The 222,232-nt window shown below is 40.9% G+C and overlaps 11 protein-coding genes across 21 annotated transcripts; 5 read left to right on the forward strand and 6 right to left on the reverse strand.

The window, feature by feature from the left end:
• The first annotated feature begins 267 nt into the window (after positions 1-267).
• Positions 268-16,530, forward strand: hsf2 (heat shock transcription factor 2). Its single transcript, XM_049590243.1, has 12 exons — positions 268-455; positions 932-1,040; positions 5,443-5,570; positions 6,233-6,357; positions 6,542-6,617; positions 7,560-7,621; positions 7,955-8,033; positions 8,903-9,036; positions 10,104-10,412; positions 11,735-11,831; positions 12,457-12,523; positions 12,765-16,530. The coding sequence occupies exons 1-12, from the start codon at positions 363-365 to the stop codon at positions 13,112-13,114; spliced, it is 1,629 nt and encodes a 542-aa protein (XP_049446200.1). The 5' UTR covers positions 268-362; the 3' UTR covers positions 13,115-16,530.
• A 3,023-nt stretch (positions 16,531-19,553) lies between these two features.
• Positions 19,554-29,391, reverse strand: serinc1 (serine incorporator 1). Its single transcript, XM_049590074.1, has 10 exons — positions 29,254-29,391; positions 28,267-28,428; positions 25,939-26,132; positions 25,650-25,729; positions 24,635-24,772; positions 24,070-24,239; positions 22,744-22,834; positions 22,426-22,567; positions 22,055-22,279; positions 19,554-20,689 (listed from the first exon to the last, which is right to left on the reverse strand). The coding sequence occupies exons 1-10, from the start codon at positions 29,290-29,292 to the stop codon at positions 20,551-20,553; spliced, it is 1,380 nt and encodes a 459-aa protein (XP_049446031.1). The 5' UTR covers positions 29,293-29,391; the 3' UTR covers positions 19,554-20,550.
• Positions 29,392-31,835: 2,444 nt separating this feature from the next.
• Positions 31,836-48,530, reverse strand: slc35f1 (solute carrier family 35 member F1). Its single transcript, XM_049590834.1, has 8 exons — positions 48,139-48,530; positions 45,680-45,855; positions 41,798-41,925; positions 39,246-39,405; positions 38,853-39,009; positions 38,422-38,474; positions 36,470-36,624; positions 31,836-36,115 (listed from the first exon to the last, which is right to left on the reverse strand). The coding sequence occupies exons 1-8, from the start codon at positions 48,231-48,233 to the stop codon at positions 35,882-35,884; spliced, it is 1,158 nt and encodes a 385-aa protein (XP_049446791.1). The 5' UTR covers positions 48,234-48,530; the 3' UTR covers positions 31,836-35,881.
• A 5,674-nt stretch (positions 48,531-54,204) lies between these two features.
• Positions 54,205-64,883, reverse strand: nus1 (NUS1 dehydrodolichyl diphosphate synthase subunit). The gene is made up of 5 exons (XM_049590565.1): positions 64,308-64,883; positions 62,217-62,348; positions 57,856-58,008; positions 55,282-55,381; positions 54,205-55,013 (listed from the first exon to the last, which is right to left on the reverse strand). The coding sequence occupies exons 1-5, from the start codon at positions 64,705-64,707 to the stop codon at positions 54,923-54,925; spliced, it is 876 nt and encodes a 291-aa protein (XP_049446522.1). The 5' UTR covers positions 64,708-64,883; the 3' UTR covers positions 54,205-54,922.
• A 5,145-nt stretch (positions 64,884-70,028) lies between these two features.
• Positions 70,029-70,981, reverse strand: LOC125897017 (cystatin-B-like). Its single transcript, XM_049590036.1, has 3 exons — positions 70,819-70,981; positions 70,612-70,716; positions 70,029-70,373 (listed from the first exon to the last, which is right to left on the reverse strand). The coding sequence occupies exons 1-3, from the start codon at positions 70,900-70,902 to the stop codon at positions 70,236-70,238; spliced, it is 327 nt and encodes a 108-aa protein (XP_049445993.1). The 5' UTR covers positions 70,903-70,981; the 3' UTR covers positions 70,029-70,235.
• A 15,329-nt stretch (positions 70,982-86,310) lies between these two features.
• On the forward strand, positions 86,311-87,478 carry LOC125896971 (cystatin-B-like). Its single transcript, XM_049589974.1, has 3 exons — positions 86,311-86,713; positions 86,816-86,920; positions 87,134-87,478. The coding sequence occupies exons 1-3, from the start codon at positions 86,621-86,623 to the stop codon at positions 87,269-87,271; spliced, it is 336 nt and encodes a 111-aa protein (XP_049445931.1). The 5' UTR covers positions 86,311-86,620; the 3' UTR covers positions 87,272-87,478.
• A 10,315-nt stretch (positions 87,479-97,793) lies between these two features.
• katna1 (katanin p60 (ATPase containing) subunit A 1) lies at positions 97,794-107,965 on the forward strand. Of its 5 annotated transcripts, XM_049589440.1 has the most exons (12): positions 97,830-97,892; positions 97,974-98,038; positions 100,728-100,893; positions 100,984-101,123; positions 101,548-101,743; positions 101,964-102,079; positions 102,183-102,288; positions 102,377-102,535; positions 103,256-103,382; positions 103,638-103,772; positions 105,152-105,278; positions 105,667-107,965. In XM_049589440.1, the coding sequence occupies exons 3-12, from the start codon at positions 100,732-100,734 to the stop codon at positions 105,863-105,865; spliced, it is 1,467 nt and encodes a 488-aa protein (XP_049445397.1). In that variant the 5' UTR covers positions 97,830-97,892; positions 97,974-98,038; positions 100,728-100,731; the 3' UTR covers positions 105,866-107,965. The 5 variants fall into 5 exon arrangements, with proteins under 5 accessions (XP_049445398.1, XP_049445399.1, XP_049445397.1 ...); XM_049589441.1 differs by lacking the exon at positions 97,974-98,038 and having other exon boundaries at positions 97,794-97,892; XM_049589442.1 differs by lacking the exon at positions 97,974-98,038 and having other exon boundaries at positions 97,796-97,896.
• A 1,314-nt stretch (positions 107,966-109,279) lies between these two features.
• ginm1 (glycoprotein integral membrane 1) lies at positions 109,280-117,362 on the reverse strand. 2 transcript variants are annotated; one of them, XM_049589446.1, is made up of 8 exons: positions 117,207-117,362; positions 116,975-117,046; positions 116,188-116,287; positions 114,966-115,117; positions 114,631-114,790; positions 114,302-114,531; positions 111,764-111,927; positions 109,280-111,678 (listed from the first exon to the last, which is right to left on the reverse strand). In XM_049589446.1, the coding sequence occupies exons 1-8, from the start codon at positions 117,294-117,296 to the stop codon at positions 111,564-111,566; spliced, it is 1,083 nt and encodes a 360-aa protein (XP_049445403.1). In that variant the 5' UTR covers positions 117,297-117,362; the 3' UTR covers positions 109,280-111,563. The 2 variants fall into 2 exon arrangements, with proteins under 2 accessions (XP_049445403.1, XP_049445402.1); XM_049589445.1 differs by having other exon boundaries at positions 114,966-115,120.
• Positions 117,363-117,396: 34 nt separating this feature from the next.
• Positions 117,397-132,078, forward strand: ppil4 (peptidylprolyl isomerase (cyclophilin)-like 4). The gene is made up of 13 exons (XM_049589447.1): positions 117,397-117,486; positions 117,824-117,891; positions 119,298-119,362; positions 119,456-119,573; positions 119,813-119,955; positions 120,064-120,160; positions 120,311-120,427; positions 120,522-120,646; positions 121,524-121,590; positions 123,918-124,029; positions 124,200-124,296; positions 124,463-124,595; positions 131,621-132,078. The coding sequence occupies exons 1-13, from the start codon at positions 117,417-117,419 to the stop codon at positions 131,828-131,830; spliced, it is 1,422 nt and encodes a 473-aa protein (XP_049445404.1). The 5' UTR covers positions 117,397-117,416; the 3' UTR covers positions 131,831-132,078.
• Positions 132,079-135,226: 3,148 nt separating this feature from the next.
• LOC125897232 (probable ribonuclease ZC3H12D) lies at positions 135,227-153,463 on the forward strand. Of its 2 annotated transcripts, none has more exons than XM_049590397.1 (6): positions 135,227-135,327; positions 143,629-144,088; positions 147,349-147,488; positions 150,544-150,778; positions 150,949-151,055; positions 152,113-153,463. In XM_049590397.1, the coding sequence occupies exons 2-6, from the start codon at positions 143,799-143,801 to the stop codon at positions 153,012-153,014; spliced, it is 1,674 nt and encodes a 557-aa protein (XP_049446354.1). In that variant the 5' UTR covers positions 135,227-135,327; positions 143,629-143,798; the 3' UTR covers positions 153,015-153,463. The 2 variants fall into 2 exon arrangements, with proteins under 2 accessions (XP_049446354.1, XP_049446353.1); XM_049590396.1 differs by lacking the exon at positions 135,227-135,327 and adding an exon at positions 142,359-142,572.
• A 3,757-nt stretch (positions 153,464-157,220) lies between these two features.
• On the reverse strand, positions 157,221-206,701 carry tab2 (TGF-beta activated kinase 1 (MAP3K7) binding protein 2). 5 transcript variants are annotated; one of them, XM_049590023.1, is made up of 8 exons: positions 206,341-206,701; positions 171,284-171,471; positions 168,273-169,965; positions 164,540-164,700; positions 162,739-162,832; positions 161,866-161,961; positions 160,756-160,836; positions 157,221-159,444 (listed from the first exon to the last, which is right to left on the reverse strand). In XM_049590023.1, the coding sequence occupies exons 2-8, from the start codon at positions 171,383-171,385 to the stop codon at positions 159,305-159,307; spliced, it is 2,367 nt and encodes a 788-aa protein (XP_049445980.1). In that variant the 5' UTR covers positions 171,386-171,471; positions 206,341-206,701; the 3' UTR covers positions 157,221-159,304. The 5 variants fall into 5 exon arrangements, with proteins under 5 accessions (XP_049445980.1, XP_049445981.1, XP_049445979.1 ...); XM_049590024.1 differs by having other exon boundaries at positions 161,881-161,961; positions 171,284-171,474; XM_049590022.1 differs by having other exon boundaries at positions 171,284-171,474.
• Positions 206,702-222,232: the final 15,531 nt, after the last annotated feature.

A 222,232-nucleotide genomic window follows, 5' to 3' on the forward strand; every position in this document is an offset into this window, starting at 1 on the left:
ATGTCACACATGCAACATGTAGACAAATTGCTTTCCATACATGGCAACAACAAATACACAGGGGCCCACTCAAAATATTTGTGTCAGTTTATTAAGAGTCCATGTCTGTATGTTTCTGCACACTGGTTCATCTCCAGTCTTTAGATTAAGCAAATGTCTGACCTCTTTATTTTGAATAAAGTGTGCCAACTATCTTTTTGTTTGCATGGAGCTCCACGTGAGGAGTCTTACGTAAAAACAATCGTCGACCAATCCGCTGGCGTTCACCGGAACCGGAAGTAGTAAGCCTTTGGTGTTTTTCCTGAGAGCAACAGACTTGGCCAGCTGTTCAGTCAAGGTGTTGTTTTCTTTGAATTCGCGAGATGAAACACAACTCCAACGTCCCGGCTTTCCTCACCAAGCTGTGGACGCTTGTCGAGGATGCAGACACCAATGAATTCATCTGCTGGAGTCAGGTAACGCTACAGCTGGAAACCGTTAGCTAGCGTGGCAGTTATTAAAGCTAACGTTAACGCTGAGCAGAAAAACAGCTAGCCTGTGAGATTAGCCTTGAGTTAACCTAGCATGTACAGCACCTCGCCACGCCACGCCAATAACAATGAACACGCAGGGTTCAACAACCTCCCATTTTACGCTAGCTAGTTACGCTAGCTAGTTATTCCCCTTCATTGTGTAACGTTACCTGCTGGCTAGCTAGTATAACGTAACTAAGCCAAATCCAGTCTCTGCGTCATGCCAGCATCAGTTCCTCTCTAAATTTTTGGCACCGAGTCATCATAAAGCTACGTGTGTGTGTGTGTGTGTGTGTGTGTGTGTGTGTGTGTGTGTGTGTGTGTGCATGCGTGCACAGTTTAGAAGCGTGAAGTGAAATGAGACTAAAATAGATCAGTGGTCCTCTGACTGTCATGGTACTGCTGCTTATTGTCCTCAGGAGGGCAACAGTTTCCTGGTGTTGGATGAGCAGCACTTTGCCAAGGAGATCCTGCCCAAGTTCTTCAAGCACAACAACATGGCAAGTTTCATCAGGCAGCTCAACATGTGTAAGTCTGCATCCATCGCTTTGTCCCACTTTGTGTTAGTGGTTTGTGCAGTGATTTTACAGTGGCTCAGGGTGTCTGCTGGATAGGGCTGTTTGATTCTGGCTTTGCTGGGTTAGTCTGCAGCCACACTCATAACCAGAATGGCTGCTACATAGTGACACATTACCCAGAAAACCAATACTGTCAGATCTGGTGTTAATGCAACGATGATAAGCGGTTAACCAGCCCAGCAGGTGATTGTCCTAGCACTGACCTACTTCTACATCTAGCCAAACAGCAGTGAAGGATCCAGGTAGGGCTGTGACTACCGATTATTTTCACTATCAAAGAATGTGCAAATAATTTAATTGACTGATCAATTAATTTTGTCTATCAAATGTGAGAAATGGGTCTTATAATTGCTTATGGTATGAGCAAACGTTTGACATTTTTACGTGAAAAGAACAACACAAATTTAATTGCTATCAAAATAGTTGCCAATTATTTTCACTGCAGCTGTAGAATCAGAGTTTATTTAGTGTAAATCAGAGCTGGATAGATGCACGGGCAAATGCCATGGTAACCATGGTAACCACAAGGCACAGTGTAAACATTTAATTATCTCTTGGACGGAGTTACTTTCTAATCATCGGCAGGCTTCACAGTTGAGAGGTCCAGTGCTGACTCTCTGGTTTGGCTTTAAATATGTGATTAAGGGTGATTTTAAAGTGACTGAATAATGACAGCCAGAGGTAGAGCTTTGCAGTATGTATGACCTGACACAGATATATATCACAGTGTAGGAAAAATGTTCAATGTTACCTATAATTAAAGCAGTGTTCAAATCCATTAACTGTGCTCCACAGTTTATGCATTACATGAGACCAGATTTACATGATTTACATGATTCACAGCAGAGGGCAATATGGATGAAATCCTTTATCACAGTATCCACCTTATTCCTGAGGGCACTACTGTATTAATGATTATGGGCGCAACTTACAGTGAGATAATGGAAGTAGCAGTAAGCTAGTTAGTCCCATAGACTGATTGCAGTTTGTCCCGGTGGCTACTCTTGGTGGCTAACCGCCAACGCTGGTTCTTTTCAAAAGTTATTTGCCTTCAGCTTCGCAAATACTGATTTTATTTTTTACAAATATTTAACTAATGTTAACCTAGCATTTTCTAAAATGTCTTTGCGGAGCTCTGGTACCTGTTGTACTGTCGGTGTCTGTAACAACTAACAACCAGTCTAAGCTAAAGTTTTGTCTTCAGCAACTGTGTGTTGAACATTTAACCAGAACAAAAAGGGATTGTTCCTTTTGCTAAAGGTACCATTGATATGAGAACTAAAAGAGTTTCACGAGACATCGAAAAAATATTAAATCAGAATTATTAGAACATCACATTTATTCACTTTACATGGAGCTTAATGCTGAATTATATTAAATATTTGCCGAATGTGTTAGTATCTCTTAATAAGTCATCCGAAATCTTGAAGGAGCGGATGTTTACCTTAACCTAGCTCGGGCCATGTTAAATTTAACAATATTTTAATGGAGCAAGGCAAGCTAATTGCTAGCGTGCTTGGTTGAAAATGGAAAAACAAACAGTGCTTTGAGATGGCTGTCAGAGATGGCAGTTATGATCACATAATCCAGTTTGAGCTGTAACAGTTGGTGTGTTCCACCTTTTATTTCCCAATTGCTCTTGGAAAGAAGAACAGAGTACTGTAAACAAACTGTTACCACTGGAAATTTCCAGTTTCGGTTCAACGCCAGAAGTCGCACACATAATTTGCGCAAGGGATCATGGGGGCTAGGAGTAAGGTGGATATGTGATTTTATTTTGCTATATTTATAGATATCATGATGTAAAGTTTCTTCAAAATTATTTGAGAAACAACTACGGAGGGATGTTGAAGAATGTTTCAAGATATTCCAGTGAATTAAGCACCTGACAAATGAAATCACTTCATCACACAAATGCACAAACCCAATATTGACATAAAGCATACCTGTTTAGCAGTTTGAATAACTGTACAAAAAAGTCAAATACAATGAGAAATGCTTAAGTGATAGTTACCATGGTGTAAACAATATGTCAAAGCGACTAATTTACAGTATATGGTCTCATGGTACACACCATCATATTGCTTGAACAGAAAGTACGCTGTTCCATGTAATTCAGTCCAATGCAAATCATTTGCAGTTGTTGTTGACACTGTATTCGAGAGGTTCTAAGACACTTTGATAGTGTCATATTGCACGATACCAAACATTGTTTCTATTATTTCATTCTTGACAATCCCTCTGGGAGACCAATTACAAGATTAAAGATAATACAAAAATACAGTGGCATGAGTGGCATGCAGAAGTTTGGGCACCCATGCTCACAATTTTGTTTACTGTTAATAGTTAAGTAAGAAGAAGATGAACTGATCTCTAAAAGGCATGAAGTTAAAGAGGACACATTTCTTCAAATTTTTTAAGCAGATTACTTTTTAACTAAGTCTTTTACAGTTTCAAAATAACAAAAAAGGAAAAGGGCCTGAAGCAAAAGTTTGGGCACCCTACATGCATACTTAGCAGTGCTCCCTGTGGCAAGTGTCACGGCTTTTAAATGATTTTTGTAGCCAGCTAAGAGTCTTTCATTTTTTGTTTGGAGGATTTTCACCCACTCTTCGTTTATAAAAGGCTTCTAGCTCTGTGGGATTCTTGGGCCATCTTGCATGCACTGCTTTTTGAGGTCTGTCCACAGATTTTAAATGATATTTAGGTCGGGGGACTGTGAGAGCCTCGGCAAAACCCTCAGCTGGCTCCTCTAGAGGTAGTCCACTGTGGAATTTTAGGTGTGTGTAGGATCATTGTCCTGTTGTAGAAGCCATCCTCTCTTCAACTTCAGCTTTTTTACAGATGATGTGATGTTTGCTTCCAGAATTTGCTGAAATTGAATCCATTCTTCCCTCTACCTGTGAAATGTTCCCTGTGCCACTGGCTGCAACACAAGCCCAAAGCATGATCCTTCCACGCCCATGCTCAACAGTTGGACAGGAAATTCGGCACAAAGCATCAGGCTTGTTTAGATATTTCTTTGTAAACTGCTGTCGCTGATTTTTGTGGTGAGGACACAGGAAAGGTTTTCTTCTGATGACTCTTACATGAAGGTCAAATATTTATATAAGTGTCGCTGCACAGTAGAACAGTGCACCACTCTTCCAGAGTCTGATAAATCTTCCTGCAGGTCTTTTGCAGTCACAGGGGTTTTGATTTGCCTGTCAATCCTCCGACCTCCAGGAAAGTTTTCTTGGTCTTCCAGACCTCAACTTGACCTCCACAGTCCCTGTTAACTGTCATTTTTTAATATTACATTAGAAAAACTGAGGAATTGGTTACCTGAAAGCACTTTGCTGTATTCGTATAGCCTTCTCCTGCTTTGTGGTAGGGCTGCAACTAACAATTATTTTCACTGTCGACTAATCTGTCGATTATTTCTTCGATTAGTCGACTTATCATTTTATAGAAAAATGTGTTGAAATGTTGAAAAATGTCGGTCTGTCTCTCCCAAACCCCAAAATTATGTCATCTAATGTCTTGTTTCATACTCACGCCAAAGGGTTTTAGTTCACCGTCATGGGAGAGTGTGTAAAGCTGCCAATATCTGAACGTAAGAAGCTGCAATAAGAGTATTTTGGGGACTTTTATAATACTTTTCTATGAAAAAAGATTCAAACCGATTAGTCAACTACTAAAATAGTCACTGATTATTTTAATAGTCGATTAGTTGACTAATTGTTGCAGACATGTTCTGTGGGCATCAGTTATTTTAGTTTTCAGAGTGCTAGGCAGCTTTTTAGAGGAGTCCGTGACTGTTGATTGTTGGGACAAGGTTTCAGGAGTCAAGACTGTTTATAAAGCTTTGAAATTTGCAACACCTGGCCTTTCCTAAAAATGACTGTGAGCAATCCATAGCCTTAACAGTCATTGTCTGAGAGTCTTGGGGTGCCCAAACTTTTGCATGGTGCTCCTTTCCTTTTGTTCACTCTGAAATTGTACAAAACAAAAGTAACACACTGATCTTGTTTCAAGTGTTGAAAAGCATCTTTCATCTCTAACTTCATGTATTTTGCAGATCAGTCCGTCTCCTACTCACTTAACTATTCACAGTAAAATTGATATTGACCAGGGATGCCCAAACCTTTGCATGCCACTGTATCAGTGGACATTACACATCATCACCTTCTCAGTTTCATACCACTATAAGCTCTATGCTACCACTGTAGCAAAGATAGCTCTACATTAGGATATCTTGTGCTGACTAGATACTGAGTACCCTTTAATACATATGTGTGTATGTATGTTATTGTTTTTGTGTAATGTTTTCAAATGTGTGTGTGTGTGTGTGTGTGTGTGTGTGTCTGCAGATGGATTCCGTAAAGTGATGCACATTGACACAGGCATTGTGAAACAGGAGAGAGACGGTCCAGTGGAGTTTCAGCACCCCTACTTCAAACATGGACAGGACAACCTGCTGGAGAACATCAAACGGAAGGTAAGGTGGAGCCATTTCTCCGTTCAGTTGTCAACAGAATTAATCATTTAAAATGTAGCCAAAGACTCAGTGAATCCTGACATTACCAAAAAAAATGCCATACCTGGACTTTATGACTCAAAAACACTCAAAACCCAACAACACCAAATTACATCCATCAGATCAAAACAGTGGTGCAAAACACCAGAAGCAAAATCCAGGAGCTGGCTTATCATTAAAACAAAATTATGACTGGTGCTTTAACTGCATATTAAGCACATGAAGCTAAATTGCCTCTTACCTCACCATATTACCAGTTGCTGATGAGCAATGCAGAATACAAAAGGCGGAGAACACACTCAACATCAAACACACAAGGCCTACATTATATCACTTTCAAAATTTCAGAGAGATCAATATGGGTAAAACAGCATCAGTGTCAGTTTTAAACTGAATATTCTCTGATTTAGATTAGCTGAAAACACAGAATCTGTCAGCACATTAGCATAATGTCATTCGCTACCTAGCCTGCTTGTAACCAGTACCAAAAATGTTATCCCCACTTCACCTGTCTCCCTTCTGCTCCACTGCGTGTGTGTATGTATTGAGGCCTAATCTGTCATCCAAAAAATAATCGTTACGCGCAGAAACCTTGCACACTGATCCCAATGCATTTTATTCAGGTTTCTAACACTCGGCCAGAGGAAAACAAGATTCGACAAGAAGACCTGACCAAGATCTTGGCGAGTGTTCAGAGTGTTCACAGCAAACAGGAGAACATGGACGTCAGGCTGGCAACACTCAAGAGGTTAGTGTAAAGCTCTGTGCAGGGCATCACACCAATGCACCACCACCACAACTACTCCAGCATTGGCGTTGAGTGAACACTTTCCTGATGACACATCAGAAACTAATTCCTGCATTAACACTGAAGATTGTCATTTAACAAAAATGAGAATGAAGCTCAAAGTTGCCTTTGTTTTGTTGTTCAGGGAGAATGAAGCTCTGTGGAGGGAGATCTCAGATCTGAGACAGAAACATGCCCACCAACAACAGCTCATCAAAAAGGTGAGCACTTCCTGGACCTATCAGTTTATACTATCAGGACGTTATCACATGCATGACACCATTTTTTCTGAAAGAAAGTTGCAGTTTGTTGGGGTAGTTGAATCACTTCACAGTTCATTGAACAGAAGAATGTTTGTTATCTAAACAGTGACAGATTAGCAGGGCTCCAATCAGCCAAGAAGAATCTTGGTTTCTGTCTTCTCTTTAACCAGTCTATCAGTCAATGAGGAAAAACATCTACACTCTATCTCTAGAACTAAATCTGCCACAGTGCACTCTACCTGGTGGTGTTATGTGTCCACCAAAGCGTTGTTTTTCTTCCCCACTGATGCCATTGTTGCAATGGGACATCCGAATTTACACTATGCTACAATCACAGCACCATGACGAGACACTGAGCATCTATTCTGTGCTGAGCGCTACACTTATGGCATTTTTTTCTGGTCTGTGTGACCAGCAGTGCTCATTTGTCCTCTCTCCATACATGCTTCAGCCTTACTTTCATCCAGATCAAGTACTCAAACAGATGCAACCAAAAAAACACTGCACCAACAAACACCCTAAATTGCTACCTGTTGGGTGTTTTCAGAAGAGTGCATAGCATTTTCAACCAGTAAAAATGCTTTGGTGGACACACGACCTTGTGTAAGAAACATGAGCATATCGACCAGCCAATACACCAACTGACCACGAGGTGTCAGCCCCATTTTTTTAGAGTATTTATACACTATGCATGTCTCCTGCTTTAGTCATCATGAGCATTTTCAGCTACTTTTGTGAATAGTGCATCCCACCCAGTAGAACCATCTTTGATTATGTGATGTGATTATATTTTTTTAAAGGCTAATGTAACCACAGTCAGCAGGTGTTAAGTTCATCGTTGGCATCTGAGCTGCTAACCTTTTTGCGTTTTCTGCTAAATCATGACTCTTCTCTTTTCAGCTGGTACACTTCATCGTCACATTGGTACAGAACAATCGCATCCTGAATTTAAAACGCAAAAGGTGAGTTTATGCTGTGTTACTGCTCCTTTAAATGACTGACCCTCCAAATTTACAGTCCCTGCACCTGTTAGAGCAGCATCGATGGTCAGTACTGATAATTAATGGGTGAGTGTTCCCAGTAAGCCAGTACCAAAGTAGTCACCTTATGAAATACAGAGAGCCGTCAAAGTTATGGTATGGCAGCATAACATTGCCACATTTTATATATTATCTAACATTGTGGTGCGAATTTGGTAGCTCACATGATCACAATTCAGTTTCAGCACTATCATAATGTAAATTCTATTCTGTATGAACTATTGATTTGTTGATGTGTTCTCGTTCTTTTAACAGGCCAGTTCTCATGAACAGCAATGGAAAGAAGCCCAAATACATTCATCAGATGTATGATGACAAAGTGTGTGTGGAACAGGTCAGTGAATCGCAGTGCCTTGTAGGCTTGGGTGGTATCTATTTTTTCATACCCTCTGAAATTTTACCAGGGTGTACGGTATATGACGGTATTTGTGTGACGCTACCTTCTACAAACTGTGTTTTTCAGTCTAATAAATAAACAATAAATTCACAAAATGTCAAGAAAGGAAATATTCTTGTATCTATTTTCCTTACTAAACAGAGAAATACAACCGCGCACCGAACTCAGACTACCTGAACTGCCTTGTTAACCCATCCTAAAACACACGTCATTTAAACTCAGTAGAAACAAAGCTCAGCAAAACTGTCTTAGTTAGTCTTGGTAGTTGTTTGGTTAGTTAGTCCACAATAATCACCACCTCTGGTTTGGCTGAAATAAAACCTTAATTCGACAAGTTAGATGTGAAAATATTTTGTTTTACCCTGCAGTCTCTCGCTGCTGTTTACAGTCCTGTAACGTTATCCCCATTCCTCATATCTATCAGCTTAGTTGCCTGTTCCACCAGTAGAGACTGACCTGTGACGGCGCGTGATGTGGACTGTATGCAATGCATCGTCAGTCCAGCCTCTCTATATGAGTTAAATAAGAAGAGAAGCGTCTGTATTTTTGACAGTATTAAAAATCATGGCATCAGGATTTCTAAATAGCCTGATATCGCCTACAGTAATACCACCCAAGCCTAGTACCTAGTGACATCTAGACATGGTATTCAGTAAGTATTACCTTTGCTGGACACTTGTCAATCAGTATATTCTTTTTTTTTTTTGCTGTTGAATGGATGATATTGAATAGGTGATGTGTTGTATGAGAATAGTTCTGAGGAAAAACATTTTTAAGTCCAGCTTTTGACTGTGCGTCCTGTTTAGTCGTCTGTCAGCAGTCTGAGTGGTGTTAAGAGCTCGGAGATGTCAGATGACGTCATAATCTGTGACGTGACTGACAATGATGCCGAGGTGGGAGCTGAGATCACAGAGGAGTCACCCAGAGCCTACGAGCAAGGGTAAGACTATTTATCTTTGACTCCTTGATTAGGTGACATTCACTGTTATGCCTTCAGACTGCCACATGTTCTACATGAGGCGAACATTTGTAAAGCCCAGTTCAGACCAAAGATTCGTAACGAGACTACACTCTTGTAGAACATTGCAGACAAAAGTTGCAGCCGTGCGAATTGGCTAATCTGAGCTTGACTCACCTGCAACTCTGTTGGTCAAATCGTTGGTGGCTGGTTTTAGAATATAAAGCACTTCACCTGTTACAACATCAAATCAGCTTGTAGCGAGGTCCGCTGGTCAAGTCAAATGATGGCAGACGGCGTGCTGGCTTGATGTGGCAGTTCCTTCGTTCCCACCGAGCTCTCTGTTTTTGTCCTCGTGGTGTGCCAGTGTCAGACGGTGCTTACAGATAGTTGTTGCATAGTGATGATACACCGTCTCATCTAGTTGCATTGGTGTGAACCGGCAGCTTTTAGAACGTTACAGAATGACGCATTGCAGGTAGTTGTATGTTCGAGCTTGTCTCGTTATGAATCTTTAGTCTGAACTTAAGACAGATGGAAAGTTTCTGTTTTGCAATGATGCTCTCCTGAGTCAACTATTCATGTTTTGATGCCTAGTAAAATAGCAAGTTGTTGTGAGAAAGATTCCCATCCCCTCGAGCAAAATACAGCTCATGATTATGTCTAACTTGTCAATTCAGTTTAGCTCCCAGTAACAAGGCTTTCGATATGTACAGTTACTGTTACAGTTAGGGAAAAACTTGCACACCTAGTATTTCTTAAGCAGGTGTGTAAGAGAGGAGCTCCATATATTCCATCTGTTATATTGATTCAACACATTTATTGAATCAGTACATCAGACTAAAATTTTGACCTCCACAAAACTCATCAGATTATGAATTCATGGCAAAAGATGTAGAACTTCTAAAGGTGTGTTTGATGCAGTGCATCCATAAATGCAAAAGCAGTGAGAGGGGATCTCATTACTACAAAACTTCTGAATAAGTTGACATCAAATAGTCAGCAGTATCTCTCTTAATGTAATGCTGTTTGAAACCGTCCTCCCTCAGTGATGTAGAAATCGTGGAAGTAGAGTTGGACAGCTGTGCGGTGCTGCCTGCTGAGACGGAGGTGAGCACCACCCGCACAGATGACATCAAACAGACAGAGGATGGTGTGTCAGCAGTAGCAGCAGCAGCAGCAGCTGCAGCAGCAGACGACAGCCAGAGGAGCAGCGCTTCAGACGGCAGTGGACCAACCAGCAGCGCCGTGCAGCTCAATAAACTCTCAGGCCTGAATTTCGAGGACCCCGTCAAGATGATGGACTCCATACTCAACGAGAACGGAGCAATATCACAGAACATCAACTTGCTGGGCAAGTAAGTGCCAACCTAAGTATAATTCTTTTATTCTTTTTCTAATCATTCTTTTGCCTTTTCTTATAAACTAGTCCATACCCATTGGTAGCTTTGTCACCTTCTACCTATGCCAATCCTCAATGCCTATGTGCAGTTTCACATAGATTGACCACGTCAGTGAGCAGAAAAACGTGGGACAGACAGAATGACACACTGACAGTTTCCGTGATTATGTACAGCATACCATACCATGACTTAGTCATACCAAAAATTAGAAAGAAAAAAAAAACAAAACATTGGGCCACAGGGGGAGCCACAGCGATCGGTCGCATTTTAGACATTTTTAAATTTTTAGAGTTAAATTTCTCCAGTCACCTTGAGGCGTCCTGTTCTTCATATCTACCAAGTTTAGTAAAAATCCATATGGCGGTTAGGCCTAGATAAGAAATTAGCTCTCTAGCGCCCTCGTTTTGTTTGATGGGGTCAATAATGGAGGGGTCCCCTCAGATTATGTGTGGTCATATGCCTACAAAGTTGCGTAGTGATTGGTGAAACCCTGGAGATTTTATACACCTTTATGTGATGAGCCACACAATATTCATTGCCTTATAGAAGCTCAGTTTTAGTAAGTTTTCCAACTTTTGCCAAGAGGGAACTTTAGATATTGGTCCCTAGATTATGTTCACCGAGTTTCATGCAGATCGGTCAAACTTCCTAGGAAGAGATCAATTTTAAGTGTTTTTCAAAAAATTCAAAATGGCGGAAAATCTATATAACCGGAAGTTATGGGTTCTGAGGCAAATTTGTTCCTCATGAGGAGAGGCATCTCTGTGCAAAGTGTCATGTCTCTACGACATACAGGGCATGAGATATGCCCATTCAAAGTTTGCAATTTCAATCGGTTGCTATAGCGCCCCCCTTTGGCCAATTGATGTAATATTGCTTCATTTGCATCCTCCCATGACCCTCTACCACTGTGCCAAATTTCACATGGATTGACCAAGTTAGTGAGGAGAAAAACGTGGAACAGACAGAGTTTCCATCATTATTTAGTAAGATTATAATTTTGTACAAAAACAAAGAAATTAAATTTTAAAGAAGTGATAAAAGTTCATGAGAAAGCCAAACCTTATTTAAGCTGATATAGCCTTCATTCATCCTCCTAAAACCATCATGCCTGGTGACATGAGAGGGATTCTGACCCATAGTATTTGGTTTTTCTTAACTTCTATTTTACAGTTGTTTATGCTGTGGTTGTTGCAAAATACATAATGATATGAACCATAGTAGTAAGACTGCCTCACACCGTGTGTGTGTGTGTGTGTGTGTGTGTGTGTTGTCAGGATGGAGCTGATGGACTATCTGGACAGTATTGACTGCAGTCTGGAGGACTTCCAGGCCCTGGTTTTTGGAAAACAGTTTGGCATTGACGCACTAGAGGTAAAACAACATCACTTACACACTAAACCAAAGAACACTCACCTGATCAACAACATGACATTTCTAATGGTTTTTATTTCAGCACTGTGGATACACTGACAAACATACCACTCACAACAGGGTACACAGATGTCACAGTTCAGTCTGAGTGCAAAAAAAAAAAAGTCCATAATGATCTGTTTATTCTAATTTATTCTGAGCAGACAGTAGTCCAAGTGTCAAAGACAGAAAAAAATCCTCTTTCTGGGCACTGAGGGAGCATTGTGCTTACTGGCAACTCTGATAAACTGTTTTCATTATAGAAATAAGTATCACTTCAACACATTTGTATCACACTGTACAGACACTGAACAGACACTTCCCTACAAGGCAACATGGCAGAACTGGTTATAAAACCACATAAGTAAGGGATTTACTTACGACCAGTATGGACAGAAGGATTGATTTTGGTGATCAGTTACTCTTTTAATGTACATATGACCATGTGTGTAAGAAAGATAAATCCATCCTTTAATCCACCTCTGTATTTTTAATATTGTGTGTTATGTTTTGTTGTGCTTGAAGCTATTTTTTAACTCATTTCCTCTGTGTGTGTGTATGTGTGTGTGTGTGTGTGTGTGTTCAGGAAAGTATTTCCTCCAAAGAGAACCCCACACAGTTAAACAGAGGCAAGACAGAGGAAGCCAACACAGGTGAGTAGAGCATGCTCACACAGGTCAGATTCACCAAAGTCACACAATAACACAAACAAACTAGCTGATGGAAGCAGCCGTAGACCAGCAGCTCCCGGATCCAGCCAGGTAAAATGACTGGTTTTGTCAGTGGAGTCTGGCTATGAAAGGATTCAACAAAATATCAAAGGAAGTGAATACATTCATGAAGGTGTGTTAGATTGGATACAGTCCAGGCTGACGCACTGTGTCTTGTGTTCAGACAAGCAGTTGATCCAGTACACCTCCTGCCCCCTGCTGGCTTTCCTCGATGGCTGTATTTCTCATCCAGAGCTGGAGCTGGCCGCCGGCGGCAGCAGCAGCAGCAGCAGCGCCGCCTCCTCCTATAACACCCACCTCCAGCCCTCTTCCAGCTGCAGTGATTCTGTGGAGGACGAGCCACCCTCAGAGCTGCTTGAAAACAGCCTGGAGTCGAAGCAGCTGGCCCGCAGCTCCCTGATCCGCCTGGAGCCTCTGACGGAGGCGGAGGCCAGTGCCGACACACTCTTCTACCTGTGTGAACTGAGTCCTCCCGCAGTGGAGGCCGACTCCACCCTGCTGGACAAAGTGTGAGCAGGAAGGGAACTGGTGTGGCAGTGATGCTGGTTCACCTCCATCCTCCAGACAATACTGACATTGTGTGTTAATGTGCGCGCACCTCTGTGACCTGAGGTGTGTGTGTTTGTTTAGACGCAGAAAGAGAAGTGACGAAAAGCACCAGGCTGGTGGAAGAACAGCTGCAGTTTGTACCATGTACACATTTATACATTTTACGACTTTTGCATTGAAGAGAACATTTGAGTCACAGAAAGAAGCCACATTTTCATCAAATATAACAATAATAGTTTATCAGCCTCTGGCAGGTTATTAACCCTCTGAACCTAACAGATGCAATCTGTGTGGAAAAAATGGTTACTCTGTCAAAAGAGAACACACACATTGTACACATGCTGTATACAGTATCTCTATGTGTACATTAAAGGGACAGTTCACCCAAAAATCAAAAATACAATTTTTTTCCTCTTACCCATAGTGCTATTTATTAGTCTAAATTGTTTTGGTGTGAGTTGCAGAGTGTTGGAGATATCAGCCATGGAGATGTCTGCCTGCTCTCCAATATAATGGAACTAGATGGCACTTAGCTTGTGGTGCTCAAAGCACCAAAAAAATAAAATTAAAAACTCAACAGCAATGTCTCTTTCCAGAAATCATGACCTGGTTACTCAAGATAATCCACAGACCTTGTTGTGAGCAGCTTCATGTAGGAGCTATTTTCATTTTGCCAATCTACACCCATTAAGGAAGAACAAGGAAGAGTGCATCTACTCATGAACGAGAGGCTCGTGAACATGACAGAACATGAAAACACTAACGGCATCCTCCACGGCTGAGCTGTAACGTTAGCTAGCAGTAGATGCTTGCTTCCTTCTGCACGGTGATATGACTGGCGAAGTGTTTGTGATTTCAGGGTGAACTGTCCCTTTAAGAATAAACATCCGTAAACCCCTAAGAAATCATAGAATAAGATGATCCGCATATCTTCAGATAACTTTTTTTCTTTTGTATCAACAATGATAATCAAGTGATCGTTGCCATGGCAATATCTGTACTTGTTGGCAACATTATACTTCCTGCTTACATCACCCAAAGCATGATGGGAAGTGTACCAAAACACAAAACCCCAACAAATAGCTTTGTGTTTTTTTGCGATACCAATACATTTTTGGCATAACTACAGCTTGAAGTATCTCATCATCACAGTTCTCGCATCTATCCCTGGAAAATTGTCACTCTCTTTTACCCATTCATAGTAGTAGAACGACTTATTATGACAAAAAATTCATGACATGGAAAGTGAGCAGAGGCAGATGAGAGCTCAGAAGTGTAAACAAGCTTTTCTGGCATGTGTCTGATAGTGAAACCTGTTTTTTTGATTATAAGAGGTCTTTATTTCCACGACTTGAATGTTTTCTTCAATGCAATTCTCTAAAATGTATAGATGACACAGTATGCACAAACTGTGGCTCATATAAGCACCAGTCAATAGGCCCTGGATTCCCAGCACAGCTTAATCTTCTCCGGTCTCATCTTCTCTTCAGTCAGCGAGGAGGCATCCTCACCAACCCGTATTAACACACCGAACCTTCGTACGTACTTGTGAAAATGTATTTATTCTGATTTTTTTGTTGGGTTGTTTTTTTTGTTTGTTTGTTTTATCTTTTGCTACATTTCTATCCACAGAGCTGAGACTCTTCATTAAGCAACATTCCTCAGATAGTGTTGTGTTCAACCGGGGCTTCTCTTTGAGTTCAGACCAGAGAAATTGACTTTTGGTCCATTAGGTTAATGAAAGTGCCATTCCGGAGAACTGGGACAAAATCTAAACTAAAGATTGTTCACTTACCTGTCAAACATCAGATTATTGAAAGCTATTTGCACATCCCTCAGTGGTCTGACAGAGTGGAATCAGACAGACATTATGAAGTAGATGATTGATGGTTGCACTTCCTCAGAACAACAACAACAACATACAGTACTTAAAGGAGCAGTGTGGAGGATTTGGATCACCTGGAAGTAAGACTTGTGTTTTTGTTATCGTAGAATGAGCTGTTCATATCTCCACAGGGAGCAGGTTCTCATCCATGGAGTTTGCCATGTTGCACACATTTGGTTGGGATACCTACCGCGTCCTTAACCACCTGGAAAATGCTAGGTTGGGCGCTGGGTGCTAGTCTTGCCTACTGTGCCACCTTCTAAGGGTGCAGAGGCAGGTTGTGTCTGAGGTTTCTAAGCAGCCATAACCAGCACTGTATTATAGCCTACTTGCCTGTAATCCCAAGTGCAGAGCTGATCTTCTTCCTGGTGTTCGAGTGTGTACTGGGCCTAAAATTATGTCTTTGGACAGATGTAAAGCCTTGAGTATCCCTGCACGACAATGATCTCCCTCATATTCACCACAGACTTATGTTTACAGAAGAAAAGGAAAATATCTGTTGGCTATGATTGGTTGTCCCTCATCACGTGACATGAGGTGCGCATTGCTGCATTCCAAAAGTTAATAAGTATAAGTGTTATTGAATGGATCAAATCCCTATGGGTGAGACAAGTCATTTTGCGGCAGTTGTAAGTATCAAAAATTGTATCCACTTTTTTCACAATGTAAGTCTATGGCAAAAAGGCTTCTTGGGCCCCAGTGCATCACATTATGGACTCGGAAGTTGTAATTACACTATTTGGCAACTACAAACATTGGCTTCAAAGCCCAGCACACTTCCTGGGGGCCTGCCGGACAAACCAAGAGCAGTCTTACTGCTAGATGCCACTAAATCCAGTGTACTGCTCCTTTAAGGCATATTGTTGTAAATTTGAAAGCTAAACCTTTCAGCATTTCTTAGATATGGAAAATATCTCAACTTGTGTGTGTGTGGCTGTATTAATGTCCAGCAGGTGATGCTTCCGTCCAGCAAAGACTGCACTAAGAAAATATGTGCGTCAAGTTATCCCACGTTCTCAGTTTAAATCACCTTTATCAACATACTTGAAAAGTAACAAGACATGTCCCAGTTTTCAAGAATGAAAAAGTTCATGTTTTAAAGGAACACATTTTGTTACAGCACCCAGTTGTTCCGTCAGTTTCCTCCAAGCTTCCTGTTCAGTAAGTGAAAACTACCGAGAACTGAGAGATGTTTAGTGCGTGAGCTGAACTCAGAGCCCTGTTCTCACAGCTGTAAATGATTTCACTCTCATGGTATTGACTCGCCTCAGTATGTTCATGTTGTGACAAAGGGAACGTCCTCTCCTGTGTCTCTTCACTGATATAGAAGTGCCTGCATCCTTTCTCCATTTCTTCTGGTAGAGCCACTCTTACTACGCCTGATTCGGTTTATAGTTTACTGTGCATGGCCACAGACGTCACATGACTTCTCTGTGACCTGCCTGCATCCCACGAGCTGTCTGTCATTGTTGCAAAGCTTTACAGTTACAATAAAGCAAATGCTACAGTTTATGTTTGTTATTGCATTTATTTCATGCCATGTTCAGGGGCCGCACAGAATGCTCACTATGATCTACGTAAAACTGATGCAGTCTAAGAGAACAGCTCTGCAATCATTCGTCCTTTATAAATGTCCATTTGACTGCAGTGCTGTTTTATCATCTTGTCTGTGATTGGCCTTTTTTAGTTAGGACTTCTCAGATTAGGATGGATTTTCAAAATAAAAATCCACAGACCATGGACAAAAAAACTCATGAGGGGCTGTGTTGAATGCTGGATTTTCAAAACAAATGTCTCCAGGCACTAACAGGTCCTTACTGTGACATCCAAGAGTAGGCTGTATTTTCAAAATAAAGGACCCAAAAGGTAACGGATGATTAATTCCTCTTGCATACATTTTTTGGTCAGCTGCTACTTCTGCATACTTTCAGTTACAGAAACCATTCAAATGTCAAAATGTTCCACTCTTTAATTACATTTATGCATATATTCAACTTTTTAAATATGTTTTAAAAAAGGGGGAAAAAAGCTACAATAGAAGTAGAAGTTCTTTTCAAACCCTCTCAACCACAGGTAGGAAACATGCTGAGGGTGCTGCAACAAACCCCACCCCAAGGACCAGAGTCAGACAGCCTCTCTTGTGTTAAGTTTATTGGCTAAATCATGCAAATTATGCATGTATAAATTAAAAACTGCATCAAAAAAGTTTACTTGAAGTCCAGTGTGTAGGATTCAGGGGGATATATTAGTAGAAATGGTATATAGATTTCCTAACCATGTTTTCATTAGTTTACAATCATCTGATATTAACAATTGTGTTTTTTCTACCAAGAGTAGTGTCACTGATTCAGTATCTTCCTGATAGTGATGGGATTTCTTGTTCACTTGTGAGAGCCGGTTCTTTGGCTCTCGTTCACTTGACTTTGAAGAGCCGGTTCAAATATACGGTTCGTTCATTCGGGGGGGGATTTTTGAGACAGACGAGGCCACAGTGACTTTGACCTTTGATCACCAAAATCTAATAAGCTGATTGTTGAGTCCAAGTGGACATTGCCAAATTTGAAGAAATTTTCTCAAGGTCTTCTTGAGATATCACGTTAATGTGAATGGGACGGATTGACAGACTGACAGCCTAAAAACATAATGCATCTGGCCGAGGCTGTTGCCGGCGTGGAGGCACAATAAAATGACATACAGCACAGGCCAAAAGTTTGGACACACCTTCTCATTCAATGCGTTTTCTTTATTTTCATGACTATTTACATTGTAGATTCTCACTGAAGGCATCAAAACTATGAATGAACACATGTGGAGTTATGTACTTAACAAAAAAAGGTGAAATAACTGAAAACATGTTTTATATTCTAGTTTCTTCAAAATAGCCACCCTTTGCTCTGATTACTGCTTTGCACACTCTTGGCATTCTCTCCATGAGCTTCAAGAGGTAGTCACCTGAAATGGTTTCCACTTCACAGGTGTGCCTTATCAGGGTTAATTAGTGGAATTTCTTGCTTTATCAATGGGGTTGGGACCATCAGTTGTGTTGTGCAGAAGTCAGGTTAATACACAGCCGACAGCCCTATTGGACAACTGTTAAAATTCATATTATGGCAAGAACCAATCAGCTAACTAAAGAAAAACCAGTGGCCATCATTACTTTAAGAAATGAAGGTCAGTCAGTCCGGAAAATTGCAAAAACTTTAAATGTGTCCCCAAGTGGAGTCGCAAAAACCATCAAGCGCTACAACGAAACTGGCACACATGAGGACCGACCCAGGAAAGGAAGACCAAGAGTCACCTCTGCTTCTGAGGATAAGTTCATCCGAGTCACCAGCCTCAGAAATCGCAAGTTAACAGCAGCTCAGATCAGAGACCAGATGAATGCCACACAGAGTTCTAGCAGCAGACCCATCTCTAGAACAACTGTTAAGAGGAGACTGCGCGAATAAGGCCTTCATGGTCAAATAGCTGCTAGGAAACCACTGCTAAGGAGAGGCAACAAGCAGAAGAGATTTGTTTGGGCCAAGAAACACAAGGAATGGACATTAGACCAGTGGAAATCTGTGCTTTGGTCTGATGAGTCCAAATTTGAGATCTTTGGTTCCAACCGCCGTGTCTTTGTGAGACGCAGAAAAGGTGAGCGGATGGATTCCACATGCCTGGTTCCCACTGTGAAGCATGGAGGAGGAGGTGTGATGGTGTGGGGGTGTTTTGCTGGTGACACTGTTGGGGATTTATTCAAAATTGAAGGCACACTGAACCAGCATGGCTACCACAGCATCCTGCAGCGACATGCCATCCCATCCGGTTTGCGTTTAGTTGGACCATCATTTATTTTTCAACAGGACAATGACCCCAAACACACCTCCAGGCTGTGTAAGGGCTATTTGACCAAGAAGGAGAGTGATGGAGTGCTGCGGCAGATGACCTGGCCTCCACAGTCACCGGACCTGAACCCAATGGAGATGGTTTGGGGTGAGCTGGACCGCAGAGTGAAGGCAAAGGGGCCAACAAGTGCTAAACACCTCTGGGAACTCCTTCAAGACTGTTGGAAAACCATTTCAGGTGACTACCTCTTGAAGCTCATGGAGAGAATGCCAAGAGTGTGCAAAGCAGTAATCAGAGCAAAGGGTGGCTATTTTTAAGAAACTAGAATATAAAACATGTTTTCAGTTATTTCACCTTTTTTTGTTAAGTACATAACTCCACATGTGTTCATTCATAGTTTTGATGCCTTCAGTGAGAATCTACAATGTAAATAGTCATGAAAATAAAGAAAACACATTGAATGAGAAGGTGTGTCCAAACTTTTGGCCTGTACTGTATGTAGTGGACACATTTTCTTATTCTTAACTGATGAAGGTAAGGTTTCTCCTCTCAGCAGCCCAAGGTAAATCGTCTTTTTGTCCGTACTGTTGCTGGTCTTCCTGTCCAAACATGCAGCTGTGAAACTGCAGGCCTCACGGTGATGGTGCTGTGCAGCCACCAGAGGCAAGAAACAAAACAAACTCTGCTTTTTTTGTTCCTCAGTTTTATTAAACGAGTTACAATATACTCTTACATGTCAAGAGAAAAACCATATTAGGATAAAAGCACAGGTGAGACGATCATACAAATGTACACACACACAATGTGTCAGCTAAGTGTGTGAGAAAACTACATGCTAATGCCTAATACTACCAAATAAGTTATCTAGAAGGTTTCAAACAATCAATTTTACATTTAAAGTCAAAATTCAAATCAGAAAACAACAAAAACAGGAATGCCTTTGTTGTGTATGTGCAAACTGCAGAGGACACACACAGCTGGTAGAGCTTCAACACATGATAGCAGGTGACTAGAATACCACACACACAACGCTACACAGCACTGCTCATGCCTGGCGATGGTAGTGAACTACAAAAAGCCGCTCTCCTGCTCTCGTCTCAGTGCCACAGCTGGAGTCCTGCTCATACACAACTGAATCCATCTGACGACAGCAAAATCTAAGCAGTTCATTCACGTGTAACAGCGTTTCCATATGTAATACTGCAGTCAGAGTTCCAACTGTTGCTGATCAAAGCCATCATCATCCTCACAAAAGCTTTAGATACAGCTACTGTTTATGTCACATCAAGTTTTAAAGGAAAAGCATGCAGCTCTGTCTTTATAGAAAGAAAACTAAACCATCCACTAGGAATACACAGGAGTTATTTACAATGGAGAAACCACTGCAACAGGCTGCTGAGGATTCACAATGACGTTACACCAGAGGAGGCCGGGCTGCAGTCAGAGCTGGGACAGGATCTGTTCGCCCTCTATCCACCAGCCCTGCAGTGAGGAAGCTGCCACAGACTGTACAGACAGCCACCAAACTACACAGTCCTCAAACAGCCAGTCTGAGTGCAGCCCCGCCCCCTCCGATGGTAACTGATGCGGGGTTAGCTACCTACTGTTACTGACTTTGCTGAAACAAAACACAGGTGAAGCAGAGCGTGGATGGATGCGTGTATGAGCGTTGGGGACAGTGTGTGTTTCAGTCAAAGTCTCTGTTGACCAGGACCAGCGGGGCCACCAGCGTCCACACATAGAGGGCGATGCAGATCCAGCTGGAGGAGATCTTCACCCACACCGACGGCCATTTGCTGGTCATGGCCTCGTAGTTGGCGTCGGGGCTGCAGAGAGAGGAGACGACAGAGAAACACATCAGCTGAATAAGTTATGCTCTGCTGCCAGTCTGGGTCCATAAAAAAACTATAAAAAATAAAAGCTAGCTGAAGCAGAAATATCACCTACTCCAGTGACAGCTTATCTCACATGATCCACCTACTTATAAGAACATACATTTCAATTTTAAAGCGTTAAACTGACATAGACCAATCCTGTTACTTTCAGTAAATGTGTTAAACCACAGGATGGCAGCAAAGACATTAGCCTGGACTCAACTTAAATACATATGTATAGCAGTGTTCAGGGGACATGTGCCTTTTTTTCCCCTCACTAACCTTCCCAACCATAAACCTATTTTTGTCTGTTTTAGTGGGGACAGGGGGTCTTTAGGGGGAGATAACTGGTCAACAATGGATGCCAAATAGAAGTGGCATACATTATCTGAGAGCTGGGAACCTGAACACAAGTTTGAGATGCAGTTTTATTTTCTAGTCATAAATATGTAAAAAACATTGTGTTTCAGTCAGGCACGTATTCAAACTTTTTAAGTGTAGAGAGCTGTCATGATGTCCTTCCCTTCCTATGCTCAGTTATGTCCTGAAAGTTGTTGCAATTTTTGTGTTGACACAATTTGTTACACAGATTTGGTGCAAAATTTAGCCATTTTTGACCACTTGAGGACTGACAAAAATGGTCGCAAAATCCCTCCAAATAACCACATTAAGACACCAAGACTTTGAGAAACACCTTAGGAAAATGATACGCCCCCTTATTGTCTATATACCTATGAGAGCCATCCGTCTTCTGAATGCCTTTCTGCATCTCCAACACTGTTTAGAGACCCAAGTGTGCAGAAATATTGAAATAAAATAGCAAAAATAACACATTTGTACTGCATGCAGTTGCATGGTTTTTACCCCAAACTGCATGGAATTAGCATTACATTGGACACGTCTGTAAAGGGGAGACTCTTGGGTATCCATAGAACCTAGTTTTATTAGGTATCTTGATGAGAAGTCAAGGGACCCTTTGAAAATGGCTATGCCAATTTTTCCTTCACCAAAATTTAGCTTTGGAGCATTATTCTCAACAAGCTAGCATGACATGGTTGGTATCAGTTGATTCCTTATTTCTCACATGATGCCAGTGTTTTCACTCTTGCTTTAAATCCCAGCCCACTACCCTCTGAGAGACAGTAATGTCTGCCAAGGATGCTGTCATCCTCGCCAAGTAGAAGAGGGTGGATATATCTTCTTCCTCTGTGCCATAGAGCTCCAGTGTTGTCCATTCAACCCACATCAGTGAGCTACACTGTTGCACTGGGTGACATGTTCCTTTATCTGACTGTGTGGCAGCACAGTGAAGCCTACCTGTACCAGTTGGTGAGCGTCATCATGATGTAGAGTGATGCCAGGAACAGCATGAAGTGGAAGAAAGAGTAGGAGTAGGTGACGCCGTCCCTCTCATTGTCCACAGCTCTGTTGACTCCGCTGCCCTCCTCGAAGCTGTCAGTCTGAGGCCCATCCTCAATCAGAGCCGACTCGTCGCTGGTCAGAGTCAGCTTGTTCACCTGGGCGTTGGACGAGTTACGAATACTGTTGGACGAACAGAGAAGAGGAGAGAACATGGTGTTGTCAAACAACAACTCAGAGAGACAGAGAACCTGCAGACTGGTAATGAAACAGTTTACTGATCTGTGAGTTTCTCCACAAGTTGATAGATGGTTAAAAGGCTTCCTTACCTGGAGTAGAGGACACACATGAGGAAAAGGATCAATCCCACAATCCCCTGGGCATCCCACCACTGAACCACATGGTCCTGACCTGCAGGGCTGGTGCTGTTCAGCCCAATAATACCCAGAAGGCTCGGGTTGCATTTCCTGTCTGTGAGCCACAAAAAAGATTTCAATTAGAGAAACCTAGAGGTGTTTGCTTAACCAAAAAAACTCACAGTGCAAACAGAGCAAGATGAAGGCTGCATAGGTAGTTACAATATCACTGATGTATTTGGGAAACAGGAATGTATATGCTCTTTATAAACAGTACGGATGTTATCCTACCAGGCTCATTGGTCATGGCAGACCAGGTCAGGTACATGGTGTACAGGGTAACCAGGGAGGACTGCAGCAGGCCAGACCTGGGCTGGGACTCCTTCACACAGACAACAGCAGGCATTAGCAGGAAAATCAATCAAAGACCAGCACTCAGCTCATATGCGCTGAGCATTATAGAGGAAATGGCACATGACCCGCTAACAGCAGTTAGTCTATCAGCTCATTCTAGATGGTATCAGTCTTTCTCTATAGCTTCTTCTATATCATCCATGTCTTTCCCTAAACCCTCTCTGTGACAGCTGTGTAGCATTTTACAGCCTCAGATCTATTCAGAGACATTAAAAAGTGAAATTGTGAGAGCGTCTTGGGTTTGTGTTAAAGGGTAACTTCGGTATTTTTGGACCTGGGCGCTAGTTTCCCCATGTTTTTGTGTCGAAGTGACCAACAGAGAAAACATTTTTTTGAAATTTGTATTGTAATGCTGAGCAAGAGCAAAACAGATAGCAAATTAACTCCTCAGCACTTGTGCAAACTCAAAGTGCATACTGACAGGCTCAGATTATTATTCAAAGTGTCTGACAACATTATGGACAGGATCCCAACAGAGAAAGACCTTTTTGTTAAAGAGTAGGATCCTCCTTGTTTAACTAGAAACAGCCCCGAAATCACTATTGCCAAACCCGCCAGACTCCATTTAAATTAACAGTAATTTTACTATTGTAAAACACATTATATTCTTCGTCGACAGAAGCAAAATAAAACTCACAAAAGCCATGTTGCTTTATCTTTCCACTGTTCCAACAATCACCAACTCTGGTTTGATTGAAATAAAACCTTAATTCACCCAGTCAGACGTGGCAATATGCTGGCTCTATACACACTAAAATGACTGTTTGTTTAAATTAAGACTTGTGGGTTTGGCGATAGCGATTTTAGGGCTGTTTCTGGTTAAACAAAAAGGATCTTACTTTTCAACAAAAAAATGTCTATCTCTGTAGGGATCCTTTCTATAATGTTATCAGACACTTCTAATAATAATCTGAGCCTGTCAGCCTGTACATTAAGGGTGAATGTGCCTCAAGTTGTTACACTGCAGCCTGTTTCGCAGCTGCCGGTTGCAGCATTCTCCTGTAATAGTGGACCAATTAAAAAAATGTTGTTCCCATCAGTCACTTAGACACAAACACATAGGAAAATATGGTCCGGGTTTTTTACTGTACCCTGTAAGTACATTCCATAAATATGAATAAACTGGAAATCCTCTACTAAAAGCATTAGAAACATGGGGAGGGAACTCCAGGCTCATGAATGTAAAAGAGAAACTGTGCAAACCTGGATCTGAGGCAGGATTGACAGGACGGAGGCAGCGACGCAGAGGAGCATGTTAATGCTGATGAAGACCTTGTTTTCAGTGCAGCTATCAGAGTGGGTGTAGTAGACGTAGAACATGACCAGAGACACCAGAGAGAATAAATAGTTCACTGTGGTGACGGACAGCAGAGCTGTGAACACATAACACAAATGCATTACATATAGTATGTGCCTGGCAAAATAAGAAGATAGACTTACTTACTTTACTAGACTTAAACAGGGAAATCCTTTACCTGAAAGCTACAAGACATTCTGTTCAAATCTTTAATGTGTAATTAATATATTACCATTGCCATCTTAAATCTTATTATCGTGGGTTTAAATGAAAAGTCTCTTCCTGACAACAATAAATACATGTTGTAAAGAAACACCCGCTACTACAGACTCATATTTGCATGATGTCATACTTAAAGCCCTTTGTTGTCTTTATTAGAGCTGTCACCCAAACCCCAAAACACTTTCTGAGGTTGTTCTTGACCATGTTTTTATTCATGTGTTTAGCCTCATAACTACACTGTCACCATACCTGCATACCAGCAGCGAGAGTTGCCCTCCTCCATCTTCTCCACCCAGGACTCATTCCAGGAATGGGCAAAGTCAATGAGTAAAACCAGTTGGATGAGGATGAAGCAGAAGGCTCCAGCCATGCCGACATAGAACCACACTGTGGATCACACAGAGCCAGGGTACATTACTACAGTATCTGCAGGCTCTTATACGGCCAGAATCTACAACATTTAATGACATTCTTACCACCTTAAAATTAATTAAAAACCAAAATGAAGACACAGATCGATCTAAACCTGTTCTCTGGCAACTATGTTGGCCAGCAAAAGCTTACTCTGGGTTGCTAGGACAGGATTACAAAATGGAGAGTCTATTTGCACCTGGGTCAAAATAGTCACACTGTAGCTAATCTACTATTTAAAACCACCCTTATAATGCGTTATTATGGATCCCACTGTGTTCTGTGTTGGCTACTACTTGTCACGTTGACGCACCAAGGTTGGAGGCAGTTAGAGGTCATGGTTAGGGCTGGTGCAAGCTTATCTCTGATATTCTCTGAGATTAAGGTGGTACATTTGTGGGGAAAAAACTGCAACGTACTGCCAGAAAGTCAGGTGGGGTAGTATACACCGGGACACACTCCACAAAGGGATTGAGACATGGAGGATGAACGGGTTAAGCACAGGACTTTTAACCTTGAGACTGGAATATAAGTCTCGCGTAAGTCAACGTGGCTTGTTATTTCTAGACTTAGCTGACTTATTACTTTCAGATTTTAGAATGTATAAAGCTGCTGAATGTTGCAAGGACGCCCAGGAAAATACACCCGGGTGTAAAGAGTATCTTGGCGTAATGTACAGACCATGTGTTGTCTTCTTTACAATGGTAATGAGGGCACAAGAAATCAGTTATGACGTCACATCATACGCAGGCTAACGGCTGTAAGACCTGGCATTCACTGTCACAGAGGTACAGACACTTGCAAGCTACGCTGCATTTCATTTGAGGGGAAAGAGACAGTAATGGACACTTACCAACAGTGAAGGGACCTTCAGCAATGAAAAATGATCCAATAGTGATGGCAACAGCTGCAGCAAACTTAAAGAACCAAAACCTGTAAGTAAGAGTTCTGATATCAGTCACTGCTGGCAAAAACTGCAGGATTCAATGCTGAAATGTTTCAGTCATCACAAAATCAACTGCTAACAATTTCTATAATGGCTTAATCCTGTGGGCTATAATGCAGGTGATAAGTCCAGTGCAGTTTATGGCCTAGTAGACAGACTAGATTGTGGATGGATGGCTGGATGGATGCTGACTCACCCGTTGTGCAGAGCAGCTCGGGGGTCCTGGCTACTCTTGACTTTGATCATAAGCAGAGAGAAGAGCAAGAAGAACATGGCCATGCCGAAGCAAACGCGGTACACAGCCTTGTAGCCGACCAGCACGTCACAGTTCACATGACCCTCCACGCCAGGAATAGACGAACCCATCCCTCCTTCACAGAAGCCTGGAATCTACAGCAGCACACAGAACAGAAGCAATGATGCAAGATCACAGACTTCAGATCAGAAAGCTGGCATACAACACAGGGTGTCCTACACCCACTGAGAGAGCTGCTGCGCTTTTCCTCCAAATTTAATGATCACTTTTGGGAAATCTTCTCAAGGCCTCCAGGATCAAACAGAAAGACCAAGGAAATGAGTTTAATCCTTCACGTCGCTAAAACTCAAAGTGAGAATCAGTGTCTCCAGACTGCATGAGCCTTCACACCTGATGCTCTGATCAGGCAATATTTAAATTGTTCATGTTAAGTTCTAGCCACTTCCAAGGTCCTCTGACCAGAGAGAGTGTCTCTTTGATGTGAACAATGGAGCTTTGTACATATCTTATGTGTATATATGGCGCATTCTCTGGAGACTTTATTCTGCACTTCAGGTTACAGATTATTTATATACCCTGTCACATAGTTACAGTGTTCCCTAACATGCTGAGTGAGTTATCATCTTATTGTCTGCATCTATCTAATATGTATGTATTTATTATTTATTCAATCCAAGGGAACTGATTAGGACCAGGTGACCCTGCCTAGTAGATATCTGAAGGTGTGTCTGTAGATTCTTAGTCTGGCTTGACACTTGAAACATCACCTTGGTGATGATTACATACATGTTAATGGGAGCATTATCTTTGCAAACTCTTTTTTCCATTTTTCAGAGTCAGTATCTCATCCATGAGTTTGAAATGTTTCAATGAAACACTCTACTTGATCTCTAAAACAATATTGAAACATAAAGGTAAATGTAAAACATGCATGTGTGAAACATCTGCAACACCTTACACAGCAGATTGTTTTAGTGAATAATGCCACCGCTACTGTCAAATCACACTGCGAGTACAACAGGCATTCTGACATCACAGAGGTCTTAGAATTAGCGTTACTGCTGCAATTATGGAATTATAACATTAACATTATGACAGGTTGAATTTTAAGAGCCCCCGCAGGCAAATCTGATCATTGCAGCAGGAAAAAGTACAACAGTCTATGCAACTGGCAACTGTGACTTGTGTTTATTAATCTGTTATAACAGTTAAATGTAATTTAGATTTAAGATCTAATGCTCCATGAGTGAGCCTCTTTAGATTAAACATGATAAACAAGGGTATTTCAGAATATTCTTTAAACACGTGAACGGAGGTGGCAACTGACCAAATAACACCAGAATATTTCAAAAGCAGTTTTGATTCATTACTGTATGAGTCAGCTTGGTTTTTAGCAATTTCTTGGTTAAGTTAATGAACAAACAAAATTAATTTTGTTGTTATATAAGTTTTTGTCAAAGAACCTTGAGACAAAGCTGAAGAATGTGCAGGCAGGAACAGTTGTGTCCTGTATCAGGAACTCCAGCACGACAGTGGGGGTGTGGATGAATGGTTATTGAAAGGAGCTCTAAAAAGAACCATGTTTGTGTTTATTATAGTGTCCCTTTAAGATGGAAGTGGAGCGTGAATGTGTGTGTGTATACTGTATTTCTATTATGTTAGGTTTTGGTTTCTCAGACAAAGATACATGAACAAAGGTTCATAAACGAACAAGTGTTAAAACTGTCTCCTCCATTTGCTTCGGCTTTCTCACTACAAACGCTCCTTCACAACAGAAGTAACTTCTAACCACAGTTAGCAATAAAAAATATCAATAATAGGATATGGTTCCAGCTAGTGTCTACCAGTATCAGGCACTGAAATTAAATGCTTTTTAAGACCTTTTCATCATGCAGCACCAAATATAAGACTAATCTTTTTCTTTTTTAAGCACGTTAAGTTAAGTATAAAGGTAACCAGTAAATATGTGGTCCATGCAAATGTAGATTTTACATAGGAATAAGGCATCCCTATTGAAGTAAGCAGATTACTGTACATTTTGTCAACAGATGGGTTAAGTGGTAGGTTTAAAGATTTCTAACATCAGAGGTGTGGACTATCACACAGAATAGCTTCACTCATAATGAGATAAGATGTTAAAAGATGGACAAATTAAATTAGATCAAATATTTGTGGCAACTGGGACCTCACAAATTCAAAGGCAGACTCTGTAATAATCAATAACCCACAGTTTGGTATATTCGACTTTATGTGAGAAACCTTGCATACCTTTTTAAGCTGCCCCTCCATGCCGGGCATCAACATGATACAAGCAACACCCACTCCCAGCAGCAGGAAGAAGGCATAGATGAGGCGAGTCACTGTGGAGTTATTCCCGCTGGGGCAGCATCGGCACAACAGGCAGGGGGCGCTGCCGCACAGGCACGGGATCTGCACACAAATCAGTACTACAGTTAATCACTTGATCATAACACACAGACAGTCAGACAGATAGAGAGACAGATAGACTGGCAGGCAGCCAGACAGACACACAGAGAAGCAGGCAGATATGTAGATCTAGGCATTAGACAGGAAGGTAAACCGCTTCCTCTTCGCAGGCAGGCCCGTGTATGGTGACCCTCTCTGGGGGTAAATGTGTTGATGTCTGCCTCCACATGTCGCAATGAGCCCACCATGCTGACTGCAGCTGATTCCTGACCTGTTTACATGCTGCAGTGTCGCAACAGCTAACAGCTAACGTTACACCCCGGCTGCTTTGTTGACATCATCCACAGCTGCGTGTTGACAATGTTCACACGCAGAAAACCACCAAATACACGTCAAAAATGCCACAAGTAACATTTCACATACAATTCACATCTTTAGTTAGCGACAGCAGGACGGTTAAACGAGCGGAAGCGTCGAGGCTCGACATGTTTGTGGGTTTTTTTTAGGTTAGCTGGTTTCCAGACAAAGGCAGACGTCATGTAGCCCTGCCGTTAGCTTCCATGCTTACAAGAGCCAGTAACTCATCCACATTACTCACTATAGACATTGTATTGGATTATATAAGAGCAGTTAGTGAACGCTAACTAGCTTTATTGTGTTTATTTATGTCCGCCTGCGTCACAGTTAATTAACCCGACGGCCTCCTGCCGTGTGTGTTATTGCGCAGTCATGACAGCGCTTGTTGTGTCGAAAAATAAAAACAGCGATAACGACACATTTAACGTCACTGCTTTCAGTGTGAGTGAAGAAAAGACGTGTGTAACTCACCCAGCTCGCCATGGAGCACAGTCCCAACACGGCTCCCATGATGGCTGATGTTTGTTCTTTTCTGGTCTCTCGTTAGATGGCTGGTGCTTTCCTAGAAGATGGATGATGCGCTGCCCGACTTCTTCTTCTACTAATACAAGGTCCAGTAGCTTAAATGCACAGGAGCAGTTTGCTGCCCTCTATAGGACGACTGCAGCGCTCTCAGCTCAGGCTTTATTCACGTACACACAATGTTGATGTTAATGTGACTTCTTCAGACTATTCAGGAAACCCTAACTCTTATCTCTGTTATATAAAGACACATACTTAAAAACTGTCTTGTACTGCAGCTTGCAAACATTTAGTAAACATTCCTGATGAAAATTAAACAAAAGTAGTGTATTGGATTCTTTAAGAAATACATTAGTTAAGGATTTTAAATTAGACATATTTACAACTGCAGAGAAATTGTTTTTGACAAACAATCTAATTTAAAGTGTGTAGGATTAGGGCCCCTTTATACTCCCTGTACATATGAAAATAGATAGGCTAGGTCCATTTCAGACCTTGTAAACATCGTGACCCTTATTCCTCCAAGCTTCCTTTATGATGGCATACGGCCATTAAATGGCAGTAGAGGGCAGACTCAAGTTTCAGACAGCAACAAGTGAGGTTACACTGAAGAAGGCTGTAGTAATATAGGCCTACCTTTTAAGGGAGACGGTGTTGTGGATGGCAGTGGACTGTGAGGCCATTAAATTTATCACGTCATGTGACACAGAGAATTCTTCTGTATGACTAATTCACTCCATTCCACCATTTTTTAAATGTCTTTGTCATCTCCTATGGTCATATCTTGCTTGAACTACTATGTTACACTGCCCCCACTGCTCTGTTTCATCCATATCTGTAAGCTTTCAGAAAACGTGGACAGATACAGACAAAATGAATGCAGAGAACGGACAGAGGGTTTCATCCTTGCCTATATATGTATTTAACGTTGAGCATTAATGAGCCCATGGGGGTACATACTGGCATAAATGAAATACAATATTCTTTACTATGTTTTTATTACTGTTTAATTACCTGAAACTAAGAATGGTTGTGTTTTTGTTAACTTAGAATGAGCTGTTTATATCTATATCTACAAATGGAGCAGGTCACAAATTTGCGTTCTTAAAATAGCAAAGGCATGACCCACCCCACTCTGCCTTATTGTATCTCTGATTGGCTTACGCTAACATTCTTACCCTAACCCCAACCATTCCCATTCCTCTTGCCTGAACCTAACCAACCCAACCAATGAAGGCAACAAATACTAGCCAATCAGCGGGAGAGTAGTGTGGTTCATGCCTTTACCATCCCAGGAAATTTGTGACTGATTCCTCTTCTAAGGAATATGCCATGTATGCCACAGGAGTTTCAGTTGGTTGTAATCTGCAACCTTACCACTAGATGTCACTAAATCCTACACACTAGACCTTAAAAGGTCTAGTGTGTAGGAGCTTTCAAAGCATCTCCCAATCCTCTTTAATAATTGGAGATAGCTCAGGTGTCAGAACTTGACCAAAATATGGACCTTCAGTCACATGATAACAGATGTTTATATATGTGAGGAGATGGTAATACCTGTCTCTGTTCAAACATGGTCCGTGGTATCAGATGTGAATGTCCTCAATCTTTCTCTGGTCATTTGCTGACTCCTGCTGAACAACCTTTTTGACCTCTTTTCCGTGGATGCTGTTTGTGGTTTTGATCTGGTGTTCACAAACAGCCAGTGTCAGCTGTTTCACTGATGTAGTGCTCCCCACAGTCATCACGTTGTCATGACACTGCTTCTGGTGGTCTCTGTTGAGTTAGCAGTGTTCGTTCAAGTTGAGGTTGGTTCTTACCTGCTGTTTAATGCCTCCTCAGTGGGGATGCTGGTCAACAGGGAACTGTAGTGTTGTCACTGGAATTTCTAACTTTGATACAATACCTTGAAAAATACTGATATACATTACCATTTATGACATCACAGCCTGTTGACATTGAAGGCTGTTTCGTCTTTTGGTCATATGTGAATAATATCACGTGTCTCATCTAGTGTGATGTTGATATATGTATATGTTTGATTACTGGCACTGCTGTACTGGGCTTACCCACCATGCTGGACTGAAAGCAAATTCCACCGAACTCAGTCATGTGGTCATTAATAAAGGATGGATGACAGTGATTGATTAATGTCCTTGATCTTCTGGACCATGTTCCCATGAGATGATCATGAGATGCATTTAAAAGCTCTAAAATTTAGCAACTAAATTGTTGAGCGTAGATTATTTTGTTACATATTGTTCCCACAGGTCAAGAATGAACGTACCAGTACATGCTAATTTATATTAAGCTTTAAAAATTATGTCCAAAGATTGTCTCAAGGCTGTGGTGGATGCTGATGTCCCCAGGGCTACAGTAGCTGCCAGATAATGTCGATGAGAAAGTTGATCTTTATTTAAAGTGTTCTTCCTGTGAGGCTTGTCAGATTCAAGTGTTCAATTCCACTGATAATCTGAACTAATGTACATTCTAAAATTTGCCACTGTGGTCACAGGCTTTGTGGTCTGGGTGTTCTGACAAAGATGCTTTATTTTACTATAGGAACATCATTGTAAGCACATTGTTGACAGTAACTCCAATGCACTACATCAAACAGGATACAAAAGCCAATTAAAAGAGGAGAATAATGAAAGTCCTTTGTAAATAATCCAGACAGGAGATTATATACAGTCGTAAAGTGAACAAGGACCCGCACCAAACCAACTGTACAACTTTTTCTTCAGTCCAGTCAGTAACCCTGTGATGTCTCTCCTGTAAATCAACAGGAAAATATATTGCTTCTAACATTACATTTCAACAGAAGTAGGACAGAAATAAAAAGAACAGAAAAACAATACATTAAACCAAATAATGCTCTTCAGTCTGGAGCACACTGTTCCTCTCATTAAACAACAGTCTTGTGTGTCCCGTCTATCTCATCAGTGTATTCTCAGACTGGCCTTCCACAGTGAAATGGATAAACAACAAGAAAATAACTAAATCTCTTCTTCCGCCTTCAGCTGGAAAACAGCAGTTTTTGGTAATGTGATTCACAGACAGCAACATATTAAAACTCTGTTCTGTCATTTCCTGGTAACTGACTGCATTTCATTTTAGTTGTTGTGTTTTTATTGTCAATAGTGCAAAACAATAATTGGATCAACAGTCATAGATACTGCCTGATAACCAAGACTAATGGTTATTCCTTGTCATGGTTAGCTCTACTTTAGTCTATTTTTGTACGTCTTCTGTGGCTCTGGAGGAGCTTTGTCAAGTCTGAGAAAATAACGTCATTGTCATCAGGGTCATTTTGGTTCAGGCTTCAACAGACCAAAGTTGCCAAGTGGGAGGGGGCGCTGGTAACAATATCCTCGGTGTTACTTAAAACCAAACACAGGACTTTTTCATGTAATGTAGCAATCCCATAAGTTTATATGTTATGGTCACCAGTTTGAAACACAATTTTCCCATGTTTCTGTGTCTAAGTGACTAATAACAACAACAATTTTTGAAATTGGTCCAGTGTTGAGTGAGGAACAGGCTATAATGTAACTACTCGGGCATGTTCGCACCAACCATGTACATCCACTAAAAGTGCCTGTTTTTGCCACTGACAGGCTCAGGCCTAGTCCACACGAGCACGGGTGTTTTTAAAACCGAACTTTTCTGGCCTCCAGTTTTTAAAAAATCTGTGTCCATACAAGCGGTGTAATAAAAATATCTCCGTCCACATGACACCACATATTCCACTATCAAGCAATATAATACACATGCCAAAGCAGTAGGTGGCGATATAACTCCTAACTGGCCATTGTAGCCAATCAGAAGGCAGTAAAACGTCATTACCGGAAAAACAACAACAGGCGTACTATTATGCAGCAGGAGCAGTCTCCGTAATAGCACACTCCTGCGCCTCTGTTGCTGGATGTGGTTTAGCAGCGTTAGTTGTATGATACAGCCACAAAGTGCTGATATGCTGCTAAATAGCAGGACTCAACCCTGGACTCCGGTTACAAATAACTCCAGTTACAGGGGCCCAAACTGCAGTTACGTGTGGATGAAAGGCCAAACCGTGAGCAAAGAGTCATGGTTTTATAAATACCCGCGTTGGTGTGGACAGCCCCTGATTGTTATTTTAAGTGTCTGACAATATAATGGATAGGATCCCTGCAAAGATCAACCTTTTTGTTGAAGAGTAAGATCCTTCTTGTTTTAACTAGAACCAGCCCATTAATTACCATCCCCAATTCCACCAGACTCCATTTAAATAAACAGTAATTTTAGCGTGTATAGAGATGGCATATTTTCACACCTGACTGGGTTAATCAAGGGTTTATGTCGACCCAACTAGAGTTGAAACTCGCCGGAGCAGTGGAAAGATCAACTAAGATGGTTTCTGTGAATTTTATTTTGTTTCTGTTGACTCTAAATGAAGTGTGGTTTCCAATAATAAAATTAGTGCCTACTTGAAAGAGGTCTGGTGGGTTTGGCGATGGCGATTTTGAGTCTGTTTCTGGTTAAACAAAAAGGATCTTACTCTTCAACAAAGAGGTCTATCCTTTCTATAATGATGTCAGACACTTAGAATAACAACCTGAGCCTGTCAGTGGCGAAAACAAGCACTTTTAGTGGACGTACATTGACGGTGTGGACATGCCCCAAGTAGTTACATTGCAGCCTGTTTTGCTGATGCTGGCTGCAGCAGTCCCACTTAATACTGTACTAGTTTAAAAAATGTTGTTCCCAGTAGAAACTCAGACACAAAAAAAAAGAAAAGAAGGTCCAGGTTGGACAATACAGAAGCATCCGTTAATAACGCAATTTCCCATTTTAGCATCAAAGACAGGTTTAAATAACTATGAGTCTCGGCCACCGTAAGAATGAGGAAAAGGCAGTCAGAGGCCTGAAACACAGCGGTGCCACAGCTGCACACCACTATCCAACCAGAATTTTAAAATGAAATTGATTTAAACTGTAGTTTGTGATTTCAGCTTTCTCAACATTGTCATCTTTAGCTTCCACCTGCCATAAGGGGCACTTATAACAGAATTTTAAGCTCAGTGCTTTGATGTTTCTAGCCAAAATGCACCTTGAGAGTCGTAGTTAACGTCCTGCTAAAAGTTTTTATGTGCTCAGGCTTGTGCCTTCAACTTATTTATCAAATAAGCAAATGTTTTTGAACACAGTTATTAATCTTTTTTTTTTACTGATAATTTTACACTCTCTTTAGGAAAAATAAATAGGACCTTAACCTCTGGAGCCAGGGGTGCCCAAAGTAGTTCCTCCTAGTTCTCAGCTCTATGAAGGACACTATCAAGTTACATTATGGAAAGTGTAGATCCAGTGTTTGAATAAGGGACTAAAAGTCTGTATGTCTTGCCTCTGCTTCTTCAATTTATTTTTCACTTCATGAAGATGTTCTACCAGACTACTAGAGTACCTTTCTTTATATCACACTGGTAACTAATGAATATACTATAGTAGGAGTTATCTTTGTTGGGTACCAGGGGGGACTACAGGGAGTAATCTACACACAATGTCAGTACAGCATGGATTATCTGCTCCTGGTCCAACAAGGATCGAGTATAACTGTCAGTAAATCCTCCCGTAAAGCCTTTTGTTTCACAGGAAGAACTAATAGAGGGTTGTAGCCAGGAATCCAAAAATGCTGAGGTCATAAATTGTAATTCACCTAAATGATAGCCCCCACCCCACCACCTGACCAGACCCCAAAATAAAGGCTCTCATTTGTACTATTCCCATTTCTCAAGAATAAGGTCTAAATGCTGTATTAAAGCCTCTTCACCCCGTCAGGATGCTTTTTTGGTTTAAAAATAGTCAAACTTAGAAATCTTACGTGTAAATACATTTGTTCCAGCCTATAAAACATCAGAGGACAAACCTTCCATAGCTTCAGTTGGCAGCTACAGCCCTGACGCATTTACACACCAGCGAGGGTTTGTGTGATACAAAGTTGGTAAATAAATTCATCGAACTGTAGGGAGACTTTAATTCCCCTCATGTCCCACTGCTTTGAAAGTATTAACTGGCTCCAGTCTGTGTATTACTTACTGAGCTCCTCATAGCATTTGCGCGGGTAGATTTAGAAACACTGTAGATTCCAATCAAATAATAAGAAATAAAATCATACTTTAGCATATACACAGGTATAGAGCACAAACATTCTTGACAGATATAAAAAGAAAGCAGGAGATTAAATACAGTAAAATTACAATATCATCTATTTACATGAATGATCATTTTCAGTCACTACTGTCTACTCACAGTCCTTGATCACAGTGAACTCAACAGTTTCACTCTGCTAGTTGTTTTAATGACATTCTGCTCATTCATTTTTCAGGTACAAATTATGGATACATGAATTTTTCTTAACGTGGTCAGGGTGGAGAGACTGTGTCTCCCAAAACAGGCCATAAAACGAAAACCTGGACGTACCTGGGTGATCACCCAGCTGCCCTGCTGCCCTGCTTCTCTGTATACAACTGTGGGCAGAACCTGGAGGCTACAGCTGACTCACTGATCCAACAGGTTGACAGACTAAACTCCCTCCCAGAGCTTAGGCTACACGCACAGGAAGCTCGTCTGCCGCCTCAGGACCCAGGCTGGTGTAGGTGACGGACGGCTCCAGGACTCCAGTACCGAGCTGGGGCTGGTCAGTGACCGGCTGGCCGCCTGTGTTCCTGAACTGCTTGTAGACTCGCGGATCCTGGGCCACATAGGTAGACGAGGTGGCGTAAAGGACCAGGCCCAAGATGATGATGAAGAATGACAATATATAGAGGCCCGAAAACTGCAGAACACAAAGACAGACAGACTTAAATGGACAGTTCACCTACAAACTCCGTGTTTCGTTGAGAAAACATTGAAGAAAACGAAGCTTTCTTCAGGAATTCAATGTAACACAGGGTGAGTAATTAATATACACATGATACTTTTGTGATTGTTTAGCACTGTCAGACTCAAAATGGACAGTTAAAAAAAGGACCAAAACCACAGATACTGTTGTTCTGTTCTACACATTCCTCTTCCCTGTCAAAACCATCTACAGTAGATTACCCACAATAAAAATCAAGCAACCCTAAATGTCTGGATATCTTTTGACCTAGAATCATTAAATAAGTGCCTCCTGGCAGTTTGATATTACCTTGTAGTGAAAGAGGAAGAGGCCACAGAAGAAGCTGTACAGATCAGCAGTGAGCAGGGAGAGATTGACTGAGGTGGCGCTCGTTCTCTTCATCACCACCGGCATGAAGCTGTACAGGCCAAACATGAAGGCACTGAAACCAATGTACAAAAGACCTGCCAACACACAGAGGGCACAAATGATTTTACATTACATGTACACTGCTTTTTAAAACAATGTTTGAATTACCAGTCAAAGCAACTACAAGGAACTTTCATTTTGTGCTGATTTTGGCGGCACCACCCATGAGCACCACTGCCGTGTGTTGTTAAGATTTTGATATGGCTAGCATGTGCATTTGTTTTGCAAGCCAGTGAAGAAAAGAAGCAACTTATTTTTAATACTGTTTTTTCAAGCATAGCTGTTTGAAGGATGATAGTAATGTGGTAATATATGTATTTTTGGCTATGTAAGTAAATTTTGTTTTAGTACAGTTCAGACACCTACCTTGCATGTGAGTCTACAACTAAGATTTGGTTGCTGGGTTAAAAGGAATTTTGTTGAAGAGCCAACATTAGACATAGTAGGTTGACTTGTTTTTTCACCTATGCTCCATCTCTGTCCCTTTTATGTTCTTTGGTCAGTTTCTTTTCTTTTTCTCCTGAATCCTGATACTGCACCTGTATCACCCGTAACCACAATTTTGAGCCTGACTGAGTGCTCAGGGAAGGGGGCAAGAGCAGTGATTGACACTGCATTAGAGACTCCTCCTGACTCTGATTGGTTGTTTTCGTTCAGGCGCGATGGATTCATGCAAATGCCATTAGGAGCACTAGGACAAGCAGATTTAAGTATAAGTATTAAGTATAATTATATAGAATTAGCCAATATTCTCACTGCTTAGGTCGCTTGCTTATGTACGTTGTATAAAGGCATCAGTTGAGACTGTTTCTGTCACAATGTGCACTTCCAACCTGCCATACATGCCACTCTCTTCACCCAGTAAATTTCCACTCACCCTGCCTGCCAGCCTATCACCTGTCCACACATCTCCGGCTGCAGCTGGTCCACCACACTCTCCTCATCAAGCCAACTGCTCTCACCTGTGCCTCATTGCTCCCTGCCACTATAAATACTCCAACTCCATAGACTCTTGTTGCTAGATTGTTCTTTGTCATTCTACCCAAGACTTTCAAGTATGTGTTCCCAGATTGCTTTTTTTCCTCGTTGCCAACCTTGCCTGTCCCCGACTCTCCTGCTTCGCCTGCTCCCTGGTAAACCACTCAGCCTTCTGTCCCCAACCAAGAGCTCTGCTTCTACATTCCTGGTTTCTGTTCGCTGTTTGGGGTGACCGTCACTCAGCTCTCCATAGTGAGTTTACCTGTTTATCCGTCTGTGGATTACTGTGCTGTGAATTGCTCCGCTGTGTGGCTGCACCGTCCGCTTTTGTGTGTGTGCCACAGATTCCACTCGTCATCATCGCTGGCAAGACCTTCTCTGTCTGCGATTGGCTTCAAACAGGTGTGCCAGCTTCTCTTGTCAGTACTCCTTTTTTAAAGATTTCCTGCTCATCTGACAGTGCCTTCTGCCACCTCCCACACAGTATCGTTGCACACAGTGGAATTGTTTGTTGTGTGTGCACGTCTGGCAGACACTGGCTACTTACCTGTTTTCAGCTTCAGAGTTCTGCGCCAAGAGCCCCAGACTGAACCTGCTTCTCTGAAATCTCTGAACCTGGACATTGACTCTCCCAGTATTTTCACCAGTTTGCTCTCTCTCTGTATTTATCAAAGTGCCGCATTTAAGTTCATTATAAACTGCTCTGCCTGTCATTGGTGCTGCTTTTGGGTGTAAATCACATGCGTTACAGTTTCATAACCAGTTAAAACCCCTTGTAGCTGCTTTAATTACATTTTTGCGGTAATATTACTTACATGTATGAACCCAAATTGTATGTGTTTGTGTGTTCTCACCTATCTGCCAGTCCCAGGGTACCTTCAGCAGCTCCTTGTGTTCCATGATGGCCCTGCAACAGAGCACAAATGCAGATTAAAAGAGTCTCGTTCCACATTCCTTGCACACACAGAGTAGGAACCACATGGTATCCACTGGGAAAATTGTCCCACTGAGCTGTAAACCTATTTCGAACCTTAACAAATATGGAATCCTTTTGTTGAATGCCAGAGTCAAATTTAGAAAGTGTTCAGAGAACTTTCTGACTGAAGTCAACTCATATTTGGCAACAGCATCTGCACCTCTCACATGTTAAGATTAAGATTGGATATTTGTACAGAAGCAAGGGTTCTCCACAAACATGCAAGTAAAGTACAAACACCACATCTTTATACCACTGCCCAGCCTCTTACGAGGTACATCTATATCTCTCCCCACCACACAAACTCACAGCTGGATGCCACTGAAGAAGGATCCGAAGAGTCCCATCATGCCTAGGAACTCCACACGGCTCAGATTCTTCACGATGAACTCCTCACAGACATTGGAGATCCCGTACAGTGTTGCTCCTCCCAGAACCAAAAGGTCCCCAAACAGCTTCTGTTCTCCTGACAAATGAGGGAGAACGAAGAGAGAAGACTGCTTTGAGCAAATGAGCAAGAGATGGGCTGCAAGTCAAACGAACTGATACCATCCAAGTGTCCCTGCACCCTGAGCTTGAACATGTCTATACATCAGTGAGCCACATTAAGGTCAGGAATACTTCATTTGTGGTTCAGAGTCAAACCAAAAACGACCTGTATCTGTGGGCCAAGATGAGCTGACCACAATCAGATGTACTCACCAAGGCCTTGCTGCCGACCAAGCAGGATGTCAGCTCCCACCATACAGCCGACACCCAGCAGACACAGCCCTGCCCCGACAAAGTGGACAGCCTTGTACCTCACCAAAAGAAAGAACCAGGACAGCAGCAGGACCACTGGGATGACAAAACAGTCCAACAGCTGAGAGGAAGGACAGAGACACACACAGACATGATGAGTTCTTCAGTCAGTTGTTTCTTCATGCTGGGTGGGTTCATTACTTATACATTCACGGCAGCAGTGCACTGGAAAATCACCTTGACTGCACAAGAGTGGACTAGAACCACAGACTCTTAACCACAGCATCCCTTCCACCAAGGTGGACTTTGTTGTTTGAGCCCAACTTCTCTCTGGCATAAGCTCCTTTCATAGCGGCTAACTGTCCGTAGAATTCACAGCAAGGGTGTGTTGATGACGTTTCTACCAAGAGGCTTTCGCAAAACCATTCATCCGAGGGTGAAGAAGAAGGGTCATTTAAAGAAAGACAGCAACAAAAATGTCTGTCTGGAGAGATGACTAGATTTGGGAGCTTTGTTGGTAAGGGCCAAAGCCAAAATCATGAGACAAATTTGAGGAACAGCAAAAGACTCTGTTGTTAATTGACCAAATTACAAAACTGCTACTGTTCGTCTAAACCAAAGGGACAATTTCCAGTAGTTAAGACATGGACAATGTCCCGTTGCAAGTGTGAAGGAGAAACTTCAGACAATGTCTAGACCTGATTCTCCAGTCATATGAGGAAAGAGCTCAAAACTAGAGGACAGTACTGATACAAAAAGACTCAAAACCAATCTGGATCCTGATCACAGAGGGTTGTCTGATTTATTAATGGTGTGGACTGGGGTTTTAGGTGGTGTCTGTGTTTGGGCCAAAATATCCAGCTGGGAAGAAAACACATGAAACACTTCCGGAAACACATGAATTTCATATCTGCTGTAGCTCAATGAGCCATCTGGTTGAGCTGGGAGAAACACTGCTAAACTGTGGACTGTGCTGACTGCTGTTAAGCAGGTACTAAAAAGAATGCTGAAGGGGTGGAAGAAGCCTGATACACAAGTTTCATATGGGCAGCAAGGGGAGTGCTCCACACAGTAAGGACTGATGAAGATCTGACTTTATCATTTGGACAGCCTTAAATAATTAAGGGTCTGTTGATTTGGTGTTCTTTTTTAAGAAGAGTGAATTTCTAGTGGTTGATGTTCTTTGGAACTTGCTCAACAGGCCCTTTAAAATCACTCAACTGAGTAAGTGAGCCACTGTTTGCACAGCGACACTTTTTTTGTGATAATGTGTTAGGTAGAGCTATACACACTCTAGGATAATATGTGTGTGTCTCTGTAGATACACAAACTGTGTGCAACAGTATCATCTTACTGTGTTTCTGAGCCAGACACTCATGTTAAAAGCCACTCCAGGGGCTCTGTGCCCAGCCCATCTGTCCTGCAGAGATGCTGCCAGATCAACTCTATGGTTCTGGCTATTTTCAGTGCCATTGATTTCTGGCAGTTTTGATCCAGGAATGTAAGCTGATTCCTTCATTTCACATAGATAAGTGCCTCACTGCCTACATACAGCCCTAATGTAATGTCAAGTATTGAATTTACAATGAGGATTTATTGCATTACTTACAGGAAATTAATGTGATTCTGGGAGAAGAAATACATGTATTGTGTGGTAATAGATACGATGTAATGTGAGCCAGTTAGAGAGGCATTTTAGTCATTTAGTAGTGTACCTCATCAAGGTAAAAGGACTCACAGGAGGCCTACCTGTTTCACAGAGTTGATGTGAGTATGATGTATCCTGACCTTTGCGCCTCGTTTCCACTTATGTTTGGGACTGGTGTCCATATATCTGTAAATATACGGATGATGCCTCTAGTGTCCAGCGCAAAAAAATGCATTTCTTTCTGGATGGATAGAAATCTGATAGAAACTACCTGTAGCCAATATGGGAGAGGGTAATTTTGTTGGGTTTTCGCCATTTAGTAGTTTGGAATATTTGCTTAAAACATTACCGGGACAGAAATAGGACCTGCCAGGTACTTGCTAGCTAAGCTAGCACACTATCATATGGTCTCTCTAAAATCCACCACAAAAGTTCAATTTTTTTAACATATTCGAAGCAAATTCCAGACCAAAATATTATGGAGAGGAGGCACATCGAATATCATGAAGATTCCCATAGGAATGAATGGACTTCCAGTTGTCTTGTCACCGTACATATATAGTATGTAAGTGGAAACGAGGCGTTACTCCCTGGTATAGGCCAGGCTTCAAAATCAATTGAGCCTACATTTCCCACAATGCAGCTCAAATGCATCTTTGTTTTAGACCCTCCCCCTGGTAAAAGCCCAGGTCCTTGAAACTCCACCCCATAGTTTGTAAGGAACACATCATTAGGGCCACAGAAGGCATTACACAACAGGACGAGTAGTTCTCAGCATCATTCTGATGTGTGTAAATTGCAGTATTCTTTCATGTTATGTCTGGAAAGTGAGGGTAAACAAAGTTTTACACACACACAAACTTACCTGTACACTGGAGAGTGTAGTGTACTGGTAAGCTTTAAGCACCAGGTAGTTGGCCTCGATGTCTATCAAACCCAGAATCATGTATTTCCACCAGCGCTGCTTCAGAATTGCAAGCAGGTTCCCTTCCCCTAGTAAGACAGAGAAAGACAGATGAGGTACATAATGGAAACAGTAAAGCATACCAGTGGAAGTTATGCATCAACAGAACACAGAGGACAGACATTATATACAGCTGATTCAGATTTGCCTTTCCAGTATATAAAGTCCTTTACTGCTCCCTAGTTTGGACCTTGAACTACCTGCATCAGCAGTCATCTCATCTACAGCTGCCTCATCAACATAAACAAACAAACAAAGACAGCCAACCACTGCAGCAAATGGAGAAGACGACCCAGCCCATTACAGCATACTACCCGAGGAAGACCACGTGGCTTTAAACATAACATTTAACTGCCATGACAGTTTTTAGCTTCAAACCATCAGACTCCCAAACACTGACTCTTGTTTGAGTGTATAAAGATGAGTGTAAGAAGATTAAAGTGTTATATCTTCACTCAGACACCAGTGATCATCGGAAGGCTGTTATCCAATGGTTCGGCTGAAGGCATATGAGAATGTCTTTATTTTTTTTTCTTCTCTTGTGTATTATGTGTATTATTATTTTATTACTTGTGCAAATAAATGTCTTACCTTAGTGGCATAATTGACTCATGTTGTCTCATTCCTGCTGTGGGAGTGTTAGGAGTAAGTTGCGAGTTTGACTAGGAAACAAATCTTTACCTTTATCTGTTTAGAGAACAGAATAGAGAACACAGGCTGGACAAAATGCAGTGGTTGTGATTGTGAATTTCACATCCTCATAGAGAACTCTAAGAGAGGTAATGGCCTGCAAAGACTCAATTAGAACTATAATGGACAACTGGCCAATTTTTAGGTACCAACCCCTTTTTAGGGCCAGTATCCCACACACCAGGATGTGGCCCACTCAGTTATACAATGCAATATTAAATGCACATTAACTGATGTGTTATCCAAAGCATGTTTAACATGCTAATTTCGAAACAGGAACCATAGAAACTGAGCCAAGAAGGTTTTGTCTGGTTGACTGAATTCTGGGCTCGCCTGGAACTCCACTGAATCCCTGAGTTGCACCGAATGTGCTGATGGCCGGCATCCAGCGACTTTAAAAGAAACTCTAACTCCACCACATCTGACAAAAGCTGCCACCATCACTCCAGCCAAGTGGGAATGAGCAAAGGTCCCGCTGACTGCTGAGAGGCAGAGATGAATTGATCAGCTCGAGCTGAGTCACCATGTTGGACTGAGCAGACCTGAGAAAGCCTGAGAACTCCAGGAAGCCCTAGAAAAGAATGAGCTGTCAGTTCCCTCCAGAGAATCCTCTCCCCTGGCAGCTGGAACGGGCAGGTCAAACTTTACATTTTCCTGTTACAGTAGGGTTATTGGTAGGCTTGGGCAGAATCTGTTTTTCTATATCTTCATTCCCTTCATTCACATTTCATCAGGATATATGATGGTATTTGTGTTAAAAAAAAATGTATGCTAGAAGTCACTGTGCCTCCCACACACTTCACTCACACAGGACAGAAACAAAATAAAACTCATCAAAAATGTCTTTCCATTCTTTCAACCATGGCAGACTCTAGTAAATCCCTAAACCCTTAATTCACGGTTAGATGTGAAAATATGTTTGTTTTTCCCCTGTTGTCTCTCTCTGCTGTTGCTGGCAGGCTTTTTACCAGCCCTGTAACATTATCCCCACCACTCACAGTCGCCATCTTTTTCAGCTCAGCTGCCTGTTCCACCAGCAGAGACTGACCTCTGGTGGCACAGACCGTGCACTACAACACATCGCCTCAAAGCTACATGTCCGCATCTGTTTAATAGAAAGAGAAGCAGCTGTATTTTTGACGGTATTGAAAATAATACTGAATACTGTCATAGGCGGCAGTAGCTCAGTCCATAGGGACTTGGGTTGGGAACCAGAGGGTCGCCTGTTCAAGTCCCCATCCGAATCAAATATGGCGCAACTGGTGCCCCTGAGCAAGGCACCGAAACCCCCAACCGCTTGGGGCGCCTGACCAAGGCAGCCCCCCTCACTCTGACATCTCTCCACTTTGTGCATGTATAGGTCCTGTTTGTGCATGTGTGTGTCTTTCGGACCTGTGTTAATGACAAAATAGTGAAAAAACTGAATTTCCCCTCAGGGGGATTAATAAAGTAAATAAATTTTTTTTTTAAAAAAATACCGTGATATAGCCTAGTTGATGTTGGCACAATCTGATGTACACTGTAATGCCAAGAGACAATGTTATGTGTTATACGCCTTACATATATAAGCATATTCTCACAAAACAACAATGCAACAATAGTTCTAATGTCATGAACGTCATTCACACAATGACATTTGTGACAGTTGCATCTGTGTCGATCACTCCCTACATGGCAAAAGGCCATGTGAGATCCTGTAAGTGACTTCATAATCAATACTGTACAAATGGGAGCTAGAGGGAAATCTAATTTGTCCATGTTTTCTGGTTTGCATTGCTTCATTTGAAATAGACGGGATATTCTGTGTGTGGAATTGGAGCAGCTAATAATACATACAAACTGTGCTGAACTTGGTTGAACCGGTCAATAAAATATTTGATAATGACCTGTAACCGTAACCCTGATTGTACCAATGTGCCAGTTATTTTGGGAACACACAGAGAGCACATGAAAAACAAGATGATGTGTACAACAGGCGTACACATTCAAAAGTGTTTCAGCTGATGGTCAATGCTAGCGTGAATATGATCTATGCCCAAAAAAAGGATCCTACTCAAGTTAGACCACATTCTGGGTACACAGTAGTGCGTGCTATATTGTTTGCTTTTCTTCTCATGTTGTGTGCATGTGTGCGCACATTGGCCAATTTGATCATGGAATTCACACAATAAACATTTCTGCCATTTTGAGTATTTTTCAAAGTGTATGTCTACCTCTCTGTCTGTTTGTGGACATATTTTGTCAATGTAATAACATCACAACTGTTTACACACTTTACGGGTATGTAGTTGAGATCAAAATGACGACCAAGTTTAAAAATGGGTGGTCCAAGCAAGGAAACCAGAGATAGGAAGGTAGGAAATGGGGAAGGGGCTTTACGTCCCTGGTCAACATTAGCCTTACATTAGCCTGACTGCAGATGGCTGTATCGCAGCTGGAGCGATCCCATCTCAAGATGGTGTCTAGTTTGCAATTTAAAACTGAAAGAAAGGAAGGCTTTATGTGTAGCCAGTCATTTGGCTCCAAAGAACTGCTTTTAATAAAAATCTGTATCAGTGTCGGTGATTGTGGCCTGGGTATTATATGGTACTGAGTAGAAAACACATATGTGGTGTCACCCACTCCTAGTTTCAGTTTACTTAATCTTGAAACCCAATCAGATATCATTATAACCACGATAAGACTGCAGGGGCAACAGCCAGTATGTCCAGAGATATGATGAAAATCCGCACCGGTCATTTCAGCTTATCTCTTTAAGATCATATGTGCACAGGAATGCAGATACATGAGAAAAACAGCTAATGAAAGCTTGCATCATTTTCAGATGATAGCCGATGGGTTCCAAGATTGCACTCTGGCCAATGCATTCTGCCTCTTTTGCTCTCCATGCTGCTGCTTACACGTGATTGGTCAGTACTATTCAGCAAACAGGAATCAAAATCTTGTCTTGTTGTCTGCAGATTCTGCATTCATATGCAGATATCTATAGAGAGCATACTTACAGCATTTACATCAGGGTCTCACACACACACACACACACACACACACACACACACACACACACAGAGCTCTCAGTTTCTGTCTGTACTGTACCTTGCCTGACTGCCAGTGTGGTGGTGTAGACCAGAAACAGCAGGATGTAGTTGAGAAAGCTCTGGAACACAGGCGTGTTAGCGTGGAAGTCATCAGCCAGGTACTTGCTGGTCAGACTGATGGCACAGATCAACAAGGACAGGACCTGACCCAGGGCCAGGGTCACCAACAGGTCCCTGCAGAGGACAGGATACACAGACAAAGGGTCATCAGTGTTTCAATGAGGACAATTTTTACATCATGATACAATATGATAGTCTCAGTATAAGCCCCAGTGTGACATCAGCAGTCACATATATTTCAGTCAGTAATATGGTAAGTGCTTTGTGTTTGACACTAACACATCACGAAATCATACAGTACTTGGTCACTACAAAAAGATCATTTGTTTATCAATTACTTTACCGTGTTACTTTTTGTGAAGAAGAGTTTTTCTCACATGCCTTCATTGAACGAAGAATCCAAAAACTGAGAAAAAATCTTCGTCAAAGAGGTCTGCATTAAATAACAGCAAAACTATATCAAAACATCCATTTACAAACTTTCACACAACTCATGCAGTATAATCCAAGTCTCATGTATCCATTCGTATGGTCAGTACTTCCAAAACACATGCATTTGTTGCTAAAACATTAAGTTTTATAACACTTCTGCATATGACTAGCGCACCTGGACAAGCATGTGTTCAACTCTGCCCATGCATTCCATTGAGCAGAGTTTCCAACACATACCCAGGATCGCTACTCATCTGTACGTGAGAAAAAATGTTTTAAATATCATGGTTTTATTCCTGCTGTGATTATACTGCACCAAGTATGTGAATTTGTAAACGGATGTTATGTTGCGGACCCCTATGACTTCAGTTCATCACGAATTTTCTCACTTGTTGGATTCGTCGTTTACCATGGAGGCATGTGAGAAAAACAAAGTTTTCTTCACAAATTCAACGCAACACGGGGTGAGTTATCAAGACACAAATGATTACTTTGAGGGTGGAGTATTCCTTTAACATATTACCACCTCTTAAGTTGATATGATTCTGTTAAAACAGTTGCGATGTCCTATTTATTTGAGCTCCTGTTGCCTTCCTGTCATCTTGGCTGCTCACTGTAAACTCTGGAGACTGTTGTGCTTGAAAATCCAAGGAGAGTCAAAGTCACTTAAGATCCCGTTTTTCCCCATTCTGATGTTTGGCCTGAATACCAACTGAACCTCTTGACTATGTGCTACATGATTATATATTTGCATTTACAAGATGTAACAATGAGTGTAAAGGGAAACCTATATCTGCCAATATATCATTTGCAGAGATATCAATATCTGTATCAGCCTCTAAAGCATTATCTGTTAGACTCCATATCCATGAGTTTATGTTTGCAGTGGTTAAAATTAAAGCTGATTTATTTTGAGCCTGACTACTGAAATTAAGAATGAGGCGGGTCATTTTGGCCTTAACAGCAGCTCAAAGTGAGCTGCAGCTTTTTCTTGCCAGTGAGTTATAAGTGGAACTCTTGGTTTGGACAAATCTGACCAACATGAGTTTATGTGCAACTTCTTTCCTGTCTGGATAACTGTGACCGAGAGGCCAACCCAATATGGTGGGAATATCTACCAACTGTATTATTTGTGGTGTATGTACAGTTTTGTATTTTATTCAGTTTGCTTTTCTGACATGTCGCCTTTCTTTGCTTGTTTGGGAGCTTGCTTTGTTCTGTCCGCCTACTTTTAATAAAGGATTTATTACAATAAGATTCCTCTGTGTCCGTGGCAGCAACAAGACAAGAGCATCACCTTACACACATACACACACACACCAAACACAGTGACATGGGCCTGATACGCTGGTCTCAAATTCAGCTTTGCAGCCAGGCTCCACAATCACAAGCGAAACCAGGGAAAAAAGTACAGCAGATGGCAGGTAAGGGTAGGGGACAAGGCTTGTATGTGTGTGTTTGTGTGTGTGAGAGAGTGTGCATGAGAATACATGGGGAGTTTGCAAGAGACAGTGAGAGTGAAGCATGTAGGCAGACATGAATGAGACAAGAGCAGGACAGCAGCCATTGTGCAGCACAACCTCAGCACAGGCTGATAGACCCAGCATGGCAGCCAGCAGGCACCGAACCAGCACACCGTGTCCAGGCTGCGCTCCAGTACCACAGGGTGCAGGAATGCCCCCAGTCAAACGCTTGAGCACACACACACACCCCCCCCCCCCACACACACACACACACATGCACGATGTGATGCTCATGCAAAGGGCAGATGCAGGATGGTTGTAATGTTGACATCTGTTGCACAACATGCTTCCTGCAGCAGCAGCAGCAGCAGACTGGATATGACGGCTTGATGTTACAGGTTGTGTCTGAAACAAAAGGTGTCCGCAGTGATGAGACGCTGCTGCCGCCGTGACTGAGCGTGGAGTGAATGCAAAGGGATGCTCTCCGTCATCATCACCTTACCTGGTTAAGACCCTCCTGATCCGCTGGTAAAGGCTCGGCGCCGGGGTGCCCGTACCTCTGGGAACGCTCTCCACAGTGGAGACGACAGACATCATCCTTCCACAGACTGAGCGGAGATCAGCGCATTCTGCTCCGGGGAGAACCGGAGGAGGAGGAGGAGGAGGAGGAGGGGACGGGGAGCAGGCTCACCTCAGCGGCGGAGGAGAAGCAGCAGCGGAGCCTCCTGGTCTCCGTGTGGCAGGCAGCAGTGCAGCTCAGGGGGGGCACACAGCAGCGTGTAGTAATGATGTTATTCAGGTGGCACTAACCTGCTGCAGGGATGTCCTTCCCTGGTGAGAAACTACGGGATTCAGAGCCAGCTCCTGCATTTATCACGGAGAAGCTGATTTCACCACAAGGTGGCGTCCTTTCACCCAGACACCCTCATGGGATGAAGACGTAATACATCAGGATGTATGAGCATGTCTAACTCAGGGCACAGTCCTGTGAAGTTGGCCCTTGCATGCCTGCAACGACAGGCTTTAAAAGTCCAAAATAACTACTCTCAAATTATGTTACCGCTTGTGATTTAAAACTGGAATCATTTTGTGGGTTAGTGAAACAGGGACAAAGCTGGCATTTTATAATTACATGAGGCCAAATTCCTCCCATGCCATTCCTGCTCCATTTCCTCTGTGTCCATCAACAGCTCAGTCAGACATCTAGTTGTTCAGTCTGAATACTGTTTAGAGCGCTGATTTCAACCTTTTCTTGAAGAAGCACCACCACCCCCGGTTAGATGAACTCAAGTTCACCTTTACTGTTGGTGAGGGGGTGGGGGGACTTCAGTCGACATCTTCCGTTTCTTTCCTTTCTCACATCTTCATCTCCACCTACCTACACTCGCATTTCAGCCCTGTGTCCATCAAACACTTTCAGTATGGTACCTTTGGAACCAAAAGTAACCCTTCAGACATGGTACCTAGACCCTAGCGTTTCCACCGCAAACAGCACTCTTTCATGTGGTTGGGGTTGCTGTCACTCACTGCTTTGTCCGTACTCACTGTATGCCCTCCACGTCGACATTTTCAGAACATAATAGAACAGGTTGGAGTGAGTTTCTCTCAATGGTGCATTTAAATATGGCGAATTTATGCATTTAGTTCTTCTCAGGCAAGCTCAGGGTTTAGTGTTCCGGAGCCCACAGGAACAATGCTCCGCAACACTTTTTTTTTCTCCAAGTGAGGATTAGAATATATGCAGTTCACATAATCCCGTCAAAATTGAAATATAGTTGAGGTGTTGGTGGCTTAGTGGATAGAGCAAGCATCCTATGTACAAGGCTGTTGCCACAGCAGCCCAGGTTTGATTTCAGCCTGTGGCCCTTTGCTGCATGTCACTCCTTTCTTTAAATATCTTTAAAAAGAAAAAAAAAGAAATTGAAATATAGTTTTAAACACTTGAAGATCCACTCATTACTAAAAGCCTGTGTCATCCAAGAGAGACCATAATTTTCAAAGTTGTCACAGTAAAATTTAAGGTGTGCTGATGGATTCACATCGTCAACTCATGCATTGAGTGACAGTACAAGTAAACGTTCCACCTTAAAAGTCGCCTTTCACAGTGGAAATTCCACGTACCCCCTGGTTACTGCAGAAGTACACCCTGGGGTGCAAGAAGCCTACCCCTGGTTGGGAATCACTGGTTTAGCAGCTTAATTTCATTATCATTTTAGGGTGCTTTCACAACTGTAGTTGGGTTCATTTGGTCAACACCAGAGGGAAAAATATGATAAATTGTTGCATTCTAGTTAGTTTTGGTTCGGTTCCTGTTCACACTGACATTTTGCAAACAAACCAAGAGGAGTAAACATGAAGTCCTACTGACTGACAGGTAACTCACTGATTGGACAGTTTTGGTGTCTGTCATCCTGTATCATCAGGACCCACGTGGGGAAATCAAATTCTAGTGACTCACAGAAGTTTATGCAGCAGCACTTTAGTGCTTCTAAAGTGTTTATATTTATGACATCATCGAGAAATAACTGATTGTATGCATCATAAGTGAGCTATTATTAGACTGCAATCATTATAACTCATGAATAATGACTAAAGTAGAGACAGGATGAAAAGAAGGTGTCTTGTACAATAACAATTCTGAGCTTCAATGCTGTGGCATCACTGTCACATACATTTTAATGGACTTAATGAACCGAAAAAGTGCACGCAGTCGGATACATTGATGGCAGCTTTAACAGCTTTTTAATCAGGGAGAATACCCTCACTGACATGCAAATGTGTTTCCATGGTTACATGTATGCATTAGCATAAATAGGTTATGGAATATAAGAGGCCTTTATCAGGATCAGTTATGAGACACACACATTTTCACGATCAGCAGATAGCTGTTGAAATTATGTTAAAGTCACATATCTGCTGTCATAAAATCCTGTGGTTGGTTTGGGGTTTTTTTTGACACCACAAATGAACCGCACCAGAGTCCATTTGGAAGCAGGCCAAGACCCACCTTTTCGAGGGATCTCGGTTTGGTTGTCTGGTCCACACCAGGGTTCAATTAACAGCTTTCACACCAGCCAAAGCTAACCGTACTAACCACACAAACAGACCTGTTTTTTTTTTTTAAGCCAAACCAAACTGCTTAGGTGTGAAAGCACCCTCAGCGTGAAGAGACTCAAAACCTGTTCAGAATGAGTATGTAGTATATAGATTTGGGACACAGCTAAGGATTACCCCCGATACTAAATGCTAGCAATAAATATCATGGTAAGCTCGTAATTAGGTTTTTTTTTTTCTTTTTGTTTTTTGTTTTTACCACGTGTACTTTCTGAACTTCTGAACACTAGAAAAAAAAACCTACAGTAGCCCAGAACAGTCAGTCAACTGCCAAGAAACTTTTTTTAATGTAACAGATTACAGTCAAGATCTATCATGAGCCACTTCATGGAGGGAAGAGGGATGTTTCTGGGATACTGCTGTCTGTTGATATAGAAAGGTAACATGAAGAGGATTGTGTTGAGGAATGAATGAGATAATGTAGGAAATTAAAGGAGCGGTTAGAAAACGGAAACAAATTTGAATGTAGCCATGCACCAGACACAGTGTACATGATTACAGGCTATGGTAGGATGTCTGTATATAGCTGCAGAGGACTTTGAAACACAGTGGCATGAAGTGATGGGCTAAGGCATTGCGATAATGAGTTATAGTTTATGTTGTACTGACTTTACCACACCTGATGGTCAGAGGACTGGGATGAAATTAACTCAAAGAAAAAAAATCACTGTATGAATGTCAAAAACTGTAAATGTGACACCCACTCTATCTCAGTGTGCTGTCACGACATAGTGGTTTTTAAACTTTTTATCAACTAGTAAGATGAATTTCATTGATTATCACTGTCTCGAACATGACATGTTAATAATTACTTTCTGTTGTTCATTCATTTTCCGTAACCACTTATCCCGTTGAGGGTCGCAGGGGTGCTGGAGCCTGTCCCAGCTGACTTTGAGTGAGAAGCAGGGTACACCCTGGACAGGTCACCAGACTATCACAGGGCTGACACATAGAGACAGACAACCATTCACGCTCACAATCACACCTACGGACAATTTAGAGTCACCAATTAACCTGCATGTCTTTGGACCAGTTTGAACCAGAGGGACATTTTATTGTTCCATCTTATTATTAATTTGATTGTTCGCACAGCAAACATTTTGATTTGTCCTAGCAGGGAAAGCACAGGTGAAACAATTCATGTTTTTAAATAATAATATTGTCAAGCCAGGCGGCACGGTGGTGTGGTGGTTAGCACTCTCGCCTCACAGCAAGAGGGTTGCTGGTTCGATCCCAGGTGTGGGAGCCCTTCTGTGCGGAGTTTGCATGTTCTCCCCGTGTCAGCGTGGGTTCTCTCCGGGCACTCCGGCTTCCTCCCACAGTCCAAAGACATGCAGGGACTAGGTTAATTGGTAACTCTAAATTGTCCGTAGGTGTGAATGTGAGTGTGAATGGTTGTTTGTCTCTATGTGTCAGCCCTGCGATAGTCTGGCGACCTGTCCAGGGTGTACCCTGCCTCTCGCCCGATGTCAGCTGGGATAGGCTCCAGCCCCCCCGTGACCCTCAAGAGGATGAAGCAGTTAGAAGATGAATGAATGAATATTGTCAAGCCAGATGAGGTAAGAAACGTTAGCAGAAGGGCAAGTAAGTCAACATAGAAGTAATGGACAGTTTGGGTGATCATTTTATATTTATATTTGCCTCCAAATAAGTTTGTCTAACCTTGAGGTTTGTTTCCAGCCTCTGATCATCTGACTGCTTGTGTTTCTTATTTTTAGTGATATTACCATGTTCCCATATGAACAAAGTTATTATTAGTGATAGAAATGTTGTCAAATCTATGGGATTAAGACTCAAGTTGAGTGTGAAAGTCCGTCCAAATAGTATTTTGGCAAAATGATCTAAACACAAGGTCCATTTACTTGCTTTTTGTAGAGTTTCATCAATATTTGACATCATCTCATGTCTGCATCAGCGAAAGGAGATAGCTAAGGTGTCATTATGAGACCCAAATATGGACCCTGGTTATGTGTTAAGTTACAACTCTGTTAAGGAAACTATGTCAGTCAAGATTAGTTAAAGGTCCGCAGGGTAGGATTAGAGGGGCTATATGGCAGAAATGGAATATAGTAGGCTATATAAGTATTTTTTTTTCTTTAATCACCTAAAAATAGAAGTCGGGTCCTCAGGTCCTAACCCAGAATGGACAAATCAAACACTGGCTCTAAATAGGGCCATTCATGTTTTCATGTCAGCCACCGTAGTTAGCAGCCCCTCCACAAAATCTTTAACGCGAAACTGCTTTATTTAGTGTCTTTATTGGTTCATATCACAGTCTGTTTGTTTTGGAGAGGAGGAGACCTCTGTGGATAATTCCACTCCAAGTAAAAGTTAGAGAAAAAAGGTACACACACATAAGCAGGTGCTGTGCTAGCAGTCTGTCCTCAACAAGCCAAACAGCATTGGAGAAACACTGATTTATAACATGAAACTGCTTTATTCATTGTATTGTGTTTACCTGTTTCAATCACCAGATCTGTTTCTTCTGGAGAGGAGGAGACCTCTGTGGGCAATTCGGCTCACAGTGAAAACCTTCTGAAGAAAGAACACAGACAGGAGAAGTTTCAGCTGGTTGCAATCTGCAATCCTCACCACTGGAAACCACTAAATCCCCCCAAATTTTACACACCAGACCTTCAATATTTGGAGCTGTTAAAGGTCCACCTTGTAAGATTTAGTGGCATCTAGTGGTGAGGTTGCAGACTGCAACCAACTGAAACTTTTGGTGTGTGCTAAGCATGTAGGGGATCTTTGCTGGCCAAGGTGAAATCACAAATTACCCTGTTTAAAGCCAGTGTTTGGCTTGTCCGCACTGGGCTACCATAGAAATAACATAGCGGACTCCTTGGAAGACAACTTTTGAGGGCAATTTGAAATAGTGGTCAAGCGTGTAATTACTTCTCTCTATAGATTTAAAGTGTGAAAGAGACATCTGTAAATCAGTGGATACATTTTTTTGAGCATCAAAACCACCATGAAATGAGTCATTTCACTAACTCAATTAAATTCATTCTGTCTGATAAGACTTGGAAAGTCTAGAAGAGCCGCACTATTAAGTCATCTTATCCCTTTCAAGTTACCAGAGGGCTAAACCAGAAGATAGCTGCTCTGGCACCGCGAGTTTCTAATGTGTTTGCTCTATGGGCCCCACAATGCGAAAGAGCAGCTTAACATAATGCCATGGAGATCGAGCTTGTTTGAGGCCCCACCTCAAACACCGTATCCAGTTCTCTTTATATTCTTCTATGGAGAGGACCTGCTTTGTATGTTGATATAAATGGCTCATTGTACAATTATTATTTTCAGGTGACAAGAGTGAAAATACAGTTATAAATATTACCATTTCTGCCAGTAGATGCCAGTAAATCCTACACATTAGAACTTTAAGATTATTTTGTTATGGGGTTGTCCTTTAAAAGAGACGTGAAATGAACTTTTCATCAGGAGACACAGATAGACAGACAGTGCATTTCTTTATTTCAGAGCTTGGTCAGTCCAACAGGAGCCTTAAACAAACTTCTGTTTGTGTCTGAAGCAACACTACACATGAACACATGACTGCAAGCTGGAGGCCACAGGGACAAACACAGAGCCACATGAATTTCTCATATTTACATATTATTAACCACTCTGTCCCTAAGCTCAACTTCCGCTGGTCGGCTCACGTGTTGTTGGGAGTTGAGCTTCTCCCAGAAATGCAGCTGTATTTCCCAGGGTGCCTCACGAGGACAGGCACAAAGCCCTGTTTCTTCTTTGTTATCTGCTGAGTGAAGGCGAGTCATTTTCTTCAGCAGAAAACAGCAGCTGGAGACTGAATGACAAACAGTGAGCCAGAGGGTTTGAGAGGACAGAACAGGGTTGTCTTCTCATGTCAATGTGTGTCTCTGATGTGCTATTTTCTCTCGGCTCTGAGAGCATGTTCCAGAAGTCCTGGAATGTGAGTTTATTATAAGACAAGAGCTGGTGGCAGGAAGTGAGCTGGCTGGCTTTGTCTCCTGGTTCTCTCGCCTTTCAGCTGTCTTAGTCTGTTAGAGATCCAGGAGATGGACAGAGTTGGGGAGAGAAGAGGGACACAGCGAAGCATGGAGGGGTCACCACCTGTCCAAACTCTCCTCTGACTCTGTGAACCCCACTCTTCTTCCTGTCTGAAGAGCCTGACACTGGCCTGCGTATCACTGACCAAGCCGCTGCTGACAGGCACCGTACCGCTGCAGGACACCCAACAGGTCCTCGTAGGAGACGTTTCTGTGGGAGGGCAGGGAGCTGAGGACACAGAGCAGGGCACACACTTTAACACAGGAAATATCTGTACACAAGTGAAGGTACCCAGAGAGAAAAACACAACAGCACTGAAAGTTCAACAGTGCCATCTACTGCTCATGTTCAAGGTTTTATTTTGGCTTTTTTATAATATCAAATACTGTGTATGCAAAATCAAGTAAGCCCAATTGAGAATTCTTAGTGTGTCCATCATTGATGTATTCAAGTGGCACATCCAAACATGCAGACCCAAAGACAGACAGTAGCTTACATGAATTCAGTGAGTCTGATGTGCCAGGGGAGGAAGCCCAGTGTGCTGTCCACTGGACCAAACTTCACCACCAGCTCAGGGTCTGGGATGTTCTTAGACTCTGAAACAAGCACAAAGACAGGCAGCATGTCATCAACACAACTGATTTATCCATATGGACTCTTTAAAGGAGCACTTCACCTCCCAGATGATCCTTTGTATACTAGTTGCTCCCCCCGTGTTCCGTTGACTTTGTGAAGAAAATGTTGTTTTTCTCATATGCCTCCATGGTGAATGAAGAATCCAGAAAGGGACATATTCTCGATGAAGTGAAGTCATAAGGGTCCACGTTTAACAACAGCAAAACTACATCAAAACATCTGTTTACAATCTCTCACACAACTTGTGCAGTGTAATCCAAGTCTCATTTATCCAGTTATATGCTCAGTACTTCACAGACAGCCCTTTCTGACAGGGAATTGAACTAGAGGTGAAACTTATTTATGCTCTCTTCAAAGCCAGATTCCATTGACAAAAAAAGTAATTCTACCTCGTTGAACACAGGAGCTGCTGGTTTACCACTGCCTCGATCAGTGCTTTGTTTGTGTTATCAAAAGATTTTGGTGTTTTAGAGGGTATGTTTAGATTCACCAAAGTCATACAGAAACGCATACAAATGATTGAGGCAGCAGGAGACCAGCAGCTCTCATATTCAGTAAGGTAAAATGACTTTTTGTAAATGGAGTCTGGCTTTGAAGAGAGCATGGAAAACTTTGTCTTTTAGTTTAGTTCAATGTCAGAAAGGGCTGTCTGTTTGGAAAGTACTGAGCATACTAATGCATGAATGAGACTTGGATTATACTGCACGGGTTTTGTGAGAGTCTATAAACAGATATTTTGATATAGTTTTCGTGCTGTTAAACATGGACCCCTATGACTCCAATTCAACAAGAATTTTCTCAGTTTTTGGATTCTTCGTTCACCAGAGGCATGTGAGAAAAACAAAGTTTTCTTCATAAATTTAATGCAACACAGGGTGAGCAATTGGCAAATGACAAATAGTTGTTGAGTGACTTCAAACACAGCAAAAAAATCACATAGGAAAACTCTATTTAAACAGACCTAATCATAAACTGGTGATGAGTGTAAAGCACAGAGGCTGCTATTCAGTAATATGTGTGCAGATACAAATGACACAGACACAGCAGGGTTCAGGAAATGTTCACCTGAGCCAGCCTTGGTTGTACATTTGCATATATTTGTGAATTTGTTCCTTCCTTTGGTCAGCTAGTTGTACTTTCTGACAGTTCATCCTTTTATCAGTTCATGTTTGTCAGACTTTGAAATATTGGCACGTGTTCATGTTTCTGTGTGTGTCTGCATGCGTGTGTGATAAAAACTCTGAAATCCAGTTCCCTCTCTCATTTCAACTGTTTATGAAAGCCCTCTTGCCATAATTGACGCAACTGTGAAATACCTTTTTAATATTCTATAATTGGGGGAAGGAGGCGGCATGCAATCGATCAATTTTAAGAGTGAAATGACGTACTTAACGAGTCATTTGTTTTATGATAATGCGCATAGAGAAAGAGTGGGTTAACAGAGCAAGACGATAACCACCTTCGTGATAACATTATCTCTGATAGAGCCTGGCTCTGTCAAACTTGCTTCGTGGTGCTCCCCTCAGATCTCTTAGAGCTATTTGTTTTTTAAACAATTGTGACTAAGACACATACTGAGTTAGACATCTCAGTGTGAAAATCTCCCTGTGAGTAATCTGTGGTGTAATTAAATGACCTCAGACCTTGTTTGTCAGATAAATACGGATATGTGTAATATATCAACATGGATGATTTATGCCCACTAAATTAAAGAAACATAAATAATCACTATCAGGAAAACAATACTATTAAACACATGTCCTCTTCTGTATGCTGCAAATAAAACCTAGAATATCAGTCACTTCCTGTTAACGAACCCAGCTGTGTGCAGGCTGGTGTGTCACTCAGGCTATACACGTGTGTACGTGATCTAAAGTGTATTTCAATGTTCATGTTTATGTGCTTCCGTTGCTGCCAAAACGCAGGTGACCTACACTCATTACCGCTCCTGAACACATCCTGCGTAGGCACAGGCGTAGCTGCTGATGCGGCTCTGCTAACGTGCTGCTCGCGCTACGCCTCCTGTGTAGATCCGGTGTAAAAATAAAGCATAATGTCGCAGCTGTGACTGGGGCAGCTGATTTGCTCTGTTCCCTGTTGGTTCACTAAACCAGGTGGGAAGCTACAGTGCAGCTTTGTGTTCCCCCCTGCGGTGTTATCAAGATGTTCACCAGCATACGATCATGGGGATGTAATTAGTTTTGTGTGTAGGTTGTGGCAGTAAGGCCTGCTTAATGCTGCACTGTTTTGATATCAAAGATTTATTAGAAAATATAAAGCTGAGACATGTTTGACACACTGCATCCAAAACACAAGAGACATTCAATGTGAGAGACACAAGCCCACCAGACAAATGAAAGTATATAAAGAAAAAAAGTGTGTTTTGATATGATTAAAGGCTTGGGGACTTTCATACACAGTCATGACGTGGTACCTCTGAGCAGTATGTCCAGCATGGAGACGCTGATGTCTTTGGAGCTCCTCTCTTTGTTCTCCACAGAGCGACAGAGCTGCTGCGCTGCCTGGACGATGCTCTGCTTCCCGTCCTCTGGAGACAACACCTTCACTGTGGGTCTACAGGACACCACTGACAGACACACAAACGCCAAACATGATTAGCTTCCACTGCCCATTATTAGCATTTGAGCATAATGAAAAATTCCTGGTCCTGCATCTTTAAAGCGAGACTGACGGTCACTGATCCCGCAGTTCAGTCTCTGCCTGTGGGTCACAGCCAGTGTTGGGGAAGCTACGTTGAAAGCATAGCCCTGCAAGCTACAACTTACTTCACACCGGAAGAAGCTGAACTATAGCAAAATTAACCTCGGGAGAAATGTAGTTTGGTTGACTAAGCTTACTACTTTTATTTGCATTTTAAATAAAAGATCATATTGACAATATACTTGTGATATGAACTTAAAACATAAAGTACAGTACAAAAAGTTAAATGCCAACAAAAAATGCTACTCAATGCAAGTACCTACTTGTTCACCAGTCAAACATAAACCAAAAAAATAAAATATCCCATAATTCATGTGACAGTGTAGGAATGTCAGCTTTGGTTTTGGAAGAGGGATCCCTCCTCAGTTGCTCTTCATGAGGTTTCGACCATTTTTTACCCCATTAAAGGGTTTTTTTTCTTTTCCTTATCCGCTGTGAGGGTCCAAGGACAGAGGGATGTCATATGCTGTAAAGCCCTCTGAGGCAAACTGTGATTTGTGATACTGGGCTTAATAAATAAAACTGATGGAGAATTAATGGCAAAAAACCTTTAAAAACAAGCGAGATATATTCCAGTCTCTTTTGATTTTTGTAAGAATCTGTGTCAAACAGAAGAAAGGGTAGAAATATTTTAGTAATTTGGTCCTTCCGAAAAATTGCAAAGAACTAGATTTGGTTATTGAAGCTCTGAAACCAGTACAAGAAATTATAAAAAACTGTTTCACATCTAAAAAGGTGGTAAATCTCCAGGATTGGATGGCCAACCAGAACAATGTGAATTTTATCATGAGACGGTAGTGGAAAAGGATTTAAAACCAAGTGAGGAGGCACTGATAATAAAAAACACAAGGACCCTGGATCCAGGTAATTATACAACTAGAGGTTAAAGCATGGATACTCAATTTGCCATGGCCGGCAGACACTTTTGCAAAATTTCAGGAGGCCAGGGGCCAATTAATAATCAAATATAAATGAATTGCCTGTTTTCAACCTTTTAAGGTTTGCTGTCCTCAGTCATCTTTGCCAAACGGCCACTCCAGTTGCAGCAGGCCCACACAGATCAGGTGTACGCAGGGGGGGTTGAGGATTTGAGAACACTATATTTCAATACTTTTCATGCACTCTGGCACCTTCTATAAATCTAAAGTACAAAAAATCCCACTGTGAATCAGTTTTCATTGCGAGTTAGAAAATGATCGGTGGACCACACAGCACCCACAACACGATTCAGCCCGCAGTTCGTAAAATGAATATGAGTGGGTTAAAGTAATGCGGATGAGAAAATTATATCTCAAACTCTGGCAACAATATCAGAAAGGTTTACACCACATATAATACATGTTTACCAGGCAGGATTTGTAAAAGAGAGGAGCTACTCTGATAATATTAGACGAACTCTCCACTTACTGTGGATGAGTAGAGATTCTAAACACTGTCAATGTTCTCAGGGTGAAAGTTTCTGGTGGAATATGCCCTCCACAGATTCAGCTTCAGGGCCAGGATTTTTTAATTGGATCTGTATATTATATAACAGCCCAAAGGCTTCAATACAGAGAAACTGAATTACTTCAGAATTTTTCTTACCCATTTTGCTATCTAGATCGACCAAACAAGGGAGCCCATTATCTCCTCTATTACGTTTTATAGCATCAGAGCTGTAAGCAATAGCCATTAGGGCAGACAGAGAAATTTAAGGAGTGATGAGTGGGGAGGTTCAACATAAGTTTGGCATTTTAGTGTGAAATAGAAACCTGTGGATGGGGGGTTCTGTGAGCTAGCTGGCAGGTTCAGTTTCTGTCTTTTGTGTCCTGGAAGAATATCCCACAAAACTAGTCCAAGACCTGTCCTGGTATTCATCCAACAGAACGACAGTGGACAGGATGAATTGTGAAATAACTGAGTCTGTAGTTTGTGAACACAACCCGCCATGTTTTCTATCACGTTCTCCTCATTTTACAGTCTTCACTTGGAGGAGAACGATCTGACGCGTCATGGCGCGAAGTGACGTGGCACGACATGACGTGGCGTGATGTGACAGTAGAGGCATTATGTCAAATCAGTTTATTGCACTTGCACTTTGCTCTGTAAAATGTTGTGGCAATAATATATGTCTGTGTGTAATGAAAATGACCCAGTACCTGCTTGTGCAACGGCAGACACTTTAGCTTCATATGCTCACAAAACCTTTAGAAGGAATGAGGCAATGAAAGCTTGTGAAACAGAATCCAGCCCTGGAGTGAAGTGGGACTCAGCTTTCTATAATAGCATTCTGCCAGTTAGCTACTAAGATTACCATTGTCTCATATATTTTGTTTTATGTACAGTGAGTAAGCAAAGGACAAGGAGGTGAAGCTTTGAACGCTGTGTCTTCATTGGTAAGATAAATCTGATGTTGGTGACATCCTGTTTGAACAGAATTAACATGGAGCTTTTTCTATAATGTAGATGTACAATAAAGTGACGAGGATGGATAGGATCAGGAATGAGTACATCAGAGGGACAGCTCATGTTAGATGTTTTGGAGATAAAGTCAGAGAGGCCAGACTGAGGTGGTTTGGACATGTTCAGAGGAGGGATAGTGAATATATCAGTAAAATGATGCTGAGGTTGGAACTGCCAGGCAAGAGGGCTAGAGGAATGCAGAGGATAGGGTTAGATGGAGGCAGATGATTCACTGTGGCGACCCCTAAAGGGAGCAGCCGAAAGAAGAAGAAGATGTACAATAGAGTTGGGTTGATTTTTGGTTTTGCTGGTCCATTCCAGTAAACGAGCTTAACCCAGTTTGATATTGTGCAGACCAACTTAATTTTAATTTTTTTCTTCTTTTTTTTTTTAATTTTATATACTTTATTAATCCCCCTGAGGGGAAATTCAATTTTTCACTCTTGCTCTCATTAACACACAGGTCCAAAAGACACACACATGCACAAACAGGACCTATACATGTACAAAGTGGAGAGATGTCAGAGTGAGGGGGCTGCCCTTGGTCAGGCGCCCCGAGCAGTTGGGGGGTTTGGTGCCTTGCTGAAGGGCACGTCGGCAGTGCCCAGAAGGTGAACTGGCACCTCTCCAGCCACCAGTCCACGCTCCATATTTGGTCCGGATGAGGACTCGACAGGCGACCCTCCGGTTCCCAACCCAAGTCCCTATGGACTGAGCCACTGCATTTGTCACTATGACACACGTTCTGACAAATTAAAAAGTAGCCTACATCAGCAACCTGTGCTGACAGCATCACAGCACTAAATCCAAATTGCATTAATAATAAGCAACATGACAACGTGATTAAGATAATATCATGATTGTTTACAGACTAACAGAGCCACTAGTGTCTGACAGTCTGAGCACAATTTACTGAGCCGAGGTCGGCAACATGAAGCAGATTAAAGTTCAGTAAAAGTGGGAGGGGGAAGAGTGGCACACTTTGTGTTTGTTTAATGGAAAGCTCATGTGTTTTTGAGGTGATGTGAGGAGACAGATTCAGTCTCATAGAAAACTAAAACAAAGCAGTATGGTGACATTTTGGATTTAAAGAAGACAAAAGTGTTGAGCCACTCATTAGCACTCTGTCAGCATCTAGTGTATGTTAGCTTGTAGTTCCACTATGCCAGCTATCCCTTTTACATAGCCCTCAATTCGACTTTGTTACTTCCCCTGCTGCTGGCTGAATGACGAACGACTCTTCCACGCCCCTTCAGTCCCTTGAACCTTCAGTCCCTACTTGCAACTACATTTTTGCTTTTTGTTGCCAAGTTATTTTAAATACAAGGATGCATGGCTCAACGTCATGATCATCTTTCATCTATCTGCTCCACTGTTATTTACCCTGTTGGCAGGCATTGGTAAAAAGCTGATTAGAAACCATCTTAAGTGTATACATGGCAGTGAACTGGGGTTCTCAAGGAAAAATCTAGGTTTCCTTAATCCCCCACCCAGATTAAAGAAACCAGGTGTCTCCTTTACATGACCTTTAAAAATCAGTTTAGTGGTGAAAGCTGACTGTAACCTGATTATACTCAAGTGAATGTAAACACACTGACTGAAACAGTAGAGCCAGTGGTGTTAAGTACTTACCGTGGTGCTGGTACTTGTCACTGCCGTTGCTGAGGAACTCCACGTTGTATTTGGATCCGTCTACGCCCAGCAGGTCCTGCTGTTGCCTTACTATCTCTTCCAGAAGACGGGAGTTGTTCTTCCGAAAAATACCTGAGTGAGAAGGCAGGAGAGGATGATAAATACATCGTTCAATCCAGAATAAAATGAAAAAGACATTTTTTATTTATTTTGCTGAGATGCTGGAGGTGAAAGCAGCAGAGGATGAAACACTGCAGCTCTGACCAGCTGTGGTTAGACACATAGGCACAGTTCCCACAAAAGTATGGAAGTGCTAAATTAAATGATCGGGTGTCCTGTTTATCCACAATCAGAAAGAACAGCTCTAACATGCACCACCGCCTCAAAGTCTAAAGTACTTGTCCATATCACGTATTTCAAGATGATTCCCCTCAGACAGATGCATCAGTTTTAAAAGAGAAGACAGGAATAGGGCAATATTACAGGAGAGAGACTTTCATTTCATTCATAGGGGTGAGCATGCAGAAAAGAGAATATATTATGAAAAACAGGCTTGGGTGGCATCAAGGTATTACAGTATACCATGGTATTTAGTAATCTCTAAGGTATAGTTTTCAATACCACCAAAAATGCAGATGCTTCTCACTCTATTAAACTGATATGGAGATGGATTCTGTATCTGGGTATTGTAGTGCATGGCACGCACCATTTAAGGTCAGCGTCTACTGGTAAAACAGATAACTGAGCTGAGAAATATGGTGACTGCAAATGGTGGGGATAACATTAGAGGACTAGTAAAAAAGAAAAATGCCGTATAGGTCTCATAGCTAATTAATTAAACATGACTATAAATGGAATAATGAAAATAATGCCACATTTAATTTTATCTTGAGTTGACTTCTTCCAAATATAAAAGCAGTTTACCAGCCACATGATTTTTATTTAACTGCCAGTCTGCCACGACAACTTGCACATCATCTCGCTTTGGGCCACCAATATGTCATATCTGCCGTGGCAACAAGTGTCATCCAGTGAGAATCTATGAGGGAAGGATGCTTATTTCCTATGCCTGTATGATCCTGTGGGCCATAAGTATTTGAACCCAGCAAGACTTGTCTAAGTTGGCTAAATGCATATTAGACACACAGTACTGTAGGCTATGTCATACATGTTACAACGACTTCTATCACCAGCAGCTCAGCTTTATAATATCATCATATTCCATATACCCTGAAGAAATGTCAGGAAGGTATGACAAATATAGACACTACCCAAGCCTTGTAGATATTTAAAGTATAAAGTGATAAAGCAGGGGTTTACATGTCCAATTTGCATTTCTGTTTTAGCCCAGCTAATGGATATCACAGCTTGTGTTCTAAACTGGGATCGTGTCCCGGCACCATCTGAACTATGAGTCTCTGGAAGAGGCTGGCACAAGTCAGACTGTGTGTCTCAGGAAAATAATTTAGATCCAAATAATATCAGATTTCAAAAGGCTAGGCCCAGTAATGAAGTCACATTTCTGTTTCTCACAAAATGAGCAGTGTCTGCTTAACTTTACAGCCGAGGAACATAACGTGGAACAAACTAATATAACCCTGTGCAGTCACATGACGTTACTGAAATAAGACGGGGGAGGGGAGGATCATTTCTTACTGTATACAGCTGTTAAACATTATGAAAGTCACACAAAGTTATCATATCAAACTAATCAAAAACAATGGGGCGGATGAAAACCTTGAGATAAGAAAATAAGTGTAGTTTAAACAGGATATTATAGGAATTTTCTCTGTGCACCTGAGCCATCTGGATTATATTACAGTTTTGCACACTGTTGCATTTTAAGACACTTTCATAGTGCTGAATTTACTTTAATACACATCAATAAGACATTAGGACAGTCTGTCCCTGCCAGCTGCTGCATGCTGTACAAATCTGGAGGATGAACTTTGAATGTGAGGAATGGAGAGTACGACAATAATGTAACTTAGCAGCAATTTTATAGAAAGGTTAATTAAAATGGGAGCCTTTGTTCGGCCAGCAGAGACACCGAAAAGAGGCGGAGGGAAAAGGTGAAGTGTAAACGTTTACCGTGGTTATCATAGACGCTGACATATGATATACCGACAGCCATACACCACACCACCAGGTTTGCTATGTCCGTATAGCTCGGCTCTTCTTCCGCTACCAACAGGCCGATGTGAACCGGCAGCTTCTCCAGAGACCTGCCGTCAGACAGCCACCGGGAGCGGCGACTAGCAGTGCGGTTTCCAGTTACCGGGTTAGCATTAGCATCGGGGTTCTGATTCAACTTCTTCTGGTGGTCCGGGAACCCAGCCAAGGCTACCGGCAGCAGCAGAGCGGCCATCGCCCTCTCCCACAGCCGACCCTTCCAGCTCCGAAGCCGGACACGGAGCCAGGAGACGAGCGCTCTGTTGATGTGGACCAGAACTAGCAGGAACCGCCATAACAAGCCGTACAGCAGCGCCATTGGTGTCCTTATTCCTTGTCGGTAGGGTCTTAAAGGGCAGTAGTCAGAATGAACAGTGCAGGCGCTTTACTCCTCGGTATTATCTGCCTGCTAAACCTGTTTCATCGTTGCCTGAAGCCCAGTCAGCCAGCCGCCATCTTCCTTTTTCGTTGGCAACCCCTGACCTGTGAACCCTGACCCAGAGCGATAGATGAGATGTTCTTATCCATAGACATATAGACACATAGACATATATACATAGACGCCGCATTGACTGCCTGAGCGCGTCCTCGCCGGCCGCCATCTTGGATGGGTCTCGCTTCGCCTCCACAATGCATTCACTTCTATTGAGGAAGGAGCTGTATGCACAAGTAAAATACAATAACTCACTGAATTTTTAACTGATTTTCACGCGGTTTGGTTTGTTACAAACGGCACACATGTAGTTATGATACAGGATGCTTTCGTACATTAAAAATGCGGGATTTCATGCTTTAATACTTTCTGCAGATAGCAACAGCATGTTATTTAGGTCACAACACAGTTCTTTTATTCACCTCAACCCCAGAGTGGGATATATATATATATATATATATATATATATATATATATATATATATATATATATATATATATATATATATATATATATACACAGTATTTATGTACTGTATAAACATACTGAATAAACACCATATACATAATACAAAACACAGTATAGCATATTATGTATAGCACACCTTTGTGCACATATTCACTTTTCCACCAGCTGTGCTGCAAATATCCCCTGCTGCTCATCCTTCCGTATCTTTTTTCAAATTATCTTGACCACAGTCCCATTTTCATAGTTATAATACCAATACCAAAATTAATTTCAGTGTTTATGTAAATACCGAAAATGTTTTTTACTACTTTTGTAGGATCACAGCAGTCAGTGTAATAAGAATAAGAACTTTATTAATCCCCGATAAGAAAATTTCAAAGAAGTCTGTAAGATCATCTATTTAACAAAGAATTGTTAAGTCTGATGGCTGTGGGTATAAAAGAGAGTGTGTGTGAGAAATAAACTCAATCAACAGTCAAGCTTTTTCTTTATTAAAATATATTAATAAATTTATTAATATGCTATACTATGTTTTGTATTGTGTATATTGTGTTTATACAGTATATATATATATGTGTGTGTGTATATATCTATATCTATATATATGTATATGTATATGTATATATATCCATCCCACTCTGGGGTTGAGGTGAATAAAAGAACTGTGTTGTGACCTAAATAACATGCTGTTGCTATCTGCAGAGAGTATTAAAGCATGAAATCCCGCATTTTTAATGTACGAAAGCATCCTGTATCATAACTACATGTGTGCCTTTTGTAACAAACCAAACCGCGTGAAGATCAGTTGAAAATTCAGTGAGTTATTGTATTTTACTTGCGCATACAGCTCCTTCCTCAATAGAAGTGAATGCACTGTGGAGGCGAAGCGAGACCCATCCAAGATGGCGGCCGGCGAGGACGCGCTCAGGCAGTCAATGCAGCGTCTATGTACATATGTCTATGTTCTTATCTATCGCTCTGCCCTGACCGTCATACACGGAGCCCGCTGATTGGACGAAGGAAGAGTGACGTGCTACTACAGCCGACTGAACAAGACGTCAAACCAGGCCATTAAACCAAACACGTACTGTCCCTATGGGTTCCCTTCAGTTTTTAAAGAACTGTCACCCTACAAAAATTATCATTATTAGCTCTAAGCATATTTTTTATATATTTATATAATATTTATATTATGAATAAACACACATCAGAAACATCTTAAACTTAAAAAAAAAGTATTCTTTTAACATTTTACATCGTAGTTACCCAGCTAAGGAAGTGTTGTAGAGATTTAAGCTAAATATAGATTATACATATGCTTTCTGTAATTCAAATAGACAATATTTCATTTGTTCTTTCACTGTGAGCATTCAAGTTTATCTTGTACAGATATGCAGACTTTATAAATAGGAAAATGGACACTAATATACAGTTCATGTACCGTAAAACTTCATTTATTAGCCCAGGGTATTGTTTGCTTAAATCACTGAAATCAACAGGCCTATATTTGGGACAGGCCTTTAAATTCTTTCACATAATACTGTTGCTCAGCAAAGATGGACAATACAAACGAATCATTTATTTAAACCAGTATGAATATTACAAATGTAAAAACTAGGCTTCAGATAACATATTAATATGAATCACATATAAATCATTTGATCTAGCTCAGACAGACAGCGGATCAGAGAGAGAGTGAGTTATTGTACTCAAGGATTACAGCGCCTGGCATACTGACACAACACCATTTTATCCTGTTAAAACAAAACTCACAATTTGGATTAATTTTCATGAAAAACCCTTTTGATTGTTTTGATCTGAGGACCCTTACGGACTAAAGTAATATGAATAACTTATGGGGTAATTGAGGAATGGACGCATAATCAGAGGTAGCCAAAACATACATTTATACATCTGAAGAACTTTCATAAAATAATGAACTTCTTGGCAACCAGACTAGGGGTCTGTTTGAGACAGGCGTTTGTTTGTCAAAATGTGTAGCCACACCAGGCTAGTAAAAGGGACTAAGCTTTTAACTGAAGTTTTATGGTATTTGATGTGATGTTTTATTTTGTGTTCTATGGGATGGATAGCAATATCACCTACAGTACATTATTCAGCTTCTGATCATTCTTGGTGCATTTCATATCCACAAACTGAATAAGTCCTGTTTTAATGGGTTTATTGTTGAACTCAAACAGCATGGTGCCTGGCTAGAGGATGTTAAGAACAAAAAAGCTACAGAGACTTTAAGTATTTTAAAGGAGGTACATTTTCTTAGAACTCTGAAAGGACTTAATAGGAATAAATTTTTACTACCTCTGTCATGATGTTGTTTTCTTGTATGACAATTGTTGTAGCCTATACCTTTTTGTTATAAATAAAGTGTTTTAAAATTTAAAAAAAAAACATACTGTGTTACATTTTATGTGGTCATTAAAGTGGAAAACCATCTCAGTTAAGAATTTCAATACTTTATTTCCATGGCCAAGGAAAGTTTAATCAATTTATATTTGTGAACATGAGCTACTCTCTCTCAAAGGCAGAAACCAGAGAAGCAGACTAAGTCTCAAACCTTTGTGGAGAATCTCAATCTTAAGACCTATTTCTGTTCAAATGCTGATCTAATGACGTTCAAATTCTGTGAAGCTTTACTTTACTCTGTATCCATCAATTTCAGATTATTTGATCTGGAACAAGTTGAGAGAAACTATTTTGTGAGGGAGAAAGACAGTGCAGCCGTTCACTCATTCACTTCAAAGAGCCTGTCAGGCTTGTTGTTTATAAAGGGTGTTGCTATGGCTACACCAAACTTTATACCTGCGGAGTCTATTCTGAGTTACAATATCCAGATCACGTGATGTGATAAATCAGCATTGCGATTCGTCGTTGAACCCACTAACACACCCCCCCCCCCCCCCCCCCCCCCACACACACACAGCAAAAAAAAAAACAAAACAAAACAAAAAAAAAACGAAGAATGAACCACATCTTTGAACCGGCTCTTCAAAGTGAACAAGAGCCAAAGAACTGGCTCTCACAAGTGAACGAGAAATCCCATCACTAGTAATTTTTTCCCTGGTGGCAAAGGAGTGTGTGGCGAATCTACTTTTTAGATTGTGCCCCAAAGACGTTGAATCAACTAAGGTTCTCTGTCAGGAGCCAGGAATAGCTCAACGCTAAATGAGTCATTGGTTTTACCATGGGTGAAAGTTCTGTGCATGAACAGACTTTCTTCTTATAGTCACAGCAAGCTAAGGACTGACAAGCAGCTGCAGATGATGGAGAGATGAACAGTGCACACACTACACTGCACGAACTGTGTCTGAAAGTTGTGTGTGTGAGAGAGAAAACCCATTTCATATTCCAATACTGATGTTCATCACTTTAATGTGTCTGCTGGTAAAGGTGGAGCTCACTGTAATGACTTTATATAGTGCTGAGTAGTTTAATCTATAATAATACATCATCATTTATTAGTTGATTATATGTTGTATTAATAATCTGATTCTTCAAAGCAACTAAAGCTGTCAAATAAATGCAGTGGAGTAAAAAGTGCAATACTTGCCTCTGAAAGAGGAGTAGAAGTACCTCAAGATTGTACTTAAGCACAGTATTTGAGTAACTGTACTAAGTTACATTCCTCCATTTTTAACATAAATGAAACTCTTGTCAATTAATGTGTGACAACAGCAGTTGCAATTCTGTTTCTACCTAAAACTCATAAACTCATACTAATTACTAACAGCTACTAATGTTTTTACATCATAATTAATCTGGAAAGTAGCCTCAATGAAATTTTTAAGGTACGCATTTCAATGTTTTTCATGATTTAGAGCTTGTATATATAAAAAGAAAAATCCAGGGGAGGATCCCTCTGACAGAGGTCTGGGCTAGGCCTTGGATGTCTTCAAACCCCCCAAAAATGCCCCTTTAGCTTTAGATTAAAAAAAATAAAACTGTGCATATTATAGCTTACAGTTGTAAAAAAAAAAAAAAACCAAAAAAAAAAACCAGTCATATTAACCGATATTAACAGTAGTCTTTGGTGACCAACCAACATCTCTTACTGTCCTCCATTCAAAGCAGTCTAGAACCTGCATACAGTGTTCCTGCTAAGATTCATAGAAGGCTTCTTGAAACGCAGACAGGTAGAGCTGAATGAATGTCACGTTTTCACCACAAGAGGACAATGAAGCCTGTCTGCTGGCCTCCTCCCCAACCGGAGCAGAGGAGTGGATACACTCAGACACACCATTCAAAGACTCGTCTCTTGGTGACAGCAAAAGCCACTACATGTTTGAGTCAGGGGGGCATGTGTACCTCCCGTAATACTTTTATAAATAGCTTGAGTCTTCGTGGAAAGAATATAAGGATTTTGAGTACCTGCATTTTTCACCTTGATGTTTTGATGTTAAATAATAGTGAGGTGCTGACAAATAGTTTTGGGATGCATTTGTGAGGATGATCTATCATGCTGTCCTTTAGACTCTTAATGTTTGCTTTTGCCTTATTCAGTAAAGTTAGACAGGACTTGGTGTCAGTGTGTGATGTCACCATATTTCATACATACTTATGAGATTATATAGTCCTCCTCCAGAGCAACCATCAAGTAAACTAAAGGGATTTATTCACCTTTTTTAAAAAATATTTCTTCGAGCCAAGGCGACATATATTTTAGATATCAGACTTAACAAAAGAAAAGCAAACACTGTAAATGAACCACAAGAAGCATGTATAGATTTTCAATGATCTGATCTTTATTATGTCTTCAGAAGGTATTGCATTCAACTTGCTGCTTCCCAACACCAAATGTCTTTATCTCTATGTGTTAATGCATTTAAAGTCAGCGTCAGATCATTTCAGAATAAAGAAGTAGAGCATTTTAATATGAGACTGCAGCCTGTGAGACTGTCACTGTTGAAACAGGTTGTGGGATCAGTCTCTAAAAAGGTTCCAGGAGGTCCTCTTTGGTTTTGTTCTGCTGTACACCTTGCAGTGATGGAGGTACTCTCTCCGGATGTTGAATCCCAGTCACACGAGCGACATACAGATGAATGTAGTCGGTTTCTCCAACGTGAACCTGCAAAAAAAAAAAAAAAAAAAAAAAAACATAAGAAAATTGGACATCCAAAAGTATATATTCATCTGGATCTTTTGATGCTGAACAGTGAAGATCTTCACCATCAGGGATGTTTATAACTGGTGTTTACTGTCCTGCCATGAATTCTAAATGTCATAGGTCCAACTGGATGTCACAGTTAATTCAACACGTATGTTAAACAAAGACACACATCTGAGGCAGTCACAATATTATTTACCTTGATGACGAAGTGTTCTCCTCCACACAGACACTGATTCCTGTATTTCACTGCTTTGTAAACTGCAAAGTTTTGGCCTGTTGTTTTCTCCACCTCTCCCTTCACCTGTGTATTAATGGAATTAAATATGAGGTCAATCCAGACTGAAATGCAAACCAGAGAGTTGTGTGAGGAGGTTATGAAGAATGAAGAGAGACTGAAGCTCACCTTATCACAAAATTCCTGAGTTCCCTCATCGGCATCCTTTGTCTCGCTCCATGCAAATAAGTCCCCTGGCCCACCTGAAGACATGTTGGTGATTGTCTCACGGTCCGTTGAAGTGAACCAAGAAGTCAACTGTCTGCTTACTCATTACAGTTTCACCTGTTATCACATATGCTTGTATTTATAAAGAGTAACCGCCCCTGAAGAAAACCTGACAGGTAGCTTCACTACATGTTGGGTGGAGTTGAATATGTAACCACAGCCCTCACATGAATTTCTCTCTCATGAATTTCTTTCCAAATTCTAGTTGAGGATTTTTTTTTTTTTTTTTTAAAAGGCTGTTTCAAATCTTATGATTCAGATTTTTATTGTGTCGTCCAGATCTGAAATTCAAATATTATATTATTTTGATGAGTAATATGCTTCGGTTTGCCTTTGTTCCTTTTCCTGTCTTTCTTTCTTTCTTTCTTTCTTTGTTTTTTGGAACCTTGATTCCCATTTTTTGGGCGGGAAAGACATGACTGAGTATTGGTCCTCAAGCAGCATGAGGAGTCATTCACTCAGCTCTAGTTTTGTTTAGAGACGAATCAAACTAAACCATTTTGCACTTTAAGGGGTGACAGTGGTCTGAAAGAGCCTCCAGTATTTTTTTCACAAAGTTTAGTCTTTCAGCCAATTTATGCTGCTGATTTTAGATTAGTTAACAGACAGAAACAAACTTTTCAAGGCCCCCCTCCAGTTGGGGCCCGGGGTAATCAGTCCCACGTTTCCCCCCTGCTTTCCTTGGAACTGAAATAATGTTGTGATTTGGCAGATTGCTGTGTGGATTACTGCCGTGCATGCAGCATCTTGTTTCTTGGTGTTAACTTTTAATTATAGAGGCCAATAACATGGTGCTGTGTGTGGTGATCCTGATTTGCCTGTTTTATAAATATTCTGCCAACTTTGTTCAGCTTTGGCTGCAGCAGCAGCAGCAGCAGCACCAGAGGCAGACACACCTGTTCCCTGATATCTGGAGAGTCTCGACTATATTGTTAGATTATTATACTAATGTTATTATGAAAAAAATATCATAAACTCACTGTTGAGTAGCCTCAAAAACCCACAGGTAAACACACAAACCAGTAATTATATAAGGTTATGGAGTTATGATATGAATATTTTAAAGTAAGCTTATGAATTACATGCTATATATATAAATCTTTATTTCAGACCCGTAGGTCCATAAAAAGAAAAACAACATACAATATTAAAAGACAGCAGTTATACATATACCAGATGCCCACTCAATCACACCCAACCCTCCCCTCACACACACACACACACACACACACACACACACACACACACACACACACACACCCACACACAAGGCAGCTGTCAAACGCCATTACTAATATAGAGGCTATTACGCCAGTGCTCTCCGAGCCTAGATGTGTACCGATAACTGCTTCTCATAGGGCTGGTTAGAGCCTCTATGATACTCTCTCAGACACATCAAGGCGAGACGTAAAATTGTACATTAATTGTCTTAAAAGAGCCTCAGACACAAACAGTACACTGGCACTATGTCTTCTGGGAATGTGAAGCAACAGCCTCATAGCATCATTGTATGCCACTCTGAGCTTCTGCATACTCCTCACACTGTATGAATGCCAGAGATGAGCTGTATACAGAGGTGTGACATAGGCTCTGAACAGTGAACACTTAACATCAACAGAACACATTTTAAATTTCTGCAGCAGCATATTGGCCTGTGCATAAATTTTACAACATTGTCTGTAAATATCTCTGTTGTCTGTCAGATCATCAGTGAGGACATACCCAAGGTACTTAATTTCCCTGCATATCACGAGAGGATTATCACACAGATGAAAAGTAGGAAAAGATATTTCCTGTCTCCTTTACTTCTTACGATCATGTTACTTTTTTTGCATTATATTTGATGTCAAAATCCATATTGTGTGCAAATTTTCAATTATTGTTGCAGTCCAGCACTGTACGGACTATTACCATGTCATCCGCATACATGAGATGATTGACAACAGTGTCACCCACAAGACAGCCAGTGTTACACCCATTCAGCTTTTGACAGGTCATCCATATAAACATTAAACAAGATAGGGGATAAAATTCCACCCTGGCGCACCTCACTGCTGACATGGAATGGAGCAGAGATGTTGTTATCCCATTTCACCTGGAACGTCTGGCGGGCATACCAGAAGGCCAGTATTCTGACTAAGTATTTAGGAATACCTCTATCAGTCAATTTCATAAATAATTTAGCATGGTTAACTCTATCAAATGCTTTAGATGCATCAATGAAGCATAAGAATACTGAAGAATTCTGGTGTCTGTATTTGGCAACCATTTCCCTTAAAGCATAAATACATAAATCAGTGCTATGTTTTCTTTTAAATCCGAACTGATTATCCGTAGTGATCACATACATTTCTAGCCTAGTAAATAGGATTCTTTCCAAGACTCTAGACATAAATAAAGACATATAATGTGGTATTCTAATATGTAGAGAATTTTCAGCTTTGTGCACTTTTTTAAATCAAATTTAGCCTGATATATTTGGATGAAAAGTTGTGTGGATTTGAATAATGTTTAACAGCACAGCATGAGTTTGTAAGGACAAGCCCACTGGCAGGTCTGTGGTTGAAGAGGTTCATAATAGTGAGTTGTACAGCTTCAGAAAGGCAGTGTAATCTAAAGGTCATAATCAGTCAAGAACCTGGAGTGATGGCAACAGCAGCCTTTTAGCTGGCACAAAATTTGTGTTCTTGTGCAACCTTTTTCTTCACACATCCTGCCAACTGAAACCATACGCCCAGGCCTGCAGCTGTATCCCACATCAGCTTACACATTTCTCTGTGCTAAGTTCACTTTTTAAAAACCGGTCAGACACTTCTCTTTACTGACATTCATCTCAGCACAGCAATTAATCTAACGTCCAAAATGCACTGAGATCAAGTCAGGTTTCAGAGCACTGACAACATTTGTCTCCTAACACTAACACTTAATCACTCATTACACAACTATAAAAACACTAACAACCTGTAGCATTACAATATCTGTCACCAGTGACTTGCGACAATATTGTAGGGTTGACCACAGTGGGGTGGTGGTTAGCACTGTCGCCTCACAGCAAGAGGGTTCCAGGTTTGATCCCAGGTGTGGGAGCCCTTCTGTGCGGAGTTTGCGTGTTCTCCCCGTGTCAGTGTGGGTTGTCTCCAGGTACTCTGGCTTCCTCCCACAGTCCAAAGACATGCAGATTGGGGACTAGGTTAATTGATAACTCTAAATTGTCCATAGGTGTGAATAGTTGTTTGTCTCTATGTGTCAGCCCTGTGATAGTCTGGTGACCTGTACAGGGTGTACCCTGCCTCTCGCCCAGTGTCAGCTGGGATAGGCTCCAGCCCCCCCATGACCCTCAAGAGGATAAGCAGTTAGAAAATGGATGGATTATCAAACAAAATCTAATATTTAAATCAAATTAATATTTGTTTTCAATCAATCACTACACAATAGACAACAAAATACAGCTATCAGTATGAACCCGTCTACCTTGCAGTAATTTGTGCTATATGCCGGTGCTTTTTTTTTGATACTTAATTATACATAATTATAGTGAATACCAAAGACAAGGGAAGCGAGCATGTCATAACATGAACTGTGTTCTTTCGTTGTGACTCTGTGCCGGCGATAGCCATCGCCGAAGGCATTATGTGTTTGGGTGGGCCGTCCGTACGTTCCATTGTTGTGACCACAATATCTTAAGAATGCCTATTGGGAATTTCTTCAGATCTGAAGTGATGAAATTTTATATCCAAAAGGTCAAAGGTTAACTTCACTGTGACATCATAATGTTTTGTGTGCAGGTTTTCCTATGTCTTTCAACTGTTGTTGACATGTAAAGGCCCTGACACACCAAGCCAACAGTCGGCCATTGGTCAACGTTAGGCCGTCGGTGAGCATCTGCCAGCCTGGTTGCTGCGGTGTGTCCCGCAATGTTGTCCCTCGTCGGCCCCAGTCACCTTTCTTTTTGGCTGATTCAGCATGTTGAATCAGTGACGGCGGAGCCCGTAGGTGAATGACATCACTCTTCCTTGATTTTGAGATGCACCAGCAGTTTCATTAAGCATGTCTCAGCAATTGAGAAACTGTAAAAATGTCATAATTCTGGAGGGACTATTTATTTTCTTTGTCTATTTGTACTTCTGAGCACGAGATGGAGTATGAGTGTTATGTGTTAGGGTGTTATTTCAACACCCTTACAGTCATGTAGACAAGGGCGTCAGTTCATCTGAACATCGGTGGGAACTCATATTAAGTGGGGATTTCTGGGTGTCCTCCCCCTGGAAATTTTGAGCATCAATCCCTTACTTTCCTGCATTCTGGCAAATTGTTCTGCGTCAGTTTATGGTGGAAATGTCTTGATGGTGCTCTGACACACAGACACACTCTGAGTACAATTTCTGCATCAAAGTCCTTCAGTTAAATATGAAATCCAGTCTTTTGGAGGGAAGTTTGATTCATTTACATTAAATTCAGCCTCCTACAAACATGTTTCTTTTCTACATGGCTTATTGCAGGGTTGTTTTTTTCTTGTTACATTCCCATTAGAACCCTTTAATTTAACATGTGATCCAATTAACATTTGCTTTACTTCCTGCAGCTTCAGAATATCCTTTTTGTAAATTCAATCTACTGCCTGACAATTGTAAACGATTAGGCTTTATACAAGAAAAAACACAATAATTCTTATAATTTTCTTTTAAATATGCTTTGAATATTCTTAACGAATCCCAGAGAGAAGACACGTGCAGCAGCTGCAGCTCAGCATTCTTCCCCTCCTCCTTCTGTGCTCTTTGGGAATGGCAGTGGCAGGAGCTCCTGCAGACTTGTAGAATTAAAAGTCAGATGCAACATGCTTTTAGTTGGGAATTGATGAAATGGGCCCAACTTAAAAAAAAACTAAAATCAGAAAAAGAAAAAAACAGAACAAACAAACAAAAAAAATGTCTAGCAAAAGGGCACTTATCTGGCCAAAGGCCAAAGGCATCAAAATAATCCCGATCTTTGATTTTTGGCATGCCTCTATATGAATTTTGGTTCATGATATATAAAAAATAAGAGATACTTCAAAGAAATTAGTGATAGATATTGTAATGCTACAGGTGTTTTTGAGTGATTAAGTGTTATGGAGACAAATGTCAGTGTTCTGATACCTGAGTTGATCCTGACGATGAATGTCGGTGAAGAGAACTGTCAGACCAGTTTTGAAAAAGTGAACTCAGCACAGAGAAATGTGAGTTATGAACAAAGAAATAAGTGTTGCTGTCCTTTCTGTGGAATCTGATGTGGGATATAGCTGCAGGCCTGGGCGTAGGAGGGCCTGAAATTTAAAAAAAAAAAAAAAAATATATATATATATATATATATATATATATATACTTACTCCTCTCTCTGCTCTCTATCTACCTCTCCCTCTCTCCTCCTCTCCAACCTCCTCATGAATATTTCACTATTTCTTGAACTCTGCAGACAAAACAATTAATTGAGTTGAATGATTAATTACAAGCAACAAACAACTTGTCATAAGTAGAAAATCTGTCAATGGAACAAGTGAAAATATGCACCAAAAAAGTGAGAATTCATGTGCACCAAGTCAAAATTGTCTCATTTTAAGTATAATGAGATATTTTTGACAAGAGTTCAAACAAATGCTCTGGTAAGATTTTGAGGTTGTGCAGTGTAACATGCAGTGTAACATTTTTATTTTAATTTATCATTGTTGCAGGCCTAAAGTGATTCTTACATGTGCACTTTTTTTAAAACAAAAATGTAAACATTAGATACATAGATACAGTACTATATACAGATACTTTCAGCTAGTTTAGCTCAGTTTATTTCATTCATTGATCAAAGAAAAGAACAATCCAAAATAAACAGAAAAGTTTACACACCTTGAATGAAAGGGAGCAGAAAGAAGAATCTTATTTAATCTGCCCCTTTATCACAAGAAATCAATTTACAAGTAGCAGAATATAAAAAACAGACAAATTGACAAACAAAATATACAAAATAAATAAAACAGCTGCCAGCCAACACAGCCACTCACATTCCTTTTTGGTTCCCGAGTAACATTTTAGTTCATAAAAATCAAATAAGAACACATTTATTATATTTCTTTAACATACTGGCTTTAAAGTTTCTATGTTCAAATTGTTCCATTGTGATGGTAAAGATTTCTTACCGTTGCACTACAGTGATAGTATTCTGTGGTTTTTGTGCAGTTTGGCAAATCGATCCACAAAGTCTTCCATATTTTAATCCTTTGCCCTCTTTGACTCAATACTGAGTACACCCAGATTGCTAGCCTCTCGTCACTCATTGTGGACCTGAGGCATGTTTTCACCTGCTTCAGTGTAGAAAAACTCCACTCACATGAGGCAGACCTCACTGGGATTGCAACTGAATTAAATTTGGAAGAATGATTTTGTACATGCATGGAGGTAATATCAATATCAATATCAATATCAATATCATTCCCCATTTTATTTATATCAACATTTAATATTAGGAGTATTACATATGAAACTAATTTACCAGATGATTGAAACCCACACAGTTAAAAGTTACCGTTGTAACAGTTACAGCCTTTAAGTCCAGTTAAGTCAAACCATACTAAATCATAACCTGTACAACAGCTAGGCCTATTTTATCTAAGATGTCAGACACTGTCACATTTCTCAATGACACATGAAATATTCTGATATTATTTATAAAATAAAGAAATACAAAAGAAATAAAAAAGTTTTACATTTATTGCATTGTAGCATAGGAATCAGGAGATAAACACACAGTATACGCTAACATACTGTGTACACATACAAAGACACAGCTTCCTCTGTGTGTGTGTGTGTGTGTGTGTGTGTGTGTGTGTGTGTGTGTGTGTGTGTGTGTGTGTGTGTGTGTGTGTGTGCCACCAACAGAGAGGTCCACCTGACCAGTCTCACATGCTTCTGATTACAAATATCGACCAATAGAAATGAGTCTCAAAATTGTGAATATTGTTTTGGGTCAGGCTTTTAACATTGGGGGTACCTAGCAGATTTGGTCCCTCCCACTGTTGACTCCATGGCTATGGCCTTGCTGCATTATAATGGTGGCTATGGTTTGATTTATAGTGTTTTATTCTGAGATTTATTTATTTCATTTTTTTTATAATTTATTTTTATTTATTTATTTATTTATTTTATTTAATTACACAGAAATAGCAGAATGAGAGAAACGGCTTATAAAAACAGTGAAAGTAGCTGATAAATAAAATAAATAAATGAACAAATATGAAAAATCAATAAAAATGTCCATCTTTATGTCTCAGTGACACAAAGGCGCGTGCGTCACCAAATGTCATGGCAACAGAACGACGACCTGGCCGAGGTCAGGTATATAAGGCCTCCACACCCTTCAGATCTCTCCATTTGCACTTGGATTTGGACCTGAGCCAAACTGTGGAAAGTTTTGAAGCAGAAAGCAGAAAGTTGTTGGAAAACACTTAACAAACTTTTGGATCGCTGACTGACTGATTGATTGATTGATTGATTGATTGATTGATCAACTTTGTGGGTAACCGAAGAGCCCGAAAATGGCTGCCATCAGACCACGGACCGAGGAGGAGCACCTGCGTGAGCCGGACCCCAACCGCGCAGGTAAGACAGCTTTTACATTGATTTGAACATTTTCCTGTTGATCCCGCCTCTGAAATCGTTCAAATCGTTATCAGTGTAGAAACCGTGTAACTTTTAGAGATGAAATGTGGACGGTTCACACCGTGTTATTAAGCCTGTTAGAAAACTCCACATTTGATTCAAACAGACACTAATTGATGATGTCTAGGTGGGTGTCTAGACTACAGGTGAATGCTAACGTGTGTCTCTGGCTTGGCATTTCAATGTAAGATGTCATATATTATGTGAATGTTAGCTTACACTGGAGCTCAGTCAAGCAGTGAGACAATGGATTAATGTTAGCTAGCTGTAGAGATAACGCTACGTTCTGACATCACTAAGTTATAGACAGTGGTGGAAGAAGTGACAGGGAGGAAAGCCCAGGAGAGGCAACCCAAACCTCTGTGGGCACTTTGTTAAAGTAAGAGTGATTTGGCGAGGCAACTTTATTTATATAGTATATTTAAAAAACAAGGTGACTCATAGTGCTTTACTTACAAATATCAACATACAGTATCAATTTGGTAAAAATGTAGAAGCAACACAAAGGCAATATAAAAATGTTAATACAGTAGAAAGAGTTAAAAGTTAAAATAGAAAAATAAAAATAATGTAATAATTGTATAATTCGCACTCTGTGTTTGGTTGGTGCAGAATAACCACCTTTACTCAGAGCTCCTGCTCATCAATGGGTTAACTGACCCACTGACACGTTAATCACATTGTTACTGCAGCTTTATGATATGTGATATTATGCTACATTAATGTCTCACCCCTCATCTGTCCAAACTCAGTGGCTGAACTGCACAGTGTCTGATGTTACTGTTAAAAGGCGCAGCCCCTTGTGTGTTGATGCTTTGTTACATGTGTAGTGCACGTGTAGTTATATGGATATGCTGTAGTTTATTTCCCAGTTCAAATTTTGATGATTGCTGATTTAATCCAAAATATTTAATGAGAGATTGAATGAAAAATCCTTATCATTTGAATATCTATCCTCCTCAGGTGGTGCTTTCTACATCGTCGAGCGCCCAGCAGAGGATGGCCTTCCTGAAGTCGTCAGGATCCTCGACGATGATGAAGACCTCCCCATCTACATCTCCTCTGGTGAGGAAGAGGTAAGTGAGGACGAGGTAAGTATCGAGGAGGATGACGAGGTTGAGGTAGGTGAAGGTGAGCTTGTCTACATCTCTGGTGAGGAAGAGTTAAGTGAGGATGAGGTAAGTGTCGAGGAGAATGGAGAGGTTCAGGTAGGTGAAGGTGAGCTCATTCCCCCTCTCGACTCTGACGACGAGGATGAAGAGGACGCACAAGAAGAAGAGCTGAGCATGTTTGACTTCAGACGTTTCTCCCGTCCCGTCGTGATCCCACCTGGAGGTTTTTGGCCCGGATGGCGTCCTTTCGGTGTTCCTCCCCCGGAGCCTCGTGTGCAGCCAGTGGAGCGTCCCGCAGGTCTCCCCCCAGTCTCTCCCAGCTCTGGAGACTCTGCTCCCCCAGCCTCTGCCCTCAGCTCACCCACCCGGAGAAGCAAGGAGGACAGCGACACACTGCAGGTAAGGCACGAAGGGGACGCAGAAGAAGAGGATGATGAGGACACTCAGGACTACACTCATTTCTTCCTTCGTGTCCAGTGGATCCCACCTGCAGTCTCTTCCAGCTCTGAAGCCTCTGCTCCCCCAGCCTCCACCCCCAGCTCATCCACCAAGAGAAGCAGGGAGGACAGCGACACACCTGAGGTAAGTGTGAAGAGGCAGAGGACGACTGGTGAGGACGGTGACTAAGACCCAAGATCCTCCACTGCAGGCCTCAGCTCCCCCACCTCAGAAGACACTGCCTGACTCTCTTTGAGTCCCTGAGGTGGCCGGACAGTGACTTTGATGATGACGACTGACGGCACTGATGGGAATCCTTTGTGTCTGGCAGGACTGAAAAAGCCCCAGGCAGCCTTTGCGTCTGGTGAGGCCAACACAGCCCTCGGAAGCGTCTTGCACCAGGGCTTTTTATTTACATTGTACTTTTTCATATAGTTGATGACGCTGGATGCATGCACCAGTGATTTGGAAACCTTTGCGTCTGGCGAGGCTGACAGAGCCCTCGGTAGCGTCTTGCACCAGGGCTTTTTATTTACATTTTACTTTTTCATATAGTTGATGATGCTGGATGCATGCACCAGTGATTTGGAAACCTCTGCGTCTGGCGAGGCCAACACAGCCCTCGGTAGCGTCTTGCACCAGGGCTTTTTATTTACATTTTACTTTATCATATAGTTGATGACGCTGGATGCATGCACCAATGATTTGGAAACCTCTGCGTCTGGCGAGGCCAACACAGCCCTCGGTAGCGTCTTGCACCAGGGCTTTTTATTTACATTTTACTTTTTCATTTTAATCGAGAATGCATTTACGAGTGATTTGGAAACCTCTGGGTCTGGCGAGGCTGACAAAACCCTCTGTAGCATGAGGTTGTCTGCCGGATCCTCTGTTGTTGGGTGTGACTCTCCTCCAAGTGCATGACCCCATCGTGACATAGAGAGCGCCAAAGTGGTCGGTTAGCTGCAGCAGACTCTAGGTCGCTGGGTGTGATGTTGCACCTCTTGAATGTCCCCTTCAGCTGGTCTTTAAACCGCTGCTTTTGTCCAAGGGGCTTTCTGCTGGCTGACAGGAGCTGTCCATAAAGCACCTGACGGGGCAAACGACATCCAGGCATCTGGATGATATGACCGACCCACCGGAGTTGCCTCTGTGCCAAAATCGCCTCGATGCTTATGGACTCGGGGCGATGTTGACGATGACCAAAAGCAGAGGATGCCAGGTTGATGCGGGCCTGGATATCATTATCAATCTGGCATGTGGATGTCAGTATGCTGCCGAGGTAGCAAAACTGGTTAACCACCTTGAGGGGTACACCGTTGATGGTGAACACTGGATGGAGGATGGGGATGGAGACCTCTCCTGAAAGAGGACTTCTGTTTTTTGTGTGTTGGTGACAAGACCTAGTGAGTGGTAAACAGATGACATAACGTCCAGTGCATGCTGCATTGCAGCTGGGCTTGCAACTCCGACTCCAAACACAAATAAACACACACACACACACACGACCGACACAGGAGCACGCTAGTTTTTTTCAACTTTTTCATTTTAATCGAGGATGCAATTACCAGGGATTTGGAATCCTCTGCATCTGGCAAGGCTAACAAAGCCCTCGATAGCATCTTGCACCAAGGCTTTTTATTTATATTTTACATTTTCATATGCACACACCAGTGGTAAGGTAACAGTTGATACACGTTATATCGTTCTGCATTTTTCTTCATAAAGTATAGGTGACCATACCATTCAAAGGTAAGTCAGTACAGCAACAAGTCTCCTACAAGTATTTATCTCTCTGACAGTATAATAATATCAGATTGTCTTTTCAGCTGTAGGTAGCTGTAACAAACAGAGGGATGGTAATAATTACTAACATACAGAAAAGTCTCCAAGTCTCTTTTGCTCAGGTATTGTCAGGTGTAACAGACCCCCCCACACACACACACACAGGAAGCAGCGACGTGGAAGACCAAGACAGGACCAGATGAGAGGGACAGATGACCACAGGACCAGATGAGAAGGACAGATGACCACAGGACCAGATGAGAAGGACAGATGACCACAGGACCAGATGAGAGGGACAGATGACCACAGGCCCATTCACTGGGCTCAGTAAGTAATCCCCTCACTCAGACTACAAAGTACCAGTATTGACATGAAGTGTTGCTCAGATAAAGATAACTTTACATATGTGAATTATTTTCATGAGAGGAGCCTTCTTGAACATTGTTCATTGTTTATAATATCGTTCCATGTATAGCTGAGTTCAAAAGTCTTAAGTCATTACTGTTTGTGTTTCACAGGACAGGACTCCTGGGGCAGCTGAGAGTGGACGTCAACCATCCTAGAAAGCTCCAACACCACAGCAGACCACTGAACCACTCTCAGCACCTCAGTGAGTCCAGGACCCCCCTGCCCCCCCACCCCAACCCATGACACCACCCTTTTCACCCACCAGACAAGACAATGAGGAGCACCCTGTCCCGACCAGCTCAGAGGACGCTGTTAGTGTCTTCTGTGCTTCTCTTGACACTCCTCACACACACACACACACACACACACACACACACACACACACACAGGAGGTTAGGTTAATTGGTGACTTTTAATTGCTCGGAGGTGTGAATGTGTTTCTAAACTCACAAAAGAGAAAAAAAATTTGGATTTCGTTAATCTAGTAATGTCAGCTATTACCACCCAACTGAGTTGTGTTAGATAGAATTAATAATGCTATGAAGATGGCAGTAACTGATTCATGTGCAACCAACGTGACTTTAATAGCAATTTGAACATTATATGGTCAAATGATATTTACTCAATGTCAGTTTACAGCTAACTTAATTGACAAACATAACTAAAACAAAATGTAGTTTGTTTTGACAAACATATTTTAATTAATGCCAACATTAAGATATTTCATTATACTGACTTAACTCTGTTTGACAGCCATTACTCATCTGTATTTATCAGGTCTAACTAAACTAGTTTTCTTTGTTAAAATGGTCGTAACTTTAAGCAGACTTACTAAACCTGGTTATGTCAACAATTTTCACACAAGGTGGTTAAATAAATTCAAATCACACTACTTTAGTTCTGTGACAAAGTCCATTTATTAAAGATGAAACATAATATAGGACCATAGATAACAATTATTTTAAACCAAAGTTTCAATAGGAGATAAAGACACAGGCTTTAACTGCTGATGGTATTTTCTGTTGGCAACTGTTGATGTGAAAAAACTCTGGAAAAAAGTTAAATTAGCCAGAGATTAATATGAAATTCAGTTTGCACCATCTAGGGTCACGTCTCAGTCAGTGCATTAAATTTAGAAATGATTGCTTAAAGAGGGCTTATTACAACAAATCTAAATTTCAAGACATTTCACACCCCAAACATCAACATATGATAATAAATCACTGCTACTTTATTCATTTCCAAACTAAAATTCCCAACCTCCTTTGACAAATCTAAAATATCCAATATATTCAACTCAAGTAAAATTAATTTTTTAAATGCCACTTGTGGCTTAAATTGATTTTTAAAATTCTGAAACATGGACTTTTGAAACTGACTTTGTGAACACTGAAAAAAAAAACTAAAATTCAGCTTTTGCAAATTACAAAATGTAATATTTTAATTTCAAAAAATGTCTTCAGAACTAAAAAAAAAAAATCAACAAATCAACAAAATAAAATACTTAAAATTATTTCTATAAATTTAGTTTTGTTTAAATTAGATTTTTCAATAATAAAAGGCTGTTAAACTTATACCACTTTTGTCTCTGTGTTGCTTCCATAATGCAATGTTGTTTCAGTGTGTTTTGAGTGTAAAGCAAACATTTTCAGAGTCTCCAGTTAGTAACATAATGAGCCTTTGCACAGCCAGCAGATGGCAGCATCTCACATCATAACACATTCATGGCACCATCATACAAGAAATGTTTGGCCTCGTTCTGAGGTTCATGTTTTATCAGTGCCGGTTTCAAAGGCAAACCAAACCTCTGCCTGTTTGTCACCATGAGGTTTCATGTGTTAGTGAGACCGAGTGAATAAGTCAGCTTTCACTTCCATCGCCCCGATGTGTTTGGACCAGGCCAGACAGCAGAGGTCACTTTTTATATAAGGGAAGCCATATGGAGCACATCTGGAATTGATTATCTGCTCAATCATAACAAAACAACCCACAGCATTTTTTGTGAGGAGAGGGATGGAAAGACATCATGTTGGTTTGGCTCACTAACTCGGTGTACTCCTGACTCCAGAGTTAGGAGCTGATGAAAGTCACAGAGTCAACAAAAGGCCAGTGATGCTCCTCAGTTACACTGCAGCAGGACCCCTCCACCCAGAGAACTGACCTGTGACACTAATCTGGGTTAGACAGACATTATTTTTCCTTTAAAATAAGAAAGAAAATGAATTTGTTTGATAAATACAGTACTGATTGGCTCTTTGCCTGGGAGTGTTTTTTTATACTGCCTGTCATCTTCATCCAACCTTATTTACTGCGTGGAGCCTGTGGATTTAACAACTCTTCAGTAAGACACCTCCGAGACACGTTGATGCATGTGAGGCTCAAAGGGCGTGGAGGAGTCGAGTGTCTAGACTGTGTTGACTTGTGGAGTTACAGCAGATGTGTATCAGCATCATCATTGAATAAATAAAACCTTCCACTCTTCAGAAATCCATCACTGCTCGTACAGGCTGAGTGAATTACTCCATCTGAAAACAGGTTTTTTTGTAACGCAGCACTGATTCTGACGGTAAATTGTTTAAGCATTTACCAAAACTAAGGTCAGGAGCATGTGTGTAGATGATAAAACACCTCAGAGCCAGTATGGCTGCTGAATGACTGATTAGCAGTGCTTGATAGCCGCGTTAGCTCACAATATACCTTTCAAAATAATACTATGGAGCCCAAGAGACATCAAAACGTTACAAGGAATGGCTGGTGTCATTCTATATTTTTACTACTGTCACAAATTCACATGTGCAAATAAACCCAAACTAACAGTGACTGTATCTACTAACACAGTGGTTCCGAACTGGTCCAGATTTCTCTTTAGTCATTTGTTCAAGGTCCACACAATTAAATATATTCAGTGTCTTACTTGCATTTGGCCATTTCCTTGGCCTAGTTTGCTGTCTCTGTTAAGTAGCTGTCCATTAGTCACTAACTCTCCAGCAGGAAACCGCACTTCAAAATAAAACCTCTGTGCCAAAAATTCACTGTACTTCAGAATAAAGTGTGTTTTTTACAAACTTGACACATTTGCGAGTCACTTGTGGTCCATTCAGAACAAACCCGAGGCCCACTTTTGGACTTCGACCTACCAGTTGGGAAACACTGTCTGTACTTATAAGTATTAGCTGCAAGCATAGCTGCCAACTGTCACATATTCACCGTGAGAGTCACGCAATCGGTTGATTTCACAAGGTCGCACGCCACGCCTCCAATTTCTCACTCGACAAAAAAAGTGCTGGTAGTCGTTCCACTTGACATGCTGCTGTTTTGTGCTATGACCTATTTAAGTACTGGGATTTGTTATTTACTTGACAACGCCTGATCTATTATTAAAAATAGATGTTGCCTTGGGCGGCACGGTGGTGTGGTGGTTAGCACTCTCGCCTCACAGCAAGAGGGTTGCCGGTTCGATCCCAGGCGTGGGAGCCCTTCTGTGCGGAGTTTGCATGTTCTCCCCGTGTCAGCGTGGGTTCTCTCTGGGCACTCCGGCTTCCTCCCACAGTCCAAAGACATGCAGATTGGGGACTAGGTTAATTGATAACTCTAAATTGTCCGTAGGTGTGAATGTGAGCGTGAATAGTTGTTTGTCTCTATGTGTCAGCCCTGTGATAGTCTGGCCTTGGCCGAAACAAAGGGTCACAAATAAATTTAAGGTTTTCAGGAAGTTTGTTTATTCAAATAAAATAAACTTCCTAAAAAGGAAGACGAAAGCTGCTGAAGTCGACACTTTTGAGAAAAACAACCCGCCCAACCAGTTTTAGCCGGTTTGACGGGGCTTTCCAGGGGTCTTTCAGGGTTCATGTGACTCAGAAGTGATGTTGTGACATGTATTAATTAGAAAAAATAAGAGTAGTTCTACACATATGATTGGTTAAAAGAAAGTGAGCAAGAGAAAGAGAGAGAGACCGAATATTAAGGTCAGTGCCCGAGCCTTTTGGATTCAGTTCTTGGTCCGGACCACCAACTCAGATAGGTTTATTTGGATGCCATTTCTGAACAAATAATAAACCGTCTTGCATTGGACTTCTGATCAGCCTCCTGGTTGGTTTTATTGGAAGCAAGTTTTACTGAATATAGATCAACACCACAGACTTTTTTTTGGTTCAAGGGCAACAAATTAAGCCGGTTACTCTTTATAAATACAAGCATATGTGATAACAGGTGAAACTGTAACGAGTAAGCAGACAGTTGACTTCTCGGTCCACTTCAACGGACCGTGAGACAATCACCAACATGTCGTCAGGAGGTGGTACACCAGAGGTGGACATATTTGCATGGAGCGAGACAAAGGATGCCGATGAGGGAACTCAGGAATTTTGTGATAAGGTGAGCTTCAGTCTCTCTTCATTCTTCATAACCTCCTCACACAACTCTCTGGTTTGCATTTCAGTCTGGATTGACCTCATATTTAATTCCATTAATACACAGGTGAAGGGAGAGGTGGAGAAAACAACAGGCCAAAACTTTGCAGATTACAAAGCAGTGAAATACAGGAATAAGAATCTGTGTGGAGGAGAACACTTCGTCATCAAGGTAAATAATATTGTGACTGCCTCAGATGTGTGTCTTTGTATAATATACATGTTGAATAATTGTGACATCCAGTTTGACCTATGACACTAAAAAACAGTAAACAGCAGTTATAAACATCCTTGATGGTGAAGATATTCACTGTTCAGCATCAAAAGATCCAGATGAATATATACTTTTGGATGTCCAATTTTCTTATGTTGTTTTTTTTTGCAGGTTCAAGTTGGAGAAACCGACTACATTCATCTGTATGTCACTCGTGTGACTGGGATTCAACATCCGGAGAGAGTACCTCCATCACTGCAAGGTGTACAGCAGAACAAAACCAAAGAGGACCTCCTGGAACCTTTTTAGAGACTGATCCCACAACCTGTTTCAACAGTGACAGTCTCACAGGCTGCAGTCTCATATTAAAATGCTCTACTTCTTTATTCTGAAATGATCTGACGCTGACTTTAAATGCATTAACACATAGAGATAAAGACATTTGGTGTTGGGAAGCAGCAAGTTGAATGCAATACCTTCTGAAGACATAATAAAGATGAGATCATTGAAAATGTATACATGCTTCTTGTGGTTCATTTACAGTGTTTGCTTTTCTTTTGTTAAGTCTGATATCTAAAATATATGTCGTCTTGGCTAGAAGAAGAGAAAAACAAAGAGGACTAACAACATTAAGAGTCTACACGATATGGACAGTGGTATAAATATCAGTACACCATATGCCTTTTTTAATTATCTCGTGTTTCACCTGTGTCTTCTTCCACTCACCTGTGTGTAGTCAGTGACTGACGAGTGTATTTAAAGCCCAGTGTTTCGACCGTTCAGTTGCTATGTTGTCATTGTCGGCTTTCCAGCCTTTTCCTTGTGTCTGATTCCGTTTTTGACTCTGCTTGGATTTATGGACTTTTTTGTGTGATTTCCCTGAATGGACTTTTCTGCCATCAGTGACTACCTTCACGTACCTCCTTAGTAAATCGCCGTCTCTTGTATTTGTGTACTTATTTGCATGCCTAGTTATTTAAGCTTTTTAAGTTTAATTTTGAAATCTTTAATCTGACTCTTTCTCCTTGACTGCTGTAACACTGGAATTTCTCAATTATGGGATCCATAAAGGTGTATCTTATCTTATCTTAAAGATTTGGATTTGATAAACTGTTCTTGGAGTTTGGCGTTTTCCTATGCAACTGAGTCCCAGTTTTGTACTTGATCATTTCACCTAAAACTATAAAAATACACTGTAGATCAGATATTATGACATCTACTGATAAAGCAGTGGTATTTGACGAAATGCGAGTGAGAACGGGCTGGTAGAAATGCAACTATCTGTGGTGGGTTTGAAGTAAAATATGAAGCTCTGCCTTTAAATATTGTCCAATAAATCCTCGACATAATTTCCTCTGACTTTTATACATGTGAACATATCAACTGTCACTGTAACATTCGTCATGTCTCCAGATTTCCATGTTGAAAAAGTTCAAGCACCTCAACTTAATCCAGCACAATATAGTTCTTTTGCTGCTTCAACACGAGCCATGGAAGGGCACTAGTTTTTGAGATGTTAGACATCAGCATGTATGACTACATGTGGAAGACCAACAGTGCCTCGATGTGTTTGAGTAACGTCAGCGCCATCACCTCATCATCAGGTATGAACACAGCCCCGTCCAATGTACAGCACAGCCCTGAACACTTCAGACTGTGGTACGTTCTCTGAACTGTATCTCTGACCTTGTGCTTGCAGCTGGCCAAAGCGCTCAAGGCACTGAAAGGCATTGGTGTGATCCCCACAGATTTGAAACCAGACAACATCATGCTGGTGGATCACCAGACACGACCCTTCAGAGTCAAGCTCATAGACTTTGGCTTGGCCATACCAAGGTCTAAAGCCAAGCAGGGCAAGCTTCTGCGAAACTGTTTCTTCAGGTAAGGTCTGTAGGATCACTGATTATTATTATCATACTGGAGTGAGTTTATAGTTAACCAGTTTCACTAAAATAAAGTAGATTCATGTCCATACTTGCTGTTGCTGTTCATCTAGTTTAGTTTAGATGTTCCCTCTATGTGCTTTAAATCCTTAAAATATGACATTGTGATGCTTTTCTTCCACATTCAGAGCTCCAGAAATTATTTTGGGCCTTCCATTCTCTGAGGCCATTGATATGTGGTCTTTGCGTGTTCTGATGGCTGCCTTCGTCCACGGACAATTCCTGTTTCCAGGAGGAACAGAGTATGAATTCTGTGTGCTATCTACTGTAAGGTTCAGTAGATTAAATTCTGGTGCATGTTCTCTTCCTGAAGGACCAGCTGGAAGTCTTTAATGGCTAATTTAGCTAGCAACTTAGAGCGCACACAAGGATAGCTTCTCTTCATAAGACGTCATACATAGGCACGTTGTCCAGATGGAAGGCAGGCCACTGGAGGTAAAATAATCAATCAAACTGGGAAATAACAAAAGACACTTTAAATCCCCAAAATGAATGCAAAGGAGATGAGTAAAAAAAAAGGAAGAAAGAAAAACATTGAGAAACAGCAGCACATGTGAATCAAAAACCTCCGTCTTTAGTCATAAGGAGCAAAAGCGTTGTGTTAAAAACGCCTCAATAGGCTCCTGTTACTTTGCAAAAGTGGCCCCCAGGCAATGCAAGTTGAGTATCCCTGGACTAATATCTGATCTATAGTGTATTTTTATATTTATACTGCTGTTTATACTGTGTGTAATATCTGATCTATAGTTTATTAATATTCATACCACTGTACATACTGGATAAAGTATCTGATCTATAACATAATGAGGTTAACCCTTAAGGCACAATGCTTGAGTAAATGTACTCAGTTACTTTCCACTGAAGTAGTTTTTGTGAAGCTAGAAAAGGTCAGACATCAGTTTGAAAAAATGCAGAACACTCAGATATTATGTACAGTACAGGCCAAAAGTTTGGACACACCTTCTCATTCAATGCGTTTTCTTTATTTTCATGACTATTTACATTGTAGATTCTCACTGAAGGCATCACAACTATGAATGAACACATGTGGAGTTATGTACATAACAAAAAAAGGTGAAATAACTGAAAACATGTTTTATATTCTAGTTTCTTCAAAATAGCCACCCTTTGCTCTGATTACTGCTTTGCACACTCTTGGCATTCTCTCCATGAGCTTCAAGAGGTAGTCACCTGAAATGGTTTCCACTTCACAGGTGTGCCTTATCAGGGTTAATTAGTGGAATTTCTTGCTTTATCAATGGGGTTGGGACCATCAGTTGTGTTGAGATGAAGTCAGACATCAGCATGTATGACTACATGTGGAATTGGACAACAGTGTTAAAATTCATATTTGAGTAACGTCAGCATCAGCTAACATCATCAGGTATGAACACAGTGGCCATCATGTACAAGAAATGAAGGTCACTTCAGTCTGGAAAATTGCAAAACTTTAAATGTGTCCCCAAGTGGAGTCAGCTGGCCATCAAGCGCTACAGGCACTGAAACTGGCACATGAGGATCCCCAGGAAAGGAAGACCAGAGTCACCTCTGCTTCTGAGGATAAGTTCATCCAGAGTCACCAGCCTCAGAGTCAAGCTCATAACAGCAGCTCAGATCAGAGACCAGATGAATGCCACACAGAGTTCTAGCAGCAGACCCATCTCTAGAACAACTGTTAGGTAAGGTCGTGAATCAGGCCTTCATGGTCAAATAGCTGCTAGGAAACCACTGCTAAGGAGAGGCAACAAGCAGAAGAGATTTGTTTGGGCCAAGAAACACAAGGAATGGACATTAGACCAGTGGAAATCTGTGCTTTGGTCTGATGAGTCCAAATTTGAGATCTTTGGTTCCAACCGTGATGCTTTTCTTCCACATTCAGAGGTGAACGGATGGATTCCACATGCCTGGTTCCCACTGTGAAGCATGGAGGAGGAGGTGTGATGGTGTGGAGGTGTTTTGCTGGTGACACTGTTGGGGATTTATTCAAAATTGAAGGCACACTGAACCAGCATGGCTAACCAGAGTAGCATTCCTGCAGCGACATGCCATCCCATCCGGTTTGTGTTAAATTTGGACGATCATTTATTTTTCAACAGGACAATGACCCCAAACACACCTTAGGCTGTGTAAGGATAGCTTTGACCAAGAAGGAGAGTGATGGAGTGCTGCGGCAGATGACCTGGCCTCCACAGTCACCGGACCTGAACCCAATCGAGATGGTTTGGGGTGAGCTGGACCGCAGAGTGAAGGCAAAGGGGCCAACAAGTGCTAAACACCTCTGGGAACTCCTTCAAGACTGTTGGAAAACCATTTCAGGTGACTACCTCTTGAAGCTCATGGAGAGAATGCCAAGAGTGTGCAAAGCAGTAATCAGAGCAAAGGGTGGCTATTTTGAAGATACTAGAATATAAAACATGTTTTCAGTTATTTCACCTTTTTTTGTTAAGTACATAACTCCACATGTGTTCATTCATAGTTTTGATGCCTTCAGTGAGAATCTACAATGTAAATAGTCATGAAAATAAAGAAAACGCATTGAATGAGAAGGTGTGTCCAAACTTTTGGCCTGTACTGTATGTGTTATCACCATCTGGAGGCTTTTCTACAAACTGCACAAAGTCTTGAGTATATGAAAATCTAATTCTTGACCTTTTGACTAAATGATGCACACTGCAACAAACACTTCACAACAATACAATTATATTTTGTACTGTGGAAGTAGCAGTATAAGAAGTAATAATACTATTTATTTTATATTCCATTAAATTACTTATAAAGGTAATATGTTCCTATATGACACTATATTATCATTGTGCTTTAATGTAATTATATCATATGTATCATTTTATTTCATACAGTTGTATTAATACTGTGTTGTGCAGTGGTGGGATGTAACTAAGTACAATTACTAAAGTATTGCACTTAACATCCTCATATGAGAACATTACAGTTTGAGTTTGCTGTACCTCATTGTTTATTCTGACATTTCCACATTTGATTTTTTTTATAGTTTATTCAATAGTTTTTGAGAAACATAAACATATGTATCAAACAAAAACAAGCATACAAACAAAAGTAAGTATACAAAGACTATGTAGACCTGTACAACACACAGGTGCAGGCTTGTTCATGTAGGTTAATACACTGCTCAAAAAACATTAAGGGAACACTTAATGGTCACAGTATAACACCAAGTCAGTTAAACTACAGGGATATCAATCTGTCCATTTAGGAAACAAGTGATTGTGAGTCAGTTTCACCTGCTTTGGTGCTAATGAAAGTGACAACAGGTGCAATGGAGAGACAAAAGCAAGACAACCTCCAAAAAGGGAATAGTTTTACATGTGGTGTCCACAGACAGTTGCTCTCTCCTTATCCTTCCTGACTGATTCTTCTCTAGTTTTGTGTTCTGCTAGTGTCCTTGTCACTACTGGGAGCATGAGGTGGCACCTGCAGCCCAATCAGGTTGCACAGGTAGTCCAGCTCCTTCAGGATGGCACATCCATACATGCAGCTGCAAGAAGGTTTGCTGTGTCTCCTAGCACAGTCTCAAGAGCATGAAGGAGATAGCAGGAGAGTGGCCGTTACATAAGGAGAGCTGGACAGGGCTGTTGAAGGGCATCAACCCAGCAGCAGGACCACTATCTGCTTCTTTGTGCAAGGAGGAACTGGAGGAGCACTGCCAGAGCTCTACAAAATGACCTCCAGCAGGCTATGCTTCTGACCAAACTGTCAGAAACAGACTCCATGAGGGTGGCATGAGGGCCCGACGTCCTGTAGTGGGACCTGTGCTCACAGCCCAGCACCGTGAAGGTTGATTGGCATTCACCAGAGAGCACCAGAACTAGCAGGCCCGGCATTGGCACCCCATTCTCTTCATAAATGAGAGCAGGTTCGTTTGCGCACTTAGTACAGTTTGTCTGGGCTAGTGTGAAAGCTGTCAATCGACCCCTAGTGTGGACCAAACAATTGAACTGAGACCTTAAAAGGTGTCACACTCTGGTGCTGTTCTTTTGTGGTGCAAAATAAAACAACCAACCACAGGATTTTATGATAGCAGAAATGTGATTTTAGCAAGTTTCAACAGCTACCATAATAAATCCATCTGCTGATTGTGAAAACGTGTGTCTCATAATTGATCCTGATAAAGGCCTCATATATCCCTAAACTATTTATGCCAATGCATACATGTAACCATGGAAACACGTCAGTGGGGGTATTTTCCCTGATTAAAAAGCTGTTAAATCTGCCATCAGTGTATGTGACTCTGTATTCTGCCTGGTCCATTAAAAAGTGTGTGACAGTGATGTCACAGCATAAAGCTCCAAATCATTGCTGTACAAGGCGCCTTCTTTTCATCCTGTCCCTATGTTTGTCAGGTTTCATAATATTGATTGATTTGCAGTCTAATACAATCCAGCAGTGTATTGTCTGTTAAGTTGATATTGTAGTGAGGAAATGAGGGGGAGAGTCTATGCCTCCCTGTGGTACTTGTGGGAAGGTGTTCCCTTCTGTTCATATGGTATTTATCAGACATATAGTTAGTCTTTATTGCCTTTTATGCAAAAGGTCTCTTATTGTAGTGCCATATTGTTGCAGTTCTTGAAGGAAACATTCAAAGTCCAGTTTGGAGTCCACCCACCTCTTCTTGTGACTGTGGAATTTTCCATTACTAAAATCATCCGTACAAAAAAAATGTATTTATCCACCTCATTACTTTCAAAACACAGAAAAGTATCTTTATCTTGTAACTGAATTGTTTACCCATCTTTTTTTAAAAAAAAAAAATAAAGTTGAACATGCACCCAGCCTAGTGTATGTGCAGCTGGATTCTCTTGCGTCTTTTCCTAACTCCTTACGAATTCTCCTTCACATCTTTCCTTGACCTCATGTCCTTTTCCATCAACGTCAAGGAAAAGTGGTTAGGAAAGGAGGCAGTTTTTTCCCTTTTCCTAGGGACCCTGTCTTTCTCTGTCTGTTTCTCTCTCCGTGTTAAAGGTTTGTAACACATCTGCTGTTTAGTTTTTTGCGCATCAACAGGGAACCTCCAGCTCAACAGCTAACAAGTAGCTGTCGTACCATTTCTAGTACCACTGGCAGTACCACGGTAACAGTAAAGTGGCGGTGGGCAATGCAACTGCTTTTTTTTTTTATCCTTTTTGCTTTTCTTTTTTTTTTCTTTTTTTTTGAAGGGTGAAGAGCTGTTCTTGCCTATTTACTCAATACGTGTTTGTGTGAATACTTTTCTTTTGAATCTGAAATTAATAAAATATCTGTCTTAAATGTCACCAGAGTTTTTGGTGTTTTTTATGTATCCTAGGATATGTTAGCAAATAATATAACATAAATTCCTTTCTTTTGCAGTGTCTTGTTTTGTGTGATAAGTTACAACCTCGTCTACATTTCAATGATTCCTCGCCAATAGACAGATACACAAAATAATGTAGTAGTGTTTCCCCTTGCATATTCAGCAGTCATGACACAGAATTGTGATTTAATTTTATTTTTTATTATTTTTATTTTTCTATTATTATAGGGACGCTGAGGAAAGAAAGTCAGATTAGTGTACAGCACAATGCACACCATAAAACAATATACAATGATCAATATACACAATCAATGCAATAATAAATCTCCATTATGCAGCAAAGCATTTGCATACTCCCATCTCAGCCATTAAAGAGTCTGTGACTCGAGTTTTATAATCATTAATTGAAATGAAGCTCTGAAGCTTCAGAGTTTTTTTAAGTCCGTTCCAGGCTGAGGGAGCAGAGTACATGAATGCCCTCTTCCCAAGCTCAATGCGAGCTCTGAGAACTGAGGCAGACAGACAGTCCTTGGATCGTAGGCTGTAAGATGGATTGTGTGTGAAAGTGAGGTATGTACAGAGGTATGAAGGTAGTAGTCCAATGATTGCTTTATAGATGAAGATGTACCAGTGGAGAAGCCTACGAGCAGACAAGGACCGCCAACCTACCTTAGCATACAGAGTACAGTGATGGGTGTGTGATTTACAGCAATTAATAGATCTCAATACACCATGATAAGCAGCATCCAGCATGAGCAGTGAAGTGGAACAGGCATTCATATACAATACATCAGCATAGTCTAGCAACGGCAGAAAAGTTGCAGCAACAAGCTTCTTTTTAGAGATAAAAGAAAAACATGATTTATTTCGAAAATATAAGCCCAGCCTTACCTTTAGTTTCTTGACCAAATTTTCAATGTGTGGTTTAAAAGACAAGCTATCATCTAAAATGAAGCCTGGTATTTAAAATTAGTAACGATCTCAATAGGGACACCTTGGTATGTGTGTACAGCAGAAAGACAACAGGCTTTTTCTTTTGATTTAGTAAAGATCATCATTTTTGTTTTATCTGCATTAAGCACAAGTCTTAATTGCAGGAGTTGGGCTTCAATTTCTTTAAAAGCAGCTTTCAAGTACTCCAAGGCCTTTTGCAAGGTCCCTGCACAACAATAGATGACAGTGTCATCGGCATAAAAATGGAAATTTGCATTTTGGACACTTTTACCCAAATCGTTTATATAGATAGTAAACAACAGTGGGCCTAAAATGGAGCCTTGTGGCACCCCCTTGTGGACAGCCGAGATATCAGAGGAACAACCATCAACTTTAACACATTGAGACCTGTCTGAAAGGTAATTAGAGGACCAGGCCACAGCTGAATCCGACAGCCCTATACTAACCAACCTATGCCTCATAACATCATGGTCCACAGTATCAAAGGCCTTAGAAAAAATCAATAAAAAGAGAAGCACAGTGTTGTTGTTTTTTATCTAGGGCCACAATAATATCATTTACAACTTTTGTAGCTGCTGTGACTGTACTGTGGGATTTTCTAAAACCAGATTGATAACATGATAAAATAAAATTACTATGTAAGAAGTCCTTCAATTGATCAATAACCAGGCTTTCCAGAACCTTGGCGAGGGGTGACAGGTTTGAAATTGGCCTGTATGTATTGAGGCTTGAAGGCTCACCAGGGGGAAGAACATGAGCCATTTTCTAAATTTTAGGGATTTCATTACAGATTAGTGTTAAATTATAAATATATATGTCAGTGGTTCTGCAATGAAGAGTCAGCAGCAAGTTTTAAATAGTATACATCGAGATTATCTGGACCTGCTGTTTTTTTAGGATCTAACTTCATAAGGGCTTGATGTATTTCAGTAACAGTGAAGGGCCTAAAAACAAATTTACTATATGGAGGAGGCTCAGCAATGGGGGCAAGTGAGTCTGAGTAGCAGTACACTTAAATACTTTGTCAAAAAGAAAGCCAGAAGAAACAAAATGTTTATTAAAGCAGTTGAGTATCTCAGCTTTGTCACAGACAGTGGATGAATGTGATACAATGCAAGGTGGGAGACCAGAGGAGTTATCTGGGGATAAGGATTTGATCGTCTGCCAAAACTTCTGTGGGTTATTTAAAGTTTCTGTTGTAAGGGCAAGGTAAAAACTAGATTTCGCCTTCTTCACTAAGGCAGTACATGTATTCCTTAAACATCTAAAAGTGGCCCAGAGTGCATCAGAATTGGACTTCCTTGCTTTCACCCAGCAAAGATTTCTTTCGTGAATCAAACTAGATAACTCTTCAGAGAACCAGGGGTTATCCCACCCTTTGACTCTATACTTCCTGAAAAGAGCATGTTTATCTATGATTGGCATGAACAAATCAACAAAGACCAAGCCACTTCAACGTCAGGTACTAAGGAGACCCTACTCCAATCAATAAGGTACAAATCTTGCTTAAATCCCTGTTCACTTAAGTACTTTTTGTCACGTTTTGTAATATAGCAAGGCTTAACCTTAGGAATTTTAGTGTCCCTGACACCTGCAACAACGCAGCGGTCACTCACATCATGGGGATAAGCTCCGCTGCTGTGCCGGAGCGCAGACGCAACCAACACACATCTGGTGGAAATTGGGTTCTGCCACACATGTATAAATCCTGCTTAAGAGCAGGTCACATTTTGGGTTTACTGCACCTTATACTTCATTCTGCTTAACTTAGACCTGTTGTCCTCGTCCGTGGACACTTTTCTGTGCTATATAGTGGTAGTAAGACCCCAATACACTAATCCATGTAAAAACAAAATGGTAACCATCAGAATTGTAGCTTGTGGTCGCAAGCTACAAACCTGATCACATTTTTACCGTTTGAACTTGGTTATTTACAATTAATAGTTTGTAGTTTGATATGCCAACAAATTTACCAATTTTAGCAACAGTAACAAGCTAAGACGTTGTTGATTAGGAAGTACTCCTTAGAAGACATTGGGATTTTATTGTCGGCACATTTGAAGACATTGGGACTTTATTATCGTTTTGTTTGTGGACATTAGGACTTTATTATTGTTGACAATGTTTAGGTTTTTTTAATGCTTAATAGGTCCTACTAATCCAAACTAACAGCTCTGAGAAATTAAAAATACATACCAAACAAAAATTTGGGTCTCAGGAGGGTAGTGCAGTACAAAGTTCTGTTTCTATTACTTGAAATACTTTATCTTTGTGTCAATAACATTTAATCTTGCATATTTACTTGTATTTCTACTAAAATGTCAACCTTTCATGTATTTTAAATAAAAGAGCTTTTGAAGAAATCTGTCTTTAAAATTAGGTTTCTGTGCAACTGTGTTGATGTATGGTGGTCCTAGGGTCCTACCTTTTCCTAGGATGGCAAAGGCATGACCCGCCCTCCTCTTCTTCTGATTGGGTACTACTTGTTGCCTTCGTTGAGCTGATTGGTTAGATTTAGGCATGTGGGGTGAGATTGGTTAGGTTTGGGGCGAGAATACCAAAGTGAGCCAATCAGAAGCAAAGTAAGGCAAAGTAGGGCGGGTCATACCTTCGCCATCCTAGGAAAGAAAAAAAACAAAACTTGGGTGCGGAACTGTGCTGTGGATGTATAAAGAGAGGGAACGTGGCTCACTTCCGTGACATCAGCTGAACTAAACGTCCACAGGTTGGTGAGTTGCGTTCACGGACTTGATTGTTGTGTTTCAGTTGGTTGTTCTCTTTAACGAGCCTCTTTGAACTGCCACAGCGGAACTCGTCATAACAGCCACTGCGAGGACTCTGCGTGTGTTCATCTGAAAAGTACAAGAACAGGTATAAACCCAGCAGAAACTAGTGTTCTGGAAGAATCTGACTAGTGTTAATCCTCGTAGATTTATATGAACATGCCGAGTTGTGTAAAGATAACTTTTAGCTGTGCTTTTACACTTTATTGTCTGAACGAGTGAGGGGCAACCAACCAACCGGGCTTGAAATTCAAAGTGAAGGATGTGGGTAATTAGTCAACACATGATGTGCCGTGTTTAGAAAAGTAAATAGTTGTACGTTATTTCACCTGACAGCTGTTTTATTCCTCCAACACAAACAGAGAGGCTGTTCTTCACGTATCTGAGACGCTGGTATCTTGTTCGTTAGACCGCTGTGTCGCACTTTGCCACAAACAGTTGAGTTTAAACTGGGTGAGGCTCCGGCTAATTCATGGAGCACAAATTTAAACTGAGGAACAGTAGACAGCCAGTTAGTTTGTCTTTTACTGAATTTGCATCATGCATTAAAAATGTACGTGTATAGCTTGTAGATATTGTATCAAGGTCACGTTAAAGACCGTCTAAAAACCACTGTTGCACAGTTTGAGAGATGTTCATTATCTGATTTTAATTAGAATTTTACCATGTCATGGTTAAGTATGAAACGATATATACTGCCATTTTCACAAAGGTTTTTTAAACTATGATTGTCACTACCATTAGCACCTTTAAGATAAGGCTGGATCATTCCCGGCTTCATTTGGATTTTTATAGTCATATCTCACATTTTTTGTTGGAAGAAACATGTCTCACTTCTTTTCTTTTTTATCTTAATACGATACCTATACGCAAGCTATCTGCTGATACTGAGTACTGAGCTGATACCTGTTGTATGGTCATGGGTGTATTATGAGACAGTGGGCCCCTGGGCACAGACATTCAAAAGGCCCCACCACCTCTCCTTCATGATGCCGGACACACAGACTTTGTGATGTTTTTGCCTCTGTTTTGTTGTTTTGTGTCTCTTTGTAGTTGTTGTGCATCTTTTTTTTGTTTTGTGTATCCATGTGGTTGTTTTAAGTCTCTTTGTTGTCTTTTTGTGTCTCTTTTGCCCTCTTTACACAGAGCTCGTGCTGTAGCAGCGCTACAAAGTCTCTTCTCTATGCCGTCTTGACATTTTTATACAGAACCAAACAACGGGGTGATTTTAGGCAGCATGCTGGCATCACAGAATCAAAAGAGGCATGACAGGCGTGACATGTAAAACAATAGTCAGTATGTTTACATGCACAGCTTAATCGAGCTATGCTCAAAATTCAATTTTGGTGTCTAATCGGACTTCTGTCCTTGTCCCAGTTTTCAGGCAACTGAGAAAATCGAATTACTCACAGGAACGTGTCCTCCTCCTCAACACTAGGTGGCGATATGCATCTTTTCAGCGGGCTAATACGGCCCCCTTTCCAGTTGATCTATTACGTCACTTAATAATAAACAACTGGAGTCAGGCGGCAGACCGGCATTTTTGAACAACAGCAAGATGGATAATCGTACAGCTTTGTTCATCTCGTATGTAATGTACGCGTTACTGATTGTGCAGATAAGGTGCACGCTATCCCTCGTGGTCATGGTGATTTCGAAAGGCAGACAAGAGCGCTGTATGCTGTTGGAGGGTTACAACAATAGCATGTCTTGTCTGTTCTGGGGTCATACGCCAGCGCAGGGGTGTGGAGCATACGCACATGCATTTTCTAGTTTAACTCCGATTAAGGCGTATACATGCCGGAGAAAATCAAATTCCAATCGCATTATCTGGGTGTCTTAATCAGAGTTGGAGAATTCCGATATTAGTCGGAATAATGTGTTTACATGCACTTAAGTTGTCGGTTATAGTCGGATTAAGGCAATAATTCGTTATTTTCAAGTGTCATGTAAACGTACTGAGTGTCGGCCTCTAGTGTGGCATATAACAAATGGGTCGGCAGAGCTTTCTAAACAATTATAACTGCATTAACATAAAGATAATAATTATTTACTGTCCCTGTTATATGACAGTTGCTGTCACCCATTTCTCAGAGGGTAAGGAGCTTGGACCTCATTGTTTTACAATTTGCAGACATATTCGGCCGCTGTACTTCTTTGAGTTAGCTGCTAACTACCATCAGCTGCTTTTTAAATCTTCCGGTCTTGGGTCACACACATAATACTTGAGCAAAACTTCACATCCGTTTCTTCCATAGTCCCATCCTAAAGGCTGTCCCTTTGACACAGACATCGTTTCGCCTACTATCACTGCTGCAAGCTTGGGAGAGACAGCCCCCCCCCCAATTCTATGATTGGACCTTTTTGTACAGAATGGCGTAGCATAACGGTGTGATATTGTCACCTTGACAAGGCAGTATAAAAGGGGTTTTAAGTTAACTTGTTTCATTTTTGGTTGTACTGTATCTCCTTGTGGTCATCTTGTGTCTCTTTGAAGTCATGTTGTGTCTCTTTGTGGTTGTTTTCTCCCTTTTCTAAGAGTTATTTTGCATGTCTTTTGCCTCTCCTTTGCCTCTCTTTCTGGTGTTTTTTGTGTCTCAGTTGCAGTCTGTTCCTGGTACTTGTTAACTTGAGTGACATTTTTGCAAGTAAAGGCCTTTGCTGTCCTTATAAAACATCCTCTGCTTTCCGATGTAACAAAAAAAAAATCTAATGTTTGCCGATATCATGCCAATGTTGAGGTGTTGGTGAGCCGGGTGCTGTCTGTATTTCCACAGCACCATGAGTCTACGAGAGATCAGCGAGAACGTGAAGCTAGCCCGCGAATACGCCCTGCTGGGAAACTACAGCTCGGCCAGTGTTCTCTATCATGGATTACTAGACCAAATCAAGAAGTATGTGTACACCGTGCGGGACAGCAGTTTTCAGCAGAGATGGCAGCAGGTAAACATGGCACTAAAACCCCATCAGACAAAACTTAACAGATTGAATCAAAAGAGTCTTTTCTGATGGTTATCTGTGTTTGCTTCTCAGTTGTGGCAAGAAATCAGTGAAGAGAATCGACAGGTTCAGGACATAATGTCGACTCTGGAGAACTTTCAGCTGGACACGACGCCTGCAAAACCCAGTAACCACGACGACTGTGAAATAAGGCCTGTGCCTGTAGAGCCGAGGTATTGTACTTAGTTATTTACATACTATCTTGTACCTTGTACATACCAAGTTTTCAAATTTTCTCATTCTTTGCTTAAGTAAATTTTCTGCTGCTGTGTGAACACTGTTATGATTGGAGGTTGTATGAGCTATTTGTATGTGAACAAAAGCCCTGATGTTGTCATATGATTGAGATTAGTAAATCTGAGTCCCCGATATAAGCCTGTTTTGTTCCTGCTCTGCCCTAGAGAAAGGTGCGATGAACCTCACACTGCCTCTTTGTTTGTTCATAGGATTTTTTCTCCACTTTAAAGTCTGGTTGCATGAATACACTTATTAAGAATTAATTAATGATTCATTTGATAGACACTGGATATGCATACACACTGAATCATCTTTTTTCATAGCCTTTTTTTCATCCCTCTTCCTCGTCTCTTTTCACAGGCATTCTCCCTGCCCTGTCAGGCGGCCAGCTAACCCCTATAAAGAAAGCAAACCTCCCAACAACAGGCTGAGCGTGGCTGTGAGGGCCCAGCAGAGGCACTTGCCTCGCGGGGCCAATGGAGACAGAAGCAAACCACCTAAAGGCAAAGAAAAGAGGGAGTCGAGAGAGGCTGCTGGCAAAGCTAAAGATGATAAGGTGAACAACACACCATAGTCTCCTTCATGATATTTTATAACACACTGTATATTCAGAGAAAACTATTTGCATTGTTGATTAAACAGTATCCACATGCTACTTGTTTGTCTACGGCCACGTCTAACCTGTACGTCCAGTTTTTTGTCTGGAAGAAACCAGACCACATGGGTGACATTCATGGAACAGGGATGAGCAATAATGTCTTTTGTCTGCCCGCCAGAATAAATCAGATGTCCAAGACAAAGAGTTGAAAAAGTTTGACGGGACAGGATATGATAAAGACCTCGTGGAAGCTCTGGAGAGAGATATTATATCTCAGAATCCAAATGTTAAATGGTACGTTTTCATCACTTTTTGTTCATGACAAGCCCATTTCCAAATACGGTGGCTCATGGGATGAGGTCTACCAGGTGTCATCTCTGTCTGATCTGTTTCTTAGGGACAACATCGCAGACTTGGAAGATGCAAAAAAACTCCTGAAAGAAGCAGTTGTGTTGCCGATGTGGATGCCAGCATTTTTCAAAGGCATAAGAAGACCATGGAAGGTGCTGATTCAAAGAGATTTTAGTTTTATTTGTTTTGTCATAGACATCGCTTGTATCAATGCATAGAAACTTTTTTTTTTAACTGTAGGGAGTGCTGATGGTTGGACCTCCAGGCACGGGGAAAACACTTTTGGCCAAAGCAGTTGCCACTGAGTGCAGAACCACATTCTTCAACGTCTCCTCGTCTACGCTCACCTCCAAGTACAGAGGGGAGTCTGAGAAGCTAGTTCGCCTTCTCTTTGAAATGGTAAGACTTTAGATGTGTTTGGTACAGGTGGATTCTCAAATGTTTTGCGGCATATTTAGTTTTCAGGTTATCATTAAGGTTTCTGCGCATGATTAACAGAATCTAAAAAAGCAATCAAAAACACCTTATCACAGATAATTTTGATATCAACAGTGAATCAAATGATTCTGAAAAGTGAGGGAGCCACTTGTGTTGGAAAACCCTCGTTTTTGCAGCTCTGCTTTTAGCTCATTGTTTTGGTTTTCTTGCTCACATAAATGGTTCAGGCTTTCAACTCTAATCAACTGTGCATGTATATAAACCATAGTGTTTCCACCAAACAGTCTGAGAGACATGAACTTTACACTACCTGCTTAGCACGACGTGGCAAAGAGCTGAAGTAAACAGATGGCTGGCAAAGAAAGTATCTAGAAAGCTGATTACTCAAGGTATTTTAAGGATTTTGTTGACAAAACCATGGCTGAAAGGAGAGTAAACTTACTGTTAGGCAGCAAATTTGATGTTTCAGCCATAATGTAGTAAGCTGATGATTTGCCAGTTCTGTGAGTCTTTCCGCTAAATACACCTTTAAATTTTATGTGGATTTCTAGATCATGATTAGTGTACAACAAGTTGTGTGGAACTAGTCTGGAGTGGGAATCTGCTCTCACATTCAGTGTAACTTTTTTGATATACTTATCATATATTTGTATATTGATAATATATTGTGGTCTTGGTCAGGCACGCTTTTATGCGCCAACGACGATCTTCATTGATGAAATAGACTCCATGTGCAGCCGCAGAGGGACTTCAGAGGAACATGAGGCCAGCCGGAGAGTCAAGGCAGAGCTACTGGTGCAGATGGATGGTAAAATACCTGAGATGTTTCTGCACTCTGACAGTAACACCATGAATATTGTATTCACTACTTATCTCATATCCCCTATTAGAGAAAGGTTTTGTTTGTTTTTTAACAAGTGTAAAATTGTTAAAACTAGGTAACATAACTATTCTGCAGTATTTCCTATTTCCCAGCATTCTAGATATACTTTATTTAACCTGCAGGAGGAAAAACGCATTCATTTTTCTGAGGCATTTTTCCATTATTGTGACTTTGGTGTAGGAGTCGGTGGAGCATCAGAAAACGATGATCCTTCTAAGATGGTGATGGTGCTGGCGGCCACCAACTTCCCATGGGACATCGATGAGGCTCTGAGAAGACGGCTGGAGAAGAGGATCTACATCCCTCTGCCTTCAAGTAAACTCACTTATTTGCTACTTGACAGTCTAGTCTCCATAATGTCATTCAGTGAAAGTGATTGAGCGATCAGAGTCCAGCAGGATGATGTGACCTTTGAGCTTTTACTGTTCAACAACTAGAAAACAGACGGTTCAAATAGAAAGACTTCATAATGTCTAAATTAACTACAGCCTAATTAACTGCATGATGTGGGCTCATACTGGACAAAGCCGCTTTGGAGGCCCTGGGGCAGAAATGAGCCCCACTGACCCCCTGCATTCTTTGCATTCTGTATCCTGTCACCTTCGAGTACAGTGCACACAGCCGACACGCATGCTGCTTCATTATATTTAGTTTTGAGCAGCAGTAATCTCACGCTGGAATACTGCCTGCTTCTTTGTTTGTATGTCAGTTTCTGGTCATTTAATAAAACACCAATCAATTTAGAAAAGTGCAACAATGAGCACAATATCAGCATAAATATATAATACGTCACTAGATTTGGCACAGGAGATGGCCTCAAGATCAGACTGTAGTGCAGGACCACATGCCCTCGTCATTGCAGCTAATATGAGTCAGTGGTGCATATCCTCAGACAAATTCACTGTTGCTGTTTTTACCACAAACTAAATGACAGGCAGTGAACTTGTGTCTTTCAGATGAAGAGTTGTCATGATCCTGGAATGTCGAACTTCAGTACAATACCTTTGAAAAGTATTGATATTTGATATGGATACCACAGGGAGAAATTGACATTGAAGGCATCCATTTTAAATTTTTTCTTAAAAGATAAATATAACAAGGCTGTAACATGACAACAGCGACTTCTCTTTTCTTTTCTTGGTTAGCAGCAGAATAACTTTCGCAAAAAAAAAATTAACAATGATTAAATCTTACATTATTGAAAACAATATTCTCCTTGCTGTAGTGTACATGTTCAGAAGCCTGTGATATTAAATCGTCATACATTTTAAAGGCAATAAAATGCAAGTAAAAGACAAAAGACAACTGTGCTGCAAAAGCCTGTATGCAAAGGTACCTATGAGATTAATGACGAGAAGACGGCGCTGTGAGTAAGTGAGAGAAGGCGGGGCTATGGAGGCACCACAGCGGGATGTGTGTGTGAGTGTTATCTCGCTGTTGGAGAGGAGAGAGAGGGAGAAAGTAGCATTTATAAAGAGGAAAATGAATATTGAAACTGTTTCAACACAGAATCAATTAAACTGATATTTTTGACAATACTATTCTCGTACTCCAGAGCAGTTGTCTGTTTCCTGATTGGTAAACCAGCCAATCTTCAGTGGGGCAGTTTACACATGATATGGCGTACACTATAGGCTGTGGGCAGAAAGGGAGTTGCTTGCCTGCTCTACTTACTGTTGCATGTATGTGTGCAGCCAAAGGACGAGTAGAGCTGCTCAGGATTAATCTGAAGGAGCTGGAGCTGGCCAGCGATGTGGACTTGAACAAGATCGCAGAGCAGTTGGAAGGTTACTCAGGAGCAGACATTACCATCGTTTGCAGGTGAGCCATCTCTGCTGTTCTCCATCCTTTAATCTTAAATTAATCCTTACAGTAGTTTCTATTTTACACATAAAACACATTTGCACCAAAAATGATCATCGCTACAGTGTTTGTCATTGCTACAATAGATGAAACCTTTGTTGCATGCCATGGCCCTTTCTCTCCCCATGGTTCTTCTTTGTCCTATTTACTGTCAAAGAAAGGCCAAGTGTCATTAAATAAAATAAAACACAGTACGATACTGAATCTTCATTTTGCTGCTGTCCAGAAGAGCAGAACAAAAGCAAGGGCTGAAAGGAGTAAAGGAATTTAAGTAATTTGTGTGATAGAAAGCCTCTTGACATCTCTGCTGCAAGTGTCAAAATGTAATCATTGTGTCGTGCTGCAGGGACGCCTCTCTGATGGCCATGAGGCGCAGAATCGAGGGCCTCACGCCAGAAGAGATCCGTAACATTTCCCGTGACGAGATGCACATGCCCACCACCATGGAGGACTTTGAGTCAGCTCTGAAGAAAGTGTCCAAATCTGTGTCTGCAGCCGACCTAGAGAAGTACGAGAAGTGGATCGAAGAGTTTGGGTCCTGCTGAAAAACACCAGCATCCACGTCACTTGTATGTGAACTATTGTGAGACTGAGTCATAGGGTTATGGTGAGTGTTAGTACTGACTGTGTGTCAACTTATGTCTGTGTGTTCTTTGAATCATTCAGGTGATAATGAAGAGTAGGTTTATACTTAAGGTAAATACGTGCACTTGAAAAATGGCACCTCTTCCTATTGTACATTATGTTAATGTTATGCAGAAGTCTTAATGGAAAGAGGTGACCCGGGAGTCAACTTGATGCGTGCTATTTCTGTCAAATATTGACATATGTTATTGTTTTAATGATCCTGAAATCATCAAGATGTAAGCCCAATCCAACTATAGCTGTGGGGAAAAACTGACAAATCTGAGGACACAAAGTTTCCTGCAACGCTCGGACAGTAGAGTTTATTTCCAGAGATGTTTCACTGCTATTTTGTACCGTTGTATCTGACAATGAGAAACAGAGCTAACTGCCACTCAAATGTTGCTCTTGTTTTTTCCTTTTTTATGCACTTGATTTTATTTGGAGTTGTGTGGTTCTTCCACATTTTTGGAAATGTAAATTCTTAAGCACATAACACTAACAAGATATTTCTATAAATAAAGCTAACAGTGATTATGGATATTAACATTGTTTTTCGTCAAAGTTTATTTACTAAGCAATTCGTCTGCTGGTGGGAAAAAACTACTACACCCAGAGGACATGCTGAAAAGTTCACTCTCAATCATAAGTGGCTGAACTTCTGTTGAACCAGGCGAGGAGGTAGATTTCTAACTTTTGAGTGTGCATGGGTGGACAGAAACAGGAAAGCAGTAAGAGGAGGTGGCATAGAGGGGCTCACACACTGCATCACAGGATACACCAACTTCATCCTGAGCCTGGAAAAGATCCCTGTACTGGTGAAGACTTAGCGCCTGGACCTGGTAGCCAAGAAGAGGTACTGCAAAGGAAATGACTACAGACCCATGGTCCTGGCATCCAGTATGATGCAGGCCCTTGAAAGACTCATACTCTTTCCCACCTCAGGACCCTGCAGCTTGCTTACTGGGAGAACATTAGAGTGACCAGCACTCTCCAGGTTTATTCCCACCCAGATGAGGCTGGGAGCACAGTGAGGATGTTCTTTGATTTCTTCAATCCTTTAAACACCATACAGCCTCTGCTGTTGGGAGAAAAGCTCAAGAGTGATGCAGGTGAACACTCCTCTTGTGTCCTGGATTACAGATATCTGGACTGGCAAGCTACAGGCATGACTGTGAAGCTAAAGTCAGAGGTGTTTAGGGTAAACAGAAAGTGGAAGAGGACAGTCACCTCCACTGAGTCTATATTCATGTTGTGCCACCTGCAGACATGCGGATGTTCTCTGATGGCTCTGCCACTGTCAGATCTACAAGTGGACAACAGGAGGAGGAATACAGGCCTGTTGGACATTAGCAAGACAAATGAGTTTCATTTGGACTTTTGCCGGACAAGACGGATAATTTCCAAATCCTAAACTTTGGCTTTCAAGTATTAAACAAGCCAAAATGTGCCCTTCACCAAATGTAATACCATTTTATTTTTTATATAAAATGTATAAAAAAAAATCATAAATGCTTTTCAAAATTTGTATTTATTTCTTAAAACAAGTGTGTTGGAAGTTGTTGCTTCTCCATCTGCAAGCTCATTTTGCATACTGCTTTCTGTTTGGTTTTCTTGTGGGTTTTTTTGACCATCCAAAGTTTTTGTGCGCAGAAGAAATGATCTTTGGTACAATTTTTTCCAACCGGTGCTCAGTGATGTTAATTCCTCATGTGTCTTTCCTGCAAGTTGATTGGCTGCTGTCAGGCTGGTTCAAACCAAGTGGATGTGGGGAATTAAGTGTCTGCTTGCCAGGAATAGATAGTGTTTTTCTGATTAATAAATGAATTGATTTATGGCGCACTGTAAATATGCTTTTTAATCTTTGATCTTGGGGGAAGGTAGGTGTGGGGAAAACCAAGTTAAGTCATGAGTCATTGGTGTTAAAGTCCAAGTTTGGTTAGTCTTTTTTGGCTTTTCGAGTCTACAGTCATCAAATTTGTGACTTGAGTCCACACCTCTAAAACTACTGTATGCTGATGATGTGATGTTGTGCATTGTGTGTGTGTGTGGTTGCTCCAGGTTAGAGGTTGCTCTTGTAGAGGCTGTGACCAGATATCTGCTCTCTCAGCCTGCACGACCACAGTTATCACACAAGTCAAAGGTGTGATGGTCTAGAAAGCATTTAATCAGCAGACCCAAATACACAGTCCAGCTGTAATTCGTACAGTTTATGCACACAAATGTCTCAAAATAGTAACACATGGGTCTACCACCATTTAAACAAAGAGCAAATCAAAATATATTTCTGTTGTTGTTTTATTCTTCAGCAACACATCTGAAAATTCATGCCTGGCATATTGTCTGCCTTACAGGCTAATGTAGTGTCATCTACAGCACTTTGTCGTGTTGACTTCATTTGGAATTTGAGGCTGAATCCGGTACAGGTTGAGCTGTTTAAAGTCATCATGCTGCTCCCTAGTTTTAAAGTTTAACTTGCTGACAGAGCAGCAAACTGCATTCACTAGCTAGACTACACATGCACCTTTTGCTAACGCAATACGTCATGCATCCTGCAGATAAACTGAACCCTGGGGAAACGAAATCACGACCTCAGCTGTTCTAAGGTGCACAAGCTGATGTTGTGAGGGTGTTTGTTTTTGAAAGAAACACAAATAACAAAAACCATGTTGAAACACTTGGACTTGAGTTTTGGGTTAATAAAACCAACTTTTTGGATCTTTTTTTTAACCTTGTGCCCACCTGTTTGGTCCCTCACACAGTCTAGTGAAACATTGTGAGTGACACCTGCAAGATTTATAATCTGAATCACTTTAAAAAAATAAAAAAAAAAGAAGACAAAACATCCATGCAGGTTGAAGTCCAGTTTTCACTCCAATATTCAAAACTAAGTGCAGATTCTTTCCTTTAGCGATAATTTACATGTTGATTTTTGTGGTCATTACTTGTGCACACACTGTACTTTACATCAGCAGTAGTTTGTCTTCTAGAGTGCATAGACAATCCGAACGACCTCACTTACATTCTACATGATTAGTAACAGGAAACCACACGCATTATCAGTCAAAGAAATTAAATACATAATCCCCCCTTTACTGATTGGGTCCCAAAGACAGTCACAGAGGCACTGTGAAGAAAGACAATCAATATACGAGCCTTAATAGTGGGCAGCAGGCCTTAGAGGGAGATGTTTCATCAATAACGACATTCAGAGTTTGGAAAAGTGTGCGAGGAAAACCATTTTCACTGAATGTGCGGACACAAGATCTGCTTCTTTTTCCTTTTAGATTAAATATGACTTCATTTATATTTGAATCTGGAACAACGGACTCAAATGTAACAGCTTTTTCGTCTTCACTTAAAGGATGACGCATAGGAGACATTGCCTGCCTCATGTTAAATATGTTGTATAAACTCGTCATAGTGCATTTGCTGCCTTAGTTTTCTTCACATTTTTTGTCAGCAGTGGGGGTTAACTTCGGAGGAAAAAACTGTGAGAAGAAAGGGTGACCTGTGCGCGACTGCTACGTAGAGAAAGTCTCTTCAGTGAACATAAAGACTGTTAATCATTGAATGCAGCCCCTAAAGTGTTCAGTTTGTTCATATTCATCTGGTAAACCTACAGTGCTTCTACATGCTCTTCTTCTGTGTCCTCAAAACCTGCCATTTTTTAGGACTATGAGGATGTCTCGTCTACACTTTGTATTTGAGTTGGTTCAAAGTATCTGAGTCACTGATCCAGAGAAAGTCGTTAACGTAATCCTTACGTCCTATCGATCAATAAGCCAATAAGCATATGTCCCGAATTTCTGAACTATTCCTTTGAATTCTAAGCCTTCATTGATATTACGTGATCTCCATAGAAATGGCTGATACAAGGATTTTGTGGTGAGATTGTTTTGTCAAGTGGTATTTCCAAAGTCAAGAATGCAATAAAAAACACTTACAGATCTTATAAATAGGGATAGGACGATACTGGATTTTATCGCAGATTGTGATTTAAAAGAAAAAAAACCCCACTGAATTTATGGTGCTGAATTTCCATTATTGGGATGATCGTGAATATCATGTCCAACAATAAAAGAGACTCCGCAAAAACTGGCATACGCACTGAGTATCAATTGATATTGTGCATTTTTAAGAACACTGGAATCGTTCTTTTTTTCATCTGAAAAGCGACTGAATAAATTAACTGAAAAATGCGCTACTGTGGCTCTGATGTGGCCGCCTGCCTCTGTCTGCAGTCACCACTCGCTCAATGTCCAGCCCACAGCACTAGTGATAGCTGAGTAGTACTGCACCACAGTTGGCAAGGACAGACACTGTAGCTGCTCTGTTGCCCTGCAGAAAAGTTTCTAAAAGTGCAGTCGGCCCATTGGAGTATTACACATACTAACACCAGGGAAGACAAGACTGCAATGCAAGCAAAGAAACTGAACATAGATTGCTTTAAGGCATTTAAACAAAGCTTTGTGTTGAAGTTGTGGAGTTCGTATTATGTTAACTATTGAGATTAAGATTTCATTTTTACTTCAAATATATATCAGTTCCAAATAGCTGTTGGCCGTGTCCTTGATTACTAATAATCGGTATCAGAATCAGCTCTGAAGAAACCCTATCAGTCGATCCCTAATACACACAAACCTCAAAAAACCCAAGTGAACTTAATCAAGCATTGGTGCATTTCAAATTGAAAGATGTGATGCCATTTTAAAAGTTGAAAACCCTGGCTTTTAAAGATTGTTCTTCACAAAAAAGGTTGATCATTAAAAAAAGATGCATCTGTGATGAAATAAATACATATATATATATATATATATATTTCAAAATGTAAGGTAAAGAGATTCAAGAGAGTATGTTTTAAGTGCAATTTTCAGAGTTTTAAACATATTTTGATGATTATCGGGATAATAATGTAAATCACAATTATTTTGGTTCGGAAAATCGTGCCATGACATTGTTCTATCGCCCCATGCCTACTTATAGATCTATATGACACTTGCTTCTTGCTTTACATTTTAAAACAATATTGACGACAAATCTGAAAGAACAACCCGTGTTGCTACGGCAGGTTTTGGAAGAGGGTGAAGCAGAAGTACTCAATCAGGTCATTTCTTCTAAGAAGTAACTTGTTACATTGCTAGTTACTTTAAAAGACAAGTAACAAAGTACAGTCATGTGTGACTTGGTTCAAGTGGCTTTCCATAAACTCTATCTGACCAATCACAGGAGCAAAGAGTTTTCTGTGCAACACTGAGCTGACAGCACGGACGCAGGCTGACACACTGCTAGATTACCAACACTCGATCCGGCAGCTCTCAGCGCCTTCACAGCTGAGACTCAGCACGATGAATCACTCACTCTCTTTTCCATTTTGATCACGTGATTGAATTTGAAGTGGACTGGCAACAAATTGAGTTTTGTCAGTCAAATGGCTTTAAACCATCTCCTGCTCCACGGCCATTGTGCTTAAAGGGCAAACTGAAGTTTAAAAAAAAACTGCTTTACAAATCGGAATATAAACTAGCGACAAAACCAGGCCATGCTGAAAGTGTAACAGTAACCAAAGAACAAATAAGAACAAACTGAAAATAAAGGAGCCGGCCAAGTCATCCTCACTCAAGGCTTCTTCTCTGCTGCTTCTTCTTCTTCTGCCTCTATTTCTACGTTCTCCAGCAGAGTGTGCTTCTCATCCTCCGGCATGAGAGTGACAGGGTTTAGGTGAAAAATGTGCCTGTGACAAAAGAGATTTAAAGTTTAGCATTCTGTACATCTTCTGAATATTCCAGCAGATTATTTGTTCACTGAAACAGACTCACTTGTGTTCACAAGTTGGGAAGAACATGTCCAAGATCCTGACAATGACTGCTGATCCGACGACGCCGATCACCACCACCCACATGATCAGGAAGAACAGAGGCAGCGACTCAGAGCTGAAGCGCCTCAGACGCTCTCTGACTTCCTCCACCCACTGACACATGGCCTGAGGAGAGGGTGGACATGGAGACATGAGCACTTCCTGCTGGTACAAGGCCTTTCTGGTACTAAATATTAGGAGGGGTTTTTTTTTAGTGAACAAACCAGAATGACTCAGTTTATGGGGAGATCATCTGATGTGATCTGTACTCTCAGTGGTCTTCTATGTGTTACGTCAGCTAGTTAGAGATGACAGATGTCAGTTGCACCAGTTGCAAGTGCTTTGCATTAAAAACAATTTACACAATGAAATCAATAAAAAGAGATGACAACAACACGCAGCACAGAGCTGACCAGATAAAAATACAGCAGCAGCAAATAAATAAGGACAGACATTAACTAGAGACCATCTTGTGATTAGATCACTCCAGCCGCAATAAAGCAATCTGTGACTGCAAAGCTGAAAGCGAAAGCCAGCTAGGGCGGTAACTGTGGGGATGGGGGCAGTGGCCCCTTCTCTACTTCCTACCCCTCTAGAGAGAATGATCATGGATAATACAGTTGGGCTAATTTAATTATTTAAATTTAAAAACAAGGATGAGGGGAGAGTGTCAGAGTTTTCAGATGAAAGCTTAATTTTTTACAACAACTTAGAGATGTCCTCTAAGGAAAAAGGAGACAAGGAGCCCAGAAATAGGGGCAGGAAAAGTGTGCCATAATAAAAACTTAAAAAATAAAATGCTAGAATGAGTACACCTACAAATTCACCTCTAAAAAATAAGCTGGCTGGTTTCCAGTGATGTACTGTGTTTTTAAATACTAAAAATGTTCATATACAAGCGACCATGAATCAAGGTTTCCTCCCCCTATTGTAAGTGTGTATAAACAGGAAATCTCGCGATACATATAGCAGGTGTGACCAGCACCAACTTAAAGAAGCAATTATATATTAAAGGTCCAGTGTTTAGGATTTGTTGGCATCTAGTGGTGAGTGTGCACAACTGAAATTTGGGAAAACATGGGAAAGTCATGGAATTCTAAAATCTCGTTATTTAGGCCCGGAAAAGTCATGGAATTGATAAAATCCTTGAAAGTCAAGGAAATAATTGTTCCAGCAATCTTCCATGGATAACCTTTCACGTAATGTAACGCACTGAAGAATTTATTTGCTGTAGCTGTTGGCGAGACATATCTCTTATATTTGTTAATTTGTTACTCTTTGTTTACATGCACATCTGTCTCTTCATTTTCTCCCCTGACAGTCTCTTCCTCCATATGTGCCAACTAGCTGGTATTATGTTCTTATTTGAATTTGATATGTTTGGAAAAAGTGATTTTGTGACAGTATGATTTAAAATGTAGAGTCATGAATCCCGAAGTTTCTTTACTTATGCCCAACTAATCCTATTAAATTGTGCCACATTTTTTAGATGGAACAATTGATGCCCAGGGTGTCAATTGGAGAACAGATGCGCACTCTGGTTTCATGTTAACTGCTCTGAAAGCAGAACATGGTAATTTAAAGGTACGGTGCATTGTCGGCTGTTGCTCCCCCTCTCTAGGAGTTCTACTGCTCTATGTCCACGGACCACCTACAATAATATAACTAACATTTGGAGTAAAGTGTACTACACAGTTCTGTTTGTGTTATACGTTGTGAATGGTCATGGAAATTACAGGTTCTTGAAAAGTTGTGGAAACATTTTACATTTTTGTCCATGTAAATTTGTGGGAGCCCTGATTGTGCCAAGCGTGTAGGAGAACAACGGCAGCCAAAGCAAAAACGGCAATTGCCCTATCTAGAGCCCATGTTTGATTTGTCTGTTCTGGGCTACTGTAGAAATAACATGGCAGACTCCGTGGAAGAGGACCTGCTCCATTTGTAGATAAAAACAGCTCATTTTAAGGTGACAAAAACACAATGATTATTATTTTCAGGTGAATATAAAACTAATGAAAACACAGTTATGACCATTATATAAAATTTCTTCAAAAAGATGACCCTAAATCCTACACACTGGACCTTTAATGCAATTATATTTTATCTGTAAATTCTGGCCAACTGTTGAAGTTTTGATAAAGCTCCCAGTAGCCTCCAGAAGTTTTATGGGCACTGACGTGAGCTCTGACAAACTCAGACAGTGCGCCTTTAATGTAGGCATAAACAATGTTTTTTAACCTACTTGGCTCCTAAATTTGCAGAGTTTTACAATGAATCTCATGAGTATGCATACTAGCCAGTAATAGAGGACAAATATTGGATGTTGACAGTTTCAACAAAACCATGTGGCGCACCAACATCTCTGGAATGCAGAAACTCTCATCCTCTATCTCCTCCATAACAAACCACCCCAACCTCCAATGCTTTCCTTTTAAGTGGCTTGATATCTCTTAAGTAGTGCATACTGTATGTAATCATCCAGGTCTAGCATCAGACTTACAGAGTAAGATGATATGATTTCTTTAGGTGGAGTCTCCATCTGAATCTGATCCGGCTGGCTCGGCTCTCTGTCATCAAACTCATCATCGTATCTGACATCATACAGCAGGTCTGGGTCCATGCGGAGCGGAGTCTCTGGGAGCTTTCCTGGGGCTGCAGTCTCCTCCTGGGTGGTCTCTGTGTGCTTCAGGGGGTACTGGCTGGTGGTCTGGGTGATCAGCTGTTCTTCATCTGATTTTAACATGTGAGAGAAAGTTGAGGATACACACTGAACTGGACTGCTATACACTATCTGCACAATAAATCAGTAGAAGTGTCATTTTTTCATACCTTTTCTGGGATTTGGTGGATCTGTGACGACCACATCGTTCTCCCTGGGAACCCTGAAGATCTCACTGTGTCCGATGGGGTAGATGTTGGTAAACTGAGCCAGCTTCTGGAAATCTGGGCTCATCAGTATTTTCACCTCACACATGTCAGGCTGCTGGACCTGAATGATACAAACCCAAACGGTGTGAAATCATGTCAGATCATGTTTTACATAGTATATTACTGTATTTGATCAGTTCTGAAAAGATTTTAAATTATGGTTAAGGTTGTAAGTTTTGAGGTAGAAGGACAAACACAATTCTGTGGTTGAATTCTGTCACAGTCGAGATATCTACCTCTTTGCCCTCCATCTCTATGACTTCACTGAACACCTGCAGAGCCACCACCTCCTCTGAGTCACTGTAGAGACGATTCTGGCTCACCATCACCCGGGTGACAGTGGAAACCAAGTCCCCAGATTCAAAGTCACTGCTCCCATTGACACTGTCTACTGGAAAAAATATAAATCATTGTTAATGCTTGACATATCAAGGATGTGACTTCAGTTCCTACACCATTAGCTAATAAACCCATCAGTTACACAGCAGTAACTCTGTCAATGACAATTTAAATATGAATTAAATATCAAGTCATTTATCAAGTAAAACTCAAAACATTTACTGTTTTTGTCAATTTCATATCATTGTATATTAAATAGTTTGACACTTTGAAGACATTCCTTCAGACTTGATTGCTCGTAATGTGTCATTATTAGTGACATTAGTTGCCACCCTCATGAGGACAGCAGGGACTATCACAGTGCTACAGATGTAACTTAAGAATCTTGCATGATAAAGATGTTTGGGCCAAAATAAATAAATAAATAAATAAATAAAGGAGAAAAAGGAACAAAGTATACATAAAAGAAAAACTATATATTGGAGAGCTGAGAGGTATTTATTAGGGCCACATAAACCCAATAGTGATTAAGGTATTGAGTGTCTTTGCAATTAACATACATTTTAAAGCAATCCCAGTTGAATGGCATGATATAGCGAAAAGAAAGCACAATTTAGTGACAAAAAAAATTCATTTCTTACAGGCGATCCTGTGCTTAAACTCAAATCTGTGATTTCAATGAACTGTAAAATGATGTTCCAGATGACACAAAAAGCAGCCAGGGGAATGTTCTGAGTATATGGGTACATTTTCTGTGTCAGAACTGAGAAAACTACAATAGAATAAAGCTCATTTGGGTATAAAAAAGAAAACAAACAAAATCAAACTCCTATTCATTGTCTATGGAGCAGCCCCAGACTTTGTGCTTGATGACATCACAGGTTTCAGACTCCCTTCTCTGGTTTCTGGCTTTGAGAGAGAGGAGCTCATGTTCACAAACACTGATTGAACTTTCCTCTGCCACATAAATAATATATTTGCATTCTTAATTTAAGTTTCCCTTTAAGGATTAGAGGAGTGCCAGACCCCCCCGGCCTCTTCGACGGCCAACGTCTGGCCCATGTATTTGAAACACAAGAACAGTGCGCAGAACGTTGAAGTAATGTGAGGAAAACTCACAGAGAAGTGCTTGACAGTTGAACCTGGTGACCCCTGACAGCTCCACTGGGATGTCATTGACCAGCACCTGCTCTTCACCCACTGATATGTTTAGATTGATCTGAAGGGGGGTAAAAAAAAAACAATGTTATGGCTTGGCTGATTGGTCGACCCACATCTGTACCTTCATTAAGCAGACTGGCTCAACACCAGGTCATAAGGGTCCTTAAGGGATTCCCATAAAAATAGGGAATATTTTTATATAACTTTGTAAATCACTGTAGAGGTGAGCCCAGAGTGAAAGTCATGATAGTCACTGTTCTGATCATGAGTTTCACTTCCTCCACAGATATCTCCTAGGGGTGGAGGAAAAATCAATACAGCAGAGTATTGTGATATTTTTATGTGGCAATGCCATATTGTCACATGGTGTCAAGTATTGATTTTTTTTATTATAGAAATTACTAATATAACAAAAACAAATTAAACTTTAGGTAGCCCTCTAGAATAACATAATCACTTGCTTCTTTGGATACATTTTGCTGCTGCAAAAAAAAATGGCTGAAGTGAAATGAACAGACTAACAAACTGTATCTTATTAGATAAAACAGATGTTGACAAAGTTTTCCCCTGGGCACATAATTTACAATTGAAAATAATAATAATAATAATAATAATAATAATAATAATAAATTGGCATATATTTTATCACAATACCCAGCATATTGCAACATATTAAAAATTACAATATTTCCTTGACTGGAAAATAGGTTGAGAACCACACAGTACATTAGCTCATACTGTTTACCTGCAAGTTGTTAGAATCCTGCAACTGTGTGTCCGCCACTGTCCCTGCTGTCACGTTTATCAGGATGTTTTCCTATGGAGACCAATTATTAAAAAGAAAAGAAAACACAGGTTTACAACACAATGTCTGCCAGTCATGGTCTTCCTGTCATAGCCCACGATCAGTAAGCTAACGCTATGCTAACACCATCATCATGAGGTTAGCCCAATATTTACGGTTGCTGACATCTTACCGTATTCAGTTGCCTGGGTGACGACTCTGAGCACGTTACCGAGGCAAAGAGAAGACATATAATACTAACTACTACACCTGCCGTTTCCATTTTGTGTGGACTGTACTTCACAGCAGCAGGAGAGCTAACACGAAAACATTGAGCAAGACATGTGAAGTGCGCATGCGCGTGGAATTTCCCAAACCTCTTCTCGCGAGATCGACCATCGGCATGGCGGTGCTCCTTGAAACGACGTTGGGCGATGTTGTAATTGATTTGTTTACAGAAGAAAGGCCTAAAAGTAAGAAAATGAAGCCGTTTTCACATGACGGCAGCACATTTTATAAACTGGTTGCTAGTTGAGTAAGCCATTGACGAGCTGTAGCACGGAATAAGTGGGTGCTAGCTAAGGCTGTTAGCTTGCTTGCATTTTATTCATAGCCTATGTTTATCTTACAGTTACAAACAGTTAAGTAAGCAGTAACTACACGACTGGAATAAACTATTACATAATTAATTTCGCCTCGATTCGAGCACTCTAAATAGACGCTAGGTGTAGTAAATATGTTGGGGTGTGTGTGTGTGTTGGTAGTGTTCAAGGACTGTCTGTTTTACCTCTGCGCTCTTTTCTTTTGCAGCTTGCCTAAACTTTCTGAAACTATGCAAGATAAAGTACTACAACTACTGCCTCATCCACAATGTTCAGGTAAAACTAAATGGTCCCTTGAAAACTTATGTTACACAGGTGTGAATCAGTCTCAGTTGAACCAAACTGCCTGAAGAGGGCGACATAGTCCCTCACTAGATTTGAAAAGTTTATAATTCAGGCCAGGTTCATATATGGACTAAATGTAGCAGACTCTCTGAGGTCATGGTCGTGGATGGATTACTAAATAGGCCCACCGGGCACAGGCCCAGGAGCCCAAGGTGTCAAGGGCCCCCTCTGCCCTTCATCTGCAAAATGTCACTTGAAATAACACATACCGACCAGGAAGAGACTCAAAATGACAACGAGATGCAAAAGAACTGCAAAGAGACACAGTAATTACAAAAAGGGGTGAAACACCCACACTTTATTGTGCCCTTAAGTGTTTGTAATTTTAGATCTTTTTGAAGATTGTTCCATGTCCAAGGTGCAGAGTAGGAGAATGCAGTTTTCCCAGATCTGTTAAAATCTGAGGTACATTAAAAAGCAACCACTTGGAGGAGCATAGCCCCAAAAGCCACAGTTTTACATGTAGATATATTTGCAACACTTAAATTTCTGTCAGAGTATTTACAGGTAAAATAAGATACAAAAAAAGATAAATAAATAAACTAGGCTAGAGAACCCCAGGTGGAAAACTAGTCTGTGCCTGCAGTGCAATTTGTTCGTCTATTATTGCAGCTCTTGTGAAAAAAACAAAACAATTTTGAAGTCATTAGGTTCTTGACTGGAAAGGACTGAACATTTTTGTTGCCTTGGGTTCCTGTAACAAGTTAATATGGCAGTGCTCTGGTTCCATATACTAATAAAGTAAAAAAAAACATTTGCAGCTGATATTATAATGAAAATGGGAGTCTTGCTAACTAAACAATCACAATAATCAGCATTCAAGTTTACACATAAATTCAAGCGAAGCAAAGATTCATGTCTGCAAGGACAGTTAGACTTGGCCTGTGTGAAGGCTGCATAGACTTTAGTAGATTCCTCTCTTCTTATTTTTTTTTGTATGTTATATACATTTTTTGTTAGAAGCAATCGCATGGCTTTTTCCATCATATTAGGGCTTACAGCTAAGATTCCTTCGATTGTTTATAACCTCTCCTCATAATCATAGTGTAACAAAATTCCTAAATTAAGATATTGTTGTTCACACTCTAAATTGATACCAAAATTTATCCCAGCGATTGATCTCAAAACATATGAAAATGTCTTTCTTTCTTTCTTTTTTTTATGAACAGTCAAATACATTTAGTGAACAGAGCAGCAGACTTTATTGTCTCAAAAGCAGTGTAAAGCATGTCTTCTGGTAATGATCAGACTGTGGTGACAATGCTGTGCTTCCCTAATTTCTCCATCCTGCTGGACACTGTGTGAGCTGCTTAACAGTGTCTTTGTCTCCTCCCCAGAGAGACTTCATTGTGCAGACTGGAGATCCCACCGGGACAGGACGTGGCGGAGAATCTATCTATAGGTCAGTCATCTTCTCCACTGCTGCCGACTTTTTTTGACATCGCAAGTTGAACACTGTGACAATTATTTTTTTCTTGTATGTGCTTGTGATTAGCAAACTGTATGGGGACCAGGCCCGCTTTTTTGATGCAGAGAAAATGCCACGCATCAAACACAAGAAGAAGGGGATGGTGTCCATGGTGAACAATGGAAACGACCAGCATGGTTCTCAGGTGAATAAGATGTATAGTCATACTGTTGTTTGCCCTGCAAGTTGCAGAAAGCTTCCAGAGAGAGAGAGAGGGAGAGAGAACAGAAAAATGAATTATAATGCTTTCACCTAATCAAAAAAGTTAAAAAAAAAAAAAATAACATGGTAAGGGTAATGCCTTTTAATGTTCTTTAACATAAATCATCTCTTAATCTCAATGTATAGATGTTGATGTTTATAATCTGTTATTCTTGTCTTCAGTTCCTTATTACCATGGGTGAGAACTTGGACTACCTGAATGGAGTTCACACTGTGTTTGGGGAAGTGACAGAAGGCATGGACGTCTTGGCCAAAATCAACGAGACCTTTGTGGACAAGGACTTTGTCCCATTCCAAGATATCAGGTGAACTGAGACAAACTGTCTGTGTAGAAGTATCCTATGTGTTCTATGTATCACTTCTCAGGGCGTTAAGTTCTACAGTCATGAGATGAGATTGTCATTTTGCTGCAGGATAAACCACACAGTCATCCTGGAAGACCCTTTTGATGACCCTCCTGATTTGCCAGTGCCAGATCGATCACCTGAGCCCACCAAGGAGCAGCTAGATGTGAGTGCAGTGCCACTGAAAGCTCTGAGAGTTCATTTATCTGCTCATACAAAAATATAAAGCCAGAACTGTCACTACACATAACATGAAAAAATGTATACAGCATGCACTGCCTAAATAACTATGGCTGTTTCTGCCACGGGTGTACAGAGCGGCCGAATCGGAGCAGACGAAGTGATCGACGATGCGGAAGGAAAAGGAGCCGAGGAGCTGGAGGAGAGGTTGAAAGAGAAAGAAGCCAAGACTCAGGCTATCCTGCTGGAGATGGTGAGAAGAGGACATCTGCTCTCAGCCTTCAGCTGAAGATAATACAGATGCAGTCTCAGATATTTATACACTCATGTGTCATACGTTCCTCCAGGTGGGTGACCTCCCTGATGCAGATATAAAGCCTCCAGAAAACGTGCTGTTTGTGTGTAAACTGAACCCAGTGACCACAGACGAGGACCTGGAAATTATCTTTTCTCGCTTTGGGACCATAAAAAGGTGACGCTAACCTCCAAGTTCTTCATAATGCTAGTTTGTAGTCAAAATGTTTTGTAACGGTACACAAACGTCACGGTTCGGTTTATACCCCGGTGTAGGAGTCATGGTTTGGTGCACGTTCAGTACAGAGGTAAAAACAAAGATGTCAACGACAGACACAGTCTTCCTGCTAGGGACCGAGGTAGTATTTTGCTCACTGGAAACTGTTTTCATTTATAAAAATAAGGAACATTTCTGTATTACACTGTAGTAACACTGAACAAACACCTTCCCAGAAGGCAAGAGCAGGCTATAAAACATCTCTTATGTTATGAAATTGAAAATACAAAGAACATAGAATATCAAAAATTAAACCTTGTGAATTGAGAGGAGTGTTTCACTTACTTCCACCTTGGCTGTGTCTAAAAATTCAAAGCTCCCAAACATTTATAATCCTGGTAATCAGCACATCTGTGTGATGTTCTCGAATGTGGGTTAGCATGCGTTTCTATTCACTGACCCTACAATGAAACAGCGATTCATCATCGTCATCTATTACAAAACTCTCTCTCTCCGTTGTTGTTGTAGGTGACCACTGTTTCATTTGTGCTCGCCATAGTGTGACTGACTCACCCACAAATCAGCTTGTTGTGCTAACCTCAGTACATGTTGCTAATGTGGTATGGCCACAAGTTTCTAGGCGGAACACCCACTTTCGAACCTTGGTTCCACATTTCGTGTATCAGTCTACATACTGTGTATTCTGCATGAGGCTAAGTGCGCCAGGCCATGACTGTTCGATACACATACACTAACTGTTACATCCCTAATGTGTACCAACATTTTGCTTTATGTCCATGTTCTAAAACATTTCTCATGTTACTCTTGTTGTGTGTAGCTGTGAGATCATCAGAGACTGGAAGAGTGGAGACTCCCTCTGCTACGCTTTTATTGAGTTTGAAAAGGTAAGCATCTTATTTGTCCGCTTAATGTACAGTGAGTAAACTGTGAGTGTGCACTTGTATACAGAGTAATCAGGAATGTGTTTACAGTGAGAGTGAGATGAGAAGATCAATATTAATCACATTGTGAGACATTGTCACAGACCTGGAGTCAGACTTTGGTTAGCTTAGCTTAGCATAAGGACTGCGAACAGCCTGTCTAAATAAAAAAAAAGCTTGGCAACATGTGTCTCATTGGTTTTAACTGTACACAAACAAAAATGTAAAAGCAACAATTTGATTTTATGAGTTTTGTTGTCACAGGTTGCCAGGTTTGGTGCCATTGTATAGATGTTTTATAAGAAGTACAAAGAACGTTAACGGTAAAACATGAGCAGTATCCCAGTTCAGGGAAGGCCCCTCTTTAAAGTCACTTGTTTAATGGTGCGTAAAAGTGGTCTTCCTCACACATCACAAATATGACACAGCAATTTGTTTGGGATTTTGCGTTCATGTACTCATCAGCCTTTAGTAAACAGAGTTATTAGTGAAAGTGTCAGAAGGAAACCCCCCTGCAGGATGTGAGTAATGGAAGTCAGGCATGACCTCCATTGTTTGCCCTTGTTATGACGCATTAATTATCACATGGGCTGCCTGAGTCATCGTGATAGAGAAGTGTTATTATAGAGATATTAAAGTTTTATAAATAGGCCATATATATTACCGTCAGCATGGTGCATCACTGGCTGGCTGTCCACTGTGGAAGTAAAATCTTAGAACTTGTGAACTTGGTCAGGCAGTTTTTGTTACTGTCTCTCAGTCCTCCAACCACTGGCTGTAAATTAAAGGAGAAAACCTCTGAGCAATATTATCATGACTGATAATGCTGGACACGGTGAAGTGGAATTAACATTTACACCATTAGAGGGCGCTGGGCGGTTTGTTTTAGATAGAATGTGTTTTCACTCAGGCTTCTACTAAGTGACATCCAGTAATACAATGAAGTAAGTTTATGAGATAGAATGAATTGTTTGTGTAAATGAGCCAAAGATGCCATTATGAATGTGAAAATTGAATGCCAGCCAAAGGTAACTCCACACGAGGAACAAAGAGGCAGCTCTTCCCATCAGTGTTTCCTGAGCATCTGGTTGACTGGCAGTGGTTTGGCTCATCATCAAACATGTCTTCATGGTCATTGAAGACTTGTTTGTTGTTAGATATCTGATTGCAGATACAAAGTAAAATTTCTGGAAATAGCTTATCTTGTCATTTTTTTTTATCTTCCAGTAAATGAGGTGTGGTAAAAAGCAGTTAGTGTGCTTTTATTTAGAATTGTTCTTTGTTTTTCTGGGTCATGAATGTCAAGTATGGGGAGACGGTATGTTTGTCGCATGTTTTTGTTGTTGATGTGTTCTGACGTCCTGCTGCACACTTTTGTTTGTACTTAAACATAATGGATAGAATAGAAACTAGAGCTGAAATGAGATGATTGGTTAGACCCCAGTTCCAACAGAGTTAGGACTCTGTGTAAAATGTAAATGAAAACACAATGCAGTGATTTGCAAATCTTTCTAACATATATTCAGCTGTACACAGTACAGAATGCAGAGCTTGATGTTGTCAATGCAAAAACTGTGGCATGTGACTGAACACATGTGCTGCCTCTACACCTGCACGTCACAGTCTGCAAAACAGCTCTGCCCCAAGTTCCTTAGAACTTTATAAAATCAGGACATGCGTCAGTATCTTTGAATTGCATATGTGCATAGCTTCACAAATAACCAAATATTGAGCTTATATGAACATTTATGAGTAATGCAGTGTGAGGTTATCAGAAAAGCAAACAGACTACCTTCTCTGCGTAATGAAACTTTTATGGCTTCATTCATCATCGTTTCCATGGACACAGTGAATGAGCAAGGCTGCACAGACGCTGTGAAACTTTTTTCAACTCATTTTTTTTTTGTTCTTAAGTATAAAAGACACTAAGAAATATGAGGTGAATAATATTATAATACTATTTATTCAGTAAGTGTTCGCTGATTTGTATGAGCTACAGCATCAGGATGTGACAGGATTTTAAAATCATTTATTTACGTGTTTAGGCCTAAACATCTAGCTATTTGTACTTCGATGTAAAATAAGGTCCGAAAAATCTATCGAGAAGTCTGGAAAAGTGTAGAAATTTTGAAATGGAAAATATGTAGAATCCCTGTCCTTCTACCTTTTTCAAGTAACTTTTTGTTCATAAGTTGTGCTGTTTGTTTATGATGCTACATGATCTGTTTCTACAGACATTTACTTCTTCAACAGTTGCTCTCTTACCTCTTTGCATGCTCCCTATCTCACAGCAAGAAGACTGTGAAAAGGCCTACTTCAAAATGGACAACGTGCTCATTGATGATCGACGTATTCACGTAGACTTCAGCCAGTCAGTCGCTAAGATCAAATGGAAAGGCAAAGGTACTCACACTGAAGCCTCTGTGGTCACATGTTTAAAATATTTCTCTTTTTTATTCTGAAGGATGAACAGATTCCCTTAATCTAAACCTACCAGTGTTCTAGTCCTTGTCACCTTGAGTTCAGTCCGACACTGTGTTTCCTAAGAGGTCATGTCCTTGTCTGTCTCCTAGGTGGGAAGTATACTAAAGATGACTTCAAAGCCTACGAGAAGGATGTGGAGAACCGAACCAAACTGGCTCTCAAGGATCAAGTGAAGCCTAAACAAGAGTATCCTTGTGTGTTCATATGCTGGCATTTCATTTTCTAGTTACTCCACTTCATGTCATAACATATCAGTCTGTAGAGCCTCTGTTGTGATGGCCGTTTGATTTGGCAAGATCTCTCAGCACTGACTTTCTCAACTTCCTGGTGATTTCCATAACTTTCCCAAAAGTTCCAAGTATGACCTGCTAATTGAGGATGAAGAGGAGGCGACGAGCCATCGGCACTCTGAGAAGAAACACAAGGAGAAGAGGCACCACCATCATTCAGATGACGAGGACAGCAGGAAGTCCAAAAAGCACAAGGTATCTTTGAGGCAACAGTATGGTAATATTGTGTCTTACTCTCCCTGTTATAATGTTATGAGGGTAGAGCACATTGCACTGCAGTTTCTGCTTTTGTACTCTCTTTACACTACAGGGAATCTGATTTAGATTTTTTTTTTTATTATTTATTTATTTTTTTTTTTTCTAAAATTTTAAATAGGAATACATGTCATGTACTAGGGTTGGGAACGATTAACCGATACGACCGGATATCTGGTTTGACAAGCAAAAGATACGGCTACGTCGGTAGCAGCCTCCTCAATCGATACGAATCAGCCATGAATCCTTAGATGAATCGATTGTAGAGTCACGGATTCGGGTATCGCGAGACTAGCAATCGGTTGACTGGCTTTAACAGTTTGCATCTCGAAAACAACGCGAGAGCCGGCTGCTCCGTAGCAGGCATTACTGACAACGATAATGGATGTAAACATCAGCGCCAGCTTGACCGGTGGAGATGAGGAACAGAAGCTAATGCTGGTTGGATAAACCAGGGAGCAGCCAAGCCGCAGCAGAAACTGAAGGCGAATCCTGCCGGTTGTGGGTTTGATCGCGGGGTCACAGACACAGACAGAAATACGTATTGCTGTCAAATATGGCGGCGCATGATAGCGGCTTACCGGCCGGCGACCGAGAAGCCCGGTCCAAGAAGTCTTCGTCGGTGTCATGACTGCCCAGAAATACCAGCCAAGCCCTGGCAGCACTCAGGTATGTGACGTGTCAGAGGAGAAACGAGCCGTTCACATTTCCACAAACCTCACCGCACTTTAGGGACTGTTCTTTACTTGTCAGGGGAGGAGGGTGGCTGGTTGATTTTTATTTTATTTATTTATTTTATTTTGATCCTCCCTATGTAAATCACTTGTTGATGCTGTTTTTGAAGTATGAATAAGTCAATAAGAAATTTATTCCATTGAAATATCATTGGTGTATTATAGAAAAGTGATTTATTTTTTTATAAATGACAAACACAGAGTGTAGCAAACACAGAGAAATAGTCTGATATGCTGTCAGTGATAAGCTGCTAGTCATCACAGTCTATGATATCAACTATTAACAGGAGATGTCAGATTCTGCCCCTACATTGCATGTTATTATTTTTATTCTGCTTTATGTTTATATTGTACAGCGTTATGATAAACTTTATTCCAGACTCAAGTCCATATAAGATACATAAAAAAAAACACAGACAACACCAAAAAAACAACACAACAAGCATGTTTAAAACACTTAAATTTTACTTAAAGTTCACTTCACTTAAAGTTTAAAACTTCTTCTCATTTTTATATTGATCCAACAAAATGATGTTCATTCAGCAAGTCTTTTTTGGTCCATGTCTAAAAATAAATACATTTGACATGTGATTTTGTTGTTGTTTGTCTTTTTATTTTATTTTTGCCAGCGCCATACAGCAACAATGCTTGGGGATGTGGTCTTTTACAAATTTGAAAATACTGTAAGACTGTCACTTTTATAGATTTGGCTTCTTTATTTTATAATGTATGATTAATGTCTACATCAATAAATGTTAACCATAGAATCGTATTGAATCAAATCGTATCGTTCCTACACTGTATCGAATCGTATGGAATCGTTCTGTATTAAAAAGATATAGTTTTGAATCGTATCGTAACCCATGTATCTAGATACGTATCAAATCGTCTATCACAGAGAGATTCCCAACCCTATCATGTACCATGCAGATCATCAGAAGTTACACAAACAGCTGATTCTGACTTACCTCACAGTTTCTCAGAGCATAGTAGCTGGTAGCTACCACCGTGGTCGGGGCATTCTGATTGTATGCATTACATACAGTATATGCATTGTTAATGTAGGACAGGCCTCATTAAGCTCCTCTTTGCCTCAGCAGTCTGTAAAAAGTTCGGCCTGATTTGAAGTGGGTTATCTGCACAATAGCAGAAAACAATTGCTACATTATTTGCCATTTTGTTAGGATTTCTCAAGTGTTCATCGTTCAGGAGGTTGGGAGCTGAATTATCCGTAGAGGTCTCTTCTTCTCCAAAACAAATAGACCAGGTGATTAAAACCATTAGATCCACTGAGTAGATCCACTGAGTAAAGCAGTTTCATGTTAAGGCCTAGACTCACCAAACCGACTCTAGAAAACTAGTGGTGATGCTGCGTCGCCTGATGTCGCCATGCCTTGGCCAAAAAAATTGCACATGAACACACTGCAGAGACTACAGCCAATGGTCAACTGGCAAGTATATTCTACGCCTGTGTGAGAGGACATAACTCCACACCAGCAGACAACATTCATTTATATTCCTCATCCAAAAAGGGAATCCACAAGACCGTCTTGACGCTAGTTAGCCAGGTAGCATATTAACAACACAATCCAGTGTTGAAAGAGCAAAGCATATTTACCGTGTGCCAGTGAACAGTAGCACAAACCATCAGGAAATGTTTCTGCTAAAGAGCTCAGTGGCAAGAGAAACATAATCTTACCTCAGTAACAAGTTTGTCTTGGCTTACTCCCTCTCACCTTCAGCTGTTTGTTTACTTTGCTCACTTCCGTTTCTCCTCTTGTGCGGTGAGCTGAACTGCCAATATAAAAATATTAGATTTTTAATAGTAATGTGATGGTGGCAATGGTGTATGGTGACATCACATATGTACTCTCTATTGAGTCTTGGCTTGAATGTGTGTTCAATATTTATTTATCTATTTTTTGTCCCTTTGAATGGGTTCCTTGGGATTTTTATGTTTATAATTCCGGTCAAATGTTTCCATCTTTCCGTGTGTTTAACATTACACAAAGGCCCACAGGTCTGTCATCTCTTCAGCATAATTAGCAAACTAATAAAGCTGTCCATAACACATCAAGGCAACGCCTAGGGAGGAGCAGTATTCTATTTTTAGGGCTTTCCCTGTCTGTGATGAAACAAGTGAGCATTTGAATGAGGAAATAAAGATATTAAAGTAATCTCCAACACGTTTTTATATTTATTTAGTCACTGATTCATGACTTAAAGTTTTCTAAACCGACATACTATGAATAGTTCAGGCTTGTAAACAACCTGACAGTTAATTGTCACTGTAACAGTAACCTGGACGTTCACACACAGACAAACACAAATAGAGCCTTGTTCCCAGAAGCAGGTTTACTCATCATTCATCTGTATTATTACTGAGTAACTCCTTCACACCTGGTGAGTGACTGACAAAGAAAGTTGTTCCTGATAACTCAGTAAAGCTGATTGTTGAACAGGCCCAAACATGCATGCACAAACACACACACACACACACACACACACACACACACAGTGGCCACCTGGCTGTCTCAAGTTCATCTACCCAGACAAGTAGTGCAAATGGCTATTGAGTAAATGAATATTTAAAGGTCAGATTTTTGTTTTGTTTTTGTATTGCATTTTACGTTTTATCAGACATGTCACAGCAGAGATGCAGACAGGACGTGGATGACCAGTGGAAAAATATATGGAGTGAAACAAAGTTGAATGGATATGATTTATATGGGGGAAAATAAACAAGAGTCTGCTGATGTTTACTTCACTGAAATTCAACATGGATCCTTTTTGAGTAGCTGCTTCCCCAATTATTGTTAATGATTGATCATATTTGTGGGATGGATGAACTTTATTCAGCTTCTGAAGGGAGGTATGACAAAAGTTTGAGAACCACTGCATAAAAACTATTTTTTGGTGTGTGGTGGAAATTGTGATATTGTGACAGCAAAAAAATATAAATTCACATCACAGATTGTGTGACAACTGAGACTGCTTCCTTCTGTCTGCAATTTTTCCCAGCAATTCTACCAACAACAACAACAACAACAAAAAAAATCAAGAACACTCCTGTTAACTATAAAAAGTCTCAACATGGAGTTTTTCTGTGTGGGGCCGAGGTGTAAACACCAGACACCACTGCTGACCACAGATATTTGTTATAATGCTGCTGGCTCCCGTCCTCTGTTATTCCTGTCAGTGGTGTGTTCGCTGACAGTTATTACTGTACTTGAGCCTGTTTATAGTTCGTTACCTGGCTGGCGTCCATGTGGCTTTAGTCTTATCCCTCTATCCATTTACTTTGACCTTTGATATTTTGAGTTTCCCTGTTGTCATTAAAAACATATCCGCCAGCCTGTAGTGCCCTGCCCTTCAAACAACAATCTGTTCCATAAGTGATTAATAAAGGTTTGCAAGCAAACGTGCAGCATGCACGTAAAAGCACACGTGTCTTCAGTGGCACATGTGCTACATGACTGCCTGCAGGGAGGAATTAACTGTTTAAATATTCGGATAGATAAAAAGAAAAGTGTCTTGTAGTTTTGATTTTAACAAAAAAGTGTGTCTTAGCTCAAGATAGCAGAAGAAAATTCCAAGACATGCTAAATTAAAGTAACAAAAAATAAACAATAGAATGTGGATATATTGTTGTTTTAACTTATATTAACTTATATTTTTTATTAAAAATAATACAAAGAGTCGTAAGCTGTAACCAGCACCTCAACTACTGCATCACATAGAATTTAGTGCAGTGAACACAGGTTTGTCAGTGCCATATTATGTATGTTTCCTCATTCATGTCACCTTAACATTTTTTTTATTTGTGTAATTGTACTTTATCTCTGTTACTCTTTGTCATGTGAAACAGTAGTGTAAGCCCCAGTTTTGAAAGATACAGAGAAATTAAGTTTTAAATTCTGTTGACACCTAAACTGGTTGGAGCAGCTTTAAACAAACTCCAGTGTGTTTGCTAATTTCCTGTGTTTAACATCAGAACGAGTTATTTATTTATGCTGATTCAGGGTTTCTACTGTCGAGCGCAGGTCTTAACAAAGCTTAAACAAAGACTGTATGCTTAAACACTTCTATGTCTGATTTCTAGCATGTACTCAGCATATCAGTAATAGTGCCAGCTGAAGAAGTATTTCACTGCTGTAAAGATAGTCTTTTTTATAAAACTGGGCTGTCTATGCAGCAGAAATACAGAAATACTTTTGAAATGAGTGCTACATGACCAGCGAAAAAGGGCTGAGACACTTGAGCTGTGTTCAGAGGGCTTTGAGGTTTCCGAGGACCTGACGTGAAAAGCCCGGAAAAGCCCCTACTTCCGGAAAAAGTGCGTTCATCACCTCACATTGGACCTTGGACACTCTCCTGTGTTGTGTTCAATGAGAACGCATAAATCTGTAGCCCAATGGCGCTGGGCTGATGTTGTTAGCCTTTTTGGCTAAAGGAAGAGGTCAAAGACGTTTTGCTAATGTATGGTGTTGGCAGTGTTACTAATTCTACGTATGATTATACACGGATTGTTCAAATTACATGTAGCAGTGGAGAATTTGCTTAAAGAAGTCTTTGAGATGCATTTTTTTTATCTAAGAAAAATTATGTAACTCACCGGTAGTAAAGTGGGCCACCATTGCTGTAACGTCATGCCACATCAACTTGGGGTCCTCGGGTTGCTACACTTCCGCACGACGTTCCAAGCGAAGAATTCCGCTCCAACCACGTGTTCAGAGCACTTTTCCCCGAAGTTAATGTTTAGGACCTCAGAACCTCCGACCTTATGAACGCCACTATGGATTTGCTCAAAGGGTAAAAAAAACCCTACAACCAATAAATGCTCTTACTGGTGAATGATGTAATGCGAGCTTGGCCATTTTGGCACAGGAAACGCGATGGACAGCTGGTAAAAAACAATCTTGTACTACAGCTAAACAGTACACTAAATGTTTCTGAAAACATTTGAGGTGAGAAATAGGCAACGCAGCAACAGAATCTGGGCTCATATTTTATCAACAGTGCTAGTCTTAATGTTTGATTTAGAAGTACAATTTGTAGTTTTGGCAAAAGCCCGAGAGCTAGTGAAAGTTTGAGCAGGGAGATTTGGGTGCGGTAAGATGGAGGGAAGTTTACCACAGTTCATTTACACATACTACCCACATTGTTATGATACAAAGCTGGTTGAAAATTAAGTATCCCTTGTAGTACCGTATTGGATCCAAAAGCTTAACTTACTAAGTATATTTAATCTGCTTTTCATGACAACCATGTCCTCGGTCATATTGTTGTACAGGACATGTCTGTTGAGGTCTTGGCTGATGTTCATATATCCAACTATTGTGACCATCAGAGAAGAGATACTCTTAGAGATACCATGAGATATTATGGGATAACGTTTTGTCAGGTGTAGGTGTCAGGTCTTTATTTGAATCAGGCCCATATATTTAGTAAGAGGCTGAGCAGGCAGAAAATCACACAAAATGGAGCATCCAAATCAGTAGCAGCCAGTAAATACTGCATAACACACAGAGGAAACAGTGCTGGATTGTTCACAAGTGAATGATGGTGTTGCGTAGATCTTTTTGGTTGCATCTAGTCGTGCACTGTGAGGTTTCCACTTAAGAGGCATTGTTTCCAGGAAGTAACAGTTTTTTTCCAGGAAGCACAGCTCCCCATTTCATGCCCAGTGCTTCTACTTGAGGGAGGCTGTGTGGTAAGTGTGGGCAGCTGAGGTTTACCAACAACTGCATAGAGAGAGAGTCACTGACAGTTTGTACCTGCTCACTTTACACAAAACATCACATCATTCTGAGTTCGTATCTCAGTGTCCCAGAGTCATGAAAACTTGATTTGTAGTCATTTTTGAAAAAGTATCTCATTGCTATGATTTTATAAACTGTAACAGAAAGGTTCTTCTATGTTATACCATTAAAAATTATGAGAAAATTTGAAAGAAGACGGACATAATTTAGGGGAAATACACCTTTTTAAAGTGTAGCATAAATGAGCTTCCGTACAAGGTAGGTATTAAGATTATGTTAATTTAGTTTTCAGCTCTGTCCACAGTGCATGCTTTGTTTTTAATAAGGCAGTGTTTTATAAATAATGGGTTAAAGTGCAACTTTTTTCTGCTTTGGTCCAAGGTACAGTCTTGAACACAAGCTTACCTGCATGTCCGTACACATTTGTCTTCACTGTCTCACACTTTCCCGTCTTCTCTGACATTTCCAGGACAGCGACGACAGCCGACGAGACAGAAAGACGGGACGCCAGCGCTCCCGATCCCGCTCACGTTCCCGCTCCAGAGACAGGGACCACAAACACAGCAAGTCCCAGCTCAAACATGGGAAAGAGGGTCGCGATAAAGGCCACAGCCACAAGGACCGAAGCCACAGCAGCTCTAAGAAGTCCAGTGATAAAGAGAGGAGTAGGTACAGGTGAGGGAGCTCACCTTACCTCTCTGGAGTATCTTTCTGTGGCAGGAGGGTGGAGCCACAGAGAGGTCGACTGTATTCAGCATGAGTTATATGGCATCTCAATATCAGCCGTCCTAACTACTGGCTTTCCATTATATTGCTTGACCTTGACTTTTGGAAAACAAATTGGATGATGATCAGCTCTTTGTCACATTGTCTCAGAGAACAAACATTGTTTGAGAAATTGCTTTTTTATATGTATATTAAAAAAATCCCCAAAATGTGATGGTTGTCTTTTGATTTTTAGCAAATATAACTTTATATTTCTGCTCCACTACATTTCAGAGGGAAATATTGTTCTTGTTACTGAACTCTATTTGATTGATAAATGTAGTGACTAATTACTTTACAGAGTCAGATTAATAATACATAATTTTATTTGTTGATAAAATTTTGTATTGTAGGTTACGATGCACAGCAGTACATACGGTAGTTCAAATCAGCTCCCTGTTTACCAGCTGCATCATTAAAGTGAAACATCTATCCATGATTATAGCCCTATAGTCATAAAATGAATGAAGTCCCTCCAAAAGCAGCAGCTTTTCCCAAAAAAATTACAATGTTTTTTTAGCCATTTTTTGGTTTGTTTTTGCAATGAAATCAAGGGAGCAAGTGAAATGAGAGTTCCTGTGGATCCTTAAAAAGTCTCAAAAGGCATTGAACTCTTTAATCTGAAAATAAGGCCTTAATTGGTATTAAAATCTGCTCAATCTGTCTTTCAAAAGTCTTTAAAATGACATGAAAGTAGGATTTTACAATTTTTTTTTTTTCTGACATTACATTGGTACGTCCCCAAAAAATTAATAAGATGTTTTGTTGATTTATGATTTATTAATGTCACACAGATGAAAATAACAGAACCCACAACATTCATTGACCCCAGGAAGAATAGTGGCTGCTTTGCAAAAGCTAATGGGGATCTTAATAAACTAAACTAAACTCATAATTCATTTCTGGCCAGGATGCTTAGAGCAGAAGATTCGCTATCTGCTATCTAGCTGTCTCTGTAGCATGACAGCTTGATAGTTAAGTGTAAATCCAATAAAAATTGGCTATTTGACCAAGTTTTTGAAGCATGGCTGACACTAGTACAAAGCAATGCATGAGGCTCAGTGCATCTTAGCAAAAAGTTTTTCAAACTTGATAGGATGGTGATAAAGGCAGTGGAATATCTCAGTTAGAAACAGGAAATCATCAAGAAAACGTGCCAAGAGTCCATTTCTCAGTTCTGTTCTACCCTCGTTTCTTTCATGCCTAGAAAGTGTTACGTTTCTGTCAACACATGAAGTAGATTTACCGGACTAAAAAGATCATTTTTACCATTACGACAAACAGTTGGGAAAAATTGTGCCTAACCAATAGTACTAGATTTTCTTTTAAATTTCAATGGCATTAACTGGCCTTTGGCTGAAGGAATGCTGTAAAATTGCAAAACGAGGTGCATTTTTTTACTTTTCATTTTTAAGTGACACATTAAAAATCTGACACACCTTGTTCCAGTGAGAATAATGCAATACCCTCTGTCATGGTGATTTGTCTCTGTTGTCCACGCATTTTAGCCATTCTCTGGGTGTGTTTTGCGGTCAGAAAGTGCTTGTTAATATTGTTTGTGTTCCACCACGATGTAGCACACGAGGTTACACCCGCTTGGGTGAAGAACATGAGGGAATTGCCTTGCACTGTGACTAGTGGTAACTTTTGTTGTTAAACTAAGACATTCATGTCGCACATGTCTGCATCTTCACAACCAGACACAAAGAAATGAGTGGTGACATTATGCAGGGGACTGCAGTGATTGGTGAAACTCACAGGAAGCTATGATGATTGGTCAAATTTGCTGAAAAGTTGCGATTAGTTAACAAAATTGCAAGGTCACGCAGAATTCATGGGGATTGGTTGGATTTGCGTTAATTGCTTGCAACATCCTGAAGAGGCAGATAATGAATACTTCTACGTTGACTGCTTTAAGTTTATTTTGATGCTCAAACTTCTGTACTTAGTAAAATTTAGAATACAGGACTTCAAACTGTAGCTGGGTATTTCTACACTGGGGTACTCCTCCCACCACTGTTCCACTCACTCATTTGTGTTCCACAACAGACTTCCCTCTCTGATATTTACTTCCTCTTCCCCCGTACACACGGCCCAATATAGAACAAGGGTGGTGATGATTTATGCCTTACCTTTGACTTAAGTTTATAACAGATGGGGGTTTTTTTACATTCATAAAATTTGGGCAATGGAAAATGGCTGGGTGGAGTGTGTCTCCATAGCACTGAGGGAATTCACTGGGGTCTCCCTCCTCCCACCTCACAGAGCCAGGGTGAAACATCTTTCCCCTCTCTTTACACAATCTTGAAACTAGGACGTCTCTGGCTGCAGGCTGAAGGGCAATGGTTAAAAGGACTGTTCTGGTGTGAGATGAGGAGATAAAATACACCAGAGTGTCATCTTGATCTAAACGTCTTACAGATAAAAGTCTTGGTGAGATGCTTTCTGAAAACAAAAACTGTCTTTTCATATGTTCCAAAGAAATAAACAGATACAGGAAACGTGTCAAACGTGAGGCACAAGACATTAAGAACACATCCATGACGAGGAGATGACTATACACTAAGTGTATCGGGCGATATGTGACTGCAGATGCAAGTTTTGACATGAATCCTCTCTGTGATCATTAGCAACCACAAGCGCAGTTTCGTAGTCCCTTGTTTGAATACGTCATTCTTAAGAAAGATTCACCACGCAATGTTTTGAATTTCCCGAAAATACACAGTTGTTTCGTAGGTTGAGACTGTGTGGTGATCAGAGATGGAAAATAAGTATTTCACATCGAAGCTGAAAACACTCTGAAAGGTGAAAGCACCAAGCAGCGTGGAAAATAAGGGTTTGCACAGCCTCACTCCCCCGGGTGGAACCTCTGCTAGAGACTTCCCCATACGCCCACGCTGTGTGCACACCTCATTGTCACCTTTAACCTTCTGCAAAATCACAGAGCATGTGATCTGTGGTGTTAGTCACTTCTTTCCTGTGACATTAGACCTGGAAATTCAAAACCAAACATGAAATAAGCCGATAATAATATCAGCAGTTTGCTTGTGTTTTTGGCCGAGAGAGCAGAACTGGGTTTACAGTCTCATGCTGATCCAAGCCTCCTCCTTGCCTTTAGATTTTCTCATGTCAGTTTCAGCATTGTTCTCTGCTGCTTCTGTCACTTACTCATGCTGTCAGTATGTTAACTTAAGGAATGCAAGAATGTCAAATGAGCTGTTGTTAAAGCTGAATGGTGGGTTGTCCTGTAGAAGCTGTTGTACACTCCTGTCAGTCCAAATTCCTCCATAGACAGGGTCATGCATGCATACCTTGTTATGGATGTCCACTTATGCAAACACACACACACACACACACAGTGTAGGTGTACTGTGTAGCAGTCATGTCTTCTCTCGCTCTGCCTACTGGAAGGTCAGTATTACTTCTTTCTTTTTACACCACCAACTGTTTGCTAAAAAAAAAAGGTAGAAAACTAGAAAATTGCTGCTGAGGTGTAAATAGATTCATAAAATGTTAAAGATATGTTTGTGAAATTCTTAAAACTTACAGCTGAGGCTGACACACTCAAAGGAGTTGAGGCGTTGAGGCACTTAAAGGGTTTAAAGTGTCCACTGAAATGTAAACAATGAAAGCACTTGACATGTCAGCTACATTGTACGCACTGAAAGAGGCTGAAGGCTTCAGTTCAAATAAAGGTGCTCGAACCATTTGAAATCAGTTGAAGTGTGACTGGTGAAAGCATTTGAAGTCTCAGTATCAAGTGCAAGGACTGTAGACAGGTGAAGTGTCAGTAAGCACAATAAATGGTAAATGCAGTTCAAGAGTGAGCACCAAAGGTTTTGAATGTAATTGTACTGAGAAAACCAATCAATCAAATCAAAACCTCTGATTTAACAAGATGTTAGGACGCTGTGTAAAACCTAAAAAAAACAGAATGCAATGATTTGTAAATTATTTTTGATCTTCATTCAATTGAATACAGTACACAGACAAGATGTTTGATGTTCAAACTGACAAACTTTATTTCATAAATATACACAGTTTCTGAATTTGATGCCTACAACATGTTTCGAAAATTTACGACAGGGGCCTTTTTACCACTTTGTTACACCACCCTTTCTTTTAATAACACTCAGTAAGTGATTGGGAGCTGAGGACACTCATTGTTAACGTCTTAAAAGTGAAATTGTTTCCCATTCTTGCTTTATATACGACTTCAGTTGCTCAACAGTCCGAGGTCTCCGTTGTCTTATTGTGTGCATCATAATGCGCCACACATGTTCAATTGGAGTCAGGCCTGGACTGCAGGCAGGAGTCTAGTACCTGGACTTTTTTACTACAAAGCCACGCTGTTGTAACACGTGCAGAATGTGTCTCAGTGTCTCGCTAGAATAAGCAGGGACACACCTGAGAAAGACGTCGCCTGGATGGCAGCACATGTTGCTCCAAAACCTGTATGTGCCTTTCAGTATTCATGGTGTCTTCACAGGTGTGAGGGTTATCCATGATGCCATGGGCACTAACACACCCCCATACCATCACAGATGCTGGCTATGACCTTTGAGCTGGGAACAATCTGGATGGTCCTTTTCCTCTTTAGACCAGAGGACACAACGTCCATGTTTGCCAAAAACAATTTGAAATGTGGACTCGTCAGACCACCGCACACTTTCCCACTTTGTGTGTGGACTGGATGTTGCTGATATATGGCTTTCACTTTGCGTGGTAGAGTCTGAACTTGCATTTGTAGATGCAGTGACAACATGTGTATACTGACAATGGTTTTCCAAAGTGTTCCTGAGTCCATGTAGTGATACCCTTTATATAATCATGTTGGTTTTTAATGCAGTGCTGCCTGAGCAGTCAAAGGTCACAGGTGTTCAATATTGAATTTCAGCCCTGCTCCTTATGCGCAGGGATTTCTCTGGATTCTCTGAATCTTTTGACAATATTATGGATTGTAGAGGGTGAAATCTAAAACTTCTTTGCACTTGAGAAATGTTTTTAACCTGCTGTAGTATTTGCCCGCACAATTGTTCACTAAGTGGGGAACTTTGTGCCACACTTTCTTGTGAATGACTGAACCTTCCAAGGATGTCCCTTCACACTCAGTCATGGTATTTTAATCTGTTACCATTTAACCTGTTTATCTGCGGAAAGTTCCAAACCACAATGTGTTGGCAAACATATAAAGCATAGTGACAAACCAGTTGCACCTAAGCACTAAGTGGTTCTGAGGAGCAGTGAGTGACACAGTCCTACCAGTGCACAATGTTTCACTTTTGCTTTGCTACACAAGTCAAGCTGTTGCTATAACTCATGAAGGTACTCTTATGAATGTTGTACATGATGTAGTCATGCTTTGCTAGCTGTCTTATTTATTTTACTTGAATAGATGTGACCAGCTTTTAATTACTTTTCATAACATATAGAAGCAACAGTATTCTCAGTAGCAGTAGTACTCAATCTTTTTCATGTCAAGGACCACTAAACTGATCCACATTAAGCTACATACAGGCATGTGATGAGATTCCGCTTCACGGACCTCCATCTGAAAAGATTTTGGTTGTTAGATATGATTAAGACCAGGAATAGTCATTGCTATGGCTGAGGAGATAACATTGGAGGAAGTGAAATGTATGATCAGAATAATCACTCTTGTGACTCTTACTCACACTGAGTTTAGTGAATTAGTGAAAAGAAACTATTCCCCATGGGGACACCACAGGTCCCACCTGATCAAGCCCAGATTCACCATGTCATTAACATGTGCCTGTTATCCAACCTATGCAAAAGCTACAGAAACAATCCTCTATCACCAAGTTCTGCTTTAGACATGGCTCTTAACAAGCAAAAGCACCATATATATGGACAAAAAAAATTTGCTGAAATTTGCACATTTGTCTGGGGCAAAAAACATGTGATCTTTGTTCCAGTTTTGTATCCTATAGGCCCCTTTTAACAAAAACTGTACAGTAAAGGAACCGTGAGTCGTAACCTTTTGACCTCCATACTGGTCAGTAATGAGAAAGTAGCCAACAAAGCCTACAAGAGGCAACAGTACACTATAAAGATACTCTGTTACAAGTACAACCATTCAGTATTTTACTAGAGTAAAATGTTTTCAAATGAAAGTTCATCAGGCAGCACAGTCCCTCCAGAGAGATTATTACTTGATTTATTTCCTAATGCAGTGGAGTATTTAGAGTACAAATAGGCTTCTCCACTCACTCAAACTGTAAGCCTACTTAAAGTCCAGATGAAACAGCATAGAGTGGTGCAGGAATAAGTCCTAAAACCAGGAAATGAGTTAGCGTTTTAGCAATCCCAGTTCCCTCATCTCAGAGTGTCAGTGGATTTTTTTAATGGGTTTTTGTTTTGTAAGATGACTGAAATAAGGTCTGTGGTTGACACACTTAACTGAGTGGTAGTGTCGTCATGATGGCAACGTTAGATCATGCAATCGTGTAGTCCATTTGTAGCTGAATGGTAGCATTTTACTTCTGGTTACTGCCTTACAGCTTAAAAAACAAATCATAAAAGTGGTGTTCATTTATAAAGATTATCTTGCTGAATACCATTAAACATGTAAGCATCATAAACTTTTGTTTGTCACACAGCTCATTTTCTGCAATAATCCAAAATTGAATGGAAAGATTCCATTGGCTTTTTGGAGCGTAGCGTCAGGACGACGCTAACTTCTGCATCAGCCTACAAAAGATGTCATCCCTGCAGCACTCTGTTACGAGAGTATCTAGCTTCAGTATTTTGATGTATTTCTGAGTGAAACAGGATTAGCAGGCGGGATCCCCATGTGGAATATAATGTTGGAGGTAATTTGATTTAATTGTTGGAAACAGAGGCCTGGGACATAGCATACTGTTGCTGGTTACCTAGCTAGCTAGCTAACAGCAGATTGATTTATGGGTGAATGCCCTGGTATTTTTAGTTGAAATTGGTTGGTAAATATGTATGTAAGCACGCAATATTTTTTGTTTTACAGGAAGAAAATATGACTGGGTTTTGATATAAGAATACAAAGAAGTGGGTTTTACGTTATTTTTTGTCATATATCGTTAAATATGTGCACGACATGACCAGGGATGTGATCTAAAAGGGTTAACAATGCATTTTCAATTTTATCTTGACATTAAGAATAGTATTTTAGTAAATGTACTCAGTCATTACTCAACCCTGGCAATGTTTAGCATATGTATTAGAGTCTCAGCTGTTATGTTGGGTTGTAGTCGTCTTTTGGGTAACACCTAAATGCATTAAATTCCTGTAATGGAATGTGTGAGCCGATGGCGCTGAAGCTTTACGACATATTGAAGGCGTTCCTGATGATAGATGGGTGGTTGAGTGACGGCTAAAGGCTGGGAGAGAGGAGCTGCAGGCAGAGAAGTGTTGCAACTTATGTCTAAAATGAATCATCTGACTGGAGACGATATCACTGCACAGTCCTGACTAATGCTGGCAAAGTGTATTTAACTTTGTTTATTTATCTTGTACTGATAGGTGTGCTATTATTTTCCATGTCATTTTTTTTTATTAAATGAAAATGAATTTCCTCATTGTATTAGCTGATTTCCACATCAGCATATTGCAGCCACCACGACTAACCAAAACTAAGAGTCCATGCTAACGGCTCTTTGAGGCTCTGCTTACTGTGAGCACAGTGTTGTTTTCAACATCAGCATGCTTACATGCTCATAATGACAATGCTAACATTCTCATGGTTAGCTGGTACAGGCCTCGTGTACACCAGGTTCACCATCTTAGTTTAGCCTGTTAGCAGCATGCTCTTGTTAGCACCACTTGCTAACTCAGCACTAAACACACACTGAGTGTTCCAAATACTACCATACTATATAATATGCCAGAAAAAAGTATGTCCCAATACAAATGTCAAATGCAGAATGCCAAAAATACCAGGATGTTCTGCTACATCCAATCTGATTTTAAAGTATGCTAGTCTGACCCACAACCCACAACCTTCAATAGGGGAAGGTTCATCACATTGACTGAGCCACAAACAGATGACAGCAATGTCGCAATGATGGATAAAAGTGCATTCAAGTAACTGATGACAATAATGTCCAATAATTCTAGTAGGAATATTAATGGTTTAAGTGAACAAAATCAAATGAATATTACAAGCAACAAAAGGACATACAGCTATAAAAATAACAATGACAGAACTGCAGATGTAATTTCACTGTCGCAAATATAATATGTTAGAATCTATAATCTGTACAGTTATAACTTAGTTAACATTAAAGTTAAACTACATACATCACAAAGTGACAACAGCAGATCTCCCGGTTGATCTTTGTTTCTACTGAGCTCGTTAAGTGGCGTTTGTTTTATCCCAAAGGTAATGGATGTAAAACCAAGAGGGTCAAAGTTCAGGGCATAATGTCATGACACAGTTGTATGTCCCAATTGTGTGTATACTGCGTGCAACAGTATGTACTTTTTAAGGGCAGCTGCAGTACATACTAAAAGTTAGAATAAAAAGTATGTGATTCGGAAAGCACCCAAAGTACAGCTAATGCTAATGGGAATGTCACCAAACTCATCAGTATCATGAATGTTTGCACAAATTGTTGTTCTGATTCAACAAGCAGTCAACATGTTGAGATATTTAACTTTATAGTGAAAACTTTGACCAGCTGGTGCCGGAAGAAGAAAGGTCAGAGGATCGCCAAATATTAGAAGTCATCCTCTTGGGACCATGAATATCTGTACAAAATTTCAATCCATCCAGCTAAAAACAGTAGTAGCGTGGCTACAAAAGAACTAGTTTTTCACTGTGGTAAGAAACTTTTATCATTATAACTTCATACACAAGCTATTTCTGTGTTATGTTTTTACTTTTCTCATTATTGTTACATACCAAATTATGTTAACACATAACCAGCCATGGTCCAGTTCATTGTATTACTAATGTAGGCTACAGTCTTACCATTGACTGGAGTATTTTTTTTTTTTATCTTTTCTTTTTACAATGGAAGGACAGCTATGGAAGTTTGTTGTTCAGACAACATACCAACTTATAAACTAAAGGTTTCTTGTAATGGGATAAGTCTGTGTATCATTATAACAACAAACATTTCTGATGTATTTTTACAATGCTGGTATGCCGGTATTACTTTGTAATGAGACAGACTGCTTTTTGATTTAAATATACAACATGTTGCTAAAAAGTTCTATTAAAACAGAACAATTCTCTGTGTTGTGGGCTAATATTGTGGAAAATATACAGATATATTTTGCCATTGCAGCAATATGTTGCACACCACAATATTTCCTTGCTCTCTCACATCAGACTTTCCCTGGCCCTTCCTGAAACAGTGTTCTATACCTGTCTTTAATCGCTAACTCACAACGTTCCTGTCCTGAAGTATACATGAAAAATTCCAATCAGCAATTTCATCACAGATTCCTGTTCTGCCCCTCCTCGATTCTCACACACACACACACACACACACACACACACACACACACACACTGAAAGCCCATTGGTTAGTTTTTTGCATGTCCAACATCCTGGTTAGATAAAGATACTGATATTTCATTGTGAATTTTACATTTCCTGTTCCTACTGTTGTTCATGCTTCCCTTGTCCTGCCTCTGTCTCTGTAGACACACCAGCTTTATTCAACAACATCAAAGAAAAACTGCATGCTGGGAGAGCTAGTAAATGGGTGTGTATGGAGATCCACATTGTGTGTGTGTGTGTGTTGGATCATTGCAGTTCTCAGAATAAAGGTCAGTTCAGGTTAACTGTGTCCCGAGCGTGTGTCAGTTTATGGTTTCAAATTACCCTCAATAATAATGACAATAACATAAAAATAATCAAACTATGATGAAAATTCCATCCTCTAAAAACAAACATGGTGCTCAGCTATTTTTAGCCGTCTGTGTGACAGCCCTGTTCACTCAGCTGTTTGGAGCCTCAGTCAAAGTTGTCTTTGTTCAGCTGACTGAGAGTAGACGGTATGTATTTATCTGTGTGAGTGTCGATTGATCAGGTTTCACACTCTATTGTTGTTGCTAAGATTCCGTGAAGATTAAACTGTGACACTTTGCGTCACTTTGTGGTTTTGTGGACGTCAATCTGAACGTGAGTATCTTGTGTTTTGTTGTGTTTTATGTTTACTATCTGCAGCTGAAGATCATTTCATGACACACAGACAGACAGAGAGTGGTGTCAATCTTCTCATCTAACTCTGTGCCAGAATGCATGGACTAAAATAAAATTAATATACAGAGCATGAATGACTAATAAAACCTCAGATGCCTCAGTCTAACCCCGACATTCCTCCTGGTGCTGCTCTGTCACAGACATTCAGTCAGCATATATTTCACCACACTACAGGAAGAGCTGAGAAAGAAAAAGGGTGAAATAAATCCCTCAGGCTCCTAGATCAGCCCTGACTCCAGATGAGGAAGTAGCGATCACACATATACAGAGTCACAGAGGCTGGTCACAGAGGCTCTCCTTTTCTCAGCAGCAAGCAGCTACTTCCTCCTCTGAGTAATAAGAGCAGCTTCACACAGAGCGACTGACTGACTGACTGAGAGAAGCTCACACACAGAGGCACAGCGGGACAGACACACTCATGCTCCGATCCGGCACTTGTTAAATGTGTAAGTACAGAATCAGACAACTTGGGTCATGTGACAATGTAGCTCTGCTGTTGGTGTTTTAATGTGAATTTCTCAGGCAGAGCCGTCTGTCTGGTCTTGTTTAGACTTGTTGGATTGGGAAAGACAAGTGTACCACAGTGAGATTGTGTGCTGACTTGTGTTGCAAAGAGCAAAGGTTGCTAGAGTTTGTGAGACAATGGAGCAGAGATAATCATTTCATTTTCAGGGTAGAAAATGAGTCTGAGGACCTTGTTGATGAACTGAACTCAGCAGCAAAGGATGTGGTTTGGTGCAGGTTGTAGCAAGCCTTTGCAAAGCCAAGCCCCGTGCACAGGGAGGGACGCCTGAGAATAAAAACACCTCTTTTCCCTCATACTTCAAATGTCAAGTTGACATGCAATGCAGTAAAAGCTAATTGAACCATCTTGCATAGCAAGGGATCAAAAAGACTTGGGAATGAAAAATGCTTCAAAGCATGATGGATATGTTTCGTCTACAGTGATAGACCCGGCACGCCTTCTCGGTCACCGTTACAGTGCTTTTGTGTTTTCAGTGTTTCAAGTGTTGTAGTGTGTGAGAAGTTTGTTAAAGTTTTGTGCTGAGAATAGCTCTGCTGTGGGAGGAAAAGTGAAAGAAGTGGGGTTGAGTCAGCCTCCCTTACATCAGTGCGATCTCTCTTTTGGCCATGAAGTTCAGGGGGTTTCCAGAAAAAGCAATAAAACATGTGTGGAATGGGGTGAGGCTTGTTGCATTGATACCCACACTCACACTTCAGTTCCATTCATGTTTGTTTTGGTAACTGACCTCAATGAAACTGGAGATAAAATTAGAGCAGTGATCAGTGTGGACCTCTCTTGGTGTGTGTGTGTGTGTGTGTGTGTGTGTGTGTATGACAGGGGCTTTCTTAACCAGCATGACGTCAGCTGGTGTTTGCGCTTGCGTTGGCAGTCATGAGCTTGTGGTTACCAGAGCAGGTTCTATCAGTGGGGCGCCAAACCTCAATCGATTTGTCCAAAAACCCCTGTGTGACCGCAGCTCTGCTTCCTGTGTTTACAGCCACAGAGGTTGACTCTGCCTCCATCCTCTTTCGACACCTGTCAGCCGTTTGAAAACACAACCCGTCGCCGTGGAGACGTGCCCACAATAAGGAGGCGAGGAGGATTCCCCAAGCCAGACAAGACCTGAGAAGTCAAGAGGAGAGGAAACATTCTGAATCAGCCTCCACGATGGACCAGCAGCAGCACGCCAAGGTAGAGCGATTTCTCAAGTTGGGGTACTCTCACAGTGACATACTGAGGGTGCTGGAGAGCCTCCGCCATGACGCACAGACCAATGATATCCTGGAGGAGCTGATAAAGACTTGCCACACTCGCAGCAACAAAAGTCTCCCAAATAGCCCCACGTTGGTGTCCAGAGGCTGCAGCCCTGGTCCCACTCAGCCCAGACCTGGAGGAGACAGAGAAAAAGTTGCTGACTTCAGACCAGTGGTTATTGATGGAAGCAACGTGGCCATGAGGTGAGTCAACTTAGTACATCTATCATTGCTTTTCTTATGTCTTTTGTATGTTTATGAGCAGCTGCAGTGATGGAGGAAGAAGGAAGTGCAGAAAAATTATCAGCAAAATGTACCTAAAGAATCGAAAGTATTTGTTGGGGAGTGTCATATTATTTCATCATTATCTGATGATTAAACTGAGGCCTTAATACATTAGCAGGATTTTAATTCTAGTCACGTTGGAGCTGATTGAATTGTTCTATATGCTGTTGGATCATTTAATCTTGCTTGGGGCACCAGGGGAAGGTTGCCTAGGACACCAAATGTGCTCGCTCTGCCGCTGCAAGTATAAAGTTATATAGAAGTACTTAAGTGAAGTGCAAGTATCTCAAAGTTGCACTTAAGTATAGTGCTTCACTAAATGTACATAGTTTTTTTTTTAAACTACTTTCCAGCTGCTATTTATTCTCTGGCCAAGCCAAACATTACCAAATATTTCACATTTCTTTCTCTTTACTTCCTGGAAAAAATACTTTCCTCAGGTGTGAGACTTTAGAATAACAGAGATGATCATACATGTGTATAACTGAATTTAAGATAATGGAAAAATAACATTAAGACTGCAGTATTTTCGTGTCTATTTGTGTCAAATTGTGTTTCACTTCACAGATTTGATTTCACCACACTTCCTCTTTAAAGATGTGGGAAGTAAAAACAAGAGGCGTGCCTATATATTTCTCTTTGCTTCCACTCACTTCAAGATTATTTAACGCCTGAAGGGCAAAGTGACATGTCACCATCAGGTTCGAGCTCTCTAGATGATTCTCCTATTCGGCATGACTTGCAGTATGTGCAACATAATACTGAAATGACATTCCTGCATCACGTAATCACACGTTAGCTACCATTATGTACCTGACCTAAATTAGAAACAAGGAAGTTCTGAGTCAAAATTTGCTCCAACAAAAATCAGGGCAAGTGGGAGGAGGACCTGATATGAATTCAGAATAGAAAACAAAAGAGCAGTGTGTTCACAGCACATATTCCTGTAAGGACATGAAGTGAGGGGAAAGAGGACGAGGGCTGAGGTACTTCCGTCACACTTTTTATTCTCAGGAGATGCAGTTGAACTTTAGCCCGGCCTCAGGCATGAAATCTCAGAGGGGAGACTTTTCTTTCTGTTTCCCTGTTGGTGTCAGAGTTATCCTGATCTGATTCAGTATTGCACTTTGAGTAATTTGGAGGACTTGTGAGAGACAGATTATAAAAAGCAGCAGATGAAATAATGCTGAGTGTTAGTCCCAGGTAGAGCTCAACCTCCAAAAACATTGGTTCCTACATTTCCCATAATGCAACTCAATTAGGAATGTCAGTTTCTGTTAATTTTGCTTTTGATAGCCCAACACCAAAGCACTATCCATTTAGAGATGGTGATGTTTTAATATTTTGTGATGGAAATGTCTTGCCTTTTATTTTCTGTTAGCTTTGCTTACAAACAAAGGGCTAAGTGTGTTAACATGTGGAAAAAGTGCCCACTGCCCACCCTCCGATCTCCACTGGTTCGCTAACATTAGCTTTGCCCTCCCTACCCAGTAAAAGCTCACATTTTTCTCAGCACCCCTAGTGTATAACAATTTCTTAAATAAATTTGTAGTATCCAAACCCAAACCAATTTACTCAATCTCACATATAATATCTGACTTACATTCATAAGGTGGCCAAAAACATGACTGAATGAATGCTAATGTTGCTCTGTGCTACTGGATGTGTAAATAGGCAAAAATATGCTAACATATTAGCTACAACAACTTTATAAGGTGTTTAAATGTAAGTGTTTACAGCTGGTTGTGTTGACCCCAAGTGGCTAAAAAAAAAAGTAAGAAAAATCAATTATTGCTACTTTAAACCAGCCAACAGTATATGACCACCTTAAAATACTTTGCAGAGGCACCAGTCTTCAGAATGAGTCGTTTTACTTTTGATTTCTCACATTTTATTAGTTATTTTATTAGTTAGACAGTTAGTTCCTCATGACTGCTTGTTTCCATTATGGCTCTGCTCTTAACATGTGTCTGGTGCTTTCATAAGCTAATATGGGCAATGTTTAACTTAACTTATGGGCCCATTCGAGCAATAAAATATACACCAAGTCTGCAAATAAAGCAGTTCGCTGAATGTGCAGCTCTCTGAAAGCACTGATTATATTTGGTAAAGAGCTACTGTAAGAATAAAGTATCAAGGAAATATCATTCAAAGTCAACTTGATGCACCAATGAAGTTCCGCAAGATACACGTATTCGGAATCTATTAACTACCTCATGCCAAGCCTCGTCTTTCTTACCTGTTGTATGCAAAGTGTCTCGCTACTTCCTGCTGAGAGTGAGAGGGGAAACCCCAGTGTGCATGCACGCACACACATACACTTTCTACCTTCTCCCGCAGGCAAAACGATCCAGTTTATTTCTGCAGTAGCTCTTGAGTGCATCCTGGTAATGCAAGTGTTAGAGCAGGTTTGAATTTCAGAGAACAGATGTTTGTCAGATGTACTAACAGATCTGATAACAGGTCAGACATTGCGGCAAGTTATGATCATGATTTCCACATTTCTCTTTCAATAACTTTTTCAAGGTAGCTAGTTCAGGGAAATGTCATGCTTCAGGGTTAACATGAACATAGAGGCCTTGTTTCTTCACTCAAGATCTTATCACGTCAAAGAAAATGTGTAAACTGCTATAAAATATCAGCCATGACTCTTCCCTCGGGATGTAACGTTTTAAAAAATACTTTTAAAGCCATCCATCATTTTTCCCAAAAAATAAGCCCTTATTCTGTTTTTCTCAAATGTACAAAGCTCTAAGGACTTCTCGGGCACTGGTGTATTCCTATCATGTTCACTGATCAGAAGCTTTGATAAGTTATTATCAGGGTTTAGATTTGATAACTCCACCAAATGCTGCCAGACATGGTTTTCCTTGCTGTGTTAGAAAACTTTAGTTTCTCAATATAAAAATCGTAAGGCACAATCATTTACAGTAAAATTTAATTTTAGGATTAAGGAGAGATTCACGCTTTGCTACAGAGTGCACGTGAACAGTCTCAGTTCTGCGTTAAGTTACTCATCTCTATGCTTTTGCAATTGTGTTTTAGAGAACTCTGAGCCTTGCAACACCATTTACTTCCTGAAAAAGGGAGAAGAGATACGTGTGTGTGCATAACGTGCAGAGGAACACAAAAGAAGAAGTCGGGTTTTTTTGTTGACTCCAGCTTCTGTGTCTTTGTAGCCATGGCGACAAGAAGGTGTTTTCGTGCCAGGGCCTTCAGCTGGCAGTGGACTGGTTCAGGGACAAAGGGATGCGAGACATCACCGTGTTTGTTCCCCTGTGGAGGAAGGAGCAGCCGCGACCTGAGGCACCCATCACCGGTAAGGTCACCTGACTGAGCTGAGGTGGCACTGTCTGCTCATTCTGACACCCTGTGAGGTCAGTTTAAGGGAAGTGCCACCGCTCACATGCTATTTGTGTTCTTTAGGACAGTTAAATCAGAGTTTGTGTGCACATTTTCTCCTTTCTGGGCTCAAGTCTGACCTCACCCAACTGTGATGTCATATTAGCATCACAGTTAACATAGCTGCAGGTCGTTTATAGACAATGAATAAAATGTTGCGGTGACTGTGGTGACAAGACTCTTGTAGAGGAAGTTGTGCCACACAACAAACACAATAACCTTCTTATTAAAGCACTGTTAATCAGGACCAACCAGAATTTAAACTTCTTCCATGGATGCACCCACACTTAAATTTTGTGTCAACAGTGTGAGCATTGTAGCAGAGCAGGATTTGACACAACCCAACTGGGCAGAATAAATGTTGGCATTTACGTTACTGCAAACCACCATTTTACATATTGTGGATATGTTGAAGTTTTCTGTTTCTTTACAATTCAGTTTCAATTTTATGTTGTGACAGTGCTTTGGTTAACTTGTAGTTAGGTTTAGGCACAAAAACCACTTGGTTAGAGTTAGAAAAACATCATTTTTTGGTTTGACATGCCCAATTGGTGGCTGCAAACACAGCTGGACATGTCCCAAACTGTTGTTAAAAAAGACCCTGTTTGGTCGCTAAAAACACAGCTGAACATGCCCCAAACTGTTGTTAAAAAAGACCCTGTTTGGTCGCTAAAAACACAGCTGAACATGCCCCAAACTGTTGTTAAAAAAGACCCTGTTTGGTCACTAAAACCATAGCTGAAAAAACCAAAGCTAAAAGAGGCTGAAAAGTTCAGTGGAGCTGAGGGAACTAAATCTCGACCCCTTTCACCTTAAACATTGTGATTTAATCTATTGTTAATACAAGATGAATATTGATTAGCTTTAACTTGCAAACACAGCCTTTAGATACAGAGTCCCAACATCAGCTCCCATATTTTGGTGACTGTAATTACAGCCAAACTCCTATCAGCTGTTCACCAGCCTGAGGATAATCTAACCATCAAACTTAATGAAATACAGTATGTTCAGAATGCTAAACATATATGAGGGCTGAAACAAAGACTTTTGAATGACGAATTAATTGCTGATCAGGAAACTAACTTTAAAAAAAATGTAACTATATAATCAATAACCATGTTAAAATAATCCAGCCACTTTAATGTACAAATATTTTTAATATAAGAAAATATCAGTTTTGCTGTTCTTCATCTCTTAATTCTAAGTAAAATGATGCATTTTACACTCACAGCAGCAAAACTGTTGGATCCATTTGAATAAACGGAAGAAAAAATAGAAGCCATTACACTGAGTAGGAATTCCTTATCACCAAAAATCAAGGAAATAAGAACAAGTATCATATTTGCAACTGTACAGGCCACTCAGGCAGGTTATCTTCATCCTGTTTGGTTTCCAGTGACGGCAGTCCATCTGATGAGTTTCACCCAGTTCCACAGTGAAAAACAAGTATCAAATTGCCCATGAAAACATCTCAAACAATAAGGAAGTGTAACCACCAAAACTATAATCCAGTATCTTGCTCATGTTGGATCAAGTCGGCTAAAAATATCTTCTTTCCTGAAAGCGATCACCAGCAGTTTATAAGGAAGTGTTCTCAGTGCCAAGTGCAGTTTCACACCTTTTATGATCATGGTGTAAAGCTCACTATCAAACAAGCAGACTAAGATAAAGATAAAAGCTTATATGGACTGCAACGTGCAGGTTGTCCCTACAACCAGTGCAGACTTGTTTTCTTACGTTAATATTTCCGTGGTTGTTATCTTCTGTTTATGAAACATGACTATGTGCTGCATGCTCAGACACCATCATACACTAACCTTTTAATGGTTCCACACAGGAAAAAACGAAACAATTCTCAGTACTAACTTTATTTTATTTTTTCAAGTGACTTTTTGATCATGAGCTGTGCCCCCTAGCAACTGTTTAGTCCTGTTTCGCCCAGTAAGATGAAATAAAAGATATTTAACCACACCTCCCTTTTTATGACAAGCGCTAAACCCAATAAAACATCTTACATAACATAGAATGGAAAAAATAGATCTATAAATAAGAATATGTATTTATTTATGATCAAACTAGACCTGAAGATAGATTTCCAGTGTTCTGAGCACCTCGACAATTTAATATAATATATACAATACAGCCTTTGTAGTGATGGGTCAAATCTGCTCAGCCGTGTGTTGGTGCAAAAGCTCCAAACTTACTGACTTGTATTCATATACAAGGAAACTAAGTATTTCCTGCACTTCAAAGTGGACAGTGCCCCCAGTGATCAGGGTGAAGTGGTCAAAGTGCACAAGCTTTGTTGTGCTTAAACCTGACTTTGGTGAATCATGACCAGTATTAGAAGTTTCACACAAACATTTCCAAATTAATCATTTAATTTCAATGAAAACACCTAAAATCTGTTGCTTTCTTTTTTTAAAAGGTGTCTATATATGTGTCTATATAGGTGTCTATAGGTGTAGACAGCAGCGGTGGATGCAAGGGACATTTGCCCCTTAATATTTAGCAGTGCATTTATCCCCCCCACCAATAAAAATGTGAAGGTAGCAGAAGTTGACGACATTTAGATCATAAATTGATGCAGAACAGGCACAAAATTGTGCATTAAAATTGACCGGAATGCAGGAAATTAGGTGTTCGATGCCCAAAATCTTCTAGTGGAGAACCCCAAACCCCATTTCTTAAATGTGCCATTAACTTCCTGGCAGAAACCCACCTAAAAAGGTCTAGGCCTGAAAACTGCAGTGCACCCTGGGAAATTTGGAGGGGTAACATACTTTAAAGCTAGTAATGGCACAGTCAGGTTGAACTAACTAATGTGCTTCACCAAACTACTGAGATGACCATTAAAGCGTAGACATTCTTGATTTTTTCAGGCACAAGAAAGACCAGAACATTGCTAGCCCTGGGCTTGTAATAATAAGCCTTATAATAATAAAACAACAATATTCTTATTGGTTTTGTAGATCAACATATTCTCCACGAGCTGGAGAGGAGAAAGATCCTGGTGTACACGCCATCCCGCTGTGTGAACGGGAAGAGGGTGGTGTGCTACGATGACCGCTACATCGTCAAGCTGGCCGTCGACTCCGACGGTATCATCGTGTCCAACGACAACTACCGTGACCTGCAGACGGAGAACCCCAAGTGGAAGAAGTTCATAGAGGAGAGGCTGCTGATGTACACGTTCGCTAACGACAAGTAAGTCTGATAGCAGCTTTGGGCCACTGTACACATGCAGGGGTGTGTGCGGAGTGTGTAGGGGCAGAGGGAACAGGGGCACCTATTCTCCACACATACAGTAGATAGAGAGACCCAAAATGTCACATGTGACATTGCCTGATCCTGACTGTGTCTCTGTGCTGCTGCAGGTTCATGCCTCCAGACGATCCTCTGGGAAGGAACGGCCCCACCATTGATGATTTTTTGCGGAAGAAGCCGTGGACCCCAGACAACAAGCTGCAGCATTGTCCTTACGGTTGGTTTACTCTTCTGTTTCACCCAACAACAGATACAACAGCTCAGGTTACACTTCCTCGTACTCTCCCAGGGAATTGAATCAGTACAATGACAACCAGTTTAGGGAAACTATCTGCAGTACATTTTTGCTCTACTTAGCTGTGCTGTGCTTTAAGCTAAATGCTAACGCCAGCATGCTGACATGCTCAGAATGAACATTCTGACTATTATGACGATTTGTATTATGAGTTTTTTCAACCGTGGAGGTTTTATATTTGTAAAACTTTCCTTTACATGACGACTGTGTATATTCTGTGGGCCGCATACCAATGCACCAGAGGAGCAATTCTTATTAACATCTGTCCATCATTAGGAGTCAACAACGTCTTTCTGACATCATGTTGACATCCGGTCTCAGCAGGGGCTGCATTGCAGACACTGTCTGATTGACCACAGTGTATTTTTTAAATTATCCAACTGGATTAGAAAAGATTTCACAACACCAAAGTGTTTCGTCTTGCCATAGAGGAAGTATAAAGTCCAGGAACATCACCCCACTTGGAGTTTCAAGATGTCGAGTCAACTGAAAAGTGGAAGCTGTGCCTCACTGAAACTTTGATTTCAACACATAATTATCTTTCCTATTAGTAATATTTTTATAAGTGAGCGTTTTCAGAGAGGTGTAGAGCCAGTAGGGGGTGCTGTTTTCTTGTCTGTCCTTAGTCCTCAGTGACTCCGGACTGAGGCACATGAAACTTGTAGAGGGCCAACTCATCTGTCATGAAGAGATTAACTGACGAGTGATTTATTTGCCCGCCTGTCAGTCAGTGATTGGGCCAGAGAGACACCCGGGGATCACTTCAAAGAGTTCTACAGTAGTAAAGTCTGTCCGCACAAAGAGAGCACGAGGTTACAGCCGGTTTATGTGTGAAGCAAAGTGTGTTTACAGTCGTGCAGACAGGAAGAGAGGTCTCGCAGCGCACTCAGACACACACATCCTGTGTTGACAGTTTCTTCAGGAGATACATGTTGACATCTGCAGAGCCCAGAAATAATCTCTTCTTTCTTTCTTTTAGGAAAGAAGTGTACTTATGGAGTCAAGTGCAAGTTCTACCACCCAGAGCGGGCCAACCAATCACAGCTGTCTGTGGCCGATGAGCTGAGAGCGCTGAGAGACAGAGCCAAGAACTTCTCGCCCAAACCCAGCCTGCAGGACATACACTGCTGCCCCGCTGTGTATCAGCCGGAGCACGGATACATTTCATCCACCCCTCCTCCGCCCCTGAGCACAGAGGATCAATCCCTCAGGGCTTCACCCAGCGAGCAGTTCTTGTATCACAGAGACACCAGCAGCCCGAGGAGCCAGCCAAACACCAGCCTGCACCTCTGCCCGAGCCCGGATGTGGACGAGGCCTTCAGCTCCATGGACAGCTCCATGTCCAGGCTCTACATCCATGATGTGCCCCACAGCTACAGCAGTGGCGTGGCCAGCTACAGCCTGAGCCACGACGACTACTCCTTATCAGGGTCCTATGGCGGGAACACCCAGAGGCCCTGCCTGAGCGGAGGTTACTACCCCCATCAGAACGGCTCAGTGTCCTGCGAACGCCCCATGTGCAGCCACTGTAGGTGTGCTCACCAGGAGACAAGGGTGTCCCACCACCAGCACCACCCAGCATGGGGTTCCTGTCCAACTCTGCCTCCACATAACAGGGAGCATCCTGGTTATTATTCAGAGAACCAGTACTCGAGACAGCACTCCAACAGACAGAGCCACAGCTTACCAAGGGACCCATGGGTGCAGGGCAGAGCCAAGAGTCCGTCCAGCGAGCAGAGGAAGGGCCTGAGGAGCCAGCTGAGCACCCTCTTCCCTCAGAGCATGGTGGAGCAAGTCATGAATACTTACCCACACATCACAGACATGTCTGAACTGATCCCTCTCATCCAGAGCCACAGGACCAGTCACATCTCCTTCTAGATTAGAAAGACTTTTTTTTTTGTTTTTTGACTCAAACTGAGTCCACATCGTAGTTCTCATCCCAGAAACAAGGTGAAAACTGAGAGAAAAATCTGCTTACATATGAATCATACTGTGGCAAGCTTGCTTGAGCTCATCCCAAACTCAGCCTTTATCTTAAGCATTAAAAGTGACTTGATCTGATGAAGTCTTGAAAATGTAGCAGACTGAATGCTGTTTCTTTAATATAAAAGTGCAATGCACTACGCTCCATACATGCTACGTATTGTAGCAGTGAAAATATTTTATTAAAGCAGCATGTGTTGTTTTTCTCATGTTGCCTCAAAGTGAGGAACTCTATCGTGCCATTCTGTACTTGTGTAAAGAATGACATCGACCTATTTTTATATAAATTCTAGAGGCTTGTGTTTTTGCTGTTCCTGTGAAATAAAAGCACTCAAATCACATAACTGTCAGTGATTAACTTGTCCTTAAAGGTGGGTAATACAAGTATGGAAGCCCATTTCTGCCTGTGTGATGGAAGAAAAACGATCCTTTTATCGAAATAATGACTAACTTATCTCAACATGACTCAGTATCTTAAAATAATGGAAACTTTTTTTAAATTAGTCAGAATCCAGATACTGAGAGAGAGAGTTTCAGTCTTCAATACGGAAGTAGATGAACAAGATATTCACAGTGCTGACTGAAATTTCGAGCTGCTGCTGCTCTCTGGTGGTTGAACCCACTAGTGTTGCTACACTACCTATTTAGTGATGACACAGCAGGTGTTTTCCATCAAAGACAAATACCTGCTGCAACATGCTGAGAGCTCTGGTCTGGGTTTAAAAGGAAATATCCTGACTTTATTTCCTCATATTGGAAAGCTGTTGAGATATTTCAGTCTGGCTCAAGGGGTTATCTACAGGGCCCAGTTGTTCAGAAGTAATCTGATCGGATTTTGGCCATCGGATTGGATCAAATCTTGAAGATGGGTTGTCCAAAAGAAAAACAGAAATTCTGATATCAGATTCGATCACATAATCCAGCTTCTGTTTTGATTTGGATCAAACCTCCAGTATGTGTTGTTCAAAACTTTATAGTGGGGTGGCTGGGATACCTTTAATCCCAAAAAAATCAGGAGTATCCTCTTTGCAGCAGAAGGGTGGATTACAGGAACAAAGTGCTATAAAACCTTTAAATTGGTCAAATATATATACACTTATTCAGATTTAGCACTTGACTTGTTTAGCCATTACAGTGACAAAATAGAAAAAGTAGGCATTAGGTTACCTATTAAGCCTTACAGTACTGGATAAAGGATTTTGTCCCCATAAAATAACCCCCAAACATCTGTTGATACCAAACAAAAATACTTAATGTTAACCTTCAGTCGTCACTTTATAGTAGTTGCAATGACACAGTCAAAGGTAGTTTCCAACAACTGGAATTGTCTCTTCAAATAAACACAGAAAGTGAACCCAAGATTCTACTATACTTGTTCTTAACATGGCTGGTAGACTACATTGTGATATGTAATCCTACTTATAGCACTGGTTATTAGGATACTATAATCCTGGAAATCTGAATCCGGATCAGGGTGAACCAATGTTGTTTTGAAAAACCAGCATAAAAGTAAGATAGATTAGCTGATCATGGATAGCAAAAGAACATTCTTTGATCTGGATCATTCTGATCCCTATCAAAGTCCTTGAAGTACTGGGCCCAGGTCTGAAAATTGAAACCAGTGCAGAAGTGCCTTGAACCTGCATTCTTTCTAATGGCCAGCAGGGGGCAACTCCACTGGTTGCAAAAAAAAAAAAGAAGTCCAATTGTTTAGAAGTCTGAAAAATTCACCCTACCTCTCACTTGATTTAATGAGTTTATGGTCTCAATCTTCTTCAATACAGCACGATTTTCATTTTGTCGATAATGGTCCTTTTTAGAGTAAAATAGATGATAAAGGGTGTGGCTACCTTGTGACTGACAAGTCTCTATCCCAGTGGTGTCCTCAGGCTCTCAGTCAGCTCCACCCTCTCATCCAAATATGGTCACTTCTGGCTCCAAAAAACCCAACAATCCAAGATGGCGACGGCCAAAGTGCCAAACTTAAGGCCTCAAAACACGCGTCCACAAGCCAGTGGGTGAAGTCATGGAGGCTACGTCCACTTCTTATTTCTGTTGTATGGTCTGGGGCAGGGGTAGGCAACCTACGGCTCCAGTTGCTCTTTCACAAGAAAACAGAATTTAACTGTGTTTGAAGAGACTTGTTTGCTTTTAGTGCCAACTCTGCAAGGTTTAAGTTCCAATAAATCACAAACAGTCCCCTACAGTGCCACCTGGTGGTGAAACATATGACTGAATGAATGAATGAATGAATGCTCATTTAGACCTATTTGTAATTGGCAGGCTAATTTATATTTAATAAGCTGCATTAACTTCATTATTAATATGATTTGCAGCTGTTTTCCAGATAGATTTTTTTTTAATTTTTTTGGTCACACATGGCTCTTTTGATTACGAAGGTTGCCGACCCCTGGCCTGGGGAAACAGAGGAAGAACATTCATTCATTCATTCATACACCATCCAGGACCTGCCAACATGTGAGTATGTATAAAATGTGTATTAACACACAGCTGAAACTGTTGTTGACAAAAAGAAAAATAAAGTAGTCATATAACACCAGATTCATCCTTTTACTGAACAACAGTCACTGTGGCCACAAGTGACAAGTAAGGAATATGGTCAGTGCTAAAACAGAAGCATATCTAGAGAAGGGTCATAAAGTAATATCCACTATGTAACGATACCTAAGCCATACTAAGCTTAGTTAACCCCTTAAGTGTCTTGAATTAATGACTTCCAAAATCAACTTATCCCTCATGATAGTAAGACTGTCTTCTAGTAACACAGCCTGGTTTTAAACCAATCAGCGCTCTCTGTTGGTTCAAACTTTCAAGTGTCAGGACGCCCCGCTGGCCTGGGTTTAAAGTGCAGACTAAAAGCAAAAGGTGAAAAAAACTTAACAAAAAGGCCTTCAAGTGTTGCCACAACATACTTAGCATGCAGGTGTTTTCATTAGAAACATACAGAGAAATTCAAGGCAGTAGCAGTGTTTAAACACCTTGTTACTAATTCTTGGTGTAACTCTCAGTCGACCTTTTTCACAGGAGACATATTGACATATTGAAGAAGCAGCACAGGCATAATTAATAACATTAGTAATGGTAAAATCCTTCCCCAGTGAGCCACAATACTACTGAAACCTAAATGGAATGTACCCATCGCTTTCCTGCAATGACTGAGCAAAATGTTTGTTAGTTTAGATCCATTACTGTCAGAACCCTTTAACCACATTATGCCAGTGCAAAGATTTGGAAACTTTAAAGGAATAATTCACCCAAAAACATTCAAAATTGTACATAGTACTCACCTTTCTAGGCTCTCTGTGGTCCCAGGAAAAATGTTCTATCGAATAGCGTTCAGGAGAAGTGAGTGCCCAAAAAAAAAATGAAAGCATATCAGTGCAAATAGACTTCGACAGAGGCTGAACGGAAGACAGCAACAAACGTTGGGAAAATGTCCAAAAAAAACTAAGTATCTTGTATCCATTTGTTGGTTTGTGGAAATCCAAACACCTATTTTCGCACAACTATCTCTACATAATGCAGGATCATCCGAAAATGCTTCGTTCGGCAATAATTTAGATATTTGGATGATGCTGCACACTAATTTTCAGTTTTTTTTGATGTTTCATTACCTTTGTTGCTGTCTTTTGTTCAACCTCCATTCAAGGATGTTTGCACTTATATGCTGCATTTTTGCTCTTGGTAATGTAATTTAATAGAAAACTTTTTCGGGGACCACAGAGAGCCTCTGGGGTGAATCTTAGGTTTTATCAGCACAGGGCTCAAAGTGACACCATTATTAATGTTACTGATTATGCCTGTGCTTTTCCCTTTATGACCAGTCAACACATCTCCTATGAAAAAGGTCGACTAAGGGTTACACAAAAAAATTGTCACTGGTGTCAAAAACTGCCAGCATACTGTACTTTATACAGGGTTTCTATATAGTAAAATGAAAACATTTGGCTGGACTATTCCTTTAAGCAGGTGGCAAGCGTTGACGTCTCCACTGACACCCATGTTGGTCTCTTCTGCCCTCTAGTGGATAAAAACATCCTGACTGTTGCATCAGTATCACAAAGACAAACCTCAAAAAAATCAGAATAGATTTTTTTTAATTATTTTTACAAATAACTTATCTGTTACAAAGACAGTTTTCCCAGCTAAAATCAAAAAAACACTTTAGATATCCAAATTACTTTTTTTTTCTCCATTTAATAAAACATGAATAAACTGCCTCTTCACACCAAGGTGCAGATAAAGCTGAAAACTGGTTTCTTTGGATTGGAAAAAAGGAAAAAAAGTATGGCATAAGTGCTTAAGAGACAATAATTCATCTACTTTTAAATGGGTTTAAACAATACTAAAAATTTTGGTTTTAAAAATGGCACTCGGATGTGACAGAATAGATCATCAATACAAATTGGATAGTTCTAAAGGCACTGATTCAAGGCAACATTTCACAAGTGTGGAAAAAAACAAAACAAAACAAAGTAACTATTCCACAGTTAAGGTAAGTTAATGACGATAAGTAAACTTTAGAAACATCCTCATTGATAAAAGCTTAGGAGGATGACATGAGCCAAATAAAAATACGAGTATACAAAGTGGACAGTCATGTTGTCTGCTTCCAAGATGTTGTGACCTGTTGTATATAAGGCATAGGACCATCATAGAGAGAAACATATTCACTTTGTTACCTCACAAAAACCTAATTCAGGTGCATAGCAACATGGAGACTTTGAACCCAATCAGCTGTTCCAGGAGCACTTTGACATCGATCTGCGGTAACATCCTGACTGTACTTGTAAATGAGAGTCTCTCTGCACTGAGGTGTAGCTGTCCCCAAACATTAAACTTACATTCCAGTTGTCAGATAAGATGGCAGTTTGTAAATTTTGCTTTTTGACCCCTTCCCTCCCCCAACAGTCCCGACATATTTGGCGTCCTGAATAAAAAAAAGAAAAAAAAAAAAAAAAAATAGACTCCTCCATCGCCTTCCTCTTTGCTGCATCTGCAGATCGTACACAAGAAACTCAGCAATTACACAAGCGATGAACGGACCGGGCAGACGTAGCTTCATGATGACTGCGAGGGTTGTTACCGCTCTGCTCCTCTCCTTCTGCAAGGCTTCAACTCTCACAGAAATCAAGTAAAAAGCTTAAAAAGGGAGCATGGTGCTTATTCGTTTGAAAGAGGGAAACAAAACAAGACAAAAAAAGTTAATAAAGTCTATAAAGCTATACTTACAGGAAATACAAGTGATTCATAGTGTGAGGAAGAAGGCTTTCAAGGCACATTCTAAAATTATGTACAGTAAAAAGCTCAAGGGGAGTTTCTGCCTCCGTGTACTGTACACAAAGCATGCAACTTAGTTTCTTTTTTTTCATTAACTCATGACTGAAGAGACAGAAAAGGGGATAGTGAAGGGGGGGGGGGGGTGAAAGGCACGTTTGAGCGGCAGCCACACTGCCGGTTCCCCCTTTTGACATCCTCTAGAAACAGCAAACAAACTTTAAAGTCCACGATTAGTCTGTTAGTTTTCCCTTCAGGTGGAGAGCAGTGGCTGAACACAGTTCCCAATCCCCTGGTCATGCCACCACAGAGGAAGAAAAAAACCAAAATGTAATCAGCAAAAAGGCACATTGGCACCTGTGTTTTGTGTGTGTGTGTGTGTGTGTGTGTGTGTGTGTGTGTGTGTGTGTGTGCGTGTGTGTGTGTATGTGTGTGTGTGTGTGTGTGTGTGTGTGTGTGCATGTATGTGTGTGTAGGTGTGTGTATGTGTGCCGTCACACTGCAGGGCCACACTCATAATACTGTAAGTGGGAGCAGCGAGGTATCCCCAGGGTTAACGTGTCACCCGTCGAGCAGAAAAGGGGGAGGTGACCCCCCTCGCCATCTGAGTCTCGAAGGTGAGGTATCATCTGACTCTGCCAGCCTTTATGAAAAAACACAAGCTGTAAACACTATCCAGTCAAGCCTTCAGTGGACAGCATTCTACAAACCATAGAGAGGAGAAAAGAAAAAAAAAATCAAGGAAAACAGGACGCATGATGCATGATGACTACGCCCCGTCCTAGTTTTCATACAACTAGGGTGAAAAGGAAACAGAAAGGCCCTTTTCTATTCTGGTCTGGTAGAAGACAGGCGGGCAGAGGAGGGGGCGGCGCGGCCTCGTTGGCTCAGAAGTGCCGCGGGAACTCGCACTGTTCACAGCGGTTGAGGGCGGGGTGGTTGAGGAAGGTGCAGGCAGTGCAGCCCCACTGCGTCCCCTCGTCCTCCTCCTGGTCTGCGATGGGCTTCACAATCTTACTGCCCGGGTCTGTGAAGAAGAGAAGGAAGAGTCAGAATACAGAAAAAGTAGTGCAGCTCACTAAGTTTATCCATAAAATGTTGAAAACATGGACATCCACATTATTTACATTTGTGGCTGTGGTGAAGTGAACACCTGTGTATCAGTCTTGGCAGTAAAGATTTAAAGGTATACTGCCCAGGAACTCTTGCTTACTGTTTGTAAACACAACATTCAAACTTGGCCCCTCCTCCCTACACTGCTTGTACGTACACTGCAAGCTACTAATGTAGGAACCTTAAAGTTGTTGTGATGGTAAAGCCGATATTTGAGCAAGCTAACTAAGCTAACAGCTAGCACCTATTTGTCCAACAGATTGCTGGGATGATACTCTTACGTCCTGACTCAATACAATCATGATACTTGAGTATGTACTGCCATTTTAAAGTACTGCAATTCTAAGAGAATTGCGATTCAAAATTACAATTTATTTCAATTTTTGTTTACTTTTTTAGTCAAATCATACACTTCTAGTCTTTATATATTTCAGTAGCACTCTGGGACCTTACTCTGTGAAAGGTCTTATATTAAATCGACTTTACTTCCTAAAATGAACATGTACAGCAGAATACATTTAAAATATTTACTTTCTGAGGTATACTTAAACTCCTATATTTAGATGTCCCTGCTTTGTTTCTACTACACCCACCAACCAAATCACTGTGCAGAAGGTAGAGTGCATCTACTGCTAGCTAACGAAACACCTAGTAAACATGCCAGGTAGCTAACGTCACAGCTCAGCTGAGGAGGACGCCATTAGTGTTAACATCTGACGCTGTCACGAGCATGAGCCTCACATCCATGAGCAGATGCACGTTTCCTTCTGCGTGGTGATACAGTTAACAAATGTAGTGAAACTGCTCACAACAAGGTCTGTGGATTATCTTGAGTAACCAGGTCATGATGTCTGTAAAGAGACATTGCTGTTGAGTTTTTCAAATGTATTATTTTGGCACTCTGAGCACCACAAGCTGAGTGCCATCTAGTTCCATTATATTTGAGAAGGCAGGCATCTCTATGGCTGATATCTCCAACACTTGGCAACTCACACCACAACAATTTGGATTACTAAACAGCACTACAGGGCAGAGGAAAAATATGTATTTATGACTTCTGGGGTGAACTGTCCCTTTGAGATAATTAAAAGACCTGCTACAAAAAGACAAACCTATAAATCAAGAGGTGTAAAAAAAAGCTTGTGGAGCTCGTTAATGACAGGATACATGGTTGATGATAAAGGGAGGAAGACTGAAGGAAGAGGAGAAGAGCAGAGATACCAACCAAGTGGGAGAGGAGGGGGAGGACCAGAGGAGGGCTCCATCATGAGCTCAGAGGTCACATTATATCTACATCCTCTCCTGTCTGGCCCAGGGGTGATGGAGCCGAGCAAAGGGCAAGGAATGTATGGATGGATGAGGGAGGCGGATGGATGGATGAAAAAGATTGATGAGCAGGTAGGAGGAAAAGAAGGAAAGTGCAGAAATGAAGAAATCTATCAGTCATAGGGTTGAACCAATATACTGGGCTGATTGTAATGTAATGATCGACTACACCTAATGAAGGAAGCACCTCCAGCCACCTCTCTGTCAGCTCCACTAAATTTGTGCTAAATCTAGGCTCTTATGTCTATCACTCATCAAAGCGAGGAAATTACCTCACCAGTTTGTAAAGTCTCCTCTTGCCTACTTCTAGCTAGCTTCCTGCTAGTTAGCCTGGTCAAGGTTTTTAAGTGTTAACATCAGTAAACACGGAGGAGAGATGAAGAATAAATGGGCACCAGCTGAACTAGCATCCTGGTTGCCATTGTGCAATCGGGATAATAAACTGGATGACCTCCATGTGGCATCAGTTTCCAACAGGATATCCGGAAGTGTAATATCCTTTGATTCACTGAAACGTAGCTAAATCTTGGACAGTGCCTTTCAACCAGGAGGCTCTTTTTTTATATGCTGATTTTGGTGTTGGCTTTCAGCAACCCATATTGGTACAACCCTGATAAAAACAAGAATGGAACAGTGAAGTTAGTAACATTAATCTTATAGATGCTTTGTGGTCAGTACAGCTGGTTTTGCATATTGTGGCCTATTATCCAGTGTGGTTTAGTAAACACAAGCTATTACCATGCAACACCAAGATACCATGCAAGGAATGAATGAATGAATGGATGACTGAATGAAAAGTTGATATTACAAATTACAACCATATGCCTGGCTTGACCTTAGCACATAAGGAAATAAATGAAATAGATATAAACATATAAATAATCTATCAACAAGATTATAAAAGGGGCCAATGCTAATGTAGTGAATCCGAAAAGGTTAATCTAAGGAAAGTGTTCAAGAGAATGAGGAATGTCTGCACATGTGACCATGCAACCTTTTCTAAACTTACCGATAGATAAAGTACCTTTGGGTTTGGGTGGGACAGGACCGAGGAATCCAATGTTGTCATAAAAATTATGGATTGCACTGGGATTAAAGTGTGGTCCTGTAAACAGATGAAAACTAGAGTTACCGTCTTGTTGCTGTATGCCTCTGCACACCAGTCAGGTTTCTCTTACAGTCTGCTTCACACACATCTTCGACCCGGCAGCACAGAATATCGATACAATCAGAAGAGTTTCAAGGTGAACACTAAAGACTAGTGTCACCAATTCAGTTTCTGACCAAATGTCTCCCCTTCTGTTCCTGAATTATGATGCTGAATAATGGTGAGAAAAGTGTTTATGCAGAGCATTATGATGTCACAGTGAAACTGACCTTTGACCTTTGGGATATAAAATGTCATCATTCATGTCTTGGTGTGCCATATCAAATACCACTTCATGTTTCATAGCCATCACTTCTGACTGCTAGCTATACATAAACAATTAGAAAACTGGCTGTGGCGTGACAACATGGTCACATATCTCACTTTAAATCCCAGGTATCACCAGGTCTGTGACGTTAGTAAGTAACAGGCATTGTCATAAATGTGAGCCTTCCTCCACCTGTGTGAAGCAGCTGGTTGGTGGCTTGGTTTCTGTCAGCAGTGGAGTGCTGCCAGGGGGCCAATAAATCCTGTGTTACCAACCAGCAACAGGATGCAATTCAGGAAGGACTGGTAGTTAACAGTACAATGGCAGCACCTTGAGTGCGTGTGCAGAAAGGATGTGAGCAGCTGCACAACCCTCGATCCAAACTGACCTCCCTCACTCAATGACTTACTGCTAACATTATTATTATTACACAACACGTGTACATGAGCTGAAAGCCAGAATCATACCTCTTGTTTGTAGGAGATCAATTTCTTTGGTGAGGCAGTCAATGTCGATCTGCAGTAACCTGTTTTTGCATCGCAACTGCTTCATTTCCTCAATCTGAAAAAGAACGAGACAGGAAGGGATCAGCTGGTCAGCCATCACACACACAGGCAGCTCTAAGACATCCTGCTTCTAAGTCAGTGGAGCAGATCTGTGACCGTGTCAGGAGGAGAGCTGCTCCGCTTTCCCCAACTGGCTCGCCTCAGTAAACAACACTGAACCAAGGAGCTACTGAGCTCAGCAACACCAGCCAATTAACCTTCCGCAGCCACTTTCCCCCTCTGTTCACTCAAACTGTAATAACCGACAGAAACAGCTGATTCAACAAGAAGCTCAGAGTGGCACTTGATCTGAACCCGAGAGGTTTCAACAAACTCACCACTGCAAATCTAACATAAACACGAAGCTTTGCTGAAGATAAATATAAAAAGAGACATTCGCTTTATGTTTTCTTTTGAACTCTCACCATCGCCGCTTTAGCTGCACAACTTGCAGCACAGCTCCAGAATGAGCTGTGAAGTGAATCTGACAGAAACTGTGTGCTCTGTTGGTCTGAAAATATGGAACTGAATCAGCCAAATCATAAACAGACCCTGCAATCAGCATAGTTTCAGGGTGTAGGAGCATCGATAGGAATCAAGAATGGCAATGTGACCCAGATCATTTTGTTTTTGTCTGCTCAGCTTTTTATCTGTCAGTAATAACCAGAAAAAAACATTTGTTTGCAGTTGTGAAGAGAAGAACATCTCTGATGACTGCTAATAAAATCACAATGAATTTGTTTTTAAATTGACTGATCTTCCAGTAAATGATGCTTAGATTTACTTAAGATTTTCTCTTTCCCAAATTTTCTACTTTCTGTTAACTAAAGCTGATGATTATTGTTCTCAACAATAAATATCACAGTTTGTAAAAATTAGGCTTGGGCTGCAAGGGCATCCAGGGGTCTGCTGGTAAAGGCCAAGTCCTGGGACCATTGTGTTATTATATACCCACCTATCTTGTCTTACATTTTCTGTCTGCATTTCAACTGTCACTGTTAAATTAAAGAAAAAAATAATGCAACACATTTATATCTTTAAAGGCGACCTTTTATGCTTAGATACAATGTCGGATGTTCATTTTAAATAAGATATTAATAAGATAAACATACATTAAAGTAATCCTTGTGAGCAAAAACCCCAAGCTTCAGACTGTTCTGGAAAAAAAACCCCAAAAAAACACTTTTCTACTTTTGAGAAAAGCTGACATCAGCTCCTAATGGATTTCTTTATATGGTCATCTGCTCCAGGCATGCTACAGCAAGCAGCCTGAACTGCTACATGTAGCTACATGCTAACATCAGGGAAACATGTTATCTTGGTTGCAGATGTTGTTAATTCCTCACTGATTTTGGATCATATTCCTACTGAAACATGTCTGGTTCTGTTTAGAAGCTTTTATTGGAGATTCTTCCTGGTAGAATGTGCCGCTATACTCCGTTACAGTTATTCCCTGGACTGCATTGATGGTGCAGAGACACTGAGTTACAGAAGACTGGAAATGCTAACCAATCAGAGCAAGGTGGGTTAAAGAGGCAGAAGCTAAAACGGAGCGCTTCATACAGAAGGTGATAACAGGAGTTCCAGCTCAGACAGTATGAGGGGAAAAATGTGTTTTTTGACCATAAAAGTATGTAAGCATATTCTAACAGAAATTCAAAATACAAGTATGACTGAAATTAAGCATGATAGGTCCCCTTTAAAATCACCGAATTAAGCTTACAGAAGGAATTTGGGAAGCCGAGTTGGATCTCTCCAGCCGTCTCCTGGTCAGGTCGTTCTCCATCTCGTTGACCTCCTCTTTTAGCTTCTCCAGCTTCTTCTTCTTCAGTTCCAGCTCGTGCCACAGTCTCTCCATGCGGGCCTTCTGATGGACCAACAACGCTGGAGAACACACAAAGACACCACTGTCAGATTGTCTTGTCAACATTCAATCACTAGTAAACTGAACAATGTAAACATCATTTAGCATGACAGAAAATCAAAGAGGGACAATGTGCTGTACTGACTGGATTTTCAGATACGCCACAGGATGATCTCTGTATACACCAGTCAAACCAGTTTTGAGCGTAAAAACAACTTTGTGAAAGGAGAGACAGGGGAACTACATCAGATTCCTTGGGCTTTCTATCGGTCTACGTTTCATCACCTATTGTGGTAACAGCGAGAGATCAGACGTATCCCGGTTAGCAAACTGCTGCAGGCGCATTCTGCTGCACTGTTTAATACAGAACCTTAACTGTGCACATGTCCTGCTCAAGTCTCTACAGCATGTTTCCCATAATTCATTATAGTTCCTGCATCTGTTGGCAGGTTGTAACACCTCCTGCGCAGACATTCAATGATAAACAACTCTCTGGCTCTCTGCTGCTACACACAAACACACGCCACTTCACGACTTATGAGAAGATGGAGAGCGTACACTTGTTCTCTGGTCAAAATATCTTGGAGCTAAACTGCTACCTGCAAGTCACACAGTATGAGAGCACATGAACTAAATGGTATTAATATATAAACAGCCCAGCACGCGTACAAACGAATGTGAACTGAACATGACACACAGTGCATATGAACACATTGCCCTGCTTTACAGTGTTCAGCTATGATGAGGCAAATGTGCCTTTAGTTTCTCGGCAGCAGATAACAGTCTTTGTGTTCAGCTTTTTAATTTTTATTTCTATTTTATTTATTATGTGATGATGGTAGTTTAAGCTTTGTCTTCCTTCTTGGCAAACACATAGCACTATTTTTTGTCATTTTACAGTACAAAAGATGACGGACAGTCCTCTTCCTCACTCAGGCATCAACATGACCCTGTCTTACACCTGATTTGACAAACAGCCCACTCACCCACCGTTTAATTTCTCCTAACCTATCCACCAAATTAAGCTGCCAAATAGGTCCTGCAGTTACAGAGTAACACTTTTTATACCCGCAACACCTGCTTTTAATTGTTGTTTTTGAGATGCAGGAATTTGGGGAGACGAGTCACATTATTATTCAAAGGTTCACTCAATGATCTAGTGCACACGAGACTAGATTAATTATTTTTCCAAAACCTTTAAGGAATACCTCACCGCCCAAATGACTGTTTGTATATCAGTTACTAACCCTGTGTAACGTTAAATTCATAAGGAAAACAACAGCAAAATCACATCAAGACAAACATTTACAAACTCTCATGCAGTATAATCCAAGTCTCATTTATCCAGTCGTATGCTCAGTACTTCCCAAACACCTGCAATATGACTAAACCGTCTAAAACTGAACTGGAACTGAAACATAACTGTGTTCTCTTCAAAGCCAGACTCCACTGACAAAAACAGTAATTTTTCACAGGTGAACGGAGAGGCTAGTGGCCTACCCCTGCCTCAATCGGTAGTTTTTGTGTCGTTGTGTGACATTGGTGAATCCAGACTAACCCTTAAAACACTTAACCATATAATAACACAAATTAACTAGCTGATCAATGCAGTGGTAGACAGCAGCTCCTGTGTTCAGCAAGGTACCATTAACATTTTTGTAAGGAGAGTCTGGCTTTGAAGAGGGCATGGATAAGCTTCACTTTCAGTTAAGTTTTAACAAGAGTGCATGTGTTTAGGAAGTACCGAGCTTACAACTAGATAAATGAGACTTGGATTATACTGTGGGATTTGTGTGAGAGTTTGTAAACAGATGTTTTAATAAAGTTTTGCTGTTGTTCAACACGGCCCCCATTTACTTCAATTCATCAAGAATTTTCTCAATTTTTGGATTCTTCGTTCACTGTGGAGGCATGCAAGAAAAACAAAGTTTTGTTAATTAATTAAAAGTAACACAAGGTGAATAACTGATATACAAATTGTTACTTTGTGGTTGAAGTGCTCCTTTAATATCTTAGAAAAAAAACTGTAAAAAAAAAAAAAACACAAAACAAAACAAAACACGCTGTAGTCTAGCTGTGTGAGGTTACTAACCCACTATACCCACAATAACAAACACATAAAAACAAAAGAACATACAGTGTCCCGCAGGAATATGTGCAGAATCAAAGGGGTAATGTCTTATGGCACCAGATTTAATTTGTCTCATTTGAAACAGGCCTTCACTTTCCAACCAGAACCAAGTCTTCAACAAAATTATGTAATAACAATAATATTATTCTGCTGCCAAACAGTAACAGCTACAGCTCTCGTGTAAATAGTGACTGGTGATGGCTAACACATTATTGTTTTATTAACAGCTATGTGGTGACAGGTGTGTCTTTATCAGGTACAGTGCTGGTGTCAATATACATTTTACAAGCCAAAGCAGATAAAGTAGGGGGAAACTGGGCTGATGAGGGTCAACAGCAGAGGCAGCATGCCCGCTGTGAAGCCCCTCTAGGTGGTAGTCACCGCAATGCAGGAGCCACAGCCGGTGACTCACACGTAATACAGTCAAAAGCCCAAAAAAGGAAACAGCAGTGTGCTCTGACACGTTTGACTCACACTACAGAATCCACCAGTCTCAGGGGTCGTCAGAGCAAACGCAGCATTTAGTGAGGAGGACTCACGCTGCCGTCATCACGCCGGCCCTCACTGAGCGAGTCACCTTTACTTTTATCTACCTCACAGAGGCGGACATGCAGAGTGCTGTTTCTACACTAACTGAACATTAGTGGCAGCAAGTATACACAGTCTGGCTGGAGAAATACATTACAGTCAATGTTATGGAAAGAGACTTTTAAAATCACACAGTATACTTTATAGTAAAATTACTTTCTTGGCAGGAAGGGATGGAAAAAGCATTTAGACCCGCTGCTGGTAGCAAAAAAAACCCTTCACTCACAGTTAAAATGGGTCTGAAAACTGCTCTTTTTGCCTCATCACTGGGCTCTCTATAGCCACTTGACATTTGCTAAACAACCAATAAACGGCCCAAACAGCTCTAACGGGACATCAGAGGCCTACTTGGTGGAGGAATCACAGTGTAAACCATTTCTGGACATTTTTGTCTGTTTGGTCCACACTGTGGGCGTTTACCTCCTTATCTGAAGTATGTGTCCGCAAACTTACATGCTGTGAAAATAGCTTCAAGATTTCATTTTGCTGAGCAAGTTATGTCAATTATCATAAAAAATAATCCAGAGAGGAAATGAACATTGTAAAAAAAAGATTTTAAAGGGTTTGTAATTACGTTATTTACTGGTAAAATATACTTTTGAGTAAGGAGTTGTGAATATGTAATTTTTTTTTTTAGAAGATTTATTTATTTATTTATGTTTAGTCTTCTCATTTGCCTTTTTATTTCTTTTTTATTATCATTAACATTTTAATTCTACCTTTTTATGTAAAGCACTTTGAGCTACCTCTGAATATGATATGAAATAGTATGTTACATACACATACTTTCCTTGCCTTCTTTTGCATTTGCTCAGAGCCAAGGGCCAAGAAGCTGGACTTATGATCTAAGTGATGATACTCAGCATTGCTCACCTTGTGTGTACGCTGCATCATCAGAGCCCATGCTGAGTCTGCGAGGCTCACTCGGCCTCTCCCTGTGTGGCGACAGCGGGTCTGAGAGATGGAGGGGGTCTGGTTCCGCGAAGTGGTGTTCTGAGGGTAGGCTGAGGAGGTTGTTGGGCTCAAAAGTCGGGGACACAACTCCGGGGGACACGGCTGGGGGCTTATTGGGAGATACTGTGATTTTAAAAGTGTATTTGGTGTTGGGCTGAGTCACCACCACGCGTGGGGAAGAAGCTGTGCCTCCCCCTCCTAAAGAGGCACGGGACTTAGGTGGATGGTGGTGGATGTAGGCGGGGCCCATGCTCACTTGGCCCCCCATGTTCCTGGCCCCCGACGGCCCCTGCAACGGAGGGTTGGCTGAGATGTAGACTGTGGGAGGGTTCCTGCCCCCACTGTCATCACTGGAGGCGTTGGCAGAAATGTAAAACTTAGGTTGGGAGCGGGAGCCGGCTGAGGCCACGACGGCCTCCTCAGAGGGAGTGGTAGCAGCAGTAGGCGGGCTGGCAGAGATGTAAACAGTGGGCTGGCTGCGGCTCAGACCTGGGCCTCCGATGGAGAGAGGGGTGGTGGGGACAGTAGCTACCCCGGTCGAAGAGGAGGAAGAGGACGGGCAGGAGGAGGAGGTGGAGGAGGACCGGGGCCCGCTGCTTGTCCGCAGCACGGCAGTTGTTGTTGTGGAGTTGCTCCTCTGAGGAGATTCAAGTTTGATCTCTATCTGATTCTTGCGCGGGCCAGTGGAGATGTTCTGGATGTTGTACTGGCTGATGGTCGACAGGGACGTGGGCATGACAGAGGAGGACGAGGAAGAAGAGCATGAGGAGACACCGGAGGAAGAGGCCTGGCTTCCAGTGGGAAGAATGGAGGGCGCCTGGGGATTTGTCGGAGAGCTGATTGGCATGTAGACGTGAGAGGTCTGGTGGCCCTGGGTCTGGTGCTGTGAGGTATGTGAGGAGGAGGCGTGCTGAGGGCCGGACCAGGAGCTGGACAGGGAGTGGGGATGTGAGATCTGGTAGATCTGCTGCTGGGGCTGGGAGGTGGGGCTGTACTGGGCCCTGCCTCCCTGCTGCTGGTTCTGCCGGGTCGTACCGGTCTGGCTAACGTAGGGCCTGATGTAGATAGAGTTACCCTGTGGACTGCTGAGGCCCGACTGGGGGCCGCCATGTATGTGCAAAGAAGTAGGGGTGTTGCGGCCCGTCTGGATATTGGGGGCTAGCGTCACGGTAATAGGGTTGAAGCGTGGTGTCTGCTGGACACCCATAGTCGTTCCTTTGACACCCAGAGGGTAGAGTCCAAGGTGCTGTGGAGGTTGTGGTTTGCGTGTGGGCTCCATCACACCAAACACATTGATGCTGGAGGGCACCTGCACTGGGGCTGACTGGGGCTCCTGCTGAAAGAAGTCACTGTTGGGGGCCTGGCCTGTCGGGAGGGGCCCGTCACTCAGGCTGTGGGCCAGAGTCCGGCTGCCGTTCATTCTCAGGCCGTCCCGAACCGGGGACACGTGCACATTCTGTGACTGCGGGCCCAGGTTCAGCTGGGTCATGTGATTACGAAGCCTGATGAAGCTGGGGTCGTCAGAAAAGCTGAGGTTTCCTTCTTCACTGTACAGGTAGCCCGGACTGACCTGGGACAAGTATTCACAGCAGGCGTCTAAATTGTTGTTGTTCTGAAGGAAAGAGAGACAGGAAATGAAGTTATTATCAATGATTAACATTAGAATCCTCAAAGGCAACAAAGACCGTATCATCAAACAGTTACATTGTAAGTTTGCAACTCTTAACAATGACACATACAGTTCGCTAACTGACGTATAATTAAGGCTTAGGAAACACAACACACACATACATTTTTGGCCTGGTTCATTTGTTGCAGTAGGACAGTCAGACATGTAAGTACCGACAGTAAAATAAAGCAGGCTGACATGAAACAAACAAACAATGACACGATCACTGATTCACTAATGTTGAGTCATCTGTTAAATATTTGTTGTCAGTCTGTGAATTTGTTTCAGTCCTTCTACACTCATGTATTGCTCTTTTTAAAACAGCAATGCTTAGCATTAAGAACGCACCAATTTATCGGCCAAACATCTTGTTGACTGCTATCGGCCAATCTGCAAATAATATTACATTCACCGATGGCAGTAGCTGTTGTTGGGTTTTTTTTGTTATGTTACGTCGATGTTGCGCAGGCTACAAAGCAGGGCTAAAGACAAACTTCATCCTGAAGACAATAAAAACAGATCTTCCTCAGGAAACCTTCAGGACAAAAGGACGTTTTCACGCGTCTGGAGACATGAAAATTTAGTTTTTGGCGTGAAACAATTACAGTTAAGTTGTTTTTTTAATGTGGAAAAAGGTTATTATAGATTGTTTCATAAATTTGTATGACTGAATTTGTGGCAATTCAAAGGTAGAGTAATGAAGGCGAAATTACAGTTCAGTTAATTTTTGTTAAATATTAGTTTGTTTCTCTGGCACAAAAGGGGGAACAACAAAAACAACATATAAACAACAACCCCAAAAAACAAACAAACAAAAAAAACACTGCTGTCGGCTATAGGCTAAATCATGACTTTAAAAATTGGAATTGGCCCGAAAATTTATAATTGGTGCATTCCTATTAGTAGTAGAGCCCAGCTGAGCCCAAGCTGATACTGATGTCCATATTTAACAATTTAATAATTCCGATGACGATATATGCCATTATTTGTTTTGTTTTGTTTGTTTGTTTGTTTTTACATAAAATTAAACAAATTCTTATCAAAAATGGTTGTTACTGTTGTTAGAACTGTGATTAAGATATGTACAGAGCTGGATATTTTACAGTTAAAATATAATCTATTATTCATGTAATGGTTTCTAAGCACTTGCAGCTTGTTACCTGTTATACATGCTGGCACCAATATATACGCAAAAAGCAAATGACAGCTGATTTATCAGCCAGGCTTTACTCAGTCAGATCAGATGTTTGAACTTGCTCACCTGCAGAACACACTGGGAGACAACACCCTCTGGGACTTCAGGGAACTTCTGGCGCAGGTCATGCAAAACCTGAATGTCAATCTGGTGGCTTCCCTGGGCCATTCGTATGTTGCCAGGTCAGGACTGCTTGTTCTGTTCAGCGCACTGGGGCGTCAGTCGTGGCAGCAAACCGCCTTCATCTTGAACATCTTCTAAATTCAAACAAAGACAAAAAAGGAAAACATCTGATGAGAAAGTTGTCTCCATATGAAAACAACACACACACACACACACACACACACACACACACACACAGAATCCAATCTTCCTCCTTCACATCATGATACGAGCTGGAGAAGTCTGTGTTTTGTGAACTTTCAATGAAAAAGGGAGCATGTCCAAGAAGCAGGGAAGAAGCCAGTGCGGTCTATTGGAAGCCCACTCTACGAGACATCCGTCAGACATTTGAGATTGTCCATTTCATTATGCCTGGCAGCTTTAAAAACAAAATTTCACAGATCCTCAATGAGAATAGATGGCATTCATTTCAGAAGCCCTCCTCCACACACAGCTCCTTAATAAAAGAGTAGCAGAGGGAGGAAACCACCTCTGACTGACGACTGAGAAAACCACCCTTTCCAACTGATCTTAACATCAACATTCACTTATTAAGGAGAGAAGGGGGGCCAACAGTAGTCTGGTCTGGAGAAAAATCTCCACATAAAGATCTGTTAAGCTCCAGCGTGAGGCACCTCTGCAGAACAGTTGATTCCTGAGAATCAGTGTTTTATTTCTGACACTGCAGCACAAAGACAGAGCTGCAGAGCTGTTAACTGGGTTTGCTCCTGACCGTCTCACACGTAAATCTGAGGGGCATTCATTTTTATTCATCTCTTAACCCTAAATCAACCAGAGAGGAAGCTTCTCCAAAGAGTATAACGACAGTCTTTCTGAAGATACAGAGAAACTTGCGAATGGATCTGGAGATCATATTTAAAAGCAAGACAACAGTGTAGTAATGTCCTTAGTGCTCTTGAGATCCATACTGCCAATATAGAATATGACTACAACAACAGGACAATATTACCTTAAAGGACATAAAACTGCATGCTCACAAGAACTCTTACAACTCATAGGACTTTGGGTAGCCTTTACATGCAAAAACATTTCCCTTTCAAGCTCTACAAAATTCTTAGTAACATGTTTTCATTTGTTAGCATTTAATGGACATATTTGTGCAGTAATGGGACAGTCGCTAGCATAACTGTTTATCTTAATGTCACACTAAAAGGGTTACTTAAGTGACACAAGTACTTCAGCCATGTCTAACTGTCCTAACATCCCCTTTCAGAAAGGAACAATGACTAAGGAAACCCAGTGCTAATGATTTCACTATGAATGTTACACTGGTTTTCCAACTGGGATTTTATGTGGGACTATACTAATTCATCTGTTTCGTCCGGGAATGAGAAAACAATTATTCCGTCAATTATCAGAAAATTTATCAAGTTACAGGAGAGTGTTATATGGTCACTGACATGTAAGCTAACTGAGAAGCCATTATTTATCCCCCTTAAAAATGATGTCTGTTCAAATGCACATCATCTAAACCTTCCTTACCATGATGTGCTATCATCAGCTGCTCCAACATGCAAAATCTATATTTTGTCTAACCCACTTGAAATTGACTGGATGGACAAATATTAGAAACACTCCCCTGTATACCTTGAAATACAGTTCAGCCACACCACAATATACAGTAGTGTTGCCAAAAATATTGATTTAGCCGTCTACATACTGCCCAAAAAATTACAATTAAGTTGCAAAAACGCCTCTCCAACAGTTTCAATAAAGACTGAACATTATAACCTTTCTAAAGGAAGGATTATCACAGGGCTGTTGTATTAGACTACATAAGTTTTACCTGGGTAAACTCAATAAACTGGCCACTGAATATATGTTTTAAATGTTGGGTGGTGAGAAAAATGACAGGCTGGTAGGTGTTTACCGACAGTCGTGCTCAACTGTTTCCTACCCGCAATTTATCCATAAGCTATACTCATACCTGGGAGCTGGCCAAGGCAACCACACAATTACTACTAGCCACTGTGCAACTTCACCAGAGCACCCAGGGCTTTACTCAACACACTTGCCTTCCAACTGTACAGTTGTTAGACCCATGTTTTAAAAAGCTGGTTCAGGAATTCGATCTGGCACACCCTCAGGTACAAGCTCACTTCTCTAGCCATTACCCCCATACATTAAGGGACTAGAAACACAGATAAAAGTGATCAGAACAGTCATGAGAGGTTGAAAGTGTAAGTGCATGACAGCCATGTCTTGTGTTATCCCACACTTTTCTTCTAACCGCACTCTTTCGAAACATCTTCCTGTGGGAGGTTCAGATATGCCATTCAAAACATTGTGACACATGAAGCACACCCTGTTCTGCTCTACGGTGATCAATGCAGTGTGAGTGAAAGAAAAAGAAGCCTGTGGACAGCAATCCTTATACATCAGAGAAAGTGAATTTTGAGGACTGACGTAACCCACAACAAAATTTACGGACACTTGAACACACTTATTTAATGACAAGGAAAAGTCAAGTGTGTGCTTCAAATCACACCCTGATTTCTGCCAAGAAGACAAAGCATTTATCTGAGCAGATGTGCTTCTGTCTTATCTAAGCTATGAGGATGTGAAATACCATAACTGAAAAGTTGTAAACTGGCTTTGTAAAACATTTGTATGTAGCTGATAACAGGAGGAGGAGCCCTTTGGCTACTGTCAATAGCAGAGTGCCAGCTGCAAGGAGGAGCCTGAACTCTGAGAGAAGGACCTGAGCTACTAACTGATTTGTAAAGAGCTGGTTCAACATAAAGCCCCTTTCCGAGTCTAGGGTTGGATATCATTTGGTTTTTTTGGTCAATACCAGTGCTATATGATACTTTTAAAATGGTACCGGTGTCTAAATGGTCCCTGAACTGATACATTTTAAAAATGTAGGACAAAATAAAGGTCAAATATATTTAAGAACAACCTTTCTTTTAACTGCAAAGGTAAATTTGAACTTCAAATTGAACAATATATCAACTCTTAACAATTTAAAAGTATATTCAAATACATAAATATGAAAAACACAATTAAAAAATTCACCTCATAAATAAAACCTATGCCAACTATAAGAATTTAACACTAAAACAGTTACAGAACTAATAACAGCAAAATTAAATTTTGAGTTCAAATCAATAACTGGTTCCCTAAAACAGAACAGACTCAACAACCAAATATTTTCCCCTCATCTGTTCATCTGTTAAGGAGCAGCAGAGATTGTCACTCAGATGGTCCACCCCAACAGTCCATCCCAACCGAGCCTGGTCAGGTTCAAATGCGAGGCTAACTTAGCTTGTTAACTTCAGGGCTAACCCCCTTCACTTCAAAAAACAGCAGGCAAGCAAGTCACAGGAACTTAGCTTGGATCAAGTTGTAGCATTTATCAACTGACAAAAAGACGGACAAGCAAATTTTCACTTGGGACTCCGTCAGTAGCTATTTCGACTCTTTCTCATCTGCACCATAAATTTTGTCCATCTTCATCCAAGCAGCGTTTCAACACGTTTCACATAGTCCGCCCCAAGTATTAAAGAGAGACTAAATAAGAAAGAGATTTAAAAAAGAAGAAACAACCATATATTTACTAACCCAGTTTTCCAGCGTTTCGTAAAGAGGAACGCAACACACCAGAAGAAACAACAAAACAAAGCATACTTGTCTACTGGCTATAGGAAAGGAGCTTATCATCTTTTCTTATCAGGTTTTCCAGTGCTTAAAAAACCCACTTATGCACCCTAAATTTGGTGGAAAATTGGTATAAGAGACATGATTGAACACAGAATGTAGGCTGCATCTCTCTTTTTCTGAGTTACTATCAAGCCCCATGTGACAGAGAGAACTCACTGACATCTGATCCGGATCAGTCATTGCTCTTTTTTTTTGTCTTTTGCAACACAAGGAAATCGAACGTTTTGCAATTATGCCACCAGACTGTGGAATTCATTTTGCGTGTTTCAAAAAAGAAGTACAAAACGCAGCATGGAAAGCCTCTAAATGCAAACCAGAGGAGGACAGTTTGTTATATCTCAGATTACATGTTTAGAGCAAAAGTTACTGCCTCCATTAAAGTATCCTTCCTCTCCTCCAGCAGATTAAGCCTACAGAAAATTAGGCTTTTAAAGTGTTCAACTTCACACGCTACTAATGGAGCCAAACACATTATCAGTTTAAAACTACCTGTTTAAATTACAGGCCGATACCAGACATCACAGCACAGACCTAAGACCAACAGTCAACCATTCAGGCCGCGCTCAGGATGCCGGGCAGCTCAACCATTGTGGGAAAGGAAATTCACTACTTGGCGGCTGACCCACTTACAGGTCAACAGTGCGGTTAGATTGTTTCCTGGCTTCAAAAACAAAAAGGTCCACACCTCTTCACTGTACGTAATTATAGGCCCGCAGCCGGCCCAATGTGTGGGGGTGGCTCCGAGGGGGGCAGATTAGTCCTTGCTGTCCCTGGAGGAGCTGGTGGAACAGGGCCTGAGGCAGCGCCATGCTGCCAGCAGAGATAGAGACAAAGCTTCTATTGCTGAGGCTGTTATTCACCGTGCCAAAGCATTGACCCACAGTCCCACTCTCATTTCTAGAAGTAGCAGGCCTGCCATGCTCCATCAATGGGCTCATTCACTCTGCCAGAGTGAATGCACCTAAAAACGTCCAATTTAATTAAAGCCTAAATAAAATGTATAAATAATCAACAGGAGTCTTTGGCAGAAATATCAGCCCAGCACCTGGCGCTGTGGCCACTGTGATAGCCCACACTAAACTAAGTGGTGTAAACAAAGGGGCTACACATTACTGGGAACAAAAAACACACAACAAAATGTCATGCCATTCTCCCGTCAGCATGCAAAGACTGGACGCTCTGATTTTGATTGTTTGGGACAGTACTGATCTCATCAAACCGAATCTTCCGACGAATTTGCGGAAATGGTAGTTCAAATATGATAAACAGTGAATACAGTCGAAACGGTATAGATCCCTTCTGAACTTCAATCAGAAACATCCTCTGCGGCTTTAAGGAGCAGCCCAGCGGCACTGCATGGAATGTCTAGCTGCTATGTCTTGGTCCAGCAAAATTTAAACAAATAAAGGGACTAATTGGCAGTGGACGCTGTTGAGGGCTGCTGGCAGGCGCCCCAGTCTTCCAAAGAAGCAACGGACATGCTCCTGTGTGATTGTGTGTGTCTACTGCACACACTGACACATGCATGTATGAACATTCAAAAGAATGTCCAACTGCAGAGCAGCTTACAAACCGTGATTACTGCTTCAAGTTCTCAAAGGACCAATATGCAATCACATGCATGAGTCATGATCTTATTTTCACAACAAAGCCAACATTTCCACTTGAGAGAGAGAGTAATGTTCCACCTGTGAGCTGCTAATAAGTCAATTCAAAACCTCAAATGGTTATTTACGCCTGTGACTGAAAAGAATGTGCTTGTTAAGGATCAAAGAAAAGTATCCAAACTAATAACATATTGCTCGGGGTGAACACTGATATTGTTAACTGCCATCAGTTTATCGGCAAGTAAGACGACATTCACCAATGGCAGTGGTCGATTTTTTTCTGTTGCATCACATAAATATTGCACAGAACACGTTAGGACAAACAGAAGTCTTACCAGGATGCCTTCAAGAACAAAAGTGCGCAGTAAACTCACTGTCGATGTGTCAGGAGACGCACCGTATTGTATCCCTGATAATGCCACACTGTGAACAATAAATCTGTGTTGAAATCAGCAGGAGGAGAGCTAGTTAACGTTAGCTGTTAGCAGCCAGTGGCTTCAACCAACAGCTGGCGGAGGTTGCACTGAGTTGCATTATAATGCATTTAAGTTCTGTCCAGTTAAAATTAGAACTGGACGAAGGTAAATTATAAGGATCGATCTCATGATGTATTCAAATATAAAGTTTTTGTCAAGAAACTTGAATAAAAAGTTGTTTGAATGAGACATTTGTTGATGTGTTCACAGCAATGTGAAATACTGTAGATATCAGAGCAGGAATTATGATATACAGCAGCATATATAGTAAAAATGCATTTGAAGCAGTTTCAGAGAATAGGTTTTTACAAGAAAGAAGGTTATTTTAAAGATTGTTTCGTACATGTGTATGATTGAATTTGTGTTAATTCAAAGGTAGTGTAGTGAAGGACTGAATGAGTTAAAACAGTTATTTTTCATAATGATGATGTCTTTGTTTCCCTGACACAAAAAGTGGAATAAAAAAAAAACGACAAAAAGATAAACAGAAATACCGACAAGGAAAACCCAATTAGTATGGGCATCAGCCATATGTTATTGCTAACATCAGCGTTAGTATCGGCCCAGAATTTCACAAGCATACATCCTTAATCAATATTGATCCATTACATTTGTTGGACTACATGATGTTTAAAGATAAACAGTTTTGCTAGGCTCTAATGGAGGCTGGTTTCAGCTGTGCAGTGTGGTGCACCTCAGATAGCAGCCCTGATGGAAACAAGCAAACAGCAGCAGCAGCCTCACAGAGGGTCTGCTACACTTTCCCTCATGCCATTCCTTCTTCATTTTTCTGTGAACTACTCATATGCACTCGTCGTTCTTAGAGAATGCAGCTTGATTCATATGGGGTTTTTTTTACATTTCATTCTGATTCGATGACTCTGTAGAACCACAGGCCATACCTTGCCTCCCACGGAGCGTAGGAACACACAGAGGCCTGCATGGAAACTTTAGCGAGGAGACTAGTCTTAACAGAAGAGCTTTTCAAGTCATCACAAAAGCTGTGACCCACTGAATCAAAGTGATTTCCCACCATATTAATGTCAGACTAAAATAAACTTTAAGATAAACTGCAAGTGTGTCATCAATGGAAACTTGAAACAGTTGTGCATCTTCAACAAGATTGTCTTAAAACATCCTGAAACTTCATCTTGAAAGGTCAGGCCATGCTGAGAGCGTAAATCTCAAATCTTATTACCAGTTTATGTGCTCAGAATGAAAAATTCTCCACATTACTGAGATAAATACATTTGAGACAATAACATTTTCCTTAAACAATTTACATTCATCATAATAATGACAACACTAGTACACAACAGATTTACTCTAAGTATGTTGGGCTTGCACATGAGCCCCACACATGAAGCAGTTCTTTTGTTCCAGGCGATGTCTCCAGAACAGAAACAAACCACACTTTATGTGCAGAACCCAAATTGCACTCAACTGTGCCATGAAGCCTGGGCCTCACAGCGCACACAGAGCTGGGATCAGCTCTGCAAGACAGCCTGCTCGGCTTTTAGTTGCCCACTTTTGAAAACAGGGGTTGGAGAGTGTTTTGTGTGCAAGCGTGTGTATGTGCGTGGTGGTGGTGGGGGAGTGTGTGTGCAGGAAATCAAAAATTCTTCAGTGCCGCAGCCTGCAGCTGGTGGTTTATTGGAAGCAGGCAAGGGCACCAGCTCCCCAGGTCGACCAACCCCTCCCAAGGCACTGTGGGAAACTGGGAGGTCTTAGAAACATGGAGGAGCGCCTCTCTCCTGGCTCTCTGTGCCAGTCCAACTTTTTGTTTTCCGCTCTAAACACTGTAAATATCGGTTAAAAAAGCTGCCAGGCCAGTTGTGTCTCTCTTGGCCGTATAAGGAAGGAAGAAGAGGAAAGGGGGGTATTTAGAAGCGGTAAGTAGGTGAAGCTGTTGGGCGCTTGCTGCAGCTTGCTTTTCTGTGTGTGTGTGTGTGTGTGTGTGTGTGTGAGTGTGAGTGAATATGTGCTTGGGCTCAGACACTAGTTGACTCCGACCTCCCTCCCCCTTTCTCCTCCTCCCCTCCTCCTCCTCCTCCCACCTCTTCAACACAAGATTTCTGTGGGCAACAAAATGCTGAGCTCATCCAGCAGCTCCTTAAAGTACAAATATGTGAGTTCCATCATGGAGCCTGACAGCTGCTTTCACCTGCAGTCACCTCAACAGCGAGCAAAATGTTCTCAGGCCTTTCACCAATTAACAGGTCCAATTAAAGGTGCAACTGAGACAATGTTGTTGGCTGAGAATAGTGGTTCCCAACCTGGGGGTCGGGACCCCTCAAGGAGCTGCACAATTAACACACAAGATAATTGTCAATATAGGAATATGACTTCTCTCATCTTTGCATCTTTACTGTGAAATAACAACGGCCAGTTGTACTTCTTTAGGCTTCAGCCACTTAAATGAAAGTCTGAGAAGGGAATATTACTCACAATCCAGACAAGGTTGGTCATGTGTAGACATTTATTTAAACTTTATTTAAAGGTTTTCAAGCCAAAAAGGTTGAGAACCATTGGCTTAAAAGCTTTACGCAGTGCGGTATAAATGACAGGAAATGCAAAATACTCACCTGCAAATATTGTAAGTTAAAACTATTCATACTAGCAGCTCTGTGAATTTGAGACAGTTGCAAACAATTCTTCAGAAAAATATGATGATACCTTCAGGTCCGACTGGGGATGCGAACACCGCATCTGAGGAGTCAGAGGACGTACCGGGATCCTACTGACCCAGAGCAGCGTCTGGCAGTCTGTCTGAGCTAAGTTGTTATAGTAGTAGCCTAATATGTGGTCTATATACAGTGGCCTAAGCTACTGCAAGCTATTTTGTTGAGTTTCCTTCCTTCGTCTTTCTTTTTATGCTCTGAGTAAATTTCAGTTCCCTCTGGTGAACAGTTATTAAAGGAGTAACACAGTTTACCATCTTGGTTTGGACTATTAAGCCTCCGCTTTGCTGTTGTTTCGTACAACGTGATTGGTTGATGCCTTCGTTTGTGGTGCAAAAGATCAGAAAGACTGACCTCCTTCCTAAGAAAATTACATAGCATTTCCACGCAGTAATATTCACATTCTTTGCAAAAGCAAAAGCAGTAGTGGTGCTGTGACAAAAAGAGCAGTGTGAAAAAAATACACCGACATGCAAATTAACTGCACCAAAAAAAAAAAAAAAAAAGTGTGTAAAGGCGTTAACTATCATGGTCCTTCAAAATAACTGGATGACTTAACCACTGATACATCTTTACACTGTTTTACCCTTATTTATCCAGGGTGAGTAAACAGTACATGTCCAACACTATGGCCGTGGCAGTGTCTGCAACATCTGTCTAAAAAACATTTAAAGACTTATTTTACATCTGCTCCCCTACCAATACAAAGACTAATGCTTTGCATTGTGGTCTACATTTCTTCTTTTTGGTGGCCTGACACCTGCTACGAGTCACCACATGGAAATAAATGTAATTTCAAATGAATGACAGGCAAGTTAAATATACCCTGCAGAGTTCTCATTGTAATCGAATATACTTCCGTTAGTCTTAGAAAAATGTTAAATACACTCCTACTTGTTGTTTTTGAATGCTTTAAAAAATACATTATTCAGCTTTTCCATACTTTCTATTGGCACATTACTACTACCAACTTTTGCTGTGCATTACTGTGTAGTAATCATCTCATCTTGAACACAATGCAAGGTTTTCTCCAACATTCACTCTGATTTGAAATGCAAACAAATAGTGTCTTCTTGTACTGCCGTTACAATTCACTTTTGAATAACTAGTTTGTAAAAAACATAACTGAAAGGCTTGACAGCTTAAATCAGCCTTACAATAATTATTTTTCTTTTTAACCGCCTTTGGAGATGTATGCTTGCTGACTAGCTTACTCCAAAGAGAGCATAGGGAAATGTTTCCAATAAATGTTTAAAAAATGAGGCTATTCCAGCCACCCTCGAAGAAGACTTTTCTCTTCCTTCTTATTATGGATTCATGACATACTACTATGAACCATCTTCCAACTCCATGTCCACATGTGGAAACAAATGACCAGAAGGTCAACTATCCATAACCACATAAACGAGCTTATCTTCACAGAGCTATGTCTTCTTTGTGGTATGAAAGAGATGCAGAGTTAAAGCATACACACAGTCCTGGTAAACACACTGCTATAAAAATGCAAATGCATAGTCAACAGCACGTCTGGTCTAAATTAATGGAGTTACTGACTGAAAATTTAAATTAACATTGTACACCATGAAAGTGATTCCCAAGCATCTCTGCCAGGCTGATCGTAAATTAAACACTGCTCCCTGTCAGCGGGCGGTTTGTACTGGTTAAGGCGAGGAGGCAGGGCTGCATGTCGGTGGATATGATATGATAATGATGAGCTCCACTGCTGTGCTAAATTCTTTAATCATGAACAATCCTCTTTTTATTAGAAAAGTGTATACTGCACTGTTTTGAAGTATTTGGTGTTTTATCGTCAAACAATGTTAAATCACTTTGGATGACATTAGGACTATTCATTCACTGTTGTGAAATGCAATACACAAGTGGAATGAGCTCCAACAAGTGATATCTTAATTTCAGCTAAACTACATATTTTAATAGATTTGAACTCAACCACAGAAACACTGACTATAAATCATGCTCATTTTCAGGTTCATACTTGTATTTTGGGTTTCTACTAGAGCATATTTATATGCTTTAATGTTCAAAAACACTTTACTTTCCTCACACTGTAAGTGCTGGAACACCTGTATTCACCCTCTGTGTGAAACAGAGTACCTGTCTCTTTAAGCCCCCATCCTGCATTTTTGGATCTTCCGTATCTGTGTTCTCAGTAGCCTTTTTACACTGCCTCTTCAAAGCAGGACTGTAACGGCAATATTCCGCCTCTCCATAGTGTGTAAAAGGTACAGTCGTGTATGAGGGGACAGAGGTGTCTTGTCTTTAAGCCAGCATTAGAAGTAGTAACAGTGCTGAAATGATGTCTGTATAAACTGGACAGCTGACAGAACGGGATCATGGGCAGCACAGGTGTGACATATTATGCGTGAGAACCACCACAGGAGATTTAAATAGTAGCTGATAGCAGTTAGCAGCTAACTCAAAGAAGAACAAAGCCAGAAATGTCAGCAAAGAGGGAAAACAATGAGGTCCATGAGCTTCTTACCCTCCAAGCAAAGGGCGAGATCAGCCACTACATAACAGAGAGTAAATTATTTTTATTGACACGTTAATGCCATTGTTATTATTTATGAAGTGCTGCTGACACCTAAAGCACATGTCACTCGAGAGGCCGATGCTGTTTTGTTAAAAATCACACTCTTCATGCCTCTTTTACTTCCATGATGCTGACATGCTATCTAAAATCACACACTGGAGCAGCATGATCATTTGGTTCTGTATAAAAATGCAAAGGTGGCACAAAGACGGAATTTCATAGTGGCCCTATAACGCAATCTCTGTGTAAAAAGAGTTAGTGTCTCTGCAGTTATCATTGCAGCCGAGCAGCACTTTCTACGATTAAAATCACCAACAATTGTTTCTCAACACAACTAGACAAGTTTTAGCAGGACTATGATCCAAAATCTGGGAAAAAATAACAACAACAACAGCGACCAAGATTAAGTTTCCCTGATGTTAGCATGTCGCTACATGTAGCAGTGAACTTACAGCTCGGGAATGTCTGTAACGGAGAACAGTGGCACTTTCTACTGTTAAAAAAAAAAAAAAAAAAAAATTACAAAATTACAACCAGACATGTTTGAGCAGGAATATGATGAGAAACAACCAAGACTACAAGTTTCACTGACATTAGCATGTAGTTACATGTAGCAGTGTACGCAAAGTAAACACTTGCAGTAGCGTGCCTAAAGCAGATGATCATATAAAGACATCTGTCAAGAGCTGACATTAGTTTGTCTCAGAAGAACAAAAAAACACTGGAAAGAGTATTTAAAACGGCCTGAAGCCCGAGGTTCTTGCTCACAGGGATTACTTTTACAGACATTCACCTCATTATTTGAGACTTTGGCCACGTTTAATGAGAACATCCGACATGGTAACATTATATATATGACAGAAAATAAGGAAAAACATAATAGGTCCCATTTAAGGTCACAACAAAAACCACACTGACACGCACTAAGGACATCAGGAAGACTGCTCCACAGTTGATCACAGGAGACTCATTTTCTACCAAAGTGGTGCCAGTGAAGCCACAAAGCTGAGTGACACAACAGTCAACAGATGCCCTATTGAGAAAGATCAGGAAGTAAATCTAGAGCAGCAAACTGTTTAGGCCAGGCCAGATCTGCATAATTACATATGGCATTTTAATTTTGGATTTTCTTTCCTCTACAAGGCTTTATGAACCAGAAATATTCATATATCTATCCATTAATTTGAGAGAAAATGATAAGTTATAATTTCACCAAGAGGATTTCTTTAAGGGCTTCCTGAAATGTGCTGCAGATTGGGCCTTAAAGGATTTTCTCTGTTTGCAAACACAAACCATCGCTAAAATAATTTCTGTAAAGACGGACTGGCTCATTCTTTGGAAAAGAAAATGGTTTCAGAGGATGAGACAGAGGGCTGATGGCAAGAATGAAGAACCAATCTGGGTACAGGACACATGGGAAAAACTGTAAAAGGACACCAAAGCATCCTTACAAATTTCTGTCATACAAAACCATCACACAACCACAAAGTCCTTTAAAGCCTGACCCAGCTCCAAACATGCCCAGCGCACCCTGACTGTGTTTCAAAATGAAAGGCAGCTATCTACATGTCGTACTGTGAGTTTACTCCACTGTGAGCACTGGTCCAAATCAGATCCTAATGGTGATGGTGACTGGTGGTGAGATGAGAACACAAATTACTTGTTTGGGTTTCACAAAACTGGTGTTTTCAACTCAAGTGTTGACAACAGAATACAGATTTTGACAAGACACAATCAGGATCCACGTTCTTGACGTACAGTATTTTAAAAGCCAAAGGTGCAGCTGCTAAGTGAGAGGGTGTGCAACAATCCTCCACCTCTACACAACAGTTGTTTCTGAGGGCCCTCCTCCCTGCTTTACTTTCCTTAGGCATTATATGTCACGACCACAGCCTGAGCTTAAAATAGAAACCTCAGCAACATGAAAAGCCTTATCCTAAACCACTAATCTTTTTTGTATGGTTTCTTCCAAGAAAATCTGAATTAAAAAAGAGGGTGTGACCAATGTACAAAGCAAAAATTAATAAGTGCAAAGAGAGACCAAGCATGTTAACAATGACAGTCTCAGCAGGGCACTGTGCAGTGTTTTTCCTTACATTGTGGAAACATTAATTGCCAGCTGACAAGCCCCGACACAGACTCTAATTGAGCAGGTATAGTACAATCTATAAGCTAAACTTTCCAAATCAACTCTCAGGAAAGATAGGTTACATGATAGAGGTTATTTTTCCAGCCATAAAACATTCTGCAAAGCAGCGGTATCCAAACCATGTGACCGTGTACATTACTTTCACACCTTATTGGGATAGCGTGCTTGGAAGGAGGCAACCACTTTACAAACTGTTGGCATTCATTGCAAGTAGTGCAGAATTCTTCCAAATACTGCCATGGGCCAAGAGGAGGGTGGAGATTTTACCCAGCCAATCCAAGCCGAGACAATGGGAGAAAAAAAAAATACAGCAATGCAAACCTTTAAAATGGGTATATAAAGCAGTTGGATGCATGTCTGAGCACTTTATATCACAGGATAGCACAGAGTCAGCACAGTGCAGCAGCAGGGCTCTGGCCTGACCAAACACTGAACAGTTACAGGCTCTCTGCTCCATATATTGTTATTTATTATTCCCATCTCCGCACGTCTTGGTAGATCCTGTTGTATTTGGATAGCCGCTAAGTGAGCTTTTCGTTTTGTCCAGAGAAAACACCTCAGATCTTCTTTCAAAACAACGTGCTCCAGCAACAAATTGTGGAGCAACAAATACTGGAAAATGCTGAATGCTGAGTGCAGGATGCGGATGAGACAGATTTTGTTGGTAAGCACCAGGAAGGGGCGACCAGACAGATAAAAGCATTTTCCTGTGTCTTCTGAGAATGCTGACAGACTCAGTGATGCAGCTCCGAGTCACCAAAAGCCCCTGTTTTTCCTATTCCTTTAAACCAAACACAGTCACCCTAACCTTTCACTGATTTTGACAACAGTCAACTCTGTCATCTTTTCCAATCATGAACTAATATGATTACCCAAATGAAACAGGAATAAGTCATGGTTTGAACTTTTATGTATTTACAAAAGGGCTATTGTTGTTCCTAAACAACAGACATAATGATGGTAAAAAAAATTCCATAATGAGGGGAAAGTGTATTATAGGGTTAGAGCAGGACACAACTAACATTTATTATTGTTGATTACTCAACAGTAATTCTTCTCTACATAAATCAATTATCATTTGGTCTATTTCATGTCTAAAAATACTCAGTGTCTACGACAGTTTCTTAGAACTCAATGTAATGTTTTCAAGTGCCTTTCTCTGTACCACCTAGGCCTGTCACGATAATTACGTTACCAACTTATCGTACTTATCGATATATATGGACATGACCTTGATCATTTTGCTAACCTCGGTATTGCTCGTTGTGTTAACACGCGCTTGATTTTTTGTGTCGCCAACGTGATGCCAGACTAAACAGCAGGGTTTTACCAACCATTATAAGACTTGAGCCCCACAATTCTACCTTTGTTTTTCTCTCCACCCCGCCTACTCGCACAAGTCTGAAGAAAAATAAAACAACATGTCAAAGACGACACAGTGTAGCTAACTGGTAGCCTGCAGCAGCACTTTTGGAGTGGAAGAGGCACAGTACTGATAGTCGTTAGCTTGACAACCCCTGGAAACAAACCGTAAGTCCTTAGTTTGTTGTTTTACCATCCAACAACTTCAACCTCAACTCTGTAAATCCACCAGAAAACGACCCAGCTCCCAGGCCATCTGTGCCTGGGATATGACTGCAAAAACACCAGCCAGATTATGAAGGTAACTGCGGTGCTCCCAGTGTTTTAAAAACTAAAAATGCATTGCTTTTTGAAAGGGTGTACTTGCATTATGATGCTATTATACTGCCATTACATGAGTGACATAAAATAGAGTCAAAATGGCAATGACAAAGTTTATTGCAATTTTTTCTTGGACAATATATCATCTGATAAAAGTAGTTACCAGGACAGTCCCAATCCCACCAACAGTCAACACTCTAAATCAACTACTTCCACTCTATGTGGCGGTGGATACAACTGGCATAGTGCTAGATACATTACCACGCTGATAATTTAAAAACTAATGAAATGATAAGCATTTCAGGATTCCAGAGATATAAACTTTAAGTAAGGCAGTTTTATCATTACCGTCATTTTAAATTAAGAACTACTGTAAAAGCAAATGGGCCTGACTCAAGTTTTTAAGTGAGAAAAACCAACCAGACATAACCCAACTGTTGGTAAATTTAGGTTATGGCAAGTCTGTTTGTTGACTTTGCCAGAGGTTTTGGCAGGTAGTCGTCAATCACTGGAGGGACTAACACTGCCTTCATGTGTTTGTCCAAAGCTCCCATTTACCAGCTGTCAAGTAGTAATTATAAAGCCACTGTGTTCAGCTTCTGAGTCACAAACACAGAGGATGCTGGGAGAATACAGGAGCTCCTGAATGAAAGCAGAGCCTTTACTTACTACAAACTTTTCAGTCAGGTGCATATGATCATTCTGAATCTGTTAACATATGTTTCAAGCTCAGTAAAACATGATTCAGAAATTTCTGTATTAAAATGGCTCGCAGTGGCCCATTTGTGTGTACAACTTCAAGAAACATTCATGTTCAACTTCTACAATATCAGCTTGCATATCTGGTAGGTCCAGTAGGGTGTGGAAGCAGGATAATCCTGTTAAAATGGTGGTTTAAGAGCTGAAGTGGTGCAGATGCAGCTTAGCCAGTGGTAAAGGTACTTCACTGAGCTCATTGATCGCACCGAGGAGCTCTGCTTTCACTGATCACAGCAACACTGCACTGTGCAGAGGAGCTCCTGAGTCTATCCACAACGAGTCATACAGTGACTCATGGACATGTGGCAGAGTGAACCTGCTGGCTGCTACTAAAAACAACTGAATACCAGCTGAGTTGTTAAGTGGAAGAGAGCATTGTACAAGCAGCCTGTGAACTACATTTACCAGGTACAAAACATCCAAAGCCTGTTATGAGACTGGCCACAGCCCTGCTCAGAACAACACAACTGCCCCTTTTTGTTATATCGCAGACGGACGCCAATGAATTGAAGGAAACCCAAGTAATGTGAAAACTGATCTGATACCAGTGAGGGCTGGGAGGACATGGACTGCAGCAGGGTGGTGGGCTAAAAAAAGGTTCAGAAACAGTTGGTTCTGATAGATTTTCCGCCAGGAGTTTCTAAGGCCGCTCGGCTTTACTGGCCAGCTGCGTGGCAGCAGATTCCTCCACTCCATGATTCACAGTTACAGATTATTTGTCAGTTTCAGAGCCACGGTTACAACCTCTCATACCATTTCTGCTGAGGGCTGCTTAAGCTTGGAAATTCACTGGGTTATCTTTAGCTTAGCATCAAACCCATACAAATCAGGATGTGACAGAAGTTATCAGTTGAAGCTTTAGCACTGCGGTAAGTATTTTGATATGTACATCAGCGATTATTCACCAATAAAGCTGGAGAAACTGTGCAGTCATCTCTATCTATTGTTATGGTTATAATTAATTCCTATCATTAATTATTTAGATGCAAGTCTATTTATCTGTAAGATTCGGGGGGGAAGTGGTGCAATGTACTGACTATTGAGACACTTTTGAAAGACTGTTTGCAAACTCAAAATCATGAGTAACATCTCCATAATAGTCTGCAGGTTGACTAATACCTGGTTTGTCGTCTGGTACCTTAACAGCCCTCTAAGCCTTGTCCTTGAGATAACAAAGCTGCATACAAAAAGTCATAAATACCAGACATAACTTTCATGTCAATCCCATTCCACAGCCCCACCTTCAAGAGGAAGTCTCTCTCACACTCACAGACACACACACACACCTCTTTCTCAATGCAACAATAGTCATGCAAACAGAGCATGCCATCTCCCTCAAAGATCACACCCAATGTTTCCTGCAAAACAAAACAGATTTTTAGATGTTGAAATTGCACAGGATACACTTTTTTTTAAACCTGTATTTGTCTGCAGACAATTGACCAACTGTTCCTTCTCTTTTTCAGCAAGGCCCCACTTCACACTGAAGCCAAGGTTTCAGAATCGACTGGGCAAACTAGAGTTGTAACTATTGATCATTCTATAACTGAATAATTTGTCAATTATTTCTTCCATTAATTGTAAAATAATTTAGCTATAGATCAAAAGTAATGACAATGGCATTAATCTGAAATTATTTTAATAATCACCTGTTAGTTTAAATCATTTTAGCAAAAATGCAAAAGATGTGATTGTTTCAGGTTCTCAAATGTGAGAATTGGTTGCTTAGATTATAGTTAATTAAATATTATTGGGGTTTGTTTCCCATACACTGATTTATTTGTGGAAACACTGACCTCTACAAATTGATTTTATTTTCTTTTTTTACAATTTAAAATGAGTAGAATCTTATTTCATTGTAGAGCTGTGCACAGCACATTGATTCACTCACACCCTCACTGCTCCTCACACACTCTCTCTCTCTCTCTCTCTCACACACACACACACACACACACACACACACACACACACACACACTATAACAACGGACCCATCACCTTCTATTGATTGAACCTACTTAAGGTACAACTGGCTGTGTTCCAATGGAAACCGCATTCACGTGGGTCCAGCAAAATAAGGTGAATTTACTGTCTGTCAAACAACAAATGAGTATAAGTTAGCAAGCACACACACTGTCCCAGAAAGACAGGACCCCCCCAGACAGCCACCACCACAAACACTTCAGAATTCAAGAAAATTATCAGCAGATTAATCGATAACAAAATACTGGTCCTTTGTTAGAATTGTAAGACATTTTCTAATTTATTAATCAACTAATAACTTCCATACCAAATCATTTTTGCTGTGGTTTAAGATAAAACCATGCCCTGAATTTGTTATGGTACACTTGACTTATTTTCCCAGAGCATTAACTGTTGTTCACTATTCAACTGCCTTGCTCAAAGGCACCTCCATTTCAGCCTCTGAGGAAGGGGAAAGCCTTTCACATCCACTTCCACCTCACAACTCACACCTCACTCAGCTGGCCTGGGATTCAGACTGGTGACCTCCTGGCCCACTGTAGCTGGAGCTTGGGTGGCAGTGCTGTCTCTCAACACTCACTGCGAGGCAATTGAACACAATGAGACTGCTTGCACTCAGGCGCTTAGCGATGACATGCCAAGTATGCACCGGCCAAATCTTCACCCTTTATTGCCTTACGAAATGCACTTACTGTATGTCATCATGCCCTTTGAAGTACACAGACAGCGGGACATTAACAGCACTTCTGTCTTTGGTCAGCTCATTCCATCAGTTCACTCCCACCACTCGTGGTGTTATCGGGTCCTCGCACACAGAAAAAAAAAAAAAAAGAAAGACCTCTATGAAGCCTTTACACCACACCTCCAACAGGTTTAACCACACCTTAACAGAGATGCTGTATCAGATTATTCTTGAGATTAAAACAGGGCAATGAATATTTAAATCAGATAAAACAAATCTATATCTAAAGGCAAACCAACCTCTTTAATGCATGTGAAGGAATTTCTGCCTTTACTGAAAAGCGGAAAGTGGCCCCTAACATGATAACGTTCAGTCAAAGAAAGGCCTTGTGACCAGCACAATTCTACACTTTCAAAATATTATATATTGGTGGTGGAGAAGTAGTTATCGATGCATCCCTGCTTCAGTGTATTGCTAGACGTCCGTGTGCTTGGCTGAGGAGAAAACCCTCCGCCGGAAATGCTTCCTGCAGCTGTTAGGAGTATCATTCTCCACCTTGAGGCCAACCAAAAGACAAATAGCAGCCAGGTCACGTGACTCCTCTGCTGCTGAGATGCCATTCAGTCTTATTCCAGCCCTCTCAAAACATTCAAGTCATACTTGTCTCCCTTAGTGAGCAGGCCCTTTTCACCTACATCAGGGTAATTGAGTTGTAAAACAACCCTGTTTAATATCATCACAAGTCCAAGCTACCGAAACCTTCTGCTGTTGGCGATATATGGTCCATAATAAATTAATCTAAAAGGTTTTCTCTCTACAGCATCTGTGCAATGTTTTAATCACATAATAGAAATCATTTAATTCGTAGAATGTCGCATAGCTTTTATTTCCAATAATTAAAAAGGACAGTCCTACATTTTGGGAATTACACTGGTCGAAGCAAGGGGAAACTGCCAGCCTGGCTCTATCATAAAGATAATAAATCCAACAACACCAAAGCTCCAAATACAGCTGCTGTATTTACACGCCGTAACCTGGTTTATGTGTAGACACTGAAATAATAAATGAGACTTTATGGTTTTAGGAGCAGCTGGCATTGGTCGAGTCATTTCTTGACCAGTGACTGCTGGATGTAGTGACTGCATCCTTTCAAAAGTCCTGTCCTCATGTAATATGCCACATTAAAAAATATACAAAACAAAGACAGGTGGCTACTGGAAGTATTCCTAACAGCTTACAACAAGACACAGAATGTAAAGTGACTGTTTAAAGTAAGGCTGCATTATTTGTCATTTCAGCATCACGTAACCTGTCTGAAACTGTGTAGCGCATGCTTTTCTGACGCTACACTAGTGAGCAGCTTGTTTTATCACAGTGTCTCCCAACCATTCTTCCCTACAGAGCTGCAGGACTGTAAAAGCTAACTACCAGCTACAAACTAGGCTAAAGCTAATGGATTTACAGCTTTGTTTTCCTTTGTCTTGAACAAGGATTTAATCATGTGTATCAGAAATATGTTGTGGTCCACTGTGAAGCAAAAATGCAATTGATAGGGGAGATTACAAGGGCTTTTGATTTTTGCTTCCAAAACAAAGTATGGCCTGCAAAGAGAGATCTGGAAGCCAGATATCTCAGCACCTGCCCAACAACTGGCACTGATCAACAGCCCTATACATTTTCCAGACAGTCTGTTTAGTAAGGTGATGCAGTATAAGTTATATTTATTGCCAATTTTAGGACACTAAATCAATCATCCGTGTTCTATACTGCAGGATGGGCAGGTTTTATGTGTGCATGGCTCTCTTTTCCCACACACCCACACTTGGCTCATGTGTGGAGGTGCAGTGTGTGCGGGCAGTGATCGGCTGTGCTGGTGCCTGCAGAGGAAGGGAGGGAACAACACAGCACTAGTTCTACATAGACTGGCACCAACAGGTGTGCCTTGGAGGGTGCCAGCGCCAGACTGGCCTGATACGCTGCACAGACAGCAGCCAAACCACACACACACACACACACACACACACCAGAACCCAAGGCAGCAAATTCCTCTAAGGAATACCACAGCAAACTGGCTCTGTTATGACATCTCTAACCAGGAGCGGAGGCAGGCCAGTGGGTTTGGGAGGCCAAAGGGCGCCATGCAAGAGAGAGAGGAAAAGGGTAGGGGGGTAGGGAAGAGGGTGAGGGGAGCTGGGTGGACTTAGCTAACCCAGGGATATCCCCGTACTGAGCAATCCGCTTCCCTCTTTAAACTGAAGAGAAGTTTCCATGGATCAGTAACTGAGAACAGGAAAACTATCAGAAACATTTCAAACAAAGGGAGATTTTGGGCAACTGGGAGAAAGTGCGAAACCCCCGTCCTCCTTGGTTGATTCTGCTTGCTCTTCTCTTTCTGCTGAATCTGTATAGTTTTAGAAACTTGTCTCTGTATTAAAAAAACTGATGTCTTTGCACATTGCTGATGCGAGGGTGAAAGCTCCACAAGCTTTAGTTTTGTGTATGTTTGCAGTGCTGTTGTGCAATCTCCAGTGAAAAAAAAGAACCCTTCAAAGTGTTTGCTTTCTGCCCCCGGAGCTCAGGTGGTTTTATCTGAGATGCAGAAAGGTTGCAAAACATCAGCACATCAGCAAATGTAGGGTCTAATTTAATAGACCACTACTGCTGCAAGAATTTCATAGAGACCCACACAGGCAGTTGCCATTGGCAAAGCTACACTGAACCACAACAAACAAAGGCTTTTCAGCTGGGTGGACTCTGCTGTCCACCACGCCCTGACAATATGTTTTCAGAGTGAGACAGCAAGGGAGCAAGGGAGTAAGAGAGTCTGAGGCCCACGCTGTTACTGATAGGACACCAGATCAAAGCCCTTTCCCATCATTTGTGAGTACAAAAACCTGAGAGAGAAGAAAGACCATCGGCAGACTGTGGGAGAAATGATGAAGGACAGAGTAGTCCCTGTATGGCATTTACAAACAGCACAGAAGAAGAGAAGCTTTCTGTGCTGCGTCTGTGAGGAAAAGTTGGAGGGAGTCTGAGGGGCCGTGGGGCCAGAACCTACCCACAGGATAAGCAGGGGAGTGATAAGACAGCAGCCCGTAATATCCATCGCACAGCAAACAAGCAGCCAGGAGGTCAACTCACTATCTGCTTACTCACACTACATCAGTGCCACGATGCATCGTAAAACTATTCTAGTAAATCCTCATTCACATTGATCTTTCTGCTGAAGACAGCAAAACAAAAATAGATTTATTTAGATTTCAAATCGGCTCACTGTGGCTGCCGCATCCTTTATGCAAACCTGTATGCTAATGTTGATTATGGCCGCAGAAAGCTGTAACCGCCTCACAAGAATCCCATTAAGTCAATGTATCTGCCACTATTAAATGCTTCTTAAATACTTCAGCAGGCTGGAGTGCACAAAGACCAGGACACTAACCTCCCCTCAACCTCCCCCAAACCAACATGCAGGTTCAGGATGTCATGTAAGGTCTGGAAACGCTCTGGTAGAGATCAGTGCAGTGTGTAGTCAAGTATTTATTTCAGAGCAGAAAAAAAGACAGAAGAGACTGTAAAAAAGATTAAAGGGAGACAGAATTAGGAGGCAACAGTAGACCACACCAAGCCAGGCCAAGACTCTATCAATAACAGGTAAATCAGTGAGGTTGTAGATATCCTAAAGCCCCTAAGTAGGTAAATTCATGATTGGCTATTACTTCTGTAATGTGGGCTCCAATGCGCATACAGTAAACACCTACACATTATGAGAACATAGCCTTTGACATTACTATGAAATTCTTCAGAATCTATCTCTCCCTTCCCTGTTACTGGGTTGCAGTTAGGTGTGGCTAAGCAAGGACATTAATTACATAATAAATGTCTGACCCATTATATTTACGAGCAAGACTTCACAACACTTCAAATCATCTTCCCCATTAGAAAAACGGTGCATGGTGCATTGAGAATTCAAATTAGCCTGACATTGTTTGAAAGCTACTGTGTTAAGATGACTGGTAGACTGGGGTACACCATCCAAACTGGATGGAAGATGCTAAATACATAGCTTCTTAGTCTCAGTATAGCTCAATAAAATCAGAATCAGAAATACTTTATAGATGCCCGAGGGGAAATTATTTATGTTACTATATGGGTGGTCTACCCTCGTCTGTTGGTTAGGCAATTACTCAAGATAACTAGCAGATGAGAGGGGTAGTTAATAATAAGCTCAAAAGTCTCACATAGAAATGCTAATGCTAACGTTTCACGTAAGGGAATAAAAAATGCTAAAACAAAATTGGTGGATGGCCTGTGAGCCAGGTAGTTTCCTGGTGGATTGAGGGAGTGGAGGATGAAGTTGCTGGAGGGTAAAACTACAAACAATAGACTTTTTGGCTCCTTGCTAGACAACGGCAAGCTAACGACTATCAGGACAGTGTGTCTTCCACGCCAGAAGTATAGCTAGACGCTACTGGTAAGCTAACGTTACGCTGCATCATCTTGAAGTGTTTTTTATTCTTACTTCAGACTCTAGCAAATTAGACTCACAAGTCAGTCTTTAGACGCTTTGCTTAACTAAGGACTGATGTCTTTCTCCCTGATTTTGTGTTTAGATGGGCGGATACAATTTCAGAGTTTAAATAAACCCTCTACGTTGCAGAACCAATAGCAAATCCGCAGGTTGGTCCTTCCGTGGCTCGCTGAACTCTTGTGCTCGTAAACATAGTCCGACTGCGTTAAAAGTTTTAAACAACATCGCTGTAAGTCCTTCATTCAAACAATCTTGTGGACTGAGCACACGTTTGATAAAACGGAGTTAAATCTCTTGGCATCCATTGTCAAGCTCGGACGAGAAAAGGGGGAGGGCACAGTTCCGGGAGTGTGTGTCCTTAAAAAATGCAAGAGGCGTTGCTTTGTTGCCGGCCGTTTTCTCCAGTGTGTTAAACACATTTTAGAAAGGAGTGTCCCCAGAATATCAGAAGGTGGAGATCTCTGATTGTCTGGTGGAGAGACTACTAGCAAATAGGAAGGGGTGGAGAAAAAACGAACTGGAGGATTGCTGTGCCCAAGTGGCATCATGTTGACTAAAATGTTGGTGACATTCTTGTTTCACAAACTCACATGAAAACACAAAAGGCAATATCAAGGTCAGCAAAATGATAGCGGTCATGTCCATATTAGGGGTGTAACGATACATTGATCCACATCGATACATTAATTCATTGATTAACGATCCGATTATATCGATGCAAAATGAAAACATCGATCCATCTTAAAGATAGACATTTATTTTGAAATTCACATAGCACGTCTGTGTCACCATTTCTGGGCAAGTGTGCCTCCGCTCAAACAACAAACAGCTCAGAAATAAAATGATCAAAACATATTCTAGGTGTTTTTGTGAGTTGATGTAAATGATTGTGTTAGATGGGCATATGATATCGCGTCATATCGATCGCAGGCTCCTGAATTGAATCGAATCAAAATCGTATTGTGACAGACTTTGTGATATCGGCAAACATCGTATCGTCATCCAAACAAATCGATATAATATCGTGTCGTGATGAAGCTGGTGATTTACACTCCTAGTCCATATATTGTACATTAAAAAAATAACGTAGTTATCATCACAGGCTTAGGTGTAGCTCAATAAAAACACAGATTTAGGTGGTCTACCCCAGTTTTCTAGTTAGTATTACTAAGGCTTTCTAAGCAAGTAGAGTCCATTTGATATATTTGGTAGTTTATTTATTATTCATGGACTGAAAGGAAAATAAAATAGAACTTGAGCTGAAATGAAGCTGTCAATCAAGTGTGATCTGATCATGCTCAATCCTTAAAATGGTTTCAGCAGCAAAATGGGCTGTTTTCGAGATACTTCTTCTAATAGTTAAGAACAAAGCCTATTCTCACTCAGATCTTTTGCTTCATGAGACACTCAACTTTGATATCATACATGCATTTCTACTTTTTCTGGTTTCCAGTGGCTTTAGCTAATCTTGTCAGGATGTCAATTCTCAAAATGCACATATTACCACACCTAGAGCTGGGCGATATGAACAAAATCTCATATCCCAATATAGGTCATTTCACATCCCGATAACGATACCTATCCCGATATAGCACATTTTAATCCAATGAATAAAAAGTAGGCTGTATTCCAAATGACGAAAAATATTGCTGTAAAAAGTGTAATTTGCATCACAATGATATAAACGATAGAGCAAAATATGAAACGATAGACATTTTTCTCTCATCACATGATATATATCGTCATATTGCACAGCCCTAACCACACCCATAGGGTAGGACACTATAAGTTCATGTACCATGAATAAGATATGGGATAACCATAGGTTGGGCTGTCGGCATCCCTGCGGGGGGTGATCGGGAAGTCTGAGTCAGCTACTGCTGTGACTCAACACTGGGGAGCATGCTGTGAATTCAGATCTAGAAGGGAGATGTCCTGTGATGGATCTTTAGAGTTCATTACGATCTGAATAAGACCAGTGTGTGGAAGGACTCAAGAGCAAATAGTGGGCGCGCATTGGGTGTATTATTAAGGGAGACGTCCTATACACTCATTAAAAAACAGACCCGACCAACAAAATTCAAGATGGTTCAGAACCAGGGACAAGAGATCCTAGCTGAAATCTCTGACAGAGCCAGTTTTTGAAATTAAACTAAAATGCTGTCAAAGAGCACTTTTTGGTGGCAAGGAGCCGCAGGAGTGATAAAGGCCATCACGGCCTGGACCCTTGGCTGTATAGCTTAGGCAGCTATACAAATGTTCTATGCAGTGCTCTTAGATGCAATGTATTGAGCCTGTTTTTATTTTATGTTACTGTATTTTATCTCAATTTCTATTTCCCTTTTTAATTGACTGTTTTTATTGTTTTAAATTGTGTCTTGTTGCTTTTAATGTCTCTGTAAAGCACTTTGAATTACCTTGTGTTGAATTGTGCTATACAAATAAACTTGCCCTGCCTTACCATTTATTTAATAAATTGCATGATTGTGCAACTGCTGTTCTCCAGGTCTCACCACTAAAGGATCCTGTTGATGAACTGTGATGAACAGTGTTATCTTGTAGCAGCAAATACAACTCTAATCATTCAAACACTACTACTGCTCAAATGTAAGATTATTTCTTTCAAAGAAACTTGCAAACTATGGAGTGAGCTGCATTTACATCCTGCACACATATTTCTTATCATAATACCATGCAACTGGCCTCTGCGCCCCGAAAAATGTAGAGTAAAGCAGGGGAGGCCAAATGTGAAAATGCAAACTGAGGTGTTTCTCGGAGCAATGCGCTATAAGAGGAAGTGTTTGTGTCACACACACATATCCTGCTGCAGAGGCTACGGTCTGCATGACTGTAAGGAGCACAGAGGCCAAAGATAACTGCTGAACCATCTTCCTGTGCGCTGTCAGTCACTCAGGGGTTACATTCAAAAAGCATCCCGTGTTGGAGGCGCGGGGACACGTACCACTAGAAAGGCCAGTAGATTTGCGGATGTAAGAGAGAGCCAACAAGCAACTGAAGGGGATACTTGTAATTTTGATAGTTGATTGCTTGTTTGTGAAGGTCGAACAGGGCTGGTTTGCGCTGCCAGTGGGTCTTGGAAAAGTCACAGACAGCCAATTTGAAATCTGAGAGATGTTTTCTACTTGAAAATTCAAAACAGCTATTAACTGATGTGGACGAATGTGACACTGCTGCCTTGACCTTTAGTGATAAACCATGATGGAGTTAACATTAACTTTTGGTAACCATTGTAAATGAGATATGTACTTTTAGTAAAACTGACATTCTTTAAACAAAGAGAGCCAAAACACAGAAAAATTGGGCTTTCCAGAAGTTTTGAGGGGACCAAAAATGCCTTTAATGGACTAGAATTTCTATATTTTAAAGTTATTAAACTATGAACAGTAATCGAGAAAAAAAAAGAAAGAAAAAAAATTGTGAACCAAAAAATTACATCCTATTCTTGCTTAAAGTTCCATGTTTATGAATACTGATGTACCCTTCCTTCGCTAACAGCTTTCGTTTTGTCACAGTGACTCCTAAAACCTGTTGGTTCAGGCACCTGGTTAATGTGAAAGTAAATCACACCGAAAACAAAGTCTGACAACAGGAAATAAACAAGTATTCTGCGGGCTTGACTGATTGCATGTTAAGATGATGCTGTTGTGACAGCACATTGTGTTGTCACTCAGAATGAAAGGGCAATGTAATCCTACTGGTCTGCTGCTTCTATTGACCAATAAATCATAAAAACGAAACAAGGGTGGAAATGAACGCTTCAAGCACAACACTGATCCCACTAACAATGCCAAAGTGTCTCAAGAGCTGCACTGCAGTCTTTCCAAACATGCCTGTTTAACACACCAGCAGTTCTGGTTTCAATTAGTTTAAATGCTACATCCAAAGGGAGCCGGCGGAGGAGCTCTTCTATATTCCTTTAATTGATGGTTGCGCTACTATCCTATTTCATAGCCGAGTTTCTGCAAAGGAAACTTGAAAAACACTTCATTAGCATGAAAAGCTGCTCTTTAATTATTCCACCGCGTTCGAGGCTGATTTACAAGTGCCATTACACAAGACGTCTATTTTGAGTTAATTTATTTAGCCGAACAATACACCAGTCTGTAAACTCTGGTGATATTTGGGTTAATAAACCCTTGTCTCAAAACTGGAGAGTAATGACATTAGCAATTCCAGTCAGTAATTCTTCATTGCTACACATGTTTGACATGGAAAAGTTTCAACATTTGCATTTTTTTCCATCAAGTTTTAATAATTTACAGTAACTTCACAAACATCCCACTATAATTAACAACTGTTTAATGGCTGTCAAAATAACAATGTGCTTTCTCATTTTGCTTCTGACAGTTTTAACAAAAACATTTTGTTGTGAGTATCTCTATTAAATACGGAGCATCAGAAGCCTTGATGTTAAAGGAACAGGACCAGAAGGCTGCATCCCACAGGTAGGACATTAAACCCCTTACTGCTCCACTCATTCTGCTCGGTGCATACAGTAGAAGATTGTGGTTTTGCAGGGCGGCTCCCAAGTGTACATGTATGCACCTCTGCAAATGTGAACCAAGAGCGTGCTGATAGTGAAAGTAAAGTTTAAAGATATACTATGCAGGATTTTCCTAAAAAGCGACATATAGACTCATACAGAGGAAATCCCTCTCAATCATCAATTAGGACCTACTGGAAGTGTGTGGTGATGTATTTGTCTGCAGAGACTTTACCCTCTGCCTACATTTGATTATTTTCTTCTTATTTTCTGTGCTGCCACAGCGCTCAGGTGAGGTTGGGGCTTCATATAAAGGGAGCAATCAGGAGCCAGACCATAAGCAGCAGGCATCCAAGAGAAACACCGCCGGAAAAACGCAAATATAACAAGCTGAAACGCCAAACTAGAGAATCTGGTGTTGGCTTTTACTTTCACATTCACTGGTAAGCATGCTTACAAACAGCAACCTACAATCCTGCACAGTACACTTTTAAGTGTGTTAAAACAAATTTCTAGACAGTTCTGAGGAATTAGACCCACCCAAGTAGTTCAAGATCTGTGCAGTTTCAGGAAGCCGGGGCAGTGATTTTAGAGGAATAGAAAAGCTGTCAGACAAGAAACCTAGAGCCAGGTCAAGGGCACCAGGGTGGGGGAGGGGGCCGCACATACACAGCCTTGGTATTGAATGTGTTTCACTCTTCTGTTTACTGATGCGTATAACAAGACGGACAACGGGCAGGTAAGCTATAATAATACCTTTGACTGGAGAGTGTGAGGCATGACGACAGAAGGCCAACAAACTGGAACTGAACCCTGTGTGCACGACGTTGCAATAACCGACTGCTGACAGAAACGCGGGGTAAAGTCGCCTGGAGCAGCTTTCACCTGAGTGTGGCAAAGTTCACATTTTACGAGAAGTTCAAAGTCTAAACCAAAACGTGAGTTCTGTTACACACTAAAGCTGGAGTTACTACCAGGGATCTGCAAATTGTAGGCTACAAAGGCTCTGACAAATCAGGCAATGGCAGCAAGATTACACACAAATTATCACCCAAGTATCTTTTACACAACATCAGCAAACTGAGCTTAGTCCTCCTGGGCAGTACCACAGCCTTTCAGAGTTACTGGGATGTTGTCTTTTACGCAAACCATGATTAAAATGACCACCTCTGTGTTATTAAATTAAACCTTATAATCGTTCATCAAATATCTCAGTCATATAACAAGAGGAGCCACCACATCTAAATACACAGGAACATCTAAGAAATAAGATAAATGACAACAAACAGAAACACTAAGAGCTCAGGAGAAACATCAACATGCCCAGCAACTAAAATGGAAACTGTCAGTGGCACTTCTCTTTATTTTCCAGATCAAGCAAATGGAAGACAGCACATGTGTTATGATAGGTCAGTATAGCTGAACAGAAATGGCCTGGGGCTCTCTTTCATAATCTCTCATCTTTATGATTCTAACATTTACGTTTTTAATCAGACATGACCTAATCTTCATAGATCTTCATTACCTTAGCTGTGCGTTATTGCAACACCCATGCACTTAGTCAGTCTGACATATAAAACTTGGTTCATCATCATGTCTGCTAAATAAATGTCTAACTTATGGATGGGTAGAGAACCTCAGTACATTTCAGCACAAACCAAAATATGTCCATAGCAAAGAGTATCAGAACTGTATAGTAATGCTTAACTACTCTACTTTTTTATTAGTTAATACTCTGTATTTATTTAGGCAATGTCCTAAGTAACATAACAGCCATATATAAAGCACCACTGATCAAAATATGTGTGCTTACAGTGCCAGATTTGAGAATTATTACACAACTCTTCAACTTAATGGAGCTTTTTAGCCTCATTTAACCCACTGTTTCGGTTTCACAGCCCATAAATGTACTGTATGATTCAGTCTGACCACCTCACCTCAACCCTGTTTCCATTAGCAGACAGACGTTTACAACAAGCAAACTATATAAGACCAAATGAAGGCTACCTGTCCAGCAACCATAGACGTAGATACCGTCACAGTGGCCACTGCAGCAATGCGTCAACGCAGCCATGTCCTAATGCATATATGTCTAAGGAGGCAGGAGATCTATCCCCAATTTAAATCATCAGAACTCGTTAATATTTAACCGACTGTCCAGCAGTTTGGTCTGATGCCAGACATATATTTATGACACAGGATACTTGGCTATGTTAAAAAAAAAATGCAGGTTTCCATACTAAAATACTTACTAAAAGTCCCTACTGTCCTCGCCTGACTTTTTACTTAATATCTTTTGGGAACATATACCAAAAATAAGTCCATCTGAATAACACTGTGCAGTTCTGGATGCTTTTGGAGGTCAAGTGAGGCACATAACATTAAGTTAATGTGTGCCACATTAGCACAATGAGACAGCTGTAAACAACCTTTAAAGTACATAACTTAGGACTACTTACAGCAATAACAAACAGCAACATGGCTGATTGAGAAATAGAGTTTTTAGCATCTTACTGATAAATTACTTTAACACAAATATTATTTTTTTTCTTTACACGACATCAATTAGCTTAATTTAATATCAGTCACATATCTTCATGTTAGCTTCAAAGACGGATTACTTATTGTGATATATGAAATTCAACACGCAAAATAATGTAAAATAATATCCCATCTGTGAAATGTTATTCCCTGTTGCGTGGTCTCTGCATTTCTTTCCTTAAAACATCCAAAAGCAGCACAAAAATCTGGCATTTTCCACTTTTTAAATTAGCCAGAATACCGTTGCAAGATGGCAGCATCTGAGATTATATGACACATCTCACAAACCAGATGTAGGGGTTGGCAATATGTTTACAGTACATGTAATTTTATATCATAGTAATGGCTTATATCCTGATACAGTAACTGTTCTGTAAATTCAATTAAGAAGTGGTTTAAAATAACCATACATGCCATACTTCATCACATGATTATTTTCTTATTTTATTTGGAACTTCCATACAAACAAAAAAAACAGCTTCCTCACATGAGACATCACTTGAATTAAAACCAAAGACTCAAAACAGTAAAACTAAAATCATTTGTCAGTGGAAGCTTGGAGGTTCCTGAGAACAATAATTTCAAGTGTTACAGGTTTCTGTATTTATAACTTCACTCTCCTCCATGCCTACCCAAATCACGTTACCTTGCGAGGCAACTAGATTTGTGGGATCGCCATGTCACACATCATGATCATGCGATCATGCAAGAATCCAGCCCTGATTTGCTGTAGCCTGCCCTGAATAGCTCCTGCAGTAGAAACAGTATTGCCAAATCTCTACTGATGAACACATATCTACCATCCCACCTTATATACCGTCATATGGCCCTACCCTAGCCAGATGTGGTATCTACATGTATATATCTATGCCCAGCACCAACTATCATGGAGAGACTAAAACAAGTCAAGCATGCAACAAGTAAAGACCCAGATGTTGCTCACAGGAGTTGATCAAGACCAGCCCAGAGCTTAACGGAGAGGTAATATTGGACTTGCATATATCAGGTGGCCAGAAACACAACTCCTTATGAATGCTTATGCAGTGTCTGCTGGACATGTAAACAGGCAATTATAAACTCAAGAGTTTGTCAAGGCTGTGGGTTTGTCAGCTCATTAAGGAGTTCTTCTGCCTCCGTGTGGCCTAAAATGTGAAAAAATAAATCAATAAATGCAGCTTTATTGGGTCAAAATGAAGCCCAATCATGCACAACTATAAACTGCTTCAGAAAATCAAACTTCAGGTGATCTTGGGCATGTGCTATGATAATTGTGGATCATTTGCAAACCTGCTGCAAAAGTGGAAAACCCTACTAAATGCACTCTGCAAAATTAACAAGCACTGACCAGGGGACAGCTAGACGTGTAGTGGACTGTGCAGTGTCAGCCCCGATGCGTGCAATTTAACCCTTGAACTGGAGAGGACCAAGAGCAGCATGTGTAATGGAGGACTCCATTTAAAGCGGAGAAGTCAGGAGAGCTCGACAGGGGGAGGGGGCTTCAATAAGAGCCTGTCTTCCTGACAGCCACACACTGGAGTGGGGGAGGGTTAAAAACACCAAACCCTCTTCCTGAGTCTGAAGCAATGGGCATAATGTGATGGATCCTTCCCTTCCAACTACTTGATTCCCATCTGGCATTTTAGGTCTTACCCTGACACTTTTACTCTGAGGAAAACACACGCTGTACTATAACCTATGTGGACAGATCAGTGAGCAGAGAGCTGCCTGAAAGAACATGTATCAAGTTATATCTACAGTGATTCAGAGTCTGCAGCCTCTTACAGAGAATCTGTTCTGACACACAGAGAAAGAGAAAGGTAAGCCAATATCATTTCCTGGGTTAAACTGACTCTGCACTGTTGATCCAAACAACAAGCATTTGTGCTCCATCCAAACACACTCATATGTAGTAATTATCGTTCCCCTTGTGAAAGGGGAAAAACTACACACCCCCACCCTCTGCTCTGATTGGTGATAAGTTGTGCAAACTGTGAATGATAAATCAGGAAACAGGTTTTTCAGGAAAGAAGCTTTAAGTATTGGCACAGACCTCGCGACAACATGCCACAACCTCAGCTTGTTGTAAAAGTGCTTCAACCCAAGTGTTAGTCTTGCTTGTTTATTGTACAGAGGCAAACACACCAAGTGAGCCCAATTCTTCGCTTCTGTCAACAAGCATCGAGGCATTTTGGGTAACACACTCCCGAGTTTAGATCTATAATCTGTGCCGTCACTTAGTGGTGTTGATTTAGCCTGTTAGCTTATGCCAAATTACATCCAAACAAAGCAATTAGCAGCCTGCTGTTCTGTACAAGCGCGTCATCCTCACCGAAATCCTGGTTTAGCACTTATCATACAGGCTCTGAACATTCGTTGCGGAGTATCCAAAGAGTGGCAAATGAGCAAGGCCTCCTAGCAACATATTTGCCCTGCTACAGGCACACATGTTTTCAGTTAGGGGTCTGCACCTATAAACAGTTGGCCATGGCAGCTTATTGGTCAGGAAGTGCAATGTTGACTGCAAGTCAAGGCAGGCACAAGCTGCTAATGAATGATATACACTCTTACCGTCTAGCTATGACAACACAGGTTGGATTGGAGGTGTTTAGAGGCCGATACAGAAGTGGCTCTGAGCTCTTTAGAGTTGTGAATAAATTCAAAGCAGCCAAGCAGAGAAGCCAGTCAATGTCTGCTGGGGATGGAGAGTAAAATAGGAAGCCTGGATTATTGAAAAACAGAGTCAGGTAGGTTGTACTTCAAATGTGTGATTTCAAAGAGCATTTTCATTTCTTAGCTGCCAGTATTGGAATAAAAACATTACTTGGGCACAGGTCGATTACCTGCCAGAACAGATTGGTAGAGCCGACTTTCCAGCCACGACCAACATTCTGCATCATTTGACTAGTGGCTGGTGTTAATATGAAGACCAGCCTTAAGTGATACAACATGGAGAAACACACTCTCAACACACCCAGAGGGGTTTTCACGGTGCCAATTAGACCACCACAAACAGCCAAACGTCGCCATGGATTGAAAGAAGGCTCTATAATCACATGCTGCGATTACAAAGAAACTGAAATACCTGTCATCAAACAGTAATATTTGTATTACATTTGGTTGCAATCAGTGTGACTGAATACAATTTAGACTGCATGAAAATAACAAGAGGAAAGCCAGCACCACATCTCAAAGATCTTCTGTGAACCGTCTGATTTTTAAAATCACTTAATGATGTTATGAGAAAAAAAAACTCACAACTTCAGCTTCTCTCTGGTTTTCCAGTTACTTGATTCATGCCTTACCAACAAACATGCAACCTTAAAAATAGGTCAAATGAAACCTGTGCCTCCCAGCCAATCCGGGCACCTTAAGCGGCTTCAAAGGAGTAAATACAAGATGAGAGAAAAGTGTAAATCACTTGTAACCAACCTGGGGGTCCTGACCCCCACCAGGGGTCCCCCCAAGCTTCATGGGGGGCCGTGAGGCCTTCTTGATTTTAAGGAGTGTAAGAAAACTTTTTTTTTTCTTTTACATTTCATTCATTTCTGTGAAGAAGAGAACTAAACAAAACTGTAGTTTTGAAAGTTTACATTAATATTCAAGATATAAACTTCAAAAAAATCTCACAGGATAAGAGCACCATGAAGATCTGAACACAGAGCCTTCACTCTCTGCTCAACAGCTTCTTCCAGGTTTAGAAAAGTACGCAGTTAAAACAACCAAAGAGCTGATAGAACAATGGCCAAGTATCAGGGACAAGAAAATGCTGAATCTGTCAAAACACAACCCCTCTATGTATATGATTGTTGCAAATGTAAAAAAATAAATAATACAGAGAGAGAATCGTGTAAAACGTACCTAAAAATAACAGAAAAAAAAAACGTATCTCTGATGCAATATTCACAAGAACTAATCTGCTCAAAATTCATGCACAGACTTCCTGCAGTTATTGTGTTCACTATTTGGGTTAATTATATAGTTCCATTGATGTGCAGTAAATATGGCATGAAATATCCATACAATATGTCACTTAGTCTGGGGTTGTCACTTTACTCAATGATAGAGAAGGGGTCCCTGAGGGAAAAAGTTTGGGAACCACTGGTCTAAGACATGACAGGTTAGGTTATCTCAGGAAAGACATCTCTCCTCTTTACTATACCAACAAAGCAAACAACAACATCTGAGCTGTCATTTTGGCTGTCAGAGGCTCAGACCCACCCCCTTATAAGTTTCCAACACAGCTACCACCAAGCAGCAACACCTGATTCATGCAGACAGTTTCAGAAAGTTATCATACAGGTGAAGTGACTCACTCATCACCTGATTCTTAAAAACAACCAGTCCTGAGCTTTGTGTGGCTCCTTTAGTTTACCTTAGCCACAGTTGTGCAACTACTGTGCCCTATTTGCATCATCTTATTATGAAACCCAGAGGATACATATCATTGAACATTAACTTGTATGTATTATAAGTTCACTGACGTACACACAACTGAAGCAAACTGGTCGTTTACTCACATTGAAGTTTCAGTCACACAAAAAAGAGTTTCAATGTTGTAGCTATAGAATAAACAATTAATTAAGGTCTTACAGGCTCATTTTGAGACTTTATGGAGATCAAATCGTGCGTATATGAGGCAAAGTGAGGCTGTAATTTTCTGATTTAACGTTTCCATCCACGACAAGTCTTGCGACGTTTCAAAGGAGAGCTCAATGGAAAAAGTAGCCTAACATGGGCTACAAAACATGTAGCGTCAGCCAGCGTTATGCTAAAATAAAAAGACCCCTAATATCTATTTACAGATATTCACATTAAAGCGGGCTTAAGGGAAACGTTCATGAATGTGCGTTCAACTTTACACAGCGATTTGCCAACTCGGCCGAGACGGCAACAGCCTCCAAACACTCCAAGTTAGCTAACCTAGCTAGCTGCTTGCTGTAGACAAAAACTTTTTCCACATCTGAAAACTTTTTCTCTCCATTTTCTTTCAAACAGAATGAGACGCTGTATTAAAGCGCTTATCGCACCGGACGCTGAAGTGCTTTTTCGTCTCTCAGTAACGCTATTAAAACTGCATTTCTTCCGGCTGTTGGCTAGCTGGCCAAAGCCTCGTTAACTTAATGTAACTTACCTTTCCGTCTCCGCTGCCGCCGCCGCTCCCCGGGCCGCCTTCAACACCCGACACCGCCGCCGGACCTCCAGAGGGCCGCGGAGCTGGGAGAGGAGAAGCCGAGAGGAGTCCAGCTACTACCAGGGAGACGAAGAGCCAACTGCACCGAGGCCCCGGGCCTTGTGTGTCCTCGAAATAGCGTTAGGGGAGGGATACCGAGTCTCGGCTCTCCGCCGTTTGACAGAGACTCGGGAATAACTTTTTGACAGCTCCTCTTCTTCAGCCCCCCCCTCCCCTCGACAGCCCTTCACTTTTCTCTTTTTGCTCACTTCCAGCAGATACGAATCAAAATACTGTCACAGAATATGGCGGCTGCATAAGCAAGCTACTATCGCGAGAGGAAGAGCTGTTTTCTTTTTTTTCTTTTTTTTTCAGTTTCCAAAAGTTGTGCAGAGGGAGGAGAGTTGTGATTGCAAAATGAGCAGAGCAGCTTGCTGCCGCTGCACAAGATGCAGGCAAGAAACAAGACTCAGAAAATAATTTTAATGGTTCAGTAATGAAAACAAGACTCACAAACTATGCTATACATGGGACAGTGACAAAAATATACATGTTGATCTTATTTTAGGGACTGTTCGTTACTTATCAGGGGTGGTGGGGAGGGACTTAGGTTTTTTATTTTGGTTTAGCAGAGCAACATGTAAATTTAAATGGTTCTATTTATTTTGCCATTGATTTTTTAAAAAAAAAAAAAAAAAAACATGCTGCATGTTTTCTCTAAAATTCCACCATTTACATCACCAGAAACTGTAAAAAGAAATTGGATTTTCATTGGATTTTCAGATTCCTGACGGTCCTTGAACACCTCATGTGTAATGTAGCTTCTGTCAGAAAAAATATATAATCAAATGTAAGCTTAAAATAGTGATATTTCATCAAATTATTCTGTCTCATTTAAAATTTGCCCAAAATTTAACTGTTTGCACAAATTAACCAACATGCATGACAAGACCTAGGATTTTTTTCAACTCTAAGATTTCATCTTAAATGTTTAACTTTTAACTTTCACACATCAAAGGGTAAGTTTGTTTGTTGTGTAGAAATCTAATAACTAATTTATAGTGAAGGCAGGAGCACGCATTTTCCACCAGTCACTCAGGAAGGCTCAAGGAAAAATATTTGTAGCTTCTGAGAAAGTCTAAATTAGTAAAAATAAAACTAAGTCACACCCCAGCCACCCCCTCCTCTGATAAGTAAAGAACAGTCCCTTATGTGTCCTTTCCTCATGGTTAAGCTGAAGAACAGAGGTCAGCTACAAAGCAGCCGCCTTGAAGATAGGCTAGTAGTATGCACACCTGTAGATTCAGCGGGATGCAGAGGACACCTCCCCCTCAATATTTAGAACATGTGTATTTGTCCCCATATGAAAGTAGCAGAGGACTTTAATTCTGACAATATCGCAGACACTGACAGGAGATTCTTCAACTATCATGCTTTTTGTGTCCCTGTCTGAAATTATTTTTATTTTGGTCACACTTACTTCACACCAAAATAATAATAGACTGTATTCATATAGCACCTTTAAAACACAGTTACAAAGTGCTGTATGATAAAACTAAATACATTTAAAACACAAGGAGAATAAAACAAACAATGTGTCTTGAACTGCTATCTCAGTAAAAGATAAAATGAGAAAGGCCAAAACTAAAATCAAGACAATAAATGGGAAATAACATCAATAAGGAAGCAATAAAACAGACAGCTCAGATAAAGTCACGATATGCTTTCCAATAGAAGTATGTTTCTTGGAGAGACTTAAACGAAGCCAGTGACTCAGACAGCCTTATATCCTCAGGCCTCAATTGCAAAAGCTCTGTCTGGTCCTCAGGACTCTGAAACAAGCAGAAGACCTCTGCTCGAGGATCTCAAACTACACCAAAGTTCATAAGAGACTAACAATCAATAAGATTTTTAAAGTCATACAAAAATGAAATGATAGATCGGTCATTATTTTCATTAGGTCTATATAAAAAGTGACCTTTTATGTGTGGTTTTTTGCTATATTTTCTTTGTTCCTGAGCCAGATTTTTGACATTCAGCCCTGCCTAATTTTAAATTTAATATTGATCTAATATTAACTGCAAATAGCCATAAATTACCCATTTTTCAAACTGTATCATGTGTTGTAAGATATATTGGTAATACTTTCTTCATAAGGAGAACAACTGTCCCTTGGGATTACTGCCATTTCCACCACACGCTACAAAATGTGAATTCAGGGAGTTATTTTTTTTAGAGTCTGTAGACTTGGTGACCACAGCAGGGGTCATGTGACAGGAAAGCACATGGCTTGAGAACATTTTGCTCCATGCATGGAGGGAACTGAAATAAGAAGAAATCAAGGATATGTTTATTGGCTGTTGTTTCCAAACAGCTCAGATTTCCTTTAAATGTACAAATAATAAGAAAAGACAACATTTATATTGTGTATTTTGTGCATATTTGCTGCTAACGCTAAAGTGAACACATCATGAGATTAGAAATGAGTGACAAAATGTAATTTCCACAACAGTCATTATCATCACTTTGTCTATTGTGATTAGAAAGACATATGGTAATGTTAATAACAATGTCAATGGTTTACATTACTAAGAGCATTGTATCAATACTTGTAGGATGACCACTGTACCATAAACTGATGCAAAGGAGGCAAAAATACACTAAAAGAATTCAGGAAATTCAGCAAAAAGAGGATTCCCCACCTAAAACACTAAATTATCACCTTAGTACATTGTCACAGTTTGAATTGGCAAATGCTGTTTTTTTCACACCACTTTTATTCACTGTGCCATTAATTCACACCAAATTCTGGTGCTGTTGAGTGTAGACAGTTCCATCTCTGCAGGAATTAACAGGATAATGTGTCTGCCTAAATACCTGTAAGCAAGTATTGTGTCCAGAGACAGCCTGACACATCTGTTTTAGATCTCTTTCCTCTTTGTTGTCTGTTTAGTTCCCAGCATCACAGACCAGCCAGGGTGGTCTTATCAATGTAAATCACAAAGTAGGGCCAGGCAGTGAACAGCTTCCTCTTATTGCTTTTTGACACTTTATAGATATGCTATATTTGACAAGATGAAATTTAACTGTCGGGCATGAACACTTCTCCACCCAAAGGAAACAACAACCCAAGTGTGAAATACAGAGTGTATCATTTACAGCAGCGTATGAGTGCCCTGCAGAGAATAAAACTTAGCACGGTCAAGCTTTTGACTCAGTTGTCCTTTGGCTGTAAAATGCTCACAGAGGAGAGAGGTTCATAAAACATGAGCATGTTGCTGGCAGTTTTTAAAGTTCAGTCTGTTGTGCTCTCTGACCCAAAATGCGTGTCCCACTACGGAGGAATGGATTCATGGGGTTTGAAATGGCTCATTCATCTCAAGGCTCTTGTCGTTTGTTAACAGTCTTTGTCAAGAGGAAGTTAGAGTTGACACCACGCACTCTGAGCACTGACGCCTCCAGAAGCCTGAGTGTGGAGAAAGATCTGATCAAGCAAGACTAAAGACATTAACAAAGTGTGCATGATTGCATGTCACTGTCTGTATCATCAGACCAAGCCAACATTTGCAAACAGTTGACCAGATAAGACTTGGGAATGCAGTATTTTCTACCTTGCATGAGGCCTTTAGTGTTGGAAGGCGAGCCTACAAGGGTAAGTGGCAAAATCTGGCAAGTGAAGACCAATCAGGATGCTTTCCCTCATTGGAGAATTGTAAACACACTTTGCTGGACCACTTAGGCAGAGGATGGGCTGTCAGGATGCAACTGAAAGTGCACCAGTGCAAAATGTGTTTTTTAAACTCTTATTTTTTTCTCTTAGTTTTAGTATGCAGTTTATAGACAGTAGACAGTCCAGCACTTCGGTCCAGACTGATGTATTTGAACAGCTACTGGATGGATTGCCATGAAATTCTGTACAGACATTCATGTTCCCAGAGGATGAATCATAGGGTGCTGAACTCCACTGATGTGTATGTGGTGTGTTGCTGTGATGAGTCAGGCAGAGCGGGGGTGTGCTTAACTTTTAAACTGGTTGAACTTTGACCCAAGCTGTACTGACCTGTGTGGGTGCAGCCAGTCGCTGTTGATCACACAGCTTGAACTGAAAGACAGATGAAAATTTCTAGGACTGTCCAACAACAAATTGTCCATATATGGAGACTGAACAAAACAAAAGATTTTCGCAGCTTCTAGGTTTGTCACAAAAAAACTCTTGAGTCTTTGAAAGTAAGTGATCTACTGATAGCTCCCTTAGCACTGCAGCTACAGTGGAGGTAAGCCTGGAGATCTAGAGTGGTAAATACTGCAAATATCCTTGTTTTCCTGCTGGAAAGTTAATCCACCTTGACTGACTCTGGTGATGTAAAATTTGCCATGAAATGTGGTGCTTTGAAACTAAGATGGTGAACATGGGAAAGATTGTACCTGCTAAACATTAGCATGGTAGCGTGTTCATTGGGGAACTGCCCATTGGTCCGACATCCCATTGTTCCGACCATATTAAACTCATTGTTCCTAAATCCGTTCCGAAATCATCATGATGCCCTGTGGTTAAGGTCTGGTTAGGTTTAGGCACAAAAACCACTTGGTTAGGGTCAGGAAAAGATCATGGTGTGGGTTAAAATGAAAAAGAAAGTGACAAACACATAAGCCGTGAGCCTGCTCCGCCTCAAGCCGGTCACGGCGCACCATACGCCCGCCACGAGCCGTTCAGCACCGTGGACAGTCGAACTAATGGGATGTCGAACCAATGGGCTGTCGAACCAATGACATGGACCCGTTCATTGCAAGCATGCTAGCATTATGACATTAGCATTAAACTAAAGCATTACTGTGCCAAAGCACAGTATGTCAGAGCCGCTGGCATGACTGTAGACTGAGGCCTTTACACAATGGGGATGTAACAAATAAATGACATAAAATGTGAAACATGTGCCTGAGAAAATTTGCATCAAAGTATTAATACTAGCAGCAATGCGACAGTTTCAACAGGTTCGCCATTGACATGACATTGTTATGTGGCGTCCGTTTCACACAACATGATTGAAGTATGCCTTTATCTGCAGCACAGAATTTACATTGATTCTTGTTGTATATAGTGTGGTGCAGGAATGAGTCCTCAAATGTGACAATGAGTTAGCATTAGTGTTCCTTTGTCTCAAAGTTAGTGAGTTTTTGAATGAGTTTTTAGTTAGATGCCTACTATAAGGCCTGTGGTTAACACAAGGTTGTACGTTTTGTTCTACAATATAAAATACACCAGTAAATACAACAAAAACAAGTGACTAAATGGGACTACAGAGCATCATTACGCAACACAGCTTTACCTCGTTGTGGTGGCGACGTTGAAGTTATGCAACTGTGGTGTAGTTTATTTACAGCCTTACTTTAGCTTTTTACTTCTGGCAATGCATTAAGGCTTCAGGAATCATGACAGCATTCATTTGTGAAGATTATCTTGCTAAACAACACATGTATCATAAACTTTTGTTTGCCACAGAGCTTATTTTCTGCAATAATTCAGTGGAAAAATCCCACTGGAATTTTGTCAAGGGAACCAGGGCGATGCTAACTTCCAGGTTGGCCCACAAGTAAAAGGAATCCCTGAGGCTCTCTATTGCTTCTATAGCTTTTGTTTGCAGTGCAAAACTCAGAAAAATGGACCTCGTTCCAAAAGAAAATTACATGGTGCGTGATATTTTCATTCTGTGTGAAAGCACTCATGATAAAAACAACAAAATATATGAATGTGTCATTAATCCCATGGGGGGAAAATGGCCCTGGTGTGTAAAGGCCTTTAGTCTTGTTATTTTTTATGTATTTTATTAATTTGATATTTAACACTCTATGACAACTGAGCAGACTGTCTGCTGAAGAAAACCATGGGATGCAGTTGAAAGTGTTTTTTTAAAGCTTGTTAGTGGAACTTGAGCTAATGAGTTTTTCTAGTAAGAAACTGTGAAAAATACCTATAACACAGAAAAATTGCTGTGCAGTTCAAGCCGTCAGGGAGTTATGGGATTGGTATTGGTTTAGGGTTTTTGAGGTCACATGATCAAAAACTGCTTCAAAAGTTTTTTTCTGCCCACAAAGAAATCATCTTCCAGGAAGAATCTGGAAGCTTCCTCTTGCACCCACTTTTTAAATTAGACACTGTTTTTCTTCACTCTGCGTGGACATCATAAACAGGTGTCCCATTTAATTTATCTTTTACGACATAATTGATGTTGACGGCGTCTCCTACTCGCTGCTTCTTGCCGCATTAACCCACACACACGGGGCAAGGGAAACAACAGACGCTTGTGGGAACTCTCATGAAAAAGGACGGTGCATTTGTTCTTCAGTGAACTGGGTGGAAACATATGGCGTCTCGTGTGTCGGCGTAATGCAGTGACTCACACACACAGTCACTCACACACACAAATTGTGGCCCCTGCTATCTCGCACAGACCATGACCCCTTGACTCTGGGTTTGAAGCCCGAGGAGCTGAAATCCCCTTCAGTGCGAGCGGCAAACTGACAGCACAGTGCAGCCTCTTATCCTCTGTGACCAGAGCTCTCACAGAGTATTCATTACTGTACACAATGGCTTACACACTTTGTGATCTGTGAGTGGTGTGAGGGGTAGGAGGGGTTATGTGTCAGGCCAGTGAATCAGCAAAAACAAAAACACCAGAGTCAAAATTTTCAAGAATTTCAGTAACTTATCCCCATGAGTGTGGCTGTATTTTCTTCCTGCTACTTCTTTCTTTGGAATTACACCCCCACCCTCCTGTGTACATGCTGTGTGTAGACAAATATTGCAAGAATGACAGTGTGGTCCATCCAAAGCACAATAAAATAGCAACACGTGCATGTAGCAGCCTGAGAGAAATCAGACATAAAAACCTGCTGTTACACTCCAGTGCTGCAACTGGCCACACTCCTCAGATAGGCTTTTTGGAGCAACAAGGCTGGCCACCCACATTCTTGGCATGGAAAGAGGCCTGTTTCTCACGGTCTGAGGACAGCTTGTCATGGGTCAGCAGTTTAGATTTAGCTCTGCAGTGGGTCTCCACTCATTATTCTCCTCTTAAGCAAACTTCTTATGCAGCCGCTCCGGTGCTAACACACTCAACACAATTTTGTTGAGGACAGGGGGAGCACAGAGCAGGAAGTTATTTTATCCTCAAACTTATAAAAGTGACACATGAAAACACTTATTTTATTATCAGGACACAACTTTGTAACTGGTGAAAAGAGTAACACCTGCATACTGACTCAGAGTCACAAATGTTTCAGATGAACGTTTTGATCTCAGTCAAGCTTCAATAGCCTAATAGTCGTCATTGTAACAGGTGTAGTTACCCGTCCAACCCACCCAGAGTGATAAACATCCCCAAACATTTAAATATTCAATAAGCACACAAATAAGACAGAATCAAAAGTACATAAATGGAGATGATAATACATCAAATAGACCAAATGTTTAAAAAAAAATATCTCAAAAATATGGAATTTACATTTAGATTTGAGGATAACATACATGAAAATTAGTGCACATTAAAAGATGTAATGTATATGAGTGAATGTACATTTTAATGCTTTTTGTCATATACAATATTTTACATATTCTGCATTTTTTGTACAATTTTTCCCTTCAATGTAACTTACAAAATTTTTTGAGTATTTTTGACACACAAGGTATTTTTATGTAATTACTATATTTGATTTTTAAACGTTTTGACCTGACAAAGATCAGAAATAAATCAATAAGTTGCCCATCTAAATAAATTTGCGGTAAATGCGCAAGCATTACTCTGGTTCATTTATGCTGTATTAAGGCTGACTCAGGTTGGAGGGAGAAGTGTCCTGTGTATATTTTTAAATTATATCATCATTTCTAATGTTTCAAATGAGCTGATCTGCTCCATGGTCTTTTCTTGTGTCCCGTGGTAACTGCAGAAGTTCCTCATGAGTTACACCAGGTGCCTCTGGTTGGGAGTAAATGGCAAAACTAAATGCATGTGTGTGTTTTCCTGTGTCCATCTGAGACAAGAAGCCTTTTACTGATACATGCTGACAAGACTAAAAAGCAGCTTTTGTTTTGTTGGTGACGTGGCTCTGATCTGTGTGCTGCTTCAGGGAAAGAGAGAGAGAGACTAAATTCCAAAAGCAAGAGTTTTGGTCTTGTCATTGTTAAACAGCAGGAAGTTGTGTGACATTCGGTTGTTTGTGTATTTAATGCATTCAGCTGGTGACTTAACAGGATGAGTAGAATTGTTGTCATCAGTTTAATAATGGTAACATATAAGGTCTCTGACTTTTGTTCTGTGCCTAAAAACATGTACAGGCTGAATGGCAATGGACCAAGTATTGACCCCTGAGGGACTCCACATACAATGTCAACCTCCCCAGTCTAAGAGAACAAATAAAATATAGGGAAAAAATACAAAAAAATATTCTGTTAGATAAGATGTAAAGCAAGCAAGCACTGAGCTAGAGAGACCCACTCACTCTTCAAACTTTTTGATTAGAAAATAAATAAAATTGTGTCAAATGCTGCACTCAAACTAGACTAGAAAGAAAGTTCTATGGATATAATGAAAACTATTTTATCTACTAAGAACTGTAGAGTGGTCAGGATAATCACAAGGTTTTTTTCATAGATACTGGAAAAAAGAAATTTTGGAAATACAAGGTTTTCATTTGACAATAACAGTGAGAAAGCTACAGGGAGGAAAAGCAGAGTATTTATATATGAAAACTTAAAATTACCAAAAAGATTTTAAAAATGTAATATAAAAAGATATAAAATCAGTATTTCTGTTGGCATCTTTAAACAAAACAAGCTACTTAATATCAGGAAATCTGCAAAATACTGCAGACCTAAAACTGCACTGGACCCAATAGGAGGTAACAGATAATGATACAAACACAGTCCGGGTCTGTTTTTGAGAAGAGCGGAGAGTTTATTACTAAGAGGCAATTGAAATGTCAGGGTCTGTGGAGTGTAAGCATCAAGTTGTGGTTGGAGGCTGCTCTGGGAGCAGACTGGGAGTGAGTGGTGTGATGGCGGAGCTCCAGACACCCATCTCCTACCCTTAAGGTCAAACTGACACTCTGTGGATGGGCCCGGCACTTTCCCACTAGAGCTGCAGTGTATAGAAAGGACACGTGGAGATGTAGCTCTGCTGTAGGTCAGCTATCTGTTGTGGTAAAGCCAAAATGGGTACTATCATGCTGTTAAGGGTGGATCAGGCTTGAGAAAGTTTGAAATAAAGATAATTTTCAGTGTTCAGAGGAAGATTTGACCATTATTATGGAAACTTGTGAACTTTCTGAGCAGTACTTTTAATCACGCAAGTGGGGTGGTTCAGTGGATCAGTCCAGTCCACGCTTTGGTCCAGACTATATCTCAACAACTATCAGTTAGATTGCTATGAAATTTTTTACATTCATGGTCTCCAGAGGATGGATCCTACTAATTTCTTGTAATCCTTTGACTTTTCCTCTGGCACCACCATGAGGTTGACATTTGTGTCTTTTGTGTGTGCGTGTGTGTGTGTGTGTGTGTGTGTGTGAAATATTCCAACAATTATGTGATGAATTTCATTGAAATGTGGTTCAGACATTCATGCTCCCCAGAGGATGAATTGTAATAGCTTTGGTGATCCTCTTACTTTCCTTTTAGCGCCATCATCAGGTCAACATTTTAATGTGTCCAGAAGCTACTTTTTTTTTTTTTTTTTACCAAATACCTGCCCGACTTTGTGTTTAGTGCTAATTAGCTATTGTTTGCATGTTAACACGCTACACTAAGATGGTGAATATGTCAATACTTGTTAATGTAGAGTATACAAGCACTCTGAGCTTTGCCACTGGAGAAAATATGGGAGAAAGTGTGGCAGACGTTTAACTTTAGTGCAATTATTTACTTGAATTAGATCTAAAAAGCCATTTATAATTGGCTTGACATTTATTAAAGACAACAATCCTTTTCATTCCAGTAGTTTAGGAAAAGGCTAACAGTAATGTCCTGGTGTTTCCAGACAATGATTTACTTATTTTTTATTTTCAGGTGAAAAAAAAGAACACCATTCTACTCGTTCAGATTCTGTAGCTGGGCACAAACACTGTCTCCACCATACAACGGAGTCTGAGGAGGAGGAGGAGGAGACCGAGACATCAGTCTAACATCCCACGCCAGGCAGCAAACTGGTCAACAGAGAGAGAGAGAGAGAGAGAGTCAGAAGTGGAGACTGGTACTGTATTAGTGTAAGCCCAATTAAATAAAGAATTAAAGGATTAATGTTAAAGTCCACAAAAATCATCAGAGAGGTACTGTATATCCTTTACTGTTGGTCTAGGGCCCTTCATGCAGTGGCATGCAGAAGTTTGGGCACCCCTGGCCAAATTTTTGTTTACAGTTTCAAAATAACAAAAAAGGAAAAGGGGCTGACGCAAAACTTTGGGCACCTTGCATGGTCAGTGCTTAGTGGCGTCCCCCTTTGGCAGGTATCACAGCTTCTAAACACTTTCTGTAACCAGCTAAGAGTCCTTCAGTTCTTGTTTGGGCAACTTTCACCCATTCTTCTTCGCGAAAGTTTTTTTTTATCTGTGAGACTCTTGGGTTGTCTTCATGCACTGCTTTTTGAGGTCTATCCAAAGATTTCTAATGATGTTAAGGTCGGGGGACGGTGAAGGCCTCGGCAAAACCTTCAGCTTGCACCTCTTAAGGTAGTCCATTGTGGATTTTGAGGTGTGTGTAGGATCATTGTCCTGTTGTAGAAGCCATCCTCTCTTCAGCTTCAGCGTTTTTACAGATGGTGTGAAGTTTGTTTCCAGAATTTGCTGAAATTTAATCCATTCTTCCCTCTACCTGTGAAATGTTCTCTGTGCCACTGGCTGCAACACAAGCCCAAAGCATGATCCATCCACCCCTGTGTTTAACAGTTGGACAGGTGTGCTTTTGATAAAATTTGTCACCCTTTGTTCTCCAAACATACCTTAACTCATTGCATCCAAAAGGTTTTATTTTATCTTCATCAGTCCACAAGACTTGTTTCCAAAAAGCATCAGGGTGTTTAGGTTTTCCTTTGCAAACCTCTGATGCTGAATTTGTGGTGAGGACACAGGAAAGATTTTCTTCTGATGACTCTTCCATGAAGGTCATATTTGTACAGGTGTCGCTGGACAGTAGAACAGTGTACCACCACTCCAGAGTCTGATAGATCTTCCTGCAGGTCTTTTGCAGTCACAGGGGTTTTTATTTGCCTTTCTAACAATCCTACGGCCACTAGGGAAGTTTTCTAGGTCTTCCAAACCTCAACTTGACCTCTACAGTTATTTATAAGGCTTAAAAATTTGCATCACCTGCCCTTTCCTATTGATGACTGTGAAAAAGCCATAGCCCTAACAGTCGCTGTCTGAGAGCTCAACTGTCTTGGGGTGCCCAGACTTTTGCATGATGCTCCTTTCCTGTTGTTCACTCTAAAATGATGAAAAACAAAAACAATACTCTGACCTTGCTTCAAATGTTGAAAAGCATGTTTCATCTTTAACTTCATGCCTTTTGCAGATCAGTTCATCTTCGACTTGTTGTTGTTCATCTTAACTATTCACAATAAACAAAATTTTGACCAAGGGTGCCCAAATTTCTGCATGCCATTATACATCTGTTATGGTACAGATGGTGGTGTCTGCACTGCAAGTTGATCATACTTTAAAAGATCTAGAAAACCAATGGCCTTGAATACCTTAAGTAAACATAGCTAATAGTAGTGTTTTCCTATAAAGTCAACATAACTATATTTACTTTACATTTTCAAGGCAATCAGTTTACTTGATTTTCTAAAGTAAGATAAGCCTGTCAGATTTTTGTCTTTTTCCATTTTTTTGGCTGGACTGCTCCTTAAAATAAAGTACATTTTGTTCAGATGATGTTGTGTTTATTTGATGCTACGTTGGGTTTTATCATGTCATGCTTACATTAAGTCTTGTCATGCTTTTTACCATCAGTCATGCAGTGTTATGTCATGCTGCGTTCATGTCATGTCACGCTCTGTCAGTTGCATGTACCTGCATGGTACTAAATAGTGTTATGGGTAAAAGCAACCAAACTAAATTATGCTATTAATTCTAATTAGACCAAGGCATTTTTTTTCCAGTGCTTACAGAAACCTCAGGTTGTGTTTAGAGCCATTTATCTTCTCCAACGCTGGTATGACACGGGGCAATTATGGAGCAGTTACAAATTGTGAAGTGTCGAGAAGCCCTGGTCTCTGTCTACTGTTGAGTATGCAGAATAACACAGCTGCCTGTGAGGGCCAGGGTTAAGGCCTGTACGTGTGGGGTGCTGGCTCCTCGGTAGCTAACCTGAGCAGCAGCACCTGGAGATGGAGTAGGAAATGGGATCATCTGCGTTAACACATTCTGCTGAGCTCTCTCCAAGTCATAAATTTCCTTCAAGTGGTAGCAGTAACACTGCAGGCTGAGCCGTCGATCCAGTGCTTCTGCCAGAACGCACAAGGTCGATGCCAAGTCTCAGCTTGCCTGCACTGGTTTCACTTGTCAAAGCACCAGCCCATAAAGAGAACTGAATGTAGCGCTTACTTGATGCATCTTGTGGAATGTCTTGATGGTGGATATAAGTGCTCAAATCATCCAAAGACATTCACTCCTATGTAATGAGTGTGTGTGTGTGTGTGTGTGTGTGTGTGTGTGTGTGTGTAACCCTATGACACTGGGTGGCAGTGGCACTCTAAGCAATACTGAACACATACAGGTATGTGTAGGTTCTGCTGTATCGGTGCTATGTGTTGTGCTTGTGATGTTATTTTGAGATCTTTGTCACGTGTCCCCTCTGTTGTGTCTCGTTTGTGCATCAGCAGAAACATTTGGCTCTGAGTTTTTAACCATGAATGTCATATAATATCCATTATTGCTGACTCTGACAAAACTTAAGACAACTAAATGCTCACTGTGATGGATTGCCTGCCTCTAGTCTGTGGAATTTTATTTCATGCCATTACTGAAACCAGTAGCTGTCTGGAAGGTACAGTTTCAAGAGAGGGTAAAGAAGCATTTAAGATTTTATGCAATTACAAAAGTGCAAAAATGACTTAAAACTTTCCTATTTCCCTCCTGGGGTATCTAGCCAAATAGATTGGGTTGAGTTTATTTGCCCAACTTTGCTCACAGCACTGAAAAACAGCCAACATATTTTAAAACTGTCCTTGTAATTCTTGATAGTTCACTGTTTTATACAGACACAAAGGTTCAGTGAAACTGTTAACACTGTTGTTTGGAAGGTTTGTACTTAGAACGTTTGAAATCATCCAGCCCTTGTTCCTGAGACTGAAATGGACCAAGGATACTTTTTTGAACAGAGAATAGCTGTTTCATTTTTAAATGATTTATTGAAGATGTCACATTTAATGCTGTGACCACCACAAAAATTCCATTAACCTCTGTTTTGTTGGGATGAAGGTAGACATCTCAGATACAGAGGTGTGGGCTTGAATCACATGACTTGGACTCGAGTCAGAGTCTAGTCGCAAATGTGATGACTGACTGATGACCAGACGTGACAAAATCAAAAATGACTTGTAACCCTACTTGGACCTTAAGACCACTTGACTTCACATGGACTGCAGGAGCCATGAATTAACTTGGAGAGGAATGGATTTTGTGAGGTTAGTAGGATATCCATCCATCCATCCATTTTCGTAACTGCTTGGCTGGAGCCTATCCCAGCTGACATGGGGCGAGAGGCAGGGTACACCCTGGACAGGTCGCCAGACTATCGCAGGGCTGACACATGGAGACAGACAACCATTCACACTTATGGACAATTTAGGGTCACCAATTAACCAGATGTGCACTGTCTTTGGACTGTGGGAGGAAGCAGGAGTACCCGGAGAAAACCCACCCTGACACGGGGAGAACATGCAAACTCCACACAGAAGGGCTCCCTCCTGGGACCGAACCAGGAACCCTCTTGCTGTGCGGCGACAGTGCTAACCACCACACCACCGTGCCGCCTGGCTAGTAGGATATGAGATGGTTTATGTTTTTGTATTGTTACATGTTTTTTGTTAGTGTTTTGGGATATTAATTGCTTCTGTAATTGTGGTTACTGGGAGAGTCAGGCCACATGGATATGGGCGGTGACACACATAATCTACATGAGCATCTCATGTTCACCTGTGTGCTTTTTTTGATCAGAGAGCGAGGGTGAATGGGTCGCCGCATTTTTTGTCAGCCCAACTTTCTTCGATCGCTGACATCCACATGATACACTTCTAAACACTATAATAAGCAGATTTCTCTTCATTAATATGTTTATTCAACATGTTGTTTGGATCTCAGTGAATCTTCTGTTGCCATGTCACACAAGTTAACCAGGCCCAGCCTCAGCCTCTCAGCGACTTTTAGTTTGTTTCCTGCAGTTGCTACATGGCTTTTGACTTGAAATGACTTGATACCTTCCCGTAAGCAAAAGCGTTCCATGAATCAATCCATTTCCTGAATCAAATAACACTAACACTATTCATTCACAGCAAGTTGATGCGTAATTCCCCAGATTCCCTTTGTTTGAACCAATCAGCTTGCAGGAGAGAAGCATTAAGAAGAATTGCAGCGTACACAATGCATGGATAAAAAAGTTCAGACGAAGATGCAACAACTTCTAACAAACGTGTTGTGTGTGTGTGTGTGACAGAATAATCTCAGTTCTTACTGGCTGGGAGGAGATCCGAGTCAGCGGAGGCCACTGGACAACTAGAGACGGATCATCCTCCCACACACTTTCAGCCACCTAACCTCAGCTCCACACAACTCTCATGTGAGGACTTGAGTCAGCAAGATGATGAGGTGCATTAAAAGCTCCAAAAAGCTGATGAGTGGATCTGTAGTTGTAAAATATTTTGTCATGTTTTTACACCTCAGTTCTAAACAAGAAATGACATGTTGATGAATGAGCGTCAGAGATGCTGGTTGGTAAATCCTTTCACCTTAAGTTCAGATCCAGGCTGTTTCTTCCTGTTTCCTATCTTTATGCTAAGTTAAGCTAACATATTTATCATTCAGACATGAGCATGGTGTCTTCTCTAACTCTCAGCAACAAAAGCCCATGAATTGATTATCAGAAGCTATTCTACTTTGTACATTAAACACCTGTTACCAGAACTGGGAATTATATTAATATTATATTGATATCATGATGAGAGACGAGATATCATTTTAGATTTTGGATAACCAAGGTATGCAGAAGACCATCTCTGAACCAACAACACGTCCAAACTTGAAGCAGATGGGCTATAGCAGCAGAAGACCACACCAGGTGCCACTGCTGTCAGCTAACAACAGGAAACTGAGGCTACAGTTCACACGGCTCACCAAAACTGGACAATAGAAGACTGGAAAAACATTGCCTGGTCTGACGAGTCTGGATTTCTGCTGCAACATTCAGATGGTCGGGTCAGAATTTGGTGTAAACAACATGAACGCATGGATCCATCCTGCCTTGTATCAACGGTTCAGGCTGGTGGTGGTGTAATGGTGTGGGGGAGATTTTCTTGGCACACTTTGGGCCCCTTAGTACCAACTGAGCATGGTTTAAACGCCACAGCCTACCTGAGTATTGTTGCTGACCGTGTCCATCCCTTTATGACCACAGTGCACCCATCTTCTGATGGCTACTTCCAGCAGGATAATGCACCATGTCACAAAGCTCAAATCATCTCAAACTGGTTTCTTGAACATGACAATGAGTTCACTGTACTCCAGTGGCCTCCACAGTCACCAGATCTCAATCCAGCAGAGCACCTTTGGGATGTGGTGGAACGGGAGATTGGCATCATGGATGTGC

This window comes from Epinephelus fuscoguttatus, linkage group LG11 (genome assembly GCF_011397635.1).
Source record: "Epinephelus fuscoguttatus linkage group LG11, E.fuscoguttatus.final_Chr_v1".
Taxonomy (NCBI): domain Eukaryota; kingdom Metazoa; phylum Chordata; class Actinopteri; order Perciformes; family Serranidae; genus Epinephelus; species Epinephelus fuscoguttatus.

What these genes read in the sequence shown, in the direction of transcription:
- LOC125896971 (XM_049589974.1), top strand. Translation starts at nt 86,621, where the DNA reads ATGTCGTCAGGAGGTGGTACACCAGAGGTGGACATATTTGCATGGAGC. An exon ending in CTCAGGAATTTTGTGATAAG is followed by an intron (nt 86,714 to 86,815) that starts GTGAGCTTCAGT and finishes ATTAATACACAG; the next exon opens with GTGAAGGGAGAGGTGGAGAA. An exon ending in GAGAACACTTCGTCATCAAG is followed by an intron (nt 86,921 to 87,133) that starts GTAAATAATATT and finishes TTTTTTTTGCAG; the next exon opens with GTTCAAGTTGGAGAAACCGA.
- slc35f1 (XM_049590834.1), bottom strand. Translation starts at nt 48,233, where the DNA reads ATGATGTCTGTCGTCTCCACTGTGGAGAGCGTTCCCAGAGGTACGGGC. An exon ending in CACACTGGCAGTCAGGCAAG is followed by an intron (nt 41,926 to 45,679) that starts GTACAGTACAGA and finishes CTGTCTTACTAG; the next exon opens with GGGAAGGGAACCTGCTTGCA. An exon ending in TGGTCGGCAGCAAGGCCTTG is followed by an intron (nt 39,010 to 39,245) that starts GTGAGTACATCT and finishes CTCATTTGTCAG; the next exon opens with GAGAACAGAAGCTGTTTGGG.
- katna1 (XM_049589441.1), top strand. Translation starts at nt 100,732, where the DNA reads ATGAGTCTACGAGAGATCAGCGAGAACGTGAAGCTAGCCCGCGAATAC. An exon ending in CAGAATCCAAATGTTAAATG is followed by an intron (nt 102,080 to 102,182) that starts GTACGTTTTCAT and finishes TCTGTTTCTTAG; the next exon opens with GGACAACATCGCAGACTTGG. An exon ending in GACATTACCATCGTTTGCAG is followed by an intron (nt 105,279 to 105,666) that starts GTGAGCCATCTC and finishes GTCGTGCTGCAG; the next exon opens with GGACGCCTCTCTGATGGCCA.
- ginm1 (XM_049589445.1), bottom strand. Translation starts at nt 117,296, where the DNA reads ATGGAAACGGCAGGTGTAGTAGTTAGTATTATATGTCTTCTCTTTGCC. An exon ending in TCCACCAAATCCCAGAAAAG is followed by an intron (nt 114,532 to 114,630) that starts GTATGAAAAAAT and finishes TGTTAAAATCAG; the next exon opens with ATGAAGAACAGCTGATCACC. An exon ending in TTCCCAACTTGTGAACACAA is followed by an intron (nt 111,679 to 111,763) that starts GTGAGTCTGTTT and finishes CTTTTGTCACAG; the next exon opens with GCACATTTTTCACCTAAACC.
- tab2 (XM_049590023.1), bottom strand. Translation starts at nt 171,385, where the DNA reads ATGGCCCAGGGAAGCCACCAGATTGACATTCAGGTTTTGCATGACCTG. An exon ending in CGGCTTCCCAAATTCCTTCT is followed by an intron (nt 162,833 to 164,539) that starts GTAAGCTTAATT and finishes GTTCTTTTTCAG; the next exon opens with ATTGAGGAAATGAAGCAGTT. An exon ending in TGATCTCCTACAAACAAGAG is followed by an intron (nt 161,962 to 162,738) that starts GTATGATTCTGG and finishes ATCTGTTTACAG; the next exon opens with GACCACACTTTAATCCCAGT.
- ppil4 (XM_049589447.1), top strand. Translation starts at nt 117,417, where the DNA reads ATGGCGGTGCTCCTTGAAACGACGTTGGGCGATGTTGTAATTGATTTG. An exon ending in ACGACCAGCATGGTTCTCAG is followed by an intron (nt 119,574 to 119,812) that starts GTGAATAAGATG and finishes TCTTGTCTTCAG; the next exon opens with TTCCTTATTACCATGGGTGA. An exon ending in CTTTTATTGAGTTTGAAAAG is followed by an intron (nt 121,591 to 123,917) that starts GTAAGCATCTTA and finishes CCTATCTCACAG; the next exon opens with CAAGAAGACTGTGAAAAGGC.
- serinc1 (XM_049590074.1), bottom strand. Translation starts at nt 29,292, where the DNA reads ATGGGAGCCGTGTTGGGACTGTGCTCCATGGCGAGCTGG. An exon ending in CGAGCTGCTCTGCACAACGG is followed by an intron (nt 25,730 to 25,938) that starts GTGAGTCAGCAT and finishes TCTTACTTACAG; the next exon opens with GTTTTGGTTCTTTAAGTTTG. An exon ending in CAATCCTGCCTCAGATCCAG is followed by an intron (nt 22,835 to 24,069) that starts GTTTGCACAGTT and finishes GTCTGTGTGAAG; the next exon opens with GAGTCCCAGCCCAGGTCTGG.
- LOC125897017 (XM_049590036.1), bottom strand. Translation starts at nt 70,902, where the DNA reads ATGTCTTCAGGTGGGCCAGGGGACTTATTTGCATGGAGCGAGACAAAG. An exon ending in CTCAGGAATTTTGTGATAAG is followed by an intron (nt 70,717 to 70,818) that starts GTGAGCTTCAGT and finishes ATTAATACACAG; the next exon opens with GTGAAGGGAGAGGTGGAGAA. An exon ending in GAGAACACTTCGTCATCAAG is followed by an intron (nt 70,374 to 70,611) that starts GTAAATAATATT and finishes TTTTTTTTGCAG; the next exon opens with GTTCACGTTGGAGAAACCGA.
- LOC125897232 (XM_049590397.1), top strand. Translation starts at nt 143,799, where the DNA reads ATGGACCAGCAGCAGCACGCCAAGGTAGAGCGATTTCTCAAGTTGGGG. An exon ending in ACCTGAGGCACCCATCACCG is followed by an intron (nt 147,489 to 150,543) that starts GTAAGGTCACCT and finishes TTGGTTTTGTAG; the next exon opens with ATCAACATATTCTCCACGAG. An exon ending in TACACGTTCGCTAACGACAA is followed by an intron (nt 150,779 to 150,948) that starts GTAAGTCTGATA and finishes GTGCTGCTGCAG; the next exon opens with GTTCATGCCTCCAGACGATC.
- nus1 (XM_049590565.1), bottom strand. Translation starts at nt 64,707, where the DNA reads ATGGCGCTGCTGTACGGCTTGTTATGGCGGTTCCTGCTAGTTCTGGTC. An exon ending in CAGCGTCTATGATAACCACG is followed by an intron (nt 62,349 to 64,307) that starts GTAAACGTTTAC and finishes CTTCTCACTCAG; the next exon opens with GTATTTTTCGGAAGAACAAC. An exon ending in ATCAGACTCACTGAATTCAT is followed by an intron (nt 55,014 to 55,281) that starts GTAAGCTACTGT and finishes CTGTGTCCTCAG; the next exon opens with CTCCCTGCCCTCCCACAGAA.
- hsf2 (XM_049590243.1), top strand. Translation starts at nt 363, where the DNA reads ATGAAACACAACTCCAACGTCCCGGCTTTCCTCACCAAGCTGTGGACG. An exon ending in CATCAGGCAGCTCAACATGT is followed by an intron (nt 1,041 to 5,442) that starts GTAAGTCTGCAT and finishes GTGTGTCTGCAG; the next exon opens with ATGGATTCCGTAAAGTGATG. An exon ending in AACAACAGCTCATCAAAAAG is followed by an intron (nt 6,618 to 7,559) that starts GTGAGCACTTCC and finishes TTCTCTTTTCAG; the next exon opens with CTGGTACACTTCATCGTCAC.